Consider the following 288,358-nt stretch of genomic DNA (forward strand, 5'->3'; position numbering starts at 1 on the left):
GTTATTACAGCTAAGCTCCATTCACTTTACTGCGACTGAGTTGCAGTACCACACACAAGTCATAATCAGGGTGGTGCAGTTTTTGAAAGAAGTCAGCCATGTTTTTCTAATCTTGAACAATTCCTTAAATAAAGGCTCGTGTGACTTTGAATAATTGGGTCGTCATCACATGAGATGTGCCAATTCTTCCGCTTTGTCTTGCTTTTCCTGATTGCCCTGGTGTGGTGGCAATTGGGGTAATGATAGTTGGGGTTGATGTCAGCTGTGATTTGTCAAAAATCTCAGCTGACATCAAGCCCTGGAGTTAGTAATGGAGAGGTGTCTCAGCAGTGCATCAGTGCAGAGGCGGCTGTCAGTGTCAGGGGTGTGGTTACAGCCACAGCTCACTATGTACTGAGAAGTGACTGAAGGTGTGTTGGTCACACCTCTGACTGAAAGCTGGAGGTTTTCTAAAGGAATTAAAGAGGTATTCCCACATCCAAGATTACATCCTACTATGTAGTAGGTGTAATAATGAGAATATTAGCAAATACCTCAAATTGGAAATGTCGTACAGTTTTTTTGATTTGCTACGTCTCTTTCCTTATGTACACTGTGAGGCAGCGACCCCTGGTACAGCTAGGGGGCGCTGTATGTGCTCTCCAGAATGTGCATGGAAGCGTAGTGATGCCATGAGGGCGTACTACAGACACAGGTGTGGCTGTAATTAGTATAGTGAAGCAGTGACTGATTAAAAAGCCCTGTAGTACTGGGGGAGGTGTGTCAGTGTGTTCTTGGAAGCAGACAGGGCAGTTGTCTGCAGAGCTCTCTCTGTGTGGAGCAGCACAGAGGCTAAAGGAACCAGAGAGACTGACACCATGCGTCTTGGGCTGTCTTATGTGTACCCGGTTGCACTCCAGAGGATGAAGAGTGCAGTGCACTGAGTGAGTACAGAGACTTGTTACCGGCGTGCGGTCACCCAGGGAAACTGGACAGAGGGAAGTTCGGCCTGTGTATTGACTGCGTCATATAGCCATGCATTATTAATGGACTGTATGAAGAAGCTGTATACTATATTGACTGTGTGAAGTAACACAATAAAAGAACGTTTTGTTTGAACTTGCTTGGGTCACTGCTGTTTCACTGTATATGGTCCTACTGCTGCATCACAACACGCATTGCAGGACCTGTTAGCTAGTTGCTAATGGTCATAACCATGGATACCTAAGGTCCTGCAATGCCTGTACATGAGGAAAGAGACATAGCAAATCAGAAAAACTATACTACATTTCTAATTGGAGGTATTTACTAATATTATTATTAAGACACCTACTACATATTGTCACGGGTTTACCGTGACAGAGAGGAGCGAGAAGACTGCAGCGTCTGATTTCTGCTGCTCCTGCACTGATTAGAAGCACTTCACCTTCATATCAAACGGTGTAAATTTCTTCTAGTAGTCCAGGGGTTAATCTGCTTGGTTGAGAGCTCTTGGAAGCTTTCTGCTTAAGGCTCTCAGCTGTGCACTGTTAGCCACTCCCATCTCCTATATAATCTGGGTACTCGATAGCACTTTTGTCAGAGCAAGCTTATGCTGCATTGCTGGTGGTTGTTGGTGGTTGTTATTGGAGAGGGTGTTTGGTTGATTTATGTGTGACTGTTGCTAGGTTTTGAGTGTGTGATAATTCCCTTTCTTCTCCTACTTTGGTTTAACCCCATCCTCCACTCCCCGCTGTTTACTGCTGTTGTTTATGTGTGGATATTTGTGTGATTGGTATTTTACTTTATCCCTGTTTGCATTACCTCGTTAGTCTGGTTATTTTATTACGGGACACTACTACTACCCTCTTCCCTGGATGGGAGAAGGGTACAGACTGAGGGCAGATTCAGGAGCTAAGGCAAGGTATGTGGCCCCGGCGTCTTCACCATCAGAAGTAATACTTTGAACAGGGCGAGCTAGGGATCCCTTAGCATTGTGGCACATATTAGGATAGGATCTTGGAGATGTTAATACCCCTTACGTTATTTCCTTCTGGCAGCCAGGCTTTCAGCGTAGTGGCCGCACTTTTACAATGCTATTAACCTACACATTAACCTTATATCTGCACATTAACCTCTTAAGGACTGGGAGATTTTACATTTTTGCACTTTTTTTTTCCTTCCCTTATGGTAAGAGCCATAACTTTTTTTATATTTCAGTCAATATAGCCATGTGAGGGCTTGATTTTTGCAGAACGAGTTGTACTTTCGAATGACACCATCCATTTTATCATGATATACTGGAAAGCAGGAAAAAATTCTTAGTGTGGCAAAAGGTCGCAATTCCGAAATAGTTTTTTTGGGGGGGGTTTATTTACAGTGTTCATTTTCCAGTAAAAAAACTCCCTTGATAATATGATTCTACAAGTCAGTATAATTACGTGGATACCAAACATGCATAGTTTTTAGTTTACTTGAGTGGTGAAACAAAAAAATGTAATAAATTTGAAAAAAAAAAAGAATAATTGCTTGTGTTGCCATTTTTCGAAAGCTGTAACGTTTTCAATTTTTGGAGTATGAAACTATGTGATGGTTTGGGTTTCTTCTGCGCACAAAGCCAATTAATTTTTATTAACCCCTTAACCCCGAAGCCTGTTTTCAGCTTTCTGACCAGGCCATTTGTTTCAATTCTGACCACTGTCACTTTATGAGGTCATAACTCTGAAACGCTTCAACGGATCCTGGTGATTCTGAGACTCTTTACTCGTGACATATTGTACTTTATGACAGTGGTAAAATTTCTTCGATATGACTTACATTTATTTTTGTAAAAAATGGAAATTTGGCGAAAATGTTGAAAATGTTGCAATTTTCAAACTTTTAGTTTTTATGCCCTTAAATTAGAGAGAGTGACATAACACACAATAGTTAATAAATAACATTTCCCATATGTTTGCTTTACATCAGCACAATTTTGGAAACAATTTTTTTTTTGTTAGGAAGTTATAAGGGTTAAAAGTTGACCAGCGATTTCTCAATTTTACAACAAAATTTGCAAAACCATTTTTTTTTAGGGACCACCTCACATTTGTAGTGAGTTTGAGGGGCCTATATGACAGAAAATGCCCTAAAGTGACACCATTCTAAAAACTGCACCCCCTAAAGGTACTCAAAATCACATTCAAGAAGTTTCTTAACCCTTCAGGTACGCCACAGGAATTTTTGAAATGTTTTTAAAAAATTAACAGTTAACTTTTTTTCACAAAATTATTTCAGATCCAATTTATTTTATTTTACTAAGGGTAACAGGAGAAATTGGACCCCAAACGTTGTTGTACAATTTGTCCTGAGTACGCTGATACCCCATATATGCAGGTAAACCACTGTGTGGGTGCATGGCAGAGCGCGGAAGGGAAGGAGCGCCGGTTGACTTTTCAATGCAAAATTAGCTGGAATTGAGATCAGACACCATGTCGCTTTTGGAGAGCCCATGATGTGCCTAAACAGTGGAAACCCCCCACAAGTGACACCATTTTGGAACGTAGAGCCCCTAAGGGACTTATCTAGATGTGTGGCGAGCACTTTGAAACCCCAAATGCTTCACAGAAGTTTTACAATGTAAAGCCGTAAAAATAAAAAATCACATTTTTTTTAACAAAAATGATCTTTTCGCCCCCAATTTTATATTTTCCAAGGGTAACAGGAGAAATTGGACCCTAAAAGTTGTTGTGCAATTTGTGCTGAGTACGTCGATACCCAATATGTGGGAGTAAACCACTGTTTGGGCACATGGCAGAGCTCAGAAGGGAAGGAGCGCCGTTTGACTTTTCAATGCAAAATTAGCTGGAATTGAGATCAGAAGCCATGTCGCTTTTGGAGATCCCCTGGTGTGCCTAAACGGTGAAAACTCCCCAATTCTAACTCCAACCTTAAAGGAAACCTGTCACCCCGTTTTTTCAAGATGATATAAAAATAGCGCTAAATAGGGGCAGAGCTGTGCTTTAAATTAGTGTATTTTTAGTGTATAAAAGTACACATATTTAGTATCACCATGTCTGTAACGACCCGACCTATAAAACTGTTCCACTAGTTAACCCCTTCAGTGAACACCGTGAAAAAAAACAACGAGGCAAAAAACAACGCTTTATTATCATACCGCCGAACAAAAAATGGAATAACACGCAATCAAAAAGACGGATATAAATAACCATGGTACCGCTGAAAACGTCATCTTGTCCCGCAAAAAACCGAGCCACCATACAGCATCATCAGCAAAAAAATAAAAAAGTTACAGTCCTCAGAATAAAGCGATGCAAAAATAATTATTTTTTCTATAAAATAGTTTTTATCGTGTAAAAGCGCCAAAACATAAAAAATGATATAAATGAGGTGTCGCTGTAATCGTACTGACCCGAAGAATAAAACTGCTTTATCCATTTTACCAAACGCGGAGCTGTATAAACATCTCCCCCAAAAGAAATTCATGAATAGCTGGTTTTTGGTCATTCTGCCTCACAAAAATCAGAATAAAAAGTGATAAAAAAGTCACGTGCCCGAAAATGTTACCAATAAAAACGTCAACTCGTTCCGCAAAAAAAACAAGACCTCACATGACTCTGTGGACCAAAATATGGAAAAAATATAGCTCTCAAAATGTGGCAACACAAAAAACATTTACCCACGACAGCACCCACTATGAGAGAGGGACCCGCCCATAGGAACAGGAAACCTACAGAGACAAAAAGGGCGGCCCCCCTCTCCTCCTCAGTTGGTTTCCTGTTCCTATCGGAAATCCTGGAACACCTACATGGAGGGAGGTGGTTGGAGCACCTCCAGGTTACCTGACCCATGCACCCGCCTGTGTGGTATCCGAGGGAACAGCAGGGGCTGCGGTGTCAGCGGCAGCGTCGGGCGAGGCATTGCATGCATCCTCCACCCTCGTCTGGCCACCATCCGGCAGGTTCCGGGCGACTGAAGTCCGGCCTATGGAGGAGGCAAGTGTGGAGGATCGACCGCTCTCCAGCGGCGCTGCTGCATGAGTGTCCATAGGAGCGACGGCGGCAGCATCGCGCGGGTAAGTCCGCGCTGATTCACTGAACCGGAAGTGGATGGGTACACTTCCAGTTCGCGGCAGGCGGCGTTCTAATGGCCGCGCTTTTCAAATACAGGCCGGGGCACAGCGCTAATCGCTCACTATGCTGTCCCCGGCACATAACGAGCTTCCACCAGCGGTGGATGAGAGCGCTGACATGAGCAGTGCTAAATCGGCAAAGAAGAGTGATCGCTCCATGGCAGGAGCTAATACTCACAGGAGCAAGACAAGAAGTAGAGATTCAGATCTACTTATTCCCCACACAAAATCTCCACCTCCAAGACCGGTATGGCATTGGCTTCACTGGGTGAGTGTTTCATGGTCCTCTACCTATAAGCTGATCCCTTCCTTCTCTGCTCTCCCCTTAGGCTAAAAAGACCAGTAAAACTAAGCACAAGCAATGTGCTCTATGTTTGCAACTCCTGCCTGACACGTACCCCAAGAGGTTATGTCAGGACTGTATAAAGCAGAGTTTGCAAGACGAGGAGGCTGTAACAACCACGAATATTAGGGCCATGATACGACAGGAGATCCAGTCTCTCGGATCAAAATCCTTAGAGAAACCTGGAACTAAGCGTCTCTCCCCTGCCTCTAGTACGGAGTCCGAAGAGGGCCTCATCCAGTCTTCCAATACTTCAGGATCATCTCCCAGCTCGTCTGAAGATGAAGGCGGAGCATGTTTTCCTGTAGAAAGTATAGATAACCTCGTAAGATCCGTCAGGAACACTATGGGGTGTCCAGACACGAGAGCTGTAAAGTCTGCACAGGATATCATGTTTTCAGGTCTGGGTCATAAAAAAAGGCGAGTTTTTCCAGTTGTCTCTGCCGTCAAGGACCTTGTAAAAAAAAGAATGGGATAAACAAGGGAAAGGGTTTCTCCCATTCTCTTCTAAGAGACGTTACCCCTTCAGTGATGAGGAACTAACAGTATGGTCCAAGGTTCCCAAAGTAGATGCAGCAGTGGCATCCACCTCCAAACCGTCATCTCTTCCTGTGGAGGTTGCAGGGATCTTAATAGATCCTTTGGATCATAAGACTGAAGCACTCCTGAAAAGATCCTGGGAGACAAACACAGGAGCCTTTAAGCCTGCCATATCTGGCACGTGCACTGCAAGGTCATTACTGGTATGGGTAGACCAGCTTGAACAGCAGATAAAAGGAAAAGTCGCAAGGGACAAAATCTTACACGCAGTCCCTTTAATTAAAAGTGCTGCGGCATTTTTGGCTGACGCTTCAGCAGATTCTCTAAGATTGGCGGCAAGATCTGAAGGACTTGTCAATGCGGCTCGTCGAGCCCTCTGGTTGAAGGGATGGAAGGGCGATGCACAATCTAAGTCCAGATTATGTACAATCCCATGCCAGGGTGAGTTCCTGTTTGGAAAGGTTCTTGACGAACTCCTTAATAAAGCAGGAGAAAGAAGGAAGGGATTCCCTAAACAGTTTCTTCCTTCTTATAGGAGAGCGTTTAGGAGACAGCCGTTCAACAGAAGGAGGCCATATGAACCGCAGAGAGACCGTTGGGATCCGAAGGAAGCAAAATCGAAAGGTGCCTTATTCAGTAACCCCGAGACCTCTAGACGTGGTAGATACCATCAGTAGTATCCCAGTAGGGGGAAGACTGAAATATTTCCATCAACAGTGGGAGCAAATATCTTCAAACCAATGGATCCTCAACATAATCAAAAGGGGACTAAAATTAGAGTTCTTCAAATTACCATCAAATACTTTTGTAGTTACATCATTAAAAGTGCCGGAACAACGTAAAGCGCTTCAAATAGAAATTCTGAGCCTTTTGGCTAAGAATGTTCTCATAGAGGTACCAAAAAATCAGGAGAGGAAAGGATTCTATTCTTCTTTGTTTCTGATTCAGAAACCAGATGGTACTTTCCGTACTATAATAAATCTAAAAAGATTAAACTCCTATCTCCGTGATCATACCTTTAAAATGGAATCGATAAGATCAACTATTGAACTTTTGTTCCCTAGGTGCTTTATGGCGGGTCTAGATTTGAAAGATGCGTACTACCATCTTCCCATCTGTGCAGAACACCAACAGTATCTCAGAGTAGCGGTACAGCTACAGGGCCGAATCCGCCACTTCCAGTTCACAGCCATGCCGTTCGGCCTCTCCATGGCTCCTCGGATTTTCACAAAGGTTATGCTCGAGGTGATGGCTTTTCTGCGTCATCAAGATACGTTAATTGTCCCTTATCTAGATGACTTCCTGATAATTGATAACTCAGCTTCACAATGTAAAGAACGTCTGACTAATGCCATTTCATCATTACAGGATTTGGGTTGGATTGTGAACTTCAAAAAGTCCAGACTACAGCCAGAGACTCTTCAGTCCTTCCTAGGTCTAATCTTGGACTCTGTAAGTCAAAGATGTCTCTTGCCAGAAGACAAAAAATCAGTTATAATTTCTAAGGTGACTATGGCGAGGTCTAACCCTCGAATGTCCCTCAGAGACGCTATGTCTCTCTTGGGTTCACTGTCCTCTTGTATTCCTGCGGTTCAATGGGCCCAATACCATACTAGAACCTTACAACATCAAGTTCTGCAGGTTCAGTCGTATTGCCATGATCATTTAAATACAAAGATGACCCTGTTTAAAGACGTACTTAGTTCTCTCCTTTGGTGGTTAGATAGAACACATTTGTCCAGGGGAGTCTCATGGTTAATAAAACCCTCAAAATTAGTCACTACCGACGCAGGTCCAGAAGGTTGGGGGGCCCATCTGAATCAAGATATAGCTCAAGGCCGCTGGAATTCTAATGAAATTCAGCAGTCCTCTAATTGGAAAGATTTAAGAGCAGTTTATTATGCGTTGAATTTGTTTCTTCCCCAGCTCCGAGGATCTCATATCAGAGTCCTATCGGACAATACGACGGTTGTCGCGTATTTAAATCATCAAGGAGGAACGCGATCAGGAAGTCTAATGTGTTCAGCGGCAAACATCTTCAACTTGGCAGAAAACAATTTCTTATCACTAACAGCTCTCCACATCAAAGGAGTAGAAAATGTAAAAGCCGACTTCCTAAGTCACCACACACTCCGTCAAGGAGAGTGGACTCTCAATCCTCGGATATTCAAGAACATAGTGGACATATGGGGCCTGCCGCAAATAGATTTATTTGCAACCAAAAACAACAGACAGGTACCGATGTTTGCCTCCTTAAATCCAATAGAACATCCAGACATGATAGACTCACTCCAGCATTCGTGGGAGTACGATCTGGCTTATGCGTTCCCTCCAATGATGCTGATTCCTTTGGTCATCAAAAAGATAAGGGAAGAGAAAGCGAGGGTGATATTGATAGCACCATTTTGGCCAAAGAGGCCCTGGTTCTCATGTCTTCGAGCGATGTCAGTTTGCGATCCCTGGATTCTGCCAATGACCCCAGACCTACTATCTCAGGGTCCATTCTATCACCAGCAAGTCAAAAATCTTCGCCTAACGGCGTGGAACTTGAAAGGCAGATACTAACCCTAAGGGGATTTTCTCAAGAACTTATTAACACACTGCTGCTAAGTAGAAAGAGGTCTACAACCCTAATATACAGCAGAGTATGGAAAAAATTCCTTACCTTCTATACAAAGCCCTTCTCTAGTAAGGTTCCTATTAAAGCTATCCTAGAGTTCCTACAAAAGGGTCATGAGCTCGGTCTATCAGTTAATACCTTAAGAGTTCAGGTGTCTGCTTTAGGAGCCCTCTACAGTGCTAACATAGCGGGTGATAGATGGATAGCTAGATTTATTAGAGCATGTGAACGATCTACTCCGGTTCATGTCCCACGTCTACCACCTTGGGATTTGAATCTTGTTCTAGACGCCTTAACGGGTCCTCCCTTTGAGCCTTTAGATCCCATCCCTCTAAAAAATGCTACATACAAGGTAGCTTTACTGAGAGCCTTAACGTCAGCCAGACGAGTAGGAGACATACAAGCCCTCTCCATAGACCCTCCATTCCTAATGACATACCAGGACAGGGTGGTTCTCAAACCAGATCCATCATATCTCCCTAAAGTAGCGACAAAATATCATAGGTCTCAGGAAATTTTCCTACCTTCCTTTTATGATAATCCACTAAATCCAGAGGAAGAGAAGCTACATACGTTGGATGTTAAAAGAGCAGTCCTAAGCTACATAGAGAGAACCCAGTCCTGCAGACAGAGTAGGGCTCTGTTTGTATCTTTTCAGGGTCACCGAAAAGGCCACGGTGTCACGAAAGCTACCTTGTCCCGTTGGATCAGGGAGGCTATCCATCTTGCATACTCGTCAAAAGGCAAAGATCCTCCAGAGGGAGTGAAAGCACATTCAGCCCGGGCTGTATCATCCTCGTGGGCGAAGAATAAAGACATCTCCATCGAGCTTATAAGTAAGGCCGCAACCTGGTCGTCGCCTTCAACTTTCTATAGACATTATAGACTTGATCTGTCTTCCACATCTGACTTGGCATTCGGGAGAGCCGTCCTTAGTACGGTAATCCCACCCAGGGGAAGGTTCTCTGAAAATCTCTCAAAGTGGGTGCTGTCGTGGCGAAGGGTAAAGAGCCGGATTACTTACCGGTAATGCCCTTTTAATGAGCCACGACAGCACCCACTATGAGAGAGGGACCCGCCCATAGGAACAGGAAACCTACAGAGACAAAAAGGGTGGCCCCCCTCTCCTCCTCAGTTGTTTTTCAGAGTACAAGAGGAACCGCCATTGTCCAATTAGCATATACGCTCATTATTGCATAAATCATTTAATTTATAGTCACCCGTGGAATATTTCTTATAAAAATTTATAATATATAATATATATAAATTTTTATAAGAAATATTCCACGGGTGACTATAAATTAAATGATTTATGCAATAATGAGCGTATATGCTAATTGGACAATGGCGGTTCCTCTTGTACTCTGAAAAACAACTGAGGAGGAGAGGGGGGCCGCCCTTTTTGTCTCTGTAGGTTTCCTGTTCCTATGGGCGGGTCCCTCTCTCATAGTGGGTGCTGTCGTGGCTCATTAAAAGGGCATTACCGGTAAGTAATCCGGCTTTTTGCAATAAAATGTGTCTTTCAGTGTGTGACGGCTGCCAATCCTAAAAATCCGCTAAAAAACCCGCTATAAAAGTAAATCAAACCCCCCCTTCATCACCCCCTTAGTTAGGGAAACATAAAAAAAATAAAAAAATGTATTTATTTCCATTTTCCCATTAGGCTTAGTCCGAACGGCAGCAATTGTTACCATCCACCTCTCGTGTCTCCCCTTTTCCTCATAGTTTGTAAGCTTGCGAGCAGGGCCCTCACTCCTCCTGGTATCTGTTTTTATCTGTGTTTATTGTTATGCTGTAATGTCTATTGTCTGTACAAGTTCCCTCTATAATGTAAAGTGCTGCGGACTATGTTGGCGCTATATAAATAAAAATTATTATTAATGTTTAGACTGCTCTAGTAAAATCAAAGCTGTCCTGGGATTGGCTGAGAAAAACAATTTATTGCAGCACTTCTTTTAGGCTGGCTTTCCATAGGCATATAACACCCCCTTTACATGTTCACTGTAAGCCCAGCACTCACCACCCTGCGCTACTGCGACTCGCCACTGAGCACTCGCCTTATATACCACCTAACTTCTGCTCTCCTCCAATAGGATAACAATCCCCGCCCATAATATCTTGGACACACGCCCACTGATAGTAAACACGCCCCACTTGGCACACGCACAGTTGTCCAGGCACAGTAGGAGCCTGTGAATGCCGGCTCCACCCCGTGAGCGGTTGCCACGCCCAGGTCGCGAGCATCGGATCCTAGCAGCCGCGACCTGTCGCTCCTCCTCCGGTTCTCCTGCTGTTACCGAGGTGCGGCTTCTCGCCGTGTGGGGCAGTGACAGCCCGGGCTCCGGAGCAGCGGCGGGGAGTTCCATGTGTCAGGTGATGAGGCCTGGATGACGAGCGTGGTGTGCTGCGGCAGTGGCCGCACCTGCCGGGCTGTGTGCCGGGGGACGTCTGGGTGTTGTCATGGAGACACGATGCGTCCCGTGTGATGGTGCGGCGGCCTGTGAGCAGTGCTGTGTGGGGACATGGGTGAGGGGCCACACTGCGGAGTCTGGTGGTCTCTGCCTGGAGGCTGCACGTGAGAGTGTAGGAAGTGTAGACCCCTAATCACTGAGGAATGACCCCTGTGTGATCGGAGACCCCCAGTGCTGATCCGCCTGTTTATAACAGACCCCTCCTGCCCCATCATTGGGGGCTCCTATTAATCCACGGGAAGGTCTCAGACGTGGGTGCCAGCCAGGGGCCCACCGTGACACATACACCCTGGGGTCGCTCCATGCAATATTCCGTCCCCCGGCACACATGCACCTATGCTGCGGGAGCAATGACCGGGGGGGATTTGGTGATGAAATGCTTCCTGCGATTGTACATGTGAAGTGTGCCAGATCCTGCTCTCCTACGGTGGGGTGGTGGGGGTACCCGTCTCCCCTGTGGGCCAGACCGAGACGGCGTATAAGGCTGGAGTCACACACAGCGGATAAAAAACCGCTCCGTTTTACATGGACGACAATCGCAGGAATGTTCCCTGAACAGTGATCCGTATGTCATCCGTGTGCAGAGCGAGGATGCGATTTTCTCCCATGTAAGCCTCCATGTGACATTCATATGACATCCGTATGGCGAGATTTACTCGCCGGCTTGCAAAATGGACACATCATGGATCCATGGGCTCAAATATTCGTGAAAACATATATACAGTCTCTCGATTTCATCCAGCGCTAGATAGCAGGAAAGCCGATAATTCAATTGCCGACTTTTCCTATCTCCTTCCTAAACTCCACAGGATATGAGACCTGGATTACATACAGTGAACCATCTCATATCCCTTCTTTTATTACATATTCCTCTTTAGTAATGTTAGTCGTTTGTGTGTGCAGAATTTTGTGGCTCTAGGTGTTAAATTAAAGGGTTAATTCACAAAAAAAAAAAAAACTGGCGTGGGCTCCCACACAATTTTCTCCGCCAGAGTGGGAAAGCCAGTGACTGAGGGCAGATATTAATAGCCTGGAGAGGGTCCATGGTTATTGGCCCCCGCCTAAAAAAAAAATGAATTATCGGCTATTCTGCTACATCTCTATGAAATCTATATATCTACCTATTCTATGTGTAGACATTAATTTTATCTGTTCTGTTCTAACCTGTCAGTGTGACTTTACTGTACACCGCACTGAATTGCCGGCTTTTCTATAGAACACCGCTGCGCATTTCTGGCAAGTCACACGCATGGTCCGTGTGGGGTGCGAGCTTTTCTCGCCCCCATAGACTTGTATTGGAGAGAAAACAACGGATAATAGGAGCTGCCCCATAGATTAACATTGGTCTGAGTGCTATGTGATTTTTTTCTCGCACAGCACTCGTCCGTATTCCTCTCTAGTGTGTGACTCCGGCCTTATACTACATTTCAGACATGGCTGCTGATCAACCTGTGTAAGGGGCCACATTTAGATGGGGATGGGGGGGAGGATTTTATCAAGGACCCACATGAGAAAGTGGGTTGTTGTGGAGGGCCCAACTAGTAGGATGATTAGTGCAGTTCTTATGATTGACCTCCAATCCATTCACACAGAAATCAATAGAGCCATGATTCCTCTGGGGTCCCAGTGGTCAGACCCCCAGTGTTCGAGAAGTTATCCTTGATCCTATGGATAGGGGAGACGTCTAACCCTGAGAGAGCCTTATTAATGAGCAGAAATAAGGGGCTATGTGCACACAGTGCGGATTAGGCTTAGGAATTTCTGGGGCGGATTCTGCCTCTCCTGGCAGAAAACGCACCTGCGGATTTGTGGCGTATCCGCAGCGTTTTTTGTGTGTTTTTTTCTGCGGTTTTCTTGCGGATTTGCTGCGTTTTTTACCCCCGCGGTTTTCTATAATGGAATGGGTACAAAAACGCTGCAGATTCACAAAAAAGAAGTGACATGCTACTTCTTTTAAACCGCAGCGGATTTTCCGCAGAGTGTGCACAGGATATTTTTTTTTCTCATTGATTTTCATTGTACTATAAATCAATTGCGGATCTGCAGCGTCTCTGCTCCTCAAAAAACGCTGCGGATCCGCAGAGAATCTGCAACGTGGGCACATACCCTAAGCGGTGCACACGAATTCCTGAATTTGGTGTCGTAGACTGGAGTAGCTTGTCTAGGGTATAAAACCTGGCGCTTTTCATGAAGTGGTGAGCACAGCCTCTCCTCCGTCCTGCCCAGCTTTGCCAATGTTCCTGGATCTGATTCCAACTGGCGTGAAAATGCCACAAGTCTCAATTTGTTTATTTTTTGTGCAACCCCACATTGTGCAAACATTTTCTGACTTTTCAAAGCTTTTAGGTCACTTTTATGGCACAAAAGGATTGAACAGGTACCATTATTGTGTATGTAATTGATGCATATTTTTTCAGTTATGACCCATAACAGGGTTATGTCACATAATGCACAAACATCATAATAATAATCATTTTATTTTTATGGTGCCAACATATTCCACAGCACTTTTCAATTTTAGAGGGGACGTTTACAGACAATAAAGACATTACAGAATAAGCATAACACATATCAGAAGGCGTGAGGGCCCAGCTCACAGGCTTACGCTCTATGAGGAAATAGGAGGGGGGGACACGGGAGGTAAATGGTAAAATCTGCTTATATTGTAAAATACAGCTAAAATATACTATACCATATCATATAATATATATACCTATATCTTATAATATACTATACCTTATCTTATAATATACTATACCTATCTCTTATAATATAATATATATACGTGATTACAAGTATAAAGAAAGCAAGAAATGGACGGCACTAGAGTTTTATAGGTGTGTACTCCTCAGGACTTAAATAGAACTCACTGAACAAATCGTCCCATACAGCTTATGGGTATCAGGTGCTCTAGCAGAAAAGCATATAGCTCAGTAAATATCCAAGAACAAAAAAGTTTGCGGCACCCGTCGAAGCACATTCAGTGCGAAACGGCCGTCGTCCACCCTCCATCACCGCACCCTCCTGTAAAACCTGCTGCCTAGTTGGATGTATATACTTCCATAACGTAATGCTTCAATAAAGAACACGTTCACACAGCAACAACGGGGTGAGTGCCGCAGACTTTTTTGTTCTTGGATATAATATATATACGCCTATATCTTAGAATATACTATACCTATCTCTTATAATATATACACCTATATCTTATAATATACTATACCTTATCTTATAATATAATATATGTACACCTATATCTTAGAATATACTATACCTTATCTTATAATATATATACCTATATCTTATAATATACTATACCTTATCTTATAATATAATATATGTACACCTATATCTTAGAATATACTATACCTTATCTTATAATATATATACCTATATCTTATAATATACTATATATATATAATATATATATATTTCAGTGAGACACATATGTATATATATTAATATATCATACAGCGCTAGATAGCTTAAAAGCCGGTAATTCAATTGCCGGCTTTTGCTATCTCCTTCTCAAACCCGACATGATATGAGACATGGTTTACATACAGTAAACCATCTCATATCCCTTTTTTTTGCATATTCCACACTACTAATGTTAGTAGTGTGTATGTGCAAAATTTGGGCACTCTAGCTATTAAATTAAAGGGTTAAATTGCGGAAAAAAATTGGCGTGGGCTCCCTTGCAATTTTCTCCACCAGAATGGTAAAGCCAGTGACTGAGGGCAGATATTAATAGCCTGGAGAGGGTCCATGGTTATTGGCCCGCCCTGGCTAAAAACATCTGCCCCCAGCCATCCCAGAAAAGGCACATCTGGAAGATGCGCCTATTCTGGCACTTGGCCATTCTCTTCCCATTCCCGTGTAGTGGTGGGATATGGGGTAATGAAGGGTTAATGTCACCTTGCTATTGTAAGGTGACATTAAGCCAGATTAATAATGGAGAGGCGTCAATTATGACACCTATCCATTATTAATCAAATAGTATGAAATGGTTAAAAAACACACACACACACACATTATTACAAAGTATTTTAATGAAATAGATACAGGTTTTTGTAATATTTTATAGAAAGATCTGCTATTTTGCAGAAGCTCTGCTAATGCAGCTGTGCTCCTGCCTGTTAAACCACAGGGAATGAATGGAATGTAGGTCAATGACCTGTAGTTGCCTTTAGTCGCGGTGATGCGCCCTCTGCTGGATGTCCTCATATGAACTCGAGCCTGGGAACTTTTCAGAATATTTTCCCACGCTCGAGTGTTGGCCAAACAAAAGAGATCTGCACACTTTAGTCTTTTTTTTTTTTACATATGTAGTGCAGCGGTGTTCAGTGGCAGTGACTCAGGAATAGTTCACAGCATATGTATTTAATGTCCAAACAACTCACAAAATGAACAGCACACAGTATCCTCCGGATCACAGCCGGGGGTCACAACAATCCGTATCTGAGACCGGTTGCCGAGGGCGACTGCACCACCGTATCGTGCTGCAGGGTGCCAGGCGTTTGCTGCTCTTGGCTCTGTTACCTCACACAAGCTGGATGTTGCAGAGCCACCTGCTCTGCTACTTGCAAACAAACACTGACTGCAGGGTTTTTGAAATGAAATCACTTGTAAGACCCGGCCTGGAGCGAGCGAACTGCCCCACTACCATCCTATAGTTCGCTCCAAAAATAAAAGCCCATGTCGGGTTTTCTTAAATCTGCCTTGGGCAAATAGCTTGCCTAAGACCAAACTTACTTTTATTTTCCACTGCAATCACAGCTATGGCTACTTTCACACTAGCGTCGTTTGGCCTCCGCCGCAATGCGTCGTTTTGCAGAAAACACGCATCCTGCAAAGTTGTATGCAGGATGCGTTTTTTTCTCCATTGGCTTGTATTAGCGATGCATTGCGACGCATTGCCACACGTCGCAACCGTCGTGCGACTGTTGCGTCGGACCGTCGGCACCAAAAAACGTTGCTTGTAACGTTTTTTGGTGCGTTGTCTGCCATTTCAGACCGCGCATGCGCGGCCGGAACTCCGCCCCTCCTCCCCGCAACTCACAATGGAGCAGCGGATGCGTTGGATTAATGCATCCGCTGCCCCCGTTGTGCGGCGCTTCCACGTCGGTACGTCGGCCAGACGCTAGTGTGAAAGTAGCCTATGCCTGTGACTGCAATGCACTCCAGCGGTCTTAATATGCTTCTATGCACATCCTGGGGGACACATAGCGACCCTCACATATAACTCCTGTCACTGCCTCACACATAATAAAGAATAATTCGAAACTATCTATACAAATGAACTGTCTTTAACCCCTTAGTGACAGAGCCAATTTGGTACTTCATGACCAGGCCAATTTTTGCAATTCTGACCACTGTCACTTTATGAGGTTATAACTCTGGAACGCTTCAACGGATCCCGCTGATTCTGAGATTCTTTTTTTCGTGACATATTGTACTTCATGTTAGTGGTAACATTTCTTCGATATTACTTGCGATTATTTATGAAAAAAACGGAAATATGGCGAAAATTTTTAACATTTTGCAATATTCAAACTTTGTATTTTTATGCCCTTAAATCAGAGAGATATGTCACAAAAAATAGTTAACAAATAACATTTCCCACATGTCTACTTTACATCAGCACAATTTTGGAAACAAATTTTTTTTTTGTTAGGGAGTTATAAGGGTTAAAAGTTGACCAGCAATTTCTCATTTTTACAACACCATTTTTTTTTTAGGGACCACATCACATTTGAAATCATTTTGAGGGGTCTATATGATAGAAAATAATGAAGTGTGACACCATTCTAAAAACTACACCCCTCAAGGTTCTCAAAACCACATTCAAGAAGTTTATTAACCCTTTACGTGCTTCACAGGAACTGAAACAATGTGGAAAGAAAAAATGAACATTTAACTTTTTTTTGCAAACCTCTTAATTCAGAACCATTTTTTTTATTTTCACAAATGTAAAAACAGAAATGTAACCATAAATTTTGTTATGCAATTTCTCCTGAATACGCCAATACCCCATATGTGGGGGTAAACCACTTTTTGGGCGCACCGCAGAACTTAGAAGTGAAGGAGCGCCGTTTGACTTTTTCAATGCAGAATTGGCTGGAATTGAGATCGGACGCCATGTCACGTTTAGAGAGCCCCTGATGTGCCTAAACAGTGGAAACTCCCCACAAGTGACACCATTTTGGAAACTAGACCCCTTAAGGAACTTATCTAGATGTGTGGTGAGCACTTTGAACCCCCAAGTGCTTCACAGAAGTTTATAATGTAGAGCCGTGAAAATAAAAAATCGCTTTTGTTTACACAAAAATGATCTTTTTGCCCACAAATTTTTATTTTCACAAGGGTAACAGGAGAAATTAGACCACTAAAGTTGTTGTGCAATTTCTCCTGAGTACGTCGATACCCAATATGTGGGGGTAAACCACTGTTTGGGCGCACCGCAGAGCTTGGAAGAGAAAGAGTGCCGTTTTACTTTTTCAATGTAGAATTGGCTGGAATTGAGATCGGACTCCATGTCGCGTTTGGAGAGCCCCTGATATACCTAAACTGTAGTAACCCCCCACAAGTGACCCCATTTTGGAAACTAGACCCCCCCAAGGAACTTATCTAGATGTGTGGTGAGAACTTTGAATGCCCAAGTGCTTCACAGAAGTTTAGAATGCAGAGTCGTGAAAATAAAAAATATTTTTTTTTTCCACAAAAAAGATATTGTAGCCCCCAAGTTTTTATTTTCACAAGGGTAACAAGAGAAATTGGACCCCAGAAGTTGTTGTCCAATTTATCCCGAGTACGCTGATGCCCCATATGTGGGGGTAACCCACTGTTTGGGCGCACGGCAGAGCTCAGAAGGGAGGGAGCACCATTTGACTTTTTGAGCGCAAAATTGGCTGTCGTGTTTGGAGACCCCCTGATGTACCTAAACAGTGGAAACCCCCCAATTCTAGCTCCAACCCTTACCCCAACACACCCCTAACCCTAATCCCAACCTAATCACTAACCCTAACCATAATCACAACCCTTACCCCAAAACAACCCTAATGTCAACCCTAACCATAACCCTAATCAAAACCCTGAATCCAACACACCCCTAATTCTAATCTCAACCCTAACCTCAAACCTAACCCTAATCCCAATACACCCCTAATCACAACCCTAACCTTAACCCTAATCCCAAACCTAACCCTAATCCCAAGCGTAACCCTAATGCCAACCCTAACCCTAATACCAACCCTAATCCAAACCCTAACCCTAATCCCAGCTCTAACCCTAACTTTAGCCCCAACCCTAGCCCTAACTTTAGCCCCAACCCTAACCCTAGCCCTAAGGCTACTTTCACACTTGCGTCGTTTGGCATTCCGTCGCAATCCGTCGTTTTGGACAAGAAACGGATCCTGCAAATGTGCCCGCAGGATGCGTTTTTTGCCCATAGACTTGTATTGCCGACGGATCGTGACGGATGGCCACACGTCGCGTCCGTCGTGCACTGGATCAGTTGTGTTTTGGCGGAGCATCGGCACAAAAAAACGTTCAATGAAACGTTTTTTTGTACGTCGCATCCGCCATTTCTGACCGCGCATGCGTGGCCGTAACTCCGCCCCCTCCTCCCCAGAACATAGATTGGGCAGCGGATGCGTTGAAAAACTACAGCTGCTGCCCACGTTGTGCACAATTTTCACAACGTGCGTCGGTATGTCGGGCCGACGCATTGCGACGGCCCCGTACCGACGTAAGTCTGAAAGAAGCCTAACCCTAAATTTAGCCCCAACCCTAACCCTACCCCTAACCCTACCCCTAACCCTAACCTACCCCTAACCTTTACCTAACCCTAACCTACCCCTAACCCTACCCCTAACCCTAATTTTAGCCCCAACTGCTGTTCTCCTGCCGGCTGGCAGATGGAGACAGATGGCGGGCGCACTGGGCATGCGTCCGCCATGTTCTTCTGCCGGCGGCCAGGAGGACCAGCAAGAGGATCCAGGGACACAGGTGAGTATTGTAGGGTCCCCGAATCCCCCTATTTCTCTGTCCTCTGATGTGCGATCACATCAGAGGACAGAGAATTACACTTTACTTTTTTTTTTTTTTTCGGTCGCCGGTAAACAGTTAATTACCGGCGATCGCAAAACAGGGGTCGGTAAAACCGACCCCGATCATGCTCTTTGGGGTCTCGGCTACCCCCGGCAGCCGAGACCCCAAAGATTCTCCCGGTGCCGGCCGGCGGGCGCACTGCGCATGCGCCCGCCATTTTGAAGATGGCGGCGCCCACCGGGAGACACGAGGAGCATCGGGGGAGCTAGGTGAGTATTGGGGGGCCACCTGGGACCCCTTTTCTCTGTCCTCCGATGTGTGATCACATCGGAGGACAGAGAAATTAAAAAGAGATCGCTTTTTTTTTTTTTTTGCGATCGCCGGTAAACGGTTAATTACCGGCGATCGCAAATGCGGGGTGGGTTAAAAACCCCCCCGAATCATGTTCTCTGGGGTCTCGGCTACCCCCGGCAGCCGAGACCCCGGAGAAAATCGGCCTCTGGGGGGCGCTATTGACTTTTTCCACAGCGCCGTTAATTAACGGCGCTGTGGTTTAAGTACCCTTAGCGGCCGCCGTTAAAAGGCGTATCGGCGGTCGCTAAGGGGTTAAAGAGTCTGTCACTTCTGAAACCATTGATACATTCATTCCTTTAAGATGGTGGGTGAGGCCAGTGTTCATGCGTTCACATACCGTGATACAAAGCTACATAGTATGAAACCTGAAGACTCAGACATCATGGATAAGTTCCTGCCATGTAGCTCATTAATGAATGCACACAGATAAGTAAAGGGTTTTCCAGGTTACCAGTCACCGCTGCAGTCTGCCAGAGGTGGCTGGTCTAGGCAAAGAATGCAGAGCTTGCAAGTGCTTGATGGCCAGCTTGAATGCCATTGCATTGTTTTGATGCAGTAGAGGAGGGGTCCCCTACCTGTGGCTCAGGAGCCAAATGTAGCTTGTGGTCCCATAAATTGTGGCTTCCTGCTGTTTGTCTGACTGCCAGCTCGGTGCATTAGCCCCAGGTCTAGCAAAGAGGTATGAGGAGCACCAAAATGGTGAATTTTGTGAGTCGCTTGCACAGATGAGCAGAGCTGGATGCACAGTCTTGGGGGGTGGTTAGAGAGAAGCTGGAGACGGGGTGATACTCCTTGTCAGACGAGGTGCTTGAAGCTGGATGCAACAGTTTTGGGAGTGTTTGATAGTGGGAACTGCTGGATCTTGGTATACTGCTTTGGGATCATTTCTGTGGGAAAGCTTTGGTTATCATTATACCCCTAATGGAGGCTTTGGTTGCCACTACTGTGAGGGGGTGGTTGCTGGATGTGGCTCATGACCCTCTCTCTCAGCTGAAAATGGCTCTGGAGGTGAGAGATGTTGGGGACCACTGTTGTAGAGGCAAAGATGCCTCTGCTTACAGCATTGAGGGCTGATTAGTTTAGGCTAGGTGCATGGCAATACCCCTGTCCTGAACTGCCCCTCAGTCTGTAGCACACTGCCCTCTGGCAAGCACTGCATGGAGCCGGTGTAACAGGCCAGATTAACCCCCTCACCCAGAATATACCCGGGGTTAAAGTGGCCTACCCCGGGGTTTATTCTGGCCTAGGCCAAACTATACCCTGGGGTATAAATTGGACTAGGCCAGTTTATACCCCTCTGGGCCAGAATATACCCCAGCTGCTGTAGATCAGATTTTTCAGGCTTTTGAGAACCATTGAGTGATATACTTAATAACCAGGCCCCATGCAGCGCACAGGGGGCAGAGACGGTGCATGGGGCCCCAGACATGGCACAGGATTGAGTGATATACTCAAGAACGGGGCCCCAGGCAGCGCACAGGGGGCAGAGACAGCACACGGGGGCAAAGGCAGCGAACGGGGCCCCAAGCTGCCACGCGGGCCCCAAGCAGCCACACGGGCCCCAGGCAGCGCACAGGGTCCCCAGGCTGCACACAGGAGAGAGAGACAGCGAACGGGGTCCCAGGCAGCGCACGGGAGCCCCAAGCAGTGCACCAGGGCCCCAGACATCACACATTGCACAGGGGCCCCAGACATCGTGCAGGATTGAGTGATATACTCAAGAACGGGGCCCCAGACATCGCACAGGGGGTCCCACACAGCGCACAGGGTTTCTGCGCTCTGTCTCTTCCCCCCTTGCGTGCTGACTCTGCCCCCTGTGCGCTGTCTGGGGTCCCGTGCGCTGTCTCTGCCCCTCTGTGCACTGCCTGGGGCCTCTGTGCGCTGCCTGCGGCCTCTGTGTATTGCCTGGGGCCCCCGTGTGCTGCCTGGGACCCCGTTTGCTGTCTCTGCCCCCCCATGTGCTACCTAGTGCCCGTGTTCTGCCTGGGACCCCATGTGCTGCATGGGGCCCGTTATTGAGTATATGGCCGGAGTCACACTACAGCGAGATACGGCCGACTCTTGCAGGTTAAAAACAAGCTCTGACACCGGCACTCCGGAGCGGAGCGTGCGGCTCCATGTATTGCTATGCGGCCGCACGCTCCGCTCTGGAGTGCTGGTGCCAGAGCTTGGTTTTAACCTGCGAGACTCGGCCGTATCTCGCTGTGTGTGATCCCGGCCTATCACTCAATGGTTCTCAAAAGCCTGAAAAATCTGATCTACAGTAGCTGGGGTATATTCTGGCCCAGAGGGGTATAAACTGGCCTAATCCAATCTATACCCCGGGGTATAGTTTGACCTAGGCCAGAATATACCCGGGGTATAATCTGGCCTAAGACACTTTAACCCCGGGTATATTCTGGGCGGGGGGTTAATCTGGCCTGTTGCATCGGGAGGCAGGTGTGTGGTGTGATCTAAATAAAAAGATGACAAAGCTTCTTTAACCCCTTAGCGACCGCCGATACGCCTTTTAACGGCGGCCGCTAAGGGTACTTAAACCACAGCGCCGTTAGTTAACGGCGCTGTGGAAAAAGTGAATAGCGCCCCCAGAGGCCGATTTTCTCCGGGGTCTTGGCTGCCGGGGGTAGCCGAGACCCCAGAGAACATGATTCGGGGTTTTTTTTAACCCACCCCGCATTTGCGATCGCCGGTAATTAACCGTTTACCGGCAATCGCAAAAAAACAAAAAACAAAAACGCGATCTCTTTTTAATTTCTCTGTCCTCCGATGTGATCGCTCATCGGAGGACAGAGAAAAGGGGTCCCAGGTGGCCCCCCAATACTCACCTATCTCCCCCGATGCTCCTCGTGTCTCCCGGTGGGCGCCGCCATCTTCAAAATGGCCGGCACCGGGAGAATCTTTGGGGTCTCGGCTGCCGGGGGTAGCCGAGACCCCAAAGAGCATGATCGGGGTCGGTTTTACCGACCCCTGTTTTGCGATCGCCGGTAATTAACTGTTTACCGGCGACCGCAAAAAAAAAAAAAAAAGTGTAATTCTCTGTCCTCTGATCGCACATCAGAGGACAGAGAAATAGGGGAATTCGGGGACCCTACAATACTCGCCTGTGTCCCTGGATCCTCTTGCTGCTCCTCCTGGCCGCCGGCAGAAGAAAATGGCGGGCGCATGCGCAGTGCGCCCGCCATCTGTCTCCATCTGCCGGCCGGCAGGAGAACAGCAGTTGGGGCTAAAATTAGGGTTAGGGTTAGGGTTAGGTTAGGGGTAGGGTTAGGGCTAGGGTTAGGGCTAGGGTTGGGGCTAAATTTAGGGTTAGGCTTCTTTCACACTTACGTCGGTACGGGGCCGTCGCAATGCGTCGGCCCGACATACCGACGCACGTTGTGAAAATTGTGCACAACGTGGGCAGCAGCTGTAGTTTTTCAACGCATCCGCTGCCCAATCTATGTCCTGGGGAGGAGTGGGCGGAGTTACGGCCACGCATGCGCGGTCAGAAATGGCGGATGCGACGTACAAAAAAACGTTTCATTGAACTTTTTTTTGTGCCGACGGTCCGCCAAAACACAACTGATCCAGTGCACGACGGACGCGACGTGTGGCCATCCGTCACGATCCGTCGGCAATACAAGTCTATGGGCAAAAAACGCATCCTGCGGGCACATTTGCAGGATCCGTTTCTTGTCCAAAACGACGGATTGCGACGGAATGCCAAACGACGCAAGTGTGAAAGTAGCCTTAGGGCTAGGGTTAGGGTTGGGGCTAAAGTTAGGGCTAGGGTTGGGGCTAAAGTTAGGGTTAGAGCTGGGATTAGGGTTAGGGTTTGGATTAGGGTTGGTATTAGGGTTAGGGTTGGCATTAGGGTTACGCTTGGGATTAGGGTTAGGTTTGGGATTAGGGTTAAGGTTAGGGTTGTGATTAGGGGTGTATTGGGATTAGGGTTGGGGTTGAGATTAGAATTAGGGGTGTGTTGGATTTAGGGTTTTGATTAGGGTTATGGTTAGGGTTGACATTAGGGTTGTTTTGGGGTAAGGGTTGTGATTATGGTTAGGGTTAGTGATTAGGATTATGGATCAGGTTGGGATTAGGGTTAGGGGTGTGTTGGGGTTAGGGTTGGAGCTAGAATTGGGGGGTTTCCACTGTTTAGGTACATCAGGGGGTCTCCAAACACGACAGCCAATTTTGCGCTCAAAAAGTCAAATGGTGCTCCCTCCCTTCTGAGCTCTGCCGTGCGCCCAAACAGTGGGTTACCCCCACATATGGGGCATCAGCGTACTCGGGATAAGGACAACAACTTCTGGGGTCCAATTTCTCTTGTTACCCTTGTGAAAATAAAAACTTGGGGGCTACAATATCTTTTTTGTGGAAAAAAAAATATTTTTTATTTTCACGACTCTGCATTCTAAACTTCTGTGAAGCACTTGGGCATTCAAAGTTCTCACCACACATCTAGATAAGTTCCTTGGGGGGTCTAGTTTCCAAAATGGGGTCACTTGTGGGGGGTTACTACAGTTTAGGTACATCAGGGGCTCTGCAATCGCAACATAATGCCCACAGACCATTCTATCAAAGTCTGCATTCCAAAAAGGCGCTCCTTCCATTCCGAGCTCTGCCGTGCGCCCAAACAGTGGTTTACCCCCACATATGGCGCATTAGCGTACTCGGGATAAATTGGACAACAACTATTGCAGTCCAATTTCTCCTGTTACCCTTGTGAAAATAAGAATTTGTGGGCGAAAAGATCATTTTTGTGTAAACAAAAGCGATTTTTTATTTTCACGGCTCTACGTTACAAACTTCTGTGAAGCACTTGGGGGTTCAAAGTGCTCACCACACATCTAGATAAGTTCCTTAAGGGGTCTAGTTTCCAAAATGGTGTCACTTGTGAGGAGTTTCCACTGTTTAGGCACATCAGGGGCTCTCTAAATGTGACATGGCATCCAATCTCAATTTCAGCCAATTCTGCATTGAAAAAGTCAAACGGCGCTCCTTCACTTCTAAGTTCTGCGGTGCGCCCAAAAAGTGGTTTACCCCCACATATGGGGTATTGGCGTATTCAGGAGAAATTGCATAACAAAATTTATGGTTACATTTCTGTTTTTACACTTGTGAAAATAAAAAAAATGGTTCTGAACTAAGATGTTTGCAAAGAAAAGTTAAATGTTCATTTTTTCTTTCCACATTGTTTCAGTTCCTGTGAAGCACGTAAAGGGTTAATAAACTTCTTGAATGTGGTTTTGAGAACCTTGAGGGGTGTAGTTTTTAGAATGGTGTCACACTTCATTATTTTCTATCATATAGACCCCTCAAAATGACTTCAAATGTGATGTGGTCCCTAAAAAAAAAATGGTGTTGTAAAAATGAGAAATTGCTGGTCAACTTTTAACCCTTATAACTCCCTAACAAAAAAAAATTTTGTTTCCAAAATTGTGCTGATGTAAAGTAGACATGTGGGAAATGTTATTTATTAACTATTTTTCGTGACATATCTCTCTGATTTAAGGGCATAAAAATACAAAGTTTGAAAATTGCAAAATTTTAAAAATTTTCGCCATATTTCCGTTTTTTTCATAAATAATCGCAAGTAATATCAAAGAAATTTTACCACTATCATGAAGTACAATATGTCACGAAAAAACAATCTTAGAATCAGCGGGATCCGTTGAAGCGTTCCAGAGTTATAACCTCATAAACTGACAGTGGTCAGAATTACAAAAATTGGCCTGGTCATTAAGTACCAAATTGGCTCTGTCACTAAGGGGTTAAAGGGGTACTCTGGGGAGATAAAAAAAAATTGTACTGTCCCTGCCCTCATAAACTATAAAGATTTGATGCCTAGTTCAGTTCTGTTATCTTTATAAGGCTGGGTTCATACTGCGTTAAAACAGCCCGTTCAACGCATGTGTTAAACGAACTGCGTTAACGCAAGTGCCGAAATGCGATTGCGCTGGCAGTAACTGACCCAGACACGCTGCAGCCCGCGTCCGAGGCTCCGTCACAGAATGACGGCACATCGTTAGTGCATGCCCATTATGGCATGCCTTGGCGATGCGCCCGAAATAGGGGTTAATGGCAGCGTTAACGGACTGCGTTACACTGCGTTATGCCACGGTGTAACGCGGTCCGTCTAACGGACTGCCATAACGCAGTATGAACCCGGCCTGAAGGTTCGCTCCCACTTGCAATGTAATCAGACAAGTGAACTCCAATAGAACATCATATTGCACTCGGCTGAATGTTACCCTATGGGGCAGCTCGCATCTGCGATTATTTTCTCATGCCGATTAGGCATTTGAAAATAATTGCATCCATGAGTCGGATAGCATGCACCCATATAAGTCTATAGGTACGTGTGTACCCGAGTGCAGTGCAATTCCACTGGACGGCGGCAGCAGAGGAGATGGAGAAATGACTTTGTCTCCTCCGCACCTGTGCTGCGACTCTGTGATGCGAGAGGGCCTCTGAATGTAGTGGTATGTGACCCAGTGAGACGGTACATATGACTGGTGAGAGGGGCTAGGACACACTTGTGTATCAACCACATCATGGGATTATTCTCCACATCTGTTCTGTCCAGATTTTCTGCTGATGACCTCGTGGGTCTAAGCTATAAAACGCTCCAATGCTACAGTACAATCTGCTTCTGAATGTGGTGGGGAAAGTGCTTTCTAAGGCTTTACAAAGGAAAAGGGATTTCTTTCTTTTTTTGCCACTTGTATAGCACCAGCATGTAATGCTCCATTGTACAGAGGGGCTTACGATGTTATATTATGATCTCGCAACTATGTAGACTAAGACTATGTGCACACGTTGCAGAATTGCCACAGAAATTTCCGCGGCAATTCTGCAACTCCTGCCGCGGGTATATTGCATATGGAATTAGCATGCGTATTCCCGCTAAACACTAGCGTTTTGCAAGCGTAATTAGCAAAACGCTAATTGACAGGTTGGTCATACTTGTCAAACATAGTGTTTGACAAGTGTGACCAAGTTTTTACTATTGAAGCAGCGTATGCAGCATCAATAGTAAAAGATCTAATGTTAAAAATAATAATAATAATAAAAAAAAAAAGGTTATTCTCACCTTCCGACGGCCCCCGATCTCCTCAAGCGGTGCACGCGGCGGCTTCCGTTTCCATGGATGCTGTGTGCGAAGGACCTGGGATGACGTCACGTGACCGCGATATCATCGCAGGTCATTCGCACACAGCATCCCGGGGAACTGAAGGCGCCGCGTGCACCGCTGAGAGGCGGGAGGACTCTGGGGGCTGCCGGAAGGTGAGTATATCACTATTTTTTATTTTAATTCTTTTTTTTACCAATTATACGGTGCCCAGTCCGTGGATGAGAGTCTCCTCTTCTCCACCCTGGCTACCATCCGCACATGATCTGCTTACTTCCCGCATGGTGGGCATATCCCCATGCGGGAAGTAAGCGGATCAATGAATTCCTATGTGTGCGGAATCCCCGCGATTCCGCAAATTAATGAGCATGCTGCGTTTTTTTCCGGAATGCGTTTCAGCTCAGGAAAAAAACGCAGCATGTGCATACAAAATGCGGATTGCATTCTTTTAATAGGATGCTTAATGTAAGCGATTTTTTTTTTTTTTTTTGCAGTTTTATCGCGTTTTTATAGCGAAAAAAAAACCGCGAAAAATCCGGAACGTGTGCACACGGCCTAAGGCCGGCGTCGCACATAACGTATAAAAAAATTGGTCCATTTTTCACGGAAGAGAATCTCACAAATGTTTCATGAACAGTGATCCCTCTGCAGTGCGAGGACGCGATTTTTTTTTTCTCCAAAAAATATCCATGTGGCATCTGTATGACATCCATATGGCGAGATTTTCTCGCCGGCTTGCAAAATGAACATATAATGGATTTGTGGGCTCAAATATTCTTGAAAACATAAATATAGTTTTATATATATATATCTATTCTATGTGTAGATAATTATTTTATCTATCTTTTTTAACCTGTCAGTGTGATTTTACATTATACCGCACTTTTCTATAGGACACCGGTGCGTATTTTTCACAAGTCACACTGATGGTCCGTGTGTAATCCGAGTTTTTCTCGCACCCATAGACTTTCATTGGCGAGTCTCTTCCGATATACGGTGCAAATCGCAGCATGCTGCGATTTCCCCCGCACATATAATAAAGCCGAGAAAAATACGGTGATAGGAGCTGCCCCATAGATTAACATTGGGCCGAGTGCTATGCGATTTTTTTTTTTTTTTTTTTTTTTTTTTATCGCATAGCACTCGTCCGTATTACGGTCTAGTGTGACTTTGGCCTAAGGCTACATTCCCACCATGAGTATTTGGTGAGATTTGGATGTTGCAGATTTTTTGATGTTGCAGATTCTGTGCCAATTAGGTAAATGAGGTTACTTGCGGTTTTTCATTGCATTTTTTACATGCGATTTTACAGCATTTTAAATGCTGTGTTGTTTTTTTCTTTCTCTTTTTGCTGTGTCACATTTTAAATAAAGCTGTTTTCATTTTGATACCTTCTGGTTTTTTGGCTTTAGCAAAACTTTGACATAGTCGTTTACGGATTCAATGTGTTGTTAGTGTGTTTCCGCAGCTGATCAGTGATAAAAATGTTTGTTTTCTTTGTTGTTTTACCTATGGATTTTCTGCATGTCATGTTGTGGATTTCAAACACACGCCGCCTGTCAGATTAGACAGTGTATTAAATAAGAAGTAAACAAAAAAGTGCAGTGTGCTTGATATTTCTATAAATCCTATCTACTTTGCTGAACTGCAAGACGCTCCAAAAAGGAACTGTGAAAATAAGCAGCATGAAAAACTCATCGTGGCAACTTAACCTTAAAGGGGCTGTCCGGCCTTAGGCCGATGTGACTGCAGACTTGTGAACCTCCTCACCGCGTGCACTGTGCTCTGTGGGGATTCTCTGGTACCTGCGCGTGATTGCAAGCATATGATTTGCATTCATGTGATCACGTGACGGGGCGACCTCGCTCAATGCAAATCTATTAAATGAGGCCGGATACAGTGTAGTCGGAATATAGCTGGAAGTATGCCAATCACATACTTGCGATCTAATGGCCGCCTGGCGCCGGTACGAGAAACTCCCTATTCCTATCTTAGTATGTAGCCAGCCAGTAATTAATCTTCATGATATATCTTAATACACTGGTGGCACAGTGGGGTTGAAATCCTTATTGTATCATTGCTAATACTAAATTTCCCGTGGGGACTGCGTTCGTTGCTATGTTCGGCGATTTTCTCTTCTTTGTGCACTCTCTCGCACTGGTCCTCTGGACACAGTGGGCGGCGCATGCGCAGATTGAGAGAATCATTGCTTCTGACACCATTTTGTTGGAGTACAAAAATATTTTGGCTGCAGCAAAATGGCGGCGAGTGACAGATGCTACTGTGCATGCGCCGCCATCGGCACCATTCTGATGCAGTTTTTTTTTCCAACCCCACAATAGTATAGGTATTATGTAAAATAGGGGGCAGGTCAGTGAGGGGTCAGTGAGCTGCCATAAGGATGAATGTACAGGGTGGGCCATTTATATGGATACACCTGGGTGGGCCATTTATAAAGTTACATCCAAAGTGACCGACTACAAAATGGCCGCCATGGTCACCACCCATCTTGAAAAGTTTTCCCCCTCCCATATACTAATGTGCCACAAACAGGAAGCTGATATCACTAACCTCTCCCATTTTATTTAGGTGTATCCATATACAAGGCCCACCCAGGTTTATCCCCATGTATGGCCCACCCCGTATAAGGCAGAGCACCACATGAAGACCCTCTCCCCACCACATACTGCCCCGGAGCACGAGTATATCATTAACTGAAAACTACAAATAAAGATTAAGCAACCACAAGTCAGATTTCATCAACCCAGGTATCATTGTGATCAGTATAACGGCGCCGACCTGACACTGTCTGCAGGTTACTGTGCACAATCCTGCTGACAGGTTCGCTTTAACCACTTCACCCCAAAGCCTGTTTTCACCTTCATGGCCAGGCCAATTTTTACAATGCTTCAATGGATCCCACTGACTCTGAGATTGCTTTTTCTTTTGTACTTCATGATAGTGGTAACAAAATCAGAAATTTGGCGAAAATTTAGCAATTTTCAAATTTTTTATTTTTATGCCCATAAATCAGTCATGCGACACAAAATAGTTAATAAATACCATTTCCCTCCATGGCTACAGCACAAATTTTGAAACATACAAAAAATTAGGAAGTTATAAGGGTTAAAAGTTGACCAGCAATTTCTCATTTTTACAACAAAATTTTCGAAACCATTTTTTTAGGGACCACCTCCCATTTGAAGTCACTTTGAGGGGTCTATATGACACAAAATGCCAAAAAGTGACACCATTCTAAAAACTGCCCCCCTCAAGGTTCTCAAAACCACATTCAAGAAGTTTATTAACCCTTTACGTGCTTCACAGGAATTAAGGGAATGTGGAAGGAAAAATTAAACGTTTAACTTTCTTTCACAAAAATTTTCCTTTAGACTTAATTTTTTTACTTTTGCAAGGGTAACAGGGGAAAATGGATCATAGAATTTGTTGTGCAACAACTGTTTGAGTGTACGACAGGGCTCGGAAGGGAAGGAGCACCTTTTGTCTTTTTGAATGCAAAATTTGATGGAATAATTAGTGGAAGCCATGTCATGTTTGGAGAGCCCATGATGCAGGCCCGGCTCCAGGTTTTTGAGGGCCCTGGGCGAAAGAGTCTCAGTGGGCCCCCCCTTTAACACATACCACGATTCATGATCGCATATAAACACAGCCATGTAGTACATAACACAGCCCACATAGTATATAGCACAGGCACGTAGCATATAACACAGCCACGTAGTATATAGCAAAGCCCACGTAGCATATAACAGCCCATATAGTATATAGCACAGCCACATAGTATATAACACGGCCCACGTAGTTTATAGAACAGCCATCTAGTATATAGCACAGCCCACATAGCATATAACAGCCCATGTAGTATATAGAACAGCCATGTAGTATATAGAGAAACTTGTCCCATATAGTGCTGCACAAACATTATTGCCCCATAAGATGCTCCATACAGACACTTGCCCCATATTGTGCTGCACAAACATTATGGCCAGATAAAGACACTTGCCCCATATAGTGCTGCACAAATGTTATGGCCCCATACAGACATTTGCCCCATATAGTGCTGCACAAACGTTATGGCCCCATATAGTGCTGCACAAACGTTATGGCCCCATAAGATGCTCCATACAGACACTTGCCCCATTTGCTGTTGCTGCGATTAAAAAAAAGAAAAAAATCACATACTCACCTCTCCGTCGCTCAGGCCCCCAGCACTTTCAATATTCACCTGTCCTCGTTCCAGCCGCCACTCCATCTTGTTCAGCATCTTCTGCACTGACGCTCAGGCAGGGGGTGCGCACTAACCACGTCACCGTGCCCTCTGACCTCAGCGTCACTGCAGAAGACACTGAAGATGGAGGCGGAGCGGCGGCTGGAGCGAGGAGCAGGTGACTATCGCGCAGCGCTCCCCTCCCCGTTATACTCACCTGCTCCTGGCGCGGTGCAGTTCCTGCTTCCCGGCGCCGCAGCTTCTCCCTGTCCTGAGCGGTCACCGTTATCGCTCATTACAGTAATGAATATGCGGCTCCACCCTTATGGGAGGTGGAGCCGCATATTCATTACTGTAATTAGCGGTACCATGTGACCGCTCAGTACAGGAAGAAGCTGGGGAGCCGGGGACCTGCAGGGACCGCGCCAGCCGCCAGGAGTAGGTAGGTGAGTATAATTAGACAGCCCCCGGCCGCTCCCCCTCCCGGTGTTCCTAGGCACTGGCAGCTGCCTGCCCTTAACGTCGGTCTTGAATGGGCCCCCCTGTCTCGCCAGGGCCTGGGTATGCCGGGTGCTGACGCCGGCCCTGCCATGATGTGTCTAAACAGTGAAAACTCCCCACGAGACAGACATTTTGGAAATTGGGCCCCTTAGGGAACTGATCTAGATGTGTATTGAGCACCTTTAACCCACAGGTGCTTCACAGAAGTTTATAACATTGAGCCGTGAAAATAAAAGAAATCACATTTTTCCCACAAAAATGTTTTTTTTAGCTCTAAATTGTTTTATCTTCACAAGGGTAACAGGAGAAAACGAATTTTCTCCTGAGTACGCCGATGCCCCATATGTGGTTGAAAACTACTTTTGAGGCACGGTGCAAAGTTCAGAAGGGAAGGAGTGCAGATTTTGCTGCACTGGTTTGAGGGTGCCATGTTACATTGGTAGAGCCCCTGATGTTCCAGAACAGCAACCCCCCCCCTCCCACTCAATGAATTCATCCAGGGGTGCAGTGATTATATTCATACCACAGGTGTGTCACAGAATTTTATACCAATGGGCAGTGAAGAAAAAATAATTTACATTTTTACCACCAAGATTGTGTGTTAGCCCCAAATTTTACTTTTTCATACTGAGAATTGGGTAAAAATGGCTTGCTTGCGGATTCCATATAAAGAGCCCCTGAGTGCTAGAATACAAGAATCCCCCCTCAAGAGACCCCATTTTGGAAATTCTTTGGGCATTTTCCCCATTTTTAAGCTTATCATATGGTAAAATAAATGGTGTCTTTGAAAACTAGAAGTCATCCTGTAGAAAACAAGCTGTCATACAGTGATAGATGACTAATAAAGCTTTGACTCTTAAAATAAAGACTTCACTTCAGTCTGTTTGCCTGTTTGTCTGTCTGTCACGGAAATCCCGAATCGCTGATTGGTCGCGCCCAACCAGCCGCGACCAATCAGCGACAGGCACAGTCCGGGTGCGAATTGGCCCCTCCCTACTCCCCTCCAGTCAGTGCCCCCTCCATACTCCCCTCCAGTCACCGGCCACATAGCGTTTTAGCAGTCCGTTAACGCTGCCATTAACCCTGTAAGTGTGACCAACTTTTTACTATTGAAGCTGCCTATGCAGCATCAATAGTAAAAACATATAATGTTAAAAATAATAATTAAAAAATCATTATATTCTAACCTTCCGGTGCCTTTCCCGCTCCTCGCGATGCTCCAGTCCCAACAATGCATTGTGGCAATGACCGGAGATGACGTAGCGGTCTCGCGAGACCGCTACATCATCACGGGTTATTGCCGCAAGGCATTACTGGGAATGGAGCATCACGAGGAGCATCGTTAAAGGCCTGGGCTGGATCCGGGGACAACCGGAAGGTGAGTATACAACTTTTTTGTTTTAATTCTTTTTTTAACAAGCATATGGTGCCCACATTGCTATATACTGTGTGGGCTGTGTTATATACTGTGTGGGCTGTGTTATATACTGTGTGGGCTGTGTTATATACTGTGTGGGCTGTGTTATATACTGTGTGGGCTGTGTTATATACTGTGTGGGCTGTGTTATATACTGTGTGGGCTGTGTTATATACTGTGTGGGCTGTGTTATATACTGTGTGGGCTGTGTTATATACTGTGTGGGCTGTGTTATATACTGTGTGGGCTGTGTTATATACTGTGTGGGCTGTGTTATATACTGTGTGGGCTGTGCTATATACTACGTGGGCTGTGTTATATACTGCGTGGGCTGTGTTATATACTGCGTGGGCTGTGTTATATACTACGTGGGCTGTGTTATGTACTACGTGGGTTGTTATATACTGTGTGGCCTGCCTATATACTATGTAGCTGTATTATATACTACGTAGCTGTGCCATATACTACGTGGCTGTGCTATATGCTACGTGGGCTCTGAGACTTTCGCCCGAGGCCCTCAAAAACCTGGAGCTGGCCCTGACTTCACTGATTGGTCGCACCCAGCCGGCCATGAACAATCAGCGACAGACGCAGTCCGGCCGCAAATTGGCGCGGGATTTGAACCACGCTTCACGCTTCTCTAATTGGTCGCACCCGGCCAGCCGAATCCTGTGTATTCATTGCATTATTCTGAAATCTTCATAAATAAACTACATACATATTCTAGAATATCCGATACGTTAGAATCGGGCCACCATCTAGTCTACTATATAATCGTCTAATTCTGTCTGTTTGTCTGTAACGGAAATCCCGCGTCGCTGATTGGTCTTGCCAGCTGCCCGTGACCAATCAGCGACAGGCGCAGTCTGGCCGCGAATTGGCCCGGGATTTGAACCACGCTTCGCTGATTGGTCGCAGCTGGCCGCGACCAATCAGCGATATTGGCGCTGGATTTAAACACCGCTTCACTGATAATGTATATATATTACCCAGAAAATCCTGTGTATTCATTGCATTATTCTTAAATCTTCATAATTAAACTACATACACATTCTAGAATACCCGATGCGTTAGAATCGGGCCACCATCTAGTAATGCATAAATGTCTCAGGAGGAGGTTCCCTCAGTGAATGGACTGATAAGTAATAGGAGATGAAACACAATATAACTTTGTGGTAAGTAGCGTATATATGTCTAGAAGGCAATGGTGCATAAACATCTAAAAAATATATTAAAGGGAACCTGTCACCCCGAAAATCGCGGGTGAGGTAAGCTCACCGTCATCAGGGGCTTATCTACAGCATTCTGCAATGCCACGGCTCCGGCGCAGGCGTACTTTGTCTGCCCTGTTGAGGGTAGAGCAAAGTACTGCAGTGCGCAGGCGCCGGGCCTCTCTGACCTTTCCGGCGCCTGCGCACTGCAGTACTTTGTTGTGCCCTCAAAAGGGCAGACAAAGTACGCCTGCGCCGGAGCCGTGGCTGAAGATCAGAAGAGGACGTCATGGAAAGAAGATGGGAGGCGCCGCAGCGGACCAGAGACACCCATCTGACCTGACCAGCAGCGGGACCGCCCCTGGGTGAGTATAACGTCTTTTTCTCCTCTTTAAGGTAACATCAGGGGCTTATCTACAGCATTACAGAATGCTGTAGATAAGCCCCTGATGCCGGTGGGCTTACCTCACCCGCGATTTTCGGGGTGACAGGTTCCCTTTAATAATATTGGGGAGATTCCAAAGAAAACCCGGATAAATATGGCTAGTCAGATATCGAAGATGGAAAAAAATGACTCAAAAATGTACAGGTACGCTAAAATACATATAGCACCTTGATGTTGTACTGTCCTAATGAAACATAGATAAGCAATCTGTGTCATACAAGATATACAATACATCAATGATGCAGAAATGGCAATGAAACCAATTCCCATTTTGAACGCGGTGTGAGCAAGGCCTCAATATGACAAGACATGATCTCACAAGTGAGACCTAATGATTTAGTCAGTATAGATCGAGAAAAGCCAGAATCGTATTACTCATCTTAAGGTGATACCGCTTCTAATGGGTTTCTAAATCTCGAACTTGACACGTTTTCCTCATAAATCCAGGTTCATCAGGAAATCAAAGTGGATAAACATAGTAAAGGACAAATGTCCTGCAGATGAGGTTGCTAAAAACGGACACACTGGTGACACACTGATGGTAAATATGGACACAATGATGTGTGTCTGTATTTAAATGTGATATTAAATGGTTCAGGCTTCTTTTAGCAGTTCAGTGGTTGATCGACTCATTTGAGAGCTCTCGACTGTTCATTGTTAGCCACTCCCATCTCCTATATAATCTGGCCCTGGCTAGCACTCATTGTCCGAGATAGTTTATGCTGGACGGATAGGAAATGGTTGTTTGAGAAGGCATGTGGTTGATTCTTTGAAGACTGTTGCATGGTTTAGGTTGTGTGCTAATCCTCTTTCTCCTACTTTGGTTTTACTCCATCCTCCACTCCCCGGTGTTTACCTCTGTTGTTTGTGAGTATATTTGTATGATTGGTATTTTCCTTTATCGCTGTTTGTATTACATTGTTAGTGTGGTTGGTGTATTACGGTGCACTTCTACTCCCCTCTTCCCTGGGTGGGGGGAGGGTACAGACTGAGGGCCGATTCAGGAGCTAAGGCAAGGTACGTGGCCCTGGTGTCTTCACCATAAGAAGTAATCTGGGAAACAGGGTGAACTAGGACGCCGCTAGCGTTAGGGACAGGGAACAAGACCCTGGTCCCGGGATACCCTCCAACAGAGTCGTGACCTTCACGTTCATAACAAATACTGGATATGTAGACTGTAAGGAGCATGTGCAGTACTACTAGTACAAAAACTACACTAGCAGTGGAATAAGATTATGCTAAATGTACAAATTCTAATGGGAGAAAATATCATTTTATCATTTTTTTTCTTGTTCGTTTTTCTTGTATTCAGAGATTGAAATGGTGAAATGAAAAGAAGACTTCAAAATGAATAAAGTGAAAGTGCCTACAGAAAAATGGTAAGTGCTATCTCATATCTTATGATGGAATGAATCTAGATGGTGAAAACTACGGCCAGTTTTACATGTCCTATATTGACAGTCGGAATATGGACGATGGTCTGGACGGATCCCAGGTCTCCTGACCCAAATTCAACAAATTCAGATATGTTTCATGTGTTTGACTCGGGAGACCCTTGACCAATCCAGAAACCGCATACCGTACTGTGACCGTAGATGTCAGATGTAGTAAAACGGTGAATAGTGCCGTCCAGGTACTGTTCATTTGGAATAGAGACTATGAGTTAGTAAAGGCTGTAATGACAGTAGCTGGTTAAAGCTAAAAAGTTTCAAGTAACTCAAGAAGCAGCAGAAGTTTTATCAGTTAGTGGACCATGAAGAGAACTACACATGGAGACATTCTCATGTTTATTGGGGGGCTAAAGTTTGAAGACTGATTAAAAGGGTTACTCGATATGACATCCAGGTAGATTTTGAAAAAAAGAGAAATCTTTTAAACATAAAATTATGTTGTGAAATTTGCCCTTAAAACCGCTTTAAATTTGTGGCTAGCACGGCAATATGTTGGTGGGGTTCACACTGGCATATTTCACTGTCCATACACAGACCACAATACTTGTGTTTTATGAAGTGGAAGGTTCAGGTTGTGAGACCCACCGTCAGTATAGGAAGTGGACATTTCGGCAATTCATGGACTAGACATTGATCCTTTTTACAGGTATTCGGTCTAGAGCACGTAAAATGGCGGATTGTACCTGGGCATCTGCTAAAATACAGTCTGTGTCTGAGACATCGGCTCATGGACAACATGTCCGTTAGAAATACTCAACATATTTTGTTGAAGAAAATAACATTTTCAGGATTTTCACGAAGTAGGGGAGCATGATTGCTCACGCATCATCCTTGCCCAGTTAAAGCGTAAGCATCGTTTTAATTTTTATTCTCTAAATCAATAGTACCCATGAAAATAAGGATCTTTTGTAATATATCTTGTCAGAGAAAGCTGCTTTTTTCTGCTCCTGCACTGATCATTCATTCTCAAAATTGTCAATTGACGGTAAAATGTGTACACAGATATACCGTATCTCATTACTGAGATTGCTGCAGATAAGATTCTATATAGATGGGGAGGAAGGCGCTACAGGCGGAGCTGCCCCCTAGTCCTCCTCAATAACTATCATCTCCTATCTCCGTAATGAAAAATCTCTCTTCACAGAATACAAATTTTACCTGTCAATTGAGAATGATCAGTCCTGATTAGGAAAGACTCGGGTTTCTCTGAGATATATTACAATTTTTTTTTTTTCGTATTTTAATGTGTACTGTTTATAAAAATTGAAATAATGGCTACCCTTTAAGCATTCTCACTATTAAATGGAATCTGTCAGCAGGATTTCTCCCCCAAACTATATGCACATGTAGCTCTTTCCAGAACAAATCTAGCAATTCTTTTACATGGCCGGTCCATTGCTCCGTTACTGAGAAATCAGTGTTTTGAATTGATATGTAAATGAGGCTGTAGATCTGAAGCCTCTGTCACTCCAGCTCTACTCTCTGCACAGTTCCGCCTTCTCCTGCTTGACCGATAGCGTCTATGCTTTGTGATATGCTGACAGATTCCCTTTTGAAGTGTCATCATTGAGTCATGGCATAAGAAAGTGAGAGGAGTGATCCATAAATGTGATTTTCTTACCTAAAAATGAGCATATATTGGGTATAGCGTTTGCTGTTCTGTACACTTTTGACTCGAGATTGAAATATTGTTTTAGACTATGATATGAAGGTAAATTGAGGGACCTGTACAAAGACTCTAGTCTTTCATATGTCATTTTTCAATCAACCTCAATTTTTCCTGCGTTTTGCTCCATCTTCTGGTATTAGTATGTTGCAGCATTTCTGGCCATATCCCCATTTAATCTTCTCCCAGTTTTTCGTTTCCACGGCTCCAGTATTGATGCCTAAAGGTTTAGTCCCATCTCCAAGATTGTATCCCAGTATGTATTAGATGTAATAATATTAGCAAATACCTGCAATAAGAAATGTAGTATAGTTCTTCTGATTAGCTATGTCACTTACCCCCAGTGCAGGGCAATGCAGTAGCTCAAGTATCCATGATTACGACCACTCCATAGTGAAAGTCATTTTGCTGTTAGTGGTCGTAACCATGGATACTTAAGCTACTGCAAAACCCTACTCATGGGGTAAGTGACATAGCTAAACAGGAGAACTATACTACATTTCTAACTGGAGGTATTTGCTCATATTATTATTACATCTACCACATAGGAGCTTGGAGATGAGAGTATTTCTATTACTTATGGGCATCAGTGGCCTTAGCGGGATGTGACCCAATGACTACTTTTTATTAATGACACATTTTCTGCTGTTTCCCCCAGAAATGTCCGTACTCTCGAACAACTTGTTTAGCTAACAGCATCAGGGTGTTATCTGTATTCCCTCTTGGTGATCAGTGACCCTCTGTTCTGGCTCATAAAGGTGGGCCCTGAGCGAGAAGCATCAGCAGGCTAGAAATTGTGTCCTTATAAAGTCTAAATTTCCACATTTTGGAAATCTTTCGGTATCACAAATCTGACTCATTTAGGACGTGGCGACTTTTAGGATGACACAGGTTGCGTTGCCAAAGATCGATCTGTGCGGCTGCGTAATTCTGCATTGCGACACAATGCAAGTGAATGGAGTTGTTGTGACCCCCACGGGACTGCAACCATGAACTCCCAAAAAGTCAGAGCAGCAGCGCGCAATTCATTATGCCGCGACGTGGCAGGACAGAGCGATCTGTGGCCGTGCGACAGCCGAGGGATTCATCTCTAGAATTCTAGCTTTTCCATGTTCCCATGACTACTAGAAATATGCTGCAAATACAAGAATAATCCACGGTCACAAGTATGTGCCTATATTGGGCCCTGTGCTAGCGTGGGACATCATTTCCTAAGTGACCTGTGCAACCTCCATGTAAAAAGTGCCGTTCCCATGTTTCCCCAGAATGTTTCTGCTGGCGTGATGATCGCTGAATTCCTTCCCGTGCACACACATTAGATCAGGCCGGAGCGCCGGCTGTAGAGACGCACGAACAAACCTGTATTTGTAGCTTGCAAATCGTTCTTAAGAGGACCCATCACCAAATCTTTCATATTGACCTGGACACATTGTAATAGTCGCTGATGAGTCAAATAAAACCTGGAGATAATGCACACTACACAGTCTGGTGTGTGCTTCATGCTGAATCTAAATCTGTGTCAGAACGGGGCTGCACCCAGTAATCTAAGTGACACATCATTGGATTCAGGGTATCTCTGCCTACATCAGTCTGCTCTCAGATGAGATAGTCAAAATCTGCTGACAGATTCCCTTTAAATGGAGTGTGTCAGCTAGTTTTTGCTATTTAATCTGAGAGCATTGTAAAGTAGGGGCAGAGAGCCAGGTTCTAGGGATGTGTCACTTATTAGGTTGTGTGCTGCAGTTTCAATACAATCAGTGTTTTCTCAGCAGGAGCTTATCACTACTGGACTACTTCTTGTACAATCAGTCTGGCTAGCAGCTTGGTGACATTGCAAATGTACACAGGAAGCTGTCAATCAGGGGGTGTGGGGTTACACACAGCCCGGAAGACTTAGCTCTGCTACATCTACATCATGATAAACAGGGAGTCAATCAAAACTGCACCAAGCAGCCCAGTAAGTGATATATCGCTGGAATCGGGGTATTAGTTGTTACATCCTGCAGCTATAACGTCCCCCTCCCCACACGGACTGCCAAAGATGTCAGTGATCGCACTCTGATCTCCTGTGCCCAAAGCAGCTTGTAATTGCTGTGCAAGGAGATCAGACTGGTCCTATAGTATACCCACTTCCAAATAAATAGAAGGCCCCCTGAGAATGGAAGCAAATGCGACACAGCGTAAATATATAAAAAAGAAACTTTATTTAGCAAATATTTTAATTAAGATAACAAAAGGATAACGAGGAGAAAGTGCAAATGAGCACCTCGCCCCTGCACGGAGCATAAAGGATGGTGGTCAAGTAATGATCATACATAGCGCATATACACAGCAGTGTACAGATGATCCAATGGCGTAATGAGCAGGGCTCAAAATGGGCTCCGACTCCACCACTCGGACTCCATGAGGTCTACTGGGGCACAATACCCTAGTTATAATATACAATACAAGTGCAATGAGATCTAGACTTCTAGTGACCGCCCAATAGGATAAGTACGGTAGTATTGCAAACTGTAAATGGTCAAAAGTACACGATGCATAAGCGTAAGGAGGTATATGGGAAGAACCTTACTGATAAGTACCTGCAGAGATGGGGTGCAGTACAGTCACACTGGAGGCTAAAAAGTCGTATTATGGCTTATGAAAATACCCATAAGAAACCATCTGGGCTACAGAGAAAAAGGTAGAAGACCTGGATCCCCCAAAAAGTAATGTCACAAAATACACAGACCGAGATGAGTAACGTTCCCTTATACAACCTTATGGTAGAAAGAAAGGTCACCACTCAAGAGTTGCAGGAGCTTGATTAGCCTCGATTAGAAATACTAACAACTGACTGTAACTATATGAATGGTAATAACCATGGATAGATAAGCTACTGCAATACCCTGCACATGGGGTAAGTGACATAGCAAATCAGAAGAACTATACTACATTTTTAATTGGAGGTATTTCGTAATATTATTAATATTACACCTACTACATATTGGGATAGGCTCTTGGGAATGCTCGTTTAGGCACCAAATCCTTTGATTGCTAATATTTCAGCAACTGAGAGTAGAAATTAAGCAAAATAAGCTTTTATTTCTCGCTGCAGCCACTATTATATCTTGTCTCCAGTTCGTGGAAATTTTGGTGGAAGGTTTGCTTTAACCCCTTAGTGACAGAGCCAATTTGGTACTTAATGACCAGGCCAATTTTTGCAATTCTGACCACTGTCACTTTGTGACGTTATAACTCTGGAAAGCTTCAATGGATCCTGGTGATTCTGAGATTGTTTTTTCGTGACATATTGTACTTCATGTTAGTGGTAACATTTCTTCGATATTACTTGCGATTATTTATGAAAAAAAACGGAAATATGGCGAAAATTTTTAAAATTTTGCAATTTTCAAACTTTGTATTTTTATGCCCTTAAATCAGAGAGATATGTCACGAAAAATAGTTAATAAATAACATTTCCCACATGTCTACTTTACATCAGCACAATTTTGGAAACAACATTTTTTTTTGTTAGGGAGTTATAAGGGTTAAAAGTTGACCAGCAATTTCTCATTTTTACAACACCATTTTTTTTAGGGACCACATCACATTTGAAGTCATTTTGAGGGGTCTATATGATAGAAAATAATGAAGTGTGACACCATTCTAAAAACTACACCCCTCAAGGTTCTCAAAACCACATTCAAGAAGTTTATTAACCCTTTACGTGCTTCACAGGAACTGAAACAATGTGGAAGGAAAAAATGAACATTTAACTTTTTCTGCAAACCTCTTAATTCAGAACCATTTTTTTTATTTTCACAAGTGTAAAAACAGAAATGTAACCATAAATTTTGTTATGCAATTTCTCCTGAATACGCCAATACCCCATATGTGGGGGTAAACCACTTTTTGGGCGCACCGCAGAACTTGGAAGAGAAGGAGTGCCGTTTGACTTTTTCAATGCAGAATTGGCTAGAATTGAGATCGGACGCCATGTCACGTTTAGAGAGCCCCTGATGTGCCTAAACAGTGGAAACTCCCCACAAGTGACACCATTTTGTAAACTAGACCCCTTAAGGAACTTATCTAGATGTGTGGTGAGCACTTTGAACCCCCAAGTGCTTCACAGAAGTTTATAACGTAGAGCCGTGAAAATAAAAAATCGCTTTTGTTTACACAAAAATGATCTTTTCGCCCACAAATTCTTATTTTCACAAGGGTAACAGGAGAAATTAGACCACAAAAGTTGTTGTGCGATTTCTCCTGAATACGTCGATACCCCATATGTGAGGGTAAACCACTGTTTGGGCGCACCGCAGAGCTTGGAAGTGAAGGAGCGCCGTTTTACTTTTTCAATGTAGAATTGGCTGGAATTGAGATTGGACGCCATGTCGCGTTTGGAGAGCCTCTGATGTGCCTAAACAGTGGAAACCCCCCACAAGTGACCCCATTTTGGAAACTAGACCCCTTAAGGAACATATCTAGATGTGTGGTGAGCACTTTGAACCCCCATGTGCTTCACAGAAGTTTATAACGTAGAGCCGTGAAAAAAAAAAAAATCGCATTTTTTCTACAAAAATGATCTTTTTGCCCCCAAGTTTTTATTTTCACAAGGGTAACAAGAGAAATTAAACCCCAAAAGTTGTTGTCCAATTTGTCCTGAGTATGCTGGTACCCCATATGTGGGGGTAAACCACTGTTTGGGCGCACGGCAGAGCTCGGAAGGAAGGAGCGCCGTTTTGGAATGCAGACTTTGATAGAATGGTCTGCGGGTATTATGTTGCGTTTACAGAGCCCCTGATGTACCTAAACAGTAGAAATCCCCCACAAGTGACCCCATTTTGGAAACTAGACCCCCCAAGGAACTTATCTAGATGTGTGGTGAGAACTTTGAATGCCCAAGTGCTTCACAGAAGTTTAGAATGCAGAGTCGTGAAAATAAAAAATATTTTTTTTTCCACAAAAAAGATATTGTAGCCCCCAAGTTTTTATTTTCACAAGGGTAACAGGAGAAATTGGACTGCAATAGTTGTTGTCCAATTTATTCCGAGTACGCTGATGCCCCATATGTGGGGGTAACCCACTGTTTGGGCGCACGGCAGAGCTCAGAAGGGAGGGAGCACCATTTGACTTTTTGAGCGCAAAATTGGCTGTCGTGTTTGGAGACCCCCTGATGTACCTAAACAGTGGAAACCCCCCAATTCTAGCTCCAACCCTAACCCCAACACACCCCTAACCCTAATCCCAACCTGATCCATAATCCTAATCACTAACCCTAACCATAATCACAACCCTTACCCCAAAACAACCCTAATGTCAACCCTAACCATAACCCTAATCAAAACCCTAAATCCAACACACCCCTAATCCTAATCTCAACCCTAACCTCAAACCTAACCCTAATCCCAATACACCCCTAATCACAACCCTAACCTTAACCCTAATCCCAAACCTAACCCTAATCCCAAGCGTAACCCTAATGCCAACCCTAACCCTAATACCAACCCTAATCCAAACCCTAACCCTAATCCCAACTCTAACCCTAACTTTAGCCCCAACCCTAACCCTAGCCCTAAGGCTACTTTCACACTTGCGTCGTTTGGCATTCCGTCGCAATCCGTCGTTTTGGACAAGAAACGGATCCTGCAAATGTGCCCGCAGGATGCGTTTTTTGCCCATAGACTTGTATTGCCGACAGATTGTGACGGATGGCCACACGTCGCGTCCGTCGTGCTCTGGATCAGTTGTGTTTTGGCGGAGCGTCGGCACAAAAAAAGTTCAATGAAACGTTTTTTTGTACGTCGCATCCGCCATTTCTGACCGCGCATGCGTGGCCGTAACTCCGCCCCCTCCTCCCCAGGACATAGATTGGGCAGCGGATGCGTTGAAAAACTACATCCGCTGCCCACGTTGTGCACAATTTTCACAACGTGCATCGGTATGTCGGGCCGACGCATTGCGACGGCCCCGTACCGACGTAAGTGTGAAAGAAGCCTAACCCTAAATTTAGCCCCAACCCTAACCCTAAATTTAGCCCCAACCCTAACCCTAAATTTAGCCCTAGCCCTAACCCTAGCCCTAACCCTACCCCTAACCTAACCCTAACCCTACCCCTAACCCTAATCCTAACCCTACCCCTAACCCTACCCCTAACCCTAATTTTATCCCCAACTGCTGTTCTCCTGCCGGCCGGCAGATGGAGACAGATGGCGGGCGCACTGGGCATGCGCCCGCCATTTTCTTCTGCCGGCGGCCAGGAGGAGCAGCAAGAGGATCCAGGGACACAGGTGAGTATTGTAGGGTCCCCGAATCCCCCTATTTCTCTGTCCTCTGATGTGCGATCACATCAGAGGACAGAGAATTACACTTTACTTTTTTTTTTTGTGGTCGCCGGTAAACAGTAAATTACCGGCGATCGCAAAACAGGGGTCGGTAAAACCGACCCCGATCATGCTCTTTGGGGTCTCGGCTACCCCCGGCAGCCGAGATCCCAAAGATTCTCCCGATGCCGGCCGGCGGGCGCACTGCGCATGCGCCCGCCATTTTGAAGATGGCGGCGCCCACCGGGAGACACGAGGAGCATCGGGGGAGATAGGTGAGTATTGGGGGGCCACCTGGGACCCCTTTTCTCTGTCCTCCGATGTGCGATCACATCGGAGGACAGAGAAATTAAAAAGAGAGCGCGTTTTTTTTTTTTTTTTTTTGCGATCGCCGGTAAACGGTTAATTACCGGCGATCGCAAATGCGGGGTGGGTTAAAAACCCCCCGAATCATGTTCTCTGGGGTCTCGGCTACCCCCGGCAGCCGAGACCCCGGAGAAAACCGGCCTCTGGGGGGCGCTATTTACTTTTTCCACAGCGCCGTTAATTAACGGCGCTGTGGTTTAAGTACCCTTAGCGGCCGCCGTTAAAAGGCGTATCGGCGGTCGCTAAGGGGTTAAGTGTCATGGCTGGAAAAGTGATTGTCACTAGATGTTTCTAATAGCCTAGTTGGTTGTGAATTCTTCTTCATGGATCTGTTCAGTTCTATAAATTATTGATAGCCAATAGCAAGTTCCCCAACATTTTTATACCTGCGTTTTTGCTTTGGATTTGACTGACTCAATTGAAGTCAATTGGTGAAATACGTTGCAGAAACGCAAAAAGAATTGACATGCTGCAGAAAAAAACGCACGGCAAATACTCAAGGAAAATTACTGATCATGTGCACAACACTTCAGGATTGTCATTGAATTAGCTTACATATGGATTCCATAGCGTTTTTGGCCCATTTCCGCCCAGAAAAAATGCTTCAAAAACGCACTGTGTGCACACAGCCTTAGGCTGTTATTTGGCAATGAACTGCCATGGCAAACATCAGGAACATACAATCATGATCTCAGTGTGCCAATTGGGTTAAAAAAGGGGCCCCCCCCACACTCTGTTAACCATTTAGATGCTGTAGTCACTTGACAGCAGCATCTAAGATTCTGAGGGGTTAAACAACCTTGGTCGGTGCCAACACTGATGCTGCATAGTGATGAGTGAATATACTCGTTACTCGAGATTTCTCGCGCACGCTCGGGTGTCCTCCGAGTATTTTTTAGTGCTCGGAGATTTAGTTTTCATCGCCGCAGCTGAATGAATTACTGCTTTTAGCCAGCATAAGTACATGTGGGGGTTGCCTGGTTGCTAGGGAATCCCCACATGTAATCAAGCTGGCAAAGGCTTCTTTCACACTTGCGTTGGTACGGGTCCGTCGCTAAGCGTCGGCGCAACGTACCGACGAATGTTGTGAAAATTTGGCACGACGTGGGCAGCGGATGCAGTTTTTCAACACATCCGCTGCCCATTCTAAAGGAGGAGGAGTGGGCGGAGTTCCGGCCGCACATGCGCGGTAGAAAATGGCAGACGCGATGTATGAAAAAACGTCCCCTTGAGCGGTTTTTCGTGCCGGAGGTCTGCCAAAACACGACGCATCCAGTGCACGTCGGACGCAACGTATGGCCATACGTCGCAATCCGTCAGCAATACAAGTCTGTGGGCAAAAAATGCATCCTGCGGGCACATTTGCAGGATCCGTTTTTCCCCCAAAACGACGCATTGCGGCGGACGTCACACGACGCAAGTGTGAAAGTAGCCTAAGAGATGTAAATCATTCAGCTGCTAAACTAAACTAAATTTCCGAGCACTAAAAAATACTCGGAGGACACCCGAGCGTGCTCGGGAAATCTCGAGTAACGAGTATATTCGCTCATCACTAATGCTGCAACAAGTTGTCAGCTACAGTGTACAGCCGACAGCTGCTGGATTGTCACCTGTATGGGGAGGCTATTCTCTTATATCTCAGGTCAGTAAAAAGACATATTGGTGGTCATTAGGCGGTTAAACCTAAGTGAAGTGAGATGCCCTGCATTACGCATATTACCCAGAATGGCATTTTGACAAATTAGATCATACGTTTTGACATAATGCACTAAATCAGGCAATAACTATGTGCATATAGGAAATTGGGACTTGTTTTGATATTCTATTAACTTGTTGTAGCACCAATAGGACAATGCTGTCACACAGGGCACTTTTTGGCAGAGATTCTGCCTCTAGTTTAGGAAAAATGGATGCAATCATTTATAATGGATGCTACCGGCCAAGCAGATGTTTGCTCTCTGCGTCACACAGAAGCAGGTTTCCCCTTGTTAGTGTCTGTGCTGATGGGATCCTAGCCATTGTTTATATGATAGCAATGCACAAGCCTGCATAATGGTTAATAAATTCACTGATCAGGCCTCTCTGGATACTGGGCAGGTGCTGGATACATTGCTTTAAAAATTACCTGGCACAAGTCCTTAAAGGCTTTAGAGTCACTTACAAAGAATCTTAAGGATAGATGGTAAGATAAACCCTCTTAAGTGGAATCTGTAACAATGAGATCAAATTGATTTCCATTATTAGAATCTTTATTACAAAAGGGGTGCTTAGGCTTGGTAGAAATGTGGGCCTTGAATGACCCATCACAAGTAATTGTAATGTTTCTCGGATCACTCAGGGATTCGCCTTTCTGGTTTTGCTAGATGTATACATGAAACCTTACAGTCAAAAATACTGGGGAACATACAAGCACAAATAGGGTCTTAACCGATAAACAGAATTGATAAAAAGGGGAATATTACGTTCACCTGATGTGGTTGTGTAACACCCCAGGTTCCTGGTTGTTACAGTGGCATTGCTTTCCTCACGGGGAGAGTGACGTCAGGCTTGGAAGCGAGGAAGGATTCCTTTTATCAGGTATTCACAAACATGGAACATGATCTTACTCCAGGCCAGAAGGGGGAGCTCTGATCCAGTTTGTGGGCAGCTCCCATATATATAGTCTGGCTGGAGGAAAGTAGTGTAGTCTGTCAGATACAGGGAAAGAGAGCAGTCAGTCTGTGACAGAGAGAGTCAGGAAGACTGAAGGGGCCATGCAGCCACGTGAGGTGCTGCAGTTCCTGGAAAGGAAAGCAAGGACGGAACAGTTTGTAGAGAGCGTAAAGGGGATTTCAGATTCGCTTCCAAGACGGCTGGACCTTACCTGTACTTGTGATCCGGTACCGTGGACTGAGGCTACCTGAATTCATCAGTAAACCAGGTAAAGAGACTACAACCCTGTGTCCTCCGTTTATTTTCTGCACCGCACCATCCTGGCCACACACATCGGGAGCCCTTGGGACACAGCTACACTTGTGGGAAGCCATACCATCCCTGCTGCCATAACATCACCCCAGAGGACCCCTTAAAGCAGCATCCGTCACCCCTGACCGAGTACCACAGGTGGCGTCACGAACATTTTTTTCACAAACCCCTTTAACCCCTTTACCCCCAAGGGTGGTTTGCACGTTAATGACCAGGCCAATTTTTACAATTCTGACCACTGTCCCTTTATGAGGTTATAACTCCGAAACGCTTCAACGGATCCTGGTGATTCTGACATTGTTTTCTCGTGACATATTGTACTTCATGATAGTGGTAAAATTTCTTTGATAGTACCTGCGTTTATTTGTGAAAAAAACGGAAATTTGGCGAAAATTTTGAAAATTTCGCAATTTTCAAACTTTGAATTTTTATGCAATTAAATCACAGAGATATGTCACACAAAATACTTAATAAGTAACATTTCCCACATGTCTCCTTTACATCAGCATAATTTTGGAACCAATTTTTTTTTTTGTTAGGGAGTTATAAGGGTTAAAAGTTGACCAGCAATTTCTCATTTTTACAACACCATTTTTTTTTAGGGACCACGTCTCATTTGAAGTCATTTTGAGGGGTCTATATGATAGAAAATGCCCAAGTGTGACACCATTCTAAAAACTGCACCCCTCAAGGTGCTCAAAACCACATTCAAGAAGTTTATTAACCCTTCAGGTGTTTAATAGGAATTTTTGGAATGTTTAAATAAAAATGAACATTTAACTTTTTTACACAAAAAATTTACTTCAGCTCCAATTTGTTTTATTTTACCAAGGGTAACAGGAGAAATTGGACCCAAAAAGTTGTTGTCCAATTTGTCCTGAGTACGCTGATACCCCATATGTGGCAGTAAACCACTGTTTGGGCGCATGGGAGAGCTCGGAAGGGAAGGAGCGCTATTTGACTTTTCAATGCAAAATTGACAGGAATTGAGATGGGACGCCATGTTGCGTTTGGAGAGCCACTGATGTGCCTAAACATTGAAACCCCCCACAAGTGACACCATTTTGGAAAGTAGACCCCCTAAGGAACTTATCTAGAGGTGTGGTGAGCACTTTGACCCACCAAGTGCTTCACAGAAGTTTATAATGCAGAACCGTAAAAATAAAAAATCATATTTTTTCACAAAAATTATATTTTTGCCCCCAATTTTTTATTTTTCCAAGGGTAAGAGAAGAAATTGGACCTCAAAAGTTGTTGTCCAATTTGTCCCGAGTACGCTGATACCCCATATGTGGCAGTAAACCACTGTTTGGGCGCATGGGAGAGCTCGGAAGGGAAGGAGCGCCGTTTGACTTTTCAATGCAAAATTGACAGGAATTGAGATGGGACGCCATGTTGCGTTTGGAGAGCCACTGATGTGCCTAAACATTGAAACCCCCCACAAGTGACACCATTTTGGAAAGTAGACCCCCTAAGGAACTTATCTGGATGTGTGGTGAGCACTTTGACCCACCAAGGGCTTCACAGAAGTTTATAATGCAGAGCCATAAAAATAAAACAAAATTTTTTTCCCACAAAAATTATTTTTTAGCCCCCAGTTTTGTATTTTCCCTAGGGTAACAGGAGAAATTGGACCCCAAAAGTTGTTGTCCAATTTGTCCTGAGTACGCTGATACCCCATATGTGGGGGGGAACCACCGTTTGGGCGCATGGGAGGGTTCGGAAGGGAAGGAGCGCCATTTGGAATGCAGACTTAGATGGAATGGTCTGCAGGCGTCACATTGCGTTTGCAGAGCCCCTAATGTACCTAAACAGTAGAAACCCCCCACAAGTGACCCCATATTGGAAACTAGACCCCTCAATGAACTTATCTAGATGTGTTGTGAGAACTTTGAACCCCCAAGTGTTTCACTACAGTTTATAACGCAGAGCCGTGAAAATAAAAAATCTTTTTGTTTTCCCACAAAAATTATTTTTTAGCCCCCAGTTTTGTATTTTCCCAAGGGTAACAGGAGAAATTGGTCCACAAAAGTTGTTGTCCAATTTGTCCTGAGTACGCTGATACCCCATATGTTGGGGTAAACCCCTGTTTGGGCACACAGGAGAGCTCGGAAGGGAAGGAGCACTGTTTTACTTTTTCAACGCAGAATTGGCTGGAATTGAGATCGGACGCCATGTCGTGTTTGGAGAGCCCCTGATGTGCCGAAACAGTGGAAACCCCCCAATTATAACTGAAACCCTAATCTAAACACACCCCTAACCCTAATTCCAACGGTAACCCTAACCACACCTCTAACCCTGACACACCCCTAACCCTAATCCCAACCCTATTCCCAACTGTAAATGTAATCTAAACCCTAACCCTAACTTTAGCCCCAACCCTAACTGTAGCCCTAACCCTAGCCCTAACCCTAGCCCTAGCCCTAACCCTAGCCCTAGCCCTAACCCTAGCCCTAGCCCTAACCCTAGCCCTAACCCTAGCCCTAACCCTAACCCTAGCCCTAGCCCTAACCCTAGCCCTAACCCTAGCCCTAACCCTAGCCCTAACCCTAGCCCTAACCCTAGCCCTAATGGGAAAATGGAAATAAATACATTTTTTTTTTATTTTTCCCTAACTAAGGGGGTGATGAAGGGGGGTTTGATTTACTTTTATAGCGAGTTTTTTAGCGGATTTTTATGATTGGCAGCCGTCACACACTGAAAGACCCTTTTTATTGCAAAAAATATTTTTTGCAATACCACATTTTGAGAGCTATAATTTTTCCATATTTTGGTCCACAGAGTCATGTGAGGTCTTGTTTTTTGCGGGACGAGTTGACGTTTTTATTGAAAACATTTTTGGGCACGTGACATTTTTTTATCGCTTTTTATTCCGATTTTTGTGAGGAAGAATGACCAAAAGCCAGCTATTCATGAATTTCTATTGGGGGAGGCGTTTATACCGTTCCGCGTTTGGTAAAATTGATAAATCAGTTTTATTCTTCGGGTCAGTACGATTACAGCGATACCTCATTTATATCATTTTTTTATGGTTTGGTGCTTTTATACGATAAAAACTATTTTACAGAAAAAATAATTATTTTTGCATCGCTTTATTCTCAGGACTATAACTTTTTTATTTTTTTGCTGATGATGCTGTATGGCGGCTCTTTTTTTGCGGGACAATATGACGCTTTCAGCGGTACCATGGTTATTTATATCTGTCCTTTTGATCGCGTGTTATTCCACTTTTTGTTCGGCGGTATGATAATAAAGCGTTGTTTTTTGCCTCGTTTTTTTTTTTTTTTTCTTACGGTGTTTACTGAAGGGGTTAACTAGTGGGACAGTTTTATAGGTCGGGTCGTTACGGACGCGGCGATACTAAATATGTGTACTTTTATTGTTTTTTTTTTTTAATTTAGATGAAGAAATGTATTTATGGGAATAATATTTTTTTTTTTTTTTCATTATTTTGGAATATTTTTTTTTATTTTTTTTACACATTTGGAAAAATTTTTTTTTACTTTTTTACTTTGTCCCAGGGGGGGACATCACAGATCAGTGATCTGACAGTTTGCACAGCACTCTGTCAGATCACTGATCTGACATGCAGCGCTGCAGCCTTCACAGTGCCTGCTCTAAGCAGGCTCTGTGAAGCCACCTCCCTCCCTGCAGGACCCGGATCCGCGGCCATCTTGGATCCGGGGCTCGAGCAGGGAGGGAGGTGAGGAGACCCTCGCAGCAACGCGATCACATCGCGTTGCTGCGGGGGGCTCAGGGAAGCCCGCAGGGAGCCCCCTCCCTGCGCGGTGCTTCCCTGCACCGCCGGCACATCGCGATCATCTTTGATCGCGGTCTGCCAGGGGTTAATGTGCCGGGGGCGGTCCGTGACCGCTCCTGGCACATAGTGCCGGATGTCAGCTGCGATAAGCAGCTGACACCCGGCCGCGATCGGCCGCGCTCCCCCCGTGAGCGCGGCCGATCGGCTATGACGTACTATCCCGTCCAGGGTCAGATAAGCCCAGGGCACCTCGACGGGATAGTACGTCTAAGGTCAGAGGGGTTAAAGACCGTCCCTTTTACTTGGACGCCCAGAGGGCCACTGACCGGGTCGCCGTGACACATCCTTTTAAGTACCGGACCCAGTACGGAGTAACCCACGGCCCTTGCAGGCGCTCCAGTTGCACCTTTGCAACATGAATGGTGCATAAATCAGCTGCTGCAGGACACAGGTCCAAAGACCGAGGAGAATAGTGGGATCGAGGTATGATGTGTCTGTATCTGCGCTGTATCTGTAATGAAGACTGCCAGATGGAAGATTTTCCTTGAAAGCTTTTTATTTAAATAGGTTTAAAAGTCAACGCATATCGAAGTCACGCAAGTTTTGTTCTGAGAAACAGGTCCTGCATCACTTCGAACTTCGTTGACTTTTAAACCTATTTAACCCCTTAGCAACCGCCGATACGCCTTTTAACGGCGGCCGCTAAGGGTACTTAAACCACAGCGCCGTTAATTAACGGCGCTGTGGAAAAAGTAAATAGCGCCCACCAGAGTCGGATTTTCTCCGGGGTCTCGGCTGCCGGCGGTAGCCGAGACCCCAGAGAACATGATTCGGGTTTTTTTTTACCGACCCCGCATTTGCGATCGCCGGTAATTAACCGTTTACCGGCGATCGCAAACCCCCCCCCCCAAAAAAAAACAAAAAAAAAAACGCAATTTCTTTTTAATTTCTCTGTCCTCCGATGTGATCGCACATCAGAGGACAGAGAAAAGGGGTTCAAGGTAGCCCCCTAATACTTACCTGTCTCCCCCGGTGCTCCTCGTGGCTCCCGATGGGCGCCGCCATCTTCAAAATGGCGGGCGCATGCGCAGTGCGCCTGCCGGCCGGCACCGGGAGAATCTTTGGGGTCTCGGCTGCCGGGGGTAGCCGAGACCCCAAAGAACATGATCGGGGTCGGTTTTACCGACCCCTGTTTTGCGATCGCCGGTAATTAACTGTTTACCGGCGACCGCAAATAAAAAAAAAAAAAAAGCAAAGTGGAATTCTCTGTCCTCTGATGTGATCGCACAGACAGAGAAATAGGGGGATTCGGGGACCCTGCCATACTCACCGGTGTCCCTGGGTCCTCCTGCTGCTCCTCCTGGCTGCCGGGGAAAAGAAAATGGCGGGCGCATGCGCAGTGCGCCCGCCATCTATCGCCATCTGCCGGCCGGCAGGAGAAGAGCAGTTGGGGCTAAAATTAGGGTTAGGGCTAGGGTTAGGGCTAGGGTTAGGGTTGGGGCTAAATTTAGGGTTAGGGTTGGGGCGAAATTTAGGGTTAGGCTTCTTTCACACTTACGTCGGTACGGGGCCGTCGCAATGCGTCGGCCCGACATACTGATGCACGTTGTGAAAATTGTGCACAACGTGGGCAGCGGATGTAGTTTTTCAACGCATCCGCTGCCCAATCTATGTCCTGGGGAGGAGGGGGCGGAGTTACGGCCACGCATGCGTGGTCAGAAATGGCGGACGCGACGTACAAAAAAACGTTACATTGAACGTTTTTTGTGCCGATGGTCCGCAAAAAACACAACTGATCCAGAGCACGACGGACGCGACGTGTGGCCATCCGTCACGATCTGTCGGCAATACAAGTCTATGGGCAAAAAATGCATCCTGCGGGCACATTTGCAGGATCTGTTTTTTGTCCAAAACGATGGATTGCGACGGATGCCAAACGACGCAAGTGTGAAAGTAGCCTTAGGGCTATGGCTAGGGTTGGGGCTAAAGTTAGGGTTAGATTTGGGGTTAGGGTTTGGATTAGAGTTGGCATTAGGGTTACGCTTGGGATTAGGGTTAGGTTTGGGATTAGGGTTAAGGTTAGGGTTGTGATTAGGGGTGTATTGGGATTAGGGTTAGGTTTGAGGTTAGGGTTGAGATTCGGATTAGGGGTGTGTTGGATTTAGGGTTTTGATTAGGGTTATGTGTTGTGAATTCTGTTATCGAACTCCCTCCTGTGTTCATGAATGGTACTTCGGCGAGTTCTGTTCATGGACTCCCTCTGGTGGCTGTGAGTGGAGCTGCTGCTTCTGAGGTTCCTTCCACAGGTGACTTAGTTTATTCTTTGGCTGGCTGCTCTATTTAACTCCACTCAGATCGTTACTCCATGCCAGCTGTCAATGTTCTTGTACTGGTTCAGTTCGCTCTTGGATCTTTCTGGTGACCTGTCTACTCCAGCAGAAACTAAGTCCCTGCTAGTTAATTATTTGTTCATTGTTTTCTTGTCCAGCTTGCTATCATGATTTTGCCTTGCTAGCTGGAAGCTCTGGGATGCAGAGTGGCACCTCCGCACCGTGAGTCGGTGCGGAGGTCTTTTTGCACACTCTGCGTGGTCTTTTTGTAGTTTTTTGTGCTGACCGCAAAGATACCTTTCCTATCCTCAGTCTGTTTAGTTAGTCTGGCCTCCTTTGCTGAAACCTGTTTCATTTCTGTGTTTGTGACTTTCATCTTAACTCACAGTCAATATATGTGGGGGGCTGCCTTTTCCTTTGGGGAATTTCTCTGAGGCAAGGTAGGCTTTATTTTCTATCTCTAGGGCTAGTTAGCTCTTAGGCTGTGAAGAGGCGTCTAGGCAGAGTTAGGTACGCTCCACGGCTATTTCTAGTGTGTGTGATAGGATTAGGGGTTGCGGTCAGCAGAGCTCCCACTTCCCAGAGCTTGTCCTGTGATAGTTTAACCATCAGGTCGTTCCGGGTGCTCCTAACCACCAGGTCCATAACAGTTATGGTTAGGGTTGACATTAGGGTTGTTTTGGGGTAAGGGTTGTGATTATCGTTAGGGTTAGTGATTAGGATTATGGATCGGGTTGGGATTAGGGTTAGGGGTGTGTTGGGGTTAGGGTTGGAGCTAGAATTGGGGGGTTTCCACTGTTTAGGTACATCAGGGGGTCTCCAAACACGACAGCCAATTTTGCGCTCAAAAAGTCAAATGGTGCTCCCTCCCTTCTGAGCTCTGCCGTGCGCCCAAACAGTGGGTTACCCCCACATATGGGGCATCAGCGTACTCGGGATAAATTGGACAACAACTTTTGGGGTCTAATTCCTCCTGTTACCCTTGTGAAAATAAAAACTTGGGGGCTACAATATCTTTTTTGTGGAAAAAAAATATTTTTTATTTTCACGACTCTGCATTCTAAACTTCTGTGAAGCACTTGGGCATTCAAAGTTCTCACCATACATCTAGATAAGTTCCTTGGGGGGGTCTAGTTTCCAAAATGGGGTCACTTGTGGAGGGTTTCTCCTGTTTAGGTACATCAGGGGCTCTTCAAACGCAACATAACACCCGCAGACCATTCTATCAAAGTCTGCATTCCAAAACGGCGCTCCTTCCTTCCGAGCTCTGCCCCCACATATTGGGTATCGACGTACTCAGGAGAAATTGCACTACAACTTTTGTGGTCTAATTTCTCCTGTTAGCCTTGTGAAAATAAAAATTTGGGGGCAAAAATATCATTTTTGTGTAAACAAATGCGATTTTTTATTTTCACGGGTCTACGTTATAAACTTCTGTGAAGCTCTTGGGGGTTCAAAGTGGTCACCACACATCTAGATAAGTTCCTTAAGGGGTCTAGTTTCCAAAATGGTGTCACTTGTGGGGGGTTTCCACTGTTTAGGCACATCAGGGGCTCTCTAAACGTGACATGGCTTCCGATCTCAATTCCAGCCATTTCTGCATTGAAAAAGTCAAACTGCGCTCCTTCACTTCCAAGTTCTGCGGTGCGCCCAAACAGTGGTTTACCCCCACATATGGGGTATTGGCGTATTCAGGAGAAATTGCATAACAAAATTTATGGTTACATTTCTGTTTTTACACTTGTGAAAATAAAAAAAAATGGTTCTGAATTAAAATGTTTGCAAAAAAAAGTTAAATGTTCATTTTTTCCTTCCACATTGTTTCAGTTCCTGTGAAGCACGTAAAGGGTTAATAAACTTCTTGAATGTGGTTTTGAGAACCTTGAGGGGTGTAGTTTTTAGAATGGTGTCACACTTCGTTATTTTCTATCATATAGACCCCTCAAAATGACTTCAAATGTGATGTGGTCCCTAAAAAAAAGGTGTTGTAAAAATGAGAAATTGCTGGTCAACTTTTAACCCTTATAACTCCCTAACAAATAAAAATTTTGTTTCAAAAATTGTGCTGATGTAAAGTAGAAATGTGGGAAATGTCATTTATTAACTATTTTTGTGACATATCTCTCTGATTTAAGGGCATAAAAATACAAAGTTTGAAAATTGCAAAATTTTAAAAATTTTCGTCATATTTACGTTTTTTTCCATAAATAATCGCAAGTAATATCGAAGAAATGTTACCACTAACATGAAGTACAATATGTCACGAAAAAACAATCTCAGAATCAGCGGGATCCGTTGAAGCGTTCCAGAGTTATAACCTCATAAAGTGACAGTGGTCAGAATTGCAAAAATTTGCTCGGTCATTAAGTACCAAATTGGCTCTGTCACTAAGGGGTTAAATAAAAGTTTTCAAGGAAAATCTCCCATCTGGCAGTCTCCATCAGCAGCGCAGAAACAGACACATCATACCTCGATCCACTATATGTGAAACCTTGGCAGCCTTACAATGTATTCAGTTGTGTCTTCTGTGGACCACCCATACACAAAACACTTACGGTACTTTGCATTGGCAAATCCGTATTCCCATTCTTGCGGCCTCTGATGTTTCTAACGTGAAATTGAAAAGTGCATCCATAAGTGATATAGAATCCATCTGGGAACAGAGACTGGCATACTTTGGCACGAATTCAAATTGCAAATCTGCCGTAGAACATTGTCTGTCAGTCTTAAGCTGTGTGCCCATGACCAGTGATACTAGCGTTCTGGAAGCAGTGTATTTTCACTGCGTCCAAAATGCTACATTGTACAGTACAAGCACAGCTTATAGGATTAATAGACATCTCTTGCTCACTGTGAGGCTTCGTCACATTTACCTGTGGTGCGGGTTTCCGAACCGCAGCATGTCAATTTCTCTTGCGGAGATGCTGAGTCTGTGCGGAATTTCCCCATAGACTTGCATTAGATGCGTTAAATCAGCAGTAAAAAAACCAAACAAACAAAAAACGTTCTAAGTGCATTTAATGCGCCTGGTTTTAAGAAATAATTTTTAAAAAATGTTGTGTGGTTCCCTCTTATTTTCGATAACCAGACAATGTAAAGCAGACAGCTGTTGGCTTATATTATCAGGCTGGGAAGATTCCTGGTCACCTGCCCTTTTGGCGCCATGGGAGTGTTTAAAAAATGCTTCAGGTACAGTTTGCATTTAATATAGTGCAACACAAAAGACGCCTAACAAGTATATTAACCAGGCCACAAAATGTTTTAGTTCAAAAAGTAGAAATTTATTAATGATAAATAGAATAAAATGTTTTTTCACTACAGAATACAAAGAATGCCTCCAATCCAATGAACCGGCTTTATGTGCAGTACAGATATAAAGCAATAGCAGGTTTAAAGATATATATAAAAAAACATTTTTATTACATAACCTGTATCTATGAAGACACAAAAAGAGCACAGCGAGGTCAAAAATACTGTTGTAAAGAAGTCACAGTAAATGAGCAAGTACTAGTTAAAAAATGAAAAAAATACAGGGTATTTAGTTAATACGTTTTTTTTTTTTGCAAAAAAATGTATGTTAAGCTGCTCCACCAATCGCCAAGGTATAATAATAGAGCAGTCCTATCTAATGTATATAATCCCTATCTGATGTATTAAAAACCTGATCATCTGTAAAGTACCTGTATAAGCAGGGTTCAGAGAAGGAATATCCATGTGGACATCCAGGGTGGAACAGCTTCTATGCAAATGGCCCACAGAGGAGTGGTGGACTTCCCAGTCTTGTAGAAAGACTGTTTTTTTTGGTTCTATAACCTGTATCTATGGCTAAAGGTGTATATTTATGTCTTAGTAGGTTGCTAGAGGAAGCCTGCTGTGCCAAGGTGCCGATATATCTATGTAAATGGCTGTAAAATAGCCTATAAGGCTTATATCAAGATACAAAAAGTCAATCATAAATATGGCCACATCACCATATATTATACGGCACCCGAATCATGAGGTATATCCAATTTACAAGCAGTTGTTGCACAAAATAACCCCAGCAGTAACCTAATCAAGGATCATAATTACCTCTGCACACTCTCACAAGGCTGGTGGAATACCCCTACGCGCGTTTCGATAAGATTCTTCTTCCGGGGGCATGTGTTAATATAGTCTTGCTTTTAAATACATTTAGGAGGCCATAATGGCACAGCGTATATAAAAATCGTAGAGTAGGACTGCCCCATTATGAGAATGCCGTGACATAGCAGGGTGGCTCAAAGAATTGATCAATTGTTTGCTAAAGTACAGTTAGAAATTAATATGTGCATGTGCACTTTATGTATTGCGTGCTAACCATAGACCGCACTGGCTTCTTGGCTTTTTTTAAATTTTTATTCCTGGTCATTGGGTTCTTTCCAGCATAAAAATACCAGCCCACAGTCACCCTAGAATTGGCACATCACATTAGATTACCATATATATATAGATTCCCGCACACTATCTCTCATTCACCAATTTATTGAAAAAAAATAATAAAATAAAATAAAATCAATAATCCCATGCAGGTCCACTGTAATTCAACAAATCCAAAGGAGCCCAGAAAAGGATACCTGAAAAACTTAATAAGACAGAAATAAAAACAGGAGACACTCCCTCTTTCACCAATTTATTACCCCAAATTTTCCCACGAAGCTCCGCCATAGTCTAATCTTGCTTCGTCGTCTTTGACTAGCAGTAAAGTGACTGCTTTTCACAGGCGCCGTGTCATGATGACAACCCTCATCATAGTCGCTGGCTCCCGCTGTGCTTAACGAGACCCGACGACTCTGATGAGCCGAGGTCTGAATCTGGGCATGCTACCGGCACCATTTTACTGAGGACCACTGGGCAGCACCGTGGCGCAGTGGATAGCAGGTGGTTCAAACCCCACCAAGGACACCATCTGCAAAGAGTTTGTATGTTCTCCCTGTGTTTGTGCGGGTTTCCTCCGGGTACTCCGGTTTCCTCCCACATTCCAAAGACATATTGATAGGGAATTTAGTTTGTGAGCCCCATCGGGGACAGTGATGATAATGTGTGCAAAACTGTAAAGCGCTGCGGAATATGTTAGCGCTATATAAAAATAAAGATTATTATTATTAGATGAATGCGCTCAAGAGCCGCCAGCTAGCTTTAAGGGATGCGGCTCATACAAACACAGAAGGGCTGCAGCAGAGCTGAGAACCTTACCCACAGTCCCGACCCGATGCACGAAGATGCTATTGCATTAATGTCTAGCGTGAATTAAATAAGGATCAGGATGCTTCCCTTAAGGCATATACGGTATTAAATCAGTATAAAAGCGCCATTATGGTCATACCTTTATTTTAACATACTAAATCATAATGACAAGTTCCCTTTAAAGGATATGTACCCCTAGTCAAAATTGAGTAACGTTAACAAGCAAATAAATGCAAATTGATACTGTATGTTACACCCACATTCATACCACAATGTCGATATCTACGGTATATTAAATGCTTAGCTGGTGTTACTTTTCCTCAGAACTCATTAGGCCATAACTGTGATCTGTGACTACTACTTATCTAGAGCACCTATTGGTAGTCTGAGCCACACCTCCTGTCGCCTCATTGGTTCAGGCTGCCACTCTGTTCTCAGATAGTCCTCCAAAGGCACACCGGGAAGCCATGGATGAAGAGCGAATTACTATTCTTGCGAGGGCTGAGAGATTCTCTGAGAAAAGAAGATCATCTGGATGTGCACACGCTAAGGGTATGTTCACACGTTCCTGATTTCCATCCTTTTTTTTTCAGGACTGTTTTTTAAAAAACTGCAGCTCTTGGCAGAAAACGCAGGTCCTTTTTTTGGTCCTTTTTTGATGCGTTTTTTGATGCGTTTTTTTGATGCAGTTTTCTAGCCAGAGTCTGTGTGTTTTCTAGGAATTTTTTTAGGGTTAAAATGGCTGAAAATACCCTAACCCTACCCCTAACCCTACCCCTAACCCTACCCCTAACCCTACCCCTAACCCTACCCCTAACCCTACCCCTAACCCTAACCCTATTCTAACCTTAGTGAAAAAAAAAAAAAATTCTTTATTTTTTTTATTGTCCCTACCTATGGGGGTGACAAAGGTGGGGGGGGGTCATTTACTATTTTTTTTATTTTGATCACTGAGATAGGTTATATCTCAGTGATCAAAATGCACTTTGTAACGAATCTGCCGGCCGGCAGATTCGGCGGGCGCACTGCGCATGCGCCCGCCATTTTGCAAGATGGCGGCGCCCAGGGAGAAGACGGCCGGACGGACACCGGGAGGCCGGGTAAGTATAAGGGGGGGAGATTAGGGCACGGGGGGGCATCGGAGCATGGGGGGGGGGCATCGGAGCACGGGGGGGTGACATCGGAGCACGGGGGAGGGGCATCGGAGCATGGGGGGGTGGGATCGGGGCAGCCACACTCCACCCACGCACTTCCGCCCGCTTCCCCGCACTTCCTGCTGCAGCGGTTCTGCACCACGAACCGCAATAAAACCCGCAGATCTATTTTTGATCTGCGGGTTTTACTGCGGGTTTGACCTCACAATGGAGGTCTATGGGTGCAGAACCGCTGCTGTTTTACAAAAAGAAGTGACATGGTACTTCTTTTTTACCGCAGCTAATCAGTGCGGTTTTTTTTTTTTCAATTCAGGACCATGTGCACAGTGGGTCCTGTTTTCCATAGGGTACAGTGTACTGTACCCTGCATGGAAAACAGCCGCGGAACCGCAGCGGCAAAACCGCTGCGTTTCCGCGGTAAAAAACGCACTGTGTGAACATGGCCTTAAAGAAACCAGAGTGGAGGGTCACCCCTAAATTACATTTTTGATTCAAATTGTAACAACTTTACAATTGGAATCATTTAGAGGGGTTTTCTGGTCTATAGATAAGTGTGCAGTCACTCGGTAACTGCAGCTTTTTAAATCTATACAGTGTGCACACCACACGATGTCTACAACGCTTAGTCATTTGCAATTTTCATACTTTTTTTCCGATTATCTCTCTTGTATACTTGTTTTGTGCCTCAGGGAGAGAATATTGTAATCTTGTCTCTTTCAACAATAACAGTCATGGCCGAAAGTGTTGGCACCTTTGAAATAGTTCCAGAAAACGAAGTATTTCTCCCAGAAAATTATTGCTGTTACATATGTTCAACTCCTTTGCGTGTATTGAAACATTACAAAAAAAGAAAACAGGAAAAAAAGGAAATTGGACATCATTTTACACACAACCCAAAAATGGGCCTGACAAAATTGGTGGCACTGTTCCAAAAATGTAGGTAAACAACTTTGTTTCAAGCATGTGATGCTCGTTCGAAACTCACCTGTGACAAGTAACAAATGTGGGCAATATGAAAATCAAACCTTTAAACCAGATTAAAAGGAGAGAAGTTGATTCAAACTTTGCACTGTGTCTCTGTGCCACACTAAGCATGGACAACAGAAAGAGAAGAAAATTGTCTGAGGACTTGAGAACCAAAATTGAAGAAAAATATCAACACTCTCAAGGTTACAAGTATATCTCCAAAAATGTTGATGTTCCTTTGACCAAGGTACGCAACATAATCCAGAGTAAAAGGGGATGTCAGAGGAAAAAAATTATGAAAAGTTGCAACTCGGGATAGTCCAGATGTTTGATAAGCTATTCAAGCTGTCCTGCATGCTCAGGGTGCATCAGTGTCAGTTCGAACTATCTGTCAATATTTGAATGAAATGAAACGCTATGGCAGGCGACCCAAGAGGACCCCACTGCTGACACAGTGACATAATGAGTAATCCAAAATCGTTCTGGGACATCATCTTGTGGACCGATGAAACCAACATAGAGCTTTTTGGTAAAGCACATCATTCGACTGTTTACTGAAAATGAAATGAGTCCTGCAGAGAAAAGAACCAAGTAGCTACTGTCAAATATGGTGGAAGTGCAAAGGTGTTTTAGTGTTTTTCAGCTACCTCTAGCACTGGGTGTCTTGACTGTGTGCAAGGCATGATGACATTTGAAGATTACCAAAGGATTTTGGGTCACAATGTAGTGCCTAGCATCAGAAAGCTGGATTTGCGGCCTAGGTCATGGGTCTTTCAGGAGGACAATGACTCCAAACATACTTCAAGAACCGTCCAGAAATGTAAGGAATCAAATATCTGGAGAGTCCTGAAGTATGCACAAGGAGTCAGGATCTAAATCCCATTGAGCAATCTTATCATTGCTGTTGGGAGAAGGCACCCTGCAAATATGAGTGACCTGCAGCACTTTGCAAAAAGAGTAGTTCAAAATTCCAGTTGAGAGGTGCAAGAACCATTTTGGCCACGACTGTATGTTTTCTAGAGTTGAGCACAAAGATTTGCACTGTTCAGCCTCGTCCTCACTACAGTCTTCAGGTCTGTGCCTGACATCCTGGGCACCTCTTGTGTTTACTAGGTCCCTCAACATCATGAAGTGGGCTTAGTAGGGTTCCCAGCATGCTGGGTCAAGGATTCTGGGTTGAGATGTGAAGACATGCCCCAGTGCAACTGCCCAGGGCTGGACAACTAATCAGGTCAGAGCAAATTTTTTTGCTCATTGGGAATATGTCGTAAACATTTCCTTCATACTCTGAAATGCATTGTCCCTTTATTATGAGATGCTTTCTTTCTGGTGTATGCCCACTGGAAACATAAGCTGGGTGCCAGACACTTGTTAGTGATGAATGTCCTATCTGGAGTGTGTGCAGCGGCGTTGGCGTTTACATTTCAGGTGTCAGTCTTTGGTTTCATAGCAGAGATTACCAGCAGTGTCCAAAGCCAATGCGTCTATTATAACCTATGTTTGACAATCTTGGTGTCATATTCTGAACAGTACTGATTTGCCATTAGCTTTTAGGCTGTGTAACTTGTAGCAATCATGGAAATTCTGACTACAAGACCATATTGAGTAATATTGACTTTGCGCACGTCAATTCCTAAATATGGTGATGGTTGACTTTAAGTTCTCAAAACGATATTTTTATCCCAGGATTTGTGTTGACTTAATAAATTACAAGAATAATAAGCCCTGGGGACACTTAACTAGACCGTTGATTGATTTTTTTCATATGACCTCTCATCATTTTATGTTTCGAACTTATACTTCTGAGAAATCTGGACAACTACCAATTTGGCCTGTATATTGTCTCCCAGATGGGTTATCAGCTACTTTTCCTTAAACGATATTCAATCGGGAAGTATTGCTTCATACTTGAATACATTTTTCGTTCAGGAAAACTGCTGACCCACGTGGGAGCTGTAGTAAGTAAGTTTACTTTGCTTTAACTGAATGACAGTATTTGTATTAAGCATGGTGCATGAAAAATGAAGGCTCCATATGACTTCAGCCCACCTAAATCTGCCTAGATGACAACTGAGTTAATAGTTGTGTTTAAATTAATAAAAAAATCAAAATATATAATAATTGGAATTAAAGAACTTGGATATAGACCAATAAAATGCTTGCAGTTTGACTTATCTGTGGCTGTGGTAGAGAGGGTAGTTGCTCACTACACAAGTAATTTGTTAGCATTCATTTGTTGCATCTTGCACAGCAGTGGCTTCTACCCTTTTTTAACCATGAAAGCCAAATTCGGTTCTGATAGAGGTTTATGAGCCACATCCAGAGTTCCCTGAGTGACATCAAGTTCCTGCGTCACCCCTTAATCCACAATAGTGATACCCAGAGCCTCCATTACTGGTATAATGACAACCAAAGCTTCCCTATAGAGATCACACTATGAGAGATATTTGCGCATCAAGCACCCCCACTACACTTTCACATCCAGCTTCAAGCACTTCTTCTGACTGCCAGTATCATTCTATACCATGGCCAATATATATTTATCCAGATCTGCTCTTCTGTGCGGTGTAGTGCAGTGGTATCCACACTGTGCAGTGATGAGACAGTGACCCAGCAAAGTTCAAAGCAAAACGTATTTTAGTGTCCAACTCGCATAAATACACAGCACACGATATCCTCCGGATTGCAGCCGGGAAACATATCCTCCAGGTTGTAGCCAATAAACACGCCAGTCCACCTCGGAGACTAGTTGCCGCGGGCTACTGCACCGCCGTGTGTGCCAGGCCTTTCAGCTCCGCTTGCCTGTGTTGCCTCACACAGGTGGAACTCTCCAGAAGCTTCTGCTCTGCACTCTTGCAGTACCATGAGACTCAGAAGTCAGCATAGGAGCTGTATATATAGACATCGAGGGTACTTTGTAGGCCGGAGTCACACTTAACGTATGAAAAATCGGTCCGTTTCTCTTGGCCGAGAGTCGCACAAATGTTCTCCATATGGTCATCCGTATATAATGCGTTTGCAATGCGATGATGCGATTTCCTCGCACCTATGTATCCGTATGACATTCGTTTGACATGCATATGGCTTTATATTTCACACTGATTTTCCCCAATGAATTTAATGGCTCAATGGGCTGAAATGAGGAAAATGTGTGCGTATTTCTCACAAGTCACACTGATGGTCGGTCCGTGTGGTGTCTTGAGTTTTTCTCGCACCCATAGGCTTGCATTGGCGAGACTAGGGCGATATACGCGTAAAATCGAAGCATGCTGCGATTTAACTCGGACGTAGAATACGCACTAGAAAAAAAATGGTGCTGGGTGCTGCCCCATAGATTAACACTGGTCCGAGTGCTATGCGATCTTTTCTCGCATTGCACTCATCCATATTATACACTAGTGTGACTCTGGCCTTAATCAAAGATTTTCAGCATTGGTAATTTTTTTTTTTTAAGATGTATTCCAGAAGGGTTACAAAACTGTAGTGATCCTAAAAACGAACACACTAGTCCTATATTGAATGGAATGTTGATGTCTATGTTCATCGTTGTCTCCATGCATTATCTATGGACTGTGAGGAAGCTGTGAATGAAGTGAGCATGTGCACCTCTGCTTCATTCAAAACTGGGCAGCAGAGCCACCATTCTTGGGATCCCTAGGGGGTCCCAGTGGTCTGACATCTTCTGCTCAGCAAATTATGTCTGATTTTCGTTTAGGCTAGACATTTCTGTAAATATATATATATCTAATATATAATTGCCTAGAATACTACTTCCTGCAATTTGTGCCAACTTCCGTGGCTTTGTCCGGAGCTAATGTCCGGAGCTAATGTCCGGAGCTAATGTCCGGAGCTAATGTCCGGAGATAAGTGACGTCAACAGTGTCCAGTGTCTGATTGGTTGCCGCCTGCTGCGAGCGACCAATAAGAAACGTGCCGTACTGTGACACACTCCGCCCGCCATTTTGGTGTGATTTTTGAATTTTTACCTCACAGCAAGTTTCTACTGCGTGGAGGCGGGCCCAGTGACGTTGCTCTTCAAGCTCCTGCCGAATTTCGTCAAAAAAATGATAATACCATTTACCAAAACTATATATATTTAGTTGTGAAGTGGTTCAGTGACATTTTCACACCAATTTTGAACTTTTGTTTGGTGTTTTCTCCATATACTGCCTATTATTCACTGACTGTTATACTGAGAGACTGCCGTTTATTAACCTCTTCTTTGCCACATTGGGTATATTGCTCTATTATTTGCCACATAAGGACATTGTCCATTATTGCCCAGCAATTTCTCTGCAATATAAACTGCCTATTTATTAATATCTGCATTCCTGCAAAGAACTATTGCCTATTATTAACTGGCTATTTTCCTACTACCTGACACTGCCCACAACACGCAAAGTTGTCGTCTGATGTCTTTCATCCCTCCCCTCATAAGCATGTTCATGGATCCTGTGTAACTGTACCTTAAATAACAAGAATTGTCAAGAGCTGGTGAGTGCAGCCATTTTTTGTTCTTTCTTACTATTATTTATTAATTGTATTATTCTTACATTTGAATAAATAAAGTATATATGGATTCTAGACTCCTGATTCTTTAGAATCGGGCTGCCATCTAGTATATATATATATATATATATATATATATATATATATATATATATATATATATATATATATATATATATATATATATTGTAAGGATTTCACTCACTCAGCTGCGACGGCTGACACTCAGGAGACGTGTTCCTTTAAAGTTCACTGGGTTTATTGCTTCATAAACCATGTGGCAAATAACAGAAAGCAAAATGGGCCTTTGGTTCAGGCAAAGAAAAGCAAGTGTCCAGTTCATCCGGCTCAGTCCTGAAGCCGTAACACACTCAGGAGGGTTTCACCTCCACACATATCTGCTGTGTAAAGGATTAGCCAGTCTTATAAAGAGCTAACCCCACCCAGTAACCCATCACATGATTAGCCATGTGGTCTGACATTACCACAGGTCCTGAAACACATATACAAGATTATGTGCAAGAAAGGAATACTCCGGGCTACATTACAGCAACCAGGCACTTATGTGGCACATACCTCCCATCGACTACAAACCCTTTAGCCATGCTACATACCTCCCCCCTCTGCCTAAAGCCGTGGGGCTTGGCACTTTCCCCCACTAAACAAGGGATTCTCGATAGGGCATCCGCATTACCGTGCAGCTTTCCGGCCCTATGTTCCACATGGAAACTGAAGTCCTGCAGGGCTAAGAACCAACGGGTGACTCTAGCATTTCTTCCTTTCGTTTCTCTCATCCACCTAAGCGGGGCATGGTCAGATACCAGTCTAAATTTACGTCCCAGCAGATAGTACCGCAATGTGTCCACTGCCCATTTTATGGCCAAGCACTCCTTCTCAACGACTGAGTAGTTCTTTTCAGATGAGGACAGCTTCCTACTCAGATAGAGAACAGGATGCTCCTCCCCATGTAGTTCTTGGGAAAGGACTGCTCCCACCCCAACATCTGAGGCATCTGTCTGAAGAATAAACTCTTTCTTGAAGTTTGGGGCCATCAGAACGGGTTGCTTACACAAAGCGTTTTTCATTTCTTGGAAGGCTGACTCTGTTTCTTCGGACCACTTAACCATTACTGATTTTGTCCCTTTTAGCAGGTCAGTCAGAGGCGCAGCCATCGTGGCGAAGTTTGGGATGAACCTCCTGTAATATCCCACGATTCCCAGGAAGGCTTTAACTTGTTTCTTGGAAACTGGTTTTGGCCATGTTTGGATTGCCTCCACTTTATTGATTTGGGGTTTTATTTCTCCATGACCCACTATGTATCCAAGGTACTTAGCTTCTTCTTTACCCAAGGCGCACTTCTTCGGGTTTATAGTAAATCCGGCCTCTCTTATAGCATCCAACACCGCTTGGACTTTCTCCAGATGACTCTCCCAGTCCGGGCTAAAGATGACGATATCATCTAGGTACGCCGCAGCGTAGGCCTTATGGGGTGCAAGGACTCTATCCATAGCCCTCTGGAAGGTCGCCGGAGCTCCCTGTAGGCCAAACGGCATCCGGGCATATTGGAAGCATCCATCAGGTGTCGAAAAGGCCGTCTTCTCCTTGGCTTCCTGTGCCATGGGGATCTGCCAATACCCCTTTGTCAAATCCAAGGTGGATATATATCTGGCGTGCCCAAGCCTTTCGATGAGCTCATCAATACGGGGCATGGGATAAGCAGGTCCCTGTTTTTCTGGAGTAACTCCCGGCACTGCTGTTTCTGGGCCTTTGATAGCGTCTCTGCTATAGTAACCGCTCCAACCTCACCTTCTGGGTTGCTTAACAATGACGGAGTTGCTGTCGGCTCTCTATCATGCCATGGCTTGATGAGGTTGACATGGTACACTTGGAATGGTTTCCGTCTTCCTGGTTGGTGAATTTTATAATTTACCTCACTAAGTTTCTCGACAACCTCATATGGCCCTTGCCATTTGGCCAAGAACTTGCTTTCCACCGTTGGAACTAACACAAGAACTCGGTCTCCCGGATTGAACTGCCTCACTCTTGCAGACCGGTTGTAGACCCTGGCTTGAGCTTCTTGTGCTTGGAGAAGGTGTTCTTTCATGATAGGCATCACCTTTGCAATCCTCTGCTGCATCAGGGCCACATGCTCAATGACGCTTCTGTGGGGTGTGACTTCGGCCTCCCAGGTTTCCTTGGCTATATCCAGGAGTCCTCGTGGATGTCGGCCATATAGAAGCTCAAACGGTGAGAACCCTGTGGAGGCCTGTGGAACTTCACGAATGGAAAACATCAGATAGTGTAAGAGACAATCCCAGTCTCTACCGTCTTTCTCTATAGCTTTTCTCAGCATGCTCTTTAGTGTCTTGTTAAACCTCTCAACAAGGCCATCTGACTGGGGATGGTACACCGAGGTCCTCAACTGGGAGATCTTCAGGGCTTTGCATAACTCCCTCATCACCTTGCTCATGAAAGGTGTACCCTGGTCAGTCAGGATCTCCTTTGGCAGACCTGTCCGGGAAAAGACATGGACCAACTCGCGGGCTATGCTTTTTGAGGAAGAATTTCTCAAGGGAATTGCCTCAGGATAGCGTGTGGCATAGTCCAGGATGACTAATATATACTGATGGCCCCGAGCTGATTTAACTAAGGGACCGACCAAGTCCATGGCAATTCTCTCGAACGGTACCTCAATAATGGGCAGTGGCACAAGGGGGTTCCGGAAATGAGGAGTAGGAGCAGTTAGCTGACATGTAGGGCAGGACCTGCAATAGTTCACTATTTCCCGGTGACACCCAGGCCAATAGAACCTCTGCACAACCCGTTCCTGCGTTTTTTCCACCCCCAGGTGTCCACCCAAGATGTGTGAATGGGCCATGTCCAACACTTTCCGTCTATACGGACCCGGCACTATCAACTGCTCTACCAACTCCTCCCGTATTTTCGTGACACGGTACAACAACTCCCCCCTCAACAGAAAATGGGGAAATCTTGTGTCTGCCCCCGGCTCCTGTACCACCCCGTCAATAACTGTGACATTATTAAAGGCTTCCCTCAGAGTGGGGTCCCTATGTTGGGCAGTCCCAAAATTTTCACCGGTAACTTCTAACTCCAGAATGTCAGATGTAGGGGATACTTCCTCCTCATCCCCAACCAGAACACAAAAAGGAAAACTGTCTGCCTCTGGGTGTGGCGATACCCTTCCAGGGTTCACTGGTTCCCTGCCAGGCAGCTCAGAACCATTTCCCCACAAATCCCAAAACAAACAGAAATCCCGGCCAATAATTATAGGGTGCAACAAGTCCTGAACCACGCCGACTATGTGGGACTCAGTGCCACATGCCGTTTCAATGTCCACCCTGGCCATAGGGTAGTCCTTTGCATCACCATGTATGCACCGCACTCCGACCTTCTTTCCTGGGAGCAGGTGGAGAGGAAAAGTGGCCCTCACCAGGGTCACTAGGCTCCCCGAGTCTAACAGTGCCGTTACTGCTCGACCGTTCACCTTTACGGGACACGCTTGAGGTCCCTCGTTGGATGGAGAGTTCACACTACAGGCTGGATACGCATAGTATGAACAACGGCGTCCCATGCTGCAGTCCATCTGCTCAGTGGTTTGGGAACAACGGGCAGCTATATGTCCTGGCTTGTGGCACCTCCAACAAATAATATCACCCATGGGGACCTTGGGCACCACCTCCCCCGCCCTTTGTGACCTTGGACGCACCACCCCTTTTTGGGACTCGGCTGCCTTCTGGGACCCCCAGTACGGCATGGGCTGCCTCCCGAAGGAGCCTTCCAACCCTTGGTATCTCTCAACCAGTCCGATCAGCTCGTCGGCATTCTGGGGATCACCCTGGGCAACCCAAGACTGTATAGGCCTCGGGAGGGAATGGACAAACCGATCCATCATCACCCGTTCTACCATCTGTGCAGGCGCAGAGGATTCTGGCTGCAGCCATTTCTGGACCAGGTGCAACAGATCAAACATTTGGGAACGAGGTGGTTTGTCCCGGTGATAGCCCCAGGAGTGAACTCGCTGTGCCCTGACAGTCAGTGTCACCCCCAAACATGCGAGAATCTCGGCTTTCAATTTGTGATACTGTTTGGCATCCTGCAAGGTCAAATCATAGTACGCCTTCTGGGGTTCTCCCGTCAGGTATGGCGCAAGTACCTCTGCCCACTGCTCTGGCGGAAGTTTTTCCCTCTCAGCGACCCTCTCAAACACCGTCAGGAAGGCCTCAACATCATCCCCGGGAGTCATTTTCTGCAATGCGCGTCTTACCGTCTTCCGGACGTGGGTGTCATCAGCCAAACCTGGGGTTGGGGCGCTCGCCTTGCCCTGGATGGCGGTTGCCAGAAGCTGCATCTGCTGCTGATGCTCCTGCTGGCTCTGCTGCATCTGCTGCCGTTGCTCCTGCTGACTCTGCCGTTGCTCCTGCTGGCTCTGTTGTATCTGCTGCATCAACAGCCTGTTGGTCTCTTGCTGCCTTTGCTCCTGCTGGCTCTGCCTTTTCTCCTGCTGTGTTTGCTGGCTTGCAACAGCCTTGACCCAGGACATTCAAAAATAAACTCACGTCTCCGCTGGGAACGCTGCCCGCATTCTCCACCAATTGTAAGGATTTCACTCACTCAGCTGCGACGGCTGACACTCAGGAGACGTGTTCCTTTAAAGTTCACTGGGTTTATTGCTTCATAAACCATGTGGCAAATAACAGAAAGCAAAATGGGCCTTTGGTTCAGGCAAAGAAAAGCAAGTGTCCAGTTCATCCGGCTCAGTCCTGAAGCCGTAACACACTCAGGAGGGTTTCACCTCCACACATATCTGCTGTGTAAAGGATTAGCCAGTCTTATAAAGAGCTAACCCCACCCAGTAACCCATCACATGATTAGCCATGTGGTCTGACATTACCACAGGTCCTGAAACACATATACAAGATTATGTGCAAGAAAGGAATACTCCGGGCTACATTACAGCAACCAGGCACTTATGTGGCACATACCTCCCATCGACTACAAACCCTTTAGCCATGCTACAATATATATATATATATATATATATATATATATATATCTACAATATATATATATATATATATATATATATATATATATATATATATATATATATATATATATATATATATATATATATATATATATATATATATATATATATATACACAGTGGGGCAAAAAAGTATTTAGTCAGTCAGCAATAGTGCAAGTTCCACCACTTAAAAAGATGAGAGGCGTCTGTAATTTACATCATAGGTAGACCTCAACTATGGGAGACAAACTGAGAAAAAAAAATCCAGAAAATCACATTGTCTGTTTTTTTAACATTTTATTTGCATATTATGGTGGAAAATAAGTATTTGGTCAGAAACAAAATTTCATCTCAATACTTTGTAATATATCCTTTGTTGGCAATGACAGAGGTCAAACGTTTTCTGTAACTCTTCACAAGGTTGCCACACACTGTTGTTGGTATGTTGGCCCATTCCTCCATGCAGATCTCCTCTAGAGCAGTGATGTTTTTGGCTTTTCGCTTGGCAACACGGACTTTCAACTCCCGCCAAAGGTTTTCTATAGGGTTGAGATCTGGAGACTGGCTAGGCCACTCCAGGACCTTGAAATGCTTCTTACGAAGCCACTCCTTCGTTGTCCTGGCGGTGTGCTTTGGATCATTGTCATGTTGAAAGACCCAGCCACGTTTCATCTTCAATGCCCTTGCTGATGGAAGGAGGTTTGCACTCAAAATCTCACGATACATGGCCCCATTCATTCTTTCATGTACCCGGATCAGTCGTCCTGGCCCCTTTGCAGAGAAACAGCCCCAAAGCATGATGTTTCCACCACCATGCTTTACAGTAGGTATGGTGTTTGATGGATGCAACTCAGTATTCTTTTTCCTCCAAACACGACAAATTGTGTTTCTACCAAACAGTTCCAGTTTGGTTTCATCAGACCATAGGACATTCTCCCAAAACTCCTCTGGATCATCCAAATGCTCTCTAGCAAACTTCAGACGGGCCCGGACATGTACTGGCTTAAGCAGTGGGACACGTCTGGCACTGCAGGATCTGAGTCCATGGTGGCGTAGTGTGTTACTTATGGTAGGCCTTGTTACATTGGTCCCAGCTCTCTGCAGTTCATTCACTAGGTCCCCCCGCGTGGTTCTGGGATTTTTGCTCACCGTTCTTGTGATCATTCTGACCCCACGGGGTGGGATTTTGCGTGGAGCCCCAGATCGAGGGAGATTATCAGTGGTCTTGTATGTCTTCCATTTTCTAATTATTGCTCCCACTGTTGATTTCTTCACTCCAAGCTGGTTGGCTATTGCAGATTCAGTCTTCCCAGCCTGGTGCAGGGCTACAATTTTGTTTCTGGTGTCCTTTGACAGCTCTTTGGTCTTCACCATAGTGGAGTTTGGAGTCAGACTGTTTGAGGGTGTGCACAGGCGTCTTTTTATACTGATAACAAGTTTAAACAGGTGCCATTACTACAGGTAATGAGTGGAGGAAAGAGGAGACTCTTAAAGAAGAAGTTACAGGTCTGTGAGAGCCAGAAATCTTGATTGTTTGTTTCTGACCAAATACTTATTTTCCCCCATAATATGCAAAAAAAAATGTTAAAAAAACAGACAATGTGATTTTCTGGATTTTTTTTTCTCAGTTTGTCTCCCATAGTTGAGGTCTACCTATGATGTAAATTACAGACGCCTCTCATCTTTTTAAGTGGTGGAACTTGCACTATTGCTGACTGACTAAATACTTTTTTGCCCCACTGTATATATATACAGTGGGGCAAAAAAGTATTTAGTCAGTCAGCAATAGTGCAAGTTCCACCACTTAAAAAGATGAGAGGCGTCTGTAATTTACATCATAGGTAGACCTCAACTATGGGAGACAAACTGAGAAAAAAAAATCCAGAAAATCACATTGTCTGTGTTTTTATCATTTTTTTTGCATTTTATGGTGGAAAATAAGTATTTGGTCAGAAACAAACAATCAAGATTTCTGGCTCTCACAAACCTGTAACTTCTTCTTTAAGAGTCTCCTCTTTCCTCCACTCATTACCTGTAGTAATGGCACCTGTTTAAACTTGTTATCAGTATAAAAAGACACCTGTGCACACCCTCAAACAGTCTGACTCCAAACTCCACTATGGTGAAGACCAAAGAGCTGTCAAAGGACACCAGAAACAAAATTGTAGCCCTGCACCAGGCTGGGAAGACTGAATCTGCAATAGCCAACCAGCTTGGAGTGAAGAAATCAACAGTGGGAGCAATAATTAGAAAATGGAAGACATACAAGACCACTGATAATCTCCCTCGATCTGGGGCTCCACGCAAAATCCCACCCCGTGGTGTCAGAATGATCACAAGAACGGTGAGCAAAAATCCCAGAACCATGCGGGGGGACCTAGTGAATGAACTGCAGAGAGCTGGGACCAATGTAACAAGGCCTACCATAAGTAACACACTACGCCACCATGGACTCAGATCCTGCAGTGCCAGACGTGTCCCACTGCTTAAGCCAGTACATGTCCGGGCCCGTCTGAAGTTTGCTAGAGAGCATTTGGATGATCCAGAGGAGTTTTGGGAGAATGTCCTATGGTCTGATGAAACCAAACTGGAACTGTTTGGTAGAAACACAACTTGTCGTGTTTGGAGGAAAAAGAATACTGAGTTGCATCCATCAAACACCATACCTACTGTAAAGCATGGTGGTGGAAACATCATGCTTTGGGGCTGTTTCTCTGCAAAGGGGCCAGGACGACTGATCCGAGTACATGAAAGAATGAATGGGGCCATGTATCGTGACATTTTGAGTGCAAACCTCCTTCCATCAGCAAGGGCATTGAAGATGAAACGTGGATGGGTCTTTCAACATGACAATGATCCAAAGCACACCGCCAGGGCAACGAAGGAGTGGCTTTGTAAGAAGCATTTCAAGGTCCTGGAGTGGCCTAGCCAGTCTCCAGATCTCAACCCTATAGAAAACCTTTGGAGGGAGTTGAAAGTCCGTGTTGCCAAGCGAAAAGCCAAAAACATCACTGCTCTAGAGGAGATCTGCATGGAGGAATGGGCCAACATACCAACAACAGTGTGTGGCAACCTTGTGAAGACTTACAGAAAACGTTTGACCTCTGTCATTGCCAACAAAGTATTGAGATGAAATTTTGTTTCTGACCAAATACTTATTTTCCACCATAATATGCCAATAAAATGTTAAAAAAACAGACAATGTGATTTTCTGGATTTTTTTTTCTCAGTTTGTCTCCCATAGTTGAGGTCTACCTATGATGTAAATTACAGACGCCTCTCATCTTTTTAAGTGGTGGAACTTGCACTATTGCTGACTGACTAAATACTTTTTTGCCCCACTGTATATATATATATATATATATATATATATATATATATATATATATATATATATATATATATATATATATATATATATATATATATATATATATAGATAGTGCTCTGCACAGTTCATTGTTGACCCATAGATGCTCTGTATAAAGCTCTGCCATTGCTGCTGTTGCAATAAAAAAAAAAAAGCCATACTCGCCTTTCTTGCTTGCAGCTCCCAGCGTCCGGTCCCGGCGTCTCTCCGCATTGACTGATCAGGCAGAGGGCAGCGCGCACACTATATGCGTCATCGCGCCCTCTGACCTGCACAGTCAGAGCGGAGAGACGCCGGGAAGATGGAGCGGCGCCGGGAAGATGGAGCGGTGCCCGGCGTGTGGAACGGGGATAGGTGAATATGACATACTTACCTGCTCCCGGCTTCCCGCTCCTTCTCCCGGACAGCTGGTCTTCGGTGCCGCAGCCTCTTCCTCTATCAGCGGTCACCGTTACCGCTGATTAGAGAAATGAATATGCGGCTCCACCCCTATGGGAGTGGAGTCCATATTCATTTTGCTAATGAGCGGTCCCACGTGACCGCTGAAGAGGGGAAGAGCTGCAGCACCCGAAGACCGTGGGACGGCAGGGGGAGCGCCAGGATCGTCGGGACTAGGTAAGTATGCCTCAGCGCCCTCTCCCCCTCACCGGCCGACCCCACCACTACCGTGACTCGAGTATAAGCCGAGAGTGGCACTTTCAGCCCAAAAATTTGGGCTGAAAATCTCGGTTTATACTCGAGTATATACGGTATATAATTTATTACTAGATGGTGGCCCGATTCTAACGCATCGGGTATTCTAGAATATGCATGTCCACGTAGTATATTGCCCATCCACGTAGTATATTGCCCAGCCACGTAGTATATTGCCCAGCCACGTAGTATGTTGCCCAGCCACGTAGTATGTTGCCCAGCCACGTAGTATGTTGCCCAGCCACGTAGTATGTTGCCCAGCCACGTAGTATATTGCCCAGCGACGTAGTATATTGCCCAGTGACGCATATTGCCCAGTGACATAGTATACAGCATAGAGCCACGTAGTATATTGCCCAGTTACGTAGTATATTGCCCAGCCACGTAGTATATTGCCCAGCCACGTAGTATATTGCCCAGCCACGTAGTATATTGTCCAGCCATGTAGTATTGTCCAGCCAACTAGTATATTGTCCAGCCAACTAGTATATTGTCCAGCCACGTAGTATATTGTCCAGCCACGTAGTATCTTGCCCAGTTACGTAGTATCTTGCCCAGTTACGTAGTATATTGCCCAGTCACGTAGTATATTGCCCAGTCACGTAGTATATTGCCCAGTCATGTAGTATATTGACCAGTCACGTAGTATATTGCCCAGCCACATAGTATACAGCACAGAGCCACGTAGTATATTGCCCAGCCACGTAGTGTATTGCCCAGCCACGTATTATATTGCCCAGCCACGTAGTATATTGCCCAGCCACGTAGTATATTGCCCAGCCACGTAGTATATTGCCCAGCGACGTAGTATATTGCCCAGCGACGTAGTATATTGCCCAGTGACGCATATTGCCCAGTGACATAGTATACAGCATAGAGCCACGTAGTATATTGCCCAGTCACGTAGTATTTTGCCCAGCCACGTAGTATATTGCCCAGTTACGTAGTATATTGCCCAGTCACGTAGTATATTGCCCAGCCACGTAGTATACAGCACAGAGCCACGTAGTATATTGCCCAGCCATGTAGTATATTGCCCAGCCACGTAGTATATTGCCCAGCGACGTAGTATATTGCCCAGCGACGTAGTATATTGCCCAGCGACGTAGTATATTGCCCAGCGACGTAGTATATTGCCCAGCGACGTAGTATATTGCCCAGCGACGTAGTATATTGCCCAGCGACGTAGTATATTGCCCAGCGACGTAGTATATTGCCCAGCGACGTAGTATATTGCCCAGCGACGTAGTATATTGCCCAGCGACGTAGTATATTGCCCAGTGACATAGTATACAGCATAGAGCCACGTAGTATATTGCCCAGTCACGTAGTATATTGCCCAGTCACATAGTATACAGCATAGAGCCACGTAGTGTATTGCCCAGCCTCGTAGTATATTGCCCAGCCACGTAGTATATTGCCCAGCCACGTAGTATATTGCCCAGCCACGTAGTATATTGCCCAGTCACGTAGTATATTGCCCAGTCACGTAGTATACAGCACAGAGCCACGTAGTATATTGCACAGCCACGTAGTATATTGGCCAGCCACGTAGTATATTGGCCAGCCACGTAGTATATTGCACAGCCACGTAGTATACAGCACAGAGCCACATAGTATATTGCCCAGCCATGTAGTATACAGCACAGAGCCACGTAGTATATTGCACAGCAATGTAGTATACAGCACAGAGCCACGTAGTATATTGCACAGCGAGGTAGTATACAGCACAGAGCCACGTAGTATATTGCCCAGCCACGTAGTATACAGCACAGAGCCACGTAGTATATTGCCCAGCCACGTAGTATACAGCACAGAGCCACGTAGTATATCGCACAGTGACGTAGTATACAGCACAGAGCCACGTAGTATATTGCACAGCGAGGTAGTATATTGTTCAGCCACGTAGTAGACAGCACAGAGTCATGTAGTATATTGCCCAGCCACGTAGTATATTGCCCAGCCACGTAGTATATTGCCCAGCCACGTAGTATATTGCCCAGCCACGTAGTATATTGCCCAGCCACGTAGTATATTGCCCAGCCACGTAGTATATTGCCCAGTCACGTAGTATATTGCCCAGTCACGTAGTATACAGCACAGAGCCACGTAGTATATTGCACAGCCACGTAGTATATTGCCCAGCCACGTAGTATATTGCCCAGTTATGTAGTATATTGCCAAGTTACGTAGTATATTGCCCAGTTAGGTAGTATATTGCCCAGCCACGTAGTATACAGCACAGAGCCACGTAGTATATTGCACAGCGACGTATATTGCCCAGCCTTGTAGTATACAGCACAGAGCCACGTAGTATATTGCCCAGCCACGTAGTATACAGCACAGAGCCACGTAGTATATTGCCCAGCCACGTAGTATACAGCACAGAGCCACGTGGTATATTGCACAGCGAGGTAGTATATTGTTCAGCCACGTAGTATACAGCACAGAGTCACGTGGTATATTGCACAGTGAGGTAGTATATTGCCCAGCCACGTAGTATACAGCACAGAGCCACGTAGTATATTGCCCAGCCACGTAGTATACAGCACAGAGCCACGTAGTATATTGCACAGCGACGTAGTATACAGCACAGAACCACGTAGTATATTGCACAGCGAGGTAGTATATTGTCCAGCCACGTAGTATACAGCACAAAGCCACGTAGTATATTGCACAGCGACGTAATATATTGCCCAGCCTTGTAGTATACAGCACAGAGCCACGTAGTATATTGCCCAGTGACGTAGTATATTACCGAGCCACGTATGTCACAGGTTAAAAAAATAAAAAATAAACATACTCACCTAACGATCCGAGGGCCCCTTGTAGTTTAACATACTCACCATTCTGGTCACTGCTCCTCAGCGTCCTGTCTCTCTGCCTCCAGGGATCCAACGGCGCTGTGCAGATGGGCGCGCGGCTGCCGCTATCTTGTGTTCCCAGGATGCTTTGCGAAATTACCCATATGACTTAGCGCTAGGTCTTCTGGGTAATTTCGCAAAGTATCGCTGGGAAAGGAAGATGGCGGCAGACGCGAGCGCCTCAGCGGACAATGGAGGGTGAATATAGCAGTTTTTTTACTATTTTTAACATTAGTTTTTTTTACTATTGATGCCGCATAGGCAGCATCAATAGTAAAAGGTTGGGGACACACAGGGTTAATAGCGGCGGTAACGGAATGCGTTACCTGCGGCATAACGCGGTCTGTTACCGCCGGCATTAGCCCTGTGTTAGCGGTGACCGGAGGGGAGTATGGAGCGGGCGCCGGGGACACTGACTGCGGGGAGTAAGCAGCGGAGCGCCGGGGACACTGACTGCGGGGAGCGGAGCGCCGGGGACACTGACTGCGGGGAGCGGAGCGCCGGGGTCACTGACTGCGGGGAGCGGAGCGTCGGGGTCACTGACTGCGGGGAGCGGAGCGCCGGGGTCACTGACTGCGGGGAGCGGAGCGCCGGGGTCACTGACTGCGGGGAGCGGAGCGCTGGGGACACTGACTGCGGAGAGTATGGAGCGGGCATTTTCTTCTGGACTGTGCCCGTCGCTGATTGGTCGTGGCTGTTTTGCGGCGACCAATCAGCGACTTGGATTTCCATGATAGACAGAGGCCACGACCAATGAATATCCGTGACAGACAGACAGAAACACACACACACACACACCCACCGTATGCAGCTCTGGCAAAAATTAAGAGACCACCACATCAAATCCCTGTCATGGGCAGTCCAGTCTCCAGACCTGACCCCCATTGAAAACCTCTGCAATGTAATCAAGAGGATGGTGGATAGTCACAAGCCATCAAACAAAGGAGAACTGCTTACATTTTTGTACCATGAGTGGCATAAGCAGTGTGAAAGATTGATGGAAAGCATGCCAAGACTCATGAAAGCTGTGATTAAAAATCATGGTTATTCCACAAAATATTGATTTCTGAACTCTTGCTGAGTTAAAACATTAGTAATGTTGTTTCTAAATGATTATGAACTTGTTTTCTTTGCATTATTTAAGGTCTGAAAGCACTGGGGTTTTTTTCAAAAAAAAAAATACAAAATGTATTGCTTGGAAATTCGGAGACATGTTGTCAGTAGTTTATAGAATAAAAGAACAATTTACATTTTACTCAAAAATATACCTATAAAGAGAAAAATCAGACAAACTGGACATTTTGCAGTGGTCTCTTGTGATGGTGCTTTATTACTACTATTTGCCATGGTGATTTTATGGCCTTAGGCTAGGTTCACATTGCGCTAGTGCAGTCCGTTTAGCGCATACACTAACGGACTGCGTTAACGCAATGTCCAAAAAGGGATTGCGTTTAGCGATCCCGCTAGCGCAGATGCCCGATCTGCGCTAGCGAGAACGGACCCAAAAACGCTGCAGACAGCGTTTGAGGTCCATCACAAAATAACGGAACATCACTAACGCATGCCAAAAATGGCATGCGTTAGATACATTGCGGTCAATGGGTGCGCAAACGGATCCGTTACATTGCGTTAGTGGCGCTATGTAACGGATTCCGTTAGCAGATACCCACTAACGCAATGTGAACATAGCCTTATGGCCAATCATGATTTGGCAAAATGTAAATGAATAATTCTCCTTCAGATGTGAGTTTTAATACAGGAGCACATGAACTTTGTGTCAGAGCAAGAAAATTCCAGCTTTAATAACTTCTTGGCACTAGCGCAGCGTTGGCACTATTCTCATACATGCACAATTTGCTACTGCTAACTAGATACTTGCCTATATATGCCAAGTCTGCGCAGCACGTCTTCCTAGAGCGCGCACCTTGAGACGTGTGTCTCTTCTAGATCCTTTTAAACATAATTGTATCGTGTTTTTATATACTTTGTTATTGTACTGACTGTTTTCCATACTTTCAGATCTCTGTGCACTGCATTGTTCCTCTGTGGAATTAGTAGGTCATATGAAAAGAATCTAATGTACAGCAAGGTTATGTATGACAAATGTGATGTCCTTGGATATTATCTCCAGCTTCTCATAGCTGCCTAGTCCTATGTAGTAATTAAAAAGTACCTTCTCTACATTAGTGCTTGTAACCGGGGAAAATTATATGGCCACGATATTGACATGGTGCTTACATCTTGACTGTATTGTGAATAGTAGCATTGCTTCACGTTTAAAAAAAAAATCGAAAGTCTCTGCAAAAATGTTTAGAATTTTCACCAGAAACAACTTTTTACTCCAGCACTGCTGCTCTGTCAGAACAGAATCACTAATAGAGCGATCTGCCCCCATGCTTATAATGTTATCAGCATCATATCTGCAGTTTGCACCAGGCGATGTGCTGCTGAGAACATAAACCATCCATTCACCTGATCAATGAGCAGCATTTTGCTGGTTCATTGAGTAATTGCTGACATATTTACACCTATGAACTCTCATCTGCCAGGATTTATAAATGTAGATGCTACATCCACCACCATGTTACACGCACACTCATAGTACGCATGCATGAATACACTAAGCATTTACCGACAGAGTATATCAAACAGCGATGCAATAGAACAGCACCACAATACTATTTCAGATGGTGGGTGTAAAGCCTTATGGACATAAAAATGTGCCCAGTAAAATAAAATAATGAAAACGAGGCAGCACTCCCTGGTTAATTCAAAAAAGGTGGATTTTTATTAGCTCATTTGGCGACATTTCCCTCCTATCACAGAACATTTCTCAAGCAGTAAGTGAAGGTACAAAGTGCATATTTAAATGATTGCCAATAAAGTACATATGAGAGATGGCTGGGTGGATGCAAGAGGTGACTGGCTGGATGCGATAGGTGGGTGGATGCGAGCGGTGGCTGGGTGGATGGATGCGAGAGGTGGCTGGGTGGATGGATGCGAGAGGTGGCTGGGTGGATGGATGCAAGAGGTGGCTGGGTGGATGGATGCGAGAGGTGGCTGGGTGGATGGATGCGAGAGGTGGCTGGTTGGATGGATGCGATAGGTGGGTGGATGCGATAGGTGGATGGATGCGAGAGGTGGATGGATGGATATTGATATAGGTATCAGAGAGAGAGACACACAAGCACTGTAGAATACTTACCAACCAACCTTCTCTTCTTCAGTTCTTCTACAGGACCTGTGGTGACATCACGGTCACATATCTGGTAACATGACTGTGATGTTAACACAGGTCCTAAAGCAGTATGAAGTGAATTCAGTAAATGCTAGGAGCCACTAGGGAAGTGGGGACCATGGGCAAATTCCCAGTTTGGCTCCCCCTCCCTTAACGCCTGCCCTGGTCACAGAAATTGCTCTCTCATATCATTAGGCCTCATTCACATATCAGTATTTTTGCATCAGTGTTTGAATCCCAAAGCCGGTATTGGAACTTACAGAGACAAACTGTAATTTGAAAGATCAACAGCTGTTCTGTGTTTCAGAGACACTTCTTGTTTTGGCATACAAACACTGATGCAAAAATATTAATGTGTGAATAAGGCCTTATTCTTGTCTTGTTTTGCTAGCGTCCTTATCAATGCTGGTAGTAGGAGTTGGTACTTGCAGCACATTCAGGTTGTACAGGTAGTCCATCTTCTCCGTGATGGCATATATGTGTACCATCACTAGAAGGTCTCCCAGCACATTCTGGAGTTGATACTAGAATATTGGCCTTTGCACGAATGGAGATCGAAAGTGCAACAGAAGAGCATCAACACAGGAGCAGGATCAATATCTGTTCCTTTATGAAAGAAGTATTAGGAGGAGCAGTGCCTGAGCCTTACAAAATAACAAACATGTTGTGTATGTACTGACCAACCTGTAAGAAACAGACTCTGAGGGTGGCAGGAGGCATCTATGCTTGCAGTCCGCTCATTTATTATGTGTCAAAGAACATCAGAATTGTCATGTTCCCCGTTCTCTTCACAGATGAAAATAGGTTTATACTGAGCAGCCTCTTCTTACCTCAGTACCCCTGGTATCTCCAGTTTTACATCAGAAAGACAGGATAGACAGCAGTGTGAGCGGCCTCTTCTTACCTACATACCCCTGGTACCTCCAGTTTTACTTCAGAAAGACAGGATAGACAGCAGTGCGGGCAGCATCTTCTTGCCTATATACCCCTGGTACCTTCAGCATTACTTTAGAAAGACAGGATAGTCAGCAGTGTGAGCAGCATCTTACCTACATACCCCTGGTATCTCCAGTTTTACATTAGAAAGACAGGGTAGTCAGCAGTGTGAGTGGCCTCTTCTTACCTACATACCCCTGGTACCTCCAGTATTACTTCAGAAAGACAGGATAGACAGCAGTGCGGGCAACATCTTCTTACCTACATACCCCTGGTACCTCCAGTATTACTTCAGAAAGACATGATAGACAGCAGTGCGGGCAACATCTTCTTACCTACATACCCCTGGTACCTCCAGTATTACTTCAGAAAGACAGGATAGACAGCAGTGCGGGCAGCATCTTCTTACCTGCATACCCCTGGTACCTCCAGTATTACTTCAGAAAGACAGGATAGACAGCAGTGCGGGCAACATCTTCTTACCTACATACCCCTGGTACCTCCAGTATTACTTCAGAAAGACAGGATAGACAGCAGTGCGGGCAGCATCTTCTTACCTGCATACCCCTGGTACCTTCAGTATTACTTCAGAAAGACAGGATAGACAGCAGTGCGGGCAGCATCTTCTTACCTACATACCCCTGGTACCTCCAGTATTACTTCAGAAAGACAGGGTAGTCAGCAGTGTGAGTGGCCTCTTCTTACCTACATACCCCTGGTACCTCCAGTATTACTTCAGAAAGACAGGATAGACAGCAGTGTGAGTGGCCTCTTCTTACCTACATACCCCTGGTACCTCCAGTATTACTTCAGAAAGACAGGATAGACAGCAGTGCGGGCAGCGTCTTCTTACCTACATACCCCTGGTACCTCCAGTATTATGTCAGAAAGACAGGGTAGTCAGCAGTGCGAGCAGTATCTTCTTACCTACATACCCCTGGTACCTCCAGTATTACTTCAGAAAGACAGGATAGACAGCAGTGTGAGCAGCATCTTCTTACCTACATACCCCTGGTACCTTCAGTATTACTTCAGAAAGACAGGATAGACAGCAGTGCGGGCAGCATCTTCTTACCTACATACACCTGGTACCTCCAGTATTACTTCAGAAAGACAGGATAGTCAGCAGTGTGAGCAGCATCTTCTTACCTACATACCCCTGGTACCTCCAGTATTACTTCAGAAAGACAGGGTAGTCAGCAGTGCGAGCAGCATCTTCTTGCCTACATACCCCTGGTACCTCCAGTATTACTTCAGAAAGACAGGATAGACAGCAGTGCGGGCAGCATCTTCTTGCCTACATACCCCTGGTACCTCCAGTATTACTTCAGAAAGACAGGATAGACAGCAGTGCGGGCAGCATCTTCTTACCTACATACCCCTGGTACCTCCAGTATTACTTCAGAAAGACAGGGTAGTCAGCAGTGCGAGCAGCATCTTCTTGCCTCACCACAACTGCTATCTCCAGTATTATATCCGAAAGACAAGAGGCCTTTCATAGTGCTGTTTATTGTGTTTTTCTGATGGAATACTGGGTGGTGCTGAGATAAGAAATGGACGTTCACATTACTGACCAACGTGTGTATCTGATCAAGTAATGGAGATACCAGGGCTGTTGAGTAAGAAGAAGCGACTTACGGTGCTGTCCACCCTATCTCAGTACTCCTGTTATTTTTAGTATTCGATCAGAAACACACGGTGGTCAGTAGTGTGTTCAGCCTCTCCTTACCTAAACACACCTGATATTGCCAATATTAAATAAGAAAGACGGTGGGTAGCAATGTAAGCAGCCTTTCTTACCTCAACAGCTCTGATATCTTAAGGATTAGATAAGTATGTCCACTGACAGTACCTCATCCTACACATGAAGGAGAGAAATGGAGCTGCCTACTGCACATGCTCACAGGCATCTCTTCTAATGTTCTGTTACTGATTTCTGTCATTGTAAAAAGGTGGTCGCCATTGTAATTCTATATTGATTATAGCTACCTAGGAAAAAACTGTTCTGATTTGCCAATTAAAAGGAATCTGTCAAAAGGATCAACACTCCTAAGCCTTCTTTATGGATATGTAGGTCATATGAAGCTGAATAAAATGATACATTGATATCTGCAATCTGATGTCTTATTCTAGAAAAATCCATGTTTTTGTTATCTGTAAATGAGTTAAGATCTATTGGCCGGACACTGATCTGCATGAGAATCTGCCTAAAGAGCTTATTTTACATGCAAGGTGGCATTACCAGTGTGAACTATATAATAACTGACATTTTGCCTTTATAATCACACGCACCTCTGCAGTAAGGTCAGAGCTAACACAGTACAGCAGAGCTAAGATAGAGCAACAGTAGTAAAATTTGTCTGATTACAACAACATTTGTAGCTGCGGTTCTCTCATAGTGCTTCAGCTTCCATCACACAAGCATACAGAATGGGGGAAGGGTAAGTAGTACAGCTGAGCTGACAGCTCTATGTGAAGACAACTGCAAATGTGCTTATTGTGTTCATTGTATTCAGGCACAACTCTACAGCAGAGCTGCCATCACTATGAGCGGATAACTGCAGCTACAAATGTTTATAATGAGACAAAGTTAACTTCTGCTGTACTGTGCAGTGAGGTCAGCACTCAGAGCTGTGTGTGGTTATGGGAGTAAAGTCATAGCATGTCTCACACTGATAACGTCCCCTGTTAAGGTACCTTCACACTGACCAACTTCACAACGATATCGCTAGCGATCCGTGACGTTGCAGCGTCCTGGATAGCGATATTGTTGTGTTTGACACGCAGCAGTGATCTGGATCCTGCTGTGACATCGTTGGTCGGAGCAGAAAGTCCAGAACTTTATTTCGTCGCTGGATCTCCCGCAGACCTCACTGAATCGGCGTGTGTGACGCCGATTCAGCGATGTCTTCACTGGTAACCAGGGTAAACATCGGGTTACTAAGCGCAGGGCCACGCTTAGTAACCCGATATTTACCCTGGTTACCAGTGTAAATGTAAAAAAAACAAACACTTCATACTTACATTCCGGTGTCTGTCGCGTCCTTCGGCGTTCTGCTTCCCTGCACTGTCAGCGCCGGCCAGCCGTAAAGCAGATTACAGCGGTGACGTCACCGCTGTGCTTTACGGCCAGCTGGCGCTCACAGTCCGTGCAGGAAAGCACAGCGACAGGGGACAGACACTGGAATGTAAGTATGTAGTGTTTGTTTTTTTTACATTAGCACTGGTAACCAGGGTAAACATCGGGTTACTAAGCGCGGCCCTGCGCTTAGTAACCCGATGTTTACCCTGGTTACCAGGGGACTTCGCATAGTTGGTCGCTGGAGAGCTGTCTGTGTGACAGCTCTCCAGCGACCACACAGCGACGCTGCAGAGATCGGCATCGTTGTCTATATCGCTGCAGCGTCGCTAAATGTGACGGTACCTTTACCGTATTTAGAATAAGCTTTGGAGACAGAGTATCGTACAGATCTGTCTGGCCTGCAGATCTTAACAGCTCATTTACATAAGAAAAGCATTGATTTCTCTGGAAGAAGACACCAGATTGTGGATATCAAGGTAACATTGTATTCATTGAATAAATATTAAATCCTGCTCACCCTTGTGAAGGACTTCATGGGTTCCATATGCGGAGCACAGGATTTTATCTCTGCCCAACGTGGAGACAATGTTCAAGGATTGAAGTGAATTTATAGCTCAAAGCAAAGTTGAGTAAAATAGTAAATCTTTATTTGAGGCACAATAAAATTATTGGCATTGTTGGGAAAAGCCTGTAAAAATTGGTAGGAATGGGTGAAAGACTTGGTCTTGACTTTACGCGTTTCGAACACAGTATGTTAACTTAAACTCCGACTGATAGAATGGGAGCTAGTGAGGGAAGTTAAAACTGTTGCTAATTAACATAATGAGCTTGAGTGGAAACTGATGTGAGAACTGGCAAAGATATACACATATGAACACAGGTTTATGGCGAGATACACAAAAGGAATTAGTGAATGAACACTATAGGAAAAAAATCTGTGGGTTATGAAATTTGAGTTTATATCGTCCCAATCAAAAGCTCTCATAGGCTATGTGCACACGTTGCGGATTTTGATGCGTTTCCGCAGCGTTTTTGGATGCGCGCAATTGCATCAAATCTGCAGTGTAGTACAGTAACAATGATAGTCAGTGGGAATTTGAGAATTGCTGCGGAAAAATCCGCACAGATTGGCTGCATTTTTTTTCCACAGCATGTCAATTCTTTGTGCGGAAACGCAACGTTTTTCACACATTGACTATACATTGAGTAAGGCAAATCCGCACATCAAAAAAACGCATGACAATCCGCAAGTAATCCGACAAAAATCCGCATCAATTCCGCAAGCATTTTGGTCTGCGTTTTCTGCCAAGAGATGCAGATTCTGTGTGGAAAATTCCGCAGGCTAATCCGCAACGTGTGCACATACCCATAGACTTGAATGGTGATGCAACTTCTGACTTCCAGCTAGTCAATAGTTGCGATCACAAGATGGCACTGTGGGACTGAAACAACTCCGGGGGAAGGGACCTTGCATTATAAGTACCACTTCAGCGCTGAAACCCCCCCAAAAACGCTGGAGTGGTACTTTATGTAATTCAAATGGTTAAAAAACGTCTTGAACATAATCAATTTTCACTCATTTGTCCAATCTATAGTTGGGAGATAGCTGAAAGAACCAATGAGAGCCCAGGCAAATGAAGCACATGTTGCTACCTGGAAGCCCATGTTGCTACCTGGAAGCCCATGTTGCTACCTGGAAGCCCATGTTGCTACCTGGAAGCCCATGTTGCTACCTTGAAGCCCATGTTGCTACCTGGAAGCCCATGTTGCTACCTGGAAGCCCATGTTGCTACCTGGAAGCCCATGTTGCTACCTGGAAGCCCATGTTGCTACCTGGAAGCCCATGTTGCTACCTGGAGGCCCATGTTGCTACCTGGAGGCCCATGTTGCTACCTGGAGGCCCATGTTGCTACCTGGAGGCCCATGTTGCTACCTGGAGGCCCATGTTGCTACCTGGAGGCCCATGTTGCTACCTGGAGGCCCATGTTGCTACCTGGAGGCCCATGTTGCTACCTGGAGGCCCATGTTGCTACCTGGAAGCCCATGTTGCTACCTGGAAGCCCATGTTGCTACCTGGAAGCCCATGTTGCTACCTGGAGGCCCATGTTGCTACCTGGAGGCCCATGTTGCTACCTGGAGGCCCATGTTGCTACCTGGAGGCCCATGTTGCTACCTGGAGGCCCATGTTGCTACCTGGAGGCCCATGTTGCTACCTGGAGGCCCATGTTGCTACCTGGAGGCCCATGTTGCTACCTGGAAGCCCATGTTGCTACCTGGAAGCCCATGTTGCTACCTGGAAGCCCATGTTGCTACCTGGAAGCCCATGTTGCTGTCAGTTGATCCGTATGAAGAGCGGAAGGAAATATTAGCAAATGCACATTTTTCAGGAGCTTGGGTGTGTCAGACAACAAGATGCGATATTTGATACATTTGGCAGCCCCCTTAATGCAGCAGAACATATTAGTATGATATCTGAGCTATGTTTCTGGCAAGCACATGTGTCTTTGGTATTAGCACAAGGACATCTAAGCCTGGTGACAGATCGTACTCTAGTCGAGATTTAACATTTGACAGTGGAACCGGTGGCAGTTCATGATTACTTGGGATCACACAGTCCGCTAATGTGCTCTGCTGCAAATCTCTGGGAACTCTTGCCTGGCAGCTTTTATTTAGCTGCTTATATCAAGAATTTGGTTGATATTATGCCAGCATATGTAACGGTCTCTGGTCATATCCACAACCACTTTACACAAGATAAGTACGGTATGTCAGCAAGAACAAGCCGTCGGATAAAGTTGAGCATATAGGAGCTTTATAATCCGCATAAGTAACTATATTGATGTACATTTTGACTTAAATACAGGATAAGGATTTGGAAACGGTTTTGCAAATGAAAATCCATTTCATATAGCCAAATAAAGTTGTTTCTGGAACAAGTGAATAAATTCCTGTAAGCTCAGGTGAAAAATGTCTACAACGTTACTCCTGTTATAATGCCAGGTTTTTGTCATATACAAAAATTGTTGAAATATGCTTTTGGATTTATGACAGCATTCAGTCTTTTTGATTAGGAGTCCATCAGCTTGGCACATCCAGATTTGGCAATCCTTGCCCACTCTTCCTTGCATTAACACTACAAATCTGTCAGATTGTGAGAGCATCTATGTACATCGCCCTCTTTTAGGTCAACTAACAGATTTTCAATTGGCTTCAGGTCTGAGCTCAGGCCAGCCATTCCAAAACTATTATATTCTTCTGTTAGTCATTTATTTTGTTGATTTGAAGGTATGGTTGAGGTCATTGTTGAAAGGTGAAATTTCTTTTACTTTTCAGCAGAGGTCTGAAGGTTTTGTTGCCAAAATGACTGATCTTTGGAACTGTTATAAATCCCTCCACTCTAACTAAAACTCCAGTTCCAGTTGTTGAAATATAAGCCCAAAGCATAATTCTGCCTCTACAATGCTTCACTGTGGGTATTGTGTTCTTTTGGTGATGCAGTGTTGGCTTTGCTACACCCTCCCTCCTCCAGGGATTCTTCCTGAATCTTGAAGGCTGGGGAAGTCTAGGATCTCTGACCACTACTATCAGAGCCAGCATTCAGCTAAAAAAGTTTTAGTGGGGTCCAGATTTTGTTCTACTTGGCAGCCAGGTGTAGTGCCAAATGCTGTCAACCTTCATCTCTCCCGGCAGATACAATAAGTGATAACTCTTGCCAGTCACAAGAAGCTTCACATTAGCGGTCACATAATTCAGCGTTATGTGTTAATCTAAATACAGATAATAATACATAACGTCCTCATATTTCTCGGGCCATTGTAAGGAGGCTGTGAAATATGAGGAGGCAAGCCTTGGACTTATTGCCTGCTGAGGAAAGGGTGGCCTTCTGTGATCACTAATGGACGGGGATGAGCTAAGGTGAGCGAAGGTAAACGACTGACTACTGGGGACATGAGGAGAGGTCCTCAGTGACGAATGGGGTAGTGGTGGGTAGGTAGCGTGCTCATCTCAAGTTTTACTGCTACCATTAAAGAGAGCTCTCTCTTCAAAAACAAGGTAGATATAAGGCCAGATTTTACATTTTTATGGTCATTTTTATATGATTTATTTTGTTTTAAAAGGCATAATGTTATTTTATCGGTCATTACTGTACATGAATTATCACTCCCAGTGAGGTTCACGATCATCAGTATGGCATATCGTGGCTGGCTCCTAGATCTCCTGTTATTTGTCCGGACCGGACATATACCCTTTCGTGTTACTTTGAGATTTGTCACATTAGAAGATAATTTACTGCAGTTCCCTTTTCCCTAATTGTGGTTAGTAGGAATATCTCCAATGATTCTATGTAGAAAATGAGACCTTGTTATATATAATGTACATTTTTCCTAGCCTACTACAAAAAACATCATTTTCTTCCTTATTTCCATTGGTTTGTATGATGCCAACATTTTCTGCAACTTGTCAGTTTGTTTTGTTGAGTCACCATTGTGTGAATACAAACCAGACGTAACAATGAAAGAGACTTGTAAGCAGACCAATAGTTGTTCACATAGTGTAGTCTGTCCATTCATGTTGTTGATCTCTGGAATATCCATTGTTTTTGTGCAGTCTTTCCAACAATTCTCGGATTGTGAGCCTTCTGTCGCAGCTGGAGAAGATCAACACCGAGTCATCGGCCCTGGATATAGATAATGCCCGGTTTGTCACTGCAAAAATCCTCCACTTGGCACAGACCCAAGGTATGAACCTTTTCTATGCTATAAACCTCCATAGATGTATATTTTTGAATCATGCTTGTAAAAATGTGCACTTTTGTAATTTATGGTTTATTAGAATTTGCAGCCGTTTGAGATATTAACACTTTTGTTTATAGCTTCTTGCGTAGGTGAACGATCACCACTATCTAAATTGTAAGCACTGCAATGATGCTGATGTAGTAGGCTACAACCATGCACTTTAGCGATCCCGCCAGCTCCAAGATAGCACTTACAAACTCAATAGAATAGAGCCTGTAAGCACTGTGCATGGGAGTCCACCACTGCTAGACAGCAGTGGTGGTCTGTCACCTAGGCAATGAGCTGTATGCAAAAGAAAAAAGTGTTAATATCTCAGGTACGTCTAATAATTTTAATAAACAGTAATTTAAGACATGTTCATCAGCAGCATGGAATTTATACAGCAGTACTGAGCCCTGTAGCTGTGAACTCTGCTCTGGGATAACTACTGCATGATCTGGTTGTTTCTGCCTGTTTTCTCACACTACTCTTCACTTTTCCTCTCCCCTATCCTCTGCCTGCACTTCAATATGTTGTTTCACCTGTCACCTCACTGTTCTGAGAGCCCATCTAGACTGATATGAGCAGTTTCTCATGGTGAATGGTGACTAGTTTAGGAATCAAAACTGATGCAGAAAAGTGGAGCAAAAAGCAAATTTCTCTGATAAGATATTTTACAATGTTTATTACATTTGATTTATGTAAAGTTTGTTGTAACAGGTGCTCGTTACAATTAGTGATTGATGGCATGTCACTAGGATCATGAGAACTTTGTTTTTTCCCACATATACGGTAGTTTTATCTTGCAAGTATTTATAAAGCCATAGAGTATGTAGGTTACATTCTATAAGGGCCCGTCATTTTCCATCGAATCCTATAGGTGACATCTGATAACACCTTATTCGAGCACGCTCGCTCATCGCTAATCTAGCAGTTTGATCTCAGCTACCTCATCCTCCTGTTCTTGGGGAGAGCTGCCACCAGAGGAGTCTACTTTCCAAATACTGTAAGTTTCAGTAGGTGGGGAACTTTTATCAGAAGTATTTTTCACATTATTTGATTATGTAAGACTTTATTGAAGTTGGAGAATGCCTTGAATTCTGTAGAGCAGGTCTGGGCTTTTAAACTTCCCAAGGGACCACATGGTTATTGGGACTGTTTCAGGGGGCCGAACCAATAGGCTGAATTTTTAGTTGTAGTAGTGATGTTACTGCTGGAGCAGAGGAAAGTGACTAACTGCGTATTTGTATTAGTGGAAAACTCTTTTAATGGAGTCATCTAGTGCTGCCCAACCCCGTTTTTAAATGCCCACAGTCTATTGTATAGGTGTTTTCCGGTTATAAGTTTCTGGATTCTCCCCTAGGCTAGTACTGCTGCTCTAGTCTGTTTACTGGCTGTAGCAGTGAGTGTATCACTTCTGCAGCCAACCACGGAGTTCAGCAGCTCATGCTGTCTACATTAGCAAAGCTGCTGAACTCTGCTATTGCCATTTTCTATCACTACTGCAGTCAATTAATGGAGACCGTAATGGTGGCGGAGAGGGGGTACTGAAATCGGCGAGAGTAACATCTGGTTTTATTCTTGGCCATTAAAGGACAGAAACCTATAACCTGAAAAAATAATTCAATAAAAAAAATGATGGTTGCCTCCTGCACCTCCACCATTTAGCCGCTTTGATCCCTATGTCCTTGCTGCTCCTGTGACATAAACAGTGTCTTTGGTTGTGTGGCAGGGATTGTATATCTGCTTCTCCTGCAGTGCGGTAGCTCTTGCAACATAAGTGGGAATCCTCTTATTGTGCTGTTGCAGTGAGGCGGGAAGCAGCCATGCATACTGTAACCAGTGGCGGCAGACAGGTGAGCTCACATAGTGGCGCCTTAGCAGTCAGGCATGCACAACATGCAACCTATCACGTGTACCCGAGCATAACTCTTTCAAGTCAGGTTCACACCGCCATAGAACCCTGGTACTGCCCAACAGCGCTATCAGCACCCATTTATCAGAACAAAAACTATAATTTGTGAAACTGTTTACCTGTCCATGGCCAGACTGGGACAGCCCAAGGGTTGGATGTTTCTCGCGGGCTGCACTTTGTTCACATCCACGGTTGACCATATTGTTGGGTTTTACCCATCCGCTGATAAGTGGCAATGGCCTAGCGTCGGAGCACAGGGGGCAAAACTTAACTCCCACCACTGCTAATTCTTCCTGAAACCGTATAGGAATGCAGCGAGTGCTTGCCCAGTGAGCTAGATAAGTAAAGCAGCCAGCATTAACATCTTGGATGGTTCTGCAGTCTCCTGTGCCTTCCACCACCTCTCTTCTCACTGACAGATCGGGGACAGCTCCCTCAGCAGATGTCAAAGTGTTCTCTGTATAAAAGCAAAACATAAAAAATAATAAAAACACATTTACATCCTTTTTCTAGCCCTATCTAAGGTTAGGACACGGGTTGGGATTAGGGCTAGTGTTATAAAATATTTACATAAACACAAAATTGCAATAAAAAGAAAATATCCACAAAAATATAATTACTGTATGTAGAAAATATAATATGTGACAAATTTCAGCCAGGTCGTGATTACATTTGCACTTGTGAAGCGATTGCCTACAGGCAGGATACATATATAAGTTTGTTTCCTCCCTGTTGCCGCTCTTCCATTAAGGCAGGCAGGATTTATTAACCCTATATAAAATCTGTTTTTTTGGATGTGACCGCTTCTCTTTAAGGTACACGAACTCATCACATTGATGAAAGTTGAATAAACGCCGGTTTGTCTGCTGTACTGCATATTGCTATGATTTAGTGTGCCTTCATTCCCAATTATTTCTTGGTAGCGGCACATCAGTAATTAAACTATTATTAATGACATATCGCTAGCCTGCTATTAGCCTTTAAGCTTTGGCTGGATTACAAAGAATAGTGTTTCCAGTGAGGAATTTCATGATTTGCCTTTAAGCCAAAGAACATAACAACTTGTAATAACTGTCGTAACGTGCTGTAAACATCACATGTAGTGGAAAAATCATGATGGCTAAAAATAATGTAACTTCGGCTGGCCGACCAGCTCCATGCCGGTCTCATGGGGAGTGGCTTGGCATTTGTCAGCATTCATCAGCATGTCAGAGGTGCTGTAAGAGAACTGTACTGTATGCTGCACCTTGCTGGCTCATCGGCTATGACCGCATTTCAGAGAGATATCCGGAAACCACTTGTGGTGGATGGTAAGTATAGGACGCCGCGTGCTTGTGTGGATGTTGTCTTGGGGTCACAAACATTGAGGAATATCGTTAGGCCACGTTCACACCATCAGTATTTGGTCAGTATTTTACCTCAGTATTTGTAAGCCAAAACCAGGAATGGGTGATAAATACAGAAGTGGTGACGTCTTTCTAGTATACTTTTCCTCTCATTGTTCCACTCCTGGTTTTCTCTTACAGAAACTGAGGTAAAATACTGACCAAATACTGATAGTGAGAGCATAGTCTTAAGACATGGGCACACGTTGAGTATTTGGTGAGTATTTTACCTCAGTATCTGTAAGCCAAAATCAGGAGTGGGTGATAAATACAGAAGTGGTGCATATGTTTCTATTATACTTTTCCTCTAATTGTTCCACTCCTGGTTTTCTCTTACAGATACTGAGGTAAAATACTGACCAAATACTGCTAGCGTGAGCATAGTCTTAGGCCACGGGCACACGTTGAGCATTTGGTGAGTTTTTTACCTCAGTATCTGTAAGCCAAAACCAGGAGTGGGTGATAAATGCAGAGGTGGGGACGTGTTTGTTATTATTTTGTTTTGATTGTTCCCCTCATGGTTTTGACTTACACCTACTGACCAAATACTGATCGTGTGACCATAGCCTTATAGGGAACCTGTCATGATGAAAATGATATCTGTTCTGCACGCAGGATATTATAGAATGGCAAGGAGCTAAGATCAGACTGATGTACATGTTTGATGGGAAAGTTTCAGTAAAACTTGACATTTATTAATTGCTCTCCATGGTGTTAGTATGCATAGGAGTCCAGTGGGCGGTCCTATTCAGTGATTGACAGTCTTCTCTGATGACAGTGCATGTAGAGATAGCTGTCAATCATTAGTAGGACTTCTATGCACGCAAGCAGGGATTTCAATGAATGCAATGCAAGGTTATCCTGAAAGGTTTGTTGGAAAACAATCATTCTACTCATTTTTTCTTCTTCTTTGTTTTCAAATATTTTTTATTGATTGATATGAGGAAAGATAAGGTAAGTACGGGTAAGCAAAGGAGAAACAAATTTGGAAATGAGGGGGGAATGAATATGTGGAGAAATAATACAGGAAGCAGTTTACATAAGTTGGATCAATCCGCATATTTTTCTCTTCTTCGCATACCATGCTGTCCATAGATCGGACTGCATGTACCGTGGGACAGGTTTCCTCTAAGTCAGGCATAAGCTGGGTGTATGTAAAATCCATGACATGAAATATTATATCTGTTCCTTTTATAATGTTACCAGCATATATGGCAGCTGTTTCAAATATAACACACAATGTGTCCAAATGTACAATACTAAAGGCCCCCCACACATTTTCGAGTCAGCTGATTCTGTAGATTTTGGCTGACTATTAACCAAGGTGTATGAGCATGCTGAAACCCCTGCAAAGTTAAGGTGGTGCTTCATATCAATTTTGAATAAAGACCGCAGCTATGTGCAGTATGATCTCGTGCATCAGCCATCTGTGTGATTTCACTTTGTGCAGAAATAAGCCGATTCGTTAAGACTGGCATTGTATATGCTTGTTTTCAAAGAGGACCTTTCACCATATTTTTCATGTTGAACTGGACACACAATGTAAAAGTTGCTGCAGAGTGGAATAAAATGTTTCCATTTTTAATTTCACCTTTTGGTTGCAGAGATATTAGCAATCAAAGGGTAAGTTCACACAGGGCGTTTTTGCTGTGTTCTTTCGCTGCGTCTTTTTATGCTAATTTTCAGCTGCTTATTACAGTACCAGCAAAGCCTATGAGATTTCAGAAATCTCATGCACACACACTGGGTTTTTGTGTGATCAGTATTTTGTGCTTTGCAGTGTTTTTTTTTTACATAGGGCATGTCACTTCTTTCAGAGTTTTTTCATGATTTTTTCAGCGTTTTTCACCCATTGACTTGAATGGGTGGTGAAAAAAACGCTGCAAATACGCTAGGTTAACTTTTCTTGCAGCGTATTTGCTGCAGAAAAGTCAAGGAGAACCGGATGCGACTTCATACTCGGCTCTGCTACCTCTAGATGACAGGCTGCACGATACGTTCATGCAGCCTGTCATCCAGCAGCGACATTAGTGCTTGACACGGTCATATACATGACAGCGCAGCAAACACCTCTTCTGATCGGCGGGGAGAGCTGTCTTCTGACAGCGGGGAGCGCTCCGCTGTGATCGGAGGTGTAAACTCACCTCCGATCACTGGTGTCAGGTGATGGCACTATTGATCCCATCATCTGACACCTACAGCCGCTAATTACAGTGAGAGCAGGAGCAGCAGATGGGAGTTTTCATCTGCCGCTCCTGCGCTATAAATAAAAACTGGCGTGGGGTCCCCCCATTTTTGACAACCAGCCTTGCTAAAGCAGACAGCTGGTGGCTGGTATTCTGAGGCTGGTAAGGGGCCATTAATATAGGCCCCCCCCCCATCCCAGCCAAAAAATAGCAGCCCGCAGCTGCCCAGAAAAGGTGTATCTATTAGATGCGCTAATTCTGGCGCTTTGCCCGACTCTTCCCACTTGCCCTGTAGCAGTGGCAAGCAGGGTAGTAAGGGGTTAATGTCACCTTGCTATTGTAAGTTGACATTAAGCTGGTTTAGTAATGGAGAGGCGTCAATAAGACACCTATCCATTTCTAATCCTATAGAAATTAAAGGGTTAAATAAACACACACACACACACACACATATGCAGACAACGTATTTTAATGAAATAAAATACACAGTTTTGACCATATTTTTATTGTTCTGTCATTCCAAAGCGAAGCCCTCGATCTTCTGTAATAAAAATAAAATAAAAAAGCAAAAGTATACTCCCTGATTCGTTGTAGTCCAATATAACGAGTGTCCCACGCAGTATCTGGGGGAGATAAAGCTGACAACCAGGAGCGCTGCTAATGCGTCCGCTTCCGGCTGTAAGCGACTGGGGAATGAATAAGATGGAGCAGGCGCAGGCTCAGTAACTAGCGGTGACGTCACCGAGCCTGCGCCCACTCACAGCCTTGACCTGAAGTAACCTCTGGACTGTGGGAAAATGCCAGGGAAGAGGTTACTGCAGGTAATGTATCTGTTCTATCAATCTACAGTGCCGGCAAAAAAAATCTTTACAAGTTCAATGAAATCACAAAATCTTAATATTCAAGTGGATTCAAGTGTTTTATTGTGGATATTTTATTACAATTATTATTTTGTCATGTCACCCTTACATTTTACCACCATCTGCAGTCATTTAGGCATGGATTCAGCACCCCACACCATCACACTGTCAGGGTGTTTAACAGTCTTAACTGTATATTTTGGGTTATACCGTGACACAGTACTCGGACGACGCACAACCTTTGAGCCTCCCCTGACCAGCCTGAAAGTGCTCTCATCACTAAACATCACTTTCTTCCACTCTCCAGATGTCCAATCTTGATATTTCTTACAAAAGGCAAGCCTTTTCTTCTTCATTGCTGCTGTGAGCAGGGGCTTCTTTGCGGCACGGTAACTTGGTAGACCCAGGTCCTTCTGCAGGCGGTGACGAATTGTCCTAGTTGCGATGTTCTGGAGGAGCGTAGGGTACTTGTTTTTTAGTTCAATGGCAGTTCTAGAAGGATGTGACATCACTTCACGCTTCAGAAGCTTATCAGTACTTGGTGAAGTCTTCTTAGGTGCGCCAGAGCCTGACTTCCTCTGCGGTACCATCCCAGGAGGCAATTATGCCGCCGACCACTTCAGTTGATAAATTGCTTCTCTTGACACTCCCAGATCTCTAGCTACAGCAATCACAGAATCCCCCTTCTCGAGCAGAGTCAAGGCACGGGATTTCTCTTCCATTTTAAGCTTCTTTCGACCCATTGTGATAGATAATAAAAAACTTAGGGAGGTAATAAAAGACTGCCTAATAGCAAAACTGGCTGAGCTGCACATAACAACCAATCAGAGTGCAGCTTTCGCTTTACCAGAGAAGTTAAAACTGAGCGTTGATTGGTTGATATTTGCAACAAAGCCAGCTTTAATATTAGACAGTTTTTTATTATCTCCCCCATTGTGTACACTTTTAAAAAGTGAAATTACCCGAGGTGATTCTCAAGATGAGAAGCATGTACCCTTTATGTGCCAGAGTCCTTGTTCAACTACACTTGTGCTGTGTTCTCAGAGGCGTAATGTATAGCTCTGGACATTGTAATGATTCGTTTTATTGTTTTTCCTGTTTAAAATTTCAATAAATATATTTACTGAAAAAAATAAAAAGTGAAATTATGATGTGGATTTTACATGTAAAGTTTTTTTTTTGCTGCGGAAGTGTAAAGATTTTTTTTTGCCGGCACTGTATCTATTCTATCAATCTATCAATTCATTCTATCTACAGGAAATTTTTTTTTTCCTCTGTGTCCATTCAACTTTATTGGCATGCACAAAGAGAAAAAAAAACGCATGAAAAAAAAAGCACCAAAAACGCTCCTAAACCTGCGGTTTTGGTGCAGCTTTTTTCCTGCCAAGATGATCAGGTTTTGCTGCAGAAAAAAAAAAAACACAGCAAAAACGCCCTGTGTGAGCTTGCCCAAAGTGTTTGACACGTATTGTGTTATCAAAGTATTTTCACTGGGGGCGTGTAGTTCTTCACCCTCTATGATGCTGACCAATCATATGCAGGCAGCAACACTCAGATTTCCTACTGTGTGCGCCGAACTTCATGTAGCACAAAGTGTTGCAACTTTTCAAAGTGTTTTACTCCAGAAATTTGGCATAAACCCTTAGAATTGGTCCCTAGGTGAGCAAAATTAAAAATTGTGGGGGACATTTATCATTGTTTTTTGCCAAAATCTTTTTTGCACATTGTATACGGTAATTTAATTGTCAAATGCCTAAAAATCAATTTTTTCCTGCCATTTATTACACAATTTATATAAAAAAAAAAAAAGAGAATAGAGGTTGTTAAATTTTTGGTTAATGATGGCATTTCTATATAAGTCACAACAAAAGTTAAATATTAAAGACAAAGTAATGCTTTCTTCAAAAAAGGCATGGAATGAAACAAGTACATTTACGTTGATCTCGTTTTTATCATCCATGAAAATTTTTTCCAATTTCTGCAAAATTATACAATAAAGTGTGGCATTTAACTCATTGGTCTTCAGACGTTTCTAGCACGAAGGGTACTGTTAAGCTTTAAACTTGCTCCAAACTTGACATTTAGGCGTCATATTTGTTTAAATGTCGTAGAGTCGCAGTGAGTACGCTAAAGATTTGTCACAAATGACTCCATTGTTTTGTATACAGCAGCTGTGATGTGTGCATTATGAAGAGCTGCAGCAACCATCTCTGTCCTTCGGCCATGTGCAGAAACTCAGCAATTCATTAACACTGGTGTAGCGCACGCCAATCCTAATGAAGTGCTCGTTGGAGTACCTTGACTTGATTCATTAAGCGTCATGCGCGACTTAATGAATCCGGCGTGTCTAATATCTAGCGTACGCCATCGCCAGGATTGTACACCAGCTGGAGGCTGATGAGCAACATTGAATTCTTTTGGGGTCTGGAGGTAGTTCCTTGTGTGGTAATGATCCATGCCTGGTAATTTTGCGGTTTACGTTTGCATTTGAATAATTTGGAAGGCTTGTGCTTGTGATATGTTACCTATAAACATAAGTCCCATTTCTTTCTTTTTTCTTTCTTTTTTCTTTCTTTTTTCTTTATTTTATAGAAAAAACTAGAAAGGAAATGACTGCCAAAGGGTCCACTGGTGTGGAAGTCATACTCTGTACACTTGAGGTGAGGCATATTGTGTTTGTGTAGTGATCTGCATCGTATTCATCATTGTACAAGTGGTTTTCCTGTAAGTTATATAGACTTCTAAATTACAGTACACCTTCAGTTACTTATAGGGTATTCCCATCTCCTAGATCCTATCTCAATATGTAGTAGCTGTAATAATATTAGCAAATACCTCTAATTAGAAATGTTGTATAGTTCTTCTGATTCGCGATGTCGTTTGCCCCATGTGAAGGGCATTGCATTAGCTTAGCTGTTAGTGGTCGTAACCATGGATACCAAAGCTACTGCAATGCCCTGCACATGGGGTAAGCGACATAGCGAATCAGAAGAACTATACTACATTTCTAATTGGAGGTATTTGTTAATATTGTTACCATTAAAGCTTCTGTGCATGAGAGTTCTTAAGAATGCTCATTCCTCCATCGTCTCATTGGGGGACACAGGACTGTGGGTGTATGCTATTGCCGCCAGGAGGCTGACACTAAGTAGACAAAAAAAAAGTTAGCTCCTCCTCCATAGTATACACCTTGACACTGGCCCTGACAGCTCCAGTTTATGCTTAGTGTCCGTAGGAGGCACATCTCTGGGTTTTCCCAGATTCATTCTACCTTGAGGATAAGACAGGGGCGAGCACGTGTGAGTGTCGCCTCCACGTATCCTTTCCCGCGACGTGGGATTGCCGGACTTAAAACCTGACCACCCTGAGGTAACGAAACCCTAAGTTGTACAGGCATTCATGCATTGTCCGTGCAGCCTCCACTTCAATCACCAAGGCATTGGACTGCGGTGCTTATAGGAGGCAGACGGTCCCTCTCCTCACCTTCTGAAGGGTGAAGGAGTTAGGGTGCCTGCACCGTCTTTTCCCATATGTGTGTGTGTGTGTGTATATATATATATATATATATATATATATATATATATATATATATATATATATATATTTATTTATTTATTTATATGTGGATTTACGTGTATGCCTCTTTTCTAACCTTGTGTGTTGTCAGAGGCTGCGGGGGGAGGGGGGGGGCTCCTGCTTCATCGCACGGTCTCAGGTGGTAAAACGCCATGCTGCACTGCCGGTTCCAGGTTGTCTCTCCATAGCTAAAGCACGGGCGGAAGTCCCGCCCCTAGCAACTTTCTTCCGGCGGCCCGCTGCATCATGGTCGCTGTAGTTTCCTGCAGGATCATGGGCGGAAGTTCCGCCCCTAGCAACTTTCTTCCGGCGGCCCGCTGCATCATGGTCGCTGTAGTTTCCTGCAGGGTTGTGAGTGGAAGTTCCGCCCCCTTCAGCGGCGCGTACTTCCGGTTTCGCGCTCCCAGCGTTTCTAGGAGAGCGCAGGTATGGGGAAAATCAAGTCCCCTGCTTTGGCCTTTTGCACGATCCTTATGGCGGCTCCTCCCCCTTTCATGATCTTCATAAGGGAGGTTTTCTCTGCTCAGAGATCGGTTTAGTGTGGTGCTCAGAACCGACGGGTACACAGGACTGGGGTAAGTGCTACTTCCCTCAGCCTGACAGCAGTTTTTTGTTCTAGCTCATAAGGCGTTTCATAGCAGCAACAGGGTACAAAATAGAGTTTCTCTCTCTCCCTCCAAGCCGGTTTTTTCCGTCCAGTCTTCCCAGTTCAAGATCCCATCTAAGGGCTTTATTCAAAGCAGTCGAGTCTCTTCAGTCCAACGGGGTCATTGTTCCCGTTCCAGGGGTAGAAAGGTTCCAAGGATTCTATTCCAATCTGTTTACGGTCCCCAAAAAAGACGGGACTGTAAGACCCATTCTGGACCTAAAGTGTTTGAACAAGTTAGTCAGCACTCGTCACTTCCATATGGAGTCGCTCCGCTCAGTTATTGCGGCTATGGAAAAGGGAGAATTCCTAGCTTCCATAGATATCCAAGATGCCTATCTGCATGTCCCCATATTTCTTCCGCATCAAAGGTTTCTACGGTTTTCCATAGGCGAACGTCACTTCCAATTCACAGCATTACCTTTCGGTCTCGCCTCTGCTCCCAGGGTGTTCACAAAGGTGATGTCAACAGTTGTGTCCATCTTGCACTCCCGGGGCATAGTCATTTTGCCATACTTGGACGATCTCTTGGTCAAGGGGCCAACTTTTCAAGCATGCAAAGAAAACGTCAGCATCACTTTGGACACTCTGTCCCGACTAGGGTGGCTGGTCAATCTAAAAAAGTCATCTCTAGTCCCATCTCGAAAGATTTCTTTTTTAGGAATGATCTTCGATACTTCTCGGGGTCTGACTATCCTACCCCAGAACAAGGTACTCTGCCTTGGGCAGGAAGTGAAAATACTGCAGCAGCCGAGTTTTCACTCAATCCGGTTTTGCATGAGGGTCTTGGGTAGAATGGTGGCGGCCATGGAAGCAGTACCATTCGCCCAATTTCATCTTCGCCCTCTCCAGCAGGCAATTTTGTCAGCCTGGAACAGGAGTCATGCTTCTCTCAACCTCCGGTGCCGTCTGTCTCCCCGGGTCAGGCAATCTCTCATATGGTGGATGAGGAGCTCCTCTCTGCGGCAGGGGAAAGCCTTTTCTCCAGTCCTTTGGCTGGTAGTTTCTACAGACGCCAGTCTTCTCGGTTGGGGAGCAGTGTTTCACCAACACACAGCACAAGGTTTTTGGTCTCCAGGGGAGTCAACTCTTCCAATCAATCTGTTGGAGATGAGGGCAATTTGGCTGGCTCTGCAGCACTTTCACCATCTTCTGGCGGGTCACCCGGTCCGGATCCAATCGGACAATGCCACGGCTGTGGCTTACGTAAATCATCAAGGGGGCACCCGCAGCAGGTCAGCCATGTGCGAGGTAGGGCAAATCCTCCGCTGGGCCGAGAACAACCACTCCGTGATCTCGGCAGTTTACATCCCGGGCAAGGAGAACTGGGCAGCGGACTTTCTGAGCCGTCAGGGTCTTGCGTCCGGGGAATGGTCTCTTCACCCCGACGTTTTTCGGCAGATTTGCCAACGCTGGGGTATCCCGGATGTGGATCTAATGGCATCCGGGTGGAATGCCAAGGTCCCCAGGTTCGTAGCTCGTTATCGGGATCCAAGAGCTCTCGTCGTAGACGCACTGGTCCTTCCTTGGAACCAGTTTCGTCTTCCATATCTGTTTCCTCCTCTGGCGCTCCTCCCAAGGGTAGTCAGGAAGATCAAGATAGAGGGAGTTCCGGCAATTCTAGTCGCCCCAGATTGGCCTCGGAGGTCATGGTACGCGGACCTCGTTCAGCTGATTGCCGGGGTTCCTTGGCAGCTTCCAATGCGGCCAGATCTTCTGTCGCAGGGGCCGATATTCCACCAGAACTTAGGGGCCCTGCGTTTGACGGCTTGGCCGTTGAATCTTGGATTCTGGCCCAGGCCGGTTTTTCTCAAAAGGTAGCTTCTACTATGATTAATGCTCGAAAGACGGTTTCTGCGCGCATTTACCACCACACCTGGAAAGTTTTTCTCTCGTGGTGCAGGAAGAAAGGTCTTCCTCCTTTACGGTTCTCCGTTCCTAATATTTTAGCTTTTCTCCAAGCTGGTTTAGACTCAGGTCTCGCTCCAAGTACCCTTAGGAGGCAAATATCAGCCTTATCGGTTCTTTTCCAGCGCAGGATTGCTACCATTTCACAGGTCAAGACTTTTTTGCAGGGAGTCTCTCACATGGTCCCCCCTTACAGAGCCCCGCTAGAAGCTTGGGACCTTAATCTGGTCATGAGCGCTCTTCAGGAAGCCCCATTTGAGCCCCTCCAAGAAGTTTCATTAACGTATCTTTCTTGGAAGGTTTTGTTTTTGGTAGCCATAACCTCCATTAGGCGGGTGTCGGAATTGGCGGCCTTGTCCTGCCAGTCGCCGTTTCTGCAATTTCATCAGGATAAGGTAGTATTAAGACCAGTTCCCTCTTTTCTGCCAAAGGTAGTTTCCTCGTTTCACATCAATGAGGACATAGTCTTGCCTTCTTTTTGTCCTGCACCTTCACACCGTGTGGAAAAAGCTCTCCATACTCTGGACCTGGTGAGAACGCTGAGAAGATATGTTTCTCGGACCGCTTCTTTTCGACAGACGGATGTCCTGTTCGTTCTTCCTGTGGGTCACAGGAAGGGATTCGCAGCCTCTAGGTCGACCTTAGCCAGATGGATACGAGCCACCATTCAGGAGGCCTACCGCACCAAGGGTGCAGCCATCCCGGCTGGGATCAGGGCACACTCTACTCGAGCGGTAGGGGCTTCCTGGGCGCTTCGGCACCAAGCTTCAGCAGAACAGGTTTGCAGAGCGGCAACTTGGTTCAGCCTGCACACTTTCTCTAAGCATTATAATATCCACACTCAGGCCTCTGCTGATGCAAGTTTGGGAAGAAAAATTCTTTAGGCTGCGGTATCGCACCTATAGGCGGTAAGTGCCTAAGGGTTTGTTCCAGTAAGTCTTTTTTCCCACCCTGGGACTGCTTTGGGACATCCCACAGTCCTGTGTCCCCCAATGAGACGATGGAGAAACAGGGATTTTTGTGTTACTCACCGTAAAATCCTTTTCTCCGAGTCATTCATTGGGGGACACAGCTCCCTCCCTATTTCTTCTTGTTATTTTTCTACAGAGTTGTTCAGACTGTAGTATTATTCTAGACATGTTGTCTTTGCTCTAATGCTGTTTTGTTTTCTCTATCTCCTACTGCTTGTGCACCAAACTGGAGCTGTCAGGGCCAGTGTCAAGGTGTATACTATGGAGGAGGAGCTAACTTTTTTTTTGTCTACTTAGTGTCAGCCTCCTGGTGGCAATAGCATACACCCACAGTCCTGTGTCCCCCAATGAATGACTCGGAGAAAAGGATTTTACGGTGAGTAACACAAAAATCCCTGTTTCACAATAGATCAACATTCTCACTGGTGCATTGTCCTGTGTAAACAGGACTTGGGCTGCCATCGTTCTCCGCAGTACATGTGCACTGACCCATCGATTACAGATCGTTCAGCTCAGCTCATATCGTTTACTTCAGTCTTACTGTGCAAACAGGATATTAAACGATTGATGATCAGTAAACGTTTTATGACTGGAAGTGGTTTATTGCCACCAGTCCGTGTAATCAGACTCTTACCATTTTCAATTTTTTTTTAAGGAATGGTTAAACTTGCAAAGTATCAGTCCCCTCTTGGTCACTTATTTTGAGCCATACTACTGCGATTTGCCACTGCCAGGACTCGCATTTCTTCTTGAATCAATGAGAACCAGCAGCAGGGAACAGTAAGGCTATGTGCACATGTTCTGGATTTTTTGCATTTTTTTTGCGTTTCTTTGGTGGTTTTCCGCTGCAAAAACGCTTCGAAAACGCTTACAGTAAGCATGCCATCAATTTTAATGTATTCCGCAATTTTTGTGCCCATGTTTCATGGAAAAAAAACGCATCTTGGAAAAACCGCAGCATGTTCGTTAATTTTGCGAATTTTTCACGGATTTGCCATTATGTTATTGCATTGGGAACCTCTGGAAAAAATCCACGAAAAATCCACAAAAAAAGCGTGAAAAAAAACGCAAGCGGATTTCCTGCAAAAGTAGTCCGGATTTGCTCAGGAAAATTCTGCAAACTTTACTGAACGTGTGCACATAGCCTAAAGAATGCAATTATTAGGGCCTGTTTAGACATGCTGACTGCGACCATGAGACTGCCAATCTGCTCTACACAAGCTGATGCTGGTCGCTAACGCCCTGTTTAGACAGGTTGGCCAGAAATCTGTGTACTGAGCAATTGTAGATCTGATCATTCTGTGAGCATGGAGTTTCATTGTTATTGGTAACGCATCCCTTGGGTGATGTGCTGCCGATATCAAATTTAATGGCGGCGTTTAATTATTGCTCCTTCTCCAGGTGATTGGTGACATTTATTGGGTTTATATAATTTTTGCCCACCACTTGTTACTGTTTGATATCATATCTTAACTGAAAAAAATTACCTGAAGTATACCGTAAGTTGGTATGCATGCAGAGTAAGAGCATGTTCACACTGGCCACTAAGCAGACATGGACATATACCCTGCTGTAAGTAAATAAGTAGAAACAAGAGTACATATATACACAATTGCTTTTACTTACTTACAACTGGGTATATGTTCATTTGGTATCCGTCTTGCGTTGCTTTGTCTGTTTAATATCATTGGATAAAAAACCCCAGAATATTAAAAATAATATTAAAAGTAGCTAAATGAGCTTCTTCTATTTTCTGTTATGTTTGTTTTGTGATTTTCTTGTAGAATTCTTTTTTTCCTTGTCATTTAAATCCTTGAGTTTAATATACGGTATTATCTGTTTCTCCAGAACACCCGGGACCATCAAACGATATTAAATATTGTAAATATTCTTAATGAGCTGATGTCAGCTGGTAAGTTTCAAGATACAGATGTAAGATATACCTTGTGTTTGAAGCTCAGCTGTAAATTGGATGAGAGATGCAGTTTTATTTTGACTACCAATACATCTCTGTTATAAAACTGATTCTTTAGCTTATCTAACCACTCTGAAACGTCTTGAAAATGCAGTTGTAGGAACGTTAATTCTAGATTATGGTTCTGTATGTTATTTCCGGCGGCCGTCTTACAGTTGATTGAGATCTTACAACTTTTTCTGAATGCATTGGCCTTGATCGCAAAACAGACAGCCTTTATAGAGATCTTGATATATCTAATAGAGATGAGCGAACGTGCCCCGATAAGGTATTATATGAGCATGCTCTGGTGCTAACCGACTGTCTTCGGCGTGCTCGAAAAATATGTTTGAGTGCCTGCAACTGAATGTCTCGTGGCTGTTTGATAGCCGCAACACATGCAGGGATTGCCTAACAAACATATGTGCTGTGGCTGTTTAACAGCCACAAAACATGCAACCGCTTGTACGTCAACATATTTTCCGAGCACGCTGAAGTGACTTGGCTACCACACGAGCATGCCCAGATAACACTTTATCAGAACACATTCGTTCATCACTAATATCTGTATCTCCATCTATTTTAATTGTTATCTGAGCAGCTAGTGGATAGAAACTGACGGCTATATATTCTCCCATAAACAGTACACAGAGAAATGAGGGATTCCTGCTATCCAGTCTCTATATAGCACATGTTCCGAAGCAGCAGCATATAGAATATTATACAGTAGTACTGAGCAGTGTCTCTGTGAATCAAGCTCTGTGGTGGAATAAAACAATTAACTAGAAGGCTGCAGCATTCCTTCTCACCCTTCATGTTTCCCCTTTCCCATCTCAATCGATTCCAACAGGCAGGTGTTATCTAACACGTCAGTGAGCTGGTAGTCCATTTTGTTTAGACTAATCTGGATTTTTTTTCAGCAAATTACTAATTTATGAAGAGGGGAAGAGTCCTTTTTCTCTATTATATATTACACATTTTCTTATTTACTTTACTTACTATTGATCTTTGATACATTTTTGTTTTTAACAAAAGTGACTATTAGATATAGATTATAAATATATAATTAATGCGTGTAAGTACAAGAGCTATAGTACTCATAGACGTTAAGTCCTGTCCATTGTTCCTTCCTATGTTTGTTTGGTAGCCTTTAGGAATTCAAGTAGGTTTGCTCAATTCAGGAGGGAGATTCAATACTCATCAAATAATTTCAATACAAATCGAATCTGCCGATGAGGGGGTTGACAACCCCCCCCCCCCAAAAAAAAAAAAAACAAAAACAAAATCTGTACTCGGCCCTTAGAATCAGATCGCCGAGATTTTACTAGATTTGTGCAAATTGAAGCCCCCAAAACGCCGATTTGATATAATCTGAATTTTGGCGGAAATTCATGGCAAATTTGAGCCATTTGGAATCGATTCAATCATCTCTGGTGGCCTACATACATTTTTTGTCCCTCGCTGGTTATTTTTCACACTCAGATTGTCCATTAATGGCTCATTCATGTTCAGGATAATGGCGGTAGATTATTAGGAATTTAAAATCCAGTGCATGTGCGCTCTTTTATGGAAATTGCAATATTCCATTAAGATTACCATTCTATTGAAATGAAAATATCGAGTTGTATGGCAAAATGCATATTTATACCTGGGACTTTCAGGACTAAGCCACACTTATATTGAAAAAAACCCACTAATATTTACTAACTAGATGGTGGCCCAATTCTAACGCATCGGGTATTCTAGAATATGCATGTCCACGTAGTATATTGCACAGCCCACGTAGGATACAGCACAGAGCCACGTAGTATATTGCCCAGCCACGTAGTGTATTGCCCAGCCACGTAGTATATTGCCCAGCCACGTAGTATATTGCCGAGCCACGTAGTATATTGCCCAGTCACGTAGTATATTGCCCAACCACGTAGTATATTGCGTAGTATACTGCCCAGTCACGTAGTATATTGCCCAACTACGTAGTATATTGCCCAGTCACGTAGTATATTGCTCAGCCACGTAGTATATTGCCCAGTCACGTAGTATATTGCCCAGTCACGTAGTATATTGCCCAGTCACGTAGTATATTGCCCAGTCACGTAGTATATTGCCCAGTCACATAGTATATTGCCCAGCCACATAGTATATTGCCCAGTCACGTAGTATACAGCACAGAGCCACGTAGTATACTGCCCAGTCACGTAGTATACTGCCCAGTCACGTAGTATATTGGCCAGTCACGTAGTATATTGCCCAGCCACATAGTATATTGCCCAGTCACGTAGTATACAGCACAGAGCCACGTAGTATACTGCCCAGTCACGTAGTATACTGCCCAGTCACGTAGTATATTGGCCAGTCACGTAGTATATTGGCCAGTCACGTAGTATGCACCATATCCCTGTTAAAAAAAAAAAGAATTAAAATAAAAAATAGTTACATACTCACCTTCCAGAGCCCCCGGATCGAAGCGGACAGTTACTGATGCTCCTCGTGCGCTCCAGTCTGATGAGTGCATTGCGGTCTCGCCAGATGATAACGTAGCGGTCTCGCGAGACCGCACGTCGTCATCTCGCGAGACCGCAATGCATGGAGCGGTCAGCGGGGCGTCGCGAGGAGCATCGTTAACCGTCCGCTTCGATCCGGGGGCCAACGGAGGGTGAGTATGTAACTACTTTTTTTTTTTATTATTATTTTTAATAACGTTGATCTTTTTACTATTCATGCTGCATAGCCATGACAGGCAGCTGGCGAGACCAATCAGCGACTTGGATTCCATGACAGACAGAGGCCACGACCAATGAATATCCATGACACAGACAGACAGACGAAAGTGACCCTTAGACAATTATATAGTAGATGTGTTATATAAAATAAACTATTGCTATTCTGACTTCCAAAACCTAATTGTATTGATTTCTAATACTATGACGCATTGTGCTGATGAGACTATATGGGCTGTATGTGTAAGCAGAGGTGTTAAGGCAGCATCATCTTAAATTATTATTTTCAAAATCCTAATGTGGTCTCCATGTCCTCTACATACTGAATTAAGCATGTGCCAACGCAGCTTAATTTTAAATCTGCACTTAATTGCAGCTATCAAGCACTGATGATGATGACCTTTCCCTCCCTGGGCTCTCTTTACCCTTTGTTGCCACTGGATCCGTGGCAACCAAGTAGTTTTAATGCTGTTGATCTCGCATGTTCAAATCACCTAAAGACCCTGTGTAATATAAAACCACTGACAGCCAGCTTGTAGCACATTTCTGCTAGACTATGCTGAAAAGCCCACTGATTCCAGCAGCATTTGCACCTTATGACCCTGTGTAATTCATGAACAAAATCCACCTATGACCTATTAAAACACATCCAGACCCTCCCAAGCCATCCTCACTGCCCTAACAGCCGTATTTTAGCACAGCTCAGTTATTGTGTTCATTCAGAGAAGATTACAATTATGCTCTGAAGATCCCCTTGAACATCAATAAAATGTGGAATTTGGAAATAATGAATATTGGTTGAATAGTGGGTCGCAGTCACCACATGCAAAACTATCAATAGGGTAATTGCCCTTGTTCAATCTATCTCTACCAGGAGAGCAGAGGGAGGGACCTGCAGCACCTAAAAGAAGCAGTGCTGGGAAATGTAGTTTTAGTAGATCAAATAGGACCGCCCATTCAACTATGTGAAGGGCAAGATGCTAAGGTACAAGAAAATCTTTATAATGTGCTTGGACTATATATTAACCAAATGAATGACATAAAACAAAACCCAAAAACCTATTGCGGATTTGCTTCTTTTTTTTTGTATTTCATACCACTTGGATTTTTTCTCAGTTTTTCAGTACATTATATGGTAAAATGAACTATAACTCGTCTAGAAAAAACCCAAAACAATCCATCATATGGTAGTGGAAAAATAAAAGAGGTTTCAATGCAATGTGTTTTTTTCTTTTAGGTGGGGGAAGAAGAATAAATGTTCTGGTTTCTAAAGGAGGGACACAGATCTTGCTACAATTGTTGCTCAGTGCTAGTAAGGACTCTTCTCCAAATGAAGAGTTAATGGTACTTCTTCACAGCTTGCTGGCAAAGATAGGACCAAAAGGTCAGTCTGAAGGTCATAAAATAATGACTGGCTCCAGGATGGATTATTATTCTTGTATCAAGTTCATTTCTTGTCAGTTTTTATATGATTAAAAATTCTAATAAAACACAGCTGATTGGTTATTTTATGCCATTATAGGGATGATATTACCGTATTGATAATGCTAGAATTACGTTATGTAACATTGTAATATTCTTACCTTTGCGGTTTGTGTAAATCCTTCCTATCCTTGTTATATTCAGGAAAGTAAAGCAGGTACAGACTTTAAGAGGTCATTTCACAGGATATTTTAGTAAAACTGAGTAAGGCTGGTTTCACATTTGCGTTTTTTGCGCAAAAAAACGCATGCGTTTTTTTCCCTTATACTTAACATTAAAAACGCATGCGTTTTTTTGCATGCGTTTTGCCCCTTTTTGCAGCCGCATGCGTCTTTTCTATGCATGCGTTTTTTCTATGCATGCGTTGTGTTGCAGAAATGCAACATGTAGTAATTTTTAGCGGCGTTTTTTTGCCACAAAAAAACGCTTGCGTTTTTTTATTGCGGCAAAAAAGCCAACTGCTGTCTATGTAAACGCATGCGTTTTTAACCACATGCGTTTGGTTGCGTTAAAAACGCATGCATTTTTATAGAAAAAAAACAGAAAACACACCGATATGCCACCCCCCACCATAAAGGTGATAAAGGGATCCTAACCCTAACCCTAAAGGGATCCTAACCATAAAGGGATCCTAACCCTACCCCTAACCCTAACCCTAGGGATCCTAACCCTACCCCTAACCCTACCCCTAACCCTAAGGGTTAGGGTTAGGATCCCTTTAGGGTTAGGGGTAGGGTTAGGGTTAGGATCCCTAGGGTTAGGGTTAGTGGTAGGGTTAGGATCCCTTTAGGGTTAGGGTTAGGATCCCTACCCCTAACCCTAGCTATTTCTGTTTATAGTGGGTTTTTTACTTGATTTTGATGATTGGCAGCTGTCACACACTTATCATCATGCAAAAACGCATGTGTCTAAAAAACGCAGCGTTTGCACGCGTTTGCATGCGTTTTTTCACCATGCGTTTTTTTTTTAAACGCATGCGTTTTAAAACGCAAGTGTGAAACAAGCCTAAGTCATCTAATTTTTTTTCTGCTCCACTGGTTGTGGAACACCCACGATGTTCAGTGGCCCCACCCAGTTGGATGAAGAGGAGATTTCCACCTTTATCATCAGGGTGCATAACTTGGGAAGGAAGGGGCACAGAATCGGTGATCACCTGTCGATGGTGCTTCCATCACGGCTCGGTCAAGCGATTGTACACACAGTAAGTTATATTCACCAGGGATTTGCCTGGTGAATATAACCTATTTTATCATATTCCCTATAATTTGGGAATTATTGTAAGTATGGACAGCACATTTAATGGAAAAATCTTCACCCCCACATGTCAATTGTTTCAATTTATGAATGACTCCAATCATAGTTATAGGCTGGACCTAATTAAAGCCCCTGTTGATGACTGTTAAATCACCCTTTTAAATGAACGCAAAATTTAGAAATTAATTTTAAAATGAATCAGAAAAAGAACTTTTTCAGTTTAATGGTTTTAACACTGATAATATTGAAGAAAGCTCTATAGATATCTAGAAATCCTGGGATGGGTGCTTTACCAATCTGTGTCTTTTATTGTAAACATGTGGGGGGAGGCTTCTGCTGCAGCCGGCTGTCTCACAGCCAGTCTAAGGATTGTGAGGCAGGAAACGGATGATTTCCAGGAAGACATGTAAAAGATTTCTTTATATATTTTTAATTAAGATATAAGTGGAAATATGATGAAAGGAAAATAGCAGATTAGAGGCTGTTCATCTTTGGGGACATTACTTTTTCATAATTGGGTCAAATTTTTTATTTTTTTTCTAAATTGGGTTCCATTAAAATTTTTGCTCCATTTGCCTTCTTCAGTCTCTCTATTTCTGGCAAGAAAAACAAACCAGAAACAGCCTGATATTTTTAAGCTTGTTTTTGTGAATGGCTTATTTTTAGTCTTCTTACATGTTTTGTTCTTTTGTAAAATTAAAGTGTTTCAACCACAATTTGTGAAAATGGTTCAAGTACAAAACCCTCATTAAAAATGAAAGAATCCTTGTGGCTGTAGTAATAGGCAAAAATTACACTCTGAAGCACAAGATTATCGTGCAGTTGCAACTATATATTTTATATTTAGCACCTATAAAATCTGAAACCTCTTTTTTTAAAAACTTTGCACGATCCTTTTGTCTGTTTTTCACCTTGGAAATATATGATAAGTTGTCATCTGAGTGTTACCCTTCCTATCGTGTAAGTAGAGATACTCCAGAATTGTAATTTTGCAGAATATAAGTCTTTGTCAGAACGTTGTCTTTAGTACTGGTGGCCTACAGTTGTAGAAAAAAAGAGTTAGAATATCCAGTTACTCGTGTACAGACATAAAAGCCTTATGACAAAAACAGAACTAAAAATAAGGATTTTCTTTGTTTCATTTTGTGAGTTGATGAAATGATGATTTTTTATTTTCGTAGACAAAAAATTTGGAATCAAAGCTCGAGTCAGTGGAGCGCTAACAATATCTCTCAACCTTGTCAAGCAAAATCTGCAAAGTCCAAAGTTGTTACTTCCATGTCTTCAAGTGTTCCGTGTGTACTGTATGAACTGTGAGTACCGGCAGCCTCAAGATGCTGTATCATCACACTACAAATGTATTTATAAGGAGGAGTTATTAATCTGTACTTGTCTTATCCAGTTTTAATTTATGACAAAAAAAATTAAGATCATGAACAGCTGCCGCAGGGGACTTTATTTTTCTTGATTTACCATGCTTTTGCAATTCCATATTTTGACGCATGGCCCAGGGGGAAAAAATGAGACTTCCCTATGTCTCACCTGTTAAGGTCATGGTGTCAAAAACAGTATAGCAAAGTCATGGCTAAATGGGTTTTCAAGACTTATGATAGATCATCAATCAGATCGGACCCCTGGAACCACCTGTGATCAGCTGTTTGCCACTCCACAAATGGCCTCATGTAAAGCATTTATGGAGCTGAGACAGCATGGCTCTATTCTAAAGTAGTGGCCATTCTCAGGTGCAGTTCATAACCTGCCTATGGGAATAAGGCCCGAGAACAGCCACTCCACGATGACTAGAGAAATGTTTTCCAGCTCTATATTGCATACATCCGGTGGTTTTGGGAGTAGCAAACAGCATATTGTGGCCTGCAAGGTATCAGATGCCCATAGATCTGTTACTGATGACCTGTCCTATGGTATGGATTATCCATCTGTATCGTTGACTATAAAATGCTTTTCACCGCTTCCTGCATTAACATATGAATTAACATCCGTGGCTGTCTAGAGGACTCACGAGCAGAGATGCCTCCAAACGTGTGGCAGATACCGGCTATATTGCATAACCTGTATTGTTTTCGAACAGCCAAACCTGAGTTCTGGCTGCAGCTGTTTCAATCTCTGACAGCGGCATTTACATGGAACACTCACCAGCTCCCATTAGGATGACGCGAGCGCAATAGATTGGTGATTATGACAGCCAGAGATCTGATGAAAACCCTCGTCGCTGTCATCTCGGTCAGCCTGGGAAGCTCCGCTACTTATACTACATTTACAAGTCCTCTTAGGAGACTTGCAGTATAAAGTAAAATATAATGATTAAAAAAAAGTCTTATTTTTAAATCTAAAAATTCAAATCTCCCACATTAAAAAAATAAAGGGAAAAAATATACAAAAATTTGGTATCATCCCAATTGTGAAAGTCCACCCTATGAAAATATCGAATTAATTTACCCTGATTTGATACGTGCTGTTTTTTTTTTTTGTCACTCAGCTCTCTTAAAGATATAATAATAAGCAATGAAAGCATCTCACCTACAGATGCTATCACCATAATAGACTTAATTGACCTTAAAACATGATTGTCAAGGTTATCAAATTTCTGTAAAAACATACCCCCCAAAACTATGGCAAAATTGCATTGTTTTTCAACATTTCATCACACTTGAATTTGTTTCCAGTTTTTCAGTATATTATTATTATTATTATTATTATTATACATTTTTATAGCGCCATTTATTCCATGGCGCTTTGCATGTGAATACGGGGCAAATATAGACAATTACATTAAACATGAGCAGATAACAAGGCACACGAGTACATAAGGAGGGAGGACCCTGCCCGCGAGGGCTCACAGTCTGCAGGGGGTGGGTGAGGATACACTAGGAGAGGGAAGAGCTGGCTTCCCTCTACCATATTATATGGTAAAATGAATGGTGTCATTCAAAACTACAACTTGTCCCAGCAAAAACAAGCCCTTGTGCCAAAAAAAAAAATAGTTATGGCTCCTGGAAGAACGAGAGTATAAAATGAAAGCTCAAACATGAAAAATTCCCTGGCCATTGAAGGGTTAACTCTGGCACATCACTCTCGCTGGCTGTACATTTACCACATTTTGCAGGAAACCTTTAATGTACTGTTTTGAATTTTATATAGTGGTGAAATAAAATTGCGCCATGGATCTTTCCATGTATTTTACGAGTATGTGGCTTAGATTTGCTCCATCAATACGATGATGGACTCATCATTTATGGTGGCACATAAAGTTCCTGCAGCCCTGTAGTACAGATCTGTGCCGTACGCCATGTGCAGCCATATAGGTTGCTGTGTCCATTAGTCGTACTGATGACCTCTCGAATGGATGGTGCGACACCACTAACATGCATTAGAACTGATACACCAATACATTTAGGCATTTGTGTTTTTTATTTCAGCTGTAAATGCCGTGTACTTGGGCAAAAATGGAGCTGTGGAACTTCTGTTCAAAATAATTGGACCATTCAGTAAAAAGAACACCAGCCTCATGAAGTAAGTACCTTATATGTTTAAATATATCTAATATTAGTAACTTCTTTGAACTCCCACTCCATTCATATATCTCACTACACAAAAAAATAATAATGCACTTATTCTCTCATGCCGGAGTTCACATTTGTCCATTGGCAGTAAGAAACAATTTTTCTACCGGTTTGTCTCAAGATGACTTCTCCATTCCTGATTGTGTACAGTACATGTGAAACTGCCTTGTCATTGTTCATCTCAAGTGTTCCTTTTTTTTTTTGACAAACATCCTGATTTTAGTTTTGCATTGAAAGTTATAGACCTGTCACATTATCGCTCATTTATTTATATATTTGTAATGGATTCTGCATGGATTTTCTCTTTCTGTAAGCCAGGAGTCTCAAGCACGCGGCCTGCAGGGCACTTGCAACCCGAGAAGCTGCTTTATGCAGTCCGCAGGCATCAGATCTCCCCGTGATGATCGCAGTTTGGTTCAGAAGCCGCCGATGCCAGCGCTTCGAGTCAGCTGAATGTGCTACATTGGGCGCACATTCAATTGAAATGTATTGCAGCGCAGAGACCGGCTCTCTGCACCGCAATACCAGTACCGGTCAAGCAGAGGCTGGCAGCGGACGTCGGCGTGCTGATACGGGCAACATATGACATCACTGCCATTGCCTTTCCCTGCTGTGCAGGGGGAAGAGAACATTGTTTTCTGAGGAGAATGATCTTTTTTTTCCTTCCCCATGTCAGCACCACGGAAAGAGGGAATCCTCTTCAAGGACAGGAAACCTACAAATAAAAAGGCAGGACCTCTCAATCTCATCAGTTGGTTTCCTGTCCTTGATGGGGAACCTTTCAGTTATAGCGTACCTGAAGAAAAGAAGATTGGAGATGGATCCAAGCTTGACCAGACCGGTACAGGCAGCAGGGATTCCTCTGCCACGGCTGATGCGGTGTCCTGAAGCCGCCACCGCTGGGGCTGAGGGCCTTTCACGGTGTGCAGGAGGGAGTGCAGCCATCGCACCATGCTCTTTCGTGCATCCTGCTCTGTGCATGCGTGGAGAGTCATCCCCTGATGACACGGCCGGTGGGTCACATGACCGGAGGCAACTTCCGATAATGAAACTGGATGGTGTACAGGGGCTGCGCTAAGGCTGCTTGCATTCAAAAGGGAGCATGGTAAGATGCTCTCTGCAGCATAGGCGGCCTCCTGTAGGAATGGATGCATGGGATAGTGAACCACCGCAGCAGCAGCCAAGGCAGTAGCAGCCAAGGAGATAGAGGAAGGGGGTGCGACTTCATGATCCTTCATCTTGACGGAGTGGACGTTCCAGCAGCCATTCTACCCAACATAGCAGGAGCTCTGTCGCTCTAGATTCATTTCCAGCCTCCAGATGCCAATCAGTGGATCCCATTCCTCCTTCTCAACCGTTACCAGGGCTGCGTCTGATTGGTGAGTGATCTTTGTGAAAGTTCACTTTGTAAATGGAAAGTTCACTTTTTTCTCATTTATTTAGGGTGGACAATTATTGGCTAAGACCAAGCACAGGAGTTGCCCAATTTAAGAGGATTTACATGTCACCTGGGAAAAAAAGACTCTGCCATTCATGCATAGAGCAGGTACTACGCAAGGAGACCCCAAATTTCGCCTCCAAGTTAAGATCTGTAATCAAGACGGAGGTCGAAAGCACCTTTAAATCCCTCTCCCGGGGGTAGTATCAAGAGGCAAAAGGCCAGGAAGAGGTGCCCTGAATCTGAGACGAATAGTTCGGAGGAAGAACAGAGAGACTTGGGTTCGTCGGACTCTTCTTCATCCTCGGAGGAAGAGATGGGAGGGCGCCATTATTTCCCATTAGAATAAATAGATGGTCTGGTCAAGTTTGTAAGGGCCACGATGGGAGTGATGGACCCTTGCCCAGAAAAATCAGTGCAGGATGTTATGTTTTGGGGACTCGGACAGAAGAAGTGTAGGTCATTCCCTCTTAATAAGAATATACAGTCTCTAATTAAGAAGGAATGGAGTAGACTCGATAGAAAAAAATCCTCTTGTGCCGTCCCTCAAAAGGAAATATCATTTTAATGATTTAGCATCTGTGTCCTGGGATAAAGGCCCAAAGTTAGACGATCTCTTCAGGTCACCATTAGATGACATTAGCTTAGATGACATTCTAATGTCATTTAGATGACATTCTTGAAAAAGCAGGTGTTAGGAAAAAGGGATTTCCCAAATGGTCTCTTCCCAAATATAAGAAGTCCTTTCGGAGTTAAAAATGTATTCGTAGAAGAGAGCAAAGCAGATGGGAAGAGGGGAAAAAGAAAAGTAGACTCTGGAACCCCTGGATGGAACTGGAGTCACATATACAATTAGATCGAGTTTTACGCCTCTCCCCATAGTTCTTTGAGGCGGGGGGGGGGGAAGGGGGTGGGGGGGCTTGGGATGGTTGGATCTAGACTGCAATGTACATGTATTTTTTGTCCACTCTAGATTTCTAGTTCGATCACAAATAGACTAGAGCAAACTTCGAGGTTAGTATAATGAGTATGTGTACCGAATGTTAACTTACACACTGTGGATTTATTGTCTCTTCCCTCTTGTCTTATCCTCCCTCTTCATTGTCCTATCTACCCCTATGTTGAATGTTTTATTGTTAAGGATGTAATAATTTAAATCTCCCCTGCGAGGGAAAAAAAAAATCATTATTGTAAAGCAGTGTCCAGTTTAAAATGTTTAAATAAAAGCTTTATTGAAATTTAAAAAAAAAAGTATAGGAAGCCCACCCAGTGATGGTCTTTCCCAGGTGAGGGGGCGGGATTATCCCTCTTCCTCATGGCCTGGGAAAAAGATTTCCAGCAGTCCCTGGATATTGAACCTAATAAAGTCAGGCCGAAAGATAAAATTCCTCTCATTCCCAGTCCCAGACTTTGTGGTAACTCCCCTACGGTCCTCTCCAGAGGAATAACGGGTCTTGGAACACGAAGTATTGAAGCTAGTGGACCAAGCTGTCCTCCAGGAGATATCCCCCTCAGGAAAAGACAGAAGGATGGTACTCCCCATTATTTTTGGTGAAGAAACCAGACTGTTCCTTCAGGACAATAATAAACTTGAAAAAACTGAACACATCACTAAAGACTCAAACTTTCAAGATGGAGTCAATAAAATCAGCTGTAAACATCTTGTTTCCAGATTGCTTTATGACAGTCCTGGACCTGAGGGTGGCAGTCTCCATAGTGGGAAGTAGTCAGATGTTTCCAAAACAAAACCCTCCCTTTCTGCTTAGCATTGGCCCCTCGAGTATTTATCAATCCTGTGGTGGAAGCAATGGCACACCTGAGCGAACAAGACATTTGATTGTCCCTTACCTGGACGACTTCCTAGTGATAGGCAACTCGGTACAACACTGCAAAGCTCAACTGGAGATAGTTATGACCTCTTTAGTAGGCTTAGGTTAGGTCTTAAACTTAAAAAAATAAATAATCAAAGATCGAGCCAAAAAGGAGTAAAAAGTAGTAAATTTGACCTAAGGGGTTCCTTGGGTAACCACAGTGACTTGAGTCGTCACCACAGATGCAAACCCCACAGGTTGAGGGGCTCATCTAAACAACAACTGAGTTGCTCAGGGAGTCTGAATGGGGGATCAGAAATTGGTTTCTTTGAACAGGAAAGAACTGTTAGCAGTCAGTCATGCTCAGGACATGTATTTTCAGACAAACAGGTGGTGTTGGCCTATCTGAACTATCAGGGCGGGACCAGGTCGCGTCCCTTGATGGATATAACAGCCCAGATTTTCCAGATGGCAGAGAACAATTTCCTTTTTTTGATGGCGGTCCACATACGGGGGAAGTAGAAAACTACAAGGCAGACTTCTTGAGCCACACTCAATAGGGGTGAATGCGTTCTAAAATGGTCCATTTTCAACCAGATCGTAGAGTTGCAGGGTCTTCCAGTCATAGATCTCTTTGCCAACAAAAGAGTAGACTCCTTTTGCTCCATAGATCCCAGAGGGAACCATCAGGCTCTTGATGCCTTGGAACCAGAGCCTGGCTTATGCCTTTCCCCCCGTCATCCTAATCCTGGTGGTCCTGAGGAAAATCAGGGAGAACAGGGCAAAGGTAATCCTAATAGCTCCCTTCTGGCCAAAAAAGAGCTTGGTTCTCTTGGCTGAGGATGATGTTTATCACCGACCCTTGGGTACTACCATAAGTTCTGGATCTTCTTTTAACAGCGTGGAATTTGAATATGAGAGCGCACTTTTGACAGACAGAGGTTTTCCCCCAAATTAGGTTTATTTCCTACTCCAGAGTAGGAAAGTTGTCACTACTAGAGCCTATAGAAAAACTTGGAAAAAATTCCTATCCTCCTAAGTGGTTAGAGTCCAGGATGGGGTACCAATCACGGCCATCCTGGAATATTTTACAGAAGGGATTAGAACAGGGCCATACTACTAGCATCTTCAAAGTTCAGGTGGCTGCATTAGGAGCCCGACACTGCCTACTTACACAAGGTAGCATCTCACTTCCATAGGATTAGAACAGGGCCATACTACTAGCATCTTCAGAGTTCAGGTGGCCGCATTAGGAGCCCGACACTGCCTACTTACACAAGGTAGCATCTCACTTCCATAGGTCCCATGAAGTAGTCCTCCCTTCCTTTTTCTTCAACTTCAAGAATGAAAAAGAGGAAAGTTTCCATACGTTAAACGTAAGAAGATGTTTAGTTCAGTACCTAGCGTTCACCCTGGGATGTAGGAAGGATAGGTCTCTGTCTGTGTTTTCAGGGGCCCATGAAAGTGCTTAAGGCCTCAAAAAACACCTTGGCAAGGTGTATAGGGATGCAATCTCGTTGGCGTACTCGTCTAGTTGGAATGTCTCCCCGAAGGGATTGAGAGCTCATTCTACAAGAGTGGTGGCAACCTCCTTGGGTGGCAAAGTTTGAGGTCTCCATAGAACAGATCTGTAAGGCTGCTACTTGGTCATCTCCTTCTACCTTTTACAATCACTATCGGCTGGACATAGACTATTCTTCTGATCTAACCTTTGTGAGAAGGGTTCTACAGGCTGTAATTCCTCCCTATTATATGATTCTCTGCAATTCTTTCTGTGGTGCTGTCATGGAATTTCTCAGAGCTCATGACAGCACCCTTATATTCCCTCCCATCACATGTGGGTGAGTACGCTTTCTTTTGTGTGTGATTTATGTATAGGTCATAGGGTGGTTGCTTATAAGTGTTATGGTTAAAATGTTTTTTTTAATAACCAAGAGGTCCTCTTGCGCTCTGAAAACCAAATGATTCGAGGGAGAGGTTCCGCCCTTTTTATCTGTAGGTTTCCTGTCCTTGAAGGACTGATCCCCTCTCTCTGTGGTGCTGTCATGGGCTCTGAGCAATCCTGTTGTCGGTAAGTAACAATGTCTTTTGTTTTTGTGAAGCGCTGCAGCATTGCTTCAAGATGGGAACTAGGATTGGGGTCATTTCTTCAAGATAGGGACCAGGATTAAGGTCATTGATACAAGATGGGCACCAGGATGGGAGTCATTGCTACAAGATGGGGGTTATTGCTACAAGATGGAGACCGATCAGGATGGGGGACATTGATACAAGATAGCGACCAGGATTGGGGGCTATAAGATGTTGTCCAGAATTACTATATGGTGCTAATTATAAGATAAGATTACTGTATAAATTCAAACTAAATATGAAAAAACTATTGAAAAATATTTGCCACTAAAAATGCTATTTTATGTACAAACTAAAATAAACAACCCAAGCTATAAAACTGTACCGTGACCCAAACACAAGATGACAAAAAAAGCCAAAAATGATTAAAAAGTTGTATGGAAAAAATGCTATCACTGAAAATGTCATCTTGTTCTGCAAAGAATGCGGCCGATCAAATTCACATTTTTTGAATGTGGGGCCCATATACCCAGCTGAGTTTGAGACTCTGCTGTAAACTCTACCTGTCTACTGGAATCACTTGTACCTAGAGATCTTGTACTTTATACGCTGAATCCATGCTCCACCTAGTGGTAAGAAAGTATCCTTCACCATGTAGTATAGTGGTAAAGAAAGGAAACAGAAGAAATGATCAAATGTTTGATTAAGTGAAAGAAAATTCAGATGTTAACTGGTAAATACCCATTCATGTTGTGCCAATTTGGTATAGGTTATATTATCTATATTGATATATTATATACATGTAACATGTCGAAAGGCAGAAAATGTACTTATAACCAAAGTGTTTCTCAATATTATTGACTATAACTTTTGTGTATCCAAAACTACTGCCTGATTTATTTTTTTAATAATATTTCAGATGTATTCCATGTTTACACTTTTAACATACAGTACAGACCAAAAGTTTGGACACACCTTCTCATTTAAAGATTTTTCAGTATTTTCATGACTATGAAAATTGTACATTCACACTGAAGGCATCAAAACTATGAATGAACACATGTGGAATTATATATTGAACAAAAAAAGTGTGAAAAAACTGAAAATATGTCTTCTATTCTAGGTTCTTCAAAGTAGCCACCTTTTGCTTTGATGACTGCTTTGCACACTCTTGGGATTCTCTTGATGAGCATAGGCAGCATGAATAGTAAAAAGTTGGTCACACAGGGTTAATAGCAGTGTTAACCAAGTGCATTAAACCGCGGTCAACGCTGCCATTAACCCCGTGTGAGCGCTGACTGGAGGGGAGTACGGAGCGGGCACTGACTGTGGGGAGGAAGGAGTGGCCATTTTTCCGCAGGACTGTGGCCGTCGCTGATTGGTCGCGGGAGCCATGACAGGCAGCTGGCGAGACCAATCAGCGACTTGGATTCCATGACAGACAGAGGCCGCGACCAATGAATATCCATGACAGACAGAAGGACAGACAGAAGGACAGAAAGACCGAAGTGACCCTTAGACAATTATATAGTAGATATATATATATATATAATAATATATATATAATACATATATGTGTATGTGTGTGTGTATATATATATATATACACACAGTACGGACCAAATGTTTGCACACACCTTCTCATTTAAAGGTTTTTCTATATTTTCATGACTATGAAAATTGTACATTCACACTGGAGGCATCAAAAATATGAATTAACACATATGGAATTATATACTTAGCAAAAAAAGTGTGAAACAACTGAAAATATGTCTTATATTCTAGGCTCTTCAAAGTAGCCACCTTTTGTTTTGATGACTGCTTTGCACACTCTTGGCATTCTCTTGATGAGCTTCAAGAGGCAGTCACCGTGAATGGTGCTTCCAACAATCTTGAAGGAGTTCCCAGAGATGCTTAGCACTTGTTGGCCCTTTTGCCTTCACTCTGCGGTCCAGCTCACCCCAAACCATCTCGATTGGGCTCAGGTCTGGTGACTGTGGAGGCCAGGTCATCTGGCGTAGCACCCCATCACTCTCCTTCTTGGCCAAATAGCCCTTACACAGCCTGGAAGTGTGTTTGGGGTCATTGTCCTGTTGAAAAATAAATGATGGTCCAACTAAACGCAAACCGGATGGAATAGCATGCCGCTGCAAGATGCTGTGGTAGCCATGCTGGTTCAGTATGCCTTCAATTTTGGATAAATCCCCAACAGTGTCACCAGCAAAGCACCCCCACACCATCACATCTCCTCCTCCATGCTTCACGGTGGGAACCAGGCATTTAGAGTCCATCCGTTCACCTTTCCTGTTCCGTTCACACTTTTTTGTTAAGTATATAATTCCACATGTGTTAATTCATAGTTTTGATGCCTTCAGTGTGAATGTACAATTTTCATAGTCATGAAAATACAGAAAAATCTTTAAATGAGAAGGTGTGTCCAAACTTTTGGTCTGTACTGTATGCTCAGTTACCAATGCGGTTGAACAATTTAGTTGATAATCAGCATGCATGGTTTGCTTTATACTGTTTCTCATCATCATAAATGAATAAAATTACAAAGTGTAAAGTGTATTGTTTTTACAAGCAATTTAGATCTTACTAAAAATCCCCTCGGTTCTGAAGAACGGAGGGATTGTGGACTCTATATCTTAGAGCACTCTGCATAGGTGACAGGCCATTGCTGCAGTTTTATCAGAGGTGGCTGGAGGCAAGTAGTGCAGCACTTACAAGCTCTTTAAAGGGAAGCTTGTAAGCGCTGCCCAGCCACCTTCCCTGCACTTCTCTGGAAAGGTAAAGTGGTCTCTGCAATATTAGAAGAATTCCCGAATGCACAGATTTCCCACCACCACCCCGGGAGGGAGAGGAGCTAGGCGCTCTTGAAGGCAAAGAATGCATTCATCTTGCTACTTAATTTCATGCACCACACCATACCCCTGCTGTATGTACACATGTAATTTAATTGTGTACTTTCCACATGTTTGATAGGGCATAGTCTTATTATCATTACTCTGTACTAGAATATGGTCAATAAAGCTAATACTGTTCTCTTTCTTTTGCAGAGTTACTTTAGATACCCTTACAGCTTTACTAAAATCAAGTAAGTGCTTACAATGTTTGGGCTATCTTCTTCCTGGGCCATATTCACATACACATTTACACTGGTGCAGATTTCTGAAACCATCTGCTGTTGCTCATTGCATCCAATCGCAGCTTAGCTTTTAGTTCTGAATATTAAATAAGTTGCTCTGTGATTGGTTGATATTGGTAGCAAAGATTTTTTTTTACTTTAAGCAGTTCCATAAATTCCCTACATACACCATTTACTTACTGCAAATATAAAAAGTACATGTTTTTTTCTTATAAAAAAAAATATCAAGAATAATTAAGAACTTTTTCCACATTTTAACGTCACCCATATTCTGTTCTAATTCATAGAGAAACAAACTGAAATCACTTTGTGGGGGAAATAGAAACAAAGCAATAATAATATATTTGTGAGCACCCGCTTATAATTCGGGATGTAGAAAAGGGGGAGCAGAAAAGGACGGCACAGATACAAGTTGGAAGGCAGCGGTTTTTGTCCGGCAGTGACCGAAGAAAGTTCAACTTTCACGTCATTATTTTCTGACTTACAAACAAATCCAAAAAGATTATGCTCCGGTTCGCAGCCGTGTCAGTCCGTATCAGTCTGTTGCCATGGATGACTGCACAACAATGCAATCCTAGGGTGCGGTAATGGCTTGCTCCTGGATAGCCCAAAGCGTCAGAACATGGCAAACCGCTCCCGGGTAATAAGTTTAGCCAAGGTGTGATGAAGCAAAATTGCCTCTAGGTAACAAGTATCATAGTCTACTACCACTGATATGTGTTGGTGGCCATGGGCTGATTTTACAATGGGCCCTACCAGATCCATCACAATCCAATTCAAAAGGTACCTCTATAATAGGCAGAGGAACTAATGGACTACAGAAACTGACTCGCTAAACCTTTGCATAAATCCCAGGCCAAAAGGGGGAGGAAGTTGCAGGCCAAGCCATAAAACTTCTTCAGTGATTATTGGGTGAAGAGGGGGGTCGAAATGGCGTGCAGCGTGTCTGGAAAAGCCATATAACCTTCTGAAACTAAACTCACAATATGACATTTTTTACATTATCATGGCACACATGCTTAACCTCCCCGCATGGAGTGGAAAAGATAACCTCCGCCATCGGATACTCCCGGAGTTTGCTGTGAATCAAGTGACTCCGACCAACCCCACAGTGGGTTCTAACATGGAGATCAGTGACCCATGATGTCACCAGGCTCCCTGAGTCCAAGAGAGCCTCTGCCTGGTGTCCATTGACGTGTACATTGCAGAGATGGGGTTCACCAGCTGGACCGACAGCGTACGTGGTGTAGATGGTTTTGGCATACATCGACACCCGGCGAGTAAACCTGCAGTCCATGAGTCCAGCAGTCAGGGGGCAGTTGGCAGCCACATGTCCTGGCCCTTGGCACTGCCAGCTCCTGATAGTCCACGAGACCGGTTTAAGGGTAACTTCCGTCCTCACTCCGGTGTAGCCCCTCAGTATGGACTCTGTTATGACTGACCCATGTTATACCAGGGTTACACACATCATGCAATATTTATTGTATGACTATATATTATATATTGTTTGTTACACATTATTGTGAGAAGATTCTGTTATATATACTTGATGTAAGCTCTTCTGCCTCTTTGTCCTTCTAGAGATTATTTTATCAAGTCTTCTACTTGCCTACTGCGAAAATTGTGTTGTGGTGCCCCCTGTAGGTCTCTCACTTTTTATCTTTCAATTTTTAATATTTAAAATGTTTAATTTTTTAGTTTTTAATAAACCTTTATCTTTTATCATGGTTCTTTCGGTTCAAGTCTTATAATGGGGGATGTAGTAGTGTTCAGAATTAGCCAATCACATTTAAATGTACTTTCTCTTACCCCATGACGGCACTAACGAGAGAGGGATCCGCCCTCAGGGACAGGAAACCCACAGGTTAAAAAGGCGGGACCTCTCCTCCACCTCAGTTCGGTTTCCTGTCCCTGACGGGGAACCCACAGCTCACCGTTCGTCGCGGGATTCCAGGGACCATCGGACCGAATTCAGGCAGCGGGGGGCCCTGCCGCGGTTCCGGGTGGATATTCTCCCTGAGGACACATTCCGGGGTCGGCGGGCCCTGTCGATATGTGTGGAGAAGAAGCAGTGAAGAGGAACAAGTCTGCTTCTTCTCCTTTCCTACAAATCAGCCGGTAATAGGTAGCGGCGGTTACCTGGGAAACCGCCGGTCTAACGGAGCTCAGAGAAGGAGGTGACGCCGGTCACCAACAGGAGACGCTGGTATGGGCAGCGGCGGCTGCGGGTATCCCTCCGTCCCTTCTGTGAAGCCGGCGGCTAATGGAGCACGCGCGAGGCTGGCGCGTCTTACTGCGCAGGCGCGGGGGTCACTTCCGGGGCGGCGCAGGGGACCCGCCTTGCGCCGCACTATTGGTATATAGCAGGAAGAGAAGGGGCATACCGCTGCTCAGAAAACACCACCATGAGTGGAATAGAGCAGTCGGTGGAAGAAATTTCACAGGCCCCTGTGACTAAGAACCCGAAGGAGCGCCATTCGTCACGGAAACCTACGCAGCGCAGCAGCAGAGGCTCTGGTGGATCCAGGAGGGAGACGGTGGTTCAAGTGGAGGAGGCATCCTCAAAGCCACAACCGGTATCTTCCTCACATTAGGAGGGTAAGTGACCTCCGTGAAAGTGTATATCCTAATAGGGGTTTATTGTTTCCTAGGGAAAGAAATGCCAAGAGAAATGTAAACATAAAGTGTGCCCGCTTTGTTCAGCAGATTTGCCAGATTCATGGGTTAAAAAACTCTGTGCGTCATGTATTAGGAACACCATTAATGAGGAGACGCCGAGTTTCACATCTGAATTAAAAGACTTAATTAAAACCCAAGTGGCAGACGCACTAAAAAGTGTAAAAAACCGTAAAAGAAAACGTACAGAAAAAACTCCAGATTACAGCTCCAGCGAGGGAGATAGCTCGAGTGAGGATTCTGATAGCTCTACAGCTTCATCATCCTCCTCCGCATCTTCAGAAAGCGGTCGCAACTGTTTCCCAATAGATGAAACGGATGCGCTGGTAAAAATGGTTAGGGCGACAATGGGTCTGGCAGACACTCGTTCCAAAAAATCTGTACAAGATCTTATGTTTAGTGGCCTGGAACAAAAGAAGTACAGAGTGTTCCCATTAAATGAAAAAATTCAAGCCCTTATAAAAAAGGAGTGGAAAAGACCAGACAAAAAAGTACTGTTAACACCCAAAAGGAAATACCCATTTGATAACCCAGCCTGCGCCTCATGGGGAAAAGCGCCAAAATTAGACGTCGCCATCGCGAAAGCCTCTAAAAAGTTCGCTCTGCCTTTTGAAGATATGGGGACCCTCAAGGATCCTATGGATAAAAAGGCCGATGTCTTCCTAAAAGGGTCCTGGGAGGCCGCCAGCGGGGGGCTAAAACCCGGGATAGCTGCTACGTGTACAGCTAGAGCACTAATGGTCTGGCTGGATCATTTAGAGACTCAATTAAAAAATAAAACCCCGAGAGAGTCTATACTGGACTCTGTGTCAGCGATGAGAGGTGCCGCTGCGTATTTAGCAGATGCCTCAATAGACTTAGTTAGACTGACGGCAAGATCGGCTTCCTTCTCAAATGCGGCTAGGAGAGCACTATGGCTAAAGTGCTGGCCGGGGGACCTGCAAGCTAAGTTGTGTTCCATTCCGTGTGAAGGTGAATATTTGTTCGGTCCCACCCTAGACGATGTCCTCGAAAAAGCGGTTGATAAAAAGAAAGCCTTTCCTGGATTCCTAAATCAATCTTATAGACGGCCCTTTCGAGGAAGGAGGTTCACACAAAGACGCCCCCCAAAAAACCAAAAGGAGGGGTGGGAAGACAGAAAATTCAAAAGAGGAGGTTTCATGTTCAACAAGCCGGATAATAAAAAACAGCCACAATGAGGGTGTGCCCCAGGTAGGAGGGAGACTGACTCATTTTCTTCCAACCTGGGAAAAAATTTCTGGAAGTGCCTGGGCTCTAAACATCATAAAGACGGGCCTAAGACTAATCTTTCACTCAATGCCACACAATCAGTTTGTGGTCACACCACGAAGAAAGTCAGAGATCGAGCAGCTGAGTATCCAGAGAGAAGTTCTCAGTCTTCTGGAGAAGAAAGTCTTACAGGAAGTTCCGCAACAGGAAGAGACAAGGGGGTTTTATTCTCCGCTCTTTCTTCGAACAAAGCCGGACGGAACTTTCAGAGTAATTATAAATTTGAAACAACTAAACAGATACGTGGTAATAGAAAAATTCAAAATGGAGACAATAAAATCATGTGTCAGATCCCTTATCCCGTCTTGTTTCATGACTGTTATAGACTTAAAGGACGCATACTATCATGTGCCAATCCATCCGGATTTCCGGAAATATCTCAGGGTTGCAGTAATGATACAAGGGGAACTGAAACATTACCAATACAGGGCTCTTCCGTTTGGTCTAGCCATTGCCCCGAGAGTATTCACAAAATTAATGGCGGAAGTAATGGCCCATGTAAGGGAACAAAACATATTGATTGTGCCTTATCTGGACGACCTCCTAGTGATGGGCAGTTCCTCTCTACATTGCAGCCAGCAACTAAACAGAGTGATCGTAGCCCTATCAAATCTAGGATGGTTTTTGAACCTGGAAAAATCCAGGCTTATCCCATCTCAAGTACAGTTGTACTTGGGGATAGTAATAGACTCAACAAAGCAAGAGTGTCGTCTGCCGGAAGAAAAAGTATCCAACATGATACATCTAGTGAATCAGTTGAGTATCTCTCCTCTGATCACTCTAAGGAGAGCCATGTCCATACTGGGGTCGATGACATCCTGTATCCCAGCGGTACAGTGGGCTCAGAGCCACTCGAGAGATCTCCAGTGGGAAATACTAGAGGCGGTATCCCACGCAGGAGGAAATTTAGAAAAGCAATTAAAAATATCCTCTCGGACAAAAACTTCCTTAGCTTGGTGGACAGACCCGTCCAATCTCAGGAGGGGGGTTCCATGGGTATGGCCGGTCTCGATAATCCTGACCACAGACGCAAGTCCTTGGGGGTGGGGGGCCCACCTAAACAGGCAAATTGCCCAAGGTCCTTGGTCAGTAGAAGAAAAAGACCTTACTTCAAACATGAAGGAGCTTTTAGCAGTTCAGTACGCCATCAATCATTTTTTAACTTCCCTCCGTTCCCACCACGTGAGAGTACTGACGGACAACAGGGTGGTAGTAGCATATTTAAACCATCAGGGAGGGACGAGGTCTCAATCCCTAATGAAAGTGACAAATTTCATCATGTCACAAGCAGAAGCCAACTTGTCCTCCCTGACAGCCCTTCACATAAAAGGGTCAGAAAATCAAACTGCAGATTTTCTAAGCAGAACCCAATTAAAACAGGGGGAATGGGAGTTAAATACAAGAATATTCAAACACATAGTGGATCTTTGGGGGGCCCCGGATATAGATCTATTTGCAAACAATCAAAATCGGAAAACGGAGGCCTTCTGCTCGATAGATCCTCGGGGGAGTCCAGTGGCTATAGACGCGTTGTTAATTCCATGGAAATTCCATCTAGCTTATGTGTTTCCTCCGATAGCTCTAATTCCCTTAGTCTTGAAGAAAATCAGGGAGGACAGAGCCAAAGTGATATTGATAGCCCCGTTCTGGCCGAAAAGAGTATGTTTCCCATGGCTACGCCTAATGTCCATAGCGGATCCATGGGTACTCCCAGATATCCCAGACCTCCTGCATCAAGGGCCAGTGAATCACCCACAAATAAAAAGTTTACATATGACGGCCTGGCTTTTGAAAGGGAACTGTTAACAAAAAGGGGGTTTTCTTCAAATCTAATTTCTACCCTGCTGGCTAGTAGAAAACCTGTAACTACCAAAGCATACGGCAAGGTCTGGAAAAAGTTCCTATCCACATCAGCAGTTACTCTATCAGATCAGATGCCAATCCAGGAAATTCTAGAATTTCTGCAAAAAGGATTAGAGAAAGGCCTGGCAACAAACACCCTGAAAGTTCAGATTGCAGCATTGGGTGCCCTTTATAATCAGGATTTGGCGGGGAATCACTGGGTAAAAAGATTTATTAGAGCATCTACTAGGTCCAGACCAGTTATACATCTCACCGCTCCTCCTTGGGACATGAACTTAGTCCTTTCAGCACTAACTAAGGCGCCGTTCGAACCTTTATCTCAGGCTTCACTAAAAATAATATCTTGGAAAACCTGTTTATTGGTGGCCCTAACCTCAGCTCGCAGGATTAGTGATCTGCAGGCCTTATCAGCCTACCCACCTCTAACACAAATATTAGATGACAGAGTAATCCTCAAAACTGACCCTTCTTACCTTCCCAAAGTGGCGTCAAAATTCCACAGATCTCAAGAGATAGCATTACCATCTTTTTGCCCCAATCCAAAAAACAAAAAAGAGGAGGCTCTACACACTCTAGATGTAAAGAGATGTCTAACACACTATCTATCAGCCACAAGGGAGTGTAGAAAAGGGAGGGCTCTGTTTGTCTGCTTTCAGGGACCAAATAAGGGTCACAAGGCATCGAAAGCCACGTTGGCGAGGTGGGTAAGAGATGCCATCAAGATGTCATATACCTCTTCCGGAGAACAAGCTCCGGACACAATTAAGGCTCATTCAACCAGGTCGGTGGCAACCTCTTGGGCTGAACGTGGTGGAGCATCAATAGATCAAATATGTAGAGCAGCCACTTGGTCTTCCCCCTCTACATTCTTCAAGCACTATCAGCTTAATCTATCTTCTCCCTCAGACTTAACTTTTGGTAGGAGAGTTCTTGAGGCAGTGGTCCCACCCTAAAATTTTCATTCTTTGAAATTCTCTCGTTAGTGCCGTCATGGGGTAAGAGAATATCGTAGTTACTTACCGATAACGGTATTTCTCTGATCCCATGACGGCACCTGTATATTCCCTCCCTTCACATATGGGTGTCCACACTACTTATAAATTAAGTCACGAGGTGTGCATAAAAAAAAAAAAAAAAAAAAAAAAAAAAAATGTATATATATAGAGGAGCTTATATAAGTTATACAGTTATATTTTGTTGTGTAAAAATAACCAATTAAGTTACAGCAGAAATTCCCTGCAAGGCTCTGTAAACCAACTGAGGTGGAGGAGAGGTCCCGCCTTTTTAACCTGTGGGTTTCCTGTCCCTGAGGGCGGATCCCTCTCTCGTTAGTGCCGTCATGGGATCAGAGAAATACCGTTATCGGTAAGTAACTACGATATTTGGCTACATTTTGAAGTCAAGCAAAAATCTGTAAACAGCTTTAACAATGAGATCCCTTTGCCGTGTTGTAAGTTGTCAGTAAGGAGAAGGGTACAAAAAAAATTCTAAGGCGGTAGATATACCATGGAAGATTGTAAAGACTATTGTCAAGAAGTGACTTAAAGGGGTATTCCCATCTCTAAGATCCTATCCCAATGTGGAGTAGGTATAATAATGATATTAGCAAATTCCTCCAATTGGACATGTATATAGTTTTTCTGATTCACTGAGTCTTTTTCCTCATGTCAAAAATTAGGGGATTTCTGCACTTGTATGTGCACTGGGAGCTTTCTTCAGCAGTATGGGTAAGGAATTAGTGATGAGTAAATATACTCGTTACTCGAGATTTCCCGAGCACGCTCGGGGGTCCTCCGAGTATTTTTTAGTGCTCGGAGTTTGTTTTTCTTGCCGCAGCTGAATGATTTACATCTGTTAGCCAGCATAAGTACATGTGGGGATTCCCTAGCAACCAGGCAACCCCCGCATGCACTTATGCTGGCCAACAGATGTAAATCCTTCAGGTGCGGCAATAAAAACTAAAACTCCGAGCACTAAAAAATACTCGGAGGACACCCGAACATGCTCGAGATATCTCGAGTAACGAGTATATTCACTCATCACTAGTAAGGATTACTTTTTGTGATTTTTTTTTTGATAACTTTGGACTATGGTGGGGATTATTTGTAGAGTGGGTCTAATGGCAATAATGGCATACATGGACATGTTACTCTAAATACTTTCTCTCTGACTCTCTGACCTACCTCCAGCGTCCATCTGCATGTATGTTAACCCCTTTTGTGCTAGTTACCACTTGTTTGTTTGTCTTTTTCAACCCCTGCAGGGAATTTTAATGTGTATCTTTTGTATCAATGAACTTTACCTTTCTAACCCTAAAATACTCCAGTTTTCTCTTTTTTTGATTCTGTCCCTTACATACACACACATATATACAGGTTGGGCCATTTATATGGATACACCTAAATAAAATGGGAATGGTTGGTGATATCAACTTCCTGTTTGTAGCACTTTAGTATATGGGACTTCCAGTGGGAAGAGGGTCATGTGACACATCAAGCTTATTGAGAATTTCACAATGGTGTGCTTGGTTTTAACGTAACTTCATTCTTTCATGAGCTATTTACAAATTTATGACCACTTATAAAATGTGTTCAAAGTGCTGCCCATTGTGTTGGATTGTCAATGCAGCCCTCTTCTCCCACTCCTGACACACTGATAGCAATACTGCAGAAGAAATCAACGGGAAGTTGATCTCACCAACCATCCCCATTTAATTTAGGTGTATCCATATTAATGGCCCACCCTGTATGTGTATGTATATGTGTGTGTGTGTGTATATATATATATATATATATATATATATATATATATATATATATATATATATATATATATATATATATATATACACATATATACACACACAGTACAGACCAAAAGTTTGGACACACCTTCTCATTTAAAGATTTTTCTGTATTTTCATGACTATGAAAATTGTAAATTCACACTGAAGGCATCAAAACTATGAATTAACACATGTGGAATTATATACTTAACAAAAAAGAGTGAAACAACTGAAAATATGTCTTATATTCTAGGTTCTTCAAAGTAGCCACCTTTTACTTTAATGACTGCTTTGCACACTCTTGGCATTCTCTTGATGAGCTTCAAGAGGTAGTCACCGGAAATGGTTTTCACTTCACAGGTGTGCCCTGTCAGGTTTAATAAGTGGGATTTCTTGCCTTATAAATGGGGTTGGGACCATCAGTTGTGTTGAGCAGAAGTCTGTTGGATAGACAGCTGATAGTCCTACTGAATAGACTGTTAGAATTTTTATTATGGCAAGAAAAAAGCAGCTAAGCTAAGAAAAACGAGTGGCCATCATTACTTTATGAAATGAAGGTCAGTCAGTCCGAAAAATTGGGAAAACTTTGAAAGTGTCCCCAAGTGCAGTTGCAAAAACCATCAAGCGCTACAAAGAAACTGGCTCACATGAGGACCGCCCTAGGAAAGGAAGACCGAGAGTCACCTTCTGCTTTATCCGAGTCACCAGCCTCAGAAATCGCAGGTTAACAGCAGCTCAGATTAGAGACCAGGTCAATGCCACACAGAGTTCTTGCAGCAGACACATCTCGACAGCAACTGTTAAGAGGAGACTTTGTGTAGCAGGCCTTCATGATAAAATAGCTGCTAGGTAACCACTGCTAAGGACAGGCAGCAAGCAGAAGAGACTTGTTTGGGCTAAAGAACACAAGGAATGGACACTAGACCAGTGGAAATCTGTGCTTTGGTCTGATGAGTACAAATTTGAGATCTTTGGTTCCAACCACCATGTCTTTGTGCGATGCAGAAAAGGTGAACGGATAGACTCTACATGCCTGGTTCCCACCGTGAAGCATGGAGGAGGAGGTGTGATGGTGTGGGGGTGCTTTGCTGGTGACACTGTTGGGGATTTATTCAAAATTGAAGGCATACTGAACCAGCATGTCTACCACAGCATCTTGCAGCAGCATGCTATTCCATCCGGTTTGCGTTTAGTTGGACCATCATTTATTTTTCAACGGGACAATGACCCCAAACACACTTCCAGGCTGTGTAAGGGCTATTTGACCAATAAGGAGAGTGATGGGGTGCTAAGCCAGATGAACTGGCCTCCACAGTCACCAGACCTGAACCCAATTGAGATGGTTTGGGGTGAGCTGGACCGCAGCGTGAAGGCAAAAGGGCCAACAAGTGCCAAGCATCTCTGGGAACTCCTTCAAGATTGTTGGAAGACCATTTCCGGTGACTACCTCTTGAAGCTCATCAAGAGAATTCCAAGAGTGTGCAAAGCAGTCATCAAAGCAAAAGGTGGCTACTTTGAAGAACCTAGAATATAAGACATATCTTCAGTTGTTTCACACTTTTTTGTTAAGTATATAATTCCAAAAATCTTTAAACGGGAAGGTGTGTCCAAACTTTTGGTCTGTACTGTGTGTGTGTATATATGTGTGTGTATGTATGTATGTATGTGTATATATATATATATATATATATATATATATATACACACACACACACACACACACACACACACACACACACACACACACACACACACACACTAGATGGTGGCCTGATTCTAGCGCATCGGGTATTCTAGAATATGCAAGTCCTTGTAGTATATTGCTCAGCCCATGTAGTGTATTGCCCAGCCACGTAGTATATTGCCCAGCCACGTAGTATATTGCCGAGCCACGTAGTATATTGCCCAGTGACGTAGTATATAGCACAGAGCCACGTAGTATATTGCCCAGCCACTTATGTCACAGGTTAAAAAATAAACATATACTCACCTTCCGAGGGAGCCCTTGTAGTCATGTGGCCTGTGTGCGGTGCACTCGGCAGCTTCCGATCCCAGGGTTAGTAGCGCAGGACCCGTGATGACGTCGTCGTCACATGACCGTGACGTCATGGCCGGTCCTTGTCCCATACCATCCTTGCCACCGGAACCTGCCGCTTGCATGGAGCGGTTACTGGAGCGTCTCGAGGAGCGGGAAAGGCGACGGAAGGGGAGTATATAATGATTTTTTATTTTTTTTAATTATTTTTAACATTAGATCCTTTTACTATTGACGCTGCATAGGCAGCATCAATAGTAAAAACTTGGTCACACAGGGTTAAAAGCGGCGGTAACGGAGTGCGTTACCCGCGGCATAACGCGATCCGTTACCGCTGACATTAACCCTGTGTGAGCGGTGACTGCGGGGAGTATGGAGCGGGCGCCGGGCACTGACTGCAGGGGAGTAGGGAGGGACTAATCGGACTGTGGCCATCGCTGATTGGTCGCGGCAGCCATGACAGGCAGCTGGCGAGACCAATCAGTGACTTGGATTCCATGGCAGACAGAGGCCGTGACCAATGAATATCCGGGACAGACAGACGGAAGTGACCCTTAGACTATTATATAGTAGATACATGCATACAGACAGACAGATAGATAGAAAGATATATTTATTTTTAAAATCCAGGACCTTAGGTTAGGTATTCATGGTTACGACTAGGGTTGAGCGACTTTTCTTTTTATAGGATTGGGTCGGGTTTCACGAAACCCGACTTTTTCAAAAGTCGGGTCGAGTGAAATCGGCCGATCCTATAGAAAAGTCGGGGTCGGCCGAAACACGAAACCCAATGCAGTGCATTGGGTTTCTAATGGTTCCAAGGGTCTGAAGGAGAGGAAACTCTCCTTCAGGCCCTGGGATCCATATTTAAGTGTAAAATAAAGAATCAAAATAAAAAATATTGATATACTTACCCTCGGACGCGCCCTGGTTCTCACCGGCAGCCTTCCTTCCTAAGAATGAGCGCCTGAAGGACCTTCGATGACGTCGCGGCTTGTGATTGGTTGCGTGAGCGGTCACATGGGCGTCACGCGACCAATCACAAGCCGCGACGTCATCTAAGGTCCTTCAGGCGCTGATTCTTAGGAAGGAAGGCTGCGGGTTAGAACCAGGGCGCGTCCGAGGGTGAGTATATACCTATTAGGAATATCCTCACCCTCGGACGCGCCCTCGGACGCTTCCTTCCTAAGAATTAGCGCCTGAAGGACCTTAGATGACGTCGCAGCTTGTGATTGGTCGCACGACGCCCATGTGACCGCTCACGCGACCAATCACAAGCCGCGACGTCATCGAAGGTCCTTCAGGCGCTCATTCTTAGAAAGGAATGCTGCCGGTGAGAACCAGGGTGCGTCCGAAGGTGAATATATCAATATTTTTTTTTTTATTCTTTATTTTACACTTAAATATGAATTCCGATACCGATTCCCGATATCTTAAAGATATCGGAACTCGGTATCGGAATTCCGATTCCAGATCAGAAGATCGCCGACCTCATGGCCAACCCCACACAGGGGTCGGGTCGGGTTTCATGAAACCCGACTTTGTCAAAAGTCGGCGACTTCTGAATCTGGCCGACCCGTTTCGCTCAACCCTAGTTACGACCACTGATATAGTGGCAGCTAGTTGCTAGTGGTTGTAACCGTGGATACATAAGGTCCTACAGTATCTGCACATGAGGAAAGAGACATAGTGAATCAGAAAAACTATACTACATTTCTGACTGCTGGTACTTGCTAATATTAATATTATTGCACCAACTACATATTGGGATAGGATCTTAGAGATGGGAATACCCCTTTAAATGCATTTTTCGAAAATTTGATGAAAGAACAAGAAGAAAATTGGTTTGGGAGGCTGCCAAAAGCCCTACAGCAACATTAAAGCAGCTGCAAGAATTTCTAGCTAGTACTGGTTGTGAACTGCATGTGAGAACAATCCCCTGTATTCCTCATATGGCAAGCTTTGGTTTACCACACCTGCATAGTCTGCCAAAAGCCTGTGAGAAAACATGTTATGGTCTGAGGAGACAAAGGTTGAACTTTTTTGGCCAAAATTTCAAGTTATGTTTGGCGAAAATACAAAACTGCATATCACCAAAATAACACCATACTCAAAGTGAAACATGGTGAAGCATCATGCTTTGGGGCGTTTTTGGCAGCTGTAACATTGGCTTTAGTCAAGGTGGAGGGAATTATGAACAGTTTTAAATATCAGTCAATTTTGCATCAAAACCTAGAAGCCTTTGCTAATAAACACAAATGAAGAGGAATTTCACTCTTCAGCATAACAACTCAAAGCATACTTCCAAATCAACAAAGAATAGCTAGAAATTGGATTTTGAATGGCCCAGACCAGAATCCAATTGAAAATCTGTGAAGTGACCTGAAGAGGACTGTATACAGGAGATGTCCTCACAGTCTGACAGATTTGAAGCGCTACTACGAGAAGAGTGGGCAAAGATTGCCAATTTTGCATATGTCATCCAGATAGACTGCTACCCAAAATGACTGAATGCTGTGATAAATTCTAAGGATACTTCAACAAAATATTATTTTAAAGTTGTGCATATTTCTGCAACCTCATCGCTTTTAGTTCCTTTTTTCAGTTTGTGTTTAAATTGAATTGTACAGATTATAGGTCAAAAAAGTTCGGAAATTATTCTTCCAGCTGTAATTTTTTGTTTTTACTGAGACCTGGCTTTTTATCAGTGTAAGTTTTTTTTATATCCATTGTTTACTTGGGTCCATTGTGTGCTGTCAATTTGACCGGAAAAAAGTGTTAAATGAAATGTTCTTTTTCCCGTCAAATTTTCCAGAACTACTAATTCTTTTTAAAGAACTTCTCCAGCATTTTTTTCTTATTGCACTGCCACATAGTCTTCAGTAATGTGTGCACTAAAATACTGTCCAGCACTGCTCCGGTCCTCTCCTGCTACATATGACCGTAGATCTGACTTACCGGATCACACAGTGGACCGTTAGTTCTTTACTGTAACTTTACAAGTCCCTCGTTCTGAGTCTCATAGACGCTCATTGAGAAGGAGACTTCTGGTCACACAGAAGATGCTGTTTGTGATCTGATCAGAGTTCTGGACACATGATTCAGGAGAGGACTCAAGCAGAGTTGAAAACAGTAGAAGTCAGTTATGGGTAAGTATTTTAATGCACACATTGAACACACATTACTGATGGCTAACCAATGGAGTATGAACATTGAAGTGATACTTGAAATATACTTTGTTTCTTCGTAATCTATGCTTTCTGCTTTCTCTTGGTTAAAAATATTGTTAAAAGGTATGTTTCCATAGAAAGTGACCTTTATAAATCAGGTTTTTATGTTAATGGAACTATACTTTCTACAAACTTTGCAGAAATAAATAGTACAGGCGAATATAAGAAACTTTCTAATATATGTTTTCAGAGAAGTCCGCTTCCTTACTCTCTTGTCAGGCACTTCTTCTTCCCCCCCGATTCATGAACTAAATGTCCATTCTAAAAAAAGCAAAAAAAGGCTCAAGTCTTTCTTGCTCAGACAAGACGGACTACAGGTAACATGTGTCACAGCTAGTGATTAGTGAACATTCTCAGATAAGCCGTTATCCGAGCATGCTCGTGTGCTAACCAAGAGTCTTTAGCGTTCTCGAAAAATATGTTAGAGTCCCTGTATTTTAGGCAATCCCTGTACGTGTTGCAGCTGTCGAACAGCAGAGGGACATGGAGACCCGGAGGCTCAAACATATTATTCGAGCACGCCGGAGTCACTCGGTTAACGCCTTATCCGAGCGCGTTCGTTCATCTCAACTCACAGCTCATTATACTGTATGGAGAGGGAAAATGATATGAGACGTGAGGAGGAGGGAGACATAGAAAGATTATGCTCCGCTTTGTAACAAGTCTTTTACGTCACCTCAGAACTGGATTTGGATCCAGACAGCTCAGCTTTATAATTTCCTCCATGCCGCTGCAGCTGGTCTGTGTGCTAAAAAATTAATGAAGAGCAGGACCCTGTCTTGTGTGCTGTGTTGTTTGAGAGAGATCATAGCAGATAGTGTCTTTCTCTCACCTCCTAGTAGATTGCAAATTTAGAAATTGAGCATGTAAAGGAGAAAAATGGTAAAAATTTCAGAAAATGACATACAGCGAAGAGGAAGAGCAAAAGGGTAACAATGTTTTGAACTTTTGACTTCTAGGCTCCATATCTCACTGTCCACTGCTGCGTTGATCATGAGACTGCTATAATTTTATAAACAATCATCTTGGCTATCTTATACATAATTTTGACTTGCAGCTATTTGGCATATGATTAATTACGGTATGCAGATTCTTGTCATGTCACTGCATTGTTACTGTTTTGCTCCTGGTGGTGGAAAAATGCTTTTCTTCCTGAATGCTACAAAATACAACCTGTTCTCAAATTCCCTAATAGCTCAGAGTGTTATTAGGTTGATTCCCAAGTGAAGGGTCATTGGTTCGAATCGAGAAGCAGCCATGAAGAAGATTACCCAGGAAAAGAGAAACAGCATCATCCAGCTCATTGATAGCGGTCTCTTGCCAAACTGCATCATGCGAGTGCCATGACAGTTGTAAGAATACGAAATGAAGTCCGTCCATCCATTCAGAAGGGAAAAGGTGGATGTCCAGGCAAAATATCAGTCAGCAAGTCTGCACATCCCAAGGACTATCTGTTGTTGCGCAACAAACACGGCAGTGGAGGTGGCTCACATGCTTCATAATATTGAGCTCACAGACGCCACATGTCTGGAATGGTGGCCCAAAACAAGTTGAAGGAGCCTCAACTTCAATATTTTCATAAGAAGTGCCTTTTTGAGTTTGCAAACAAGTATGAAAAGTGGACATTTAAAGATTTCAAACAGGTGATTTGGGGCGATCACACATGTCAATAGACTACGAAGAATGTTAGTCCGCAAGGACAGGGTCCTCTCCCCTCTGTACCAGTCTGTCATTGTAAATTTGTTTACTGTTAACGATATCTATAACCCTGTATGTAACCCCTTTTCACATGTACAGCACCATGGAATTAATGGTGCTATATAAATAAATAATAATAATAATAGACTAGACTCTGATAGGTACAAATGGCTCTGAAAGAAACAAGGGAAAAAGTGGCTAACGGATTGAGAAATTGAAGGAAATGTCAAGTTTGGTGGAGGAAACCTGATGATATTGTGTTGTTTCACAGCCAAAGGTATTGGATACTTGATCAGGATCAATGGTGGTCTCAATGCTGAGCTATATGTGAGTATCCTACATGATGAGTTACTTCATACACTCAAGTACTATGGGTATGAAAAGGATGAAATAGTGTTCCAACAGGACAACAACACGAAGCATACATCGAGATTGGCGAAGAATTGGTTCAAAGTCAATGAAGTAGAGGTGCTAGAATGACCCCAGACCTCAACCCAATAAAACACTGAGATCAAATTTTGGTCAACACCCATTTGAATTTGATCAAGAGCATGCCCAGAAGGATTCATGGAGGTGTTGAAAGCCAAAGGTGGATTGACAAAATAATAAAAATTAAAATTGAGATCTTTAGGAGCAAAACATTGACAATGCAGTGTCATGACAATAATCTGCATAACTAATCATATGCTAAATAGTTGCAAGTCAAATTTAAATATGAGAAATCCAAGATGATTGTCTATAAAATGACGGCAGTCTCAAGTTCAAAGCAGAAATGAATAATGATATGGAGCCTGAAATTCAAAAGTTCAAAACATTTACATTGGCAGAAATAGACTAATGAGCGTTTCCAAATGTCATCATGAAGGGAGGTTGAGCGGGGGAGCTGTGACATTGCCTATTGTGATTGGTTATCAACTATGTATGTACCGTCTTGGCTGAAAGGGTTGGCACCCTTGAAATTATTCCAGAAAATCTAGTATTTCTCCCAGAAAACTATTGCCATTACACATATTTTGTTATACACATGTTTATTTCCTTTCTGGGTATTGCAACAACACAACAAAACTAAGGAAAATTGGACATACCGTATTTTACGGATTATAAGATGCACCGGAACATGAGACGCATTTTTAAATAAAATGGGGGAGCATTTTATAGTTCGATTTAACTGTTGCTTGCCAGGGGGGTGATGATGGAGCAGAGTCACAGGAGACAGGGTCGCTGCTTCAGGAGGCCGGTGGCTGAAGGATCGGGGCTATACTGTAGGCCCTGAGTTCTCATAAGATGTCCGCGCTGGTGGGCTTTGGAAAAATGGCCGCCAGATGTGGCGCGTATGCGGATTGAGATTTCTGGAGACAAAAATCACACCTGAAACCAGAAAAAAAGGGGAAATAATGACTCAATCTTTGCATTGTGTGTCTGTGTGTTCCACACTAAGCATGGAGAACAGAAAGAGAAGAGAAATGTCTGTTGATATTGTTCAACAATTTTGCTTCTCAGGTCCTCAATCTCAAGGTTATAATTCCATCTCCAGAGATCTTGATGTTCTTTACTCCACGGTGGGCAACATAAGCAAGAAGTTTACACCCCATGGCACGGTAGCTAATCTTACTGGAAGTGAATGGAAGACAGAAATTGATTAAAGGTTGAAACGCAGGATAGTTCGAATGATAGATAAGCAGCCCCAATCAAGTTCCAAAGAAATTCAATCAGTACTGCAGTGTGCAAGCCAATATTAAGTTGAGTGCTAAAAATTTTGTCTGGCCCATTTTTGGGGTTTTGTGTGAAATTATGTCCTATTTGTTTTTTGTCACTCTTTTGTTTTTCCAATACACACAAAGGAAATAAACATGTATAACAAAACATGTGTAATTGCAATAATTTTCTGGTAGAAATAGTTCATTATCTGGAACAATTTCATAGGTGTAAACCCTTTCGACCATAACTGTATTGGGGTGCCAAGTGCTCATCAGTGATATTGACTCTTTGGGTACGCTGTTCCGCGACAAGTAGTATTGCCTGGCCCTTGTTAACAAATTTGTCTTCATTTCTATATAATAATCATCTGGGTAGTTTGTTAAATTAATAATGAGATGCTACCCTTTGTCGGTACATGTTGCTTTACGACCATTGAGCCAAACACTGCTCATGTAGGTTGTGGCGGCCCCACTCAGGCATAGCGGCCTGTATAGCGGTTACCTGTCATTGTAATGCAGCATGTGATGATAATGAGACTGGTGAAAAGTCTTCTGTAAAATACAGACAATTTCCTCAGTGGCCAGTGTGATAATTGCAAGATTTCTCATTTTCAATACATATTGTTTTGTGGAGCTAAAATATCACCAATTGGAAAATAAACACAATACATTTATCACAAAAACCTCATTTAACGAATAGGTCATTTTCAGATGATGTATTCCCTTTAAGATCCACTGGATGGCATCCACCATTCATGCCTTGTTAAAGAAGTCATTTTGACTGGATTTTTAAACTTCTTCCAGTTGTCGCTGTTTTACGGATTGTGGAACATTTTGGCTTGTTTTTGCCTTTCCGACCCAAAGTTAAACCCCCTGTTAATTACGCAAATTTTCCCTTGAATCGATTAGGCGTATAACACAGACCGTCTGTTGTAGAGGTACAAAAGCAGACTTCCACAGAGAATTTTTGTGGTGTACTCCCAGTTGGTGGAAAGGAAAATGTGCTTCTTTATTACCAGGGGGCATAGATTTGCAACAGAGGAGTACAGAAGAAAAAGAAACGGCTCCAGAATCGGTGGAGCAGCAGCAATTGGAGAAGGGAATCAGTTTAAATATAGAAATACAGTGAAATGTCCTTTTAAAGGGGTTCTGTATTGGTGACGCTAGCGTATGTAATTGTGACGCCCAGGAGACCGGGATACCCAGCACCGGACCAATGGGGTCTGTCTCTTGAGGGAGATGTCACGGGTGGCTTGACCCAGTGCTGTGGTCTCAGGCAATGCACAGTGTAAGGGGTATCGTGAGGGAACAGGCACTTACTTGATCAGCAGCAGGTTCTCCCAGCGGTGACGATCCCGATCCTGGATAGATGGCTATTGTCCAAATGAAAGACTGAGGCACTGAAACGTTTAACCAGTTTACTTTAACATAAAAGGATTTACAACCAGTCCTGTCACCGGAGTCTGTATGGGAACTCTGAGTTACTTTGACCCTGCCGGGGTCTTCGCCTCTTATTGTGCGCAATTTCTGTGTCGCCCTGCTGCTGTATGTGAACTGGCTGCCGGCCCAATCTGTCCCCTCCGGGTCCTGGTTCGATGGGCAACCCGAGTCCTTTTATCGGCTTACTCCCTCCGGGAGTACCGCTGAACTCTGTGTCTGTTGCTGCATCCGACCCTAGTGAAGCTGATATCACCTCACGTTTTTCCGGTTGCTGTATTATATATAATGAATACAGCCACGGATCCGGTATCCGTCTTTGCGCCTGTTCTGGGTAGTGATTAATGCTACCCGGTTCTCACAATGTCCTTTTTCTCTATCCCTCTTCTCCTCAGGCCGGTGATTTGGGCCTGGAAACCGTCATAGGGCTGTTAGAAATTCAGCTGTATGACCTCTCACTTTCAGCTCCTTAGCCCAACTGCCATTTCTTCTCTCAGACCAGAATGGATCAAGGGAAGTCTCTGGAGCTCCCCCTTCTGGCCGGAGGTGGTAGTGCAGTCTTGCTATTTTAGTATTTGTATTTATTGTCAGTAACTATTTTTGTGGCAAATACCCCTAGGGGTGCCACATAATCATGAGGGCGGCCACGGTGCTGCTGAGTGGCAGGACCAGGCACAGTGCATGGATGATCAGTTTAGGGTTGTGTGATTAGAGGTGAACAAGAACATTGTACACAACCCATATTAAATTTCTCACACCCTTTGTGAACCAGCTGTCACTTGTAACATTAAAACCACTGAGGGGCAAAGTGAATAATATTCATTATCTTGTGACCAAGGTACCTGTTTCGGGCTAAGCTATATTGAGCAGCAGGGGAAAAGTCCAGCTCTTTAAGCTGATATGTTTAGGAACAATTAAAAATGCCCAAGCGGATGGATTTGAGCATCTTTGACACGTTTTGAAGTCAGATCATCTCCAAATATGTTGTGGGGAGTTCAGTGTGCAATAGTTGGTGTCAATCAAGTGTGTCCTGAAGGAGGACAAATGGGGAACCAGCGTCAGGTTCATGAGTGCGCTATACTCTTTGCTACCCATGGGGGGAGCTAGCTAACCCTTCTTTACTGATGCCACAGAAGAGCTACTGAATTGCTCAGTATGATAGAAAGACGTCCTGGCAGATCTTCCATTGGGCTTAGAGATAGAAAGATGGCAGGCTGGGCAGTGCAGATAAATCAGCTGTACTCCGACTGAGGAGTCTGATCAACCTGTCCCATTAATTAGAATAGGACCCATGCACAAGACTCCCGGGCCAGCGTATGATTTACCCAGCTTGTGTGTTCCTAGTATTTCTCTCCATGCCTCATGTGAGATCAGGAGGGAGAATGAAAGCAATTTCACTAATCTGAACTAGAAATGTTTATAATTACAGTATTAGATTTTTTCCCCCTCTTTCTAACTATCAAAAACTGACTTTTATTTTGTGCCTGCATTAAAAAACGTTTGACTGGCTTTGAAGGGAACCTGTCACCATGAAAATGCAGTCCAATCTGCCATCATTATGTTGTAGAGCAGAAGGAGCTGAGCAGATTGATATATACGGTAGTTTTGTGAGAAAATATTGTGTTTTAATCACTTTAACCTCTGCTGTTTCTGGGACTTTCAGCCTGGTGGGCGGTCCTATCAGTGACTGACAGCTTGCTCCCTATGCACTATTATACAAAGATAGCTGTCAGTCAATGATAGGACCGCCCACCGGACTGAAAGTCCCAGAAAGAGCAGAGATTAAATGATGAAAACACAGATTATACTGAGCCTTTTCTCACAAACTCTATATCAATCTGCTCAGCTCCCTCTGCTCTATAACATGGTGCCTGCATGTTCATGCTGAGAGGTTCCCTTTAATGATGGCTTTGGATTTCTGCTCATGATCGTATGGCCACTACTGCTGTATCGCCTTTCTGCCATGATTTCTTCTTTGCATTCAGAATGATTTTAATTTCTCCCTTTTAATGTTTAACCTTAGAGACGAATGCCAGAAAAGCAGTGGACCGAGGATACGTTCAAGGGCTTTTAGCAATATATTTGGACTGGCATCGTCATGACACCCGGCACAGGCACATGTTGATCCGAAAAGGCATACTGCAGTGCCTTAAAAGCATTACTAACATCAAGCTGGGTAGAAAAGCTTTCATAGATGCTAATGGTATGAAGATTTTATATAACTCCTCACAAGTAAGTATTTCTCAAATTGCAAACCTATTTAGTCTCACTTTGTATGTCTGTTCATAGGTACCCAGGTTATAGTAAGTGCTCGAAGAGGTGGCTCTATAGGTCTACTAGTGGAACACTAGAGTCATCCCTGAAGCATAGTGAGGAGAGCTGCTTTCTTTCAAAAACAGTCCGCAGGTTGTCTTTTAGCGTTGCTGGTCAACAACCTTCCCTTTAATGGAGCTGAGCTACAATATGAGACCCGACCCATGGTCGGGTGTGGCACTGTTTCTAGAACAAAGCAGCCATATTTTTCTGATACTATGCAACCTTTATAAACTTGGCAATTTAAGTATGGTAACCATTGTAGTGTAAATCTGGCAATCCTTATGTCACCATAAGGGTTTATTCCCATCTTCATAGATGGGGAGTGTTAGGTAGTGCTAATAAAAATAAGTCATTTTGCAATTTACCTTTTATTAAAGGGAATCTGTCACCAAGTTTTTACTATATATTCTGGGAGCAGCATAATATAGGGTTAGATAGCCCGGTTACAGGTATGTATCACTTACTGGGCTGCTTGATATAGTTTTAATAGAGTACCTGTTTGTCTGACGTAGATGTAGCAGTGCTAAGGCCACGTTCACACATTCAGTATTTGGTCAGTATTTTACATCCATACCGAATTTTACGGATCATAAGACGCACCCCAAATTTTGGGGAGGAAAATAAGTTTCTTTTTAAAATATAATGGTGGTGCATCTTATATTCCGCTTTTGTGATATCTTATTGGCAAAGCTGGGTCCCAGGAGGCAGGAGTGGGGCGATTCTCGGAGGAGGGGGTGTTTGGCGGTGCAAGGCTGTGCAGGCTCCGTACTTTCAGAAAATGTCAAGAGTCCCCCGCACTTCCCATCGTTTTCACTGCGGTGGTCTTTGGGACAATGGCTGCCAGAGTTCTTGTCTCTCGAGATCTGAATCCGCATATGCACCTCCTCCGGTGGCCATTTCGCTGAAGTCCACTGCAGTGAAAACAATGGGAAGTACAGGGCCTCCCGACACTTTCTGAAAGTCTGGAGCTTGCGCGGCCTCACATCATCCCACTCCTGCCACCGCCAGCTTCCTGCAGTGCTGCTCCCTCCCCAGTAAGCTACATTCGGATTATAAGATGCACCCCCATTTTCCTCAAATGGGGTCGCGGTGCCGTTGCAGGGATGAGTCTGTTTGGCCAAGGTATGACTAGTTTCTAACCGCTGCATGGTTCTACAGCTGAATGTCTAGAGTACTCTCCTGGTGCATTACAGATGTTGGATCCTGGGGATGTCAGCTCTGCTGATCGCGCTTGACAGACAGACATCACACGTCCTCCTCCTTCCACCTCTCTCCGAACCAACCCCAATTGCTTGCACTGCCCCCCGGCATGGGGCTCTGTCTGGTTCTGTCCAAATTGCAGTTCAAACCAGAAGTACATAATCAGTTTAACATAACACAAGTGCCTGCCAACAGAATCACTGTTTCACAGAACTAGGTAACTGTCTCTGAATAAAAATTCTGCACAAATCAGTTTTAGGCTTGTTTCACACTTCCGTCGGTCGTCCTGCGTCAGAGTGCAGTGAACCGACATTGCAAAATAAGAGGAAAACGTGTGCAACGCATCCAGTGTTATTAGTCCCAGGCTGAATTTCAAGTATAGATTTGTGGAGAGAGAGAGAGAGAGACTCTCTCTTTTCCCCGGGTTGGAATATGCTTCCAGGCATGCTCAGATGGAAAAACTGCATCCGTCACTGGATTCTTGCGTTTCCCAGTGTGCGCAGGATCCAGTGTCCATAGGCTCCCATTCTGTGCAACGATGTATGCCGCAGGAGGCGTCGGGGAACGTTTTTCCACTGCAGACAAAAAACGTTCCTTTGAACGTTTTTTTCCAAAAGACGGTCCATCAAATTCCACAGGATCCAGTGCACGATGGACGAAACGTGTGGCCATCCATCGCGATACGTCGCTAATACAAGTCTATGAGAAAATGCAGGATCCTGCAAATTTTTATGCAGGATCCTGTTTTCTCAAAAAACGACGTATCTCGACGGGGCTACAAAGACGGAAGTGTGAAAGAGGCCTAAGCCAGCGTCATAGAGGAGTTACAGGAGAAACAGTGGCCTCCTGTGTCTGGTGGTTAGTACTGCAGGCAACAGTATTCTCAATGTCCATATCCTTTACTAATAAAATAGAACAGCAGCTGCAAATTACATGCAGTTAATGGTAGGTGATGGTCAGCAGCATATTCCCCATCACCTCACAATACATCGCTGGAATCAGGCTATCTAACCCTATATTACGCTGTTCTCAGAATATATAGCCAAAAACCTGGTGACATATTCCCTTTAATAAACGATAATTTGCAAAAGCACCTATTTTTACTAGCACCACAATACTGAACATGTGAACATGGCCTAAGACTTCTCGGCTGTGCATAAGCCCTCCGACAGCCCTCATTACCCATGAGTAGATATATGTACTTGGTTAAAGAGATGGATGGTGAGCCCTGTTCATATGGTGCAGCACCTGGGTAACCAGCGGGGTATAGAATTGTATACCCGTGTCAGCATATGTGTAAACATTATACCTGTTGTATAAAAGTTTGTCACCTGCTTGCAGTCAGTAGTGACATGGTACTGCTTTACAAGGACTGAAATGCTGTTATTTGGCCACAAGAGGCCAGTGTTTCCTAAACACCCAAGTAAAAGGTTAAGTCTGCCCAGCAACAGAAGCATAATCAAAGACAGTTGACAGCTAGATATGTGTCACAAGAAGAAGTGGTGTAGCCTTCTTGGCAGCAGTTGGAAGTTATTGAGGACAGCAAGAGAACATGCTGGAGGGAGGTCCATTGACATTAGCATGTATAAGCATCCCACTTGGATTAAAAGCATGGCGGAGTGGTGCTGACCTTCCCGGTGACCAGATCCTTATCAGATGGGAGAAGATTACCATCAGTAACACTGCTAGAGATGGAAATAGGTCAGAACCTAGCATGAGTAATGCTGAGTGCCGCTGAAAAGTCAAGCCATAGTCATTAGCGGTACCGCTCATCTGTTAGAGGGGAGCCTCAGGCTACTTTCACACTGGTGTTTTTTGCAATACGTCGCAATGCGTCATTTATGGCAAAAAACGCATCCTGCAAAGTTGTTTGCAGGATGCGTTTTTGCCCCATAGATTAACATTAGCGACGCATTGCGACGCTGTGCGATGGTTGCGCCGTGTTGTGGCGGACTACCGGGAGCAAAAAATGTTACATGTAACGTTTTTTGCTCCTGACGGACCGGAACTCCGCCCCCACCTCCCCGCACCTCACAATGGGGCAGCGGATGCGCCGGAGAAATGCATCCGCTGCACCCGTTGTGCAGTGCGTCAAACGCTAGCGTCGGAATCTCTGCCCGACGCATTGCGACGGGGAGATTCCGACGCTAGTGTGAAAGTAGCCTCATCCGTTGGCATGCATCGGTATTTGTGCGGCACTGACCCGGGTCGATAAGATAACTACCCGCAGTGAGTAACTGTGCACGAACCTTATCACGTTTTGGTACCCAAATACCCAAGACGGAGACCGGACCTGTAGTTAGTTAGATAGGCAAATGGATTGTCAGGACGCAACTTTTGCTAATATCAGGGTCTGGGATTTCTGGTTTTGCTGCTATGTCACCTATTGCCTTGTTAAGGACTCTTTGTTTACTATAAATCTCCAATTCACACATCGGTTCTCTTAAAGCACGCAGTTGACTTTAGGCCATTTCTGAGATTTTCCAGGAGAAAGCTTCTGTGGAACATTATAGTTAACCTTTATTTTTTTAGGGCTATGCAGCTGATACATTTTTATTCATGGTGTAGTCGGGAAGGAGCATTCTTCATTGTTCACTGAAGTCCTAATAGGGCAGGGAAGTGTTTTTTGTGGAATAGAGTTAAATTATTGTAAGCAGTTGTGCTGTACTGCAGGTGAGCCTGTATTCCACACCCATTCACTTGTTCTAGGGTTAAGGGTATTAACAGGCGGCTGGTATTAATTGGCGGCTGCTTTACCAGGCACGCCAGTAAGTAAAGACATAGTGATTATAGTTGGCATGTATTGTAGGGCACCATGCTGTACAGCACAGTGGTCTCAGCCTCCTGGCTGAGTGTCTGTGGATTTTAAAAAAATCTTTCTCCTTTTTCTGGTATGTTTATTCGCATATTTATGGAAAGTGTTTTATTTTTTTTTAATGGTTGAACTGGTATTGGATTAATCTTTCTCGCTTGTGACTTTGCAGTATCCTGGGGAGTCCACCCCATCATACTGCTTACACAGTGACTTTTCCCGAAGCTGATAGTCAGGAGTGCAGGTGGGGTTACACAGATTAGCCTGGCATGTGAGATGTAGAATTAATCTCCTGCTGATAAAATACTGATTGTGTTGAAACTACAGCACACAACCTAATAAATGACACATCCCTGCAATCAAGCTCTTGTGCCCTTTATTATGCTGCTCTCAGATTACCGGTAAATAGTAAAAAACTACTGACAGAAGTTTATAGCTATCCTTGAGATAGTATCACTTTTCTTTTGCGTACAGCTTATTGCTCAATAGCGGTGGTGGAAAAATCACTGTGCTTACAAGCTCTTTTACAGTAAACTTGTAAGCACTGCTTTGAAGCTGGCTATGATCGCTGGAGGACACTGTTACCTATTATACTCGGCAACGTGCAGTGCATAGGCAACAAGATCTAAAGAAATGAAAACTTGCTATCTCAAGAACGACTGCAAATTTTCATAAACAGCAAATTGCAGAAGTGCTTGTTTTTACATGCACTATCCAACAACACTCAGGATGTTTTCCCATAAATTTAAAGAATTATTTACATCTGCCTAGCTATCTAAAGAAATCATGAGGCTCCCAGGCATCAGAACTCTAATATGCTGCTTCTATGAGAACATATTCACATTTTTCATTACTTACCTTTAATAGGATTGTCAAGCTGTGAGAACTCTGGATCCCCTCGTTAATACATCTAGCCTAATAATGAGAAAATGCTTTCCCAAGAATCGTCTTCCTTTACCAACCATAAAAAGTGCTTTCCAGTTTCAATTGCCTGTTATACCGACCAGTGGTCCTGTGGCTCAGATCTACAGCTTGCCTCCTGAAGGTAAATGGCCTAAGAAACCAATTTTTCAGATTAACTGTTTGCTGGAAATAATTATTTTTCACATTAGGTTTAACACTACTGACAGATTCCCTTTAAGCCATCTGTAGGAGCATGTAGGCCATAGAAAGTTGAAAAAAATTATATCTTGATATTTGTGATCAGATGTCTTCTTCCAGAGAAATGCACGTTTTTCTTTCTATGTAAATGAGCTGTGAAGATCTATGGGACGAACCCTGATCTCCCAGAGAATCTGCCTCCAGAGCTTTTTATGTGAAAGTGGGCAGTGGCAGTGTAAGACTTGTAGATCAGGAGAACAGACTGTCAGTCACCACATGTCTCACAATAGTAGCGCCCCCTTTCCTAAGATCTGTGTCCGACCCATAGATCTTAACAGCTCATTTACATACGAGAAAAATGTGGATTTTTTTTGGAATAAGATATCGGATAACAGATATCAAGGTATCAGTTTATTCAACTTTCTATGACCTGCATACTCATATAGACGGCTTAGGAGGGTGGATCTCACTGACAGATTCCCTTAAAGGTATGTGCAGACGATCAGCAAACGTTGCCGGTCTGACGCTGCATCCTTGTGCAGCCTCCAACCTGCAGCGTCCAGATGTTACAGCATAGTGAATAAGATTTCAAGAAATCCCATGCCCACTATACATCCAGAGACGCCCATGGCTCACTTGCCGAGACGGACATGCGGTGCGTCTCTCCAGACCGCAGAATGCTGACATGTGCCCGCAATAGCAGCAGATTCACCCGCCGCTATTAACTAGTTAAATGCCGCTGTCAAATTCTAAAGCCAGAAGTGTGCGCATCACCGACCCCGTTACATTATCGGGGGGTCAGCGATGCGTCAGGATAGTAACCATAGAGGTCCTCTTTGGTTACTGATGCCGGCCTGCTGTGAGCGCCGCCCTGTGGTCGGCGCTCATAGCAAGCCTACAATTCAGCTACATAGCATTGATCTGATGATCTCTGCTATGTAGCTGAGCCGATCCAGTTGTGCCAGCTTCTAGCCTCCCATGGAGACTATTGAAGCATGGCAAAAGTAAAAAAGAGAAAAAAAAAGTTTAAAAAAATATTAAAATAATAAAAAGAAATATAAAAGTTTAAATCACCCCCCTTTCGCTCCATGCAAAATAAAACAATAAAAAAATCAAACCTACACATATTTGGTATCACCGCGTTCAGAATCGCCCAATCTATCAATAAAAAAAAAATGGATTAACCTGATCGGTAAACAGCGTAGTGAGAAAAAAAAATTAGAAATGCCAGAATTACGTTTTGGTTGCCGTGACATTGCATTAAAATGCAATAGTGGGCAATCAAAAGAACGTATCTGCACCAAAATGGTATAATTAAAAACGTCAGCTGGGCACGCAAAAAATAAGCCCTCACCCGACCTCAGATCACGAAAAATGGAGACGCTACGGGTATCGGAAAATGGCACAATTTTTTTTTTTTTTTTAACAAAGTTTGGAATTTTTTTTACCACTTAGATAAAACGTAACCTAGACATGTTTGGTGTCTATGAACTCGTAATGACCTGGAGAATCATAATATCAGTTTTAGCATTTAGTAAAGCTAGAAAAAAAGCCAAACAAAAAAACTAGTGTGGGATTGCACTTTTTTTGCAATTTCACCGCACTTGGAATTTTTTCCCCGTTTTCTAGTACACGACATGCTAAAACCAATGATATTGTTCAAAAGTACAACTCATCCCGCAAAAAACAAACCCTCACGTGGCCATACTGACGGAAAAATAAAAAAGTTATGGCTCTGGGAAGGAGGGGAGTGAAAAACGAGAACGCTAAAACGGAAAAAGGCAAGGTCTTGAAGAGGTTAAAATCCTAGATAATAGGCTTAGTAGTAGTAAAAAATTTATTTCACTGTATAGTCTTGGACCTTTCTATGGATTAATTTCCTTAAACTGGTCATGGAGGCAGCAGATGACATACGATTACCTATGTGTGATTTCTAATCATACAGTATGTGTCAAAATTGTGCAATAACTTGTAGGACATATATTGTATGCGTCACATGAAGTTATGCTGCGTATTCTGTGTCAAATATTCTTTTGTGTTTAGTGGATGATGTAGTGGATGAGAGTGATGACAACGATGATACTGAAGCAGATGCTGAAGCCGATGCTGAGAATGAAGATAATGATCAGTTGTTTAAGGTTTGTTATCAGCTTGTTCTCACCGGCCATATAAAGAAAAATAAAATGGCCTTGCACAAAGTAGAATTTTTTATCATTCATTAAATCTTTGTATTTTTTATTTATGTTTACTGGTTTCCTGAGAGATGCAAGGAGCATGTTCAAAGAGATAGGACCAGACTCGAGAAAGTATTTTTGCCAGAATTCTTGCCAAAATACCTTGAAATGTCACAATAACTGTTGTGAATTCAGCTTTTGGGCTCCCTCCGGTGGTTGTAGAGGGTAATGCAGTTGTGCCTGGACTGCAGGAGTGGACAGGTGTATCTACTAATTGCAAAACTGACTGGGGTATATAGCTTTGCAGGATCCTTTAGTCAGTGCCAGTTGTTCATTGTTCTTGAAGGATTCACTTCCCTGCTGGTCTCTCCAGTTTGCTGTGCTTTTCTACAAAGATAAGTCCTGGCTTTGTTTTTGCTGTCCACCTGCTGTGGACCTTATAGTTTTGTGCATTTTCATGTTTTTGTCTTGTCCAGCTTAGTCTGTGAAGGATTTTTTGCAGCCTAGCTATTTCTCTGGAGATGCAGATATGCCCCCCATGTCTTTAGTCAGATGTGGTGATCCGTATTTTCTGTGGTGGATATTTTCTACTGTTTTTATACTGACCGCATAGTATTCTGTTCTATTCTTTCTTTTTAGCTAGTATGGCCTCCTATGCTAAAATCTGATTTCATATCTGCGTATGTTATTTCCCTCTCCTCTCAGTCAATATTTGTGGGGGGCTATCTATCCTTTGGGGATTTTCTCTGAGGCAAGATAGGTTTCCTGTTTCTGTCTTTAGGGGTAGTTAGATCTTAGGCTGTGCCGAGGGGTCTAGGGAGTGTTAGGTACCCCCCACGGCTACTTCTAGTTGCGCTGCTAGGTTCAGGGTTTGCGGTCAGTACAGGGACCACCTTCTCCAGAGTCCGTCTCATGCTGCTCCTAGGCCACCAGATCGTACAACTGGCCAACAATGAGTTAATTGCATCTCAGAAGAAGGGAGGGAAGCTTTTGAGCCATTTTTTTTTCCTTAGCCTGTTTGGTATTTTCCTCCCTCTTTACCTCTGGGTGGCTACGGAGTCTAGTATTAACATGAATGTTCAGGAGTTAGTTTCTCGGGTGGATCCGCTTGCTGCTAGGGTACAGGGTATTTCAGATTTCAGTTTTTCAGACTCCTGCCTTAGAACCTAAGATTCCCACTCCTGATTTATTCTTTGGTGACAGATCCAAATTTTTGAGTTTCAAAAATAACTGTAAACTGTTTTTTGCATTAAGACCGCGGTCTTCTGGTGATCCTATTCAGCAGGTTAAAATCATGATATCTCTGCTGCGTTGTGACCCACAGGATTGGGCATTTTCCCTGGAATCTGGCAATCCTGCTTTGCTTAATGTTGATTCGTTCTTTCAGGCATTGGGGTTGTTGTATGATGAGCCTAATTCTGTGGATCAGGCTGAGAAAATCTTGTTAGCCCTGTGTCAAGGTCAAGAAGCGGCAGAATTGTATTGCCAGAAATTTAGAAAATGGTCTGTACTGACTAAATGGAATGAGCATGCCTTGGCGGCAATTTTCAGAAAGGGTCTTTCTGAATCCATTAAAGATGTTATGGTGGGGTTCCCCACGCCTGCTGGTCTGAGTGATTCTATGTCTCTGGCCATTCAGATTGATCGGCGCTTGCGCGAGCGCAGAGTTGTGCACACTGTGGCGTTGTCCTCTGAGCAGAGCCCTGAGCCTATGCAGTGTGATAGGATTTTGTCTAGAGCAGAACATCAAACATTCAGGCGTCAGAATAGGTTGTGTTTTTACTGCGGCGATTCTGCTCATGTTATTTCTGATTGCCCTAAGCGTACTAAGAGAATCGCTAGTTCTGTTGCCATCAGTACTATACAACCTAAATTTCTGTTATCTGTGACCTTGATCTGCTCATTATCATCATTTTCTGTCATAGCATTTGTGGATTCAGGCGCCGCTCTGAACTTAATGGACTTAGAATTTGCCAGACGTTGTGGTTTTCCCTTGCAGCCTTTGCAGAACCCTATTCCTTTGAGGGGCATTGATGCTACACCGTTGGCTAAAAATAAACCTCAGTTTTGGACACAGCTGACCATGCGCATGGCACCAGCCCATCAGGAAGATTGTCGTTTTCTGGTGTTGCATAATTTGCATGATGATATTGTGCTGGGTTTTCCATGGTTGCAGCTACATAATCCGGTGTTAGATTGGAAATCCATGTCTGTGACTAGTTGGGGTTGTCAGGGGGTTCATGATCAGGTTACTTTGATGTCAATTTCCTCTTCCCCCTCTTCTGAAGTTCCTGAGCTTTTGTCTGACTTCCAGGATGTATTCGATGAGCCCAAATCCAGTTCCCTTCCACTGCATAGGGACTGTGATTGTGCTATTGACTTGATTCCAGGTTGTAAGTTCCCTAAGGGCCGACTTTTCAACCTGTCTGTGCCTGAACATACCGCCATGCGGAGCTATATTAAGGAGTCTTTGGAGAAAGGGCATATTCGGCCATCTTCTTCACCGTTGGGAGCGGGGTTCTTTTTTGTTGCCAAGAAGGATGGCTCCTTGAGACCCTGTATTGATTATCGCCTCTTGAATAAGATCACGGTTAAATTTCAATACCCCTTGCCTTTGCTTACTGATTTGTTTGCTAGGATTAAGGGGTCTAGCTGGTTTACTAAGATTGACCTTCGAGGGGCATATAATCTTATTCGTATCAAGCAGGGTGACGAATGGAAAACTGCATTTAATACGCCCGAAGGCCATTTTGAATACCTTGTGATGCCATTCGGACTCTCTAATGCCCCATCTGTGTTCCAATCCTTCATGCATGATATCTTTCGGAGTTATCTTGATAAATTCATGGTTGTATATTTGGATGATATTTTGATTTTTCCAATGATTGGGAGTCTCATGTGAAACAGGTCAGGATGGTATTTCAGATCCTCCGTAATAATGCTTTATTTGTGAAGGGGTCAAAGTGCCCCTTTGGAGTGCAGAAGGTTTCTTTTTTGGGTTTCCTTTTTTCTCCCTCATCTATAGAAATGGATCCGGTTAAGGTTCAGGCCATTCATGATTGGATTCAGCCCACATCTGTGAAGAGCCTTCAGAAATTCTTGGGCTTTGCTAATTTTTATCGTCGTTTCATTGCCAACTTCTCCAGTGTGGTTAAACCTCTAACCGATTTGACCAAGAAAGGCGCTGATGTGACGAATTGGTCCTCCGCGGCTGTTTCTGCCTTTCAGGAGCTTAAACGCCGATTTACTTCTGCCCCTGTGTTGCGTCAGCCAGATGTTTCTCTTCCATTTCAGTTTGAGGTTGACGCGTCTGAGATTGGGGCAGGGGCCGTTTTGTCTCAGAGGAATTCTGATGGTTCCTTGATGAAACAGTGTGCCTTCTTTTCTCAGAAGTTTTCGCCTGCGGAACGCAATTATGATGTCGGCAATCGGGAGTTGTTGGCTATTACGTGGGTATTTGAGGAGTGGGGACATTGGCTTGAGGGGGCCAAGCACCGTATTGTGGTCCTGACCGATCATAAGAATCTGATTTACCTCGAGTCTGCCAAACGGCTGAATCCTAGACAGGCTCGATGGTCCCTGTTTTTCTCCCGTTTTGATTTTGTGGTCTCGTACATTCCTGGTACTAAGAATGTTAAGGCGGATGCCCTCTCTAGGAGTTTTTTTTCCTGATTCCCCTGGGGTTCTTGAGCCGGTCGGCATTTTGAAGGAAGGGGTGATTCTTTCTGCCATCTCCCCTGATTTGCGACGGGTTCTTCAGGAATTTCAGGCTGATAAGCCTGACCGCTGTCCTGTGGGGAAACTGTTTGTTCCTGATAGATGGACCAGTAAGGTGATTTCTGAGGTTCATTGTTCTGTGTTGGCTGGCCATCCTGGGATTTTTGGTACCAGAGATTTGGTTAGTAGGTCCTTTTGGTGGCCTTCTTTGTTACGGGATGTGCGTTCTTTTGTGCAGTCCTGTGGGATTTGTGCGTGGGCTAAGCCTTGCTGTTCTCGCGCTAGTGGGTTGCTTTTGCCATTGCCGATCCCTGAGAGACCTTGGACGCATATTTCTATGGATTTTATTTCCGATCTTCCTGTTTCCCAAAGAATGTCGGTTATCTGGGTTGTCTGTGACCGATTTTCTAAGATGGTTCATTTGGTGCCTTTGCCTAAATTGCCTTCTTCTGATTTGGTTCCGTTGTTTTTTCAGCATGTGGTACGTTTGCATGGTATTCCGGAGAATATTGTGTCCGACAGAGGTTCCCAGTTTGTTTCTAGGTTTTGGCGGGCCTTTTGTGCCAAGCTGGGCATTGATTTGTCTTTTTCCTCTGCATTTCATCCTCAGACAAATGGCCAGACTGAGCGAACTAATCAGACCTTGGAGACCTATTTGAGATGCTTTGTGTCTGCTGATCAGGATGATTGTGTGGCTTTTTTGCCATTGGCCGAGTTTGCCCTTAATAATCGGGCTAGTTCAGCTACTTTGGTTTCGCCTTTTTTTTGTAATTTTGGTTTTCATCCTCGTTTTTCTTCTGGGCAGGTTGAGCCTTCTGACCTTCCTGGTGTGGATTCTGTGGTCGACAGGTTGCAGCAGATTTGGGCTTATGTGGTGGACAATTTGGTGCTGTCTCAGGAGGAGGCTCAGCGTTTTGCTAACCGTCGTCGGTGTGTTGGTTCCCGGCTTCGGGTTGGTGATCTGGTTTGGTTATCTTCCCGTCATGTTCCTATGAAGGTTTCTTCCCCTAAGTTTAAGCCTCGATTTATTGGTCCTTATAGGATTTCTGAGATTATTAATCCGGTGTCCTTTCGCCTGGCGCTTCCGGCCTCTTTTGCTATTCATAATGTCTTCCATAGATCTTTGTTGCGGAAATATGTGGAGCCCGTTATTCCCTCTGTTGATCCTCCGGCTCCTGTATTGGTCGATGGGGAGTTGGAATATGTTGCTGAGAAGATTTTGGATTCCCGTTTTTCGAGGCGGAAGCTTCAGTACCTTGTCAAGTGGAAGGGTTATGGCCAGGAGGATAATTCTTGGGTTTCTGCCTCTGATGTCCATGCCGTTGATTTGGTTCGTGCCTTTCATTGGGCTCATCCTGATCGGCCTGGGGGCTCTGGTGAGGGTTCGGTGACCCCTCCTTAAGTGGGGGTACTGTTGTGAATTCAGCTTTTGGGCTCCCTCCGGTGGTTGTAGAGGGTAATGCAGTTGTGCCTGGACTGCAGGAGTGGACAGGTGTATCTACTAATTGCAAAACTGACTGGGGTATATAGCTTTGCAGGATCCTTTAGTCAGTGCCAGTTGTTCATTGTTCTTGAAGGATTCACTTCCCTGCTGGTCTCTCCAGTTTGCTGTGCTTTTCTACAAAGATAAGTCCTGGCTTTGTTTTTGCTGTCCACCTGCTGTGGACCTTATAGTTCTGTGCATTTTCATGTTTTTGTCTTGTCCAGCTTAGTCTGTGAAGGATTTTTTGCAGCCTAGCTATTTCTCTGGAGATGCAGATATACCCCCATGTCTTTAGTCAGATGTGGTGATCCGTATTTTCTGCGGTGGATATTTTCTAGTGTTTTTATACTGACCGCATAGTACTCTGTTCTATTCTTTCTTTTTAGCTAGTATGGCCTCCTATGCTAAAATCTGATTTCATATCTGCGTATGTTATTTCCCTCTCCTCTCACAGTCAATATTTGTGGGGGGCTATCTATCCTTTGGGGATTTTCTCTGAGGCAAGATAGGTTTCCTGTTTCTGTCTTTAGGGGTAGTTAGATCTTAGGCTGTGCCGAGGGGTCTAGGGAGTGTTAGGTACCCCCCACGGCTACTTCTAGTTGCGCTGCTAGGTTCAGGGTTTGCGGTCAGTTCAGGGACCACCTTCTCCAGAGTCCGTCTCATGCTGCTCCTAGGCCACCAGATCATAACAAATAACGTTGCAACTTTTGGCCGTTTCACGCCAGTCTTGTCCAGTTTTTACAAAATGGGAAGAGTTGAGTTGGGGCTCTCTGCCATCTACTGTATTTGAGCTCTTCCTTGTTTTTAACTCCCCCCTACGGAGGCAGTCATTTTTCTTTTTTTCACTTTCATTTTTTTATTGTTTTATCTCCACCTTCTGAGAGCCATCATTTTTTTCCATGAACCTAGCCATGCCACAGCTAGATTTTATGTAGGACAAAATGCATTTTTCCTAATAATAATGTATTAAAAACATTAAAAAGAAACCTTCATAAAGTTTATGGTGTGGAATTGACAAGAGAAAAATTCTGCCTATCGACCAGTGTATGCAGGCGTTTTTCATGGCTAGTTTTGATGAATGATCAGGGTGGAGTTCAAGGCAGCTGATTCATTAAAAGGCTCAGAAATAGAGCGAGGCACGTAGTGGTGTGCTCCTCCTTGTGTGATTCACCAAAAATCGTACCCCAGTCAAAGATTGGAGTAAAATTTTCACCACCATTCATTATTAATTTGACCAACGAAGGTTGCCATGTCCCCCATCACACCCCCAAGCGTAAAAACTTTGATGAATCAGAGCTTTAATCTCCAAGTTCTGGAAGCTTATAAACCGTGTTGTACATTATATTACTGAATTAAATAATAGTGATAAATCCAACCTCGGCATCTCACCCTCATTAAGTTCTAAAAAATGGATGATCTGTTTTTGCTTCTAGGAAAGTAGATAGTGTCCATGAAGGGTCCATTGCACCTCTTACACAGAATTGTCACCTCCTAGACTCTGAGGATAGTAAAATGTCTGCTTGTGTACTGAGCATCTCCTGCCCCTTTTGTTTTCTGTACTATTTCCATTTTATTCCCAGAATGATGACATAGAGACAGATATCAGTAAGTTGAAGCCTGTTCAAGACGTGGCAAGACCATTAGAAGATCTGAAAATATATGAACGTTTTTTTCCAGAACTCTCTGACGATTTCCAGGTAAGAGAAACTCGTGATGTTAACTGTGGTGACCCACCGGTGACCGAGAAGCTGGGCGAGAGGGGCTCTTAGAGTCTGATTTGTGATATGTTTGGCTCAGTGAGAAAGTGGAGTTAGGTTGTAGTTAAGAAACTTCTATTATTTATAGTTGTCTTGTCTGTGTCCCTCTTGGGGAGCCAAAGTCATTTTAATCTAGTGATCTTTTTCAGTTTTGTGCCGAATGAAGACAGCACAATGATAGTTGATGCTATAGCGAATATAGCTATTTTAGTTATTTCCTCCCATCGGGCACTATGACATAATATGCAATATTTCAGGCTTTATTACCCCATTCCTGCAAAAGGATGTTATATTCACAGCCTGGGAAGAAGGGGCCTGCTGGTGTGAAGGAGCCTCGGGAGTTGAGCTGCCTTCACACACGGCCGATATTGGCTACCTTATATTGTTGGCATCTGTCTCTAACAGCCGCGGTTGTCGCCGAGTTGTGGTGACTTCTGTTAATCACTTTAGTACCGATATTTTGACAGCATCATTTCAATGGAATGCGCTCCAGCTCACATCGGCCCCCCATAATGTGATTGCGGGGGACTGATGGGTTATTAATACAGCCATGGAGACCCCCGTTGCTGTAACATTGACTCTCCTCTGAAACTTGGCCGTAGTCTGAGCTCCATAGGAAACCAAGATTTTCACTATGTCCTGCAATATCGTATTATTACAGTATATAGCGATTATACCATCACAGGTTCAAATCCACTAAAGGGACTAAAATATAATGTAAAAAATATAATTTTTATATTTTTCAAAAATGTTCTGTAAGTTCTCATCAATTTTCAACTGTTAAAGGGTAAAAAAAACATGATATCGCTACGTTCGTAAAAGTCCAATCTATTAACTTTAGGCAAATGTTATAAAGATAGAAAAAATAAAAATGCCAGATTTGCATTTTTGGGGGGCACGTAACTTCCCTAAAAAATGTAGTAATAAGCAATCAAAGCATTTTTTGCACAGTTTATGGTTAGGAGTTGAAATATCATCTTACTACCCAAAAAACAACCCCTCCCTTCAACAACAAAAAAGTAATGTTACGAGTCTAGTAAATTGGTGACACAAAATCTTTCATCCCATAAATCAGGGGTCCCCAACTCCAGGCCTCGAGGGCCGCCAACAGTGCAGGTTTTCAGGATTTCTTTAGTATTGCATCGGTGGTAATGTGATCATCTGCACAGGTGATGATTCCAACCCCTGTGCAATACTAAGGAAATCCTGAAAACCTGCACTGTTGGCGGCCCTCGAGGCCTGGAGTTGGGGACCACTGCCATAAATAGAAATCATTGATGCGAGTTTGATATTGCCGTAATCCGACTGACGTGAACAATCGTGTTTCCAGGTCATTTTACCACACAACGAACACTGCAAAAACAAAACTCTCACAACAATGCATTTATTTCATCACACTTGGCATTATTTCAGTACAATATATGGTAAAATGAATGGTGTCATTCAAAACTACAACTTGTCCCACAAAAGACAAGCCTTCCTTGTGCACTGATGGAAAAATTAAAGGTTACATCACAAAAGTAAAATGTTCCTCAGTCCTTAAAGGGTTAAAGGGAGTCTGTCAGCAGTCGGTATGACTGTACTGGAGCTCAGTGCATCCTGGCGGGAACAAACCTTTACGTTCACCTTCCCACCTGCTAGTTTTCCATCTATGTCCTCCTTTCAACGACCCTATGAAGCCAGCGCTGTCAGTCATAGAAGAGGGGGGTGGAGACAGAGGGAAAACAAGCCTGTGGGAAGGTGTATATAAATGATTGGCCCCGCCGCCATCTCAACCATTCATTACTAAGATGAGAATTCTTCTTCATGTATGTATGTGCGGTGGCCACAGGCGGTCAGGACTACAGAGACAAAATTATGTACCTGCTTTAGAAGAATTGCTTGACGACAGGCTTCTAGGCCTCTTGGAATTCATTTGAGGGAACCTTACCTCTAGTACTTAAATACTAACTGTCTTCTTAATAAAAAAAAAAGTCAATAATGTACTTGAAAATAAGAAACTTTTTAATATATCTTTTTAGAGAACTCCTTTTCTTCTCCAGAACTGAACATTTATTGTGAAAATTTTCAATTCATGAGTAAAATTTTTCTTCTGTGACTGTAGATTTTCCCAATGCTGAGATAGGAGATGATAGTTAGTGCTGATAAATGTCTATGCAGAACTGTGTCATCTGAGAAGAACTAGCAGGACATAATCCATGTCGTTATCTACCCCCCCACCTTTACTCCTTATAGAACTTTGAGTACTAACTGTCATCTCCTATCTCAAGTATTGGGAACATTTGTATTCACTAAGCACAGATTTTACCCATGAATTGAGAATGAAAGATCAGTCTAGGAGGAGAAAAAAGCTGATTCCTCCGTTAAGATGTATCACAGAGTAGCTTATTTTCATGTGTATGATGGGCTTTTGAAATAAAAATGAAAACGGTTACTATTGAAATCTCCTGCAGCAGCACCCACCGCAGGTCAAATGAAGTATTACACTGTTCCTTTAGAAATCAATGAGCTGTTCTGTAAACATGATCCTTGAGAGCTAGAGAGATGTTCTCTAAAGTAACTTTCAACACGCTCAAATATAAAATTACCTAATAGCGTATTTAAAAATACTCATTAACCATTCATATTTACTTAACTGATCATTTTGCTTGGCCCATTTGGAAACCTACTAAGATTTTTTTTTTTTTGAGTTTGCTGTGAGATATACTTAACTTCATGAAGAGTCATGGGGGTCACAGTGAAAAAAAAATACAGTTGCTGCAAATTTTTTTTATCTGGTTGTGACTCTTCTCTGAAAAAAACAGCAGTTTGATATGGGGTGTTGCTAGCCACACATTCAATAATCAGAAGATCACCACTGGGACTTGCTGCACATGTTGGGGTATGTTCACACTGCATCTTTTTCTGGAGTTTTCTGAGCCGCTCAGCTCTTAAAATCACAGGAAAAAGGGGCATTGAAGAACCTAAAAAAAGCAAATCAAATGTTCAGACTTTTGAACTCTTAAAGTCTTAAGCATTTTAAAGATGCCCTGGTTGGATAAAAAAAAGTGCCTGTCACTACTTTGAAGCAGCTATTGACGGAAAACATTCCAAACTAGGCACACTCCAATGAAAAAGTTGCAAAAAAAAATAGAAAAAGGACACACAAAACTCTCTTAAATTGACATCCGGAAAGGAAAAACTCCTCCAAGGAAAAACTCCTCCAAAAACTTCCTAAAGAAGGAGCGTTTCCTGAAGCGGTTTCCACTTGAAAACTTATTTTTGACCACCAGAAAAACAAAGCTCAGTGTGAACATATCCTACAGTGTTTTCCAAGCCGCAGTTAATACTCTTCTGTACTTTAATTGGAAGTCTACAAAATTTAGGATTTTATTTTAGCCATTAATGGAGGCAGTAGGGTCGAGGAAATCAAAATTGGAATACGATAAGTCAAGGAACTGTTAAAGTTGTTGGATGATTTCTGTAGATTTTAAGTTTGGGATAAAAAAAACTGTTAAAAAGAAAATCTGGTGGATTATTCAGACTCCTTTAACATCTGCAGATATTTGTTTTACTCTTGATTTTATTGTGCATTTACCTTGCCAAAACAATTTGTTTTATCATTGTTAAAGGACTTTGACTTGGTGTCAAACGAACCAGTGCCAGGAGCAAACCATGGTGGTCCTATTGTTGTTCCCACAGCAGGAGAGGAAACCCCATATAAGCCAAGACATATCATGAAGGATCTATCAAGGAAAAGTAGTAGTATTTCTTTAGAAGATGAATGTAATAAAAGACCAACATTTTTCGATGTGTCAAAGAAAGACAGTAAGAAAGACCGTAACAATTCATTTCTACAGACTCATGGTGAAATCGACAGGTCCTCAGGCTTCTTCTTGAACAATGATGTTGTAAGGGATCTTGACAAACTCTCACTACATAAGTCTTCATCCAACAACCATTACAAAAATGGATGTGTATCAGCTAAAGACAAGCCCAATGCCTTATCTCATTCCTGTATTAAATCTGCTCAGTCATGTGGTAACAACCTATTTGACAAACATTCTGTGAATTTAGGACCTTTATGTTGCTCTGGAGTTTTTCCTGATGACGATGAAGATGCAAGTCCTTTGGAGGGAGGAGGATTGCAGAACATGCTTGACACAGAAAACTTATTGCCCCTGCATGATCCAGATCTTTATATTGAAATTGTAAAAAATACCAAATCAGTCCCTGAATACTCAGAAGTGGCATATCCAGATTATTTTGGTCACGTACCTCCATTTTTCAAAGAACCTATATTAGAAAGACCATATGGTGTACAAAGGTGAGTTACTAATATTCACACCTCCCTCAATTCTACACAAATGAGCTGGGGGGTAAAATAAAAAAGTAATTTGAGAGCGGAAAATTCAGGTATTACTACAGCTTAGTGCAAAATTCCTTTTTACTTCATGCTGCCACTCAGAATTAGAGAGTTGCAAAAGCTCAGTCATGAGGAGTTGTTTAATTTGGACCCTTACAACAGACAAGGGGGTCTTTGTTAGATCCCCAGTTGTCAGAGTAAAGCATCGAGTCCTCACGATTGTGTTGTGGGAAACTGATGGCCTAACAGATGAAGCCGACTCCATCTTTCAAACCCCCTTAGGGGCTATGGTCGCTAGTGACTACAGCATTCAAGTGGTTAAATGAACAGAGACCAACTTTACTACTCTCCAGTTTTAACTCAATGCCCAATGCTGTTAGCGCAGCAGCCTTTGTAGTGCTTTGCGCTGCTCAATGCTAATATAGTCTTCGTCTAAATCAGTACCCTTAAAGGAGTTGCCCACTATTCGGACAACCCCTTCTCAATCTCTGTTTCCCAATAAAATAAATGACACAGTAATATTGTACCACCTATTCTCAGGTGTCAGCGATGTCCGCACTGGCTCTCCCAGGGCTAGCATGACATTGTCATGTGACGCCTTTGGCCAATCAGTGCTGGCTTCATCCCACTCTCCTTCGGACTTAATTGACATCTGAAGGAAGTGAGAGAACTGCTACAGCTATGACTTCTTCCAGATATCTGATTGGTCTGAAGGAGAGGAGAGTCAAGCCATCGCTGATGGGCCCCTGGGATCACATGACAGAATATCAGGCAAGCTAGCGTCGACACTAGATGCAAGTATAGGTGTTACCTTTTTACAGGGGGAAAACACAGGGATTAAGAAGGGTTGTACCCAAAATCACAAGAACAACATATTTGTTGTTGGTCACTGGGGATCTGAGACCATTTTGATGAATTCCTGTTGGAAATTTTTTTTTTGTGAACTTCCTACGAGAGTTAATTAAATACTGTTTTTTTTGGTATATTTTTAAATATGGTACACCTACATTTTAAGTCAATTTTTTTTAATTTTATCAAGGAAACTTAATTCATAGTCATTCCTAACCATTACCTCTTTAATATTTCATCCAGGACGAAGATAGCTCAGGATATTGAAAGAATGATTCATCCCAATGACATAATAGATCGGGTTATCTATGACCTCGATAGTCCAAGGTAAGGTGCTTTGTTACAGTGAAGTATTGAATCCACGTGGTGATGTGCTGATTAAAAAAAAATGGGGGTTAAAGTTTAAAGTGTCATGAATGCATTGTCACTGGAAATCATATTTCTGATACTACTAATATGAAAGATGCAAATCTCAGAAGTGTCAGTTCAATAAACCATGCATATTGTTAGCCCCAGTGTGGTCTGATAAAGACAATTTCAAGTGGTTTTATAGAGATTACCGCACCCACTGTTTATTCTAATAAGCCATTCTGTACTTTATCTGTAGTTGTTTGACTTTTCGGTATTTTTCTTGGATACACCATAGGTATAAAAGTAGTTAGTATTTTCATGACATTTACATACAGTTGTGCTCAAAAGTTTACATACCACGGCAGAATTTTTGCTTTCTTGGCCTTTTTTTTTTTTTTTTTTAGAGAATATGAATGATAACACCAAAACGTTTTCTCCACTCATGAATAGAGGTTGGGTGAAGCCATTTGTTGTCAGACTACTGTGTTTTCTCTTTTTCAATCATAATGACAACCCAAAATATTCAAATGACCCTGATCTAAAGTTCACATACCCTGGTGATTTTGGCCTGATAACATGCACAGAAGTCAACACAAATGGGTTTGAATGGCTACTAAAGGTAACATCCAATGGATGCGCCTTTTCTGGGGCAGTTTAGAGCTGGTCCTATTAGTCTGGGAAGGGGAAATATCCATGGCCATCCCCAGCCTATTAATATTGGCCTTTGCTGATTATTAAAAATAGAGAGGACCCTACGTCATTTTTTATAATTCATGAATTTATTAGCTAAATACAATTGCAGAAAACTACACACGCAAAGCTTGGCTTATAGATCTCACTGACCTCTTTCTGACGGTTCAGCCTGTGAATTTACTGTATTTGGCTGATGAAATATTGGCTTTGTTTTGAGATGTGTGCGTAAAAATCTGACGTCATTATTTTTTCCCCTACCTATTTACTTACATTGCCAAGTGCGATCCGATTCTTGCAATCTTTGTCTTGTCCGAGCTGAAAAAAATCTTGCAGAAGAGCACTTAATCATTTACTAATATTGCTCAGAATGCAATGTGATGTTTTCTCGCATTGCACTCATCCAATTTATACACTCATGTGATTGAGCCCTAAATGTGATTAGCTAATTCTGCACACCAAATCCCCAATTCTAATTGTCAATGGATTTGTACATATCATCGATGACCTTAAGGGTATGTGCACACGTTCAGGTTTTTTCGCGTTTTTTTCACGATAAAAACACTATAAAAACTCATTAAAAACGCATACATTATGCATCCTATCATTTAGAATGCATTCTGCATGTTTTGTGCACATGATGCGTTTTTTCCGTGAAAAAAACGCATCGCGGTAAAAAAAGCAGCATGTTCATTAATTTTGCAGATTTTCTGCGTTTTTCCCGCTATTCTATGCATTTGGAAAAAACGCACAAAAAGGCATCAAAAATGCATGAAAAAACGCGAAAAAAAAACGCATGCGGATTTCTGGCAGAAATGTCCGTTTTTTTGTCAGGAAAATTTCTGCAAGAAATCCTGACGTGTGCACATAGCCTAAAAGTAGAAAAAGTTCTGAAATGATTCTTCTTGGTATGATTTTTTTTCATGAAAGAACTTGGCATTTTTTCAGGAATGGGTGTATAGACTTTTTATATTCACTGTACATCATTACAAACAGTCTGGAAAATGTAGTGTTTTGGGTAGTAATTTTCGTGAATTGTAATGGACATTTTATTGTGTTCACCTAATTTCACATTTTTCCGGTTGAGGATGAATTTTACAGGTTCACACACTTCAGCTTAATCTTGGCTTGGAAAGATTATTCATGACTGCTGAGGATTAACATCTTCTTTGCTTCTTCTTAATGCAATGCAGCTGTTCCGTACCGGATGAGAGTGAAGTTCTGAAGTTCAACTCTAAGTTTGAATCTGGCAACCTGCGGAAGGTTATTCAGATAAGAAAGTAAGACATCCGCTTGATTCTCTCGCCACAGGAAGAGTGTTTAAAGGGACAAAAACTGCATATGTCATTTATTTTTCAGACATGAATATGATCTCATCTTGAACTCTGATATAAACAGCAATCATTACCATCAGTGGTTTTACTTTGAAGTGAGTGGAATGAGGACCGGGACTGCTTATCGCTTTAACATCATCAATTGTGAAAAGTCAAATAGTCAGTTTAATTATGGTAAGACCAAAATATGCAGAGGTCTATGTAGGTTTTCTTACTGATTATTGAAAACCATCTCTTCCAAGGACGTGTTACTTCTGACTTCCAGCGCTTTCTATACTTTTAGCCAAGCAGTGTCGGGAATCCGAGAAAATAATTGATTTAAAAATAATACTCTCACATTTCTATAGGTGTCCATACACATTAGACCTTCTGATGAACCAACAGATCATGTAATGGGTATGGTGGGGTCTCTCAGCTAACTCATGAGGACAGATGTCATAGAAAAAGAAAGATCAGGCATATTGGTTTTAAACCTAGAATCATGGAATGTTAGAGCTGGAAGGGACCTCCATGGTCGTGTCCAACCCCATGCTCAATGCAGGATTCACTAAACGATCCTAGACAGATGTCTGTCCAGCCTCTGTTTGAAGGCATGTACCTTTTTTTGTTTATACAGGAGATATTATTATTATTCCCCTCTCCCCATTGAGAATACATGCACATTTGGCTGAGCCCACTGGTGTTTGGGTAACAGCTGTCTCTATTACATGGCTACTCATGTGTATGTCTTGTCCCTAGCTTTTACTGTGTGTATGTGTGTTATCGTGAACATATGTACAGTTATGGTCCTTGAGCTCAGATCTTGACTATGTGTTAGCCCTTTTTAGATTGGTTAACCACAGTTTTGACATTGCTGATTTTGGTGTGGCATTATTTAGATGAAGGAGACATAACCCCTTTCTTCTAGGTTTGACTGCTCTTATCCCCATCTGATTCATATTGAATTTGTGCTTTCATAATAGGACATGCTCACGAACAAAGCTGTTCACAGTGCTGCACTGCCGTACATTACCACCCTCATCTGTCTACCAACCTGTGCATGTTCTGCCAATGATATAAAGGCCACCATACACAATAGACTATCAATGGCTGAACTCGCCATTGTAACATAAGCCGACTGTCTAATGTGTTAGGGGTCTCAAACTCTTCCCTCAACCGGTGATGCCAGTTTGGGAAAACAGGCTCCAGCATGTCTGATTTCTGTCTGACAATCCTTTTGCTATCCCTGAGATAGGTCGCCAGAAGAATCTGGCAGCGGTTCTAGAATAGAGGACACAGGAGCACATGGCTGAGCCCATCATTCCTGTATGGGGAAGTAAGGAGAGAGAGCTGGGGGATGGAATGATCTGCGAACAATCACTGAGCCGACAGTTATCTATTTTGCATCAGTCTAACTTTCTCCATAAATTTTTCTTGTACTGCACCAGTTTTTTGGAATGCTTTACCCTAGGCAATCAGATTGTTTCCTAGATACTGGTTGGTGACTGAATCACGAGGCTTTGTGTATAATTTCTCATTGTTACAAAGCATTGCAGAACCATTGTCATGTTTTTAATTTTTGGTCTCCACCCTGTTTCTATGCTTCCCTGTGTGATTTACGTATTAGTTTGCTTTGTTCATGTATCCTCTAAATGGTAGGAAAGTGTTGGGGAAAATGTTGGTGCTATATAAATGTTATTAATATATATTTAGTACTATTAAATGAAAAAGAATCATTTAGCAATATAATACAGCTGCCAGTGTTATTTTTTATCAAATCTTACATGTGTTAGACAAAGTTGTAGATTTTGCACCTTTTCTTTTTTTGCGCTACCTTAACAGCCCTAAATATTGAGAATGAGGCAAATTTCTAAGGGTCAAGAGAAATAACTTTTTATTACATAGCACATAGTGGAGTTGAAACAGTTATTTCCGATATATCAGTTTGATAATAGATTTAGTAGTAAATATTTTTTTTTTTTAATACAAAGGTATGCAGCCCCTTATGTATTCTGTACAGGAGGCATTGGCTTCCCGGCCTTGGTGGATCCGTGTTGGAACAGATATTTGTTATTATAAGTAAGTAAATCCTTTTTTATTGTGATAGTACTCCAATTTACTTGGTGATACCTACCATTTTTCATCTACCATCATCTACATTTTTTTTTTAAGTATGAAAATACTGGAATGAAAAAAATGTTCCGTTTATTATCTTCTTTTTTTTACCATACCAAGATCGCTTTCCAAGCTAAACTACAAAGTACAGAATTCATAAACCATGTAGAGCCGCAAAGCAATCGGCAGAGATGAGCGGATCGGTTTGCGGGACACCAGTGCAGTGTCCAGGTCAGTAGTAGCTGCTGCTAGGCAGGAGGCCCATGGATCTCTTTACCTTCCGATGTCCGCTACGTGGCTTCTGAGAAGCCAGGGCCAGTCCGACATCATCTTTGCATCACATTGCAAATATGACATGGTGCCGGCCCTGAAGTATAAAATGCCACACCGGGGACACCATAGGGTAAGAGATTCACGGGCCTCCTGTCTAACAGCAGGTACCACTGATCTGGATGCTGCACTGGGGTCCTGTGAATCGATCCACTCGTCTCTAGTAAATGGGATATTAATTTAGGGGAAAAAACAAGTTATTAAAAATCGGGCTGCATGGCCATACTTACTTTCCCTTGTGCTAACTTGTATGTTTTCCCCAATAGAAACCACTTTTCCAGAAGTTCCATAGCTGCTGGCGGTCAGAAGGGAAAGTCCTACTATACTATGACATTTACTGTCAGCTTTCTGCACAAAGATGACGTCTGCTATTTTGCATATCACTATCCTTACACATATTCCACATTAAAGGTAAGATTATTCATTTTTCTGTGCAATGTTTTTGTCATTAAATTTAATATTGCCAACTACACCATGTGCAGAATTATTAGGCAAGTTGTATTTTGATCAGATGATACTTGTTGTACATGTTGTAATACTCCAAGCTATTCAGGCTTGAGAGCCAACTACCAATTAAGTAAATCAGGTAATGTGCATCTTTGTAATGAGGAGGGGTGTTGTCTAATGACATCAAAACCCTATATAAGGTGTGCCTAATTATTAGGCAACTTCCTTTCCTTTGGCAAAATGGGTCAGAAGAGAGATTTGACGGGCTCTGAAAAGTCCAAAATTGTGAAATGTCTTGCAGAGGGATGCAGCAGTCTTGAAATTGCCAAACTTTTGAAGCGTGATCACCGAACAATCAAGCTTTTCATGGCAAATAGCCAATAGGGTCGCAAGAGGCGTGTTGGGCAAAAAAGGCTCAAAATAACTGCCCATGAATTGAGAAAAATCAAGCGTGAAGCTGCCAAGATGCCATTTGCCACCAGTTTTGCCATATTTGAGAGCTGCAACGTTACTGGAGTAACAAATAGCACAAGGTGTGCGATACTCAGGGACATGGCCAAGGTAAGGAAGGTTGAAAAACGACCACCTTTGAACAAGAAACACAAGATAAAACGTCAAGACTGGGCCAAGAAATATCTTAAGACTGACTTTTCAAAGGTTTTATGGACTGATGAAATGAGAGTGACTCTTGATGGGCCAGATGGATGGGCCAGAGGCTGGATCAGTAAAGGGCAGAGAGCTCCACTCCGACACAGACGCCAGCAAGGTGGAGGTGGGGTACTGGTATGGGCTGGTATAATCAAAGATGAACTTGTGGGACCTTTTCGGGTTGAGGATGGAGTGAAGCTCAACTCCCAGACCTACTGTCAGTTTCTGGAAGACAACTTCTTCAAGCCGTGGTGCAGGAAGAAGTCTCTATCGTTCAAGAAAAGCATGATTTTCATGCAGGACAATGCTCCATCACATGCCTCCAACTACTCCACAGCATGGCTGGCCAGTAAAGGTCTCGAAGAAAAAATAATGACATGGCCCCCTTGTTCACCTGATCTGAACCCCATAGTGGTCCCTCATAAAATGTGAGATCTACAGGGTGGCCGTGGTGGCTGCTGCACACAATGTTGATCGTAAACAGATCAAGCAACTGACAGAATCTATGGATGGAAGGCTGTTGAGTGTCATCATAAAGAAAGGTGGCTCTATTGGTCACTAATTTTTGGGGGTTTTTGCATGTCAGAAATGTTTATTTCTTAATTTTGTGCAGTTATATTGGTTTACCTGGTGAAAATAAACAAGTGAGATGGGAATATATTTGGTTTTTATTAAGTTGCCTAATAATTCTGCACAGTAATTGTTACCTGCACAAACAGATATCCTCCTAAGATAGCCAAATCTAAAAAAAAAACACTCCAACTTCCAAAAATATTAAGCTTTGATATTTATGAGTCTTTTGGGTTGATTAAGAACATACAGTGGGGCAAAAAAGTATTTAGTCAGTCAGCAATAGTGCAGGTTCCACCACTTAAACAGATGAGAGGCGTCTGTAATTTACATCATAGGTAAACCTCAACTATGGGAGACAAACTGAGAAAAAAAAATCCAGAAAATCATATTGTCTGTTTTTTTATCATTTTTTTTGCATATTATGGTGGAAAATAAGTATTTGGTCAGAAACAAACAATGAAGATTTCTGGCTCTCACAGACCTGTAACTTCTTCTTTAAGAGTCTCCTCTTTCCTCCACTCATTACCTGTAGTAATGGCACCTGTTTAAACTTGTTATCAGTATAAAAAGACACCTGTGCACACCCTCAAACAGTCTGACTCCAAACTCCACTATGGTAAAGACCAAAGAGCTGTCAAAGGACACCAGAAACAAAATTGTAGCCCTGCACCAGGCTGGGAAGACTGAATCTGCAATAGCCAACCAGCTTGGAGTGAAGAAATCAACAGTGGGAGCAATAATTAGAAAATGGAAGACATACAAGACCACTGATAATCTCCCTCGATCTGGGGCTCCACGCAAAATCCCACCCCGTGGGGTCAGAATGATCACAAGAACGGTGAGCAACAATCCCAGAACCACGCGTGGGGACGTAGTGAATGAACTGCAGAGAGCTGGGACCAATGTAACAAGGCCTACCATAAGTAACACACTACGCCACAATGGACTCAGATCCTGCAGTGCCAGACGTGTCCCACTGCTTAAGCCAGTACATGTCCGGGCCCGTCTGAAGTTTGCTAGAGAGCATTTGGATGATCCAGAGGAGTTTTGGGAGAATGTCCTATGGTCTGATGAAACCAAACTGGAACTGTTTGGTAGAAACACAACTTGTCGTGTTTGGAGGAAAAAGAATACTGAGTTGCATCCATCAAACACCATACCTACTGTAAAGCATGGTGGTGGAAACATCATGCTTTGGGGCTGTTTCTCTGCAAAGGGGCCAGGACGACTGATCCGGGTACATGAAAGAATGAATGGGGCCATGTATCGTGAGATTTTGAGTGCAAACCTCCTTCCATCAGCAAGGGCATTGAAGATGAAACGTGGCTGGGTCTTTCAACATGACAATGATCCAAAGCACACCGCCAGGGCAACGAAGGAGTGGCTTCGTAAGAAGCATTTCAAGGTCCTGGAGTGGCCTAGCCAGTCTCCAGATCTCAACCCTATAGAAAACCTTTGGAGAGAGTTGAAAGTCCGTGTTGCCAAGCGAAAAGCCAAAAACATCACTGCTCTAGAGGAGATCTGCATGGAGGAATGGGCCAACATACCAACAACAGTGTGTGGCAACCTTGTGAAGATTTACAGAAAACGTTTGACCTCTGTCATTGCCAACAAAGGATATATTACAAAGTATTGAGATGAAATTTTGTTTCTGACCAAATACTTATTTTCCACCATAATATGCAAATAAAATGTAAAAAAAACAGACAATGTGATTTTCTGTATTTTTTTTTCTCAGTTTGTCTCCCATAGTTGAGGTCTACCTATGATGTAAATTACAGACGCCTCTCATCTTTTTAAGTGGTGGAACTTGCACTATTGCTGACTGACTAAATACTTTTTTGCCCCACTGTAGTTGTTGATCAATAATAAAAATAATCCTCTAAAATACAACTTGCCTAATAATTCTGCACGTAGTGTATTGTCTAACAATAGTCAGTTTTTCTTTTCTTGTTTAGAAGCTCTTAAAGCTAACCGTATATCTTGGTACCGTGTTAATGGATAGAAAAATATTTAGAATTGAGAGTCCTCAGTGGCTGATACCTTTTAATGGCTAACTGAAAAGATGGTAACAAATTGCAAGCTTTCGAGACTACTCTGGTCTCTTCATCAGGCATAGTCTATACCTGATGAAGAGACCTGTGTAGTCTCGAAAGCTTGCAATTTGTTACCATCTTTTCTCCTTCGCCTCATTGGGGGACACAGACCGTGGGTTTATGCTGCTGCCACTAGGAGGCTGACACTAAGTGATACAAAAAAAAGTTAGCTCCTCCCCTGCAGTATACACCCTCCTGCTGGCTCTCAGCTAACCAGTTCTTGCTTAGTGTCTGTAGGAGGCACATGGGTCTGTTTCAGACCCCAACGTTTTTATTTTATTGTTTACTTTTCTGTAAATTTTTATTTTTTAATTAACGGAGTGAAGGGGGCGACGGTTCCTTTCAAGGTTCCGATCTCCCTCGAACCATCAACAGGCGAGCACGGCGAGTATACCTCCCCGTACCCTTTCCTGCGACGTGGGAAGCCATGCCTGAGCTCACTTCAGGGGCGACGGTTCCTTTCATGGTCCCGATCTCCCCACACCAGCAGCAGGCGACCACATGGAGTGTCGCCTCCATGTATCCTCTCCTGGAGCCAGGCCTAATGCTGGCCCTGTCCACCCGGACTGAACTCCGTGGCTGTACAGAGGCCCCTCTCTATGGCGTCAGAGCAGCCCCCACTGTCCCACCACTATGAAAGCGGATGGCACAAGGAGGCGGACGGGCCCTCTCCACCTCCCTAACAAAGGGATGATGGATTGAGGCTTATCCCTGCACCGTCCACGCTGCACAGAACAGCGCTGAAACCCACATCTGCGGTGGCTCCATGCCGGGACGCGCACCAATGGTGAGTGGATCCGTCTTCAGCCACATGCTGACAGGCAGCCTCAGCCACTTCCCTGTGGCCCACCTCTCTGAGGTAACGCTCTGGATGGCTGCAAAAATTTAGTCCCCGGCTTCGGCCGATTTGTAGGCCGCATCCTGGAAGTCTTGCCTGGAACGCCCCGCTGGTGTCGCCCGCCGGCTACAGAAATTTAGGCCCCGGCTTGGGCCTATTCAACATCGTGTCTGTGGCTCCGCCCCCCAAATTGGCGCTTCTCGCTCTCTGCGAGATTTTATCAACTCTGCAGCTCCCGGTGGCCATCTTGGTCCACCCTGCCAGCTCACACTGGGGTGACAGTATTTTTGCATTAAAGGGGCACATCGACTCTACATCAGTACCCGGGTAAGGAAGTACCTGGCCTGGTCTTAAAGGCATATGGCCAGTATTCCCAGTCTTAAAGGCGCATGACCAGTATTCTCGGGTCTTAAAGGTGCATGACCAGTATTCCCTGGTCTTAAAGGCGCATGACCAGTATTCCCTGGTCTTAAAGGTGCATGACCAGTATTCTCTGGTCTTAAAGGCGCATGACCAGTATTCTCTGGTCTTAAAGGCGCATGACCAGTATTCTCTGGTCTTAAAGGCGCATGACCAGTATTCTCTGGTCTTAAAGGCGCATGACCAGTATTCTCTGGTCTTAAAGGCGCATGACCAGTATTCTCTGGTCTTAAAGGCGCATGACCAGTATTCTCTGGTCTTAAAGGCGCATGACCAGTATGCTCTGGTCTTAAAGGCGCATGACCAGTATTCCCCGGTCTTAAAGGCGCATGGCCGGTATTCCCCGGTCTTAAAGGCGCATGGCCGGTATTTCCTGGTCTTAAAGGCGCATGACCAGTATTCTCTGTTCTTAAAGGCGCATGACCAGTATTCCCTGGTCTTAAAGGCGTATGACCAATATTTCCTGGTCTTAAAGGCGCTTGATCAGTCCGAGGAGCCCTCCGCCGCCGACCCCAGCTTTATCCTCTAGTTCCCCTCAGTGGACTTCTTCACTGACCAATCCATGGTTCTCTGACCAAGAGATTGAATCCCTCTGTGTACCCTCTGTGTTTGGAGTGCTCGCAGGACCAATATACATGGTCCCTATCCTACATGGGAGCGTCGGCTAGCAGGGGCCGCAAGTATTCTAGAAACGTACAGGTGTCTAGAAACATGCAGGCATCTAGAAAACGGAAGTTTTTTGTTTCCTGCTCCCTCACCAATGATTTGATGACAACAAGGCTCTGAATATGGATTGGATATTGCCTGAGCTTGCCAGAGCTTCAGAGACTAAACTCCCTCGAGAGCATTTGCCATTCAATTCGGATAAGCGATTCACTGGACAGAAGCCTCTACGTGGGATGCCATGCCTGGCCTGTTTTTTTAAGGGCGACGGGTCCTTTAAAGGGCACCGATCTCCCCACACCATCAACAGACGAGCACACGGAGTGTCGTCTCCATGTTTCCTCTTCTGCATCCAGGCCTAACGCCAGACAACCTGTCCTGTCCACCTGGAGACCTGTACTCTGTGGACATATAGAGGCACCCTTTTTGGCGTACGAGCTCCCCCCTCTCCATCACCACTATTTAGTGGATGATGCAAGAAGGCAGACAATTCCTCTCCACTTCCCTGTTAAGAGGTTGATGGATCGAGGGTGCCTAATTTTTATCTCTGCACCGTGAAAAGAGGAGATGGCAAGAGACTATGACCTGCTGGATGCAGCCGCACATTCTGCCATGGGGCAGATTAACCGGGTAGAATCTCCTGTGGTATTCCTACCAGTATCCCTACCTGATGGGTCATCAATTAAAAATACCACGGACTGTCAGATAGCAAATCTGGTTCGTTCCGTCTTGCGGCTTCGAGTCCAGCGCTCTATCCTCCCTAGCGGCCGCATGGATTGCTAGAGCAATGGTCTCCTGGCTGGAGACCTTAACTACCTTGATTCACACCAGCAACAACTGGCCAATCAAATCCTTTGAGCGGGAGACTGACAAAGGATTGTATAAGGATTGTCCAGCACAGTCTAGATCTAAGGGATCTTGGTTCCAAACAGGGGAACGAAAAGTAAGATTGACCCTGGACCTCAAACTTCTAACAACCTTTGACATGGTCCTCCTTCTTTGGATGGAGTTCCTCCGCTCAGCCATTACTTCAACAGAAAAAGGTGCAGTTTCCGGCATCCGTCGACATTCGGGTTGCTTGCCCTCTGCAAAAATTCCTTCGCCTTTCCATTCGTCAACAGCATTTTCATGTCACAACCTTGTCCTTTGGCCTTGCTTCCGCATCCAGAGTGTTCGCTCGGGTCATGGCGGATGTCATGTTTCTCTTGCACTCTAGAGGCGTGCTCGTCCTGCCCTGTTTGGTCTGTCTAGCCGCCCTTCCAGGACTACGCTGAGTCGTCTATATCTCTTGCGATACCTTCTCTCCTGGGCTGGCAACTACACTTAGACAAGTTCTCCTCATTTCCAGCCCAGCAGATATCCTTTTTGAGGATGATCCTGCACACTTCTAGAAGGATGGTAATTCTTCCTCGAGACAAGTTCATGGCCCTTCAACAGGGAGCTCGCGCAAGGAGAGTTCTGAGGACTTGATTACTCACCCCTCATTTCATTCGATTTGCTAAGAGAGTTCTGAGCAAAAATGGTGACGACAATGGAAACGGTTTCCTTCGCTCCGCTCGTTTTCAGCAAGTCAAATAGACTTTCAGACAATAGTCTCTGAGCTCCTTCTTTATCCAGGGCCTTTCTCCCGGTTCAATGGTTATTAGTAACTACCAATGCCAGTCTTCTTCTCCCCATCATTGTTCTGGAGATCCGAACGGTAGTCTTACATCAGGTCCACTGCCTTCTGGCGGGTCACCCTATCCGAATTCAATTGGATAATGCCACGGCGGTGCCTTACGTCAGTCATCTAGCAGGTACCCACGATCAGGCGCCATGACCGAGGTACCTCACTTTCTCTGATGGGCCGAAGTCTATTATTCGGTGATCTCGGCAGTATATATCCCAGAAGTAGAACTCTGAACGGCAAACAAATTCAGCCGTCAGGGTTTCGCCTCAAGTCAGTGGGAACTTCACCCCGAAGTCTTCCATCAGATCTGTCCTTACTGGAGCTCTCCAGTTGTAGGTGGGATGACATCCAGACTGAAGGCCAATGTACTCGAGTTCGTGGTTCGGTCTCGAGATCCAAGAGCCATCGCTCTCCATGCTCTGGTTCTGCCATGGTACCAGTTTCCATAACTCCCCTTCCACTGCTTCCGAAAGCCTTTCGGAAGCAGAAAGGGGCCCCAGTGATCCTCAGAGATCCGCACTGACCACGTCCGTTTTTTGTTTGCGGAGCTAGTATCTTCTCGCCTTATCGATGCACAACTGCAAGTAGGGACTTTCTCACAGGGAGTTTTCACACGTAGTTCTTCCCTATCGCATACCGTTAGATCATTGGGACCTTATTATTCCTAGGAGCCTTACAGTAGGCTCCTTTTTCATCCGGGCAGACTTTACTATCAGGGAAAGTCGTCCCGTTCTCCTCTGCGATATTCTCACTCTGACGAGTCTTTGGAGCTAGCTTCTCTGCTCTTTCAGACTTTTTTCCCTTATTACCTTCGAGGCAAGGTTGTCCTCAGGCCATCTCCATCCCTTGTTACCAAGGTGGTACTGTATTACCACTGTTATGAGGGCATAGTTCTTCCCTCATCTCTTTTGGCTCCAGTCCACAAAATGGAATAAGATCCCCCATATTCTGGACGAAGTGAGTGCTCTGAGTAGGTACGTCTTGAGGACGGCGTCCTTCTGAAGGTTGGACGTTTTATTTGGGCTTCCTGACGGTAGAGGAAGGCTCCCTGACATTTTCAGGAAGGGTTTAGCCGTTTCATCGACCATGATGACATGGTGAATTCTTTTCACCATCCAGGAGTCCTTCCGTGCTAGATGTCAGCCTATCTCCCTGTCTATCAAGGGTTCTAGGCACCAGGCGTCAGCAAGGCACGCCTGCAAGCTTGCGGATTCGTCCAGTCCGCATGCATTCTTAAAGCACTATAATTCCCACAGATGTGAGTCTGGGCAGGCGGACTCTGCAGGCCGCGGTGGCGCATTTGTAAGTAGCGGTTACACAGGGCCTGATCTATTGTTGTCCCCACCCAGGGACTGCTTTGGGACGTCCCACGGTCTGTGTCCCCCAATGAGGCGAAGGAGAAATAGGGATTTTTGTGTACTCACCGTAAAATCCTTTTCTCCGAGCCATTCATTGGGGGACACAGCTCCCACCCTGTTATTAGCTTATGCTTGTTTTTTAGAATATGACATGCTATACGCTCATATGTTATTATTGATCTCCTACTGCTTTTGCACCGAACTGGTTAGCTGAGAGCCAGCAGGAGGGTATATACTGCAGGGGAGGAGCTAACTTTTTTTTGTATCACTTAGTGTCAGCCTCCTATTGGCAGCAGCATACACCCACGGTCTGTGTCCCCCAATGAATGGCTCGGAGAAAAGGATTTTACGGTGAGTACACAAAAATCCCTATTTCAGTTAGCCATTAAAAGGTATCAACCACTGAGGACTCTCAATTCTAAATATTTTTCTAAAGCGAACCATGAATTCAGAGCAAAAAAATAAAAAATCCCTTAACATAATTTTCTGCACTCGATTTCAGAAATCTTTCACTTGTCTCTGATATACACACCTACATCAGTACATATGTGCAAATACAGCATTATGGCTGATCAAATATTAACAATACCTTTTATAAAGAGTACATTTTGTAGCGCTAAACACATGATTTTTCACCGTAATCTGTATTTACAAAAATCTAAATAATCTAGTAGTGGGTGATGGATAATAGCCAGGCTTGAGAACTGCTGGGCATCCTCAGAACAAATCTGTGCTGCAGGTCAATGTCCATGTGGAAAAATTCAACAGGACGAGATTGTATTCCACTGCCGGATTCCGTTCAAGAACCCAGACCGAAAATCTGCTTTATTCCTGTTCTATGAGGACATGCCCCAAGTCAAGTTTCCTAGCCATTCTCCTCAGAAAAAATCTTTGAACTATTAGAACCAAGCTTGAAAATTGTTAAGCCACTGATTGGCAGCTTTCTCTGTACACTTTGCATAGGCAGAAAGCTAATTACCGAAAGTGTCCATATACAATCACTGGCACTTTGCATCAATGTTAAGTCTAGAACCCCGGTGTAAATAGACCCAGTGATATGAAGAGATCCATTATAATAAAAAATGTATAATTTTATATATATATATAAAAAAAAACAAAAACACATGAACAAGACACTATAAAAACAGAGTACCACACAGGGGAGACGCCATAAGCTCCAAAGAATTGAGACTCGTATTCATAGGTGTTTATATCACTAACAGGAATAATGCACCTTTCACAGACCAGGGGTAAAAATTTAAGCAAGGTATAAATGTGATAATTGCAAGATCAGAGGTAAAGGTTCAGGGCTAGTTAAAGGAATTATGCCGGTAAATAAAGCACTTAGCAAAAAAAAAAACTCCTGGCACTTGAAACAATGCCATGTCAAATCTGAAGAGAAGGTAGCAATTTCAAACAAATCCAAGTCCAATAGTACAGATAAAAATAAACGTATGTGTAACCCTATAGCATTTTAGCTAGTACCTGACAGTGAGGAGAGAACACGTGTATAGAAACAGTTTATGCATTAAAGGTAGATAAGGAAAGGATTCACCTCAAAGAGTCTGGAGTGGCATCTTCTCACCCAAACGTGCGTTTCGCCTCTGGCTTCATCAGGGTTATGCAGAGTTCATGAAGTGAAGATCTCCTGGTGATAAATCTGTGATTTTATAAAAATTACAACATGCTGCTCAGTAAGTAACACATCAGTAGAATCAGGTTTTCTGTCTCTACATCATGCTGCTTTCAGTCTAGGTGGCAAAAACCTGGTAACAAATTCTCTTTAATGGGTTTTCCCAAAATAGTAAGTTATCCCCCATCAATAGGAGAGGGGATTCGTTACTGATTTATTAACTTATTTTACACACAAAAAAAAAGAAGAAAAGCACGACCGCACAGCTGCTGCTCGATCAAAGACTGACAGCGGTCCCTCCAGTTATGAGTGTGAACCTGACATCACGGTAGAGGTGCTCATATAGAAAAAAGTAAACCGTCAGGGAATGTGAAGAACAATACGGCAACACTCACCAGTCCAAGTGTGGTACAAATTGTTTATTGAAGCCTTAAAAAGCCATCTCGTTCACGGCCCGGGATGGTGGAACAGGAAAGGAGGTGAGCAGGATGTGACGACGGCCGTTTCGCGCATACGTCAGCGCTTCAACGGGTCTGAGGTGCAGAGGAGTGATGTGGACATAAATAGGTGAGTAGGAGAGAAACCTCCCTCCCACCCTCCCTGCTCACACCCCTCCCTCCAACTCCTCCGAACAAAATACACTTGTGCAAGACATAAAATACTTTAAAATGAATAAAATCCAGGGGCAAACCCGGATTATGTACCTCCCCTTGTGCAAGCTCACATACACTACAAAGGATATGATCAAAATACAACAAGTTAAGGAAGGACTCACCCGCTCCATCTGGAGCGTGCCGAACACACCTATATGTGACCTCTTACATAGGTCCTATACAGACTCCTATAACGGGGTTATGCTAGCGCAAAAACGGAGGTGGTCTACAGTCATGGCCAAAAGTTTTGAGAATGACACCAAAATTATATTTTCACATGATCTGCTGCCCTCTGGTTATTATTAGTGTTTGTCTGATGTTTATATCACATACAGAAATATCATTGCAATCATATTATGAGTACTAATAGGTTATATTGACAGTTAGAATGAGTTAATGCAACAAGTCAATATTTGCAGTGTTGACCCTTCTTCTTCAAGACCTCTGCAATTCTCCCTGGCATCAATCAACTTCTGGACCAAATCCTGACTGATAGCAGTCCATTCTTGCATAATGAATGCTTGCATTTTGCCAGAATTTGTTGGTTTTTGTTTGTCCACCCGTCTCTTGATGATTGACCACAACTTCTTAATGGGATTAATATCTGGGGAGTTTCCAGGCCATGGACCCAAATTCTCTATGTTTTGTTCCATGAGCCATTTAGTTATCATCTTTGCTTTATGGCAAGGTGCTCCATCATGCTGGAAAAGGCATTGTTGGGCGCCAAACTGCTCTTGGACGGTTGGGAGAAGTTGCTCATGGAGGACATTCTGGTACCATTCTTTATTCATGGCTGTGTTTTTAGGCAAGACTGTGAGTGAGCCGATTCCCTTGGCTGAGAAGCAACCCCACACATGAATGGTTTCAGGATGCTTTACAGTTGGCATGAGACAAGACTGGTGGTATCGCTCACCACCTCTTCTCCGAATAAGCTGTTTTCCAGATGTCCCAAACAATCGAAAAGGGGATTCATCAGAGAAAATGACTTTGCCCCAGTCCTCAGCAGTCCAATCCCTGTACCTTTTGCAGAATATCAGTCAGTCCCTGATGTTTTTTCAGGAGAGAAGTGGCTTCTTTGCTGCCCTCCTTGAAACCATGCCTTGCTCAAAGAGTCTCCGCCTCACAGTGCGTGCAGAAGCACTCACACCAGCCTGCTGCCATTCCTGAGCAAGCTCGGCACTGCTGGTAGTCCGATCCCGCAGCTGAAACAGTTTTAAGATACGGTCCTGGCGCTTGTTGGTCTTTCTTGGGCGCCCTGGAGCCTTTTTGACAACAATGGAAGCTCTCTCCTTCAAGTTCTTGATGATGCGATAGATTGTTGACTGAGGTGCAATCTTTGTAGCTGCGATACTCTTCCCTGTTAGGCCATTTTTGTGCAGTGCAATGATGGCTGCACGTGTTTCTTTAGAGATAACCATGGTTAACTGAGGAGAAACAATGATACCAAGCACCAGCCTCCTTTTAAAGTGTCCAGTGATGTCATTCTTACTTAATCATGACTGATTGATCGCCAGCCCTGTCCTCATCAACACCCACACCTGTGTTAATGGATCAATCACTAAAACGATGTTAGCTGCTCCTTTTAAGGCAGGACTGCAATGATGTTGAAATGTGTTTTGGGGGTTAAAGTTCATTTTCTGGGCAAATATTGACTTTGCAAGTACAGTAATTGCTGTTAAGCTGATCACTCTGACATTCAGGAGTATATGCAAATTGCCATTAGAAAAAATGAAGCAGTAGACTTTGGAAAAATTAATATTTGTCTCATTCTCAAAATTTTTGTCCATGACTGTATTTAACACATAAACGAAAACCTTCTGGCGGGCTTAGCAACAGCTTCTGTAAATCACCCCCTTGCGCAGGTAAGACCACCCTCTCCACCCCGGCAAATCTGAGGACCCCCGGATCACCTAGATGTGCATCTCTGATATGTTCAATTAACCTAGGTTCACCCTTACCCGTCCAGATAGATCTGAAATGCTCCCTAAAATGCACACATAGTTGGCATCCTCAGAACAAATCTGCGCGGTGAGGGATTTATTGGTCCGCAACCGTATCTCTAATCCTAGGACCACATGGCTTGAACAATCGGTCCCTAAGGGTAATTTTTGCTGTGGCCACTGCCTTTCGTGTAAATATCATGTTACAGGGCAGGTGCTCAATATAGGTCCTATAAGACATATTGTTCAGCAGTTCATTTCGTGTAAGACCGATTACGTAGTTTACGTGCTGTTCTGTCCCTGTAAAAGGTTTTACATAGGGAAGACCATACGCCAACTCTGTGTGCGTTTTAGGGAGCATTTCAGATCTATCCGGACGGGTAAGGGTGTACCTAGGTTAATTGAACATATCAGAGATGCACATCTAGGTGATCCGTGGGTCCTCAGATTTGCCGGGGTGGAGAGGGTGGTCTTACCTGCGCAAGGGGGTGATTTACAGAAGCTGTTGCTAAGAAAGGAGGCAAGGTGGATCATGCGCACGCGCGCTATGGGTCCAGCTGGCCTGTATGACAGGATTGACATGTCTATTTTTCTGTGATTTATTCATTCTTATTATTCTCTTTCTTTCCCCCGCCAGCAGGTTTTCGTTTATGTGTTAAATAGACCACCTCCGTTTTTGCGCTAGCATAACCCCGTTATAGGAGTCTATATAGGACCTATGTAAGAGGTCACATATAGGTGTGTTCGGCACGCTCCAGATGGAGCGGGTGAGTCCTTCCTTAACTTGCTGTATTTTGATCATATCCATTGTAGTGTATGTGAGCTTGCACAAGGGGAGGTACATATTCCGGGTTTGCCCCCGGATTTTATTCATTTTAAAGTATTTTATGTCTTGCACATGTGTATTTTGTTCGGAGGAGTTGGAGGGAGGGGTGTGAGCAGAGAGGGTGGGAGGGAGGTTTCTCTCCTACTCACCTATTTATGTCCACGTCACTCTGCTGCACCTCAGACCCGTTGAAGCACTGACGTAGGCGCGAAACGGCCGTCGTCACATCCTGCTCACCTTCTTTCCTGTTCCACCATCCCGGGCCGTGAACGAGATGGCTTTTTAAGGCTTCAATAAAGAATTTGTACCACACTTGGACTGGTGATTGTTGCCGTATTGTTCTTCACATTCCCATTAACTTATTTTACTCAGTTATATAGTGCCATTAAGCCCACAGACATTATCAGCGCTGTCCCCATTGCGTCTCACAATCTAGATTCCCTATCAGTATGTCTTTGGAGTGTGGGAGGAAATCGTAGCACCCGTAGAAATCCATACAAACTTGCAGTCGTATGACCGTGACGTCATCGAAGGTCCTTCGCTCAATGCATCCTTAGGAACGAAGGCCGCCGCTTGCACCGCTGAGAGCCGCGGGCCGTCGGAGGATAAGTATATCCCATATTTTTTATTTTTATTCTTTTTTTTTTTACATGAATATGGATCCCAGGGTCTGAAGGAGAGTCTCCTTTCCTCCAGATCCTGGGAACCATACAGGACCGCTCCCTGCACACGCCGTACGCGGCGTATAGGACGACCCCTGACTTTTGAGATGATTTTCAGGGGTTAAAAAGTCGTCTTATAAGCTGGAAAATACGGTACTTATAAAGTGAAAAATCAGACAAACTGAACATTTTGCAGTGTTCTCTTAATTTTTGCCAGAGCTGTAGACACATAGTCACTGCAGTGAATTGGGCAAAGACAATCTGCCCCAAAATTCACATATGTTGCTGTTTTCCCTGCACCTTCTTGCGTATTCTCTGTGGAAATCTTACTCGCTATTGTTTTAATACTTTAGCAAACAGTTTGATGTTTTGTGTTTCCAAAGATGCACCTTCAAAAACTGGAGTCTCTGCATAATCCCCAGCAGATCTATTATCGCCATGATGTATTATGTGAAACACTAGCTGGAAATGGATGCCCGGTAGTCACCATAACTGCCATGCCAGAGTCCAATTACTACGAGCATGTCTATCAGTTTCGTAAGTTGAAATTGTCTCCCCACAATCATTTATTTCCTTAAGGAGATCACCTTTCATCTATGACGAATATTCTGTACAGTTCCAGGCCTCCTCAGCTGGTGATTTGCACCATTTCAAACACTGATGATGGTGCTTAGAATTGAGTTAAAGTGCATTATTTCACTCCAGTGAGATCTTCCTTCCAGGGAAGACCAACAAAGGAATGAGGGGGCTTGAGAATGAAACGATGCTGTTAGGCATCTGAAAATTCAATCTTCATATAAAAATTAGATGAAAATCCTCTATAAAGCCGAGGCTTGTTTGTTTCCATACTGGCCATTGTTACTTGCTTTTTGATGGGGTATGTATTGTTAATTTTCACTGTCATACATACTTACGGTATTTAGATGGTGAAAAGTAAAATTGGGCACGTTGGATTTCTTTCAGCGACTTACTCATTCTTCACCATGAACAACACATTAACGATGGGTGTATGGGTGTTATGTTGACAATTATCTTAAGGTTTATATAGACCTTATTATTTAACTGTTGAAAAAGCTGATCCTTTTTACAAAAAAAAAATATTTCTATATGGAATTTGTATGTAAAGAGTTAGAATACTTATCATACAGGCATTCACTGGTGCTAGACATAATTTTTACATTTTGTATAATGCATCTGTTAAAATAAGTTCTATGGATACTGACATTAAACCTCTGATACACCATAATATATAAACAAATATTTCCTAAAAGAACTGTATTTTTTCTATTTTATTTTTTTTGTACAGGAAACCGTCCCTACATTTTCTTAACATCCAGAGTTCACCCTGGAGAGACGAATGCTAGCTGGGTAATGAAAGGCACGCTGGAATTTCTTATGGGGAACAGTCCCACTGCACATCACCTCCGGGAATCCTTCATTTTTAAAATTGTTCCTATGCTTAACCCAGATGGTGTGATCAATGGGAAGTAAGTAGCTGCTATTAATGTACGAAAAGTATATATAAAGTAATTTATTGTGTAGTCTGTGGAAAATCAGTAAGGAAATAATAAAGAATCTTTCAATGGTCTTTTTTTTCTTCCTAGCCATCGTTGCTCCTTAAGTGGAGAAGATCTGAACAGACAGTGGCAAAACCCCAATGCTGATTTACATCCTACAATTTACCATACCAAGGGCCTCCTGCAATATTTGGCATCTATCAAGCGTGTTCCTCTGGTATGTAATGCTGGAATAGAGGACAAAAACCTGTATTGTGTAAATCCACAACTGTTCAGAGACTGGCACCAAATATTTTCCCTGTATCGTTAATTACTTTGTGACCATATAATGTACATTTACATCATATGGGCACAGAGAGTGCATATAGCAGGCTCAGAAACTGAGCCAGCACCATATCTGGTAGATGCCATCCATGTCCTATCTCTAGCACCTTCCTGTAAAAGCAGCAACCAGAGATGGCTCCCATCTCTGCTTTTTAACCATTCTGGTGCCACTGTCAATCAATGACATGGCTGTGTTTCCTGAGGGGTTACCATGGCAGCCAGGTCTACTGAAGGCCCTCATGGTTGCCCTCTGATGAAACACAGCCTCTGACCTTTGGCTTGGCTTCAGGAGAATGTTAATTTAATTAAATTTCTTAATACTGCAGTTTGTAATAAAAGCAATCAAAAGGAAAAAAAATTACCACAAAAAGGTATCAATAAAAAATGTCTACTTGGAGCCCAAAAATCAAACTAGGTTCATAGACTACACAAACGATTTTTAGCGTTTTTTTCAGTGTTTTTTTTGGCGGAAAATGGCTGAAAAAATGCGTATATAAGCATCCCATCATGCATTCCGCATTTTTTGTGCACATGCTGCTTTTTTGTGGAAAGAAGAAATCAAAATGTATCTATCCTAAAATGTTATCAGTAAAAACATAAGCTTGCCACTTAAAAAAACCCAAACCCTAATACATCTCCATTGAGCTAAAAATGTAAAAACGGTTTTAACATACAATCCTTTCATATTGCTATTAGGTCATTTTTACAGCACAATGCTTTAAAATAAAAACAGAAAAGAACTATAGTGGAATTGTGGTTTTTCCTGGTTCTGCAAATTGTCTCTTCAGAGAGGAAGAGGACCTGAACTCTAGTGCCACCTATTGGAAGTAGCGATCCTACAAGTCATTATCGGTCCTTTAACGAGCCTTGTAATATGACTAGGGATTAAACTAAAGCCAAATCAGAATCTCAATCTGCAGACAGTGTGTTGCACCTGCAAACTACGAGATGTGATTTAACTAGTTGAGAGGCTTAAGACTGGGATCTAAAGGGCAACGTTTCTCCTAGTGGAGAGTCACAAGCCAGGAATGGCATGTCAGTGAGGAGACTTATATAAGCCATGCATGCTCCTTTCGGAAATTAAATATGCAAATTGCCTCTTCGGAGAGGCTGTGTCTACAAATTGATATTCAGATTTGGCTTTTATCCGAAGTCATATGGCAAGACTTGTTAAAGGGTCGATAGTGACTTTTAGGATTGCTAATTCCAATAAGTGGCACTGGCGTTTAAGTCCTTTTCCTCTCTGAAGAAGCAAGTTGCATATTTAATTTCCCAGAGGAGCATGCAAGGCTATAAGTCTCCTCACTCTGGCATTCCTGGCCTGTCTTGTTATTTTGCACAAGGAGAAAAGTTACCCCTTATTTTCTGATTTCTAAAACCTTTTTTTGTAAAATAAATGGTGTGACTTAAATCTACAATTTTGCCCTCAAAAAATGGCTATTTCGATGGAAAAAATAAACAAGTGATGACTCTATTGGAAAAAATAGAAGAGCAAAAATTAAGCCACTCAATCATGAAAAGGTGAAAAGTACGGTAGTTATTTCTGCAGTGAGAATCTGAGCAGATTTAGAAATCGACAACATGTTTAGCTTTTGTTTGGACTGATGTGTGCGCAGCATGTGCTGTAAGGACAGTGAGTATTCTGGAAACTCTTGTTAAGATGGATGCTTTATATCCAATTCCCTGTAAATTCCACATACTACTTATCTCCTAACCTAGGGGAGCCATGTTGTGCAATATAAATCATTACACTGCTGTCCTATACAGCCCATGGATTCCCAGCCTGTACAATGAAATTGGTACTCTGTTAATGATGCAAGAACGCTCGTCTTGATTATTAACATACCAGCGATCACCCAACAAACAAGTAACACGCACATTCATTGGCTGGTCGGATCATTGATGGTGGCAACATTTTTTTTTTCTTGGCATCACATCTCAGAGTGTAAACAGGGAAGTGCTGCTGACAACATGATTCTGATATGGGGACTTAACTATTGTGTTTGTAATGTCCTGCATAGCCGGCTCTCAGTCATAGTGCCAGGGTATGCTTATAGCCGCTGTTCACAGTGATGTAAGTGGTAACATACGTGGGCAACTTTGTAACCCTATTAACTTGCAGATTAGCCCTATATCTGTAGGTCAAAGTGGTCTCCAGGAATAGATAAATACAATAAGTAAAGGAAATGTCAGTAAAAAGAAATTCCTAAATACATTTAATTAGCAAACCACAATTGTTTTGTCTAGTGAGGTAAAAAGTATAGAATTAAAATGGCCGCTGTCTTCTTTCACTGAGAGAAACCTGTCCTAGTCCTTCACATATAGGGAGAAGTGTCCACTAATACTTCTGGAGACACCAGAGGTGCTGAGGTATTAGTGGGCACATCTTCCTACATATGAAGGCCTAGGACAGGTTTCTCTGTGGTACAAGACAGCGGCCATTTTAATTCCATAGTGATTACCTCCCTAAACAAAACCATTGTGATTTGCTAATTGCACGCATTTAGGAATTAATTTATGACTACATTTCCTTATTTTATTTATCTATTCCTGGAGAACCCCTTTGACTGACAGATATAGGGCTAATTTGCAGGTTAATAGCGTTAGAAAGTTGCCCAGCCATCGGCTTCCAGTCGTTTCCTTTAATTACGTATTCTTTTTCTCTTCCTGGAAAATGTCTTTAAAGGGTTTGTCTTACAAAGTACACTTTATTTGATAGATCTTGGAATAATAATAACTTTGACAATTGGATGTTTTAAAACCAATGTTCCTGTGTTGAGATAATTTTATCCTCTTAGTGACCACCAATGCATCTTTTAACTGACCTGAGATATAAGCGAATCGCCTCCCCATACAGGTGACAATCCATCAGCTGTCGGCTGTATAGCTGACAGCTTCCTGCATCAACCATGATCAGAGTTGGTACCGTCTAATGCCGTTTAACCCCTTGAATGCAGCTGTCAATAATGACTACAACATCTAGATGGTTAACAGAGTGTGGCTTCTCCCTCTTTAACCCTATCAGCACCCTGAGACCTTGATTGTGTGGTCCTGATGGTTGCCATGGAAATTCATGGCCAAATAATGGCCTTAAAATCTGCCGACTACAGTGGCCTGGTCAGAAGTTGGAAACATCTAGGTGGTAAAAATAAATTTCTTCATTGCTGTTATGCCACTTTGCATTCATTCCTGAAAAGCACCTGAAGGGTTAATAAATTACCTGACAGCAATTTTGAATATGTTGAGGGGCGCTCTTTTTAAAATGGTATCACTTTTGGGGGGTTTCCAATATATAGGACCCCCAAAGTCACTTCAAAACTGAATTGGTCCCTAAAAAATAAGTTTTGTAAATTTCCTTGAAAAAATTAAAAATTGCTGCTACATTTTTAAACCTTCTAAAATGCGAACAAAATAAAACAACATTTTACAAATGGTGCTGATGTAAAGCAGAAACGAGGGAATGTTATTTATTAATGTTTTTCTGTGGTATTACTGTCTGAATTTAAAGGATAACCACTCAAAGTTTGAAAACTGCAAATTTTTTGAAATTTTTCTCAAATTTCTGATATTTTTTAAATAAACAGAAAACACACAGTGGGTATGGATAGTATTCAGACCCCTTTACATTTTTCACTCTGTTTAAAAAAGTTCATTTTTTTTGTCATTAATGTACACTCTGCACCCCATCTTGACTGAACCCCCCCCTCAGAAATCTGAAGACACAAAAGAGAATGGTAAAACCAAAAACACTCAGTTTGAAAAAATGTTTGCAGTAATCCGCAAGTGCTAGTAAAAGATGTAAATAACAGGGTATTTGGTTGATACGTTTTTTGCAAAAAATGTATACTAAGCTGCTCTACCAATCTTCACGGTATACCCATATCAGAGCAGTCCTAACTAATGTATGCAATCCCTATCTGATGTATTTAAAAACCTGATCATCTGTATATTACCTGTGTGAACAGGGTTCAGAGAGGAAAAATCCATGTGTGCATACAGGGCAGAACAGCTTTTGTGCAGCTAGCCCAAGAGGAGTGGTGGAACTCCCCAGTCTTGTAGACACAAGAGAACAATCATGGAAACAGGAACACATGGGCTACTTGCACAGTGAACAAGTCTGTAAGAACATGTTCACACACCACCAAGAAACCTGAAGACACAAAAGAGAATGGTAAAACCAAAAACACTCAGTTTGAAAAAATGTTTGCAGTAATCCGCAAGTGCTAGTAAAAGATGTAAATAACAGGGTATTTGGTTGATACGTTTTTTGCAAAAAATGTATTCTAAGCTGCTCTACCAATCTTCACGGTATACCCATATCAGAGCAGTCCTAACTAATGTATGCAATCCCTATCTGATGTATTTAAAAACCTGATCATCTGTATATTACCTGTGTGAACAGGGTTCAGAGAGGAAAAATCCATGTGTGCATACAGGGCAGAACAGCTTTTGTGCAGCTAGCCCAAGAGGAGTGGTGGAACTCCCCAGTCTTGTAGACACAAGAGAACAATCATGGAAACAGGAACACATGGGCTACTTGCACAGTGAACAAGTCTGTAAGAACATGTTCACACACCACCAAGAAACCTGAAGACACAAAAGAGAATGGTAAAACCAAAAACACTCAGTTTGAAAAAATGTTTGCAGTAATCCGCAAGTGCTAGTAAAAGATGTAAATAACAGGGTATTTGGTTGATACGTTTTTTGCAAAAAATGTATACTAAGCTGCTCTACCAATCTTCACGGTATACCCATATCAGAGCAGTCCTAACTAATGTATGCAATCCCTATCTGATGTATTTAAAAACCTGATCATCTGTATATTACCTGTGTGAACAGGGTTCAGAGAGGAAAAATCCATGTGTGCATACAGGGCAGAACAGCTTTTGTGCAGCTAGCCCAAGAGGAGTGGTGGAACTCCCCAGTCTTGTAGACACAAGAGAACAATCATGGAAATGATCAGGTTTTTAAATACATCAGATAGGGATTGCATACATTAGTTAGGACTGCTCTGATATGGGTATACCGTGAAGATTGGTAGAGCAGCTTAGTATACATTTTTTGCAAAAAACGTATCAACCAAATACCCTGTTATTTACATCTTTTACTAGCACTTGCGGATTACTGCAAACATTTTTTCAAACTGAGTGTTTTTGGTTTTACCATTCTCTATTGTGTCTTCAGGTTTCTTGGTGGTGTGTGAACATGTTCTTACAGACTTGTTCACTGTGCAAGTAGCCCATGTGTTCCTGTCCCCCCTCAGAAATGTAGACATTTTTGCAAATTTATTAAAAAAGAAAAACTGAAATATCACATGGTTATAAGTATTCAGACCCTTTGCTCAGTATTGAGTAGAAGCACCCTTTTGAGCTAGTGCAGCCATGAGTCGTCTTGGGAATGTTGCACAAATGTCTCACACCTGGATTTGGGAATCCTCTGCCATTCTTCCTTGCAGATCCTCTCCAGTTCCGTCAGGTTGGATGGTGAACGTTGGTGGACAGCCATTTTCAGGTCTCTCCAGACCTTGGGTTTAGGTCAGGGCAATTGGGTTTAGGTCAGGGCTCTGACTGGGCCAGTCATGAATGGTCACAGAGTTGTTCTGAAGCCACTCCTTTGTTATGTTAGCTGGGTGCTTAGGGTCATTGTTGATCTTGTTGGAATTTGAACCTTTGGTCCAGAGCACTCTGGAAGAGGTTTTCATCCAGGATATCTCTGTACTTGGCAGTATTCGTGTTTCCTTCAATGACAAGCAGTCGTCCTGTCCCTGCAGCTCCAAAACACCCTATAGCATGATGCTGCCACCACCATGTTTCACTGATGGGATTGTATTGGGCAGGTGATGAGCAGTGCCTGGTTTTCTTCACACATACCGCTTATTAGAATTATCGCCAAAAAGGTCTATCTTCGTCTCATCAGACAAGAGAATCTTATTTTTCATAGTCTTGGAGTCCTCCTGAGATGAGGCTTCCGTCGGGCCACTCTGCCATAAAGGCCTGACTGGTGGAGGGCTGCAGTGATAGTTGACTTTGCGGAACTTTCTCCCATCCCCCTTCATCTCTGCAGCTCAGCCACAGTGATCTTGGGGTTCTTTTTTACCTCTCTCACCAAGACTCTTCTCCTACGATTGCTTAGTTTGGCTGGATGGCCAGCTCTAGGAAGACTTCTTGTGGTCCCAAACTTCTTCTATTTAAGGATTATGGAGGCCACTGTGCTCTTAGGAACCTTGAGTACTGCAGAAATTATTTTGTAACCTTGGCCAGATCTGTGCCTTGTCACAATTATGTCTCTGAGCTCTTTAGCCAGTTCCTTTGACCTAATGATTCTCATTTGGTCTGACATGCGCTGTGAGGTCTTATATAGACAGGTGTGTGCCTTTCCAAATTTAGTCCTATCAGTTTAATTAAACACAGCTGGACTCTAATGGAGTAGAACCATCTCAAGGAGGATCACAAGGAAATGTGATCCTGTAGACTGTGAGCCCTCGCGGGCAGTGTCCTCTCTCCTCTGTACTTGTGTGTACCTTGTATTGCTCATGTTTATTGTACTTGTCGATGTATGCCAATTTTTTCACTTGTAAAGAGCCATGGAATAAATAGAGCTATAAAAATGATTAATACAGTAATAATAATAATAATAATAATTATAATAAAATGGACAGCATGTGACTTAAAAAAATGAGTGTCTGAGCAAAGGCTCTGAATACTTATGACCATGTGATATTTCAGTTTTTCTTTTTTATTAAATTTGCAAAAATTTCTGCATTTCTGTTTTTTCATTCAAGATGGGGTGCAGAGTGTACGTTAATGAGAAAAAATGAACTTTTTTGAATTTACCAAATGGCTGCAATGAAACAGTGAAAAACTTAAAGGGGTCTGAATACTTTCCGTCCCCACTGTATCCACTTAAATTTACAGTTGTTATAAAGTACAGTGTGTGACAAAAACACTGTCTCAAAATCACTGGGATATGTTGAAGCGTCAAGATTTATTACCACATAAAGTGACACTGATCACATTTTAAAAATTTGGCCCGGTCACTAAGGGGTTATAAATGTGCCCCTGCTATATACTGTGTAATGGCTGTGTCTGACTACAGCAAAACATTACACAGACGGTTTCAAAACTTGTTTTACCTCACAGAAACAACCGCGATCCCCTCTGTCCTGTCTGTATACTCTCTTGCTTCCTCCCCTGCCCAGAAGCTGTGGTATGATCAGATCATGTTCTTGCACGGTGGGACACCTCTGTTAGGCCCCCTTAACATGTCTGTATAAGTGACACTTTTTGATATGGGTTCATGCTTGATAATGCAGTAGGTGAATCTCCTTTTCCTTAGCACTAGACTAACTTCTTCCTCATTGTGCCCCTGTTACTTTAACCCCTTTCTGCCAGCTGATGGAATAGTACGTTGGCTGGCAGTATCCCCAGCTTTGAGGTGGGCTCCGGTGATGAGCCCACCTCAAAGCCGCGACATGTCAGCTGTTTTGTACAGCTGACATGTGCCCACAATAGGCGCCAGCGGAATCGCGATCCGCTCGCGCCTATTAACTAGTTAAATGCTTCTGTCAAGCTCGGATAGCGGCATTTAACAAGCGCTTATGTCCGCCAAGCCGGAAATACACGCACCACTGATCCCCGTCACGTGATCAGGGGGTCATCGGTGCATTGCCATCACAACCACATGTCTCCTCGAGACATCTATGGTTGTTGATGACGGATTGCTATGAGCGCCACCAGGTGGTCGGCTCTCATAGCAATGTTGTAATTTAGCTACATAGTGGCGATCTGTGCATCACCTCTATGTAGCAGAGGCAATCAAGTTGTGGCAGCTTCTAGCCTCCCATGGAGGCTATTGAAGCATGCTAAAAGTAAAAAAAAAAAATGTTTAAAAATATTAACCCCTTTCCGACCCATGACGCCACGTAGGCGTCATGAAAGTCGGTGCCAATCCGACCCATGACGCCTATGTGGCGTCATGGAAAGATCGCGTCCCTGCAGATCGGGTGAAAGGGTTAACTCCCATTTCACCCGATCTGCAGGGACAAGGGGAGTGGTAGTTTAGCCCATCGTGGCTACGATCGCTCTGATTGGCTGTTGAAAGTGAAACTGCCAATCAAAGCGATTTGTAATATTTCACCTATTAAAACTGGTGAAATATTACAATCCAGCCATGGCCGATGCTGCAATATCATCGGCCATGGCTGGAAACACTAATGTGCCCCCACCCCACCGATCGCCCCCCTAGCCCTCCGATCTGTCCGGTACACTGCTCCGGCTCCCCTCCGTCCTGTGCGCCGCTTCCCCTGTGCTCTTGTCCGCTCCCCCCGTGCTCCAATCACCCTCCCCGTGCTCCAATCACCCCCCCTGCACTCCGATCCACCCCCCGTGCTCCGTTCCACCCCCCCGTGCTCCGTTCCACCCCCCCGTGCTCCGTTCCACCCCCCCGTGCTCCGTTCCACCCCTCCCGTGCTCCGATCCACCCCCCCATGCTCCGATCCCCCCCCCCGTGCTCCACCCCACCCCATCATACTTACCGATCCTGCCGGGGTCCGTCTGTCTTCTCCCTGGGCGCCGCCATCTTCCAAAATGGCGGGCGCATGCGCAGTGCGCCCGCCGAATCTGCCGGCCGGCAGATTCGTTCCACAGTGCATTTTGATCACTGAGATAGATTATATCTCAGTGATCAAAATAAAAAAACATAATAAATGACCCCCCCCCCCCCTTTGTCACCTCCATGGGTAGGGACAATAAAAAGATAAAGAATTTTCTTTTCCCCACTAATGTTAGAATAGGGTTAGGGCTAGGGTTAGGGCTAGGGTTAGGGCTAGGGTTTTCTGCACACGTATTCTGGTCCTCTGCGGATTTTTCCGCTGCGGATTTGATAAATCCGCAGTGCTAAACCGCTGCGGATTTATGGCAGATTTACCGCGTTTTTTCTGCGCATTTCACTGCGGTTTTACAACTGCGATTTTCTATTTGAGCAGTTGTAAAACCGCTGCGGAATCCGTACAAAGAAGTGACATGCTGCGGAATGTAAACCGCTGCATTTCCGTGCAGTTTTTCCGCAGCATGTGTACAGCGATTTTTGTTTCCCATAGGTTTACATTGAACTGTAAACTCATGGGAAACTGCTGCGGATCCGCAGCGTTTTCCGCAGCGTGTGCACATACCTTTAGAATTAGGCTATGTGCACATGGTGCGGATTTGGCTGCGGATCCGCAGCGGATTGGCCGCTGCGGATTCGCAGCAGTGTTCCATCAGGTTTACAGTACCATGTAAACCTATGGAAAACCAAATCCGCTGTGCCCATGGTGCGGAAAATACCGCACGGAAACGCTGCGTTGTATTTTCCGCAGCATGTCAATTCTTTGTGCGGATTCCGCAGCGTTTTACACCTGTTCCTCAATAGGAATCCGCAGGTGAAATCCGCACAAAAAACACTGGAAATCCGCGGAAAATCCGCAGGTAAAACGCAGTGCCTTTTACCCGCGGATTTTTCAAAAATGATGCTGAAAAATCTCACACGAATCCGCAACATGGGCACATAGCCTTAGGGTTAGGGTTGGAATTAGGGTTGTGGTTAGGGGTGTGATTAGGGTTATGGCCACAGTTGGGATTAGAGTTAGGGGTGTGTTGGGGTTAGTGTTGGAGGTAGAATTGAGGGGTTACCACTGTTTAGGCACATCAGGGGTCTCCAAACGCAACATGGCGCTACCATTGATTCCAGCCAATCTCGTATTCAAAAAGTCAAATGGTGCTCCCTCAATTCCGAGCCCCGACGTGTGCCCAAACAGTGGTTTACCCCCACATATGGGGTACCAGCATACTCAGGATAAACTGCGCAACAATTACTGGGGTCCAATTTCTCCTGTTACCCTTGTGAAAATAAAAAAAGCTTGCTAAAACATCATTTTTGAGGAAAGAAAAATGATTTTTTATTTTCACGGCTCTGCGTTGTAAACGTCTGTGAAGCACTTGGGGGATCAAAGTGCTCACCACATATCTAGATAAGTTCCTTGGGGGGTCTAGTTTCTAAAATGGGGTCACTTGTGGGGGGTTTCTACTGTTTAGGCACACCAGGGGCTCTGCAAACGCAACGTGACGCCCGCAGACCATTCCATCAAAGTTTGCATTTCAAAAGTCACTACTTCCCTTCTGAGCCCCGACGTGTGCCCAAAGAGTGGTTTACCTCCACACATGGGGTATCAGCGTACTCAGGAGAAACTGGACAACAACTTTTGGTGTCCAATTTCTCCTGTATCCCTTGGGAAAATAAAAAATTCTGGGCTAAATAATTATTTTTGAGGAAAGAAAACGTATTTATTATTTTCACGGCTCTGCATTATAAATTTCTATGAAGCACTTGGGGGTTCAAAGTGCTCACCACACATCTAGATAAGTTCCTTTCGGGGTCTAGTTTCCAAAATGGGGTCACTTGTAGGGGGTTTCTACTGTTTAGCCACATCAGGGGCTCTGCAAACGCAACGTGACGCCCGCAGAGCATTCCATCAAAGTCTGCATTTCAAAACGTCACTACTTCAATTCCGAGCCCCGGCATGTGCCCAAACAGTGATTTACCCCCACATATGGGGTATCAGCGTACTCAGGAGAAACTGGACAACAACTTTTGGGGTCAAATTTCTCCTGTTACCCTTGGGAAAATAAAAAATTGCAGGCTAAAAGATCATTTTTGAGAAAATAATTTTTTTTTTTTATTTTCATGGCTCTGCGTTATTAACTTCTGTGAAGCACTTGGGGATTCAAAGTCCTCACCACACATCTAGATTAGTTCCTTTGGGGGTCTAGTTTCCAAAATGGGGTCATTTCTGGGGGATCTCCAATGTTTAGGCACACAGGGGCTCTCCAAACGTGACATGGTGTCCGCTAATGATTAGAGCTAATTTTCCATTTAAAAAGCCAAATGGCGTGCCTTCCCTTCCGAGCCCTGCCGTGCGCCCAAACAGTGGTTTACCCCCACATATGGGGTATCAGCGTACTCAGGACAAACTGGACAACAACATTTGGGGTCCAATTTCTCTTATTACCCTTGGCAAAATAGGAAATTCCAGGCTAAAAAATCATTTTTGAGGAAAGAAAAATTATTTTTTATTTTCATGGCTCTGCGTTATAAACTTCTGTGAAGCACCTGGGGGTTTAAAGTGCTCAATATGCATCTAGATAAGTTCCTTGGGGGGTCTAGTTTCCAAAATGGGGTCATTTGTGGGGGAGCGCCAATGTTTAGGCACACAGGGGCTCTCCAAACGCGACATGGTGTCCGCTAACGATGGAGATAATTTTTCATTCAAAAAGTCAAATGGCGCTCCTTCCCTTCCGAGCCTTACCATGTGCCCAAACAGTGGTTTACCCCCACCTGTGAGGTATTGGTGTACTCAGGAGAAATTGCCCAACAAATTTTAGGATCCATTTTATCCTGTTGCCCATGTGAAAATGAAAAAAATTGAGGCTAAAAGAATTTTTTTGTGAAAAAAAAAGTACTTTTTCATTTTTACGGATCAATTTGTGAAGCACCTGGGGGTTCAAAGTGCTCACTATGCATCTAGATAAGTTCATTGGGGCGTCTAGTTTCCAAAATGGGGTCACTTGTGGGGGAGCTCCAATTTTTAGGCACACGGGGGCTCTCCAAACATGACATGGTGTCCGCTAAAGAGTGGAGCCATTTTTTCATTCAAAAAGTCAAATGGCGCTCCTTCCCTTCCAAGCCCTGCCCTGCGCCCAAACAGTGGTTTACCCCCACATATGAGGTATCAGCGTACTCAGGACAAATTGGACAACAACTTTCGTGGTTCAGTTTCTCCTTTTACCATTGGGAAAATAAAAAAATTGTTGCTAAAAGATAATTTTTGTGACGTAAAAGTTAAATGTTCATTTTTTCCTTCCATGTTGCTTCTGCTGCTGTGAAGCACCTGAAGGGTTAATAAACTTCTTGAATGTGGTTTTGTGCACCTTGAGGGGTGCAGTTTTTAGAATGGTGTCACTTTTGGGTATTTTCAGCCATATAGACCCCTCAAACTGACTTCAAATGTGAGGTGGTCCCTAAAAAAAATGGTTTTGTAAATTTCGTTGTAAAAATGAGAAATCGCTGGTCAAATTTTAACCCTTATAACTTCCTAGCAAAAAAAAAATTTTGTTTCCAAAATTGTGCTGATGTAAAGTAGACATGTGGGAAATGTTATTTATTAACTATTTTGTGTCACATAACTCTGGTTTAACAGAATAAAAATTCAAAATGTGAAAATTGCGAAACTTTCAAAATTTTCGCCAAATTTCCGTTTTTATCACAAATAAACGCAGAATTTATTGACCTAAATTTACCACTAACATGAAGCCCAATATGTCACGAAAAAACAATCTCAGAACCGCTAGGATCCGTTGAATCGTTCCTGAGTTATTACCTCATAAAGGGACACTGGTCAGAATTGCAAAAAACGGCAAGGTCTTTAAGGTCAAAATAGGCTGGGTCATGAAGGGATTAAAGTAAAAAAATATAAAAGTTCAAATCACCCCCTTTCGCCCCAATCAAAATAAAACTATAAAATAAAATCAAACCTACACATATTTGGTATTGCTGTGTTTAGAATCGCCCAATCTATCAATAAAAAAAAGAATTAACCTGATCGCTAAACGACGTATCGAGAAAAAAAAATCAAAACACCAAAATTGTTTTTTTGGTCCCGCAACATTGCATTAAAATGCAATAACAGTCGATCAAAAGAACGTATCTGCACACACCGTGGTATCATTAAAAACGTCAGCTCGGCACGCACTAAATAAGCTCTCACCCAACTCCACATCATGAAAATGGAGACGCTACAGGTCTCGGAAAATGGCGCAATTTTTTTTTTTTTTTTTAGCAAACTGTGGAATTTTTTTCTCACCACTTAGATAAAAAAGAACCTAGACATGTTAGGTGTCTATGAACTCATAATGAACTGGAGAATCATAATGGTAGGTCAGATTTAGCATTTAGTGAACCTAGCAAAAAAGCCAATCAAAAGACCAGCGTGGGATTGCACTTTTTTTTGCAATTTCACCGCACTTGGAATTTTTTTCCCGTTTTTGAGTACACGACATGGTAAAAGCAATGGTGTCGTTCAAAAGTACAACTTGTCTCGCAAAAAACAAGCCCTCACATGGCCATATTGAGAGAAAAATAAAATGCTATGGCTCTGGAAAGAAGGGGAGGGGAGTGAAAAACGAAAACGAAAAACCGAGAAAAGTTCCTGGGGTTAAGGGTTTAATTTAGGCTGTATTTTCATTCACTTAATAGTTTGAATTTTTTTTTAGGTTTACTGTGATTACCATGGCCATTCCCGCAAGAAAAATGTGTTCATGTATGGCTGCAGTATTAAAGAGACGGTATGGCACACAAATGTGAGCGCTGCCTCCTGTGACATAGTAGAAGATAGCGGCTACAGGGTACGTACAGCACAAATCTGCCATGTCCGATGGCTAGATCACCAATATGGCTATGTACATGCGTAGCTACAGAAGGCATTCCCTGCCATAATTTATGATATACACCCATGGCCACGGAGGAATAAAGGCTCCAGTGCACCTGACGACTGAAGCAACTACGCAGATAGTTTTCACTAAAATTGTCCTATTGTTTGGTGTCTACAGCTCCTATCCAGGCCTATGTATCTTCATGATAACTGACAAATACTCCAATCCTGCAGTCTTGTTTGATTCTTTCAATATGTCCCGTTCTTCTAGCTACCTTATTAAATGCATGTTCTAAAAAAAAGAAGATGGATGGAAACAGTAGAGCTACTCTCAGTTGCCTTGGAGTTGTCTGATTTATAACCAGGATATGTGATAACTTATAGATGGTGGGGGTCCGACTGCAGGTTACCGATTGGGGCACAGCACAGCAGAGTTAATGCATTCCAGCTAATGCTGAAATCAGAATAAAGTCTCATGATCTCTATCTGCGTCTTTTTCTTCCATACAGACTCTTCCCAAAGCCCTGAGCCAAATCGCACCAGCTTTTTCTATGAGCAGCTGTAGTTTTGTAGTGGAAAGATCCAAAGAGTCCACTGCCCGTGTGGTGGTGTGGAGGGAACTGGGCGTCCAGAGGAGTTATACAATGGAGAGCACGTTGTGTGGCTGTGATCAAGGGAAGTACAAGGTATTACAATACTTAATCGATGTGCCTTCATTATGAGAGCCATAGTGACCGCTGATAAAACAGAGCATAAAGACGTAGCATTAATTTTCCTTATGTATTCGATCACCAGTGTATCCAGTCTGGACTCATGCCACAGCTGGACTCCATTATGCTTTATGGCTTCTGAATATTACCTGCTTTGTTCACAAACGCAGCTTCCTACAAATTGAACCTAGCACCCATTTAGTTAACATCCTTAATATTAATACCATTCATTCTGCTGCTGTTTACATTGCCTAAAAGAATACATGGCGTCCAGGTGTTTCTGGTTAACCTGACTACTTGATGATTCTGCCCATTAAAGATCACTGCTGAATTTCATTTTTTCCATTTGCGCTGAAACAAATTCAATTTCCCCTTGGGGTGTCAATTATTTCCTTTTTTTTATCACATTTTTGTTCCATAGGCTGCCATTCATTACTGTCAACTTCATGCTGTCCTCAGTACAACATGAATATAGAGCAGGAAAACTACAAATGCCAATATACAGTTAGGTCCAGAAATATTTGGACAGGGACACAAGTTTTACCATTTTAGCGGTTTACCAAAACATTTTCAAGATAGTCATATAATCAATATGAGTTTAAAGTGCAGACTCTCAGCTTTAATTTGAGGGTATTCACATGCTAATTGGAGTGGTGGTTTGTTGCGACATGAGGGTCAGTGGGTACTCTCGTCCGCTGGCCTGGCTTCATCCCACTGAACGCCTGCACTCCTTCCTCGTGGGCATAATACTACTCAGACAAGACAGGGTGAGGGTAAAATAGAGTGGCACTACTTTATTGAACCACCATCAGTCAATAACATATAGAACAGTCCCAGCAAATACACAAGATGGCTCAAATTACAAAGTCTCACCCTTCCGCTGGCTCGCCAGGATAACCCTCCCGTTGGAGCCATGGTGTCCTGGTTGCTGTTCTGAGTCTCTCTGCAGAAGTGTAGAGGTCCCTTTTTATACCCACAGCTGTCATCCAGGTCATCATCCACAGGAGGAAGGTGGGATGAGGTCAACTCTTATTGCGAGTACTCAATCAAAGTACATAATTTGTCTTTCACTGTTTATAGGTCTACAAGTTACATGGAACTATACAATGGCAATCAATATATTAGCAAATGTCAATTTTTTTTTCAATTACTATGCGTATATTTATGGTAAAGTTAATTTGTCCAATTACTTTTGAGCCCCCGAAACGAGGAGGCTCTGTAGAAAAATGGTTGCAATTCCTAAACCTTTCACAGGATCTTTTTGTTTTAACCGCTTTAATTAAACCTGAAAGTCTCCCCTTCAAATGCATCTCAGTTGTTTCATATTAAATAAAAAAAAGGATTGGCATGTAGAGCTCAAATCATAACGCCTCGGTCACTGCCCAAATATTTCTGGCCAAACTGTATGTGACCTTCCAGTTACAGGAGTTCTGGGTTTACTTGTATTGCACTATATTGTCCTACCTATAAAATGTTATTGTGTTGCGTCATCATTTTTTTGCTCGTGGAAAAAAAGATTAAAAACAAAATCACAAACAGAAGTTTTATTCTTTTGTGTATGTGTAACAGAATAATAATAGTTTGGTCACAGCTGCCATGTAAAGCTTTGCTTCTAATTCCACCTTCGAGTGTCGCTATTCCGATTTCCTCAAATCTATATTCGACACATTTTTCCTGACACATACTGTGAAGTTCTGTAAACGTCCACAAGAGGGCAGTGTCTGCATTTTTCATCCATCAGTACTGGGAGAAAATATTACAAAATGTGAATATTTTCCGTCTGGTTCGGGCTATTTACCTGCCTCCTCTTCCTATTTTCCATGGACAGGGATGCTCCAATAAAAGTAACATTAAACTGCTTGTACTGAATTATTAGATGATATGGATTGTAATGCAGGGAGGTATTAGTGGGCCAATGATGGCCAGGCCAAATGTGACTATATGGACAGCTCTTCCCATTGTAAGGATGCATCAGTCTGAAGTGCTCCCTGCTGATCCACACATTGCAGAAGGAAACTTTAGATGGCAAGCAGTAGACATGCTGGATCTGTTCTTGTGGATTTTTAGCACTTGCACTAAGGGAAAAAAATGCATTACCACGACAATCAAGTCACAAAAAAGTCAGATCCACTTTATTTTTTTGTGCCGTGCTTTTCGCAGTACCCTAGGGATTGTAATATGACCCCATTCATCTAGATTTTGCTGCAGTGACATAGCAGTGGCAGATGGTGATCTTTGTCGCCACGTATCCTCAGCCTTAAAATGGGAAGCGGTCACCCCGAAAAAAAGCAGTCTACCTGGTGTTAAAGTGGTAACCTGCAGTTAGTGTTTAAATTAAGTTTTACTGCCTTACTGAAGCAGCGGCTAAAGGGAGAATATGAAAATTCTATGCTCCATGTAGCCGATGCCATAGAGGAGGTTCCTAAAAGATGTACCTCCCTCTATAATGTCGTCAGTCAGAAGAAAGGTGCATGATTGGCTGAAATGGAAGGCAGTCACGGGCACAGTTGATCAAGTTTTGTCCTATTTAAAGGGGTATTTGCATCTCGTGCATTTATGGCATTTCTTCAACATAAGCCATATTTGTATAGTAGATGTGATTCCTGCCGGTGCTGAAAATGACATACAACCGGTTCCTGTTCTTGAGATAGATACGGATCTCATTGGAGGCATGCCCATTTACAATACATTAATGATTTAGGCTCTGGATATGCCATAGATGTACTAGATGAGAATGTTCCTTTTAAATACCTTACTGTATAAACATGGTATAAGGGAACAACACAGCAGTTAAAAGGGTATACCATCTTGTATTGCACTTCACCTCCAATAATGCGAGTGGGCTGAGCTGCCATATCCCACCCACCATATGGACAGGGGTTTTTACCTGTCCCGAGTGGTGCCATTGTTCAGTAGTAATATGAAAGGGAAATGGCAAAATCTAGAAGCCCCCCTCATGCCTGCAGCCAGGATGTAGCTTATGTCGGGGCCTCGTTCTGCAGGCCGGGCACATCTGCTTCTCTCTTTTTAAGGTTCTGGTTATGCTAAACTAAAACCTTTGATTCCTAGATGGGAAAGTTGTTGCTGCGACGGCTTCCTTTCTCTTCAGATCGCCTTATGCAGGTTTGCATGTAATTATGGAGATAAGGTAAAACTCTGATCACAAAGAACCTTTATGGCAGGATGGGGTTTAGTAATAAAATCTCTTTAGATCTGCCGTCCAGTAATCGGATACCAACTTTGTTCGGAAAAGGGCTCTGAGCGGAGATCACCAGTTAAATGGTTTTTACTATTTCACTTTCTTTTTTCCAGATTTACAGAAAACGAACTACACTTAACTTTTAAAGTGAAATATGTCTGTGACCACTTGGCATTGCTGGTCCTACAGCAAGCTATGGACACTTGTAATGGAATTTTGTTACTTGTTTTTTAATTTAATCTCTCCACTAAGTTTGAGGTTGTAATTATGTATTCTAGATTTATTTTCAGACCCTGATGTGCAGTTTGTAATTGGCTGCCACTTTCAGATCTTTCTCTTGAGTGTGCTCCTATCAGTAATATAGGCTGGAAGTTAGACATGTCCAGGGTGCTGAAGTCTTCAGTAGCTCTTGTGTGTCAGCACTGCTTCACTCCGGTTGTGATTTCCCATTCTTCAGGTTATGAACGATTGTGTCCCCCCACACTCTCCTTTTTCATCATCGATTTGCCATGTAAAACCCTTTCCTCCTCCATTTGAGAAAAGCAGTCCGTTTTTTCTGATTGGACTTTGTTCAGAATGGGATTCATTTTTCTCTGAGGTGGAGAGAAAAAAAAAAAGTCCATCTTCTCCATTGTCAGTCTGTGAGATTTGGACTGCACTCGGATGTTATCTAAGTTCAGTCCGATGTTTTCCACGAACCCATAGACATGCACTGCTGATTTTGATCCAGCACTCTGATCAAAATTGGACTAGTCGCCAGTTTTTGTTTTTTTTTCCCCCTCGGACCACACAGTCCAAGGAAAAAATTTGACATGTTCGCAGCACCATGGAATAACATGGGTACGAGTGGCATCCGTGAAAACCATGGATACCAATCGTCCAATAAAATCCAACATGTGTGAGAACAGGGAGCTGGAGGACCCTCAGAGCTCTGAGAGATTTGTTTCAAACTTAGCAGACCATCTTTCTTGGAAAAATAAAACTGCAAAATGATAGAAAATGTTTTATGCATTTAGCATAGAAATAAATGATACAAAAACAATCTCTGCAAAGGTGGAAACATTTTTCTCTCTAAAGAAATGTTGGCACAGTTCAATATTTTCTTCAAATGGCCTATGCGTACTCAGGTTCATGTTACACTATTGCTCCTGTATATCCTCATGTTCACTAAGTGGTTTTAGATTTGACAGAGACAAATTATTGTCCTGCCAGTACATTGATTCCTTGATAATGCTCCATGCGGTCATCTGATTGATGCACCATCTTTCTCTTCTGAAACGAAGTCTCGTAAATTAAAATCTACTTGTTTAAAACACCTGGATCAACAACAAGTAGACACCGCACTTGTTGGCTTCAGCTGTTTGAATAGAGAAATAACCAGAGTCTTAACTAGGCATGGACCACTCAATAAATAAGAGGAAAAGGTAAATGTTTCCGCAGTGAGGGGTTAATTGTGAAGAAAGGTATTACTCTGGACAGGGGCATAACTACAACAGGTGCAGGGGTTGCAATCGCACCCAGACCCTGCAGCCTAGGGGGCCCTAAAATTCCCTTTGGCCTATAGAAAAAGACTATTGCTATTAAAGATTTAAAATATTTGGGGGCCCCGTTGGAGCTCTCGCATCGGGGCCCATGAATTTCAAGTTACGCCACTGACTCTGGGGTAAGTATTGTAACAATAGACCCACAAAAGGCTTTTTTATTCAGTTGTCTGCTTGATGCCTTTCATAGTATTTGAGACTGAATTGACTTATTTGGGCACCATGCACTTTTCCTCTGCAGCTTTTCCTCGCTGAAGACTTTTCAGTGAATTTCTTTAAAGGGCTAGTGTGACTTGGAAAACTCATTTTCAGATGATCATTTTAATATTTTGGAACTAAAAGAAAGCAAAGGCTGAGCTGAAACAATATCTCTCATTCTTGAGGATGTGACACATTTGGCCATTACATGGACATTCCATTGTGTAGGCAATGTGTAATGCTTCATTGCTCCTGCAGAGTCACTGCAGGGGACTTAAACAGTTAGGGCCCTGTTACGCGTCCTTTTTTGCATATCCGTATGCTGTCAAGTTTTTCAAGGACCAAAACAGCGGACACACGGACATCCTTTGTATTGAACGGTGGTGCGAACATGTCAGGTTTTCCACACAGACCATGTGCCTGTGTGAAAAACCTGCAGATATGTCTGGTTTTTATCATGGGCCGCAAAACATCCTGAACACATGCACACTGATTACACATGGTGACATATATCAGCACCTGGAAAAAAATCGTACAGTTTGCGCTTTTCCCAGTCGCTAAGTGCTGAAAGGTTCCCAGGCTATTAATAACTAGATGGTGGCCTGATTGTAACACATAGAGTATTCTAGAATATGTATGTAGTTTATTTATGAAGTTTTCAGAATAATGCAATTTATACACAGGAGTCAGCCGGCCGCGACCAATTAGCGAAGTGTGGTTCAAATTCCGTGCCAGTTCGCGGCCGGACTGCTCATGTCGCTGATTGTTCGCGGCTGGGCGCAACGTAGTATATAGCACAGACACGTAGCATATTGCCCAGCCACATAGTATTTTGCCCAGCCGCTGCGTCCTCATCTCGCGAGACCGCAATGCATTGACCGGTCACCGGAGCGTCGCGAGGAGCGGGAAAGGCGCCGGAAGGTGAGTATATAAAGATTTTTTTTTCTTATTTTTAACATTAGATCTTTTTACTATTCATGCTGCAGCATCAATAGTAAAAAGTTGGTCACACAGGGTTAATAGCAGCGTTAACGGACTGCGTTACACTGCGGCATAATGTGGTTTGTTAACGCTGCCATTAACCCTGTGTGAGCGCTGACTGGAGGGGAGCATGCAGGGGGCACTAACTGCAGGGGAATAGGGAGCGGCCATATTGCCGGACTGTGCCCGTCGCTGATTGGTCGTGGCCGTTTTGCTGCGACCAATCAGCGACTTGGGATCCCCGTGACAGAAAGATGGAAGTGACCCTTCGACAATTATATAGTAGATAGCTCACAGCTGTTTGCTTAGCCTTTACTGGTTAGTGTACGGGGACCCCAGAAAAAAGAGACGAAGGGTTTCCATATGAATTCTAACCAGCTAAGATTAAACAGACAGTTGTGCGTTGACACTTATAGCCTGGTGGCCAGGGATATTGCTCCTCTCTCCCAGGATACCATCATCAGCCCTCATCCGCTCCAAAAATGTCACATCCATAAGATGCATCAAATCTGGCGCTTAGCTTCGCTCTTCCCACTTGCCCTGGTGCAGTGGCAAGTGGGGTAATAGGGATGAGGTTGATGTCAGCTTTGCATTTTCAGCTGACCTCAAGCCCAGGGGTTAGTAATGGAAAGGCGTCTATAAGACTTCCACCATTACTAATCCCATAGTCCTATTGTAAAAAAGACACAGCAAGTCTTTAATTGAAATAAACACACACCACCCTCATTTTCACGTTTATTACTGTAAGTGAAAATAATGAAAACCATATTCCTCACCTGTCTGACAACAATCCATTTGTACCACGAAGAAGTCCAGCTCTGCTACATATGGATTACATGGCTGAGTAGTGGCGTGATGCAACTGTTAAGCCATGAATCCAGGAAATACTGAGCTGAGCTGGGCGAGCAGCTTCAGTGTCGAGCTGTAACTTCACAGAAGTTACCGCCGGTCACAGCCAGCTGTTCCCACGCTCTGTTCACTGTGATCTCATTTGAGGTCACCGCAGTTCATTGGGCCGCTCACAATGAGCAGCCTGTGGGAACCGCAACTTCAGTGTCCTGTGGTAACCTCAATGATGTCACTGAAGTTGCTCTCTGATGCTCAACTCGGTGTCTCCTGGATGCCAGGCTGAACGGTTGCATCATGCCACCGTTCAGCAAGGCATCCAGATTAAGCAGAGATGGATTACGGCGAGATTAAGCAGAGATGGATTACGGCGTGGGACAAATGAATTATCTTCAGACAGGTGAGAAGTATGATGTTTTTTTTTTTTTATATTTAATTTTACATTAACAAATAGGTAAAAAAGGGTGGGGAAGGCTTATTTCCATTAAAGAAGTTTGTGATTTTCTTTCAATTAAAGGACTTTATTTTGGCTGGGTATTTTTTTGCAATATGAATATTGGGTTAGTAATGGGGATGTCTTATAGACGCCTCTGTCTACATCAGCTGACATCAATCCCAACCCTATTAGCCAACTTGCCACCGCACCAGTGCAAGTGGGAAGAGTGAGGCTAAGCAACAGATTTGGCTCATCTTATTGATGTGCCATTTCTGGTGCCGCTGAGGGCTGATGTTGTTAGCCTGGGAGGGGAGCCAATATCCATGGCCCCTTCCTTGGATATTAATATCATCCCACAGCTGTCTGTTTAGACTTTGCTGGATAGAATTCATAGGGGGACACTAGATCATTTTTTTTTCTTGGGTTCCTCGGTAAACTAACGATGTGAGCTATTATTAATAGCTTGGGAACATTTAGGGATAATGAAGTATTATTTACAGTTTGCCTAAGGCCACAAAAAAACCCCATCTAAGGACCATAAAATTTAACTTTTAATTCACTGTTTAAAAGGAATTAATTATTTAAAAACCCTACCGAGGTCAGTGTATGTAAGGAGCAGATAAGGTATATCCTATCTCTTACTGATCATAATTATAATACGTATCTCCTTACTCATATTCATTGCCCTGTAATACGGTTTATAGGGAGTTCTTGGTGCAGACGCTACCTTATTCCCTTCAAACTCACCATACACATCTGACCAATGTTAATTAAAAAGTGCCCAAAAGCCTCATCAGGAGATAGAGGCTAAATGACAACTCCTCTTTTAGCCTCTATCCTCTGATGCCAGGTTTCTGGTGAAACATGTCGTCCAAGTCCAATAATATGTCTCTGACTGAAGCTTCTTGCTCCAGTGGAAGTGGGCCCCCTTACCTCTTGGGCTGCATCAATGGTATGTCTGCCCCTATTCAGAGGTGTTACTGCTAATTTTTACCAGAATGATTGCTGGACTCCGGTCCATTGGTCAGAGCCGCTGGCGCTAGGATCGCAAATCTCTTACCTTTCGGAAACCATGTCACGGCCTTTGATTAGCGAGGGCTGGCACAATGTCAATATTACGGCATTACGCAATGGCCTGGGAACCCAAAAGAGAAGAGACGCTACCTTACCATCCATGGGAGACTAGAAGCCCTGCTATTTGTAGCTAAAATGATCACCTAAAATGGCTAAAGTAGCTAAAATGATTACCTGCTATGAGTGTGGCGCCCCAGGGTCCTGGTCGTCGCAGTGGTATTGCTTTCCTCTCGTGGAGAGTGATGCTACGTTTGGAGGCAAAGAAGGATAATTGCATCCAGGTATCACAAACATGCAACACATTTCACACTCCAGGCTACCAGGGGGAGCTTCTGCTGCTATTGATTCGGTCACTCCCCACATAGGTAAAACTGGACAAGGAGACTCTGGACTTGCCTCCAAACCGGCCAGACTCTGCCTGCCCTGTGTTCAGGTGCCCTGCACTGTGGATGCTGAACTCTTCAATAAAGGTAAAGAGACTGCAACCTTGTGTCCTCGTTCTTCTCTGCGCCTCTCACCATCCACCATCTACAGACCAGGAAGCCCTGGGGATATACTTCACCTGTGGGAAAGTATACCATCTAGCTGCCATAACATCATCCCAGCGAACCCCTTAAAGCAGCATCAGTCACCCTGACCGAATACCACAGGTGGCATCACGAACATTCCCCTTAAAGACCTTTCCCTTTTACACGGACGTCCCAGGGCCACGGACCGGGTCAGCCACCGTGACATCCCCCTGTGAACCGCAGGACCCAGTACTGAGTACCTGACAGCCCCATGGGGGCGCTCAATGAGCACCGGCCACTGGGCGGCACCCATAACTATCCGGCAATGACCACCACAGGGATCTCCTGCAGACCCCAAGTTGTCATGCCAACCCACTGGCGTCCCGCAGTCATGTGACATGGGTGCCGATGGGCGGGATTTGTGACACGCTTCTTCTGGTGCAATATTAAATGCCACTGTCAGAGATTGACAGCCACGGGTGGATCACGATTCCACTCACGACTGTTAGGGGCACTTATCATCTGATGAAATCATCTGACATGTGCTGGAAAAGTTGCAGCTGGAGCCTGCAGCAAACGGGGAGGTGACCTTAAACGTACCGTAACTTTACGTCTAAGGTTGGAAAGGGGTTAAAAATCGCAATTGATGAATCTGACTAAAACATGTGGAATAGACTCCGACCGCAGGAAGGTGCAAATAGAACAATGAATTGGGTGAAACCCAAATAAAGCACAACTGGACAGAAAACAGGTGCAAATGCAATGCTGAATAAGGGCCAGTATGATCTCTTTTAGAAGTTGGTCACAAGTCCAGTCTAAAGGTGGTCTTCCACATTAAATATGTCTGCCCAACTACCAATTTTGGCTAGACTGACCATCTAATGTGTATTCGGCGTATTATCTGTCCCCCACATTTTAGCTGCTGTTTGGGCATGTTATATTTCCGATGTGTCTGGCAGAAGTTTACTCCCCTCTCCCCATAGAGAACACTTTCCAGTCCTATGGTGCACTAGGAGCAATAGCTTTCTGACAAACTGGTTGACTGCCGTCTGAAGTGTGTCGCCAGTTTTACGTGTGATATTGTAAACCTATCCCGAACATGGAGCTCTAGAAATGACCTTCATATGTTTTTAGGAGTTTCATGAATTGGAGTGAATTCTCTGGGTTGAAGGAGATCTTTAAACCATGACATCATGGATTTGGCTGGAATCTTCCTCTAATTGTTTTTCGCTTTTTAATTTGGTGGTAAGCTGTATCTAAGTTGCTAGATCAATAGTATAAGAAGTGATTTATTAGCTGTTACAGATTATCTGTTTTCATGTAGTTGAAGCGAAACACATTGCTTTTTGCTCTAGGGTTTGCAGATTGGGACAAAGGAGCTTGAAGAGATGGGTGCCAAATTCTGCATAGGATTACTTCGCCTCAAGAGGCTGACCTCTCCCATGGAATTCAGCCTTCCTCCAAGCCTCCTGGATATCGAGAATGATCTGATAGAGTCCAGCTGTAAGGTTGCAAGGTAATGTAATAACTTATCTTTAAGGTTAATTGTCCAAATATTTGCCTTTTCTCTATTCCTTTGTCACTCCGCACTAACCTGGCAGATTTTTAGGTGACGTATTTCCAAGCTGTCCTACAGCTTTTCACTTCACAGGTCCGATAATAATTCTCGCATAGTTTTGCTTGGGAGTTTAGGGAAATTTATTTAATTATTTCCAAAAAGTTTTCGCTTTGTAACCAGTTTCTAAGAAGCATTGGTAGCTGTTGACCCTTTCATAACCACAAGTAACGTTAAAAACGACCACATTTGCTTGTACGGTGACCTCGAGCCGGACAGGCATCTGAAGGCTGCAATTAGTGGGTCCCACGTAGTCTCCTCATGACCTCCTTGAACTTCAGCTTTGAAAGAGATGATTTTTTTTTTTAAGGCCGGTTTGGTTTGATGTTCTTGACCCCATTGGGGGGATGTCTAAATTCCTGAAAAATGGGAATTCCTTATGGGGCTGTTGAATAAAATGAGGAAAATTGAATCCAAAATCTTCAACTTTGGGCTCAAAAAAAGAAAAAAAAAATTTTTTTTTTTGGTATTGGTACTGCTGTTTTTGAGATGAGCTTCAATGTAATGTTCGTGACCTTATTGCTGTAATATATCTCTGTACCTTATGAGAGGCCCTCCATTATTATACAGGATACCAAAGTATATTTATAGCCTAAAACCCAAGCTTTTGTATAGCTAAAATAATAGACGGAAAGGAATAGTACCCAATTATCCATTGTTTCATTGTATTCTGATGCTCTTGGGTATCGCCTTACTTGCTGGCCATCTGATGACTCTAAGTGATCTATGATGGTTCCATTGATTCCCAATTGCGAGGAGTATAATTGATAGTGAGCAAGCACCAAACACAGCACTTGAATTATTGATATGTTGCTGATTTTATTTTGTTACTTTAATCCCAAGTAATACTTTCTAAAATGGTGAAATCATTAGACCAGTGGAGAACATTAGTCGTACAGGGAACATTAGTCTTCCAGCAATGCTCTTTCTGTGTATTAAGTTATATTTTCTGGGGCTTTTCAGGACACAGGAAAGATTTTGCTATATCCCAGTGTGATTCCAGGAAGGGTGTTTTTTCTTAATAGATGTATACATAATAAACATAATTTATAGTATTCTGCAGGGAAGAAAAATAATCGTGTATTTCTATTGAATTGGTGGTATACAAGACACAATGTCCTTACTCTGCCAGCAGTCATGATTTTGGCAGAAAACTCCCACAATTAAAGCAACAAAGAGATGAGGTGCAGACCCAATCTAAAAGTTGGTATTCGCAGTGGAAGGGCTTTAATTAATGTCCCTCTTTGAAGTATTGAAATGTGTGCAGGTTCAATGCGATATGATCCCTGGGGACCAAAACGATCAACAGAACTCAAGTGAATAGGAGCAATGTACAACCTGAAGCAGATACAGAAGAGCGTATATGCTCTCAACCGAGCGAGTCGGGTCAATTATTCAAATCAAACTCTGCCCAAACTTGGAGTCTGATCAGAGTGTGAGCATAGTGTGCTCCGATTCTATCGGATGAGAAGATGGAGAAAAAAATGCCTCCATCTTCTCCATTCTGTCAGTCCAAGGAAATCAGACTACACTCAGATGTCATTCGAGTGCAGTCTGATAGTTTGTATGGATTCATTGACTTGCATGGCTGAGTGTGATCCGAATATCAGATCAAACTCTAGCAATCAGCGATTTATTTTTCTTAGGCTGGTTTCACATTGGCGTTTTTTCGGGTGCGTTTTTGCGGTAAAAAACGCAAAAAAACGCATGGTGAAAAAACGCATGTAAACTCGTGTAAACGCTGCGTTTTTTTGACGCATGCGTTTTTGCATGTGGTGAAAAAAACGCGGCGTTTTACCGCGTTTACATGCGTTTTTTCATGCGTTTGCGTTTTTTAAACGCATGCAGAAAAATGTGTGACAACTGCCAATCATCAAAATAAAGTAAAAAACCCACTATAAACAGAAATGGTTAGGGTTAGGGGTAGGGTTAGGGGTAGGGATCATAACCCTAACCCTAAAGGGATCCTACCCCTAACCCTACTCCTAACCCTACCCCTAACCCTAAGGGATCCTAACCCTAACCCTACCCCTACCCCTAACCCTAACCATAAAAGGGTTAGGGTTAGGATCCCTTAGGGTTAGGGGTAGGGTTAGGGGTAGGGTTAGGGGTAGGGTTAGGGTTAGGATCCCTTAGGGTTAGGGGTAGGGTTAGGGGTAGGATTAGGGGGTAGGGTTAGGATCCCTTAGGGTTAGGGGTAGGGTTAGGGGTAGGGTTAGGGTTAGGATCTCTTAGGGTCAGGGGTAGGGTTAGGGGTAGGGTTAGGTTCCCTTTATCACCTTTATGCTGGGGGGTGGCATATCAGTGTGTTTTCTAGTTTTTTAGTAAAAAAACGCATGCGTTTTTTACCGCAAAAAACGCATGCATCAAAAAACGCATGCGTCCCCATTGACTCCAATGTATTTTTTGACCCCAAAAAAACGCATGAAAACGCATGCGTTTTTTTTTTGGTCCAAAAAACGCTTCTAAAAATACTACAAGTAGCATTTCAGAAAATGAACGCATGCAGTAAAAAAAACGCATGCGTCAAAAAACGCGACCAAACGCGTACACAAAAAAACGCATGCGTTTTCAATGTTAAATATAGGGAAAAAAAACGCATGCGTTTTTTTGAAAAAAACGCTGCAGACAAAAACGCAAATGTGAAACCACCCTTAGTCGGATTCTGTTGGAGTAAATAAATCAAATATGTGCACGGCCCCATAGAATGGGGGTGGGCCCACGGATCAAGTTTGCAGGTGAACAAACTAGTATCTTGGTGAGATGATATCCAGCACCCGAATGGCTAAAAGGATCAACAGTTATTTGTTTCAAATCCATATTGATAAAGGCATCTTTTTCACAAGATGATACTTTTTAACATCGATTTATAATATACCTTTTGGGTGCTGGATGGTTCCTCAACAAGATGCTCGCTAAGCAGCAATACCAGACACAGCTGCATGGTACTGATCATTGGTGAAATGGACTATGTGCAATGACTTCTTGCTGCTGTTAACACATACACCTCTCCACTTTGGACACAAGCTGGCCAGACATCTCTTCCGACTCCCCAACGTACATCAGTCGTCACCCGAGCATCCGTGTGTTCAGATGAGAAAAGTGCTGCCAAATATCTCTGGCAGCGGCTTATCTTCCCTGAAGACAAAAGGATTGGGCATTGAAATTCCAACTGCCCATATCATCTGTTGGAGGGAAACTAGGCAGACCCCTGACATCAGATGGTCATCTGGTCCTGCTGAAATAGGCAGGTTTGGCTTACTTCATCAGATTCCCATTACACTAAAGGCCTCCATATATATTAGATGAAGGATGCTGAATTTTCCATTTCCCTTATTTTTACTCTTCAGACATTGATAACTATGGAGGGGCCTATAACCTTTCTCATTTCTTGCTCCCAGTGGAAACGAAACACTTGAGTGTGCACTTGGTTTGCTTTGTCGATGATGTGTTTCCATGTAGCTGTCCAGTGGCAGTGACAAATTGTGGGGTTTTATTAGACCCCAAGAAAGCAGTGGAAGCTCTGAGGAGGTTTCCTTCTTGTCTGTTCAATGTCTCTGACACAGATGTGAATAATACTGCTGTTATGAGAAGAAGCCAGCTATCGCTGTGAAATGATAGCATGGAGGGGCGCTTGCGGGAATTGATCACCCCAGCAGCTCTCTGCAATTTTAAGAGAGAATGAATTTATGTGCATGCTGTCCCTTTGAAACTCCAGAAGTATAAAACAGCTGCCTTGTTTGTAACAGTGCCAATTCCCCATTACGCTTTATGCTGTTAAGTGTTGGATAGCATGCAAATCGAGAGAATAATTAATGCCCAGATTGCACTTTTGTCACTCCGCCACACAGTTCTGTTTAAAGGTATAACCATATTGTAGGTTAAACACGCAGACTAATGCCTGATGAAGTGATTACAACTCAATTTATTATAATGGTTCTTAGATTACTACATTAACAAAGAGCTATTTACAAAAAAGAATGATGCAAAACCAGCGCCATTTCCGTAAGCTTAGTAGCATGCTTAACTAGCATTCATAGTAGCAGATCGGCGTGTATATTTCTATTTAATGTTGTATTAGGATTATTTAAAGGGGGCATTTAAGGGCTAAAATTTATTTTGCAGGTGTAAAATACCTGGCAACATAGTATACAATGCCTATACAGACCAAAAGTTTGGACACACCTTCTCATTTAAAGATTTTTCTGTATTTTCATGACTATGAAAATTGTACATTCACACTGAAGGTATCAAAACTATGAATTAACACGTTGAATTATATACTTAACAACAAAAATGTGAAACAACTGAAAATATGTCTTATATTCTAGGTTCTTCAAAGTAGCCACTTTTTGCTTTGATGACTGCTTTGCACACTCTTGGCATTCTCTTGATGAGCTTCAAGAGGTAGTCACCGGAAATGGTCTTCCAACAATCTTGAAGGAGTTCCCAGAGATGCTTAGCACTTGTTGGCCCTTTTGCCTTCACTCTGCGGTCCAGCTCACCCCAAACCATCTCGATTGGGTTCAGGTCTGGTGACTGTGGAGGCCAGGTCATCTGGCGTAGCACCCCATCACTCTCCTTCTTGGTCAAATAGCCCTTACACAGCCTGGAGGTGTGTTTGGGGTCATTGTCCTGTTGAAAAATAAATGATGGCCCAACTAAACGCAAACTGGATGGAATAGTATGCCACTGCAAGATACTGTGGTAGCCATGCTGGTTCAGTATGCCTTCAATTTTGAATAAATCACCAACAGTGTCACTAGCAAAGCACCCCCACACCATCACACCTCCTCCTCCATGCTTCACTGTGGAAACCAGGCATGTAGAGTCCATCCGTTCACCTTTTCTCCATCGTCTCATTGGGGGACACAGGACTGTGGGTGTATGCTACTGCCGCCAGGAGGCTGACACTAAGTAGGTATAAAAAAAAAAAAAGTTAGCTCCTCCTCCATAGTATACACCTTGCCACTGGCCCTGACAGCTCCAGTTTATGCTTAGTGTCCGTAGGAGGCACATCTCTGGGTTTTCCCAGATGCTTTTTTCTCTGAAGATAAGACAGGGGCGGCGGACCCTTTTGAAGGGGTCCGATCTCCCCAAACCAACAACGGGCGAGCACGTGGAGTGTCGCCTCCACGTATCCTCTCCCGCGACGTGGGATTTTTTTGCCGGACTAAGAACCTGACCACCCTGAGGTAACGGAACCCTAGGTTGTACAGGCATTCATTCCTTGTCCGTGCAGCCTCCACTTCATCACCAATGCACGACTACGGTGTTTAAAGGAGGCAGACGGTCCCTCTCCTCGCCTTCTGAAGGGTGTAAGGAGTTAGGGTGCCTGCACCGTCTTTTAATATTTATATATGTATATATGTATTTATATGTGGATTTTTTTATGTCTAACCTTATGCGCTGTCAGAGGGCTGCACAGGGGGGGGGGCTCCTGCTTCATCGCGCGTTCTGCTGGCGACTATATCCGGCGCTGTGCTGGTTTCCAGCGTTTTTTCCCCACAAGCAAGCTTCAGCAGAGGCATGGGCGGAAGTCCCGCCCCTTTTTTAGGCGGTTTCCTGTTCGCTGAGGCATTATGGATCTTGTAGTCTGAGCATGGGCGGAAGTCCCGCCCCTTTTTCGGCGGCTTCCTGTTTTCTCTGTACAGCCTGTGGCATTATGGGTCTTGTAGTCTGGGGGAAGTCCCGCCTCCATGGCGACGGTTTACTTCCTGTTTCGAGCACCCAGCTTTCCCGGGAGAGCAGGGGAAAGAGTAAAATCTAGATCCCTGCTTCGGCCTAAACCGGGTCCATGTGCGGTAACTCCTCCCACTTTTTTCAGGCATCCGCCCTGTGAATTAGTTTATATGTGTGGTTTGCACAGGAGACATGGTTCAGTGTTTGAGAGCATACGGGGACACAGGACTGGGGTAAGTGCTACTTCCCTCAGCCTGACAGCAGTATTTGTTCTAGACCTAGTAGCTCATAAGGAGATACGGAGCATAGCAGCAGCAGCAGCAATAGAGTCATGTCTAGAAAGACTAAGACTCACTCAGTTCTGTATACCTCATGCATTACCTGTCAGTCTACTTTTCCGCATGCGCAAAGTAACCATTTCTGTGAGGCTTGTGATTCCGAGCGTGTGCAGGAGCCCCCGTCTGCTACCCTGTCTGCTTCCCCGCCGGCTATCCTGCCGGGTGTGCCTGTACCTGGGTCGGCAGTGTCTCCCCCTGAGTGGGTCATATCATTAACGCAGTCTATGGCGTCTCTAACAAAGGCGGTTGAGTCCCTTCAAGCCCCTGTCAGGGACATTCATCCGCCTGTTTTGGAAAGATCCTCCGATTTTCAGGATCCTCCAGCCTGCAGGGGCCGTACTCCCTCTAGGCAGACACAGGGGAAACGATCCCACACAGCGTCTCCCGGTCCGTCAGGTGCATCAGCATCTTTGAATCCCGTCTCTCGATCTCCCTCTCCTGCGGAATTGAGTGAGCACGGTTCGGACTATGACTCAGAGGGGTCTTTTGATTTAGAAGCTCCTGGTTATCAGGAATCTGTTGACAGTCTCATTGAGGCCGTTAACCAGACTTTGGGAGTAGAGGATGTGGCCACCTTACCTTCTGGTCATAAGGTGTCCTTTAAGAAATTCAAGCAACCTCATAAGGTGTTTTCTACTCATCCTGAGTTTGAGGATTTAGTCCAACGTCACATGGAGCGACCGGATAAACGTTTCTTAGGCCAGAAGGCCCTAGGTGCAAGGTATCCGTTCGCTCCAGAGCTTTGTAAAAAGTGGGCAGAATCCCCTTCAGTGGATCCTCCCGTATCCCGTTTGGCCTCTAGTACGTTGCTGTCTCTTCCTAATGGGTCGTCTATTAAGGATGAGGAGTTCCTCCCTACTTCAGGGGAAAGCCTTTCCTCCAGTTCATTGGCTGGTAGTCACTACGGACGCCAGCCTTCTCGGTTGGGGAGCAGTATTTCTCCAGCACACGGCTCAGGGTCGTTGGTCCCCAAGGGAATCAACCCTTCCAATCAATCTGTTGGAAATAAGGGCAATTTGGCTGGCTTTGCAGCACTTTCACCATCTTCTGGCGGGTCGCCCGGTGCGGATCCAATCGGACTGCCACGGCCGTGGCCTACGTAAATCAGGGGGGCACTTGCAGCAGATCAGCCATGCGCGAGGTAGGACAAGTCCTCCGCTGGGCCGAGAACAATCACTCTGTGATCTCGGCAGTTTACATCCCGGGCAAGGAGAACTGGGCAGCGGACTTTCTGAGCCGACAGGGTCTTGCGCCCAGGGAATGGTCTCTTCACCCCGATGTTTTTCGGCAGATATGTCTACGCTGGGGAATCCCGGACGTGGATCTAATGGCCACCGGGTCGAATACCAAAGTACCCAGGTTCGTTGCACGGTTTCGAGATCCAGGAGCAATTGCCGTAGACGCACTAGTCCTATCTTGGAACCAATTTCGTCTTCCATATCTGTTTCCCCCTCTGGCGCTGCTTCCAAAGGTCGTCAGGAAGATCAAGTTAGAGGGAGTTCCGACAATTCTAGTCGCCCCAGATTGGCCTTGGAGGTCATGGTACGCAGACCTAGTTCAGCTGATCGTCGGGGTTCCTTGGCAGCTACCAATGCAGCCAGATCTTCTGTCGCAGGGGCCGATATTCCACCAGAACTTAGAGGCCCTGCGTTTGACGGCTTGGCCGTTGAATCTTGGATTCTGACCCAGGCCGGTTTTTCCTCAGAAAGTAGCCTCAACTATGGTTAATGCTCGAAAGACAGCTTCAGCACGCATTTACCACCACACCTGGAAAGTCTTTCTCTCATGGTGCAGGAAGAAGGGTCTTCCTCCTTCGGTTTTCCATTCCTAATGTCCTAGCTTTTCTCCAATCTGGTCTAGACTCAGGTCTCGCTCCAAATACTCTTAGGAGGCAAATATCCGCCTTATCGGTTCTTTTCCAGCGCAGGATCGCTACCAATCTGCAAGTAAAAACTTTTTTGCAGGGAGTCTCTCATATAGTCCCTCCTTACAAAGCTCCGATAGAAGCTTGGGACCTTAATTTGGTCTTGAGTGTTCTTCAGGAACCTCCATTTGAGCCCCTCCAAGATATTCCTTTAAGGTACCTTTCTTGGAAGGTTTTGTTTCTGGTAGCTATAACATCCATTAGGCGGGTATCGGAATTAGCGGCCTTGTCCTGTCAGGCGCCGTTTCTACAATTTCATCAGGATAAGGAGGTGCTGAGACCAGCACCTTCCTTTTTGCCAAAAGTAGTCTCCTCATTCCACATTAATGAGGACATTGTCTTGCCTTCTTTTTGTCCTGCGCCTACACACCGGGTGGAAAAAGCTCTCCATACTCTAGATTTGGTGAGAGCTCTGAGAAGATACGTTTCTCGGACGGCTTCTTTTCGAAAGACGGATGTTCTGTTCGTTCTTCCTGCGGGTCATAAAAAGGGACTCGCAGCCTCTAGATCGACCTTAGCCAGATGGATAAGAACCACTATTCAGGAGGCCTACCGTATCAAGGGTGCAGCCATCCCGGCTGGGATCAGGGCACACTCTACTCGGGCGGTAGGGGCTTCCTGGGCGCTTCGGCACCAAGCTTCAGCAGAGCAGGTTTGCAAAGCGGCCACTTGGTCCAGCCTGCACACTTTCTCTAAACATTATAATATCCACACTCAGGCCTCTGCTGATGCAAGTTTGGGAAGGAAAATTCTTCAGGCTGCGGTATCACACCTATAGGCGGTAAGTGCCTAAGGGTTTTCTTCCAGTGAGTCTTCTTCCCACCCTGGGACTGCTTTGGGACATCCCACAGTCCTGTGTCCCCCAATGAGACGATGGAGAAACAGGGATTTTTGTGTTACTCACCGTAAAATCCTTTTCTCCGAGTCGTTCATTGGGGGACACAGCTCCCTCCCTATTCATTTTATTTGTCTATGGGGTTGTTCAGACTATAGTATTATTCTAGACATGTTGTCTTTGCTCTAATGCTGTTTTGTTTTCTCTATCTCCTACTGCTTGTGCACCAAACTGGAGCTGTCAGGGCCAGTGGCAAGGTGTATACTATGGAGGAGGAGCTAACTTTTTTTTTTTTTTTTTATACCTACTTAGTGTCAGCCTCCTGGCGGCAGTAGCATACACCCACAGTCCTGTGTCCCCCAATGAACGACTCGGAGAAAAGGATTTTACGGTGAGTAACACAAAAATCCCTGTTTCTGCGTCGCACAAAGACACTGTGGTTGGAACCAAAGATCTCAAATTTGGACTCATCAGACCAAAGCATTGATTTCCACTGGTATAATGTCCATTCCTTGTGTTCCTTAGCCCAAACAAGTCCCTTCTGCTTGTTGCCTGTCTCTAGCAGTGGTTTCCTAGCAGCTATTTTACCATGAAGGCCTGCTGCACAAAGTCTCCTCTTAACAGTTGTTGTAGAGATGTGTCTGCTGCTAGAACTCTGTGTGGCATTGATCTGGTCTCTAATCTGAGCTGCTGTTAACCTGCGATTTCTGAGGCTGGTGACTCGGATTAACTTATCCTCAGAAACAGAGGTGACTCTTGGTCTTCCTTTCCTGGGGCGGTCCTCATGTGATCCAATTTCTTTGTAGCGCTTGATGGTTTTTGCCACTGCACTTGGGGACACTTTCAAAGTTTGCCCATTTTTTCGGACTGACTGACCTTGATTTCTTAAAGTAATGATGGCCACTCATTTTTCTTTACTTAGCTGCTTTTTTCTTGCCATAATACAAATTCTAACAGTCTATTCAGTAGGACTATCAGCTGTGTATCCACCAGACAGGGCCGGCTCCAGGTTTTCGAGGGCCCCGGGCGAAAGAGTCTGTGGGCCCCCCCTTTAACACATACCCCGATTTATGATGCACAGATACGGCAGAGAAATGTATAGTACAATGCCAGATTTCACTTCTTACATGAGTGACAGCTATTGTAGATTCTGCAGTGTATATATACAGGAGGAAAGGTGCTGTGCAGTGTATATATACAGGAGAGGTGCTTTTCTGTTTTGAGTTTTTCTATGAAACAAAGACTTTTCTACATAAACAACGTTGTTTGGTTTTGTGGCCCCAACAGATCTGTGCTACAAAGTAACAGGCGGCTCGGGCATTAATGAGGGACCTGATGCTGAATCCTTTCGACAAACCCTAATGACCCAATTAGTGCCCCGTCATTAGAAGCTCATTAAACGCCTCCCTGTCCCGAGCAGTCATGTACAGTATGGGGGGATCCTGCAGCCCACCCCCTGACTGCTCCATACCATACACTGCCCTCTGTCGCGCTCACTATTATCCTGTGCATTTCTCCTTCATCGTTACCCCATGTTACACTTGTCACCCCCCACTACAGAGTAGCAGGGCAGCCAATGTCACCCCCTCCCGGACCCTAATGGCAGCAGGAAATGTCTGCTCCTCTATTGGGTTGGAACCTGATTTAATCAAGGAATAATGTGGATTTGTTGCCGGTGGCTGCAGGGGAAGGGTTAAGTGATGCCATGTCCGTGGTGGGAGCAGTGGTAGCTGCTGGGACCTGGACAGAGACAACCAATGTTGCTGTGACTGCACAGTGTGACCTGGAGGAGAGAAGCTGAGACTCCAGAGCAGAAATCACCCACATGCCGGCACTGGGCAGAGTCCCTCCAGTCACCAGCCTGGGGCCACGGGGCCCCAACGTACAGCCCACAGCTCAGTGTTATCCATGGCAGCAGCTCCCCTTCCTCCTGGCATCTGGTTAACCCCATTTATGCGGGTCGGATTGTTATCTTTAAGGTTTAGCAATAACCTTCATACAGATGGGAAGGGGTTAAGCTTCTTCCTACCCCACTGGTGCAGGTTTGGTGCAGCATGCATGTATTCTGGGTGAGCTGGGCGGCTACAGGCTGCACCCCACCAGCTGCTACTCCAGACATCACCCACATTTTTAGGCAGCGGAGACAGACAGCAGCAGACTGAGCCACAACTGCAACCACTGCTGGATACCTTTGCACTCACTGGGGCACGGGTAGGACAGAGCTCCTCGGAATCTGCCTGATAAACTTCAGCACTGTCTGCAGCCACCCAGGGGGGAGAGCAGAGAAGTGCTCTCTCCGCCCACAAACAGTCACACTGGCTGCCTTCTGTTAATCCCTATGTGTGCCTGCCTGGCTGCACTGACTGAGTGAGAAGATGCTTGTGTCAGAGCTGGCACATAGGGGTTAAGAGAACGCAGCCAGCAGTGACTTTGTGGGGGGAGAGAGCATGTTATCTCCTGCTCTGCTCTCCCAGCTGTATCTATGACAGCATGAGTGGGCCCCCCCCTCTCCTCAGGGCCCCAGCATTTGCCCGGTGTGCCGGGTGCTGACGCCGGCCCTGCCACCACCAGACTTCTGCACAACACAACTGATGGTCCCAACACCATTTATAGGGCAGGAAATCCCATTTATTAAACCTGACAGGGCACACCTGTGAAATTGAAAACCATTCCCGGTGACTACCTCTTGAAGCTCATAAAAAAAAAATCTTTATTTTTGTATAGCGCTAACATATTCCGCAGCGCAGTTTGCACACATTATCATCGCTGTCCCCAATGGGGCTCACAATCTAAATTCTCTATCAGTATGTCTTTGGAATGTGGGAGGAAACAGGAGTACCCGGAGGAAACCCACGCAAACACGGAGAGAACATACAAACTCTTTGCAGATGTTGTCATGGGTGGGATTAGAACCCAGGACTCAAGGAGCCAGCGCTGCAGGGCTGCGGTGCTAACCACTGAGCCACCGTACTGCTCCCATTCTCATCAAGAGAATGCCAAGAGTGTGCAAAGCAGTCATCAAAGCAAAAGGTGGCTACTTTGAAGAACCTAGAATATAAGACATATTTTCAGTTGTTTCACACTTTTTTGGTTAAGTATATAATTCCACGTGTGTTAATTCATAGTTATGATGCTTTCAGTGTGAATGTACAATTTTCATAGTCATGAAAATTCAGAAAAATCTTTAAATGAGGTGTGTCCAAACTTTTGGTCTGCACTGTATGTTAAAACAGTTTGTACAGTTTTAGAACAATGGAGATATATTTGGGTTTGGTTTTTTTGCGTGGCAAGCTCATGTTTTTATTGATAACATTTTAGGATAGATACATTTTGATTTCTTCTTTGTACTATTAATAATGTAGGTATTTAGTGGCGTATCTAGAGTCCCATGGGCCTCAGTACAAAATTTGGACCTGGACCTACACTTCCATGTTGGTCAGATGTATGAACCCCTGTAGTGTTCTAGATCCTATAAAGACATATGTATTCACCCTCCATGTAATGATGTCCCCATTCAGCCACCTTCCTATAACACTGAGCCCTGTCCTGGCTTCTTTCTGTAATAAGGTCCCTCATCCTGGTCCTCATCCTAGTATAATGTCTCCCATCATGGGCCCCTTCCTTGTGTAATGTCCCCCACCCTGAGCCCCTTTCAGTAGTAATGTCCCTTATTTGATCCTCCATCCTTTGCCCCTTCCTGGTGTAATGTCCATTCTGCCACTCTTTTTCAACACACGTATACGATATATATATTTTTTCCTTTTCTTCCTCCATTCCCACTCCACAATGTGCAGTGTCCTCTTCTATAGCCGGAAGCTGACTTGGAAGAGCCAACCATGAGCGAAACATGACGTCACTGCCATGCGATGCTCATGATGAGCATGATGTCAGCTGCTGGCCTCTGATTGGCTGTTTGTGTGTATTGCAGTGCAGAGAGCCATCAGGTCTCTGGGCCGCAGTACATTTCACCTGAATGTGCGTCTTTGGATGCACACCCAGCTGAAATAGGCGCTGACGTTGACTGGCTCCTTTTCTGCGAAGGCCTGGTCTTCGTTGCAGCCTGTGTGACCGCGGTCGCTACGTCCCTGTAAGTAGTATGTCACTTGCTTACTTAATAAGGTATGGTTGTCCAAACAATACATATGACATCAGCATCTGTAATGGTTAGGACCCTTGGGGTACACAGTGATGCATCAATCTAGGTACTGCCTGGCGTGACAGCACAGACCCACTCAAGAGAATAGGGCTGTGCAGCAGTTCCAAAAAACAGGGGGCCCCCAGATTCCCAGCATTCATAACCCCAATGATCATTAATATCACCTAGACCGTGGATAGATGATGTATGTTTTAGTGGGCATCCGCTTTAATATATTTAAGAGGCAAAAATGGAACTGTTAAAATTAACGTACCCTGCGACATTTTAGCCAATACTTCCTTCTGTTAAACAGTTCTGTTAGTCTATAGCAATCCATTATGCACAAGAAGTTCTCGTTGGAATCTGGGAACCTGATGTATTAGATGAGATCAGCGTTATGCTGCTGGTTCTATTCTACAACAAAGATTACTGTCTGTCTGAGGTCTTTCATCTTGTATAAAAAAGCAAGCAAACTGAAAGTTGTATAGAATATCTCGATTCATTAAAACCTACCGAGGAGCTTCTTGGCGTAACCTTTAATCAGGAAGCAATTTAAGTCAACATTGGAAGAGCATTTTCTTTTGATTTATTATGGTTGCTTCTTCCCACCAGAGCATCAATAAAATATATTCTGTAATCACAAAGACAAAAAGGCTCTTCTTTCATTCCTATTTTATGTGCATAATTTTTTAGAGGAAAAGTGGTCTAAACTGACGCAATATTACATGAATTATTTACCTGTAGAACGCCCCATTCTAATATAGCATCTACTGAATACTCAACAATCCCTAGATCTCAAGTACCCAGTAAGATAGAATACAAGGTCAACGTCAGGTTGACAGTGATAAGCATCCAGGAATTAAAGGAGTATTCCCATCTCCAAGAACCTATCCCACTATGTAGAGTAGTAGTAATAATATTATTAGCAAATACCTCCAATTAGAAATGTAGTATAGTTTTTCTGATTTGCTGTGTGTCTGTCTTCATGTGCATGGCATTGCAGGACCTTAGGTAGCCATGGTTAAAACCACTAGCAACTAGCTAACTGTCACTAATCAGTGGATACCTAAGGTCCTGCAATGCCTGCACATGAGGTAAGAGACATATACTACATTTCTAATTGGAAGAATTTGCTATTATTATTATTACTACTACACTACATAATGGGATAGGATCTTGGAGATGGGAATACTCCTTTAACAACGGTGTGGTAAATAAAGTAAAAATCCATTAATTTGACATAATTGTTGGGCCAGTATTGAGTTCTCATTTTGCTCACCATGTCACCTAACTTGAAAGGCTGGGGGTCAAAACATTTTAAAGGGAACTTGTCATCTGATTTGTGCTGCCCAAACCATGAAACAAACACTGGCTTTTTACTTGCAATCATTTATGTTTTACTCTGAGACGCTGTGGCATTTCAGAAAAAAAAACCCACACACTTTGAAAAGCCAGTTGGGGTCTATGTGTCTCTTATCTAGTTTGAGGCCAGCTCCGGCGGCATCTCCCCCCCACTCCCATTGACTGATGGGCCTCTCTCATGCGCACTCACAACTTACTAAGCCCATATTGGTGTTAACATAAAAAAAATAGCCACATACTGTACCTATGGCAGCCCTGCCACTGTTCCTTACTGCTACTGGGGTTCCCCACCAGTCTTCCACTTTGCTGGCAGTAGAAGTGCTCGTATTGCTCATGCATTTGTATGAGAATTCGGATCATATTTCCACTGACACATGGCACGTGTCAGTGCCCCATTCTGGAGGAAAACTCCGATCCCATTGGTAGATTTATGGCATATCCTGTGGACATGCCATAAATGTAAGATATGGGGACTTCCCTTTCAAGATGTATTCCCAACTGGCCAGGTCCAATTTCCCTATGTGACTGAAAGCTGAGCATGCTAAGGGTGATAGGCTCATGGATGTTAATTATCACAGGTAGCAGTCATCGATGACTGGAGAAAACAATAGTATAATCGGGCTGCAGCTACTCCTTTCTAGTCATCGGGGCAAAGCACTATTATCTAATCATGTTCACTGTTCAGTTGATTGATGTCCTTCTTAGCCCGCGAATGTGATGAGCAGGACATCAATCCACTGAAGAGTGAACATGATTGGAGAACAGTCGTGACTGCGGTGTACTGCAACTCACCCCAATAACTGAAAAAGTCACCTAACATGATCTGCTTTAATTTACACAGGGAATCTGGACCTGTCAGGTTCACTCTAATGTAGTGGACAAACCCTTTAACTAGTGTCTAGGCTTCTTCATTCTGAAGATCGTGAAGGTCCTTGCAGTTGGACCTAAATGACTGTAAACTGAATGCATGGTTGATGTAATTTTGTTAATTTTAACCTGGGAACTAAAGAGACGTAGGTGAGTATGATATTTGTACATGGGTACAGAAATGAATGATTTTAATTTCTGCAAACCAGTTTCTGAAATGTATCTCCATACAGGCAGAACGGGAGTAGAGATGATGTGGTTGGCTTTTAGTGTCTTGCAGTACGCGTTCAGGGGAGAGTTATGATTTGCAGTAAAACAAGCCTGTACAGAATGCATTAAAGCATAATGTAAAACAGCTTGTAACTGTACAGTACATTACATGCGATCCAATAGCCAGATTTTTATATAACTTCCTGCTCAATTTGACCCTGTTGTCTTCTGCTTGATTGGCGTCACATACTGTAGGTTTTATTTAGAAGCCTAACTTGTGTTTCCAATCCTTTCCAAGAACGCTGAAATAATGATGCAGGCAGGGCTGGCTCACTGGGGAGCAGATGAGTCCCCAGATGGACCATCCTGCCTAACATGGATTGCCCCTCCTTCTGCCTGCCTTAGCACAGCATTGCACTGATCATGTGATCCACATCCATACACCAGACTCTCTTTACTGCTATGCTAGGCATTTGGATTGGTCTGACACCTCTGTAAGAGAGGTATCACCACAGCACGCCTACCCTAGACCAGCTATGCACTGATCCGTGATTCCATATCCTCAGGATTGCAGTCCCTTCTTACCTTACTATGTAAGTGATGGGGTTGGGAGTCAGACTGACACCTGATAAACAATGATGCCTCTTCTGACTCCTGCAGAGGTGTCAGCCCAGCTTCAATACTTAACACTAGCGCAGGGATAGAAGGAGAGTAAGTATGTGGTAATAATAGTAATAATAATTTTATTTCTATAGCGCCGACATATTCCGCAGCACTTAACATTTTAGAGGGGACTTGTACAGACAATAAAAGACATTACAGCATAACAATAATCACATAAATCCACAGATTCCAAGAGGAATGAGGGCCCTGCTCGCAAGCTTACAATCTATGAGGAAAAAGGGGAGACACGAGAGGTGGATGGTAACAATTGCTTTCAATGTTCTGATGTTCTGTTAATGACCTGAGGTTAGCATCCTCAATAATCAGAACCTCCCGTTTCCAAGACTTCTCACGTGCTTCGCCAATTCTTTGGAATGCACTACCCAGGATAATTTGATTAATCCCCAATACCCACAGATTTGAGCGTGCCCTAAAACGCATTTCTTCAGACTGGCCTACTGCCTCATCACATTTATTTAACTAACCCAATGTTGCCCACTTAAAACTTTCACCATAACTAAGATACTTGTATCATGCTCTCAAACGCTTTATGCATTTAATAGCCCTCTGTGTCTGTACTTTTACATATTCTGGTTGAAAACTGGGTGTTCATGTAATGCTGCATGAACCAATTTCTTACAATATGGCTAGAGGGCGCGGATAGGGTGGTAGACTTAGATGAGGGAGGAGATGTAGGGTGGTGCTGAACTGTGGAGCGCTTTGTGGGTGAGAGTGATAAGTTTATATTGAATTCTGGAGTGGATGGGTAACCAGTATAATGACTGGAACAAGGTAGAGGCATCGGTGTAATAGTTGGTGAGGAATATGATCCTGGCTGCAGCATTCAGGACAGATTGGAGGGAGGAGAGTTTGGTAAGAGGGAGGCCGATTAGTAGAGAGTTACAATAGTCCAGACGAGAATGAATAAGAGCAACAGTAAGAGTTTTTGCAGAGTCGAAAGTAAGAAAAGGTCGAATTCTAGAAATGTTTTTGAGATGCAGATGACAAGAGCGAGCTAGTAATCGGATGTGTGTGTGTGTGTGTGTGGGGGGTGAATGAAAGCTCCGAATCAAATATGACCCCAAGGCAGCGGGCATGTTGCTGGGGAGTAATGGTGGAACCACACACGAAAATGACAATGTTGGGCAAATGTAGGTTAGTAGAGGGAGGAGGTGCTGTGGATGTTGCTTACCTGATCTTCTCTTCACTCTGATAGAATACAGAAGCACTACCTATCGGTGGGGTACACTGACCGGTGACCCTGCCACTATCAACTGATCAACACATAAATGCCACTGATCCATGTATCTATTGCAACATGGGTATTAACTCCTGTCCCTCCCCACGGAGGACGCGTTGTCTCATGCGCTTAAGAACAATGTGTATATGATGATGATGCAATGACCTCTTGCCACTAGTTTCCTGGTACAGTGAGGACCATCTTTCCCCCTTCATGGGCCCCACCTGCTGACCTGAATGTGACCACCATTGTCCTCTTTCTATTAGCTTCAGCTTCTGGCTGTGTTTCTTGGTCATAAGAGGAGACCTTATGCTGACGCATGCTGCATTGAAGTGCAGCAGTGGATTTTGCTGAGAGGCAATGGCACATAGTCTCATAGATACAACTGTGAGAATCCGGCCAATTAAAACAGACCTGACAGTATTCTAGACTCTACGTAGAAAATGGATATTTGCATCACAAAATAGCAGATAACGGTTATCAGATTCTTGCTGTTTTGCTCTGAAACTCTGAAGCCTTTCAGGGGAAGCCTATTATTATACAGTATGTGTCTTGGATGACTAGTCCTAGGCAGATCCCGGCCATCTTCTGCCCACCTCAATCAAGTTGACTGAAAGATCTTTTGGTGAACATAGGAAGATACTGGTCAGTCAAAGGAGTCTGAGTGTTCAGAAGACACTGGGGACCCAACTTGTCTTCCCTGTCAGGTGTTTGTGTAAAACCTGCAGTTACGTAGCCAGAGTCTGATTCATGCTGCCATGGTCTAGGCAGCATGAATCTGATGACAGATTCCCTTTACATGGTTTGGCCCATGGAATTCTGGAAAAGAAAACAATATATATTCTCCCCAGCAGGACTGAGGATCACTAAAATGACCCCCACTCCCACCTTTCATGATTTTCATTTCCTATGGCTTTAACGTTGTCGTGTGACTGCTGCGACATCTGTGACAAAATTGTCCCTACTGTGGTCAACAAGCCAGAAGAGCCAATATCGTTGATCTCGTAACAGTTTGGTTACTGATAGGCTGGGAATACTGTGATTGTTTTGATTTTCTGCTCCAGGAACTGGAAGTCCAAGTTGTTGTTCCCCTCACATCAAATTGCCATGCTTGTATATTGCAGTGATATTCTAATAATAATTTTATTCCACAGCACTTTGCAAGTCTACTTACATAAATTGCGTCAGTGACTGACGGCTTTTTTCGTATAGTAGTGCGTACAGCGATAGCTGTCAGTCACTGAAAGGATCACTGACTGGACCAAAAATCCCAGAAAGAGTAGAGAATTAAATGATTAAAACACAGATTATGCTGAGTATTTTCTCACAAAATTCTCTACCCATCTACTCCGCTACCCGGCTACATAACACAGTGCCTGCAGGTTGGACTGCATTTTCGATGACAGATACCCTTTAAAAGCTGTAGAATTATTATCTGTTTAAGGGCTCGCTCACGTGAGAGTATAACAAGGCCGAGTGCGATCCAATGTTTTATCGGACAGCAATCGGCCCACTGTTATACTATGGGGTAGTGCAGATGTGCGATTGTTTTCTCATTCGGCATGAATTCGGCTCTGGAATTCGTATCACGAACACCCATACAAGTCTATGGGTGCATGTGAAACGTCGGACTGCACTCGGATGTGGTGTAGTGACGGAGTTAATATACTCACCTGCCGCTGCTCTCTCTCCAGTGTCCAGCTCAATTCTCCTCTCTCGGTGATGTCGCCCCTCTGCAGACTCTCTGGGTCACAATGTGCTCGGCGTGACTGTGAAGTCGCTCTAAGGGACATCAGCACGAGCCTGCGAAGGATTAAAAGAGGCTTCCAGCTCACGCATAGAGGGAGCTGGCTAGTCGCAATTGTGGTGACGTCACCAGGAGGAGCAGAACGGTAAAGGGACACCGGAGAGCGCTGCAGTAGGGGAGTATATTAATACACTCCTCACACCGCAATACATGCGTATATACACATTCAATCAGTAAAAAAATTACTGGGAGTTCGTCTTTGAGGCTAACTTCACGCTAGGCGTTTTTTGCAGCTTTTTTTATGCGTTTTTAATGCTAATTTTCAGCTGCTTTTTACAGTAAAGCCTATGATCATCAGTATTTTGTGCTTTGCATGTTTTTTTTGGAGATAGAGCATGTATTTCAGTGTTTTTTCAGTGTTTTTCACCCATTGACTTGAATGGATGGTGAAAAAACCCTGGTAAAAAAAAAGGCAGGTAACAGGTTTTGCCGCGTTTTTCTTTGTTCCAAAACCTGATTCTATGGAATAGGACTTTTTTTTTTCAACACTAAACTTTATCAGCAGGCACAAGAGACAAATTTAGCATGCCAAAACAGCTGCAAAAAATGGCAGAAAAACCCAAGGAAAACCGTGCCTTTTTCTTCTGCAGCTTCTTTCCTGCCAAGAGATCAGGTTTTGCTGCAGGAAAAAAAAAATGCTGAAAAAAACGCCTAGTGTGAACTCTCCTTAAAGGAAACCTGTCACCCCGAAAATCGCGGGTGAGGTAAGCCCACCGGCATCATGGGCTTATCTACAGCATTCTGTAATGCTGTAGATAAGCCCCCGATGTTACCTGAAAGAGGAGAAAAAGACGTTAGATTATACTCACCCAGGGGCGGTCCCGCTGCTGGTCAGGTCGGATGGGTGTCTCTGGTCCGCTGCAGCGCCTCCCATCTTCATTCCAAAACGTCCTCTTCTGATCTTCAGCCACGGCTCCGGCACAGGCGTACTTTGCTCTGCCCTGTTGAGGGCAGAGGAAAGTACTGCAGTGCGCAGGCGCCGGAAAGGTCAGAGAGGCCCAGTGCCTGCGCACTGCAGTACTTTGCTCTGCCCTCAACAGGGCTGTTCAGATAATGTCATATTACATAATGAAAGATGGGATATGTTAAATTTCTGAGCATGAAATACAGAGATGTGTAACTACATAGCATGCTATAAGAGCAAACAAAACAAGGAAATACATTAAAGAGGTATCCACTATAACCCACTAGCAATAATATAGGAGCTAGCTTTCCAATCACTGGGGTCTGACCACCATGGCACAATCTCTGACGCTCCCATTAAGAATGAATGAAGTGGTGAGCATGATCAAACTCTGCTCCATTTATCCAAGGCTCTTCATAGCCCAAGTTTTTGGGTCTGATGTTGGTCATGACCCCCTGCGATCAGAAGGTTATACCCCTATCTTCCTTGAGAACCCCCTAGAAGTACAGTAGATGACATGAGTTTACAAAGTACAAAACTACAGAAGTCCCCTGTTTGCGTGGGTGTACGATCTACAAGATGCATCTTTTAGACCTCTTTGTTATAGTTTTTTTTTTTCAGAATTTGCTTTTCAGTTTCTGATAAATAGAATAATGTTGTGTATATACTTATGCAATGATGTGCAGTTTTCCATTCTTGTTGCCTTCCATGCTTCTGTTCCGATGTCATTTGGATTTTGTAGGTGGAAGACATGCTTGTCCTCAGACCTGGCCATTTCTGTGGCTTTTTGTTAATATATTAGGATGTCTGAAACCCGTCTGTGCACGATGTTTTCGATCAATATAATGTGTATTATTTGATTAGAAATAAAATGAAGATGTAGCAGGCTGAAGAAGCTTGTCCGAGATACTTATCCGATGAAATATTTAGAAGCACTTAAAGCTTCTCCGCAAATATGTTTATCTAGCCCCACAGGAGAGCAATGAAACTGGGTGTAGAGAGGCCGCTTCTTTCTTCTCCAAGCAAACTCTTTGTGCCTAGAGGCTTCAAGCAACATCAAGGATGTTTTTTTACAAGCAACACTTAAGTTAAGGCAGTAGAATTTCTTTAATCCAAAACCCATGGGATCTAGCTAGTACTTGGTTATCACACATTCCAGAGCAGTAAGGACTAAACCTTCAAGCTTAGAGGCCCCTAATAAAAGCAAAGAAAGCCAATGAAATTAGTATAACTAAAGTCCTAATGCTTATGTGGCCCTTGAAAAGAACATGTTAATTGCAAAGACACTTAGCATTTCCACGTTTTGGGAACATAAGTGTTCCTAGTGGTTGGTAAGATCAATGAAGACACACAAAATTATTTCAAATGAGCAATTTACCCCCAAAATTACCAACACACCAGCTTAGGGCTCGAGCACACGACAAGTTATCTCGGGCATGTTCTCAACATGGTTTACATGGGCGGCACTCCTACCCATGATATTTTATGGAGTTGTGCACGTGTGTTGGATCAAAATCAGCAATGTCAGTCTGAGCCTGTGAAAGACATTGGACCACACTTGGATGACATCTGAGTGCAGTCTGGTGTTCATGGATTGACAGAATGGAGAAGGGGGAAAACTTTTTTTTCTCTTCTTCCCTTTCTCCAAAAACTGATGCCAATGTGACCAAACTCTGTCCAGGTTCTGGTTAGAATAATCGGACTGTTTTTTTTCTTCTCGGATGCAGAGAGAATGGTCGTGGACACGTACCCTTACACTGAGGGTATGTGCACACGTAGGTGGGATGTCTGCGGATTTTTCCGCACCTGTTTTTGTAAATCCGCAGGTAAACCGCCCTGTGGATTTACTGCGGAATTACCGTGGATTTACCGCGGTTTTTGTGCGGATTCCACCTGCGGTTTTACACCTGCGGATTCCTAATATAGAGCAGGTGTAAAACGCTGCGGAATCCGCACAAAGAATTGACATGCTGCGGAATAAACAGCGTTTCCGCGCGTTTTTTCTGCAGCATGTGCACTGCAGATTTTGTTTTCCATAGGTTTACATGGTACTGTAAACTCATGGAAAACTGTTGCAGATCCGCAGCAAAATCCGCAGTGTGTGCACATAGCCTGAAAGTCCGAAGTGTGAGATGTCTGTGAATTAAAGAATTAGTGGCATTTTTTTTCTGCATCCAAATCTAGACTCTCTGCAGTAAAAATGCTGCATATTACAAACCCAGCAAATAGCGGCGTATATTGCTGCATTATTCAGGCAGATTCCATGTGTGATTTATCTACATACATAATACATAATACCAAAACCACTGCAAAAATGCAATGTGTTATATCGTGATCGTTGCAGTGCTTTCTTATTGCTTTCTGAGGGTGAAAAAAATGCAACTGAAACGCTGAAAGAATTCACATGCTGCAGGGCTCAAATTCAGTCATAGTTTTGTTTTTTTTTCAATGTGTGTACGTGAGATTTCTAAAATCTCATCGCTTTTGCCGTTCTTGTAAAACACAGTTTCATTTTAGCAGGGAAAAAATGCCGCATGTGGACATAACCTAAAATCTGATTTCTATGGGCTGTGTTTATTTTTTTTTTATTATTATTTTTTTATTTAAATGTGTATTTTTCATATTTTTCATTCCAGTCCGACTACGTATGTCTTGGATGATGATGAGCCTCGCTTCCTGGAAGAAGTGGACTACAGCGCGGAGAGCAATGATGAAGCCGACACTGATCTGCCGGATGTAGCTGCAGATTTTGAAACCTTAGCAGTAGAAGATGAAGGATTTTCAGACTCCGAGATCTCGCGAATTTGCTCGAAAAGCGCCCAGAAGAATAAAGAATGTTAACACGGCCTGCTTTTGGCACTGAAGCATAGGCCGGTAGAATTATACAAGAGTTACTTAATGAAAACATTGCTGGCTTGAGCGGAGACTTTGTTGGGGTCTGCTATGGGCATATATAGCGGAGTTCTTTGTTCTCCTGCTTGTGTTGCATGTTTTTCCCCCTTCTTTAGGTGATTTCTCCAATCTAACGTGTGCAGATGGCTGACATACCTGAAGAGCCACATTCGGTATTGTTCGTTGCACAGTGTTTCTAGTACTTGTTGCTACAGAACTATATTTCTCGGTGTATTTCATTTGGATGATTTTTGCACTATTGCATTTCCTTTCCTTGGAAACTTTGTAAAAGGTTCATTGTTCACAGTTATGTGTTCACAGTTGTGTCCATTTCTGGCTCAGTAGCAGCACTGTTATCTTTACCTTTGTGTTCTGGGTCTCACTAGTGTCAAACAGGCATCTATGTAGCAACGGTTGGGGAAGAGGCATGTTGTGATCTTAAATTCCCTAAACTCAGGCACACATTCATAGAAATGAGTACAGAAAAAAAAAGTTTGCTTTGTTCTGTGCTGCTTAATGGGTTGTTCAAATAGGTGACCACTAGTGATGAGCGAATGTGCTCGGATAAGAAGTTATCTGAGCATGCTCGAGTGTCTTCGGCATGCTCAAATACTATGTTCGAGTCCTCGGGGCTGCATGTCTCACGGCTGTTTGACAGCCGTAATTCATGCAGGGATTGTCTGTTTGTTAGGCAATCCCTGCATGTGTTACAGCTGTCTAACAGCTGAGGGACATACAGCTGCTGGGACTCGGACAATTTTTTCGAGCATGCCGAAGTTACTCGATTGGCACTCGAGCATGCTCCGATAACACCTTATCCGAGCATGTTCGCTCATTACTAGTGACCACATAATAGACCATGCCTAGTCCTCCATCTCTTTGTGGCTCTTCCTGGCTCTGACTCCTAGAAAAGTGTCCAGAGTGGGGCGGATGTTTGTATATCTAAATAGGTTATATAGATCGGGGTTGAAAATTATCCTTCAGATATGGACTGTTGATGTGATATCTGAACATACTAAATGCCAATATCTCGTGTCCTTATCAATATACACATTATATAGAGGGGTTACAGACACATGCAGAGCTACTGATCTTGGGAAAACTGATAAAAGCTTACAGAAAAATCATTATGGCTCATGCTCTTTACCCTAAGAACAAATATTTAGCAGTATGTGGGAGCGTTCAATTTAAAATCTAGGGTCTAGATACTAATCTATCTATCATCTCGAACAACGGGCACTAGTCCTGAAAGGAAGTCTTTAATGGGAATCTGTCACCAGGTTTCCATCACGTAATCCGAGAGCAGCATAATTCCAGTGATGTGTCCCTTACTGGGCTGCTTAGTGTGATTTTGATAAAATCTGTTTTATTTGCAGGATAATAACAATAGAGGACTAGTAAACTTGCTGCCAGGTAGTCCTCCATATTCATGAGCTCTATACATCCCCAAACCTAATTGTACATGGGCAGAAAGCTTCCAATCAGTGGTATGGATGGGGTTATCCAGAGCTCAGCATTCTTGAGGACTGCTAGATCTACAGAAGAAAAACATTCATTGGGCTACTTGATATAATTTTGACAAAATAAGTGACACATCGCTGGAATCAGGGTAAAGGGAATTTGACGGGTCCACCTTTCCCTCCAACCCACCAAAATTTGCATATTCCTTTCTATATACCTTCACAGCCCCCTTATACGGTTTGTAAAAAACATCTGTTTATGGGTCAGTCTATTTTTAATTGGCAATTTTTTTTTGACTAATTGTCCCACTCCGCATGATATCACACCAACCGACTTTTTCTCCTCCGGATATGAGCAGTGCGCCTCTGAAGCCAGGAAGTGTACATTCAGAGGGGCAATGACATATATAGGCAAGAAAGTTGGGCTCATGCATAAGCTTCGCAGAGAGCAGACGATGATGCCATCTCTTGAAAATCACGTTATCACACCCACAGAGGTGTGATATCATGCTGAGTGGGACGCCCCCTTGACTAGTAACAAAGAAAACTTGCATATTGAAAGCAGACTGGTTTAAAAAGGGAAGAAAATCACAAGTGACCACATCAAGGGTCAAGCAGCTCGAACGTGTCAGGGCTTTACCAAATAAAACAGCTCCTGGATTTCGGTGAATTTGACATGGAATGCTGAGACATTCAGGTGTGTTTAGTTGGAACTTTAACTTTTTGGCTTGTTTAGGTTTTTTTGTGTTTTTTTTTCTTTGTTCTTACATTCGATGCATTCTTGAAAATATATAGTGTTCATAAATACATGCAGGGATTTACAAAATGTAATGTAACCAACTTCAGGTATAAAGCCTAGAGTAAGTTATTGTAAGCCCAATTTCAGATATTTAATTTTCTGGATACTGTTACAAGTTTGGATTACTTTGCGTGCAATATTTGGCTTATAGCAACAAGTATTTAACTGTATTGTATATTCGTTTCTGATGCTTGTGTCCTGTTATATTGTAACGTATAGATTCTTCTATTTATTCACAACTATAACTTGGAAATCTTTGAATTATAAGTAATGAAATGTTCCAAGTGCCAGCTGCTACATTATAGTATAGAGATAAGTGAACTGGATTCTGTGGTCTGATGTTGGAAATACAATGATCTGGAACGTTTGACCCGATCATATCTTCACTTTCTAATGTTGTCCAAACCATGGGGATAAATGTGTTGAACTTCAGATTTTTGCCCCGAGGAAGCAGAATGTAAATCTCCTTAGATGTGGCCACTCAATTTAATTCACTTTTTGTTTGACATCATTTTTGATCTTCATTTTGAAATAAGGATCCTGAAAAAACTGATGTTTCTTATAGTTTGACCAATTTATTGTTTAATGTTCCAAATGCCTCCATATGTAATTGTATGTTTATTATCTTATCCTCTTGATGTACTGCTGGACTATGTTAAGCCTTGGACGCTGCTGTCCTAAAGTGCACCTTATTCTGTATACTTTTAAATGACTTGTATTATCCATTAGCTTTACCTTCAATGGAAAATTTTATGTCAAAATAGAAACTGGAATCGAAAGAGAACTCAATGGCAGTCTGTCATTGAATAGTGTGTTATGTTTATTTTCCTTCCAAGCAAACATCATTAACTTTTGCCTTTTCAGTTTCTCTTATTACAGTATTGCATTTACAATAATGTTTGGACTTGTGGCTTTATCTATAGGCTGGAGCTCTAATATGATTTTTTTGGCCATGACACTAAGTCATGTTCATCTCATTTCTTAGAATGAGGCTAGATCTGCATGGTGACTCGGGGTTTGACAGCAATTTTTGGAAGCGACACCTGTCACGTGACCAAAGTTTACTAGGTGTCGCTGCTACATCACGGAAATGGGGTCACACTTCAAAGCCGATTTAGTGTCACAATTCTACACCATTCACTTGTATTGCACTGTGATGTAGCGGCATCGCCTAGTGATGTTTGGTCGTGGGACAGGTGACGTTGCCTTTTAATCCCCAGCCTTATTCAAACACGTGCTGGACATGACTTTGTGGCACTATTCTAAAAGTATTACAGGTTCTGCTCTTGTACTTACTTGCAGATTGCAAAGCTTGTCTGTCCACAGAATGGTTGTTGTTGGAGTAGCATTTCTGGCCAAACCAGTCCATGAGCCTCCTCTAATTGGAAAAAACACTTTCAAATTTGCAAAATGTTTTAATTAGAGGAGATGAATGGATAGGTCTGGGCCAATGCTAGTCTATCAGCATCTATGAAACCATGTTATACATATGCATTATTATTAGTAAGTGCTACAAAATCATGTCCCCAACACGTGACAAAATAAAAATATAGCGGCCAATCCCTTTAATACAGATTGATTGGCATATGGAAACTCAAAATAGTTTGATTTTATAACCTTTTGTCAGATCATTCAGGGGATTTTAAGAGCTTGAACATTCTGCTCCATAGGTCCAATGCTATTATATCCAACACTTACAGTGGTGTGAAAAGGTGTTTGCCCCTTCATGATTTCTTATTCTTTTGCATGTTTGCCACACTTAAATGTTTCTTATATAAATTTAAATATTAGGCAAAGATAGCACAAGTAAACAGAAAACACAATTTTTAAATAAAGGCCTTTATTGTTGATGGGAAAACGAAATCCAAACATACAGGGCCCTGCATGAAAAAGTGATTTCCCCCCATTAAAATATAAACTAACTGTAGCATATCACATCTTTGGGAAGCTGAGGTCAACTTCCCTAGCCACACATTGATTACTGCCACACCTGTTCTCAATCAAGAAATCCCTTAAATAGGACCTGCCTGACAAAGTGAAGTAGACAAAAAAGATCCTCAAAAGCTAGACATCATGCTGTGATCCAAAGAAATTCAGTAACTAATGAGAAACAAAGTAATTGAGATCTATCAATCTGGAAAAGGTTATAAAGCCGTTTCTAAAGCTTTGGGACTCCAGCGAACCACAGTGAGAGCTATTATCTACAAATGGAGAAAACATGGAACAGTGGTGAACCTTCCTGGAAGTGCCTGGCCTTCCAAAATTACCACAAGAGCACAGCGACGACTCATCAAAGATGTCACAAAAGACCCCACAACAACATCCAAAGAACTGCAGGCCTCACTTACCTTAGTTAAGCGTTAAGGTCAGGGTTCATGACTCCACCATAGGAAAGAGACTGGGAAAAAATGTACTGCATGGCGGAGTTCCAAGACGAAAACCACTGCTGAGAAAAAAAGAACATAAAGGCTTTTCTCAGTTTTGCCAGAAAACATTTTTATGATCCCCAAGACTTTTGGGAGAATATTCTATGGATTGACGAGACAAAAATTTAACTTTTTTAGAAGGTGTATGTCCCATTACATCTGGCGTATAAGTTACACAGCATTTCAGAAAAGGAACATCATACCAACAGTAAAATGTGGTGGTAGAGTGATAGTCTGCAGCTGTTTTGCTGCTTCAGGACCTGGAAGACTTGCTGTCGTAAATGGAACCATGAATTCTGCTGTCTATCAAAAAATCTTGATGGAGAAAGATTGACCATCTGTTTGTGACCTTAAGCTGAAGTGCACTTGGGTTATGCAGCAGGACAATGATCCAAAACACATCAGCAAGTCCACCTCTGAATAGCTTAAGAAAAACAAAATTAAGACTTTGGAGTGCCCTAGTCAAAATCCTGACAGTAATCCAATTGAGATGTTCTGGCATGACCATAAAAAGGCAGTTCATGCTCGGAAACCCTGCAATGTGGCTAAATTACAACAATTCTGCAAAGATAAGTGGGCCAAAATTCCTCAAGAGATTTGTAAAAGGCTCATTGACAGTTATCGCAAACGCTTGATTGCAGTTGTTGCTGCTAAGGGTGGCCCAACCAGTTACTAGGTTTAGGGAACAATCACTTTTTCACACAGGGCCCTGTAGGTTTGGATTTATTTTTCCCTTAATAATAAAGCCCATCATTTAAAAAAATAATTTTGTGTTTAATTGTGTTATCTTTGACTAATTTTTACATTTGTTTGGTGATCTGAAACATTTAAGTGTGACAAACATGCAAAAGAATAGGAAATCAGGAAGGGGAAAACAATTTTTGACACCACTGTAAATTAGGAGTGTAGTCTAGTATTTTAGGAACTGTAGGTACATGTACAGAATATAGGACTCTCCAATTCAGTTCCATATCAGTAATATTCCAGAGATGTAGGGCCCGATTCATTATTGCATTTGGAAATGAAGGAGGCCAGTTGTATACTTGTCAATAAAAGACAATCTTGCTGATCAATTTACAGAGGTTTCTTTTCAGCAAAAAGCAGTATACATGTTTGGGTGTGTAAGTGGTGTAACAGAGGATCCAGGACTGATGTACATAAAAATAAGCATGTGTTTGGATACCCATAATTGTTGCAGACATCTACGAGAGGATCATGAGAAGCGAACTAGACGGAAGCTTGTGGCATATTGCAATTGGTGAGATATGACCGTAGATGACCATTTGGACCCGTAGCAATTCATCATGTCTAAAGCATGTTTGCATCGAACCAGGTTAAAGAACAATACATACTGACGATACATACGAGCTGAAACAGTCACTTCCTCAATCCTCATCCCAAAGTTAACAAAACTGTGCACATGGATATCTTCCAGAAATTCTATGCACATCTACCTGATCACGAGTGCCGGTATTGCTTCTTTCTCAGTCGCCCATGACAGCACTACCAGAGAGAGAGGGAATCCGCCCTTCAGGACAGGAAACCTACAGGATAAAAAGGGCGGTACCTCTCTCCTGCGTCAGTTTGGTTTCCTGTCCTGACAGGGAACCCTCTAGGATGGTACCTGAGATCCGTAGCCGACCAGTCGACCTATGACGGCGGGGAGGCCCCTGTCACGGCTGGTGCGGTATCCGACGCCGCCGCTGCTGGGTCCGATGGGGCTGCAGAGTGCGCGGAGGGAAGCGCGGCCGCCTCCCCAGATTGGGGTAGGGGCTTCGGGGACCCGGTGTGCCTCGGCGGCAGGGGCACTTCCTGATTCGGAGCGGTGGCGTGGTGTGTGTAAGGACACCAAGATGGCCGCTGCACCGGATATAGAAAGCACTACTTCCGGGTCCCGGGCAGAGCGCGCATGCTCAGTGATCCAAGGGGGATCAGCGCTTTCCGGGAACGCAGCCCTGGAGGAGGGGGTGAATCGGCGCCAAAAGATATAGTATTTAAACACCGCTGTGGAACCGCTCCTTGCTGCATGCAGTCCTAATAATGGAGGACAGCGACCAGCAGCTCCAGCAGGCGCAGCCCTTGCAGCAGCAGCAGCAGCCACCGCAGCAGCAGCAACGTCAGCGTCAGTGGCACCACCAGCGCAAGCCAGATGACCAAAAGAAAAGGTCCTCTGCAGGCACCCGCAGTACCCGCTCCAGCAGCCATTCCAGGCCGCGGAGTAAAGCCAATATGCCTAACCAGTCGACACCACAGACTACGGATCTGATACAGGATCCTATACCTCCTCCAGAACCGGTACCTGTGGCTGCGCAAGATGGGTGAGTGATCTTCGTGAAAGTTCACCAAATAATTGGGGTCCCCCTTTCCGTTTGTTTTTAGGCAAGAAAAAAAACGGAGAAAACTAAGAATAGAGTCTGCCCCTTATGCAGTGAACCCCTGTTGCAAAACTGGGATAAGAAATTGTGTGGCTCCTGTATAGGACAAGTCCTTTGTGAAGAAGCCCCTAGTTTTGCCTCTGAATTGCGATCTGTAATAAGATCAGAGGTGGAAACCGCATTTAAATCTCTTAAAGGGGAAGGGGTCAAGGAAAAAACACCTGTTCCCTATTCTCACTCTGATTCTTCTAGCCCTGAAGGGGACGCTTCAGACAGACAGGGTTCCTCCTCCTCCTCGGATTCTGAGAGAGGAGGCCGCCACTGCTTCCCATTAGACGAAGTAGATGCCCTTGTAAAGGCCGTAAGATCAACCATGGGGGTTGTAGATCCACGTCCTGACAAAACAGTACAGGACATTATGTTTGGGGGCCTAGGACAGAAAAGGCGCAGAGTCTTTCCACTTAACGAGAATATTCAAGCATTAATTAAGAAAGAGTGGGAGAAACCAGAAAGGAAAAATTCATCCGTCCCCTCCCTTAAAAGAAAATATCCCTTTGAGGAAGAGGCTTCTACGTCATGGGACAAGGCACCAAAACTCGACGTAGCAGTAGCCAAAGCATCAAAAAAATTCGCATTGCCCTTTGAGGACATGGGAACTCTGAAGGATCCCCTTGATAAGAGCTGATACTTTCCTTAAAGGGGCCTGGGAATCGGCAGGGGGGTGTCTAAGACCTGTAATAGCAGCCGCATGTACTTCCAGATCTTTAATGATTTGGATAGATAACTTGGAAAAGCAACTAAAAGATGGCGTATCTAGACATAAAATGATTGAATCAATTCCCATGATTAGAGGGGCGGCAGCCTTTTTGGCAGATTCATCAGCCGATTCAATCAAGCTTACTTCAAAATCGGCAGCCCTGTCCAATGCAGCTCGTAGGACGCTGTGGTTAAAAAGCTGGCCGGGCGACCTACAGACCAAACAAAAACTCTGTTCAATTCCATGTGAAGGGAAATTCTTATTTGGGGAAACCCTAGATGAAATTTTACAAAAAGCGGGGGATAAGAAAAAGGGGTTCCCTAACTTAGCCGCACCATTTGTTAGACGGCCCTTTCGGAGTAGGAAGTTTTTTCGGAGACGTCCCCCAAGGGAACAGAACAGATGGGATGATGGGAGAAGGAAGGATAGGGGCTTCCTCTTCGGTAATTCTCCAAGAGATAAAAAACCCCCTAAGTGACACCTTCCCCAGGGTGGGAGGGAGATTGTCTCAATACCTTCCGGCCTGGGAAAAAATTTCAACCAATTCTTGGATTTTAGATCTGATAAAGATGGGACTTCAAATAAACTTTACCTCCCTTCCTCCCCAAAACTATGTGGTCACCCCACTAAAACCCTCACCTCAGCAACAACAGGCCTTGGAACAAGAAATTTCAAAGCTCATAATGAAAGATGTGATCCAAGAAGTTCCCCTACTGGAAAGAGGCAAAGGGTTCTTTTCCCCACTATTTCTGGTCCCAAAACCGGATGGTTCTTTCCGCACAATAATCAATTTACGGAAACTAAACAGTTATGTAAAAAATCAATCCTTCAAAATGGAATCAATAAAATCAACAATAAAAAACCTGTTTCCGAATTGCTTCATGATAGTGTTGGATCTCAGCGACGCGTACTATCATGTCCCCATCCACAAAAATGCCCAGAAATACCTCAGACTAGCGGTAGTCATGGGAGGAGAAATAAAACAATACCAGTACAAGGCCCTTCCATTTGGCATCTCGGTAGCGCTTCGTATATTTACCAAATTGGTAGCGGAAATGATGGCCCACATAAGAGAAAAAGACATTCTAATAATACCGTATCTGGACGACTTCCTAATTGTCAGCAACTCAGCCCAACATTGTCGCCAACAATGCGACAGAGTGATAAAAATCCTAACAGAGTTAGGTTGGCTCCTAAATCTCCAAAAGTCAAAACTAGAACCGACCAGGGTTCAAGAGTTTTTAGGCCTCACTTTGGACTCGATAACACAGGAATGTCGTCTTCCAGACCAGAAAAAACAGAAAATATCAAATCTTGTGTCCAGAGCTCGTTCAAACCCTCATATGACCCTGAGAGGGGCCATGTCACTGCTGGGGTCCCTTTCTGCTTGTCTCCCGGCAATACAGTGGGCACAAATTCACACGAGGGATCTCCAGTGGGATATTCTGAGGAATCAGGTTACACTGGGGGGACACCTAGAAGGAAACATGTCTCTAAATTCAAACACTATTCGTTCCCTAGCCTGGTGGTTAGATCCCAACAACCTATCAAAGGGGGTTCCGTGGGTAATAGACACATCTCGGATAGTTACCACGGATGCCAGTCCCACGGGGTGGGGAGCTCACCTGGACGACAGTATCACTCAGGGGGTCTGGACAGATCAAGAATACGAGGTATCTTCAAATCAAAAAGAACTTTGGGCAGTGAGTCACGCTCTATCATATTTTCTTCCCAGCCTACAGGGGCATCATGTCCGGGTTTTTTCGGACAATCAGGTAGTGGTAGCCTACCTGAACCATCAGGGGGGAACTAGATCCCAAGCCCTAATGAAGGCCACTTCCCAGATCTTCACATTAGCAGAAGTCAACTTCCTATCTCTCTCTGCGCTGCATATAAAGGGGGTAGAGAACCAAAAAGCAGACTTCTTAAGCCGTACCTGGTTAAAACAGGGGGAATGGGCACTAAACCAAAGCATCTTCGATCGGATTACCAAAATCTGGGGGGTTCCTGTAATAGATCTCTTTGCCAGCGCAGAAAACAGGAAAGTAAGGGAATTTTGTTCTCTGAACCCCAAAGGGGGCCCTCGGGCTCTGGATGCATTTACGATCCCATGGACTCAGGGTCTAGCATACGCGTTTCCTCCTTACATCCTTATTCCGGCTGTTCTGCGGAAAATCAGGCAGGACAGGGCGAGAATCATCATAATAGCCCCCTTCTGGCCCAAAAGGGCCTGGTTTTCCTGGCTGAGAATTCTATTGGTCTCCGATCCCTGGGTTCTCCCGGATCTTCCGGATCTCTTATACCAGGGACCGGTGTTCCACCCTCAGTCAGCAAACCTCCACTTGACAGCGTGGAACTTGAAAGGTCACTACTAAGGGCAAGGGGCTTTTCAGATAAATTAGTGTCTACACTATTAAAAAGTAGAAAATCAGTAACAACTAAAATCTACGGTAAAACCTGGAAAAAGTTTTTGTCCACCTCTGGGGTAAAATTACAAGACGGGGTCCAAGTGGTCAAAATATTAGAATTTCTGCAAAAAGGCTTAGATATGGGCCTCTCGGTGAGCACCTTAAAAGTGCAAATAGCGGCCTTAGATGCGTTATACAGTGAGAGTATTGCCTCTAACCCATGGGTAACAAGGTTTATTAAAGCTGCAATACGGTCTAAACCTTTAAAAATCAGAAGCCTTCCGACCTGGGACTTAAATTTAGTCCTATCAGCTCTGACAGAACCTCCATTCGAGCCCATAGATTCATTACCACTTAAAATCTTATCCTTCAAAACGGCCCTTCTCACAGCGTTGACATCTGCCCGTAGAATTAGTGACCTCCAGGCTCTATCTGCGAACCCTCCATTCACACAAATCATGGATGATAGGGTAATACTAAAAACAGATCCCGCTTATCTACCCAAGGTTGCTTCCAATTTCCACAGGTCCCAAGAAATAATCCTTCCCTCCTTTTGTCCAAACCCTAAAAATAAAAAAGAGGAAAAGTTCCACACTCTAGATGTGAGAAGGTGTTTAATACACTACTTAGAATCCTCCCGACAGTATAGGAAGGAAGGGTCTCTCTTTATCTGTTTTCAGGGACCTAGGAAAGGACTCAAAGCCTCCAAAAGCACTATAGCTCGCTGGGTAACTGATGCGATAGCCTTGGCATACTCGTCCACGGGAAACGTAGTTCCTGAAGGGCTCAAGGCGCATTCTACAAGAGCCATGGCGACCTCCTGGGCCGAAAGGTCGGAGGTACCAATAGACAAAATCTGCAAGGCGGCCACCTGGTCATCACCTTCAACCTTCTTTAGGCACTACCGCTTAGACCTGGCCTCTTCGTCTGACTTAACCTTCGGAAGAAGGGTTTTGCAGGCTGTGGTCCCTCCCTAAAGCAATGATCTCTGTAATTCTCTCTGGTAGTGCTGTCATGGGCGACTGAGAATACGGTAGTTACTTACCGATAACGGTATTTCTCAGAGCCCATGACAGCACCTGCTTATTCCCACCCTTTCACGTGTGCGGTGAGCACCTTATTATATGAAATGTGTGTTTCTAATATTAGGCACGGTGTATGTTGTGAATTCTGTGGCTGAATTCACTCCTGTGGTCACAAGTGGTACTGCAGCTTCTGAGCTTCCTCCCTCAGGTGTTCTGGTGAGCTCGTTAACTGCTTCATTACTTAACTCCGCCTGATGCTGCTATCCTTGCTCCTTGTCAATGTTTCAGTGTTGGATCTGAGCTTCTCCTGATTGTTCCTGTGACCTGCTGCTCTGTATAGCTAAGTGCTTTTTGCTTTTTTTGTTGCTTTTTTTCTGTCCAGCTTGTCTTTTGTTTTGCTGGAAGCTCTGAGACGCAAAGGGTGTACCGCCGTGCCGTTAGTTCGGCACGGTGGGTTTTTTTGCCCCCTTTGCGTGGTTTTGCTTTAGGGTTTTTTGTAGACTGCAAAGTTCGCTTTACTGTCCTCGCTCTGTCCTAGAATATCGGGCCCCACTTTGCTGAATCTATTTCATCCCTGCGTTTTGTCTTTTCATCTTACTCACAGTCATTATATGTGGGGGGCTGCCTTTTCCTTTGGGGAATTTCTCTGGGGCAAGTCAGGCCTATTTTTCTATCTTCAGGCTAGCTAGTTTCTTAGGCTGTGCCGAGTTGCCTAGGTAGTTAGGTGCAATCCACAGCCGCTTTTAGTTGTGTTTAGGATAGGATCAGGTGTGCAGTCTACAGAGTTTCCACGTCTCAGAGCTCGTTCTTGTATTTTTGGGTATTTGTCAGATCACTGTGTGCGCTCTGATCGCTAAGCACACTGTGTTTCTGGATTGCCTTCATAACACCTGTCATTAGCAAACATAACAGGTGTAATCCTGATAAAGTATTTTGTTAAAATTGTATATTTTCCTGTTGTCACTAACCTGGAGGACCTCTGATGCTATGTAAACCAAACTGACGCAAGAGAGAGAGGTACCGCCCTTTTTATCCTGTAGGTTTCCTGTCCTGAAGGGCGGATTCCCTCTCTCTCTGGTAGTGCTGTCATGGGCTCTGAGAAATACCGTTATCGGTAAGTAACTACCGTATTCTCCAAGAAACACTGTTCTGTTTTCACTGGCCCACCATGTAGCAAGACTTACTACTACATTTGCATGGAGGAGCAGAGGGAGTCATAACTATACTTCTGCTATAGTCTTTCAGGGCTCCATTTAAACAAAAGACACACTTTGTATGTGCTGTTTTAGCTACTATTTGTATGGCATTACTATTCTATCCTCTTAGAACAAAGTAAATATGCTATCCTATAATGACCATTCAAACACGTGCTCAATGTATCTTTGGTGTAGCCCAACAGTTGAGTGCATCTTCCTATCAACTTGTCATCTATCTCCCCTCTTTTCAGACTCCTGTAAAGCCAGAACTTCTAGTCAAATAAGAAAGGGCAAAGATGGGAAGGTTTATTGTAATGCTTGGTTACGCTGAGGGCACGAGTTCTTGTACTTGGTTTGAACAGTCATTTTGTGCTTACAGACTCCTTTTAAGCTCACAAATCTGCTTTAAAATGGACTAAGGATTTTGATTGCCTTCTTCACTTTCCTAAGCTGTTCGAGCTTTCCAATGTGACAGTAGACAAGGAAGAATAGGTTAGAAGGTATATAATACATTACATCAGAGGTGGGGAACCTCTGGTCTGCGGGCCGTCTTTGGTCTGTGATTGTCTGTGGCCACTGGGCTGATTCCCATGGTTTGTAGTGCTCAAGCCAGCAGTGGGCAAAATGCTCCTGATAATGGGAGCTTTCACTAATGAACTCTGCGGCACGTGGAATGAAGGATTGTCTTGACACTGGCCAGCATCAGGACTTTGTGGGTGGAATCAGCACAGTCTGCGCTCCAGTAGCCCCAGCGATGACAACAGTAGCGGCAGCTCCTCTTGTGACATATGTGCCCCAGCATCTTCTGTGATGTATATGCCAGCATTTCTTGTTTGTGTGTGCAACAGCCCCTCCTGTAATGTGCATGCACCCTGTGTCTCCTGTGATGTATACACCCCAGCCCCAATGTATCCTATGTGATGCATCTGCTACAGCCCCAGTGTCTCCTATATGATGTATATACAGCTGTCTCTAAGTCTCCTATGTGATGTATATACTACAGTTGTCCCACTGCTTGAGGTCTATAAATGTTACATGAGCAGTGATGAATTTTGCACTGTGAGGAGATATCTGGAAAAGCAGTCGCTAGCAGAATATCATCAATACCACCTAACCTCATACGCTGCACCAAAGAGGAGCAGATCCAGCCATCACATTAGGTGGGAGTTATTTAAATATTTGACCAAACATAGCAGGATAAATTTTAAGTTGATTTATTTTGGATGGCCCCAAAATTATGGTCTAAATATCCAAACGGCAGTAAACGGGTTCCCCAACCCTGCACTATATAGTAAAATACAGTCTGCGAGGATTGCGTCATAGCAGAATGTTATTGTGTAAGTTAAGTTGAAAATACACTTTTTCAATAAAAAAAACTATTGAACCGTTTTTATTTGCATTTTCATATTTTTTTTGTCATAAGGAACAAAGTTTTATTCTATTTTTTTAAATATTAGGATGTTCCCGCTTTGCTTAGTAAAGCATGAGAGAAACAAAAAAATCTTGGCACGCGAGAGAAAAGGAGTCTTTGTTGATGGGGGTGAACGTCACCAGTAAAGGGGTTGTTTGGTGCAAATCATTAAGTTTTCAGTCATTCTGTGTGACTGCAGACTTATGAATCCCCCCAGCGCACACACGTCGCTGCAGGGAATTGCCGGTTTGTGACCCGGGACCAAAGGATATGTATGCGTCTTACATACTCTTGGCCAGTGGGCGCAGCCTCGCTCCATACACTTGTATTGAGTGAGGTCATGCCCAGTCTAGTGATGCGGCCATCCAGTGGGCATGGCCGACTAGAAGGCATAGCCTCGCTCCATACAAGTGTATGGACGCGAGTGCACGCCCACTGGCCAGGAGTATATACAATACATACCCTTACAGTCCCGGGTCAGAAACTGCCGAGTGCTCGCAGCACACAGTGTGTGCGCTGGAGGGATTCATAGGTCTGCAGTTGCACAGAGTGACTGCAGACTTATCTAGTTGGACCAGACAACCCCTTTAAGACCAGCTCCATAGTTGTCTGGCGAGTTAATCACTGTTGGTTCCCACCATTATTCTGTCTAAGGCCGGTTTCACACGTCAGTGGTTCCGGTACGTGAGGTGACAGTTTCCTCACGTACCGGAGCCACTGACACACGTAGACGCATTAAAATCAATGCATCTGTGCAGATGTCATTGATTTTTTGCAGAACGTGTCTTCGTGTGCCAAACACGGAGACATGTCAGTGTTCGTGGGAGCACACGTATTACACGGACCCACTAAAGTCAATGGGTCCGTGTAAAACACGTACCGCACACGGACATTGTCCGTGTGCAGTCCGTGTGCCGTGCAGGAGACAGCGCTACATTAAGCACTGTCCCCCCCACTGGTGCTGAATCCGCCATTCATATTTTCCCTGCAGCAGCGTTTGCTGTAGAGAAGATATGAATAATGGTGTGTAAAATCCAGATCCAGGTTTCCCCCCCCGCTGTGATTAAAATACTCACCCAGCTCCCGCCGCCCTCGCTGCTTCCTGTCCTGGCCGCACCTTCTACTGTATGAGCGGTCACGTGGGGCCGCTCATTTACAGTAATGAATATGCGGCTCCACCTCCCATAGGGGTGGAGCCGCATATTCATTACTGTAAATGAGCGGCCCCACGTGACCGCATACAGTAGAAGGTGCGGCCAGGACAGGAAGCAGCGAGGGAGCCGGGAGAGTATGTTAATCACAGCGGGGGGCTCACAGGGGTGGGAGGGGGGTGGGGACCTGGATCTGGACTTTACACACTATTATTCATATCTTCTCTACAGCAAACGCTGCTGCAGGGAAGATATGAATGGGGCTTCAGCACGATGCAGGGGACAGCGCTAAACTTTAGCGCTGTCTCCGGCACGGTGCGTGTGGTACCCAGTGGGCACACGGGCGGCACACGTGTGCCGCACGTGTGCCACACTGATGTGCCACAGAAACGCACCAGCACACAGACACAGATAATTCCGGTACCGATTTTTCCGGTACCGGAATAATCTGGACGTGTGGGACTGCCCTAAGGAGAAGTGCCTAATGCAGGTTTGTACCACTCGGGCTTCTACTAATGTTAACCTATTGGCATCCTTTTCACAGCCAAAGGGGCTCCCCATGTCCATGCTGTGGTGAGATCCAGTGCATCTACATGTTAACCCATTAAGTAGCATTAAAAGCATAGTCCAGCCACCTAACTAAAAATAAACAATTTGGAAGGCTAGAAAATATCAAAAGGAGCAATACCTAAGTAATCCACAAGCAAGAAGAAATGAGGGCACTCACCAATCTTCACAGGATTCGATACTTTATTCACAAAATCTTCATAAAGATCATGGCCGGAGCCTGCAGCGGTACAGCTCGTGTGAGCAGGGGAGCGCCTGGACGACGGCCGTTTCGCGCTGTGCTTGCGCTTCTACGGGTCCATCAGCGGTCAGGTGAGGCAGCGGAAATATAGCGCAGACAAAGCTGCACCTCCCCTCTTCAGCTGACTGACCCTCCCGCTCATAAAAACAATTAAAAGCACACTTAAAAACATGTATCAAATGCAAATGCATGAAAGCGCCGGAATCACAATATATTTGGCTTACAACAAATGATACAGAATAACTTTATTACTCATTATTGGGAAACCTAACGACGCTGAATATCCAGAGAGATCTCATCTAATAATGGAACTTTACTGCAGAAAGATAGACAAATCCACTCTATCATTAAACCCCAACGGGCCCGTGGCATTGCTACGCATGATCCATCTGGCTTCACATTTTAAAAGCAAGCCATCTAGATCTCCCCCTTTGGTAGGTAAATTAACCTTTTCAATACCGGCAAAGGTCATTGTATCCGCCCTCCCTCCATGCTGCTCTTTCATATGGGTAATTAAACGCGGTACTCCCTTGCCTGTTACTAAAGACCTACAATGTTCCCGAAAACGGATATATAGCAGTCTTATCGTTTTCCCTATATAGAAATATCTACACGGGCAAAAGATCACATATACAACGTGATCTGTTCGGCATGTGATGAAATCCTTCACTGTATGTTCTAACGCCCCTATATGCAATACTCGATCTAATATGTGCTGTTTGCAAAACGAACAATGACCGCACTTAAAATTTCCCTTCGGAATCATTGTATTTAACCAATTTTGACCCGGTTTTTTAATGCGATTTTGAACCAACCTGTCTTTTAACCTGACACTGCGTCTATTTGCTATCACGGGACCTCTCGCTACTATATCCATAAGGTCTTTATCTCGACCCAAAATGTGCCAATTCTTTTTGATAGCCAATCTGATCTGCTGATCCATATTGTTAAACGCAAAACAAAAGGTAAACCTCTTCTCTGTCTGCTTTTTTCGACGAGACAACAAATGCCTATTGTCTATCTTTCTCTCATCAGTTACCTCGTTTTTAACGGTTTCCAACAACTTACGTGGATATCCCCTTTGTTCGAATCTATGTAACATCTCTTCAGATTGTAATAAAAAACCCTCATCAGTGTTATTAACTTTACTCACCCTCAAAAACTGGCTACGAGGTACTGCTTTTTTCACATGTCCTGGGTGAAAACTGTTAAAATGCATCATAGTGTTAGCCGCGACAGGTTTGCGAAACAAAGACGTACAAATACCATCATGTTTGATCTCAACAAGAACGTCCAGAAATTCCAACCGGCGTCCACCAAACACCGAAGTGAACGCCATGTTCATCTCATTTTTTTCATTCAGATGGTTTACAAAATCATTAAATTTCTCCTCTGTGTTGTCCCAGACAACTTACTTACCTAAGTAATCCCTTGCCATTGTTAAGGTACCGTCACACTTAGCGACGCTGCAGCGATACCGACAACGATCCGGATCGCTGCAGCGTCGCTGTTTGGTCGCTGGAGAGCTGTCACACAGACCGCTCTCCAGCGACCAACGATGCCGGTAACCAGGGTAAACATCGGGTAACTAAGCGCAGGGCCGCGCTTAGTAACCCGATGTTTACCCTGGTTACCATCCTAAAAGTAAAAAAAAACAAACACTACATACTTACCTACAGCCGTCTGTCCTCCAGCGCTGTGCTCTGCACTCCTCCTGTACTGTCTGTGTGAGCACAGCGGCCGGAAAGCAGAGCGGTGACGTCACTGCTCTGCTTTCCGGCTGACCGACGCTCACAGTCAGTGCAGGAGGAGAGCAGAGCACAGCGCTGGAGGACAGACGGCTGTAGGTAAGTATGTACTGTTTGTTTTTTTTACTTTTAGGATGGTAACCAGGGTAAACATCGGGTTACTAAGCGCGGCCCTGCGCTTAGTAACCCGATGTTTACCCTGGTTACCAGTGAAGACATCGCTGAATCGGTGTTACACACGCCGATTCAGCGATGTCTGCGGGGAGTCCAGCAACCAAATAAAGTTCTGGACTTTCTTCCCCGACCAGCGACAGCACAGCAGGGGCCTGATCGCTGCTGCCTGTCACACTGGACGATATCGCTAGCGAGGACGCTGCAACGTCACGGATCGCTAGCGATATCGTCTAGTGTGACGGTACCTTAATGCTGATGCTTTTCTGGCCCCTGTTCTCTCAGGTTCAACGTTGCATTGTCAACATGATATTGCCACCATTGTAGCTGATTGGAGGCTGTAGACGTGATCTGTAGACACCACTGAGGACATGTCTCAATGTGTGATTGCTGGAGCAGGCCAGATATTAATGGGGACCAGGAACGTGTTGGCGTTGGGGTGAAGAGGGCTTGGGCTGTCTCATTCACACCAAATGTATTTTTTTTCCTTGTTGTTTATTTTGAATGGGGCAAAAGTAAGTGATTTGAACTTTTATATATTTTTTTTTTTGTCTTTTTAAAAACCTTTTTTTTGTTGGCTTTCTTCAATAGTCTCCTTAGGAGACTTGATGATGTGATCATCTGATCGCTTGTGCTACACTTAGTAAGACTTTAGCCGTACTATGCGTAGCAAAAATGCTCATCTGCTATGAACACTGGGCGGCGCACATAGCCGATTGGCATTGACAACCACAGGAGTCTTCTGCAGACTTCAGGTTTCATGCCAACCCATCGGCGCCCAGCGATCATGTGACAGGGGCACCAATGGGCAGAGCTAGTGAAACACTTCCGGCCCTGGCATGTTAAATGCTGCTGTCAGAGATAGACAGCAGCATTGAACGAGTTAACAGCCCCCCTGTTTGGGTCACATGACATCTGATCAGATCAGCTGTCGTGCCTGAAAACATGGGGATCAAGCATCGGAGCCCACATTAAAAGGGGGGAGTTGACCTATGAAGTACCTATATGTCAAAGGTCTTAAAAGTGTTTTATTAGAATTTTTGCTGGTGATAGGTTCCCTTTAAGCCCTATTTTACAGTGTTTAGTAAACTGTATGTAAGTTCCCAATCCCTTCTCCATAGCACAAAAAATGCTATTTATTATTTTTGTGGAAGTATTATTTTTCCTTTCTACTAATTTGCACTCCTCTTTAGCATGTGGGTTCACTAGAATTCCTAGTAGGCATAGATACCATGTAGGTATGGCTGGCTGGTCTAGCTCCAGACAATGTGTGAGGCTGTTTCATTTTTTTTGAGTAATCTTTTCTATGTTTCTCCAGGTGGACGATATAAAAATCCAAAGCTAATAGGAATTATGACATATTGGAGAAATTTCTCAAGTGGTTTTGTTAGTTACTGATCCAACCCTTTACAAAACGTCTATTAATATAAAATATGTAATTTAATTGTTGAAAACCAAATGTTCTTCCATTGCCATAATGTCGGCTTTTAAGGGGTATGCAGGTTTTCAGAACAAAGTTTTGGTTCTTCAGTGTAGTGTCTCTAGGTTACATTCCTATATGGTCTCCATGCATGTTGTGAGACATACTGTAATAGTCTACATCTGTAGGTGCATGTCATTGTTCAATGCAAAAAAGAAAAAGCAGGGCTGATTTACTATAATGGTCTTGGTTTTGACAGTGTAAACTAAAACTAGAAAGTGTTTGATTGGACAACTTTTCATTTCTGCGCTTTTTCTTTCCTCCACGGTTTACGGAGTCATAAATATTTTTTTCTGTTGACACAGCCATATGATGACTTTGATTTTTGCAGGAGGAGTTGCAATTCTGAATGATGCCATTCACTTTTCCATAAAATGAACTGGAAAACAGAATAAAAAATTCTAAGTGCGATGAAATGACAAGAAAAAAAAATGTAATTCTACCATTTCTTTTTTTAATTATTTTTTGTTTTAACCCTTTCACGGCAGTGTGTTTTCCTCTTCTTGACCAGGCCAATTTTTTCAATTCTGAGCAGTGTCACTTTGAGTTAATAACTCTGGAACGCTTCAACGGATCCCAGAGATTTGTTCAGGTGTATAACATTGTGCTGAGTGAATAAAAAAATACAATTTTTTCCACTAAAATGTTTCATTTTTCTTGGGAGGAGGGGGGAGGAATGAGGAGCTATCTTGCATTTCCATTGCCTTTGTACTACCAATAACTTGAAAGCCCCCTATATTTCCATTGACAGATGACGGACCTGATTGGGGACTTGTTTTTTTTATGGTTTGAGTTGAAGTTTTTATGGGAACATTTTGCATAACATTTAGGATCACGTTTATCCTGTGCTCTACGCTGAGCTCTTGCGTCAAGGTTTCCATCTAAATCATCAAATAATGTGATTCAAATGAAACCCCGGATGGATTCATTCACTATAATCAGGCAGCAGAGTTACTCTGGATTCCATTTGGCCTTTATTCAGCGATATCCTTCTTTTCAGAGTTGCACAAAACTGTGGCGGACCACGCTTTTATGCACACTTAAAAAAGACGAACACTGCCGGATCATAGGCCAGATGGCATCCACAGTGCCTTCATCTGCCTCATTATGGGAAAGCTTCCGCTGGAGGTTCCATCTGAATCAGTTATTTTAGATATTTACACAGAATCCCCTGTGTAAGCGCTCAGAGTAGAACGCAGGATAAATGTGAGCCGAGCATTACTGCGTTCTTTGGGAGGCAGAATGAACAAAACAGCAAGTGAAAAATTGATTTTATTCATTTTTACGCAGTTTCTCAAGTGGTAAAAGTGATTAGATTACTGTATTCTTTGGGTCAGTGCGATTGCAGCAATACCAGATTTAGAACGTTTTCCTTTTGTTTGGCGGCCGTCACACACTTTGGGATGCAAAATGAGTAAATCAACAGCAGGTGAAGAATTGATTTTATTTTATTTTTTTACACCGTTCCTCGTGCGGTATAAGTGATTAGGTGACTTTATTCTCTGGATTCGTGCGATTATCGTGATACCAGATTTATAAAGTTTTTCTTTTGTTTGGCACCTGTCACACACAAGAAATGCCATATTTGAGAGCTATAATTTTCTATATTTCTGCCGACACAGTCATGTGAGCTTGTTTTTTGGGGATGAGTTGACAAATTTATTGGTACCATTTTCAAGCACAGTACAGTGTTATATCGCTTTCTATTCTGATTTTTGGGATGCAGAATGAGCAAACACCATCAATACAGAATTTTTTTTTTTTTTTTAAATGCCGTTCACCATGTGGTAAAAGCAGTTAGACAGCTTTAGTCTCTTTTGGTCAGTACGATTACAGTGATACCACATTTATATAATTTTTTATGTTTTGGAGCATTTTTATTTCTCCGCTAGTTGAGCTGTATGATGGCTTTTGTGGGATGAGATGACGTTTTTAGCTATACCATTTTTATTTACATTTGAGTTTTTAATCGCGTTTTAATCCAATTTTTACAATATGATGAAAAAGCATAGTTTTTTTGTCATGTTTTTTATTTTTTTGTTCTTCACTGAAGAGGTTAACTAGTGATAGTTTTATAGATCGGGTTGTTGCAGACGAGAAGATACCAAATATGTGTGCTTTTTTGTTTGTGCGTAAACCCTCTGTTGGACTTCAAATTTTATTTCTCTGACCACTGGTCTCATTGATTGCAATACACATGTACTGCAATGCATGAGACCTGTCAGCTTTAAACTGGCAAATCTCCTGTTAGACCCTGCTGCTGACTGGGTCTGTGGGTATGTGCAGACGTTCAGTATTAGGCCGGGGTCACACATGCGAGTGTGATGCGAGTCTCTCGCATCCATACCCAGCATTGCCCCTGGTTCTCGGGACCGGAGTGTACGGCTGCATGTATTTCTACTGACCTGCTAGTGAATTGCGTGTGGGGAGCTCAGCTCATTAGACGGCTGCTGAGGGAGCAAAGAGAAAGAGGAGGAAGGAGATGGGGACAGGCGCCGGGCATGTAACCGCAACACAGGAGGGGGCGCACAGAAGTAAGAGGGGGATGATGGACGACTGGGAGGTGACTGAAACGGGGAGACACCATACCTCTGGGACTCAATACATGTATGGGGCACAATTTATAAAAGTCAATATTTCAGTGTTACTAGGGATCAGAAACATAAGAGCCACCTTCACAGAATGCAGCCTTAGTGCTGCTGAAGATGGCTCTTTTACTTTAATAGGCCCTGGGGCATGACAAGTTCCCTTTAAAGAATCTAGACAGATTACACAGTACACTGAGGTAGGACTCCAATCTTTCTACCCCCCACCATGTAGAAAAGTTTAACTCCTTCCCTACCTCTGCCATACAAGTATGGCGGAGCAAACCTCCATAGATGTGCGGCACAATGATTTTGCAGGCTCACCAGCAGAGCTGGCAAAATCATCAGTGCGCGTCAGCCACTGTGTGTAAAGTAGCTGAGTCCCTGCGGTAATAGCTGCAAACAGTGCTAGCTAGTTTGCAAAATGAAGTCACGATTTGTCAATTTCTGCTATATTGGCAGGTTTTGGGCTGTTGCCATGTCCCCCTAATATTACTCCTAGAACCTCTGTGCCTCAAATCCCAAGTGGCACTCTTTGTCTACTGAGCCATGCCATGTGCTCAAAAGTGGATGACCACTTGGGAGAAATAGCGTAATAATTAGTGGGGTAATCATGGTAAAAATTAAACATCTCGATCTAAATCTATTTATTATTGTAACAAAAGTAGCTTTTCATTTTCCCAATGGTAAAAAATCATTGAAACATTGGGATGAATATGCACTTGGCTGAATTACCAAGTTGTGTATAGTTTCCTAAATGGAGTCACTTCAGGGGTTTTCTTCTGTTCTGGCACATTGGTGGTTTTGCAAGTTGTGCCTGCAAACTGTTCGTTCCAAATTTGTGTTCCAAAAGCCAAATAGTGATTCTGCCCTATCAAGATCCGTTGTGAAAACAAACAGTAGTTTCTGAACACATATTTGGTATTGCCGTATTCAAAAGAAATTATAAACTTTGTGTTCCATTTCCTCTTGTTATTCTTTGTGAAAATAAAACATTTGGGGCTTAAACAACAGTTTAGTTCAAAAATTAAAAATTTTCATGTCCGCAGCCCAGGTGTGAGACACCCGTAGGAAAAAAAAATGCACACCACGCATCTAGATGAATTTCTGGAGAAGTGTAGTTTGTGAAAAAAATTTCTGCTGTTTTGGCACCTCGGGGCTCTGCAAAAAGCCATCTGCAAACAATTCCAGTCAAATTTGCAGTTCAAAAGCCAAATAGCTTTTCTTTCCTTCACAACTCTGCCGTGTTTCCAAAATCTTTTCTGACCACATATGAGCTATTTCCATACATAGATAATTTGTTTTACAAATTGTGGCGTCTATTTTCTCATATCATCTCTCGTGAAAAAGAAATATTTAGGGTTAAAGCATCTTTTTTAGTGGAAGATGTAACTTTTTATTTTTCAATCACAATGTTATAAATTTTTGAGAGTCACCCGTGAGTCCAAAAAAGTCACTATACCCCTAGTTAAATCCCTTGAGGTGTGTAGCTTAGAAAATGGTGTCGCTTATGTGGGAATATCTGATTTTTTTTTGCCACCCGAAGAGCTCTGAAAATAGGACATGAGTCTCAGTGCACCTTGTATTCTGTGCTGTGCCAAATGCATGTGAGGAATCGGCGTGCTGAAGACAAATTGCTTTTTTTGTTTGGTTTATTTTATCCTGCTACCAAAAAAAAAAAAATTCTGGGCTAAAAACTTTTTGAGGGAAAAAAAAACTATATTTTTCATTTTCATGTCTTGTTATAAACTTTTGTGAAGCACCTATCAAAAGTAGTCACTACATTGCAAGAGAATTCCATGAGGGCTGTAGTTTTAAAAAAAATGGGGTGACTTGTGTAGGGGTTTGCTGTTTGGGCCATTTAGGGGCTCTGCAAACATGACATGGTGTTCAGAATCAATTGCACCCTAAATTGCGCACAAAAGTCAAATAACACTTATTTGTAATGTGCTGTGTGCAAAAGCAGTACATTTTGACTATATATGGGGTATCCACGCGTTCAGTAGAATTTGGTTAACACATTTTTTCAGCGCACTGTCTCTCATTACAGCTTGTGGTCATGAAATATTTGAGGCTTGAAGCATCATTTTAGATGAAAGAATGTGTATTTTCATTCCACGTTTTATTAATTCCTGTGGAATATCTGAAGGGTTAAAAAAGTTCCTAAATGTAGTTTTGAATATATTATTTTATTTGGTATGACTGTCATATATTATATATACAGATAGGTCCAGAAATATTTGGACAGTAACACAAGTTTTAGCATTTTAGCGATTTACCAAAACATATTCATGATACAGCTATATAATCAATATGAACTTAGAGCGCAGACTCTCAGATTTTGGGCTTGCTCACATGCTATCGGACGTTTTATTTATAAAAATAGCAGTAGGTTGGGAGTGGATCCACTAACTGGATGAAAACATTGGACTGCTCTTGGATGTCATCCGAGTAGAGTCTGATTTCCGCAGACTCAGAGAATGGAGAAGATGGAGAAATTAAGTTCTCCATATTCTCTACATCTGTGCTCTGATTTTCTCATGTGAGAGAAACTGATCACGCTAAGGCTACTTTCACACTAGCATCGGCCCGTCGCAGTGTGTTGTGCCGACATACCGATGCATCCTGTGACAACGCAGCAATTCCAGCTCTTTAACTTGTAGCTGCTTCTTTTTCAAGGAACCAAAGGTAATAGGAAAATTACCTCAAAATCTCTTTAATGGGCTGCTTTGGTTCTTTCCCTCGTAAATCCATCACCAATTAGGCAGGTAAAAAGTCTGAAGCTGACTCCAAGTTTGACATTTGCATTTGGAAGCTGTTGCTGTGAACCCACAACTTCGATCAAAAGAACTCTCAATAGAAGTCAAACAGACCATCAGTACGCTGAAAAAAAAGTAAAAAAATCCACCACAGAGATAGGAGAAATGTTAGTAGTTGCCAAATCAACTGTCTGGTACAGTCTGCAAAGAAAAAAGTGCACTGGTGAGCTTGAGAACTCAAAGAGGTCTGGATGAACACAGACGTTGGTGGTGGATGTTCGCAGAATCCTTTGCATGGTGAATAAAAAACCCTTTACAACATCCAGCCAAGTGAAGAACTCTCTCCAGGAAGTAAGTGTTTCAGTATTTAAGTCTACCATAAAGAAAAGACTTCATGGCAGCAAATGCAAAGGATTCGCCGTAAGGTAATAAATAATAATCTTTATATAGCGCTAACATATTCTGCAGCGCTTTACAGTTTGCACACAATATCATCGCTGTCCCCGATGGGGCTCACAATCTAAATTCGCTATCAGTATGTTTTTGGAATGTGGGAGGAAACCGGAGAACCCGGAGGAAACCCACGCAAACACGGAGAGAACATGCAAACTCTTTGCAGATGTTGTCCTGGGTGGGATTAGAACCCAGGACTCCAGCGCTGCAAGGCTGCGGTACTAACCACTGTGCCACCGTGCTGCCCATAAGGCGCAAAACATTAATCAGCCTTAAAAATAGAAATGCCAGATTACACTTTTATTAAAAAAAAAAAGCAAAACAAAAAAAACTAAAGAACCAGACTAATTCTGGAAAATCATTCTCTGTACAAATGAAACGAAGATCAACCTGTACCAGAATGATGGGTTAGATGAAAATATGGAGAAAACTTGAAACTGCTCATGATACAGAGAATGCCACATAATCTATAAAACATGCTTTTCACATGCTTGAGAAAAAACTGAAGGCAGAAAGACGTACAAATAAGCAACAACTGAAGTCAGCTGCAGTAAAGACCTGGCAAATCATCACAAAGGAGGAAACCAAGCGTTTGGTGACGTCCATGGCTTCCAGACTTCAGACAGTCAGTGCCTGCAAAGTATTAAAAATGAACATTTTATTGATGATAAGGTTAATTTCTCCAATTACTTTTGAGCCTGTGAAACGAGGAGGCTTTGTAGAAAAATGGTTGCAATTTCTAAACGTTTCACATATGTTTGTTCAAATATATATAATAAATATATATATCTGTCATGTAATATGGGCATACAATGTCAAAGTATGAAAATGTATAAATCTCACTACATTTTTACGTACATAAATAAATGCAAATTTTATCAAACTAAATTCACCACTAACATGAAGTACAAAGTTTTTTTCAGGATACCATCTCCGCATCATGGGATTGTAAGAAGCATTTAAAGCATTACCACATAAAGTAACATAGTTAGTAAGGCCGAAAAAAGACATTTGTCCATCCAGTTCAGCCTATATTCCATCATAATAAATCCCCAGATCTACGTCCTTCTACAGAACCTAATAATTGTATGATACAATATTGTTCTGCTCCAGGAAGACATCGAGGCCTCTCTTGAACCCCTCGACTGAGTTTGCCATCACCACCTACAAATCTGACATACAGTATGTCAGATTTGGAAAATGGGGCTCTGTCAGAAAGGTGAAAGCAAGTTTCGATGGTAAGGGGTTAATGCTCCTAACATAAATACAGATTTAATAATCCTTAACCTGTCAGGTGGTACACTACTTTATTAACACAGCAATGTAGCACGTCATCTGACAAGTTATAGATTGCTCCATCTTTACACAGAGTTAATAATAGTAACACCGCACCAGAACCATCATCAGTACATTAATACAACACCAGAATCACCATAAGTACATGAACTACTTGCAGCATGAGTAAAACAGCATGATAACATGGCTTCTGCATCATTTGAGATACTAGACATCAGGGCAGGAAGCGGAGTAGAACCCCTCTGCCCTGGCAGCACCCGCCTGCATATATATTTACAATAGAATCTTGTGAAGAGAAGCTGAATTAGATCCTGTGGCTTTTAAAAAGTAATAGTACGCCGATGTCAGACTCTCCCTGTTCGGTGCGAGCTCTGGCGTTGAGCCTGCACCTTTCCAGGAACATGACAGCTGATCTATGCAGCTGACATATGCCCCCCACAGCCAAGGGTGGAATCGCAATCCACCTGCAGCTGATAAGTAGCGAAATGCTGCTGTCAATTTCTGACAGCGGCATTTAACTCGCGCTTACTTGAAGCGTGTTGCTAATCCCGCCCATCGGTAACCCAATCACATGATCATGGGTCATCGAAGGGTCAGCATGGCAACCAAAGGTCTGAAGCAGACTTCTATGGTTGTCATTGCTGGATTGCTATAAGCACCACCCTATGGTGCCGCCCACAGCAAGTGAGCATTTCTGCTACACACAGGCGATCTGATCATTGTAAGGCTGGAGTCACACACAACGTATAAAATACAGTCCATTTTTTACAGACCAAATACGCAGAAATGTTCCCTGAACAGTGATCCATATGTCTTCCGTTTGCAAGGTGTGGCTGCGTATTTTGTGCATGTAAACCTCTGTATGGCATCCGTACGACGAGATTTTCTCGCCGGCTTGCAAAATGGACATAGAATGGATCCATGGGCTCAAATATTCATGAAAACATATATACAGTCTATATATATATATATATATATATATATATATATATATATATATATATATAAAATCAGAGAGACACATATATACATATTTATACTTAATACAGCGCTAGATAGCAGAAAAGCCGGTAAGTCAATTGCCGGCTTTTGCTATCTCCTTATCAAACCAGGCAGGATATGAGACATGGTTTACATACAGTAAACCATTTCATATCCGTTATATTTTGACATATTCCTCACTAATAATGTTAGAAGTGTCTGTGTGTACAATTTGGGAGCTCTAGGTGTTAAAATAAAGGGTTAAATCACAAAAAAAATGGCTCCCACACAATTTTCTCCACCAGAGGGGGATAGCCAGTGACTGAGGGCAGATATTAATAGCCTACAGAGGGACAATGGTTATTGCCCTCCACCCCTGGCTAAAAACATCTGCCCCCAGCCTCCCCAGAAAAGGCGCATCTGTTAGATGCTCCTGTTCCGGCACTTAGCCTCTCTCTTCCCACTCCCCTGTAGCGGTGGGATATGGGGTAATAAGGGGTTAATGTCACCTTGCTAATGTAAGGTGACATTAAGCCAAGCTAATAATGGAGAGTTGTCAATAAGACATCTATCCATTATTAATCCAATAGTAATAAAGGGTTAAATAATCACACACACATTATGAATGGAGTATTTTATAACACATGGGGTTTTAATATCTTTATTGTACTCTTAATCCAACCGACGACCTTCGATCTTCTGAAAAAAAGGAAAAATTAAAAAAATCTATATCCCATTCCTGTCCGCCGTAGTTATGTCCCACAATGTAAATCCATCTGAAGGGGTTAAATAATTTTACAACCAGTAGCCTGCTAATGCAGCTGCCCCTGGCTGTAAGAACTGGGGAATGAATGGAATGCAGCTTTGTTGACTTGCGGTGCTGCGGCATAAACTCATATGAACTCTAGCGTTATATTCAGAAAAATTCCCACGCTAGAGTTCATATGAGTTTATTTTTTTCACAAAAAATTTACTTCCGCTCCAATTTGTTTTATTTTACCAAGGGTAACAGGAGAAATTGGACAGCAAAAGTTGTCCAATTTGTCCTCAGTATTCTGACACCCTATATGTGGGGATAAACCACTGTTTGGGCGCATGGCAGAGCTCAGAAGGGAAGGAGCGCCATTTGACTTTTCAATGCAAAATTGACTGGAATTGAGATGGGACGCCATGTCGCGTTTGGAGAGCCCCTGATGTGCCTAAACATTGAAATCCCCCACAAGTGGCACCATTTTGGAAAGTAGACCCCCTAAGGAAATTATCTAGATGTGTGGTGATCACTTTGACCCACCAAGTGCTTCAGAGAAGTTTATGATGTAGAGCCGTAAAAATAAAAAATCATATTTTTTCACAAAAATGGTCTTTTCGGCCCCAATTTTTTATTTTCCCAAGGGTAACAGAAGAAACTGGACCCTAAAAGTTGTTGTGCAATTTGTCCTGAGTACGCTGACACCTCATATGTGAGGGGGAACCACCTTTTGGGTGCATGGCAGAGCTCGGAAGGGAAGGCGCGCCGTTTGGAATGCAGACTTAGATGGATTGGTCTGCAGGCGTCATGTTGCATTTGCAGAGCCCCTGATATACCTAAACATTAGAAACTCCCCACAAGTGACCAAATATTGGAAACTAGACCCCAAGGAACGTATCTAGATGTGTTGTGAGAACTTTGAACCCCCAAGTGTTTCAGTACACAGAGCCGTAAAAATAAAAAATCTTTTTTTTCCACAAAAATAATTTTTTAGCCCCCGATTTTGTATTTTCTTAAGGGTAACAGGAGAAATTGGACCCCAAAAGTTGTTGTCCAATTTGTCCTGAGTACACTGATACCCCATATGTTGGGGTAAACTGTTGTTTGGGCGCACGGGAGAGCTTGGAAGAGAAGAAGTTCTGCTTGACTTTTTCAATGCAGAATTTGCTGGAATTGAGATTGGACACCATGTCGCATTTGGAGAGCCCCTGATGTGCCTAAACAGTGGAAACCCCCCAATTCTAACTGAAACTTTAACCCAAACACACCCCTAACCCTAATCCCAACCATAACCCTAACCACACTCCTAACCCTAATCCCAACCGTAAATGTAATCCAAACCCTAACTTTAGCCCCAACCCTAACCCTAACTTTAGCCCCAACCCTTACCCTAACTTTAGCCCCAACCCTAACTTTAGCCCCAACCCTAACTTTAGCCCCAACTCTAACCCCAACCCTAACTTTAGCCCAAACCCTAACCCTAACTTTAGCCCCAACCCTAACCCTAACTTTAGCCCCAACCCTAACACTAACTTTAGCCCCAACCCTAATCCTAACTCTAATGGGAAAATGGAAATAAATATATTTTTTAAAATTTTATTATTTTTCCCAAAATAAGGGGGTGATGAAGGGGGTTTGATTTACTTTTATAATGTTTTTTTGGTGGATTTTTATGATTGGCAGCCTTCACACACTAAAAGACGTTTTTTATTGCAAAAAATAGTTTTTGCGTCTCCACATTTTGAGAGCTATAATTTTTCCATATTCTGGTTCACAGAGTCATGTGAGGTCTTGTTTTTTGCGGGACGAGTTGATGTTTTTATTGGTACCATTTTTGGGCACGTGACATTTTTTGATCGCTTTTTATTCCGATTTTTGTGAGGTAGAATGAACAAAAACCAGCTATTCATGAATTTCTTTTGGGGGGGGGGGGCGCTTATACCCTTCCATGTTTGGTAAAATTGATAAAGCAGTTTTATTCCTCAGGTCAATACGATTACAGTGATACCTCATTTATTTTTTTTTATGTTTTGGCGCTTTTATATGATAAAAACTATTTTATATATAAAATAATTATTTTTGCGTCGCTTTATTCTGAGAACTAAAACTTTTTTACTTTTTCGTTGATGACGCTGTATGGTAGCTCGTTTTTTGTGGGACAAGATGGCGTTTTCAGCGGTACCATGGTTATTTATATCTGCCTTTTTGATTGCGTGTTATTCCACTTTTTGTTTGGCGGTATGGTAATAAAGCGTTTTTTGCCTCTTTTTTTTTTTTTTACAGTGATCACTGAAGGGGTTAACTAGTGGTACAGTTTTATAGGTCAGGTCATTACGGACGCGGCGATACTAAATATGTGTACTTTTATTGTTTTGTTTTTTTTATTTACATAAAGAAATGTATTTATTGGAACAATATTTTTTTTTTCTTTGTTTAGGAATTTTTTTTTTTTTTTTACACATGTAAATATTTTTTTTTTTACTTTGTCCCAGGGGGAACATGACTATGTAGGGTCAGATCGCTGATCTGACACTTTGCTGTGCGCTGTGTCAGATCAGCGATCTGACAGGCACAGCAGGGAGGCTTCCCGGCGCCTGCTCTGAGCAGGCGCTTGGAAGCCACCTCCCTGCAGGACTCGGAAGGCCCCCACAGCCATTTTGGATCTGGGCCTGCAGGGAGGAAGAGGTAAGAGACCCTCAAAGCAACAGGATCACATCGCGTTGCTTCGAGGGTCTCAGGGAAGCACACAGGGATCCCCCTCCCTGCGCGATGCTTCCCTATGCCGCCGGCACGCTGCGATCATGTTTGATCGCAGTGCGCCGGGGGTTAATGTGCTAGGAGTGGTCCGTGACCACTCATGGCACATAGTGCCAGATGTCAGCTGTGATAGCCAGCTGACATCCGGTCCCGATCGGCCGCGCTCCCCCCGTAAGCGCGGCTGATCGGTGATGACGTACTATCTCGTCGGTGGTCATACGGGCCCATACCACCTCGACGGGATAGTACGTCTGATGTCAGAAAGGGGTTAAAATGCTCCTGATTTATCGTAGTGGTTCATGCTGTTTGATAAATGTGGTGTATTTTAAGAGAATTTGCCTCCAGGTTTTTGCCACCTATTCTGAGTGCATCATAAGTGTAGAGGTATAGACCCTGATTCTCACTTACTGGGTTGCTTGCTGTAGTTTGAGAAAATAAATTTTCTTATCAGCAGCAGATTATCACTTCAGTAAACCTGCTATCATGTAGTCCTCCATATTCATGAGCTCTGTATAATCTCGCCCTCACCATTTATTGGCAACTGTCTGCCTATGCACAATGTACACAGCAAGCTGTCAATCAGTGGTGTGGGTAGGATTTTAAAGACCTCAACATTCAGATATCTGATAGATCCACACAGGTACGGACTGGGGCTGAAATTCAGCCCTGGCATTTGAAAATCACACAGGCCCATGTTGTCCCGGTCCCGAAGCACCAGATGGGATACATTACTAATATTTCCCTGGATGGAGGAAAGCAAGATTTACTACAAGACCAATACCCGCCGGCTCAGGCAAACCCGGAGAGTCGGGCACAAAACTCCTAGACAGGGCATCCGCCTTCACATTTTTAGAGCCCGGAAGGTACGAAACCACAAAGTCAAAACGGGAGAAAAACAGCGACCAACGAGCCTGTCTAGGATTCAACCGCTTGGCAGACTCGAGATAAGTCAAGTTCTTATGATCAGTCAAGACCACCACGCGATGCTTAGCTCCCTCAAGCCAATGACGCCACTCCTCGAATGCCCACTTCATGGCCAGCAACTCTCGATTGCCCACATCATAATTTCGCTCAGCAGGCGAAAACTTCCTGGAAAAGAAGGCGCATGGTTTCATCACCGAGCAATCAGAACTTCTCTGCGACAAAACAGCCCCTGCTCCAATCTCAGAAGCATCAACCTCGACCTGGAATGGAAGCGAAACACCTGGTTGACACAACACAGGGGCAGAAGAAAAACGACGCTTCAACTCTTGAAAAGCTTCCACAGCAGCAGAAGACCAATTGACCACATCAGCACCCTTCTTGGTCAAATCGGTCAATGGTTTAGCAATACTAGAAAAATTGCAGATGAAGCGACGATAAAAATTAGCAAAGCCCAAGAACTTTTGCAGACTTTTCAGAGATGTCGGCTGAGTCCAATCATGGATGGCTTGGACCTTAACAGGGTCCATCTCGATAGTAGAAGGGGAAAAGATGAACCCCAAAAATGAAACCTTCTGAACACCAAAGAGACACTTTGATCCCTTCACAAACAAAGAATTAGCACGCAGGACCTGAAACATCGTTCTGACCTGCTTCACATGAGACTCCCAATCATCCGAGAAGATCAAAATGTCATCCAAGTACACAATCAGGAATTTATCCAGGTACTCTCGGAAGATGTCATGCATAAAGGACTGAAACACTGATGGAGCATTGGCAAGTCCGAATGGCATTACTAGATACTCAAAATGGCCCTCGGGCGTATTAAATGCAGTTTTCCATTCATCGCCTCGCTTAATACGCACAAGATTATACGCACCACGAAGATCTATCTTGGTGAACCAACTAGCCCCCTTAATCCGAGCAAACAAATCAGATAACAACGGCAAGGGGTACTGAAATTTAACCGTGATCTTATTTAGAAGGCGGTAATCTATACAAGGTCTCAGCGAACCATCCTTCTTGGCTACAAAAAAGAACCCTGCTCCTAATGGCGACGATGACGGGTGAATATGCCCCTTCTCCAAGGACTCCTTCACATAACTCCGCATAGCGGCGTGCTCAGGTACAGATAAATTAAACAGTCGACCTTTTGGGAATTTACTACCAGGAATCAAATCGATAGCACAATCACAATCCCTATGCGGAGGTAGGGAATCGGACTTGGGCTCATCAAATACATCCCGGTAATCAGACAAGAACTCTGGAACCTCAGAAGGGGTGGATGACGAAATAGTCAGAAATGGGACATCACCATGTACCCCCTGACAACCCCAGCTGGACACAGACATGGATTTCCAATCTAATACTGGATTATGGACTTGTAGCCATGGCAACCCCAACACGACCACATCATGCAGATTATGCAAAACCAGAAAGCGAATAACCTCCTGATGTGCAGGAGCCATGCACATGGTCAGCTGGGTCCAGTACTGAGGCTTATTCTTGGCCAAAGGCGTAGCATCAATTCTTCTCAATGGAATAGGACACTGCAAGGGCTCCAAGAAAAACCCACAACGCCTAGCATACTCCAAGTCCATCAAATTCAGGGCAGCGCCTGAATCCACAAATGCCATGACAGAATACGATGACAAAGAGCAGATCAAGGTAACGGACAGAAGAAATTTTGACTGTACCGTACCAATGGTGGCAGACCTAGCGAACCGCTTAGTGCGCTTAGGACAATCAGAGATAGCATGAGTGGAATCACCACAGTAGAAACACAGCCCATTCTGACGTCTGTGTTCTTGCCGTTCAACTCTGGTCAAAGTCCTATCGCACTGCATAGGCTCAGGTTTAAGCTCAGGTAACACCGCCAAATGGTGCACAGATTTACGCTCACGCAAGCGTCGACCGATCTGAATGGCCAAAGACATAGACTCATTCAGACCAGCAGGCATAGGAAATCCCACCATGACATCCTTAAGGGCTTCAGAGAGACCCTTTCTGAAAACAGCTGCGAGCGCACCTTCATTCCATTGAGTGAGTACGGACCACTTTCTAAATTTCTGACAATATACCTCTATCTCATCCTGACCCTGACACAGAGCCAGCAAATTTTTCTCTGCCTGATCCACTGAATTAGGTTCATCGTACAGCAATCCGAGCGCCAGGAAAAACGCATCGATATTACTTAATGCAGGATCTCCTGACGCAAGAGAAAATGCCCAGTCCTGAGGGTCGCCACGTAAAAAAGAAATAATGATCCTAACTTGTTGAACTGGGTCACCAGAGGAGCGAGGTTTCAAAGCCAGAAATAGTTTACAATTATTTTTGAAACTCAGAAATTTAGTTCTATCTCCAAAAAACAAATCAGGAATAGGAATTCTCGGTTCTAACATAGAATTCTGAACCACAAAGTCTTGAATATTTTGAACTCTTGCTGTGAGCTGATCCACACATGAAGACAGACCTTTAATGTCCATCGCTACACCTGTGTCCTGAACCACCCAAATGTCTAGGGGAAAAAAAAGGCAAAACACAGTGCAGAGAAAAAAAAATGGTCTCAGAACTTCTTTTTTCCCTCTATTGAGAATCATTAGTACTTTGGGTCTCCAGTACTGTTATGATAAGGTAATTCAGTACCACAATGGACATAGAGGTCAGAGCACATACAGTGACCTGACAATAACCCCAAAACAAAGGGCGAGCTCTGAGACGTGGAACTCTGCTGACCGCAATTCCTAATCCTCTCCAACCACACTAGAGGCAGCCGTGGATTGCGCCTAACGCTCCCTATACAACTCGGCACAGCCTGAGAAACTAGCTAGCCTGAAGATAGAAAATAAGCCTACCTTGCCTCAGAGAAATACCCCAAAGGAAAAGGCAGCCCCCACATATAATGACTGTGAGTTAAGATGAAAAGACAAACGTAGAGATGAAATAGATTTAGCAAAGTGAGGCCCGACTTTCTGAACAGAGCGAGGATAGGAAAGGTAACTTTGCGGTCAACACAAAACCCTACAAAAACCACGCAAAGGGGGCAAAAAGACCCTCCGTACCGAACTAACGGCACGGAGGTACACCCTCTGCGTCCCAGAGCTTCCAGCAAGCAGGAAAAAACAAATAGACAAGCTGGACAGAAAAAACAGCAAACAAATTAGCAAAGCGGAACTTAGCTATGCAGAGCAGCAGGCCACAGGAACGATCCAGGAGGAAACAGGTCCAATACTAGAACATTGACTGGAGGCCAGGATCCAAGCACTAGGTGGAGTTAAATAGAGCAGCACCTAACGACTTCACCACATCACCTGAGGAAGGAAACTCAGAAGCCGCAGTACCACTTTCCTCCACCAACGGAAGCTCACAGAGAGAATCAGCCGAAGTACCACTTGTGACCACAGGAGGGAGCTCTGCCACAGAATTCACAACAGGCCACGCAGTATATAACACAGCCACGTACTATATAACAGCCCACGCAGTATATAGCAGCCACGCAGTATATAACACAGGCCACGTAGTATATAACACAGGCCATGTAGTATATAACATTGGCCATGTAATATATAGCACAGCCCACGCAGTATATAGCAGCCATGTAGTATATAACACTGCCTGTTATGAAAGGCAATTCAGTATCACAATGGACATGGAGGTCAGAGCACATACAGTGATCTGACAATAACCCAAAATAATAGAACGAGCTCTGAGACGTGGGAACTCTGCAGACCGCAATCCCTGATCCTCTCCAAACACAACTAGAGGCAGCCGTGGATTGCGCCTAACGCTCCCTATGCAACTCGGCACAGCCTGAGAAACTAACTAGCCTGAAGATAGAAAAAATAAGCCTACCTTGCCTCAGAGAAATACCCCAAAGGAAAAGGCAGCCCCCCACATATAATGACTGTGAGTAAGATGAAAAGACAAACGTAGGGATGAAATAGATCCAGCAAAGTGAGGCCCGATATTCTAGACAGGACGAGGATATTAAAGATAACTTTGCGGTCTACACAAAACCCTAAAGAAAACCACGCAAAGGGGCAAAAAGACCCTCCGTACCGAACTAACGGCACGGAGGTACACCCTTTGCGTCCCAGAGCTTCCAGCAAAACAAATAGACAAGCTGGACAGGAAAAATAGCAACAAATAGCAAAGAAGCACTTAGCTATGCAGAGCAGCAGGCCACAGGAATGATCCAGAGAAACACAAGTCCAACACTGGAACATTGACAGGAAGCATGAATCAAAGCATTAGGTGGGGTTAAGTAGAGAAGCACCTAACGACCTCACCAGATCACCTGAGGAAGGAAACTCAGAAGCAGCAGTACCAGTTTCCTCCACAAACGGAAGCTCCCAGAGAGAATCAGCCGAAGTACCACTTGTGACCACAGGAGGGAGCTCTGCCACAGAATTCACAACAACTGCCCACGCAGTATGTAGCAGCCACATAGTATATAACACTGCCCACTCAGTATATAACAGTGGCCACATAGTATATAGCACGCAGTATAGAACATAGCCCACATAGTATATAGCACAGCCACGTAGTATATAACACTGCCCACGTAGTATATAACACTGCCTATGTAGTATATAGCAGCCACGCGGTATCTAACACAGCCCATGTAGTATACAGCAGTGTCGGCACCATATCCCTGTTAAAAAAATAATTAAATAAAAAATAGTTATATGCTCACCCCTGGGATCCAGCGAAGCTCCGGCGATACGCGCACAGCTGCCACCATCTTCCGTTCACAGGATGCATTGCGAAATTACCCAGATGACTTAGCGGTCTCCCAAGACCGCTAAGTCTTCTGGGTAATTTCGCAATGCATCGCCGGGAACGGAAGATGGCGGCAGGCGCATATGGGGCTCGGTGAATAGCAGTTTTTTTGTTTTTTTTAATTAATTTTAACATTACATATTTTTTACAATTGATGCCGCATAGGCAGCATCAATAGTAAAAAGTTGGGGACACAGGGTTAATAGCAGCGGTTTCGGAGTGCATTACCCGCGGCATAACGCGGTCCGTTACCGCCGGCATTAACCCTGTGTGAGCGGTGACTGGAGGGGAATATGCGGGCGCCGGGCACTGACTGCGGGGAGTAAGGAGCGGATATTTTCTTCTGGACTGTGCCCGTCGCTGATTGGTTGGGGCTGTTTTGCCGCGACCAATCAGCGACTTGGATTTCCATGACAGACAGAGGCCGCGGCCAATGAATATCCGTGACAGATGGAAGTGACCCTTAGACAATTATATAGTAGATGATACCCGTGACCTGCTGGGGTAAGTGACAGAGTCAGCGACTTTATGCTCTGTTACAACTCCTGACAGTGTGGGTATCTTGAGAACACCGATTCTGTTAACAACATAGCAGACAAGGCAGCCCACAATCAGACAGGCCCTTCTGGCATTTGCCAGAATTGCCAGATAGCCAGTCCGGCCCTGGATCCACAGCATATAAAACAGTGATTTTTATCAAAACTGCAGCTAGCAGCCCAGTAAGTGATATATTGCTGGATCACAGTCTCTGCCCCTACATCATGCTGCTCTTAGATGGGGTAGCAAAAACCTGCTGACCTATTCCCTTTAAGACTGTTTACACCACTACACTACTTTCTTTTTAGTTTAATATGTGCCAGCAATGTGTGGTGCATTTTAGGTGCATGGTGTCACGTGTTTGCTCTTGTTTTTTCCCGACCAGACACTTTCATTTGACAAAGGGCTTACCCCATGTCGGACAAGGGTTAGAAAGTGTCTAAAACATTGCACCAGAATTCTGTCATATTTTCCTTGATAATTCTCCCCCAGTGTATTCTTCTTTGTGGCAGTGTCACAGCAATAGGGGAGAACAGTTTAGTGCCCGCTACCTTCGACAATTAGCCACATTGCCGTCACTTGACCTGCCTATATGGTAGATACACAACTCACAACATAATGTCATAAACACGACTTTGTGATCTTGGTTGGCTATTTATTTAGCATGGTTTAGTGAGATAATGTTATGTTTTCTATCATTGCCATGTAGCCCTGTAGTATTCAATTATAGAGATAATCACATAAGGAATTTTCAAATTCAAGAATATGGCGACTGGAGCACAGACTTGCATGTTTTTCACTTTTTAATTTTCTGTTATTTATTGATACATCTCGACCACAGATCTATGTTTTATAGAAGTTGGAGAAGATCTACACCGGAGATCACCATTGTTCTGAGCGCTGTTCTTTAGAGATTTGTGGGGAAGACCACAGACATGTGTCAGACGCCCTTCTGCTGACTAGAGGTCTAGTTAACAAATCAAATGTTGAGTCTGTAAATTGAATTGTATTTATCGTTCTGGATGACATTTATATCCCAATCTCTGGCCCTTGAAACATAATTTGTGCGATCAAAAGGAAAATTGTAATGCACATAATGTAATTAAGCCTAAATGGGTCCATGCTATTTTCTGTAAACTAATTTCCTCTGTCTCTGTTTTTAGGGGGCAATTTTTCAGATCACATTTTCCTCTACTGTACAGACTGTATTTTTAGAGGATGACAAAGTTATTCCATATTCAGAGCCATGACATTTACCACTTTTCAGGAGCAAAGCAGTGGGACTGTTTTGCAATGTTATTATCGCTCCAATTCTTTGTGCATTATGGTTAGTACAGAATCTTTTATTAACCTTTTTTTGTTGTTGTGGGAGTCCGTTTTACTACAGAAGTTAGTGTAATCCATATTACGACACTTGGGAGTTCTCTGGCCTACAGATTTTACTGGACAAGAAACTGCATGTTGTAAGTGCTTATAGTTAATGGCTTTTACACACAGACTCTTGTCCATGCGCAGTAAACATCTTCAGTGGAAGTAATAGTGTTTCTTCCGCCACTGGCAAGTTTGTAATAAAAGTTTACATGAGTGAAACCAGCAGTTCAAAAGTGTTGCTGAAATATGCTATAATCCTGTTAAAGATTGTGATGACTTCTATACACCGGTTCTGTCTATCTATATAGCTACCATACACCGGTTCTGTCTATCTATATAGCTACCAACACAACATATGGGCCCCGATTCATCACTGTTAGGGTTTGGCGGAACGCACCGAATATATATTTAAAGAGTAATCGGTGCGTTCGCCACCCGGGGTTCACCGTGCAGGAGTAAAACCCGCTGCTAGTAACTGACGGTACTATATGGCGGTATAAGTGAACTCTGTTACTGCACAGAGTCACTAAAGACGAGAGAACGCTGTGCCCTGTTAAAATCACAGAGGAAAACAGCTAGCAAATAGAGCGAACAGTGGTCATGCAGTCAGAATAGCACATGCAAAACTTCTCACCGGAGGGGCCGGTATTCTAGGGGCTTATTTCAGCCAGGCCCCGAATCCACTCATACAAATCTCCTCACTGGAGGTGCCGGTATTCTAAGGGGCTTATTTTAGCCGAACCCTGAAACCACATACAAATGACCACACTGGCGCAGAACACATAAGTTAGTTGATACTAGCGCATGGCCGTGTGGCCATGCAAACCTTTTATAGCTGCAGCAACTTCAGGACCTTCCTAGAGGACCAATGGGAGCTGCTGCAGTACCTGAGCAACTTCAGGACCTTCCTAGAGGACCAATGGGAGCTGCTGCAGTACCTGAGCATGTGACCCCCGACCTCCAATGAGAGGTCTTACCCTGGGCATGCTCAGAAGGGGAAAAGCAGGACTTAGTCCCAGAGAAGTCTGCTCGCCACTGAACAGTACTGGTTACAATAGCTGAACCTGGAAAGGCAGCAGTAATCATCATCACCGTATCAGGCTGACCCAGACGCTGGGACCGACGTCTCCACTGAGCAGGCTCCACTGTGGCTGGAGAAGAATGGGAGACCGCAGTGGAGATGGCTCGAGATTCCCCCTGTGCAGAGGCGGGAACTTGACCCCTAACATTACCCCTCCTCCTTGGACCTCGCTACGCTCGAAGGCCGCAATGCTCGGCAGGCTCCCAAGATCTGTCCTCTGGGCCATAACCCTTCCAGTCCACCAAATAAAATTTCTTGCCACGTACCACCTTGCACCCCAAAATAGCGTTCACCTGGAAATCGTCCATAGACAAACCCGATGTCCCGGCAGATGACTCGGAAAACCGGGACATGTATACGGGCTTCAAGAGGGGCACATGAAAGGTATTGGTGATTCCTAGGCGTGGAGGAAGGGCCAGACGGTAGACCACAGGGTTAACCTGTTCGAGGACCTTGAAGGGACCCAAGTAACGAGGTGCAAACTTAGTAAACTCAACACGCAGCCTGATGTTACGGATGGAGAGCCACACTAAGTCGCGAGGAGCAAAGGTCGGAGCGGGGCGCTGATGAGCATCGGCAGAGGACCTCATTCTCTCCTTGGAGGCCTGAATGGCATCCTGAGTGCGATCCCAAATGTCCTGTGCCTCCACAGCCCAGTCTGCCACCCTGGAGTCGGCGGAAGACACGGGCATGGGCACAGGGACATGCGGATGCTGGCCGTAATTAAGGAGGAATGGAATCTGACCGGTGGAGTCGGCTACGGCGTTGTTAAGTGCAAACTCCGCCCACGGTAGCAAGTATGCCCAGTCATCCTGCCTGGCAGAAGCAAAATGATGTAGATATGTGACCAGAGTCTGGTTGGCTCTCTCTACCAACCAATTTGTCTCGGGATGATATGCCGAGGAGAGATTCAACTCAATACTGAATAGACGACAAAGCTCTCTCCAGAATCGAGACACAAACTGGGGACCCCGGTAACTGACAATTTTGTCCGGCATACCGTTTAGGCGAAAGATATGTTTGATAAACAATGCTGCCAGCGCCCGTGCAGAAGGTAGCCGTGTAAGAGGCACCAAGTGCACCATTTTGGAAAAATGGTCGGTGATCACCCAAATAATAGTGCAGCTACGAGACTTGGGTAAGCCCACCACAAAATCCATCCCGACAATCTCCCAGGGCTTGTCCTCCACCGGCAGGGGGTAAAGCAATCTAGCTGGCTGTTGACGAGGAGACTTGTTCCTGGCACAGGAGACACATGCCCGAACATTGTCTGCGACGTCACGGGCCATATGCGGCCACCAGTATGTCCTTGCCAGTAGCTCAGATGTCCTTTTGGACCCAAAATGTCCACCCACCCTGGATGAGTGAGCCCAAGAGAGATCCTCCGGACACAGACTGGATGGTACAAAGTCTTGCCTTGAAGCAAAGACTCTAGTGAAACTGAGGCCACAGTTCTCAGACTCTCGGGACAATATGCCGAGGCTCCTCTTCCTCCTCCTCAGATGACACAACGGAGCGAGAGAGAGCATCGGCATGAATGTTCTTCTCCCCGGAAAGGAAATGGAGGGTGAAATGAAACCGGGAGGAGAACAAGGACCATATGGCCTGGTGAGAATTTAACCGCTGGGCTGTCAGTAGGTAAACCAAATTCTTGTGGTCTATGAATACTTGGAAAGGAAAGCGAGCCCCCTCCAAAAGATGTCTCCACTCAGAGAAGGCCAACTTCATTGCTAGCAACTCCCTGTCAAGGATGCTTCTGACCTTGAGCATCGTTTTGAAAGAGGACTGCTCCAGCACCAACGGAAAAGGCATCCACCTCCATTATAAATGGCTTATCTACATCGGGGCAATGTAGGATGGGAGCGCTAGCAAAATGGGACTTAACAGAAGTGAAGGCCTTGGAGACCTCCTCAGACCACAATTTGGGATTTGCTCCCTTCTTGGTGAGGGCTACCAAGAGATCTACCAAAGTTGAGAAATGAGGAATGAACTGGCGATAATAGTTAATGAACCCCATAAACTGCTGCACCGCTTTAAGAGAATGGGGTTCTTGCCAGTCCATCACAGCCTGTAGTTTGGCAGAATCCATAGCCAATCCCTGGGCGGAGATGATATAGCCCAGGAAAGGTAAGGACTCCTGCTCAAACACACATTTCTCCAACTTGGTGTATTGGGAATTAGCTTGTAAGAGGTCAAAGACTTTGCAAACATCTCTCCGGTGGGAGTCAATATCTGGAGAGTAGATGAGGATATCATCCAGATAGACTACGAACGAGGTAGAGAGCATATCCTTGAAGATATCATTTACAAAGTCTTGGAAAATGGCTGGGGCATTACAGAGCCCAAAGGGCATCACTAGATATTTATAGTGCCAATCCCTGGTGTTAAAAGCCGTCTTCCATTCATCCCCCTCACGGATGTGAATCAGGTTGTAAGCACCCCGCAGATCTAGTTTAGTAAATACCCTAGCTCCCTGAAGCCTATCAAAGAGCTCAGATATCGGTGGCAGGGGATATTTATTCTTAACGGTGATGGCGTTAAGACCCCTGCAGTCTATACATGGATGTAGTCCCCCGTTCTTCTTCTGCATGAAGAAGAACCCGGCCCCTGCAGGTGACACTGACTTCCTAATGAATCCCCTTGCCAGATTTTCCTGGATGTACTGTGACATTGCCTCCATCTCCGGTAGAGATAATGGATAGACTCATACATAGTTACATAGTTATTAAGGTTGAAGGAAGACTATAAGTCCATCTAGTTCAACCCATAGCCTAACCTAACATGCCCTAACATGTTGATCCAGAGGTAGGCAAGAAAAACCCATGTGGCAAAGAGTAAGCTCCACCTTGGGGAAAAAAATTCCTTCCCGACTCCACATACGGCAACCAGACTAGTTCCCTGGATCAACGCCCTATCAAGGAATCTAGTGTATATACCCTGTAACATTATACTTTTCCAGAAATGTATCCAGTCCCCTCTTAAATTTAAGTAATGAATCACTCATTACAACATCATACGGCAGAGAGTTCCATAGTCTCACTGCTCTTACAGTAAAGAATCCGCGTCTGTTATTATGCTTAAACCTTTTTTCCTCCAGACGTAGAGGATGCCCTTTTGTCCCTGTTTCAGGTCTATGATTAAAAAGATCATCAGAAAGGTCTTTGTACTGTCCCCTCATATATTTATACATTAAAAACAAGATCACCCCTTAGTCTTCGTTTTTCCAAACTAAATAGCCCAAAGTGTAATAACCTATCTTGGTATTGCAGACCCCCCAGTCCTCTAATAACCTTGGTCGCTCTTCTCTGCACCCGCTCCAGTTCAGCTATGTCTTTCTTATACACCGGAGACCAGAAGTGTGCACAGTATTCTAAGTGTGGTCGAATTAGTGACTTGTATTGAGGTACAATTATGTTCTCCTCATGAGCATCTATGCCTCTTTTTATGCATCCCATTATTTTATTTGCCTTTGTAGCAGCTGCCTGACACTGGCCACTGAATATAAGTTTGTCATCCACCCATACACCCAGGTTTTTTTCATTGACGGTTTTGCCCAGAGTTTTAGAATTAAGCACATAATTATACATCTTATTACTTCTACCCAAGTGCATGACCTTACATTTATCCCCATTAAAGCTCATTTGCCATTTATCAGCCCAAGCTTCTAGTTTACATAAATCATCCTGTAATATAAAATTGTCCTCCCCTGTATTGATTACCCTGCTGAGTTTAGTGTCATCTGCCAATATTGAAATTCTGCTCTGTATGCCCCCTACAAGGTCATTAATAAATATGTTAAACAGAAGAGGGCCCAATACTGACCCCTGTGGTACCCCACTGCTAACCGCTACCCAGTCCGAGTGTGCTCCATTAAACTCGACCCCGGGGAGGCTCAGCACCAGGCGAGAGGTCTATAAGACAGTCATAGGGGCGGTGAGGCGGAAGGGTCTCAGCAGCCCTTTTGGAGAACACGTCCGCATAGGGTCAATATTGCTTGGGGAGAGAGGATAGATCTGCGGGTACCTCGGTAGTAACAACCTGAACGCATTCCCTCTGACATCTACCCCCACAAGATTCACCCCATCCCAAAATTCTGCCTGTGGACCATTCTATATGAGGGGAGTGGTACCGTAGCCAAGGTATCCCTAACAGGACCTCATCAATTCCCTCAGGAATGACGAGCAGAGATATAATCTCCTGATGAGATGGCGACATAGACAGAGTGAAAGGGATGGTCTGGTGTGTTATCTGAGAGGGTAGTGTCGACCCATTCACCACTCGTACGGTAACTAGTTGAGCAAGCATTACCAGGGGAATTGTTTGACGTTTGGCGAAGGCTGAAAACATAAAATTACCCTTTGCCCCAGAATCCACGCAGAGCTCTACCGAGTGGGAGAATGAGCCTATAGTAATTGTCCCCTTAAAGGACAATTTGGAGGCAAACGTCGCCGTGTCTAGTGTACCACTGGGGGCATCTGGTGGCAAGATGTCCTGACTGCTGGCAAACATGACAGACCTTGAGTGTACGAGCGGTCCGGGACTTAGATCTCGCTCATAACACCTCCATGGCCTCATGTGACTCAGGGACCAGGACAGGAGATTCTAAAGGTTTGGCGAAGGTGGGAGACAGCCAAAACTTCTGCCTACACTTGGCTCGCTCTAACCTCCGCTCGTAAAAACGGAGGTCAATACGAGTGGACCAGCTATTAACTCCTCCATTGTAGCAAGAATCTCCCTAGTGGCCAGAGCATCCTTCACATGGTCAGCCAGCCCCCTTCAAAATATTGGGATAAGGGCTTTATCCGACCACTCCTACTCAGATGCTAGGGTACGGAAGTGGACGGCAAAATGGCTGACCAAGGACGAGCCCTGAGTCAATGCCAACAGTTGGAGCGCTGTATCATGGGTGACTCGAGGTCCTAAAAAGACCTGTTTCAGAGCGCTCAGGAACATCGGAGCCCTCTGCACCACATGATCGCCACGCTCCCACAGCGGCATAGCCCACTCCAACGCCCTGTCCGACAGGAGAGACACTATAATTCCCACCTTTGCCCGCTCTGTGGGGAAACGTGCGGCCAGAAGCTCGAGATGTATAGAGCACTGACTCACGAAACCCCTACAAGATTTACTATCTCCAGAAAATTTCTCTGGCCGTGGGAGGCAAGAAAGAGTCGGAACAGGGGTGGCAGTGGACAAAGTGGCTGCAGCCACACTAGCAGCCTGAACAGCAACTGCGGTAACATCCACTGCTGAGGTTGAGCGCTTGAGAGCCGCCAACCTACCCTCCAGCTGCTGGATGTACCGCAAGGATTGCGGTTTATCTGCTATTTACTAGCCAGACCCTGGTGTTAGTATTATGTTAGGGTTTGGCGGAAAGCACTGAATATATATTTAAAGAGTAATCGGTGCGTTCGCAACCCGGGGTCCACCGTGCAGGAGTAAAACCCGCTGCTAGTAACTGATGGTACTTTATGGTGGTATAAGTGAACTCTGTTACTGCACAGAGTCACTAAAGACAAGAGAACGCTGTGTCCTGTTAACCTCACAGAGGAACACAGCTACCAAATAGAGCGAACAGTGGTCATGCAGTCAGAATAACACACGCAAAACTCCTCGCCGGTATTCTAGGGGCTTATTTCAGCCGGGCCCCGAATCCACTCATACAAATCTCCTCACCGGAGGTGCCAGTATTCTAGGGGCTTATTTCAGCCAAACCCTGAAAGCACATATATATGACCACACTGGCACAGAACACATAAGTTAGTTGATACTAGAGCATGGCCGTGCGGCCATGCAAACCTTTTATAGCTGCAGCAACTTCAGGACCTTCCTAGAGGACCAATGGGAACTGCTGCAGTACCTGAGCAACTTCAGGACCTTCCTAGAGGACCAATGGGAGCTGCTGCAGTGCCTGAGCATGTGACCCCTGACCTCCAATGAGAGGTCTTACCCTGGGCATGCTCAGAAGGGGAAAAGCAGGACTTAGTCCCAGAGATGTCTGCTTGCCGCTGACCAATAATGGTTGCAATAGCTGAACCTGGAAAGGCAGCAGTAATCATCTGCACCGTAGCAGGCTGAACCAGATGCTGGGGCCGATGTCTCCGCTGAGCAATCTTGCCTTGCGCAGCCGTGTACTACAGAGGACATAGAATGAACTTCAATCCAATATTGTGGCCAGCATACAGCCAACAGGTAAGGAAAGGGTGAATCAAACACCCGAAAACTCCGCCCATTTGACCAAAAACCGTCCCCGCCAAATTCAGGTGACAGGTTCCCTTTAAACTGACAGCCCCTTCTTTCTATATGCTCATTCAGGCTAAAAATCTAAGCATATAGAATGTGCCCTGTGCTCCCAGTTATCCCGAAATGCTGTGTCAGATCTGTATTGGGCATACCCTGCAGGAGGAGTCGTCAATGAGAATGGAGGACATTAGGTTTATGATCAGGGAAGAGCTACAAGCCCTGTGGGGGGTTCCAGCAGGACCAGAGGGCAGAGGTACAGTAGGGAATATACCTCCCCTAGGTCTAAATCATCTGTGGACAGTGGCGAGCTTGACTCAGATTCCTTCCAAGAGTCATTGTCTTCAGAGGAGGAGCAGCATACGTACTTGTTTTCTGACCGGCAGCATTAATAACCTAGTCAGATTGGTTCAGAAGACTATGGGGTTAACGGATGCTAAAGACCCCAAAACTCCTCAGGAAGTAGGTCTCTCTCAAAGGAAAAGGCGGGCATTCCCGGTTATACCAGCAGTGAAAGAACTGGTGAAAAAAGAATGGGAGAAGCAAGGGCAGAGAGGTTTCCTTTCCTCAACATCTAAGCAGCGATATCCCTTTGATGATGAAGATCTAGCATCTTGGGCAAAAGCTCCCGAAGTAGATGCAGCCGTAGCCTCCACCTCCCGTCGTTCTTCTTGTCCAGTGGAGGACTCGGGAATGCTATCCGACCCCCTGGATCATAAAGCAGATACGCTACTTAAAAGGTCCTGGGAGTCATGCACGTGAGCCTTCAAGCCAGCAATATTGGATACTTGTACCGTGAGATCCATGCTGGTCTGGTCTGGTCAGATGAGTTAGAGGAGAATATGAAAAGCGGTCTATCCAGAGACAAAGTACGTTCCTCCATCCCTCTAATCAGAGGTGTGGCAGCCTTCTTGGCAAATGCCTCGGCTGATTCCCTGCGCCTGGCGGCCAAATCGGCAGGACAAACCAATGCAGCCCATGGGCCTTATGGTTAAAAGGGTGGAGAGGTGACACCCAGACCAAATTGAAACTCTGTGCTATACCATGCCAGGGTGAGTACCTGTTTGGTATGGTTGTGGATGAAATTCTCACCAAAGCGGGCGAAAGAAAGAAGGGGTTCCTAATGCATACTGTATATTCCATCCTATAGGAGAGCGTTCAGGAAGCCATCATTCGGCAGAGAGACTATAGGAACCAGAACCGCTGGGGCAGCAAAGAAACCAAGCAAAGGGGTGCCTGCCCTGTTTGGCAAACGTTCCTTTAAGAGTGGAGATAAGTCCCGGTAGCTCCAACCTGCCGGTGGGTGGCAGGTTATTATACTTCTGCCAGCAATGGAAGGCAATAACATCCAACTCCTGGGCCGTTAGCCTTGTGACATCTGGCTTAAGATTAGAGTTTGCCCGGATTCCTCCGGATGGCTTCTTATTGACTTCTCTAAAGTCTCAGGATCAGCAAGAGGCTTTGGAGTCGGAAATTAAGGCTCTCTTATCCAAACGTGTTTTAGTAGAGGTTCCAGCAGACCAAAGAGGGAAGGGGTTTTATTCCCCCTTATTTGTGGTCTCTAAGCCAGATGGCTCGTATAGGACAACATCACCCTGGTAGCGTATTTAAATCTTCAAGGAGGAACATGATCAGGAACTCTGATGTCTACCGCAGACAGAATTCTAACAATGGCCGAAAAACATCTTTTGTCCCTTTCAGCTCTGCACATCAGGGGAGTAGACAACTCCAGAGCAGACTTCCTCAGTCGCCATACCCTGCATCAAGAGGAATGGATGCTCAGCCGTCGCATTTTCAAGAAGATAGTGGACATGTGGGACATGCCATAAATAGACCTCTTTGCTACAAGGAACAACAGGTAGGTTGAAAGGTTCGCTTCACAATACAGGGTGGACCATCTGGATATACTCGACTCTCTTCAATCCCAATGGACCTTTCATCAGGCTTATGCCTTTTCCCTGCTAGTAATTTTGCCGTTAGTAATCAGAAAAATAAGGGAAGAAGGAGTGAAAGTAATCCTGATGGCCCAAAAGGCCGTGGTTTTCATGTCTCAGAGCCATGTCAGTTTCCGACTCGTGGATCCTTCCTTGGGGTCGGAACCTGCTCTCTCATGGGTCCTTCTATCATCCTCAGGTGAAGGGGCTACGCATGATAGCATGGAATTTGAGAGGCAGTTACTGAGACTAAGAAAATTTAGTTGATACTCTCCTGCACAGTAGGAAAGAGACCACAACCAGAATTTACACTAAGGTGTGGAGAAAATTTCATAGTTTACATTCGGCAGCCCTTTTCACTGAGGTACCCATCCCTGCTATCTTAGAGTTCCTGCAGAGATGTCCCGAGTTAGGACTATCTGTTAACACCTTGAAAGTTTGAATATCGGCTCTGGGAGCCTTCTATAGTTATGGGGGACAGATGGGTAGCTCGGTTTGTTTCACTGTGTCAGCGAGTGGACCCAGTACATATTGCCCATTGCCAGATACCACCTTGGGATCTTAACCTAGTTTTAGATGCATTGACGGGGGCTCCATTTGAACCATTACACTCAGCTTCAATAAAGTACTTTTCATTAAAGACGGCCTTATTAGTGGCCTTAGTATCAGCAAGAAGAGTGACATTCAGGCCTTGTCAGTAGATCCCCCTTTCTTTCAGTGTTCCACAATAGGATAGTGTTAAAAACAGACCCTTCCTACCTGTCTAAGAGGTGTCTACTAAATTGCATAGATCTTAGATTTATTTCCCTTCTTTTATGATAACCCGACAATTCCAGAGGAGGAAAGATTTCACACATGACCGCGTATCGCCAAAACAGGGTCTTTCCCGTACTCAATCTTCCTGACCCCCACCCCATCCCCAGGGGGCCATTCTCCCCTTCTCCTGTAAATTTAAATTAAACACCAACACGTAAATTTCTTTGGATAATTTTGGCCACAGCGGCCATTTTATTAAACAAACAATAACATAAATAACAACATATATACCATATGTAAAAACCTTGAGGGGAGGGTTCTTGGGGGTAAGAAATCTGGCTCAAAAATAGGCATAAAGCCACCACCAACTTTAAAACCAAACACTTCTTTACCCTCAGCCGTGACCACCAGCTCAAGGGCACCATGTAACCCATTTCGGGCAAACCAAAACCCCAAAGCTCCCGAGGTAAATTCCCCGTCCAGAGCCCGTAAACAAAAGCCAGATCAACCCCGTAAAAACGTCATCACCACCTCCAAGAACCCCACCCCCCGCCAAAACTGCCACTGTGACAATGATAACGAAAACTCCCCTCTGGCAATAACTGATTAAAAAACCGAGATGAGAAAAAACCCAACTCCCCGGCTACCCCCCCATCAAACTGTTCACTTAAACTAATCCACAATAAAGGGAGGGAGGGTGGGCTTCTCTCCTGATGATTCACCTCACAAGTGATCCTTCCCGCACTTCTCCAGCCCCTGCCTCCTTTCCCCACTAGGTCCACCCCTTATTCAAAAATTTCCACCAATCCCCTATAAGATCCCTGTTTTTATTCAAAACTCTAAAACTCCCTTCTTGGCAACGCAGTCATGTGGGGGCTTTCATCCAGCTGCGCCCATTACAGCCCCCCTTCTTGACCGCGTATCGCCAAAACAGGGTCTTTCCCGTACTCAATCTTCCTGACCCCCACCCCATCCCCAGGGGGCCATTCTCCCCTTCTCCTGTAAATTTAAATTAAACACCAACACGTAAATTTCTTTGGATAATTTTGGCCACAGCGGCCATTTTATTAAACAAACAATAACATAAATAACAACATATATACCATATGTAAAAACCTTGAGGGGAGGGTTCTTGGGGGTAAGAAATCTGGCTCAAAAATAGGCATAAAGCCACCACCAACTTTAAAACCAAACACTTCTTTACCCTCAGCCGTGACCACCAGCTCAAGGGCACCATGTAACCCATTTCGGGCAAACCAAAACCCCAAAGCTCCCGAGGTAAATTCCCCGTCCAGAGCCCGTAAACAAAAGCCAGATCAACCCCGTAAAAACGTCATCACCACCTCCAAGAACCCCACCCCCCGCCACACACGAACAGCCCTGACCACCTCAGGCTCGTGAGTGCCCCACCGCCACCAAAGCTCTCTCGACTCCTTCCTGTAGCCCGAGTGCCCATAAATCCATACCAACATCATTAAGATGCACTCCATCATCCCTCCAATAATTGCCAATCCCATCCTCCAGCTCCAAATGTCTAACGGCAATACCCCCGTTCCGAGACACAAATCCTGCCACCGCCCTATTCAGCTTCACCCGGGCTCTATTGATCCCTCTATGGGACCGTACATCACGCCACTTCCGCCTTGGTACAATGTCCGACCACACCGTCACAACACCCGGGAAAGATACCCACAACCGTAAAAAATCAAAACGAATGTCTCTGATCAACTCCCTCACTGGCCTAACTCCCAAATCATTTCCTCCAAGGTGAACCACCAAAATGTCCGGGGGTCGATCCAATCTAGCGGCGTTGGCAACTGCCGGCAACAAACTCCGCCATAACATACCCCGGAATCCCAACCATCTAATAACCACCGAATCCCTTACAAAGCCTAATTGCCTACCATTTCGCCTGACATCCGCACGAAGCGCACCCCAATGAACAAATGAATGTCCGATAATCCATGCCAGGAGGGAGGTTCGACCTGAAAAAACACAACAATGATTAACACCATAACAAGGCTCTCTCCCCCACAGACCTAATTCCTAATATAAGACAGATATCGATCCGAACTCCATCTGCCTATTCTTTTGATCGCATCAACGCCTAGGCCCAGACCATCCGCCTCGGACGCAGCACCAATTCGAAACGAATGCGACCCGAAATTCTTCGGGTCAACACCCAACGATCCCAAACCCCTCTTCAACAGCGCCGTAAATTGGTAGCGCGACAAAAATTCCCCGTTCTGATGTCGTAACAAAGGGCCTGCCCTCAGTGCCGACAGACGCCAATAAGATTCCAAACAGTGCTGCGGGCACATCCCGCTACCGTCAACTCTCCCCAGCACCACTCGCCTACCCCTACCAAGCTGATCAGTCTTAGAACGCCTGATCCAAAATACAATACCTCCTGCCCAAAAGTCAACATCTTCCGCTAACAGACCACCCACATTATTTTTATTTGGGGACACCAGCTCCCCCAGGCGCAAAGCGCCAAAGAACGCTAAAGAGAAGGCTAACCTAAACAATACAACCTCAAACTGCGAACTACAAATACCGCCCAAAGCCTCCCCAAGCCGTTCCAGCATACCAAAAGAAATCGGCCTACGCTTATCAAAAGACACATTGCCCTTCCGAAAACCCTTCAAAGCCTGCCTTATCAAAAAATCTTTTGTCAGATCAGCTGAACCTTGCAACCGAAAACCAAAGGCCAGACCCGCAACAACTTTGTTTAACCTCGAAACGGACCATCCCCATTCGGCCGCCTTACCCATCAAAGCCAGCAGAGCCATAATCTTATCGCCGTCGGATTCCACTGGGCCGCATTGGACCAACCAACCTTCCCACATCTCCCAAGCCGCTGCATAATCCGACCATGTCCGGCTCGACAGTGAGGCCTGTATCAAGCGACCTCCCCTTCCGCAACAATCTGCCACAGATGCGAAGGACATCCCGCTCCTGTAGGTTCCGAATCTGGCGCCAGTTCCCGGAATCGGTCCCACTGAAAACGAGATCAAGCATCAGCTATATTGTTTTGGACACCTGGTACGTGCACCGCCGAAATCCACGAATTCAATTCCAAACACCTCAACACCAATTCCCTAACCAACCTAATCACGGGGGGAGAAGAGGAAGATAAACTGTTGATAACTGACACGACACTCAAGTTATCACAATGGAATCGTACCCGACGATCCTTAAAATTCTCGCCCCAAATAAACGCTGCCACTATAATTGGGAACAACTCCAACAATGCCAAATTTTTGGTTAGCCCGTTTTGCCGCCATTCTTCCGGCCACACTCCGACACTCCATTTGCCTGCACAGTAGGCACCATAACCGGCTCCCCCTGCTGCGTCCGTATAAATTTCACAATCAAAGGCGTTCAAATCCTCCTGCTGAATCAATGATCTGCCATTATAATTTTCCAGGAAACGCTGCCAAACCAACAGATCGTCCTTGTGCTCCCGGCTCAAACGTATGAAATGATGAGCTGCACGGACTCCCGCCGTAGCTCTGGACAACCTTCGGCAAAAAATCCGGCCCATAGGCATGATCCGGCACGCAAAATTTAAGCGCCCTAGCAACGACTGTAACTCCTTCAACGTCACTTTCCTCAATTTTCCGATTCTGGACACCTCCTGCTTCAGCAACAACAATTTGTCGTCGGGCAACCTGCATTTCATCTTTCTAGAATCGATAAGAATCCCGAGAAAACTTAAGACCGTACAGGGACCCTCTGTTTTCTCCTGCGCCAAAGGGACCCCGAAATGCCCGGACACCCATTCCATGGTGGCCAATAAATTACCGCACACCGCAGAGTCCGGGGGGCCCACAAACATGAAGTCATCCAAATAATGAATGACCGAAGCAACATCAGAAACGTCTCTAACAACCCATTCCAAAAAAGTACTGAAAGTTTCAAACAACGAGCAAGAAATGGAACAGCCCATCGGCAAACACCTGTCTAAATAAAATTCTCCATTCCAAAAACAACCTAGTAACGGAATGCTCTCCGGATGCACCGGCAGAAGCCGAAAGGCAGACTCGATGTCTGTCTTCGCCATCAAGGCCCCCGCTCCGTACATACGAACCCATTGCACTGCCGCATCGAACGACGTGTATACAACCGAGCATAATTCCTCCGCAATGCCATCGTTAACAGAACAACCTTTTGGGTACGATAGGTGCTGGATTAAACGAAACTTATTTGGCTCCTTCTTGGGCACCACCCCCAATGGAGAAACGATCACCCCTTCCATAGGCAGCGAACTAAACGGGCCCGCCATTCTTCCTAACTCCACCTCTTTTGCTAACTTACTCGAAACAACATCCGCATGTAAACTTGCTGACCTCAGATTTTTTGTAGAAAAGGGGACCGTATGATTCGGGTGAGGAATCCTAAAACCTTCAGCAAAACCGTCCCTAATCACCACCGTCTTCAACCGGTCCGGATATCTACTTAGATAAGGGGCCATCTTTTGAAGCCTCACCGGCGTCACCCCCATGACCGCTACCCCCTGCTGGCTTGCCCCTTGCTTTTCTGAAACATTTTGAAGCCCCGTGTGAAGCTCCGCTACAATGGGAACACACGTGCTTAAACCTGCAGGTATTGCCATACTTGCACTGGCCGTCATTGAACTGCCAGCACGTGCCCGTTTTTTCCTTCGCCCCTTGATACCCCTGTCCTCCTCCTCCCCCTTGTCCTGATTGCTGACTACTACTCCCCGCGCCCCCTTGAAAGGACTGCCCGTACCTCACAGGGGCCATCACCTTCAGCCACAATCCAATGTCCTTATGCTCCCATTTTATCTCAGGCCTAACCGCCTTCCGCTGCCTAAATTGTTCATCGTAACGCAGCCAAGCCTGGCCCCCATACGTACGATGTGCCTCACCAATAGAATCAAAGTAACAGAAAAGACCCGAGCAATTTTCCGGGAATTTTTCTCCTATCACACTGGCCAAGATAGCAAAAGCCTGTTGCCAATTAACAAACGTTTGCGGAATCAGGCGCCAACGCCTTTTTTCCTCCTCTTCCTTTTTGCTATCATCTTTTTTCCCTTTGTCCAGATTAAATTTTTCCAAAGGGAGGAGGGAGAAAATCTCAACAAATTCATCCTTCCAGATCTTCTCCTTCACCTCCTTCTTTAAATGGGCACCGAGGGGACCCTCAAAGCACACAAAGACCTCCCCTTTTGCCCGATCATCCAACTTTATCTCATCCTTCTTACCCGTCTCCGTTTGAACCGACACTGACACCCCAGCTGCCTGGGCCGACGCGGCCGCCCCAGACCTCACTAATTCACCGGAGCCCCCTCCCCCGGCTGTACTAACAGGATCCACCAACCAAGCCCCAGCAGGTGACCCTCCCATATTACCTGCTGGCCCCGCGTCCAATCGCCTCAAAATATGCGACATACCTGCCAAAAGCTCTCTAACGCCAGGAAGCCCAGAACCAGCGTCCCCTACCCCCTCCACTAACCCCACCGTACCCGGCACCGAAATAGGAATAGACATGTACTCACGAGGCTGCGCAGGTGCTGTGTCCCCACCAGCCGTGTCTCCGGAATCCCGCTGTTCGCCATCTTCTGGATGTTCGCTCTCAGATCCGGGGTCGTCGCTGCCGCTGAATTGCCCCAGGCCCGCGCCCCTGGCCTCCACGTCACCAGGGGGGACCGAGACTGGCGATACACTCCTGTCGCTGGACCTCCTGGCGGATCTTGACCTGACGGCTGTTTGCAATCCACCTCGGCCTCCTGGCCTACTTGCCCGACCGGCACCTGCCCCACGACCAACGCGTCCCGGGCCCAGCTGAACCACCGATGCCAGCCTGCCCGTCGCCCTACTCTGTCGTCTCGTGCCGCTGCCAGGCCCACCTAGGGGAGGTGAGCCCGCCGCTGTCACCGCTGCTCCATAGCTCCCCCTCACTGCTGCCGTCGCTGGACTCCTGGCTCCTCCTGTTGTCGCCGCCGCTGACTGTGCTGTAAGTCTGCTGTTCCTGGCGCCGCTGGGGGGCGCCGCACTTCCCCTCGATCCCGGACTAGGCCGCACTACCTGTGCGGCCCTCACCGCTGACGTCGCTGTGCTCCCTTCTCCTCCTGACTCTGCCGCCGCTGCCCGCGCTGTGCTCCGGCTGCTTCTGGCACCGCTAGAGGGCGCCGCACCGCCGCTCGCTCCCGGACTAGGCCGCACTTCCGTTGCGGCCCTGGCTTCCGCTGCGGCCCTGGCATCGGGCCGTGCCTGGCTGGTCGCCGCTCCACGTCGCCGCCTCGCGCCGGCAGAGCCGCCGGGTGGATTCCTGCCGGAGGGGGGGACGGGCAGGATGGTCGCGCCGCGTCCCGCAGCCCCCGCAGGGTCCCCGGAGGGGCTCCGCGGCCTGCGCCTGCCGCGCGGTGACATGTCGGGGGACAATCTTTCTGGGGGCCGGGTTCTCCTGGTCCTGCTGCCCCGGCTCCCGCAGTCGCCCAGCAGCCTGGTGAGCTGCTCTTCCAGCCATCCATCGCTCCTGGACCTGGATTCCCTGCGCAGCTGCTCCACGAGGCTGTCTATGGAGGCCATGGTGAGTAGCTGCACACTTCTTCTCTCCTGATGATTCACCTCACAAGTGATCCTTCCCGCACTTCTCCAGCCCCTGCCTCCTTTCCCCACTAGGTCCACCCCTTATTCAAAAATTTCCACCAATCCCCTATAAGATCCCTGTTTTTATTCAAAACTCTAAAACTCCCTTCTTGGCAACGCAGTCATGTGGGGGCTTTCATCCAGCTGCGCCCATTACAGCCCCCCTTCTTTAGACGTGAAGAGAGCTGTGTTAGCCTATTTAGATAGGACTAGACCCTGGAGGCAGAGCAGGGCTCCCTTTGTGTCCTTTCAGTATGCCAGACCAATCTTGCCTTGCGCAGGCGTGTACTATGGAGGACAGAGAATGAACTTCAATCCAATATTGCAGCCAGCATGCAGCCAGCGGGTAAGGAAAGGGTGAATCAAACACCCGAAAACCTCGCCCCTATGGCTGAAAATTGTTCCCTCCAAATTCAGGTGACAGAGTCCCTTTAACTCACAGCTCCCCTCTTCTCTTCCGCCATCCTCACTGGTCATCGAGTAATGATCACTTCTTCTTACTGCCGCTGAGCGTTGAAATCTACTTACCACGACATTATGAACCATATGAGTTGGGACATCGGTGGCCTGGTTGCTACTGCGCATGAAGAGGCCCAGGTTGCAGCATCCAACAGTGGTAAGAAAAGGTGCTATGGTCTGGATGGGGGGCTGGAAGGGGCTGGAGAGGTGAGCAGTGAGGGTTTTTTTTTTTAACACATTGCCAGTTCTCTATGGTTCAGCAAAATCATGGCCATTTTGCTGAATTCACGCAGTGCAAATTCATGATGAACAAAAAAAAAAATCAGTTTTACAGGTTTTTGTCAAATTTCAGTAGAGTTCAATTCCACTGGAATAAATTCACTCAGTTCTACTAGTCGGGGAACCTGAGAGAAGATTCATGCTGCTTTAACCACTGGGAGCATTAATTAGATGTCGGCTGAATAATTTACTTTTCTGTGACATTTAAGAGAAATCATATTTTGAAAAGCAGGATGAGACTATGCATCTTGGATAAATAGACTGAAGCTGGGTTTCTGGACCCAATCTGGTTTCCTATTACATTTGAATTGCCAGTAAGTAATGATACATTTCCTCTGAAGTTGCCACCATTGATTTCTCTTGCTGGACTCATGAAAAATAATCCAAAAAGTACAACGCAGTTGTGTTTATGCTCTTAATGATGTAATTTTATTTTTAATAGAAATACGTAGTTGTTCTGTAAGGCCATGAAGTAGGTGTTTGAATGATAGAACCATCATAGATAATATCACGCTTACATTCCATCCATATTCCAGTTTTTTTCTCTTATAGTGGTTTTTATTTTTTTCTATACCAAAAGTCATGATGCTTTACACTGTGTGTGTTCTTTGGCTGCATGTAAAAAGGACCTTTCACCAAATTTTGCCTTGTAAACTGTACATTCCTACTCAAAGTAGCAGAAGTATACATAAGAAGATTTTTTAACGTTTTTTTTCTCCACTTCATTGTTGAAATTAATGGCGCCTAATGTGTTAATTTTCTTATTCAACTGGGTGTTTTCATTTCTTTCAGATCTGTGGGAGTGTACTTTCATCCCACTATGACGCTGTCTAGTCTTAAAAAGGCAGTGTCATAGGTAAGAAAAGGTAGTCGCCCACAGTTCTGACCTAAATTTAATGCCCACTGAGGTCAGGAACTGTGCCAAAGTGGTCACTTAAGACTAGAGACTGTCTCACATTAAAACGCTGACAATGCCTCCCTCAAATCCTAACCGTAATACTTCAGTGTTTGGCTGCTCCCGCGACGCTCATCACTCTGATGCTGCTTGGCCGCCTCATCTCCCAGCACTTTACTAGCAGGAAGTGATAGGAGGGAGGCATGGTTATGTGAAACAGAAAAAGTCTTGGGTGATCCCGTGACCACATTGGCAGAGCTCCTGAGCTCAGCGAGACTTTTATTTAGGTCTCATACTCATCTGTGTTTAAAACGGATGAGTGCTATCTGCTAAAAAAAATCGGCTTGTACTCTGACTGATGTTAGTGAATGATTCTGTGCTCATCTGCGATTTTTTTTCTCATCCCAGATCGGACTGAGGAAAAAATTGCAGCATGCTGCGAGTGGCCGCTCGAATCAGATGAGACTTGACAATGCAAGTCAATTGCTGGGAGAAAAAAATTGCACGGCACACGGACCATGCATGAGCCCTCCAATTTTTACGCACCCATCTCATAGGAAAAAAGACATTTCATCAGCCAAGTACAGTAAATTCAGAGCATGACCCGTCAGAATAGATAGAAAATAGAAAGATGTCAGTCACATATATAATTAGTGCAGTGCGTGTGTAGTTTAATGTACATGTATTTAGTTAAAAAAAAAAAATAATGAAAATAAAAAAATGATGTAGGGCCCCCATACCTTTTCTTGAGGGAAAGCCGA

General features: G+C 44.0%; 1 protein-coding gene across 2 annotated transcripts; it reads left to right on the forward strand.

Annotated features, from left to right (window-relative positions):
* Positions 1–10,810: 10,810 nt before the first annotated feature.
* On the forward strand, positions 10,811–234,086 carry AGTPBP1 (ATP/GTP binding carboxypeptidase 1). 2 transcript variants are annotated; one of them, XM_069762493.1, is made up of 26 exons: positions 10,811–10,965; positions 35,695–35,761; positions 88,899–89,029; positions 98,004–98,071; positions 104,361–104,424; positions 108,424–108,570; positions 111,104–111,235; positions 113,360–113,453; positions 121,882–121,919; positions 142,705–142,913; positions 147,877–148,054; positions 150,154–150,248; positions 157,065–157,181; positions 160,853–161,547; positions 162,679–162,762; positions 164,670–164,756; positions 164,836–164,984; positions 166,781–166,868; positions 167,501–167,645; positions 182,044–182,197; positions 182,967–183,147; positions 183,265–183,394; positions 196,806–196,937; positions 197,473–197,649; positions 207,813–207,973; positions 230,676–234,086. In XM_069762493.1, exons 2-26 carry the CDS (start codon positions 35,730–35,732, stop codon positions 230,878–230,880), a joined length of 3,693 nt encoding a protein of 1,230 aa, XP_069618594.1. In that variant the 5' UTR covers positions 10,811–10,965; positions 35,695–35,729; the 3' UTR covers positions 230,881–234,086. The 2 variants fall into 2 exon arrangements, with proteins under 2 accessions (XP_069618594.1, XP_069618601.1); XM_069762500.1 differs by lacking the exons at positions 10,811–10,965; positions 35,695–35,761; positions 88,899–89,029 and adding an exon at positions 92,189–92,290.
* Positions 234,087–288,358: the final 54,272 nt, after the last annotated feature.

The sequence above is a fragment of the Ranitomeya imitator genome, chromosome 1 (genome assembly GCF_032444005.1).
Source record: "Ranitomeya imitator isolate aRanImi1 chromosome 1, aRanImi1.pri, whole genome shotgun sequence".
Lineage (NCBI taxonomy): Eukaryota > Metazoa > Chordata > Amphibia > Anura > Dendrobatidae > Ranitomeya > Ranitomeya imitator.

Bases quoted from the DNA above. Each gene is read 5' to 3' on its own strand.
- AGTPBP1 (XM_069762493.1), top strand. From the start codon at position 35,730: ATGAATAAAGTGAAAGTGCCTACAGAAAAATG. The intron at 111,236-113,359 runs GTGAGTACCGGC...TTTTTATTTCAG, and splicing joins CCGTGTGTACTGTATGAACT to CTGTAAATGCCGTGTACTTG. The intron at 166,869-167,500 runs GTAAGTAAATCC...TTTCCCCAATAG, and splicing joins ACAGATATTTGTTATTATAA to AAACCACTTTTCCAGAAGTT.